Source organism: Acinonyx jubatus, chromosome C2 (genome assembly GCF_027475565.1).
Source record: "Acinonyx jubatus isolate Ajub_Pintada_27869175 chromosome C2, VMU_Ajub_asm_v1.0, whole genome shotgun sequence".
NCBI classification, from domain to species: Eukaryota; Metazoa; Chordata; class Mammalia; order Carnivora; family Felidae; genus Acinonyx; species Acinonyx jubatus.
The window spans coordinates 72,615,766-72,846,666 of record NC_069384.1 but is presented as its reverse complement, the minus strand read 5'-3'; the positions used below and the strand labels follow the sequence as shown (position 1 = coordinate 72,846,666).

Sequence of the window (230,901 nt, the reverse complement as noted above, 5' to 3'; positions counted from 1 at the left end):
TCTTTCAAAAAATATGTGTGCTTAAAAACAAAGATGAGAGTGACTTACAGTACACCATAAAGGATGTCGAGTGGCCTCAACTACGCTAGGTACGGTAGAATAATCTTAGAACCATCCCTTTAAAACGCAAGCCGGGCGACTCGCACACCAGCCGCCGCTCAGGCCGACTCTCCCGACCGCAGCCAGCCCGCGAGGCGGGAACCTGCGCGCCGCGCGGTGGGTGTAGAGCGCGCATGCGCCAGACCGCCCAGTTCCTCTCCTCCCGGAAGTGCCCGGCGGGTGGTTTGAGTGGTCCGCTGGACGCCGAGGGGTTGGCGGCTTCTCCGGGAAAGAGGTCCGCCGATAGGAACCGGGGTTAAGTTCTGGCAGGGCCAGCAGCGGTCCCGCACCTCCCCTCGTAGTCCTACGTTGCTTGAAGAGGGGCCAGCGCACCTGAACCCCATAGGGACTAAGCCCTGCTGCAGTCACAGCTGCAGACCCTGAGGACCCGGAAAGGAAGAGCCGGGAACCTCTGTCGTCAATGCCGGCAGCTGGTGGAAAATTTCCAACGGAATGGGGGTGGAGGGTATGATGAGTTCTCCAAGCAATGGATTAATTTGAAGTGAATCTGAAGGCACTTCAAGTGAACGCGCTGTTGAAGTGTCCAGCCCCAAAGGAGCAGTCCTGGATGCCTGGTGCTTGTTTAGCTTTCAGAGTTTGGTAAGGAAAAAGCAGATCAGATGTTCTCTAAGTCATTTGATTTAGCACCGTTTCTTGAACTTCTTTCTTGTTTAAGGTCGTCCCTCTCACCTGATGGTGACCTTTGGGGTAATATCGCACAGGATGTGTAAACTTGAAAAAGATCTTTGTCAACATTGCATTATAGCTTGGCTTGTTTCAAGGCAGAGCCGTCTCTGCTAAAGCATCACCCTGAACTTGGGGGGAAGGGGAACAATGAACAGTGTAAAGTCGGAGAGAGTAGAGCAATGCCCTCATGATTGAAAAATGCGGAGGATGATCAAGTAGGCACTGAAAAAGAAGTGGACGGAATATTTAGAAGTCAGTCTTGAGACACTCCTAAGACATCTCTAGCCTTTTCCTCAGTGATTGATACAGATCCCTTTTCTTGCACTGTGGAAAATATTTTTCATATATCCTTCAATATGAGAGATGGTTTAGCAAGAGTGAGCCTTGAGCCTGCCAATAATAGAGGCTCTTAGTATTAATAAACTAAATGAAGTCACCAGAATCCCCAAGTTTGGAAACAAGGTGTTAATAGTTTTTGGTTTTCAGTACTGGAAGGAACCTGCAAATAATTTTTTTTTTTTTTAATTTTTAGAGAGTGCATGAGCGGGGGATAGCAGAGGGGGACACACACACACACACACATAGAATATTAAGCAGTCACCATGCTCAGTGTTGAGCTTGATGCGGGGCTCGATCCCTTGACCCTGGGATCATGACTTTAGCCGAAATCAGGGGTCAAGTGCTCAACTGACTGAGCCATCCAGGTACCGTGGAATCTGCAAAATTTTTAAATGTCAAATGCTGTGATGTCTTCGTGTTATAGCATAGACAGATTTTATCTTAATTGGATAGCAAAACTCAAAAGTATATATTATATAATGAAATCTATTTTCACAGTAAATCTGAAATTTGTCTTTATGTTTTAATATCTTTTTGAGAGTTTATAAAAATGCCAATCTTCTGTGGGAAACAAACTCACTGGCATATTCATAAAAGGGAATACAGGAAAGAAATCTGGCCTAACTTCCGTTTTACAAATGAGGAAACTGTGACCCAGAAAGGGAAATGACCAGGATCACACTTAATCAGATTTGGGAGCTAGAGGCCAGCCATGCTCCTTGGCTGAGTGCCTCTCCTTACTCTGTAGGAGGAGTTCATACCCCATTGTGACAAACATGATGTGAGTGTGGCATCAGATGTTGTTCAAAGATCTCTTCCTCATGCTAAAGTACTGGCAGGAGATAAGGAGACAGTGGTTCTTCAGGGTCTAGACAGGACTTTAAGAAGGTCTTAGTGATCAGAACTCTCCCTAAAGGATACAGACTTCTTTGGAATATAAAATGGTGAAATATTTTTTGGACGGGGAGGAGCTTAAGTAAGGGCTAGCTAGTCAATTCTTAGGATTGTCAAAGGGATTCAAACTGCTGAAGTCCCTTCTGTCTGTGGAGCTGCTATTTTGGGTTACTCACTGCCTTTCAGCACATAAGTGGCCAGGAAGTACAGGGAGGAAGGGAACCAGTCCCTCTTCAAGGTCTTCCTCTGAGTCAGGTATTGTGTTATGCATTTCATATATGTTGATTTACTTAGCGTTCACAACAAGCTTTGTAGATAGGTATTATTCTCAGTCTACCTCAGGTCACGAAGGTTAGGTGACCTGCTCCAAGCCACGCAGATAACAGGCAGCACCACTGAGACCATACTACACCATCTCTCATATCCGGATGAGTGGGCAGTTTGTCCCCTGTGTAGGTTGCCCCTTGGTGAGTGTTCAGAGCAAGGAATTCCCATATCCTTCCGGTGTGACTAACAGTGCGGATGAAGCTACAGTGGAGGCCTGGGGCAGGGACACTCCTACTAGGAGAAAGGCATTTTGGCTGGCACCTCTTCACAGAGGCTCCAGGGTTCCAGAGCTTTGCATAACAGGCACGTTCTCATTGAACAATGAGACCAAACTTTGCTTCCAACATTTTCAGTTTAATAGTTCACTCTGGGTGAAGAGACCTGGGATTCAGCTTTGAGGCAGGATTGGACCACAGCCATAGGAACTGGTTTGTGAAGGAAGCCTGGGACGATGGGATCTAGGGAGACAGACGGCATCTGGGACTCAAGTAGTTTGTGCTGCTCAATCAGCAAGACTGTTTTGACGTTCTTGGATAAATGGCCACTTCCATCAGGATCCAGCCAGTTTCTGATGCTCCAGGGAGCACGGGCCAGTCTCCCCTTGAGAGAGGGAGGCTGTGCTACAGGCAGACTCCAGAGAGGATATCCTGCCCCTGTGCCTTATCTTTCTAAAGCTGAGCCCTCCTCCTGCCCTGCTGTTATCACTCAGATTAAATGTTCTCCATGTTCCTACTGTATCCATGACTACATTTCTGCTTCCTGAAAAGTTGTGGCCATAGGTAGAAAAGCCTCACCAACCAGGTGTGGCCTACCTGAGGCATGTCCATCACCTTCCTACTCTGGTATCAGTCATGGCTACCAATTAGCCACAGTTTTAAGTGCCAGCTCCCTAGGCTCCACGGCCTGGTTCCTTGCCAGCCTCTTCACCTTTTAGCCACTGGTGCACCACCCATTCTGGCCACATCAGACTCATCCTTCCTTGACGAGATTCCATCCTTCCTGGTGTCCAGTCCTCTGTAGGATTTCATCTGGAATGCTCTCCCCACCCCATCCCCCACTCAAATCTTCATCTTCTCTCAAAGAACAGCTTCTGTAGTTAAGATCACAAAGCCACAAAACTGGCTTTAGCAAACTCCATTACAAGACACCCAGGGATCAAAGCAGTTGGATAAAGGGGATAGAGTTCACTTCCAGCTTAGAAGGCACTCAGAGGATTAGTATCTCCACAGAGATCTATGGAACCAATCTGCTTCCCTGAGGCACTCTCTTCGTTGTGCTGGGATCTGCACTACTCCTTCGGAGAAACTGGGCAGCTGTGTGGCTGAGTCACACAGGCTGCCAGGGGCCATCCTGGAGCAGAGCTGTCTCCCAGTTCCCCTTGTGGCTGGTTTTTGTGGCTGTGCTGGGATTCAGACATCTCTGTACTACACAGTGAGATGCCTCAACTCACTCAATCAGGATTTATTCACTCCAGTGTTCCTCCCACCTTGGCCCCATTCCCTCCCTCTTTTCCCCCTCCCATGATCACAGTATCAAAATAATCCTAAAACGGGATTGTTGTGCTTGAATTTGACACCTCCCACCATGCCTCCCACCCTCCACATGCTTTCATGTTAGCTCCTGAAGCAGACAGTCCCCCTCACCTGCAAACCCTGCCCAGCACACACCTTGCCAAGTTGGAGCAAGTGCTGGTATCTAAGGCAATTTGTTTTGCTTGCCCTTACATCACCACCGATCTTATAAACTCCTGGTTGACCAAGCAGTCCTACCTCTAGCTTCCAGAAGAAAACCCAAGTGGGTGACTGGAAGGGCAGGAGCCAGGTCCCATTAATACCAGGGATCATGTCATAGATCTCCAGCACATGTTCCCACCCCTCTCGTTTCCTGGGCTTAGCCAGGTCTTGCAGAATGAGGCTGTACTGAGATCCAAACACATTAGCTATTTGTTAGATGTTCCTGTCCCCTAGCAGATATTGAGAGTATAGCTGAATCTGAAGGGAAAGGGAAGAGCAGGTCCAATGCCCTTTAGATGAAGGTTTCTACTTCGAAGCAAGAGTGGTCTATGAACTTCTGATCTTCAAAACAAACCACATGCCCGGGTCTGTCCACAGGACCCAAGGTCTTAGCTCCATTCTGAGCTGTGATGCAGACCAACCAAGCTCAGTGACAGCTCCTGGTTCTTCGCTTTCACAGGCGGCCTCTGCGGAAGCTTAAATTCCCGCCATGGGTGTCACTGCAGGTTGCTCCCTGCTCAGTTCCTGACACAGGCTTGACTAAGGGCTCTGAGCTGATGGGCTTGCTCCAGGTGTTACTCATCAGATGTCAAGACCACTGGCCCCGTGGAGCACCTGTGCACCTGGGATCTGAGCATCTCCACGTTGTCTTTGTTCCCTTCAAGATTTACATCTTCAGGGTCCCACTGTGGAGAAAAGACACAAATGGTACCTTGGTGGAACCAAGACTCTTCCCATCTCTTACAATGCCCCACCCCAAACAATAGCTCCAGTCCTGGTTCTCATGACCCAGGCACAGACAAGGAGAAATAAGGACAGGTTAATCAGGCCCAACGGGACAAGTATAAGTTTAAATCAAGGAATTAATGGACAGCCACCCTGAACAGACCAGCCCCACTTCCCTTCCTACCCCCCTTTTCCATCTTTACTCTAGTGAGACTGAGTTATGTTCCTTTTATCCTGAGACTTCCCACCTCCATGCCTAACTCATTCCTGGAATAGACCAGGCAAATTCAACCTTTTCTTTATGGCCCAGGTAAGTACCTCCTCTTCCAGGAAGCTTACCCTGACTGCTTTCACCCATTGAGCTCACCCCCTTCTGTCTTTGTACTGCCCATACCCTTCATTTGCAGCTGAACATGCACAGCCCTGCCCTTTCTCTGGGTACCACCTTGTCCTTCCAGGGAAATGATGAGCTTCTTAAGAGCAGGGCACCAGTTTGCCCTTGCTACCTGCCCCTCCTCCCACCATGCATTTCCTGTTAACTTGAGGCTCAGCAGACTTGTCCAAAACACTTAAAGCTTGATTCAGAATGGTGGTCACTGGCAGAGAATATTTCATTACTCTGATTCAGACAAGTATGGGAAAGGTTAGGAATAAAAGGTTTAAAACAGAGAAGCAGTCATAGCATTGAGGACACTGTTTGCAAAGTCCTCCTATTGTTCTCATGTGACAAATGACAGAGAGAACTTTTCACATGGCTAAGAGCAGGGAATCCTTGGTGAGTCTAGCCATGGGAGCAAGTGGGGGTTGGACTCAAATCCTCTTTCTGCCACTAACTTGCTTTCTCTTTCTTGGGCCTCAGTTTCTCCAGGGGTAACCTGGAGTGTTGGATCAGTAACTACATATGATCTCTTTAGTTTCTGAGTTTCTATGACTAATGATTCTGAATGACAAGGTTACATTTGACATTATTAAAAGACCCAGGAAATAATATAGGAAAGGATGTGTTAGCCTAGACCTGACTATCTGTTTGGACAAGAAAACATAGCCAGTCGTGGACATGCACTCCACGAAAAACACTTCACCAGCAGCTCAAACTTAAGCTGAATAAAACAGCCCAGTCCTTAGGGGTCCTGGATAAGGTCTGCAAGGCTCCCTGAGCCACTCAGTGTGCATCACTGAGAGAAATGCCCCCACCATGCCAGTTGTAAAATACAAAATGTGGCTTTGTTTTTAATAGAAAGGAAGTGCCCAATTCAATTAGTGATTTACTGATAACTGAGTTCTACTACTTGCTGATTAAAAATAGTATCATGTTGGGGCACCTGGGTGGCTCAGTCAGTTAAGCGTCTAACTTTGGCTCAGGTCATGATCTCATGGTTTGTGAGTTCAAACCCGGCGTTGGGCTCTGTGCTGACAGCTCAGAGCCTGGAGCCTGTGTCTCCCTCTCTCTGCCCCTCCCCCACTCACTCTGACTCTTTCCCTCTCTCAAAAATAAATAAACATTAAAAAAAATAATAATAATTTGAAAAATAGCATCATGTTAAAACAGCCACCTCATCCCCAGTGACCCTGCAGGCCAGGGACTAAGCTGATTGGGTTGGTGCTGCTTGACCCCCAGTACCTGTTTGGGGCTCTGCCAGCCCCTCCAGTGCTAACTTCTTATTTGTGGTTGCAGACTTGGGGGGACAGCAAGAAAATCCCAAGTTAAAGAGCCCCCCTGGCCCTTCAGCCTCCGTGGTACAGGTGCCCAGCAGTGGAAATAGGGGCCTGTTCCATTCTTTGAGGATGGATAGTATGCTTTTCAATATATGCTGTTTTCAAGCTGAGGCCCATGTTCTAGATCACAGTTCTCTGAGTGTGCTATGGATCAACCTCACCAGAAGCAGCCAGGATGCTCATTAGGAAGGGTGATGCCAGGCATCCTAGACCCTGTCTGGTTTGGGAACTAAGGTTTAACATTTTACCAAGCTCCTTGCATGATTTTTAGCTGCCCTGATATTTCAGAACCCTGGCCTCTCCTGAAATGGCGTCTTAAGAGTTGTTCTTGCTACTTACTCCTGACCAATTCAGCTGCGGGAAAACAGAGCCACTTTGATCAAGTGCACTCTTTGAAGTGGGTTAAGCCTTTGAAAGCATTTTAAATCTCTTTCTTCTGAATCCCCAGAATAATGTGTTTCAAAATCTCACTTTAAGCAATAAAAAAACATTGCTGGAATCCAGGCATAAAGAAAATTTGAGCAAAAGATGATCTTACCAGAAATAATCCTGGGAGACGACATGCACAGGTGTTTGTCATAAAACATGTGCTTATCTGTCCCTCGCAGGCAAGGGTGGCAGGGAGATGGCTGCCAGCTGCCCAAGGTGACAGTGTTGGGGAATGGTTATCTCCACCCCTGCAGCCACCCCCAGCACCGCCACCAGTGGTAACCTGCAGCTACTCCACTTGTCCTTTGTTCCAAACCATGCTTCTCCTTGGGTTACACATCTTCGGAGTCCCTACCAGATGGTTTGGGCACAGCAGAAAGAACTCTGAACTGAGAGAGCCTGGAAAATCCCCTGATCCTCTGACTCGCCTCCGTTTTCATTCTTTCTTTAACTAAAGGAATGTGGCATGGGCCCGGCCATCCAAGGTGGGGAGATCACAAAAACAGGAAATGGAATCAAGCCACAGGATGTCCCTTCTGGAATAGAGTATGATTGTCCATACCTGCTCCAAGTTTAAGGCTTCCCAATACTTCTGCTGCAGAATAAAAAAAAGAGATGGAAAAAAAAAGTGTTGGAAGGATTTTGCCAGCATCACAGAGCAGAGCAGAGCTCAGCACCAGCACTGTCTGCTTGGTGAGTGAGGAGGCAGGCCCTTCAGTGATCTGGAGGCAGAGGAAAAGCTGACTTCAGCAAGCAGAAAGGCAGCAGCTATGGTGGCTACAATTTAGCTAAATGATCAACAGGATAATTGTGATAATTATGAAGGGCTGCAGGTCCTTGGAAAAATTATACAGATTTAAAAATTACTATTATTAGGAAGTATTATCAGGCATAATAATAAATCTTCCATTTATTAACCACATGGCTGAGATGAGTCAACTCAAACCCATAAAACTAAAAGAGATGCAAATAAAATCCCCACCTCAAAAATACAGGACATTTGCTACCAGCCAAGATTCACTTTTAATCAGCCTTTACTGCATGGGTGGTTCCACCCCAAGGCTCAAACATGCCTGACTCGGGTTCTTGAAGGGTGGTGTGACGGTCCGCTCTGGTTCGTCTGGCACCTCACGCAGTGCCTGGGAGACGTGTGTTTCTGACATAGAGCGCTTATGAACCTACAGACGTCTGTCGTACCGATCTGTCAATGTCTGTCAAATTGAATAGCTGCCAACCTGCACAGTCCACAGGACTTGCCATTGTTGTCTCACATTAAGACAAATCCTCCGGCACAAAAACAGACACTCAGATCAATGGAACAGAGGAGAGAACCCAGAAATGGACCCACAAACATGGCGAACTAATGTTTGACAAAGCAGGAAAGAATATCCAATGGAATAAAGACAGTCTCTTCAGCAAGTGGTGCTGGGAAAACTGGACAGCGACATGCGAAAGAATGAACCTGGACCACTTGCTTACACAGACACAAAAATAAACTCAAAATGGATGAAAGACCTCAATGTAAGACAGGAAGCCATCAAAATCCTCGAGGAGAAAGCAGGCTAAAACCTCTTTGATCTTGGCGGCAGCAACTTCTTACTCAACACGTCTCCAGAGGCAAGGGAAACAAAAGCAAAAATGAACTACTGGGACCTCATCAAAATAAAAAGCTTCTGCACAGCGAAGGAAACAGCAAGACTAAAAGGCAACTGACAGAATGGGAGAAGATATTTGCAAATGACATATCAGATAAAGGGTTAGTATCCAAAATCTATAAAGAACTTACCAAACTCAACACACAAAACACAAAAAATCCAGTGAATAAATGGGCAAAAGACATGAATAGACACTTCTCCAAAGAAGACATCCAGACGGCAAACCGACACATGAAAAAATGCTCCACATCACTCATCATCCAGGAAGCACAAATCAAAACCACAAAACCTCATACCTGTCAGAATGGCTAACATTAATAACTCAGGCAACAACAGATGTTGGTAAGGATGCGGGGAGAGAGGATCTCTTTTGCACTGCTGGTGGGAATGCAAACCAATGCAGCCACTCTGGAAAACAGTATAGAGGTTCCTCAAAAAAATTAAAAATAGAACTACCCTATGACCCAGCAATTGCACTACTAGGTATTTATCCAAGAGACACAGTTGTGCTATTTTGAAGGGACACATACACCCCCATGTTTATAGCAGCACTATCAACAATAGCCAAAGTATGGAAAGAGCCCAATGTCCATCGATGGATGAATGGATAAAGAAGATGTGGTATTTATATACAATGGAGTATTACCCGGGAATCAAAAAGAATGAAATCTTGCCATTTGCTACTATGCGGATGGAACTAGAGGGTATTATGCGAAGCGAAATTAGTTAGAGAAAGACAAATATCATATGACTTCACTCATATGAGGACTTTAAGACACAGAACAGATGAACACAAGGGAAGGGAAGCAAAAATAATATAAAAACTGGGAGGGGGACAAAACATAAGAGACTCTTAGATATGGAGAACAGAGGATTACCAGAGGGGTTGTGGGAGGGAGGATGGGCAAAATGGATAAGGGGCATTAAGGAATCTACTCCTGAAATCATTGTTGTACTATATGCTAACTAATTTGGATGTAAATTTTAAAAATTTAAAAAAAAGCCTCTACTGTTCAATTATTTTAAATTTCCATTTAAAAGATTTGTTTTAAATGTAAAATATTTTTAATAATTATTTTTTAATTAAAAATTCAACACTTAAAAAAATTTTTTTTAATGTTTATTCATTTTTGAGAGGGAGACAGAGTATGAATGGGGGAAGGGCAGAGAGCAAGAGAGAGAGAGCAACAGAATCTGAAGCAGAGTCCAGGCTCTGAGCTGTCAGCACAGACATGGGGCTCAAACTCACGAACCATGGGATCATGACCTGAGCCGAAGTCGGACACTTAACCGACTGAGCCACCCAGGTACCCCAAATCCAACACTAAAAAAAAGTAATCTGTATGTCCAATGTGGGGCTCAAACTCACAACCCCGAGATCAAGAGTTTGCATGCTTTACCTACTGAGCCAGCCAGGTGCCCCTTAAATTCCCATTTAAACAAGTTTTTAGGGGCACCTGGGTGGCTCAGTTGGTTGAGCATCGGACTCTTGATTTCAGCTCGGGTCATCATTTCATGGTTTGAGGGATTGAGCCCCTCATATAGCTCTGCACTGACAGCATGGAGCCTGCTTGGGATTCTCTCTCCTCTCTCTCTGCCCCCCTTCTGCTCATTCTCTCTCTCTTTCTCTCTCTCTCTCTCTCTCAGAATAAATAAACATTAAAAGGGCACCTGGGTGGCTCAGTCAGTTGAGCAACCTACTTGGGCTCAGGTCATGATCTCACGGTTTGCGGGTTCGAGCCCTGTGTTGGGCCTTGTGCTAACAGCTCAGAGCCTGGAGCCTGCTTCGGATTCTGTGTCTCCCTCTCTCTCTGCCCTTCCCTGCTCATTCTCTGTCTCTCTCTCTCTCTAAAAGATAAACATTAAAAAAGTATACATACAAATTTTTAATTGTACATTTTTCAGTCATACATCAACAAAAGAATATCCAATAAACACCCATGGACATACCTTATCTTATTTGCTCTAGCTCCCCAATTTTTTTATTTGTTTAAATATTTTTAAATAAATAATTTAATCTGTAAATATTTTAGTACGTCTCTCATAGATAAGGACATTTTTAAAAAGTGTTTATTTATTTATTTATTTATTTATTTATTTATTTATTTTGAGGGAGAGAGAGAGTGCAAGTAGGATAGGGGCAGAGAGAGAGGGAGAGAGAGAGAATCCCAAGCAGGCTCCGCACAGCAGAGCTGGATGCAGGGCTCAAACTCATAAACTGTGAGATCATGACCTGAGCTGAAATCAAGAGTTGGCAACTCAACTGACTGAGCCACCTACGTGCCCCATGGACATTTTAAAAAAAATCCTAACAACAGTGCCATTATTAGACTTAACAAAATTAGTGATAATTCCATAGTATTCATCTTTTAATGACATCCTGCTGGGGGAGGGAGACATAAACTGAAAAAAAAAAAAAACTACAGGACTAATTGGAAAAGATATGAAATTACAAAAAAAATGACAGTTCTACACACACTGCAAACAACAGAAATGTTGGTGAGAATGTAGTGGTTGAAAAGTGAAGTAACTTTTACAAATGTAACCGAACTAAAGAGACAAAAGAAAAGATGCTAACTTTCACCTTTCTTTAGAAAATACAGATGTTCATGCAAAAACAGCGACAGTAATCTGATGTTACCACAGTGAGTAGCTGTTTTGTTTGTTAAAAAAATTATTAAATGCAATGTGCTATACTAAAGTCTCTAGTATAGATAGCTATACTAAAGCTATACTAAAGTCTCTAGTTTAGATGATAGTAATGCACTAGTGTTAATTACTCAGTTTTGATATTTAACATTATGAGAAAACAGGTGAAAGCACACAGGAACTTTCTGTACTACCTTTGCAACTTTTCTGTAAATATAAAATTATTTCAAAATAAAAAAACTTTATTTAAAGTCAAGCAAATAAATAAGCAAACAACTAAACAGGCTTACGTGTCCCTCAAATGGATTGATAAGAAACCTTGAAACTTCCTTTCCAAATCTTCAGCATCATAATCTAAAATTTAAGAACGCTGCCCTCTAGTGGAAGTAGGAGAAGTTCCTTTTTTAAGCCAACGATGATAATGTGCCTAAGGAGTGCAATTAACCCAAATCTTGGTAACTGAGATCTCTCTCCATGCCCGTAAAAGTAAAAATACAATAACATTTTTCTAATCCTTTCTTAATTTCAAGAGCAAAATGTGTTAATTTTTGTACAGATTTTTCTTCAAAAACAAAATGATTCTAGCCCATGCATTTTACCCCAAGAAAAAACCTCCATGAACAGTTATTGATTAGCCCTCTGAAATACAAACACATACACACACAAACCAAAATGTGCCAATGGCTTTTCTCCCTTGAGTATTACCACAGCTCTTTAAATTGTCTTTAGGACCATGATTCTATCACCTCCATGAACCACACAGCACGTAATATTTCAACTCAGCTCATTTCTAAAGGCACACTTCTTTCTGCTTCTGAAACCAAGAAGCAACCTGTAGCCCCTGTTTACCAAGCACGCAGTATATTTTCCTTTGCTCCTGAAGGCTTTTAGGAAACCACTGAGGAAACAGGGTCACTTTCCAGGATTACATTTTAGACCGTGTCATCTTACATTTAGGGAGAAGCGACTTTTCCCAAGACTGGGGAGGTGACATGGTGTTGGACTCAGGACAGATCATAAAATTTTTTGCTTCCTCTGACTATACAATGTTAAGACTGGCCAGGCACACACCAGCTACGATTCTCTCCCAGAATTCACTAAGTGGATTTCCTTTTGACCTGGAGCCTTTACAGACTTTAAAACAATTACTGTATGCTTCAAAATTGCACCCTTCCTATTTCTCTAGTTCATTAAGCAGTTCCATAGCACTTACCCCAGATCGAGCAGGGATTCACCTCCCCACGTGTTCTTTCCTCCTCTCTACCTGCCCTCTCTGCCTGCCCTTCCTTCCCAGCTGTTGTGGGGAAGATGGAATGGGGGATGGGAAAATGCTTCACGGGCCATGAAGTCTGTATGCAAGAGCCGGGCTTCTGTAGAAAGTGTCCCCCCCCACACCCCCCTTGTTACTGGTGGCTCTGGGTCGTTTAACCGCTCAACCTCTCCTTGTTTGGGGCTGAACGGGCCCATTATAAACTGGATCAGCGAGAGAATTCTGACCTACAGCGGGCTGGTTTCTTTTACAAAGATGACAGACAGCTTCACGTCAGGGACATTCCGGGGCTGGGACAAAGGGGCCGAGACAGAGAAGTCCTGTGTATTAAAACAGTGGGCTGCAGGGTTAGGCAGGTGCACCTCCAAACTCCAGCCACAAGGAGAGACAAACACTGTATTTAGGTCCATTCCCAGTGGCAAGGCCTTGGCAGCCTTGGCTTCTATTCCTGATTTTTTTTTAACCATTTTTTTCCAGTTTTATTGAGATAGAATTGACACGTGGGACAGTGTGTTCCTCACTGTTTGCAGTAAATGTTGTTCAGATGCTTCCCTGAAAAACCGAAATGGTCTAGGGAAGGGCCAGAGTGGGCATGATCAAGTTTGATTCAGGAACACAGGACACTGAGAGGTGCCTGAGTGGCTCAGTTGGTCAACTGTCTGACTTCGGCTTAGGCCATGATCTCACAGTTCATGAGTTCAAGCCCCAAATCGGGCTCTCTGTTGTCAGCACTGACATGGCGTCAGATCCTCTGTTCCCATCTCTCTCTGCCCCTCCCCCCTTGTTCTCTCTCTATCTCTCTCAAAAATAAATAAACATTAAAAAAAACAACAACAACAACAACAGGGGCGACGGTGTGGCTCAGTCGGTTAAGTGTCCGACTTCAGCTCAGGTCATGATCTCACTGCTCATGAGTTCGAGCCCTGCGTCAGGCTCTGTGCTGACAGCTCAGAGCCTAGAGCCTGCTTCTGATTCTATGTCTCCCCCTCTCTGTCTGCCCCTCTCCTGCTCACACTCTCTTTCTCTCAAAAATAAATAAACGTTAAAAAAATTAAAAATAAAATAATAAAAACAACAACAACCCCAAAACACAGGACACCCAGTAAACGTGAATTTCAGATCACAAATAATGTTTTAGAATAAAGTGTGTCTACCTGAAATTCAAACTTCACTGTACATCTTGTGTTTTTTGTCTGCTAAATCTAGCAACTGTACTCAGGAATACAGGAAAGGCTTCCTGGAGGGAGCGGGATTTAGCCAGGGCCTTGAAAGGCGGGAGGAGAAGCAGAGGAACGCAGAGAAGAACTTGGGAGCTGGCCCAGGCCAGCAGGTGAAGTGTGCTGGACTTACATTATAAGCAGGTAGAAGCCACAAAGGCCTTAGGGCAGGGCGGGCATGGGGCGGGGGTCCGGTGTTGCAAGGATCCGGCAGGACAGCAATGGAAGGAGGAGAATGGAGACAGGAGGCAGTTAGGAGTGCCTGCGCTGGTCCCGATGGAAGTGGAAGGCTCTTTCCTGGACTTCGGGGCCAGAGGAAGTTTTCCGAGGGCAGCAGTGAGGCAGACCCAGCAGCCCGAGCGGCTGTGCTATCATGATACTTTTAACAGGTTTGACTCCTGTTTTCCCGATGGAAGCCTTCCTACTTCTAGGAAGTGACTCAGCATTGCTAGCCTCTACTTGCGTCCCCTCCACAAAGACACTCTTACGCTTAAGGGCATGGTGCTAAGTGGGACCTTCAAGACGGACCGGTCCGAAGCTGGGGTTGCAGGGTGAGCATCTATGGGAACGGTGCTCTTCACATCCCAACCTTGTCGGAGCCTTACCACCCTCCCTGCAGTCATTATCTCCACCTTCAGAGAAGGGCCAGAGGAATGAAGGAGTGCTGCCCAATTCCACGGCCTTAAGAGTGCATATCCGAGCCCATCCCCAGCCTGCTTCCCACGACGCTATGTGGAGCACCTCTGGAAGTCTTGCAAAGCACCAGTTGCACCCATTTGATCTTCCCAATCACCCTGCAACACAGGTAGGGCAAGTCTCAGGATACCTATGCACAGGAGAAGCTAAAACTCAGGAGGTCCGGTGCAGGCTGCAAGTCAAAACCCCCGAGCCTGTGTGGTTCCTGGGTCAGGGCTGGGTCTCCTCCACAGCCTGTCTCCCTTTGGGGACCTTCCGGGGAGCCTCTCTGCTCACCCGGGGGGAAACCAGGTAACTGACCACACATTTCAGGAAGTATTGTTTCTCACTGCCTCACTGCAGGTGGCGCCCCCCTCTGGGAAAGACCCAGATGCATGGAGGGTGTAAAACCACATCCTGGACTTGATTTTTTATTATTATTTTTTTTTTAATGTTTATTTATTTTTGAGAGAGAGAGAGACACACAGAGCATGAGCAGGGGAGGGGCAGAGAGAAAGGGAGACACAGGATCCGAAGCAGGCTCCAGGCTCCGAGCTGTCAGCAGAGAGCCTGATGTGGGGCTTGAACTCACAAATCGTGAGATCATGACCTGGGCGGAAGTCAGAAGCTTAACCGACTGAGCCACCCAGGTGCCCCCTCCTGGACTTGATTTTGACCTTTGATACCTATTTCTGGCGTCTTTCATATTTGTATGTATTTTCTTCTAAAGTTAGCACTTTTATAGCCTATATAAATATGTATTTATAAAAATATATGTAATAAATGTGTACACAAATATAAATGTATATATAATAAATATATATTTAAAATATTTTTATTTAATTATGTTCTATTACATATATAATATATAACTATATGTCATATGTGTGTATATATATATATATATATATATTTTTTTTTTTTTTCCTTAAAAGAATGACTTGGATTTAAAAATGGCAAACATCCAAAGGAATGTGTCCTCGTTCCTGGTGCAAAGGCAGGGTTTCGAGAGGGAACGAGCGATCTTGGTTGTCAAGAGACTTAGGCACAGAATTAGCAGGAACACACAAGGACCTGACCTTCTTCAGAGACAGCAGTCTGTGTTTGGCCCTCTTCTCATCCTCCACACATGTACACACAACACAGACTTTGTTCCATAGACAGAAACAGCCTTCTTGCAAAATTTCTACAAAGCTTCTTCCACCAGGTCTATGGCATTGCTAGGAAGCACAGCAGGGAGAAATGACTAAGCACTCTCGCATCACAAAGCTGGACTCAAATCTTTGCTTGCATCCCAGAGGCAGAAAGAAAAAGAAAAAGCCTTTAAAAAGCACAGGAACGGTTTCAACGCTGGAAGAAAGTCCACCCGGCGCTCAGCACACAGGTGCTGGCTGCCCCGGAAAGCGAGAAGGCCACTCTGGAAAGCCCTGAGTGGGGCTGGAGGGCTGTTCTGCGGGCTGAGCTAGGGCAGGTGACTTTATAAACATACATTCCTTTTAGCATGGGCAAAAGCCTTCATTTCCATTTGCCTAATTTATCTTGTTAATGTGTATTTATTTATTTGGGGTGGGGGGAGCAGGGAGAGAGGGAGAGAGAATCCCAAGCAGGCTCTGTGCTGTTGGCACAGAGCCCAGCATAGGGCTCAATCCCACGAACCATGAGACCATGACCTGAGCCAAGACCAAGAGTAAGATGCTCATCTGACTGAGCCACCCAGGAGTCCCCCATTTGCCTAATTTAAAAGCGTGACCCTGTCCCCTTGGAACTTATTTAGTTTGAAAAACATGGATGTCTAAAAAGAGATACTAGAAGGGAGAAGGACAAGGACCACAAATCACAGAAGGGCATAAACCTGCCGCCAAGACCAACTTCCCAACGGTTCAAGGTCACTGTCTGATCCTTACCTCAGCTTTTGCTGCCCTTGTTTCCACAGAGCAAATACTGCCTCTGGGTCTCCCCAGCCCCTCCCTGACTCACTGACTTAACTGTCCTTTCTTCTCACTGAACACACTTTGCCCTCAGGCTCATTCTTTCCACTAGAACCTTAGATTTCTGCCAAGGCCACTGGATCCAGGCTGCCAAGCCACGTGCGCTGGGTGTCCTACAGATTCTCAGACTGGATCCAAGAAATAAACAACACCGAGTGACATGGGGAAACACGGACCCCAAAGGGTCCTCAGTCTGGTGCAGAATTGCTCCCTCAAAACCCAGCTCTTAATGGCTAGCTGTGTTCTGGAATCGAGGGGCCGAGGAAGGTGAAGGTGGCTCAGGCCCCACTCCTAAAAAGCTCATGCCCAGCCTGGCCGGGGAACAAGCCACTACAGCTCACCAGATGACACGGCGAACAATGGAAGTTGTGTAAGAGAGTCGTGTGTGCTCTGGCACCCAAGGGAAAGAGCCATTAATCTTGTGGGTGTGTGTGTGTGTATGTGTGTGTGTGAGAGTTTGGCGGGATGGAAGTAACTTCACACAGCAGGTGGCATCTGAGTAGGATTCTGACACATGGAAAGAGAAACTGACACACGGGCCAGGGAAAACCCCAGGAAGAAAGCCTGGGTACAGGGAACAGTCCATGGCCAAGGTGGACAGCTAGGGCAGTGGGGAGGGGTGGGTGGGCAAGGCACACAAGGCTGGGGTAGTTGTGAAAGGTCTAGAACCTCACATTAACAAATCGGGACTTTATCCCACAGATCAGTGGCTCTGAGTCTTTTGGACTTGGGGTTTCACAACGAGTTCAACAAGTTTGGGGGCTTATCCAAGATGGCGAAGTGGCTGTTTTGCAAAATAAGGCCATTAAAACCAACACCAACCACCCCCTTACTATTATCATCATTTTATAAAAGGGCATTTGAACTCCAAAATAGTAGAACGCAAACCCAGGGTGAAGGACTGTCCTCCTTTCCCCACCCAACCCCTGCCAAAAGACAGTGGACACTCTCCTGTTGACATCATGTGCCCACTACCCTGTCCTTGCTCTCATTTTCCACAACAGGAAACTTCCTCACAGAACAGGGCTGGGAGCCACAGCTGGGGGACAGGCAGTGACCCAAGAGCTCGGACCAGGGAGTTACACCTGTCGCTGGCATCCAAAATATGACATGTGTCTTGCTCACAGATCCAAAAACTCAAAATGATGACAGTGCCAGGCATGGTGTCCACCACGGGGCTCCTGTGTATGACCCTGAGGACACCGCAGGTGTAGCTGCTGCTCCTCTCTGGAAGGGATGCTCCACGGTCAAGTGGGTTTGGGGAACACCCAGACTCTAATAAACGTTAATTACGCGTGTGTTTATTTCTGTAAGACCTGAACATGCGGGTGACTCTTTAAGATGGGACCGTGACATGCAGTGCTTCCCTGACTCATTTGACCGTGGAAACCTCTTCCCAACACACCCCGCGTGGGCGCTGCCCCATGCACGCCCCTTCACTGCTTGGCAGGCAGGAGGCCAGCGTGGGCGGATTAGGGCACAGCAGCGCGAGCACCGTGGAAGCCCCGGCAAGTGTCAGTGAAGGACAAGCCATGCACCTGGCGGGCAGCAGCGTGTGAGTACCTCAAGGTCGGAGTTGATGGAGGAGACTTCACAGGAGCTGCTAGAAGACACGTGGGCCCGGATGACCTGAACGGGAGGGTAAGAGGGCGGCTCCTGCAGGTTCACGTCTCCAGGGTTCATCTGTCCATCGCCAGGCAGCCGGGTGGTGCTGCAGCCTGCCTGCAGGGTGTGTGGGCAAAGGGCAGGCAGGAAGACTTAGTCTACTTTATTTCTGAATTGTCGAAGCATTCACATGCGCTGGTGTTCAGAAGGTACCAAAGGGTGGCTGAGTCGGATGAGCTCAGACTCTTGATTTGGGCTCAGGTCATGATCTCCTGGTTCATGGGATCGAGCCCTGCATCTGGCTCTGTGCTGGCAGTGCAGAGCCTGCTTGGGATTCTCTCTCTCCCCCCTCTCTCTCTCAAAATAAATAAATGAACATTTATGTTTTTTAAAAGGTACAAAAAGGGTGTAGAATGCGAGGTCCGCTCCCACCTGAATCCCCCAGGCACCCAGTTCTCCCCAGGGGCAACCAGCGCTCAGTTTCTTGTGTATCTGTCCAGATAGTCCATACATAACCTATCGAATGCAGATATATGACTTCCCTAGTTCTACAAAGGCTGCCAGCACATCTACACTCTCCTATGCACCTTTCTTTTTCTCACTTAACAATGTGTCCTAGAGATAGCTCTAGAGCAGAGGCTTTTGTTTTTCTTTTTGTTTCTTTTGTGGCATCATGTAAGTGTTCCCAATCTGCTTAACCTGTCCTCAAACTGATGGACATTGAAGGCATTTCCAGTCTCATGCTTGTTTGCTTGGCTGTTTTTTTTTTTCCGAGAGAGACAGAGTGCAAGTGGGGTAGGGGCAGAGAGAGAGGGAGACACAGAATCCGAAGCAGGCTCCAGGCTCCGAGCTGTCAGCACAGAGCCCGACGCAGGGTTCCAACCCACAGACCGTGAGTTAATGACCTGAGCAGAAGTTGGATGCTTAACCAACTGAGCCACCCAGGAGCCCTCCAATCTCTTGCTTTTACAACACTGACTGCAATAAATTATACCGTACACCCAAGGTTTCAGGGTTTTTAAAGGACCAATTTCTAGAAGTGGAATTGCTGGATCAGAGGATACATGCATTTGTAATTTGGATAGCAACTGCCAAAATGCACTGCATGGGTTCATACCCACCAACAGGTGGGGAGGTTAAAGGGAGGAAGAGACTTACAAGATTTCTATCTATCACCAATCTATCTGTCTATCCATCCATCCATCCATCCATCTGCCCATCCATCCACCATCCATCTGTCCATCCATCCATCCATCCATCCATCTCAAGAGAGCTTCCCCCACAGAGCTCCTGGGGGCTGTCAGAGCTCCTGGAAGCTCTGTTGGCCAGGGTTTCAGAGTGGGCAGGATTTGGGTCGTTCCACTGACAGATCACAGGGCAACAGCCTGCCTTCTGGATCCACATCTTCCACAATGAAGCACATGCCAAGGTATGTATCTAGCGAAGGGGGTGGTAATCCCTGCCTTGCCTCATTTGAAGGGGTGTCACAGGGCTCAGATGTAATGCCCTGGACACATGAGAATGGCTACTCGTACTGGGCCCCAAACCACGTGGGGCTCTCGCCCTGGATGGGTTAAGTACACAGTTTCACACGAGAGTTGGCTAGACAGGCTAGGGGGTGGGGGGCACGGGCCTCCCAGGCAACATCAACGATAGATTCTTTTTTTTTTTTTTTTAATTTTTTTTTTAAGTTTATTTATTTTTGAAACAGAGAGAGACAGAGCATGAATGGGGGAGGGTCAGAGAGAGAGGGAGACACAGAATCGGAAGCAGGCTCCAGGCTCTGAGCTGTTAGCACAGAGCCCGATGCGGGGCTCGAACTCACAGACTGCGAGATCGTGACCTGAGCTGAAGTCGGACGCTTAACCGACTGAGCCACCCAGGCGCCCCCATCAACGATAGATTCTATAAATTCCTCAGGGCCCGACCAAGTCTGAATCAAGAGGGCAAATGGAGTTTTCAGATGCTCCAAGCCATTGATCCCCAGGACCCCAAGGTCCTTAGCCCCTCATCTCAGCTGAACCCAGCTGCATCTTCTAGAAGACCCTTCCTTAGGACAGTGCCCAATGCCCAGGGGGGCCTGCTGAGCAGACAATAAGTGCCCCTGCGGTCCTTGTTGTCCACTTCCAGGTGGCTGTGCAGATGGTACATACATCAATGCACTTGCCAACAGGGGACCTATTTCACCACAACCTTGCCCACTGGGACGTTCTCATGAAAAAAAAAAAGGAAAATTTTGCCAACTGAGCAGGCATGAAATGAGCACAGAGAACATGTTCTCTTTTTTTTATTTTTAAAAAAATTGTTTAATGTTTATTTTATTTTTGAGAGAGAGAGAGAGAGAGAGAGAGAGAGAGAGAGAGAGAGAGACAGAGCTTGAGCAGGGAAGGGGCAGGGAGAGAGGGAGACACAGAAGCCAAAGCAGGCTCCAGGCTCTGAGCTGGCAGCAAAGCCTGATGCAGGGCTCGAACTCACGAACCACAAGATTGTGACCTGAGCTGAAGTCGGATGCTTTACCAGCTGAGCCACCCAGGCGTCCTGAACATGCTCTCTTTATGAATCAGACAGGCTTTATCTGAAACCCATTCCTGTGCTTCTCTAACTATGAGATCTTGGGCAAGTTACTTAACCCTCTCTGTGCCTCAATTTAAAATCCTAATACAATGATTCATTATTAGACAATAAAACAATATAAATAATAATACTTAATGAGAATTTGCATTAATAATAATTTTTAAAAACCCAACCATTTATCAAGTGCTTCCTTGGTGTCAGACATTATGCCAAGTAAGAGGCAGTGTTGCATAGTGGTCAAGGGCATAGACTCTGAATCCTGGTTATGCCACTGACAAGCTGTGTGACCTTGGGCAACTTGCTTAATGTTCTGTGCCTCATTTTCCTTATCTGTAAAATGAGGTTAATACCTCAGGGGTTGGCAGTGAGGTTTACGTGAGTATACAAAGCACATAGACCAGTACTCTAAGCACTATGCCCAGCACAAGAAGCATCACAGAAGTGTTGCCTGTTATTATTTTCTTAGAGACTGGCAAATAACCTTCAATAAACAGGCTACTGTAGAAGGGGTGCCCCTAGCCCTGGACGGCCAGGCTGCAGACTCCCTGCTGGGAGCTGTCTCAGGGACACCACTTGCCCTCTGGTGGACACGGAAGGAAGAGGCCAAGTGCGAGTATTTGCTCAAAAAAAAACATGCCAGAGGCCTCAGTGGAAGAGAATGAGAAAGAGGGACACACTCTTCTTTAATGGAGTCTGTTCTGCAGGAAGAATCCACTCAAGCTTCAGGTATTGTGTTACAGTGAATGCAAGTTTTGCACTATCATGTTTCTGAGGTTTGAGGATTAAACATTTCTAGTGCAAAACACTGGCCAGATGCTGCCGGGGTTCCCTGTGCCTTCCCCGGACTTCCCATCTAAGAGGGGTTTAATGGCCGAAATGGGCTCTCAAACCTGTGGGCCTGTGAAAGCAGGCGCTGAATCTCCCTGAACACACTTATGTCACAGAGCATTACTTGCACCCACTTTCCAAGGAACCACAGCAAAGACCGAAACCTATTTCTCAGGCCCAAACTCTCTGAGCACCCGTATGTCCCACAGGCAGCTGAGTGGCGGCTGCTACCACTGAACTTCATGCCACGCTCCAAACATCCTTTACTGAGGGCCTGTGGCCCGAGGCACCAGGGTCTCGGCAAACAAGACAGACAGGGGCAAAGTTTCTACCCCAGCAGGAGACAGACAACAAACAAAAGTAAAAGACAGCGAGAAGTACTTTGCAGAGCATTTAAAAAGGCACATTTAACATAGAGAAATAGGACAGAGGGGTGCGGGCTACTTTTGAGTGTGCAGTCGGGGGTGGCTTTTGGAGAAGGTGACATTTAGGTTGAAGGAAAGGAAGGAGGCAACCGTATAAAAAAAATGGGGAGGAAGAGCACTGGAGGCACAGGAACAGAGGGAAATCCCAGGCAGCTAGGAGGAGTGAACGAAGAGAGAAGAGACGAGGGCACAGTCAGAGAGAGAGGAAATGCTCCACTCGTGGGGCCTTGCAAGTCTGTGTAACTTTAGAGTTTCTTCTGTATGAAATGGGAAGCCAGAGGGTTTCAAGCCAAGGAGGAACACAAGGAATCGCCCCGCCTGGCTGCAGGGTGCAGGTGGCGGGGTGGGACAAGATTAACAGTGGAGACGGAAATGAGGTAGGAGGCTGTGGGATCTATTTTACACCAAGTAAATAGGAGACTCACACACGGACTGGACGGGCATAGGCATGCACTGAGGAGGAGAGAGGAATTCATTTCCTAGGATGAGAGGATGGGGGAGGAAGAGGGCACGGAAATCCCACGTTCTGTTTGGACACCGCAAGTGTGAGATGCCACGTGGGGACGGATGCCCAGACTGAACACTGAGGGGAGGAAAGCATGGGGAGCTGGGAGCGCGAGCACCCCATAAGCCAGAAGCAGCCAGTGGCCGAGTGTGTTGAATCTCAACAAAGACAGAGCTAACCCAGGATTTAGTGACCCTGAGGCCACTGGAAACCTCCACGAGAAGTCGCAGTGGATGTGGGACGACGGGGCGGACTTCCTGTCAGCTCTTTCCCTCGCTTCTCTAACGTTCTTGCTCCTGGGAAGCCCTGTGTGCAGGCCGGAACCCCGGGAGTCATCAGGGGCTCTCAGCCTCTCTCACCCTACACCCTCACGCCCCCAGCACTCTGCCCGCCAACCCCCCACTTGGTCTCTGCCTCTCCACCTGCCCCAGCCTTGCCCCTGCTTCAGGCCACACCACCTCTCACCTAGACTTATCGGCGCCCCTCACTGACTGCCTTGTTTCTACCTCCTCTCCCCTGGTCTGCCCCCCAACCTTGCCGGAGAGACACCTCTAACAGGCACATCTGACCCTGAGTCTCTAGTCCTGATGCCTCCTGGACTCCTGTCCCTCAGGATGACAGTCAGGTGGCACGGTACGAGGATCTCTCGCTTGCCTCCTCTCCACCCTTTCATCTGTCCCCCACTGAGGCCTTGGAGACCTCCTGCCTCCTTTTACATGCTTTCTTGTCTCATCCTGCCCATCCTGCAGCTAAAGTGTCACCTCCTCCGGGAAGCCTTCCATGACCACTCCCCACCCCTCTGGACTCCGGCCGCTTACCTGCTGCACGGGCTCGATGGTCAGCTCCATGTAGCGACTGATGGCTGCCATTGTCCTCAGTGATTTGCAGGGTGGTAATGTGGTGAGAGGCACCCAGTCTGAATTCTTTCAAGTGGAGACAGGGAGGTAAAAAGAATTCTCAGTCAGGAGACTTTTTCTAAAAACAAGATCCCGTTCCTTCAAAAGCCTCTCTAAAATATTATTTCTGTTTTTTCATGGCCCATCTCCCTTTCTGCTTCCTATAAGCTGTATCTTATCTCCGTCTTTGATGTCACAGTAGTCAGGGGTTCCCAAACTTTGTTGCACAGTGGAGTCACCTGGGCATCTTAGAAAACAAAACAACTGATGTCTAGCTCTCCCAGCAGACGCTCAGATTAATTGGTATGGGCGTGACCTGGAGAGTTTCAAAGCCCCTCACTCCCCTGCAGATGATTCTAAAGTTTGGGCCAAGTTTGGGAATCACTGCAGTAGGTGCTAAATGCTTTTGTAAAGCAATGGTTCTCAAACATTAGTGTGCATCAGAAGCACCCAGTGCACTTATTAAAACACCCTCAGTCTGGGGCGCCTGGATGGCTCAGTCGGTTGAGTGTCCGACTCCTGATTTCGGCTCAGGTCATGATTTCAGTCTTAGGACTGAGCCCCTTGTCAGGATCTGAGCTGAGCCTGCTTGGGATTCTCTCTTTCCCCCTCTCTCTCCCCTCCCTTGCTCTTTCTCTCTCTCTCAAAGTAAATAAAATTAAATTTAAAAAAAATAAATAAAACACCCTCAGTTTAAGATTGGGTAGAGCTGATGGAGCCCTAGAATTGCATTTCCTGCAAGTTCCCAGGCGATGCTGGTGTGGGGACCTCACGTTGAAAACCATCGCTCGTAAAGAACCGTGGAAGCCATTGCAAAGGCTCTGTGTCATCCCTTCAGAATGCCAAGCCACACAGGGCTCTCTCTCTTTAAATACTTTAGCTCCCTTTGGGGATAGAATTTCGTCAAGTTTCTAGAATGGAATGAAAATAACCTCCCATTAGAGCCTCCATGGGAATGTGGAGCTTTGGTCCAAGCTCTTACATAAACCCCTTTACCTTGGCCGCGCCCACCACTATCTTCTGTTTCGTTAACTCAGTCAGATTACATTGTTAAACCTAGAATATTCGAAGGGATGGACCCAGTTCACTCACTCACCTTCTCTGGAAGAAAAACAAGGACAGTGAGGAGCCTAGGTAACAGGTGAGATTTTTTCCTCAAGAAATTATCTTAGAAAAGAGGGAGCTGCCTTATGTTCAAGTCCTTACAAGCACTCTTGTATCATGAAGCAATTTCTCAGCTTTTTGGAACCAAGGACTTTTGACAAAGACAAACTGAGAGAGTAAGTTCTGCCTACTTAGGTCACCTGTTAAAATCGGTAAGGAGACAAACACATTTTCTGGTACGATGTATATGGGGGATGTTACTGTAAACAGCACCTTTAAAGATCAGCTTTTTGGCAAGATCAACTGAAAAAAAAAGGGCTGTGTTAGTGATGGTGACGATGTATACGTCAGAGACACATGTGCAACTAGGAATACGTGTTTTTATGAAATAGGGTAAAATCATATTATTTCTAAATTAACCTATTAATTTATGTAGTATGTGAACTTATATATATGAGGAAGTTACTAACTAGCTTAAGCTGACATTTAACTATCTCATCTACATTGCTCAAAATACATTAAAGTTTATTAAATGATCTCAAAAACCCATTTAAAAATATGTTGTAGTTGGGAAAGTGGAAGATCCTATTTATTCAGGGCATCCTTAGCACTGGGCATAAACAGTAGCGTTTTGGGTTTTTGGTTTTTTTTTTTTTCATAAAAAATAGTAGTAGTTTTTTAAAGCGACCAACTGTCCTAGCTCGAGAAACGCCCAGCATCCTGCGCACAGACCCCGGTGGGCCCAGCGGTTTTCCAACCGGCGAGACCTTGCCTCCTGGCTTTCTTCCTCTTTGTCTGTGCAGGTCAAAAGGGCCTGGGTGTCGGGGCTCTCTCTGGCTTCAGGGGCAAACCCCAAGGCCCGTCTCATCTTGCTCTTCATCACCCAGGAAAGGAAAATGATCTGAGAGGTAGAGTTAAGGTGCAACAAAGCACAGCATTTCAGCCACCCAGGGCTACCTTCGCCTCTGCACCCCGAGGGCTCCCTCTCCCCAGATGATCCTGCCTGGGTGGGCCCCAAAACAGACATGAGCTCATTTAAGAACAGAGCCAGGTCTGACTTTCTCCACATTTCCCCCACGAGGACTCAGCAGCCAGCAACACCTTGCCCCCCAACAAGCACTCAGTAAATACTTGTTAATCAAAAGCATTTTGAAAAACACCTTCCTTGAAGGGCTTGGCTTGTCCCTTGAAGGGACAGTACATGGAGTGGGTTGAATAGTGTTCCTCCCCTGCCCAAATTCATATCCATCTGGAAACTCCAAAAGTGACTTCATTTAAAAATAGCGTCCGGGGGAGGGGCGCCTGGGTGGCTCAGTCAGTTAAGCCTCCGACTCTTGGTTTCAGCTAAGGTCACGGTCTCAGTTTTGTGAGTTCTGGCAGCACAGAGCCTGCTTGGGATCCTCTCTCTCTCCCTCTCTCTGCCCCTCCCCCACTCATTCTGTCTCTGTCTCTCTCAAAATAAATAAATAAACTTAAAAAAAAAATAGGGTCTTGGGGCAACTGGCTGGCTCAGAAAAGCATGCAACTCTCAGGATTGTGAGTTTGAGCCCCACGCTGGGTGTAGAGATTACTTAAAAATAAAATCTTTTAAAGGGCACCCCGGTGGCTCAGTCAGTTGAGCGTCCGACTTCAGCTCAGGTCATGATCTCACAGCTCATGAGTTCAAGCCCCACTTTGGGCCGTCAGCGCAGAGCCTGCTTCAGGTCCTCTGTCCCCATCTCTCTGCCACTTGCTCTCACTTGCCCTCAAAAATAAACATTTAAAAGAAAATAGGCATCTCCCCCTTAAAATAAAATAAAATCTTTAAAAAAAAAGGGGGGGGGTGTTTGCCGATATAATTAAGATGAGGTCACAGTGGATTAGGGTGGACCCACAGAGCTATGTGAAGGGAAGAAGAACATGTGATGACTGAGGTAAAAAATGAAATTACACTGCCCCAAGCCCAGGAGCACCAGGAGCCATCAGACGCTGGAACAAACAAGGGAAGATTCTCTCCCAGGGCCTCCGGGAGAGTGTGGCCCTGCCTGGACTTCGGCCTTGTAGCCTCTGGAACCGTGAGAACACATTTCTGTTGTGACAAGCCACCAACGTTGGGTAACTTAATAGGGCAGCCCCAGAAAACTAGTACAGCACAGGAGAAAATCACAGTTTCTAACGATTTCTAAACTATTTATGATAAATCCACAGGTGCTTCATACACAAATTACCCGCTGTCCACCTCTCTATCTGCCCAATGTCAGAGCTTAGCTTGCCCTTGAGGTTCTCACGTCAAGGTCACTGGGGTGTCATCACATCAGGCGACAACCCCTGGGGAACCAGAAAACAGTCATTGACAAAGGGCAGCCCTTGTCAGCTTTGATCTCTGCTTCCCCAACCCAAGGTTCCAGCGCCAAAGACAACAGAACGGGATGATCACCCCTGCATGGCAGGTCAGCTTGCAAAGCCCCTTCCTAGCCTTGTGAGAAAGACAGGGCAAAGATGAGGAAAACGGGTTCACAGGAGGGTGGGGACTGGCCCATGTGAGGAGCAGCACTGAGACTGGAACCTGGGTCTGCTCCTGGGGCCTGCACACCCCCGCTTGCGGCTTCTCAGAGCTCCAGCCAAGAGATAATTGCTCCATATAGTATATATATAAAGGGAACAAAATACAAAATTGCAAATGATTGCCATTGCATCTGTCTGCCCCAGGCTTCAAACCTCCTCCCTGGCCCCCCTGGGAGAGAGTGCCATCTAGCCATAAGGAAGGAGGGCACCGCAGGGATAGGGGGAGATGAGACACCAGCAGCCAAGCCCCCTAGGCCCAGCGTGGATACAGAGAGGTCCAGTGCAGCACGGCCGAGGGAGGTCAGGAACCAGGGTGTGGCCCGAAGCAGGTACTCAGGCCGCCGGTCATGGGCCACAATGGCTGAGGCATAGAGGAGGCCCGCCAGGGCCGACAGGAGCCGGGTCCACAGGTGGATGGAGGGAAATGCCTTACCCTGGCACTGGACAGAGAGAGGAGGGAGCTGTGCAGGAACACTGCTCCAGCCCCCTCGGAGCAGGATTCTAAGATCTAGGCCTTTGGTCCTGCCCTTGGCAGGTTGGAGCACAAGCCTTCTGCCCATGGCCAGTCCCCAAAGGTGCTGCTTCTATTAGGTTTCCAGCTTTTGCTCAAGCTGCTTCCTTTACCTGGTGAACTCCTATTCATGCCTCAAAACCTGGCGTAAGCTCAACTCTAACAAACCCACCTCCCGCCCCCCCACACTTAGGTGGCATACTCGGCTAAGTGTCCAACTCTTGGTTTCGGCTCAGGTTGTGATCTCAAAGTTGGTGAGTTCGAGCCCCACGTTGGGCTCTGCCCTTCCCCCACTTGTGCTCACTCTCTCTCTCTCGAAATAAATAAATAAACTTAAAAAAAAAAAAAAAGTCTTCTATACACCTCCACCCTAACAGGGGTGAATAACTCCCATTCTAGGCTCCATTACACATGACACATCTCAACAGAGGGCTCCTGAAAGCAGGGCTGGGGTCCTGCCCATCTCGGCACCCCTAACCCCTGGCACTGGGTAGTGGCTCACGAGTGTCACCTGGGAGAACAGGAGGGACTTTTGATGAAATATTAACAGGTAAGGATTGACTTCTCTTCCTGGGACCACCAATCCTCAACCCGGCCAGCCAGAAAAAGTCAGGACAATTAGAGGTGACATTCTGGAAGTTTTGAAGCCAAGGGAATATTTTTGGAGAAAGAGTGATGGCAATATTGGTTAAAAAAAAAAAAAAAGAAACATATTCAATATTTATATGTTAAATACCTTTTACAGGTATGAAGTCACCTTATATATACATTTATATGTATATACACAAATACTGTATATTTTCAATTGTATATAATAACATAGTATATTTAAATCTATAGAAGTATAAATTATATGTAATTTATTTTACTCATTAAATAACTGTATTTAGAGATATACAGGTATTGGCTAGAGATTGAAAAACTTTCAGAGGAAAAAGCAAGGTTTGGCTGATTTTCCCCATTTTTATTTTAACTTTCAAAAAGATTCCTTGGGAGTGTTACACTTTCCTTTGCATTTCTTCAGGTTTGGTTCCCAGGGTTTCCTGTTTTTGGTTATTTTGTTTTTAGCCTTGCCCTGAAGACTGGTTAACAGAGACAGCAGCCAGGCTGGGGAGGGTGGCCCCTGGCTTGTCGGCCCCAGAGGCCCTTCCCACCTGACACAGCCTGGGAAGCAGCCCTGTCCCCTTCCACCTGACTCAGCCCAGGAAGTGGCTCTGTCCCAGACAGCACTGTTGTGGTGAGAAACCCTCAGGGGTCCCCCAGGCTACTGACCCCCATTTACAGAGGACACTGATGGCCAGTGACTTGCAGGGTCAGGGCTGGGAACTGCCTTCTGCCTCTTGACTCGCACTTGCTGCTGCTCTGCGTGGGCTCTCTGCCGTCATTCATGTGCCAACCCGCGCACAGAGCTTAGTGACTTCAAAACTCCATCTCTCCTCCTGGTCAGTCCTGGGGCCTGTTGGGTTCTGTCTGCCTACACGCTGGACACTCTGTAGGTGCTTAGCAGCTGCTGAAGACTGGGACTGGCTTGCCGACTGGAGATACGGCAGGTCTTTGTCCAGCACATGTGGGCTTCGTCTGGCTGGTCACACAGAACTCAGGGTGGCTACCCGGCGAAACGATTGTGGGGTGCTCGAAGCAGGACGTACGTCAGCTCCTGCAGCAGCGACGGGTCCCAGTGCTGCCAGCACAACCCCATACTGGTCAGTGGGTGGGTCATACCCCTTGCTCTGTTCAAGCACTCCTGAAAGAATGGAAACTTCTTCCACCAAAGCCACCCAGCCATTCTGCAACTCAGCACCCCCAGCAGGGGTAAATTAGAAGCAGCTTCTGGGGATCTAGGGTTCAAGGCCATGCTGGCTAGGCTGCCTAGAACACCCCAAACCCTGCTGAGTTTCTCCCTAATAAGGGGACCCTAGCTCTGGGTTCTTCTTTATGGAACCAGAGATACTCAAGGCTGGCAGTGCCTCAGAGATTGCCCAACTTTATCCTTAATACAATCTAACTCTATCTTCCTGCCAAGGGGCCATCAGGCTTGAACGCCTTTAGTGATGGGGAGTCCACTAGCTCCTAAGGCAAGAATAACAATACTAATTGCTCTCAATATGCCAGAAGCCATGCAAAGCATCTAACCCATAAGTGGGATGTGGACCCCCCATAACCTCTCTCTACTCTTGGTTTTGCTTCTATTTCCCAAGACCACAGAGAACAAAGCTGCTCTTTCTGCCCCCAAACGGCTCTTCTGGTTCCTGCATCCATAAGCTTCTTTTTTTCCAGACCAGATTATGTCACTCGCTATCATCATTATTATTATTTAAATGTTCATTTATTTCTTTTGGAAGAGAGGGAACACACATGCATGTGCACACAAGTGGAGGAGGGGCAGAGAGAGAGAGAGAGAGAGAGAGAGAGAGAGAGAGAGAGAGAGAATCCCACGCAGGCTCTATGCCGTCAGCCCAGACTCCGACTCAGGGATCCATCTCACAAACCATGAGCTCATGACCTGAGCCAAAATCAAGAGTCGGTCGTCCAAACGACTGAGCCACCCATCCAGGTACCCCTTAGGTAACTCATTTGAGAGTGTGCTGGCACCTACCATGAGCAGGCTCCCTGCACCTGGAATACAGGGGAAATAAAACAGACAAGACCACTGCTCTCATGGCGCTGATGTCCTACCTGGGACCAACTTGGTAAATAACTGAAGGAGCTAATTTCAGGTTGTGACCAAGGCCGTGAATAAAATGTGGCGGAGTGAAGGTCAGTGGTGGGGCTGGCCTGGGGCTATGTTAGGTGGGTGGTGTCAGGGGTTGAACCGCGTTCCCCTCTCTCAAAAGATGTTGAAGTCCCAACCTCCAGAGCCTGTGAATGTGGCCTTCTTTGGAAATAGGATCCCTGCAGATGATCACGTTAAAGATGAGGTCATTAGACTGCACCCTCATCCAATATGACCGTGTCCTTATGAAAGGGAAGCCTGGGCACAGACACGACCAGAGGGAAGGCCATGTGAGGACACACACAGGGAGAAAGAACGCCATGCGAACACTGGAGTTGCGCAGTTACGCGGCCATCAGCCAAGGAACTTCCAGAAATTTAGAAAGAGGCCTGGAAGAGATCCTTCCCTAGCGCCTTCAGAGGGAGCACGGCCCTGCGGACACCTTGATACTGGACTTCTGGCCTCTAGTACTTTGAGACAATACGTTTCTGCTATTCAAAGTCTGTGATACTTTCTAATGGCAGCCCCAGGAAACTAATACAGCCAGGCACTGTACCAGCCCCTCTGAAGGTGTTCACGTGACGCAGCTTCGAGCCCCACCGTCCCAGGGGCTCCCCACTCTCCCCTCCCTTGATCCGGAGGCAGCGCCTTTGCTGGGAGGCCCCATCACCCGTGAGGTTTGTGGCCATGACAGCACAGGCATCAGCTTCCTACCAATGATCAACTAAGCACCTGCCCCCCCACACCCCAAATCCTGGAACTGCTTTTAAATGATGCTCTGGGGCAAGCGGTTTCTTTAGACCTAGTGATGGCCCATCACGTTTCCGGTGTTAGGCCTGGCCATTATTCCTGTCAGGGAGGCCCTCCCGGCACAGCGGAGCAGTTCTGCACACCCACGATATCTTGCTCTTCCTGCCTCAGTGGCTTTTCCCGCGTGCTCTCCGCCTTCCCTCCCTCACCTCTGCCTCCTCCAATCTCGCCTTCCCTTCAGAGCCAACGGGAAGCGTCTCTGGCCCTGTCCCCCAGGCAGTGTGAAGTTTTCACCCTCACTCATAGGAATAGCATAGGAGCCTTCTCTCCCTCTTGCGAACCCCCTAACACCTGATTCTATCTTTCTTCGAGCATTAAAATAACCTGCTTTTGGGGCGACTGGGTGGCTCAGCCGGTTGAGCATCCAACTCCTGATCTCAGCTCAGGTCATGATCTCATGGTTCTTGAGATCAAGCCCTGAGTAGGGCTCTGTGCTGGCAGTGTGGAACCTGCTGGAATTCTCTCTCTCCCTCTCTCTCTCTCAAAATGAATAAATAAACATTTAAAATATTCTGCTTTGCATTTCCATGTCTTCCATGAGACTGGGAGCTTCCCAAGGGTAAGCACAGCATCTCCCGTCAATCTCCAGTCACATCTCCAGTCACATGTCAAGTCCCCTACAGAACTGGCCAACACAGGGCTTTCCTCACCCTGGATGCCTGGACAGTATCTGCAGCAAAATGCTCCCAGATGGAATCCCAATACCTGCAGGATTCTCTCCTCTAAAACCTTCTCGTTTCCTAGTGGAATGTTTGTTTATCGAACCCCAATGCCTTCTTCCTGACAGCCTGCTTTTCCTTTGCTCTGGAGAGAACTCAGTGCGCTCCCCTGTGAGAGGCTCTCGCAGACCTCAGGACCTCCCCTGGGTGGGCGGCCCACCCCCTGCACGTGCACACATGCACACACACGACACAACCCCTCCACCCCAGGACTCGGGAGCTCGAAAGACGCTCCCAGATGCCCTAAGACCTGCCATGGCGACCCACAGCCCCAGCCCCGACCCAGCCTCACGATTCTGGAGAGCGGGGGGATTCGGGAAGCCCAGGAGCCGAAGGCAGCGATGGCACCCAGCAGGTAGCCGAAGATTTCAGTGTTGTCCTGAGGGAACAGGTGATACACTCAGTGCCCTGAGGAGACAGCCCATCCTTTCCCGCTTTTAGTATTTTCTGGCTAGGGCTGCCCCTGCCCCTGCCCCTGCCCAGGGCATTTGTTGGGGCCGTGAAGAGGGAAGGGAATGCATATCCCCACGCCCTCCTGGGCAGGCTCGGCCTCACCTGCAGCAGGCTCTCCAGTAGTCTCCGCTGGGGCCCTCGGACAGGGCCTGACGCCTTCCGGACGGTGGCCCAGAGAGCCCAGCCTGGCCCCAGGCTCAGCGGCAGGGCCAGAGCAAAGACACTGGCCCTGAGCCGCTGCCTCCTCTTCCTCTCCCGGGAGCCCCGACCTGCAACAAATACCAAAATCCCACAGGCCCCTGGGGTCTAGAACTCAACGGAGAGCTGCATCTCCGGTGTGCGCCCATCTCCGATGCCAGAGCAGGTTCCCACGTTGCTCGACAGGCCAGATCCTCTCCACCCTTCAAGGCCCCGTAGCTCTGGCACCCCATTGGAGGAATCTTTCCTCCCCGCCACCTCATCCCACCCACTCGCACGACTGGTGCTCTTCTTCCTCGGCCCTCAAAGCATTTTCTTTTCACACGTGTCTGTGCACACAGAGTTGCCTCTGCGAGACTGGAACCCCCCGAGGGCCGGCAGTTTCTGTAATCTCCACAGAGCCTGGCACAGAGCTGAACCGGCACAGCTTTGGAGAATGCATCACGGTGTTTGTGCCAGGGCCTGAAGCTGTGAGCCAAAAAGGAGCACGGTCTTGGAAGTCTCCTTAAAATATGAGACAGATAGTCCTCCGAGAACTGTAGTAGGAACACGTCTCCTCTGGGCAGCGCTGAGCAGCTTGGGGATCTTACGTTACCCCACTGATGCAAGCACTCCCCTTTTGCACCACGGCGGGGGCACACGGCTGCCCCTTCTCAGAACGCCCAGTCCGGCATACTCAGGGTGACCCATCCTACCTCAGTAACTTCCAGCCCCCACTCTGCCTGAGGTAGCCTGCGCCCATTCCTGGCATCCATTTCTGGAAGTTACAGGGCTGTGTTTGGCCAACCCGGGTTCACAAACTGAGATATCACTGTTCATCCCCCCAGTCATGCACACCCATCCTCCTGGCCTTCGCTCATGCTGTTCTTTTCACCTGGAATACCCTTCCCTGTGGCCCCTGATCTAACGTCACATCCTTCCTTCTGGCTGCCCACGGTGTGCACGCACCTCCTCGCAAGCAGCGTTAATGACCGTTTAGGGCCCCGTCTCTCGGCCCTGGGTGGGGTCTCCGAGCTCATTCATGTGTCCGTGCCTGGCAGGGGCCCAGCTGAAGCCTGACAGGGAGTAGGCGCTTGGCGCACTGATGAACGAAGACAGGAACAGATGGCCACACACTCACCCAAATTAGACTTCAACTTGGAGCCGCAGACCGGGAAGAGGATGAACACAAAGTTCACCAAGTCAACAGCTGCTAGGTAGGCACCCGTGAAAACCTGGGGGCAAAGGAAATAGAGTCATGGCGTCCAAACATTCTCCAGCAATCACAGCACCTGTCATCCTGGATCTCCTCTGCCCCTGATGAGGTACTTCCTCCGAAGCCGCCTGCCAACCCCAGGAAAGGCTGGTCATCACCTCTCTTTGCCTGACAAGGAGAACGGGGTGCTGAAACGAGCAATCCCTTACGTGGAGGCCCATCCGCAGAACCCGCCCTCCATTTCCCATGCTGTGCTCTTTCCGGTACACGGTTACTCTTTGCTGTGTGACTCTGGCCCAACCGCTGGACTTCTCTGGGCCTCTGTTTCATCGTCTGTAAAACAGGGGTAGTCATGGTGCCTCTCTCAGTGCTAAGCAGATTACATGAAGCACTACAGGGAAAGTGCTTAGACCAGCACTGGCAAGCAGGAAAGCACAAGGCTCCTACCCACAAACGCACCAGCTACTATGCCAGTGTAACAGTGGTGAAGAGCAAACTCTGGAGTCTGGATCTTGCCACTGTTGCTTACTGGATCCTTCCCAAAGTTGTTCAGCCGCTAAGTCTGAGTGTCCACATGTGTAAAACAGGGATAAGGAGAGAGCCTACGTCCTAAGATAATTCGAGGATTAAATGAGTGAATGCGTGACAAGCCCTCATTGCCAAGCACGTAGTGAAAGATTTTTTTTTTCTCTTTACATTTATTTATTTTTGAGAGAGACAGAGACAGAGCACAAGTTAGGGAGGAGACACAGAATCCGAAGCAGGCTCCAGGTTCTGAGCTGTCAGCACAGAGCCCGACGTGGGGCTCGAACTCACGAACTGTGAGATCATGACCTGAGCCGAAGTCAGACGCTCAACCCACTGAGCCACCCAGGCGCCCCCGCAGCGAAGGATTTAATAAATATCAGCTACTATTCTTGGACTCGGGCTGAGCATCATTGGGTTCCAGCAGCCAATGAGAATGGGCACCCAGAATGAAAGGTGGTTTGTTTGTGAGACAATACTGTTTGAAGCAGGGTCTAGAACTCCCAGGTGTGTATCCCGGCCATGAGGCCGCCTTCCTCCATGTCTACCTGGGTGGGTGCCAGCCCCATGAGGTGCCTCTCCAGGGCATATTCCTTTGGGATATGTGTTTTGGGACAGGCCCCATCTACGCAGGTTTGAGGGCCTAGACTTCAGAAGAGCTTGAAACTGTTTCTCACTTGCCCCAAGGCCTGCATTACCACTTGGGAAAGCACTCAGCCACCCGTGTTTGAACTGAGGCTGGGCTCCAGGCTCTAAAAACAATGACCACAACAATCGCTACTTATGGAGCATCTACGATGTGCCAGCTGCTGTTTTAAGGGATGGGGATACGGTAGTGAATACAAAGTTTTGCCCCCGGAGAACTGGCACACTAGTAGTTCAATGAGCAACAGACACACTCAGTAAAACAGATGGTGTATTGGTGGGGGGGGGGGGGGTGGTCCGCTTTGGGAAAAAACGGAGCAGGACGAAGGAGTCCGGAGCACCTGCGGTAGAGGGAGGGCACAAGTCTACACGAGTGCTCTGGTTAGGCCTCATCGAGAAGGTGACTTTTGAGCAAAGACTTGAAGGAGGTGAGCAGTGAGCCCTGTGGCTATCAGGGCAGGGGCACTGGGCAGGGGCAGACAGACCAACAGGGGCGCGGGCATGAGGTGAGACCGTACCTCAATGGTGAGGGAACTAGACAGAAGCTACTGTCACCCTGTGGGCCCTACGCACCTGGATCGTGAGCTGTCTGGCCAGAATCGCTCCGATGGTGTCACACAGGCTGGTCAGGAGGCAGCATGCCACGCACAGCGCTGACTGGTCCCGTCCGGATTTCTTTGTACACCTCAGATAGAGAAGCCTGTGGTGACAGACGGGGGTGTGGATGGGTACGGACGGAACGCGGGAGCCATGAGTGGGTTCCCAATGCAGGTGTCTGCAGAGGGCAACTGTGATTTTGTGTCCTCGTGAGGCACTCTCTCCCCCAGATATTCAGCAGGTATTTCTGAACTTAGTTTACAGATGGGAAAATAAAGGATCAAAGACTCCAGAACCAGCCCGTGGCAGGAGCCAGACCTGCCTCTCTAACGAAGAGGCATTTCTTTCCTCCTACAAATCTGGCCAACTCAAGTTCATGACCCACCACTCAGTGCTAACAAACTAGCTATGGGGTTTTATTTTTTGAAAGGAAGCATGTGGGTTATAAAAGTAACCCAATCACTGTGGTTAACTGCAGAGTACAGTTAATTGCCTAAATTAAAAAGGCAACTTGTTTCTTTTCAATTCAAGTGAAATCCTGCTAAGGAGTTCATGTGTGCGGCTGGGCTTTTGCTGGCCCTTGTCAAGTTGAGCACGTTCTTTTTTTTTATTTTTTATTTTATTTTTTTATTTTTTTAACGTTTATTTATTTTTGAGACAGAGAGAGACAAAGCATGAACGGGGGAGGATCAGAGAGAGGGAGACACAGAATCCGAAACAGGCTCCAGGCTCTGAGCTGTCAGCACAGAGCCTGTCGCGGGGCTTGAACTCATGGACTGCGAGATCATGACCTGAGCCGAAGTCGGCCGCTTAACCGACCGAGCCACCCAGGCTCCCCGAGCATGTTCTTAACATACACAGGGAGCAAAACTCCTCGAAGATGCCATGGCACTTTGGGCTGACCTCTCCCTAGAGTCGCCCACTGCTGGTTTCTCTCCCTTATTCCCCTCTTCCTGCCCCACCCCACTCCCCTAGAACAAGCACAGAAAGGCACAACAGGATGGAAGGAGTCAGAGGTCGCTCAGACACACCTGATCAGATCTCAGAAACACTTTGTTCTAGATGTTTCCATGTTACATATCTGGGCCGGGATAACTGCACTTCTTGTTTTATTTCCATCAACCACAGGGTGGTACTCACTCCTCACGGTTAGACTGTTTGCCTGATTCTGAGGGTCGGCCTTTGGGAGCAGGGGATGGGGATGGAAGGCTGCTGGGTTCCAGAACATTTCCTGATCTGCCAGACGAAGCCCAGAGCTCACAGTGAGAACAGCAACCTTTCATCTAGGCCCTGGGCTCCTGGCACCAATTCAAAGCCTAAGAGTGAAGGCTCTAGAGACTCTCTGAGTTGGATTCAGATTAGAAATAGTTTATTTCAGGGCGCCTGGGTGGCTCTGTCAGTTAAGTGTTCGACTTCAGTTCAGGTCATGCTCTCACGGCTCATGAGTTCGAGCCCCGTGCCGGGCTCTGTGCTGACCGCTCAGAGCCTGGAGCCTGCTTCAGATTCTGTGACTCCCTTTCTCTCTGCCCCTTCTCCTGCTCATGCTCTGTCTCTGTCTCTCAAAAAAACAAAGGCTTAAAAAAAAAAAAAAGAAAAAGAAAAGAAATAGTTTATTTCAACCCTCCCATTAGAGAGTGGAGAAAAGTGAGGCTGATGGTGACCAGCTGAGTTAATGGCCGACCCTCTGGCTTCACATGTGGAGGCTTTCTCTGTACCCTGCTGTTCTTTAGCCATTTCCCCAGCCCTCGGGTCAGGGATCCAGGCTGACCCTACCCCAGGCCACACACAGCTCAGAGGATACACATCCCCCAAGGACAAGAGGAGGCTCAGGGATGGCAAAGTCCTGACAACAGATGGGTGTGTCCAGACTGAGGCAGGCTGAAAAAGCAGATTTGGCTCTCATCAGACTGACTGGCTGGGCATTCTCAATGGAGTTACCTAACCTCTCCCACCTTCAGTTTCCAGCTCAGGAAATGTCTAATACTCCTGACTTCAGGGCGGCTGTGAGGACCAAATGAGATAATGCACAGAGAGTGGTTTGTTGGTGTCCACCTCTGATCTGGACAGTTTAATCCTCACAAGTCTGCCCCTTTCGAAAAGGGTCTGGCGGTCTGGTTCTTTCCATTCGCTAGGGCAAGTTAGTAAAGCTGTCAGAACCTCCAGCTTCCTCGGGGGGTAAATGGGAGTAATAACGGTCCCTCCCTCGTGGGGTTGTGGCAGGGAAGACATGAGCTAATAAATGCAACACTAGGCCCACGTTAAATGTTCCAAGTGTCTTTTCATTTGCGTTCCAATGACTGGGTAGGGGGGTTGCCAGATCTCTGCAACAATATCAAATATCATCTTAAGAGTGCCTAAGATGAGCAGGTGCCAACCTCCCCCGGGGTGCTGATCCTTTCTCCTCTGCCAGGGAATACTTGGGTTGCACCAGCTTGGGACAGGGTGCCCGAAGACCTGGAGGCCATCTTTAGCCAGACTTCATAGAACCCAGGTTATGGTGACCACCTGACCAGATGGCTCCAGGTACTGGCCAGAGTCAGATCACAGCCAGTCCCCCTCCCCAGATCAGAGGGCCTGGGGTAAAGGGAGACCAGAAACGCCAAGAGCCTTGTCCAAGGTCCTTGCCCTCTGCCAAAGGTTGGTGGCAGGACAGGAGCAATAATAAGGATGTTTAATGAGCACATACTAAGAGCTTTACGGAAACTAACTCATTTAATCCTGCCATCCGTCCCATCAGTTATTAACCCCGTTTAGGTGAGGAAAATGAGGCTCTGAGGCTTTACAGCTTGCCCAGCTCACACCTCCGGTCGATGGGGAAAGGGTGACAATAGAACCCAGGACTCGCGGCTGCCTTCGAGGGCTCCACGCACCGCACGACCCGGCCTCTTCCTACTGGCCCACAGCCCAGCCTCCCCCCTCCTTGTGCACGGAATCCGGAAAGAAGTCCTATCCGACTTCAGTCCACAGCGGAAGGGTCGTTTCGATCCTGGCACCGCGCTGCCTCCTGCCTCCCCCCTTTATGCCCCCTTCCCTCCAGGTTTCCAGGAGGGAGTTGGAGCCCCGCGCCCCCCGCCGCAGACTCGGCCCCCACCCCCGCGCCGCCCGGTCCCGGTCCCCATTACAGCGCGTGGGCGGCGATCCAGCAGGAGGAGGCGCAGATCCACAGGCCGAAGGAGATGCAGACGCGGTGGCGGGCGAAGCAGCGGTCCAGGTAGTCCCAGTCCCAGAGCGCGGGCGCGGGGCTGGCCGCCTCCCCCATGGCTCGCTGGCTCCGCCCGGCCCGGGCCCCAGCCTCCCGCGTGGCCCCGCCGGGGCGCAGCCTCCGCGCGCCCCCTTCCCCCGGCCCGGTGCCCCCGCGGCGGCGGCGGCGGCCCCGGCCCAGCGCACGACCGCGGCCGGGAGACGGGCGCTGGCGGCGGCGGCGGAGGCGCGAGGGAAAAGTTTCCGGGACCGCGCGGCTCCCCACCCGGCGCGCTATTGTCGGGGGTCGGCGGGCCGGAGGCCGCCCCCCAGCGGCGGGAGCTGGGAGCGGCCTCGGCACAAAGGCTGCGGCCCCAACCCCCGCTCCCCGACAGCGGTGGCGGCGCCGCTCGCAGACCCCTTGCGGTCTCCCGGCGGCCAGGGCCGAAGACCGTGACCTGCCCGGCCACGGTAAGGCGCTTTGTCCGCCCATTAGTGCGCCCCATTTTCTGAGCCGAACAGTACACATGCTTCGCGCCTGACGCAGCTCTTGGGTGCTGGGGATCCCGGGCGTGAGCGGCTGGTCTGATCCTTCAAAAGGTACAAAAGAAAGGGGGCTGGGGGGGGGGGGGGCGGCGGCAGAAGGATACAGCCCCCCCCCGCCCCCAACGCATCTTCTCCCACTCTCTGGTCTGAAGGCGTCAACGGCACCCTCCACCCCCACTCTAGTCGCCCAAGCCGGACTTCCAGAAGTCACCCTAGAAGATGCCCCCAGGAGGCCAGTGGTCTTGGCCGTCATGCTGTCCCATCCAGCCATGTTGCCACACAGTCCTGGCAGGCAGAGCTGTTCTTGAAAACAAGCTATTATAATTTTAAAATGTCCTTGTTGATTTTAGTAAGTTTGCTTAAAGAAGGTGACCCCGTCATTTCGTTATTTTCGTTGTTAAAAACAGCAGTTTTCTTGAAATCTCATTCATATACCATAAAATTCACCCTGTTAACGTGTACAGTGTTTTAGTGTATCCAGAGTTGTGCTACCACCACCGCTGTCTAATTTTACATTTTCATCACTTGTTAAAAAAGCAAGTACTCATTAGCGGTTAACTTTCTTCTCCACACTCCCAGCCCTAGGCAACCACAAATCTACCTTAGGATTCTACGGACTTGCCTGTTGTGGAAAATTCCTTATTAATGCAATCCCATCCAATAGGTGAACTTTTTGTGATGAGCTTTTTTCACCTAGCATAATGGGTTTTTTTTTTTAATTTTTTAAATGTTTTTATTTATTTTTGAGACAGAGAGAGACAGAGCATGAATGGGGGAGGGGCAGAGAGAGAGGGAGACACAGGACCGGAAGCAGGCTCCGGGCTCTGAGCCATCAGCCCAGAGCCCGACGCGGGGCTCGAACTCACTGACCGCGACATCGTGACCTGAGCCGAAGTCGGCTGCTTAACCGACTGCGCCACCCAGGCGCCCCCAGACTGTTCTTCTAAAGGGGCTACATTATTTTACTGTTTCATTTATTTTTAAAGTTATGACCGCTTTTGGTCATGAAACATAATTTGTCAGACATTGTCAGACGAGGAGCTGGGGACACGTTTTTGAGAAAAACAGACAAGTCCCTGCCTTCATTGAGCTAACAGTCCAGTAGGAGAGAGAGTGACACTGAACAAGCAAAAGAGCGAGTAAAGGTAAAATTAAAATAGGTTATTCGACAAAAGGGGCCAAAATTAAAATGTAAAAATGATGATAAGATAAAGTAATACAAAATGAATACCAGCGAAGACAAGATTGAAAGGTTAAAATAAAAGCGGAAAAATATAGGGGCGCCTGGGTGGCTCAGTCGGTTGAGCGTCCGACTTCGGCTCAGGTCACGATCTCACGGTCCGTGGGTTCGAGCCCCGTGTCGGGCTCTGGGCTGATGGCTCAGAGCCTGGAGCCTGCTTCCGATTCTGTGTCTCCCTCTCTCTCTGCCCCTCCCCCTTTCATACTCTGTCTCTCTCTGTCCCAAAAATAAATAAAAGTTAAAAAAAAAATTTTTTTTTTTAAAAATGGGGAAAAATGCAGTAGCCAAGTGTCTCATAGATGATAACCAAGTACCCTGAAGTCCCTGCCTGCTGATTCTTTGTGGGTTCTTCTAGCCGACCTGTGGATACTGACCTGTGACTGCTCAGCTCCCCGGTTTCTCTAGTGACGTTGCCTACTTACTATTCTGGAAAGATAATCCATCGCACTAACTATCTCGCTGAAATGAGGACACACCTTCCCCGTCTCATGTCACCCTCTCCCCAGGCCCTAGGCAGGGCTACCTTATGCTCTGTTTTGTTGAGACTTAAAGATACCGCCATTTAATTTGATTCACTTATGATGACTTTCCTCTCCCTCAGGCTCAGTATAAGCCCTTGGAGGTTGGACCCAATTTAAAAATGGCTTCATTCTGGGGCGCCTGGGTGGCTCAGTCGGTCAAGCATCCAACTTTGGCTCAGGTCATGATCTCGTGGTTCGTGAGTTCGAGCCCCGCGTCGGGCTCTGTGCTGTCAGTGTGGAGCCCACTTTGAATCCTCAGTCCCTCTCTCTCTGCCTCTCATGCTCTCTCTTTCCTTCAAAAATAAACATCAAAAAGCAAAATAAATGAAAAATTGCTTCATTCCTCCCACCACACCCTGGACCAGGTTTATGCACCTCAACAGCTTTTCCTCAGAGTGGTTAGTTCTCAGCCTTTGCGGTGAACTCAGGGAATTTGAGGAAGACCTCGTCCCTGAAAAATATGAACATGTATGTACCCCCACACAGTGTTCATACAATTTTTAGGAATTTATAGTCTCTGAAATTCAACTATGGATTTCGTGGAGGGCTAGGCCCCAGACTAAACCCCCTAGTTTAAGCATTTAAATCCTGAGCCCCCTCCCAAAGCAGTTGGAAGGGGTGGGGTCCATAGATCATGGACCATGGTTTCAGGATCGCTCTGACTGCCTGTCAAAAACCAGCCCGGCGAAATCCAACTCTCTGGGCGTGTGCCCTTGGAATCTGCATGGATTCATTTCTTGTGGCTGCTCTAACAAATTACCACAAATTTAGCAGCTTAAAATAACCGAAATGTATTCTCTCCCTATTCTGAAATCACGTTCGCTGCACCACGGTCAAGGTGGCTGCAGGGCTGCGTCCCTTCCGGGGACCCTAGAAGGGGAATCTCTTCGTTGTCTCTCTTTATCCAGCGTCTGGTGGCTTCCAGCACTACCTGCCTGGCAGCCGCGTCACTTAATCTCTTCCTCTCGTGGTCACATTTCCCTCTTGTCTTGTGTGTGTGAAATCTCCCTCTGTCTCTTTCCTATAAAGACGGCCCTTGTGACCTGCTCAGGTAATTTATGTTACGCACCCCATCTCAAGATCCTTAATCACGTCTGTGAAGAGTTCGGATGTCACAGAAGGTGACATTTATAGGTTCCAGGGATTAAGACCTTGTATTTTGGGGGGCCATCATTCAGCCTACTAAACTGCCTTCCCGCAAGCTTCCTGTGAGATGCATACGAGGAACACGGGCTTGTGGAGATGGCCCTTGGTGGCTTGGACAAGTGTGGGGAGCCATTGCCAGTCACTGGACACATTGGCTCAGAGAAAAATGCAATGGGAAGAATGGGCGCTTCGGAGCCCGCAAGTCAAACTGCAGCTCTCACTCTGCCTCCTCGCAGCTGTGACTTGGGGCAAAGCATGGGTCCTCTGCAACTGTGTATTCTTACCTGTCAAGTGGGGATGATAGTGCCTCCGTCAGGGCAACTGGGATTAGTAGAAACCCTGGAGGTGAAGCATCTGGAAGTTATTATTGCTGTTGTCTTTCCTGGGAAGAACCTCTGATCCACTAAAAAAATAATAATAATAATAATAATAATGGTTCAAAGAAAATATGAATAGCTAATGGCGTGGAGACACAGAGCTCGGGTCTTGGTTCTCTTCTCTTTACCGGACGCCTGAAGCATCTGAACTTCTAGCTTTAAATACCGCCCCTGTGCCTGTGCCTCCCGAGTATCTATCTCCAGATCAGACCTCCTTCCCAGACTTTAGATTCATATACGCAGCTGCCTATTCGACATCTCCATTCGCATGTCTGATTGAACACGTCTACAACCAGACTCGTGATTTTCCCTCCCGAGGCGCCTCCACCTGCTGTCCTCCCTGCCCAGGCTGCCTCTGTGTCCTGGTCCTATAGGGGACAGGCACAAGCCCCTGGGCCTGTGCTCCTCCTCAACCAGGACACCCCTTACAGTGTGGCAGGTGTTGTCTTTCAACCCCGCTGTGAGAGTCTTCAGCCGGGGCTGCTGAGCTCAGATCTGTACCCCAGCACCTGACTCACTGCCTAGCACGTAATAAGGAACATAGTTACCGAATGAATTGATTTTTAGATAGGCTGTAAAAAGGTACAGTGCCCTTCTGTAGTGAGAGCATGTTTACAAAGCTTTGGTGGCCCCTACCATTGTGTGTGTCTGTAGGGGGGGGTGCTGGGAGGGCTTTCAAGAAACCCACGAGCTGGGCTTTGGAGAACAAGTTTGCTTTTGGCAATTAGTGCGGCAGCAATCTTGGAAAGCTGTCCTGGCGGCAGGAAGACGCTGGCTGGCGGATGCCTGCAAATGGCAGAGGTCCTGCAGCGAGGGAGGATGTGGGGCGAGAGAGGCAGCCTGCCGGCACCCACCAGCTCTTCATCCGGTGGGGAACACTCAGGATTGTATGTGCTAATCTACTCCCCTCCCTCCTGGAGTTAGGACCCCTCCCAAATTCTGCCAGGACCTTCCAAAGGGCTTTTTCCGTGGTCGGCCCTCGGGAAGTGAATCAGTTCCTTTAGCAGGCTCCTCTGAGGCTCGGTGGCTGCCCCACCCCAACGCTAAAGCTAAAGTTTCTTTGGCCATGGTTCAGAATTTGCCAAGAAGAAAAGCTAACAGGAGGGCCACAGCTCGTAGGCATTTCCTGTTGGCAGAGGCACTGAGCCCACAGGCATTGTCCTGAAGAAGGAAGGGCTGATCAGCCTGGCCTGTCCTTGTGGGAGCCTGCTGGCCAACCATGGCCCTAGGTCCCGGCCACTTGGGGGCACAGACCAGCAGCTCAACAGCTTTTGCTTCTGAGGACACGCTACCTCCTGCCAATGTTCTTATCAAATGTGTTATTTAGAGGAAGGGTTTGTGGCTACTACTCAACTGGTAACATTAAAAAAGGCTCTATGCCCGTTTGATTTACCTGCTGTAAGTATAGAGAAATCAATTCTTTGAGAATGCATTTTGAAATAATGGCATTTCCAAATCTGAATCAATCCCATTGTGGACATGTTGGATTATCATGAGAGAAGCAGATGGTAGGACTGGTGGGGTCCTGGGTTCGTTCTATCTATCTTCTATCTACCTATCTATCTATCTACCCACCTAGTTAATCATCTATCCATCCATCCATCCACCCACCCATCCATCATCTAAGTTTATGTAGAGAGAGAGAGAAAGAGAGAATGAGCACACACACGAGAGGCAGAGAGAATCCCAAGCAGGCTCCTTGCTGTCGGCACAGAGGTCCTGGGTTCTATTTAAAACTCTATCATCAGCTTACTGTTTGATCTTGTGAGAGTTTCTTTACCTTTTTCACCCTCGAATGCTTCATTAATAACATCCTATTGCTGAAAGCAACTTACTTCACAATGCTAGAAGTTGGGCGAGGGCTAATGGAATGCACAGATGTTGAAATGTTACATCAAGGAAAGCCCTATTTTTTTTTTTCCCCCACATGATCTTTACCCCCAGCGTGGGGCTGGAACTTGGGACACATAGTTGCATGCTCTCCTGACTGAGCCAGCCAGGCGGACCAGGCTACTCACCTTTTAAAAAGCCAATTCAATAGAATTCAGTACTTGAATACTTGCACTGAAATAATTAGTTAAAAGAAATGTGTGTTCTCACCACAGTTTACAATTCACAAGGAAATCGGCATCCTGCCAAGTTCCATGCGGGCCAGTAAGAGAGCTGGATTAACCTGCTTCCCCAAAGCCAGCCAAGACAGAGTAAAGACAGGAGCTTGTGGTCCCTATTTGATTCTAATCTCCCAGTACAGTTCTGTCTGTTCTCCTGAATGGCTCCTGAGCCCTTCTGGAATTTAACTGTCTACTTCCATGACCCCTCCCCACTCCCCACTGTTTATTTTGAAAATTTTCAAAACTACAAAAAGGTGAAAACCACCTAGGACCTACCTACCTACCCACCTAACACCAGCCGCAGACATTTTGCCACATTTGTTTTGTCCCTTGCTCCGGTGGAACCACTGGAGGTGGCAGCTGTGACACCTTACCCCCAGTGCCTCAGCATGTATCTCCAGCAGTGTTCGCGACCTCGCCACACTTCTGTTACACTGATACAATGCTATCACCTGTGTAATCCATGGTAAAATTTACTCAGCCGCTCCAAGAATGTCAAATATATAGAGTGTGTATGTGTGTTTCTGGTTCAGGGTTCATTCATTTAGTTGTGTCTCTTTAGTCCCGGTCCCTTGTGTTCTGTAATGTTCCAAATCTGGAATTGTCTAATTGGTTTCCTATGATTAGATTGAGCCGAAATGTTTCTGCAAAAGCAGCACAGGGTTATCCTGTGGACTTCCTGTTGCACCACATCAGGAGGTGCAGAACATACTGGCATAGCACTGGTGACAGAGTTTGGTGACTTGTTTAAGGTAGTGTCTGTTGGATCGCTCCATTGTAAAAGGCACTTTCCCTTGGCATTGAATAAAGCGGCGGGTGATACTTTAAAAGGGGGCCACTATCCCACCCCCCAGGGACCTTTCCGTCAGTGGTCTCAGCACTTTGCTGGAATCCTTGATTTTGTTGATGGTTCCAAAATGGTGATTCCGTCATCCCTTCTACGTTGTTTCATTGAGGTGCTTTTGTTTAAAAGTTGCCCTGCCTCTCCTTATTTAGAGTACTACTATGGATTCAAGAATCCTTTAAAAAAAAAAAAAAAACAACTCAGTGCCTTACAATTCACACGAAAGATGGTGTTTTAATACTTTTAGTAACCTGCTTTAGAAGTAGCCAAGATGTTGAAGTTATAAATATGAAATCTACCCTTCTTCCCCCACTCTCCTGAAAAACTCCCACCATTCTGACCTTTGATTGTTGGGTCAGGAAGGAGTTAAAAGTCATGACTGTTAGCAGTGAACTTCTGAAGTTGTCACTAGCCACATTTTAAGTGCTTGGCTGTAGTTAACTACAGGATAGCACAGATTATAGATTTATTTGCATTGTAGTAGTAAGTTCTATTTGACCACACTATTATGGTATCCATGGCAGCGCTACTTTTAAAAATCAAAACCCTTTGGAGAGTAATGTTGTCAGTGTAGGTTCATTGTTTTGTTTTTACATTTTTTTTGAAGTTTATTCATTTTGGGGAGCGGGGGGGAGGGCAGAGAGGGAGAGGGAGACACAGAATCCGAAGCAGGCTCCAGGCTCTGAGCTGTCAGCACTGAGCCCAGCGCGGGGCTCGAACTCACAAACTGTGAGATCGTGACCTGAGCCGAAGTCGGATGCTTGACCCACTGAGCCACCCAGACGCCCCGGTGTAGGTTCATGTTAACAAATGCACCGCTGTGTGGGGGATGCTGTGGGTGAAGGAGGCTGTGCATACGTGGGGACTGGGGAATATGGGAACTCTCTATGCTTTCTGCTCAATTTTGCTGCGAACTTAAAACTGTTCTACAAAATACGGTTTGTTAATGTAAGAAACCACAAACCTGTAAAACGTCTACATGTCCATCAATAATAGAACAGATAAATGGTGACATATTCACACCACAGAATACCCTACAGCGGTGACAATGATTTATTTATCAAATGCAAGACTGTGGACGGACCTCACCACGTTGGATTAAAGAAGCCAGATACATGAGTACACGCTGTAGATTTTTTTAAACAATTTTTTTAAAGATTTTTATTTTTAGTAATCGCGGCACTCAACGTGGGGCTTGAACTCAAACCCCGAGATCAAGAGTTGTACCCTCCACCTACCGAGCCTGCCAGGTACCCCGGTAGATTCTGCTTACGTATCATACAAAACGTGGTGAAAAGGTGAGAACAGCGGTAGCCCTTGGGGTGGTCAGTCTTTGCTGAAAGGAGGTACGAAGTGCTAACCGTGTTCTCAGTCAAGGTGCCGGTTGCATCAGTATGTTGGTGAAAGTCAGCTATCTATACTCTCACGGTTGTGTTCTTTCTGTATACGTATCACACTTCAACAGAACACTTATGTATTCAGTGTTCTGTGCACTGGGCACTCTTCACTTACATAATGCCCTTCACTTTTGGATTGCTCAGAATTGTTTTCCCTTCATATTGGAGCCTTTGATAGCAAGTTCTTTCCTGTGTGGCCCTCTCTTCACCCTCAGTTGGTCTATGGTGTGTTGAACAGAACAGACAACAAACTGTTAGGCGTGGACATTCTGAATGATTTTCCTCACTGCTCCACAAGGACTTTAGAGGGGTGGCATTAGGTCAATTTCTGGCTTGTGGCCACATTTCCCAGTTTGCCCGCCAAGAAAACCTATATTGCTATTGATGTCTTGACAGAAACCTCCACTTCCTCCTAACTTCCTGAAAAGGAAACGGAGGACAGATGTATAGCAGGTTCTACTTTAAAAGGGCAGTATATTTCTTGTAATAAAATGCTGGGGGAAAAATTTCAAAACAATAAAGTGATCATGCTAATGGCTGGAACTTGTAAGTCTACCGTACTCCTCGCTACAAGGGTGAGGATACTTAAAAACAGACACCCTCCGGGGTGTCCTAGTTTGGGTTCTTCAGACTCTAAGCAGAGGACTTAGATTTAGTTAATCTGGGAGGCAACCCCCTGAAGCAGAAGTGAGGGAGTGGACAGTGAGGGAAGGGAGGAGGGCAGCGGGCAAGTTAGTGAGATGATTTCCATGAAGGATCTAGTGTGGAAAATGTACAGTGTATGCACCAAGTGACAGGGAAGCTGGGGCACTTAGCACCCAGCCCCCATTCTTGACCAGTTGGGGGTTGCTCCGGGGGTTGTTAAATCCCCAGCCCGTCTAGATTGCCCTGTGTGCGCAGCGAGCAGGCTCCTGTGGTGCAGGAGAAAGGAACGCAGGAAATACAGGGTTTGCAGAGGAAGGGCTCGCACAGGAACCGTCCCCTGGGGCTGCAGGTGAACTCAAAGTGGCTAAGGGATGGAGGGGTGTGGAGCATCTACACAGAGAGACATCTCTTACCAGGAATATTTGCTAGAAGATGGAGTCGGATGCTCTTCACAACTGTTGCACATTCATGAAGGTTAAATACCAAAGGCATACATCCAGAAATAAGCCCTCACATTTATGTTCAATTCTCGACAAAGGTGCTGAAACAATTCAGTGGGTAAACACTAGTCTTTTCAACAAACTGCTCTGGGGCTACTGGATGCCACATGCAAAAGAATGAAGTTGGTCCATCTTCTACCTCACACCAGATATGAAAACTTAAAATGGACCAGAGACCTAAACGTAAGAGCTAAAACTCTGAAACCCTTGGAAGGAAACACGGGGGTAAATCTTAATAACCTTGGATCTGCCAATAGTTTCTTAAATTTAACACCAAAAGCACAAGCAACCAAAGAAAAAAATGGATCCATATGGACTTCACCAGAATTAAAACTGTGCTTCAAAGGCACTATCAGAAAGTGAAAAGACAACCCACTGAATGGCAGAAAACATTTGCAAATTACACATCTGCTAAGGGACCTGTACCTAGAGTGTACAAACAACTTTTATAACTCAGTAACAAGATAAATAACTCCATTAAAGAATGGACAGAGGGGACGCCTGGGTGGCTCAGTCGGTTAAGCGTCCAACTTTGGCTCAGGTCATGATCTCATGGTCCATGAGTTCGAGCCCCGCGTTGGGCTGTGCACTGACCGCTCAGAGCCTGGACCCTGCTTTGGATTCTGTGTCTCCCTCTCTCTGCCTCTCCCCTGCTTGTGCTCTGTCTCTCTCGCTCTCAAAAATAAATAAACATTAAAAAAATTAAAAAATAAAAGAAATCTTCATTAAAAAAAAAAAAAAAAGAATGGACAAAAGATCTGAATAGACATTTTCCCAAAGAGCTACAAGTGGGCAATAAGCACATGAGAAGATGCTCGTCATTTGGCATCAAGGGAATGTAAATCAAAACCATGACATATCGCTTTATACCCACTAGGATGGCCAAAACACAAAAAGACAGTAAGACAGTAACGTGTGTTGACAGAACTACGGAGAAACTAGAACCTTTATACACCGTTGATGGAAATGTAAAATGGTACACCCATTCTGAAAATCAGTATGGTAGCTACTCAAAGGTTAAATATATTGCAATTCCACTCCTAGATATATACTTAAGAATTAAAAACCACACAAAAACCTGTACACAAACGTTCACAGCAGCACTGTATTCATGATAGACAGTAGGTGGAAACCAAATGCCTTTTAACTGATGAATGAATAAACAAAATGTGGTATATCCATTCAGTGGAATGTATTATTTGGCAACAAAAAGCAATGAAATACTGAGAGATGTTAGAGCATGGATGAACCTTGAAGACATCAGGCTAAGTGAAAGCCAGTCACGAAAGGTCACATAGCTTGATTCCTTTATTATGAACATATAGAATAGGCAAATCCATATATAAAGTAGATTAGGGTTTGCTTATGGCTGGGGGGGGTGGGGATTGGGAGGATTGGGGGCCACTGGCTAAAGGGTCCTGGGTTTTTTGTGGCAGTAATGTACAACTGGTTGTGGTGATGGTTGTATAACTCTGAATATACTAAGAACCGCTGAATTGTATCCTTTAAAACTGGTGAACTTGCATGGTATGTGAATATCTCAATAAAACTGTTACAAAAATAATCAGGAACGTGAAGCGTATGTAATTACTTTTTCTAAGAAGTCTCATGTTTTAGCTATTACACTATCATTAAAGCAAAACTTATTCAAAATCAGTACATGCTCTGTCCATTCAGCATGGAAGTTTCTCCCAGACAACCGTGCCTGTCCTTCAGTGAATGGAACAAAGTAGGCTTTAACATGCTGATGCATGTTCCTCTTCTTCCATGGGCTTTTCAGACTGTCCCTTTCCTCAGATCAAAGGGAAGAACTAGAAGTATATTGTTGCAGATGGATGAACACAACTGCAGAACCTCTCTAGCTCTGCCTCAGGCTTGATCTGGAATAACCTTTCACCCGATATTCAAATGAAGAACTGGAACACTAATTCCTTACCTGTTTATAAACTCTTCCTTGGCTTACCCACCGCTTTTGAGCAAACCTCCAGAATCCCCTCACAGGCTCTAAGGCCGTGTGATGGCTCTTGCTAACTTCCTGCATCAGGGCCCTACTCCTGCTGTCCCCGGTTTCCAGTGCCTTTCCTGCCACACAGAAGGTGCTATCTGTTGAATAAACCAGTATATATTTTTTATTCCCCAGGTGGAACACATTTTCAAATAGATCTTAAATATACTCTGGCCACATCGGGCAAGGCTTAACTGCAAAACTGTGGACGAACCGCGAGTCTGTCATCTTCTGATACATTTCACAAGACTGTTCATGGGCATGTGCATTTTTCTGGAGAAGGCATCCATAATGTCCGTTAGATTTCCAAAAACATCTATCACACAACACAAGGAAAGGATCTGAGTTAAGGGAATAATGAGGCTCATAGAAAAAGGGAGACAAAAGTAAAGTGAGAGGCTAAAACAGGAATGGTACTATAAAAGGTAAACCGTCCTTGTCTCACTCTTGATGGTCCTAAGTACTAAGGAGATCAGGCATCTATACCTAAAACAAAAACTAGCTGATCATCTGCCCATTTCCTCATGCCTGTGGTGAGCTTTAGAAAAACACACACTACCTTCTATAGTAGTGGCTCATGTTGACAGGGATCTTCAATAGAAGGTTGGGCTCTCTGAGGCTTTTAAAAACTACATCTGCTAGCCCCCTCACTCCAAGACCTGATGTGCCTTCTGCAATACCAGGGGACTGCTGGGTATGCATGTGAGGTTGAGAATCAGTAACCTATATAATGTTCTCAAAAGAATCCATCTAAAATCCCAGTCATGCTTTGGCAAATCGCAACTGTTTAAAGAATGCGAAATGTCCAAATGGCAGTGTATCTACATAAACCAATAAAACGTCTGTTAGTGACCATTTAATTTTATTTATTTATTTATTTTTTAAAAAACCCAACTTACAAATTAGTATGCATGTGTATTTGTTTACACAAACATTCAATCATTCATTCCCCCATCTCAAATTCAGCCTTCTACAGGACAAAGTTTCTGGGGCTCCAAGATGACTGTGTTAGACTCGGTGCTCCACGAAGCCCCTGCGTCTTGATACTGGCTGTCTGGTGTGGCTGCGTGCCACAAGAAGCAGGGTCCATTTCACAGCATCACGGCCAAGAGCAGCTTCTGTTTCTTCTCCAGGTGCACAACGCAGATGCCATTTCCACTGCAGCCCAAGTTCACGTATCTAGGTGCTTATAGAGTCTACGAGTTTTCTCTTTTTTATTTCTGTTGCCATGTTTTTTCCAGGCCTTCCCAGCCCTGCTCTCAGAGCTCACAGCAGCTGTAGTCACCAGGCCACTCCCTGGCTTGTAGCCCATCACAGCCTGGACTCCTTTGGTCAAAGCTCTCACGTTTTCCTAGGAAGTGAAGACAGCAGTATGGGAGATGTAAGCACAGTATTATTTATGGAGAACTCCAAGACAGAGGACTTCCACCCCCTTCACTGCTCCTCTCTCTCCCCATTCTTAAGTTTCTCCGCATTGTCTTGAGTGCATTCTCTTTGTCCTTCACTTTGCGTAGTCCCATCGCTTCAAATACCATCTGTAACTAGCCACTGAGCAAGCACTCCCTTTGCCTTCCTCATCTACCACATACAGCCAGCCAATAAGTTCTGTGGGCTCCAGGCTCTAGCATTTGGTGTACCTATCCACTGTTCTCCACCACCCTGTTCTAGTCCCGGTATTCATTAGCTTTCACTGGAACACTGCAACGCTCCCCACTTCTACTAGAGTTTAACAATCACGTATCTCTCTTTCCTCACAAACCTCTGATGGTTCCCTGTAGCCTGGGGAACCAAGTTCATATTCCCTCAGCGGGTACACAAGACCACTTACAACATGGGCTCCTTATTGATAGAATCCACACTCCCATCTTTTTATGCCTTTGTTCACGCTACTCCCTCTCTGCCTGGAGAATCGCCCTCACCACTCCTTCCAACCAGTACATTTATATTTGCCCTTAGAGTCCAGCTTAGATATCACCTCCTCTCTGTGGCGTTCACTCACCTACTCTCCTCCCGGCCCCAAGGGGGAACTGCTCCCCAATCTGGGTTCACAAAGTACCTGACTTATACTTCTGCCCTAGACCTAACGTGTCACGTTACTTGTTACCTTGCCCATCTCCCCTTAGCTAGAATGTGATCTCCCTGAAAACAGTAATTATGTTTTCTTCCTTTTGATATCCTAGGTCCTAGTGTAGTATCCACATGTAATAGTGCTCAAAAAAGTTTCTGTAAACTTGTGATTTTATTTAAGTAAAGCAAAATGAAACAAAAAACTGAACAATTAAGCTTACTTAGTAAAAATAAAATTAATCCCATATGATTCTGCAAGTGCAAAGCAGTATTTCATGATTGTCTTAATAGTAGTAGGTCCAAGGAAGAACCTATGATCTTTCTGCCTATCAGTAAATATTGGCAGACTTGGAAATAATTCAAACCAGGAGCCACAATAATCAAGTTCTAGCCCAGCCTTGCCATTTAAGACAAGTATCCTTGAATAAGTCACTTTGCCTCCTTAAGCCTCAATGGCCCCAGTGGTGGATAGCACTATCTGCTTGGCCTGTGTGAGGCACACAAATAAAGCATCATATAAATACAGAAAGAAATCACTCTGGATACAGATGACACCCCCTCCCCCCACCACCCTGTTATGGCTGTAGTAGTCACAAAAGGATTTAAAAAATATATTAAGTGCAGTTATAGGATTTAACTGCTCTGCATATAAGTTTTCTTTATTTTCTTATGTTAAAAAATCTTTTTTAAATGTTTATTTTTGAGAGGGAGAGATGGAGAGTGCATGTGAGTGGGGGAGAGGCAGACAGTGAGGGAGACAGAGGATCTGAAGCAGGCTGCTCGCGGACAGCAGAGAGCTCGATGTAGGGCTTGAACTCATGAACTGTGAGATCATGACCTGAGCCGAAGGTGGACAATTAAATGACCGAGCCACCCAGGTGCTCCTAAATTTGTTGTTTAAAGTGCAGCATATAAACTGTAGCTGTGATGTAAACAATAAAAGTTACTAAAATGTATTGGGGTGCCTGGGTGGTGCAGTCGGTTAAGTGTCCGACTTCAGCCAGGTCATGATCTCGCGGTCCATGAGTTCGAGCCCCGCGTCAGGCTCTGGGCTGATGGCTCAGAGCCTGGAGCCTGTTTCCGATTCTGTGTCTCCCTCTCTCTCTGCCCCTCCCCCGTTCATGCTCTGTCTCTCTCTGTCCCAAAAATAAATAAACGTTGAAAAAAAAAAATTTAAAATGTACTGGCTCAGAAAGACCACTAAACAGTAGAAAATATTTGCAAATTATAAATATGATAAAGGTTTTTATCAGAATTTATAAAGAACTCTTACAACTCAACAATAGGTAATTCTCCAAAGAAGATCTACATGTGCCAATGAGCACACAAGATTACCAACATCCTTAGGGAAATCAAAATCAAAATCATGAGACACCACTTCATATAGTAGGATGACTAAAGTAAAAAAAGACGGAAAATAAATACCAGTAAGGATATAAGGAAATTAGAGCCCTCATAGCCTGACGGTGGGAATGTAAAATGGCACAGACACTTTGGAAAGTCTGGCAGTACCTCAAATGTTAAACATGTGGTTAACACATGACCCGGCAATCCCACCCCTAATTATATGCCCAAGAGAACTGAAAATCTATGTTCACACAAAAGCTTGTGCATGAATGTTCATAGCATTCTTTATAATAGAAAAGGGGGGATGCTCGGGTGGCTCAGTCGGTCAAGCATCTGACTTCAGGTCACGATCTCATGGTTCATGAGTTTGAGCCCTACGTCGGGCTCTGTGCCGAGAGCTCAGAGCCTGGGACCTGCTTCAGATTCTAGGTCTCCCCCTCTCTCTCTGCCTCTCCCTGGCTCACGCTCTGTCTCTGTCTCTCTCTCAAAAATGAATAGACATAAAAAAAAAAAACTAAAAAAAAAAATAATAGTAATAATTTATCTTATAATAGAAAGGGGAAACAACCCAAATTCCATCTATGAGAAATAAACAAAATGTGACATATCCACTCAATGAAATATTATTTGGCAATAAAAAGGAATAAAGTACTGATAAATGGATGAACCTTGAAGTCATTATGCCAAGTTAAAGAAGCCAGTCAGAAAAGACTACATAGTGGGTGATTTCATCTATATGAAATGTCCAGAATAGGCAAATCTATATAGGAGAAAGCTGGTCAGTAGTTGGAAAAGGCTGGGGAGAGTGGGGAACGGTGAGTGACTGAAAATGGGTACAACGTTTCTTTCTGGAGTGATGAAAATATTCTAAAATTATGGTGATGGCTACACAACTCTGAATATACTATAAACTACTGAACTATACTTGCAAAGGGTGGATTTTACACTATGTGAATGGTTATTTCAATAGAACTGCTATATAATATATGCTGATCAGAAGTTAAAGAAAAACTTTAAAACTTACTTGATGGAAAAAACTTTTGTCAACTATATTTTCAACCTGTTTTGCTTTTTTATTTCCGCCTAGATGTATTTTTAGTTCACCACCATTCGTTTTGTTCTCTAGGAGTCGCTGGTGTTGATGCTGAAAGGTCACAGGGTCTCTTCCAGGAGGAGGATGACAGTACAGAAGTTTACCCTACGAAGACAAGAAGCGTTAACAGCACATCACATGTTGTCTGTGTTCTCCCAGAAGAAAGAAAAATCCTCAAAGAAGACATCTCCGCCAAGCACCCTCTGACCAGCTTCCTTTTTTCAATTAAAAAAAAAAAAAATTTATTTAGAGAGAGTAAGAGTGTGAACAGAGGAGGGACACACAGAGAGACACAGAATCCAAAGCAGGCTCTGAGCTGTCAGCAGAGCCTGACTCAGGCTCAAACCCATGAACCATGAGATCATGACCTGAGCCGAAGTCGGACGCTTAACCAACAGAGCCACCCAGGCGCCCCTTCCTGCTTTTCGATTAACCAAGCTGACTTCCGGTCACCTGCACACGGAGAGTCCTAATGAATACACTGACTTACCTTTAAAGTGTTCTGAAGGCCTAGCCTGCCCACAGCCCGCAGACCAGGAGGAAATCTTTCTCCTCTGTGCTCTTTTTTACCTTGTTTGCATTTCTACTCATGTTCTTTGGTGCACTTATGTGACTATACTTAGGCTAAGCGTTTTCCAAAATGAAAATCAGGACACAACTGCACAGCAGGATTATACTAATGCAGATGTTGGGCGGTGGCTCACTGGATGCAAATTTCCTGCTTCCCACCATAAACACTATAAACTATGGTTTGTAACTCATGTTCTCATCTTCCACAGTTTTATAAGTGGCAAATGAATAAATAATTTATCCATACAAATACTCTACTGATTAACTACTTTCTTCCTGAACTGAAGGCAAGAGAGTATGGATGTTCAATTTTACTCCTATGCTTCCAAGAGCTCTGCTGATGTGGCATTCAGAAGAGGGAATCCTCACAACCAGTTATTACGGGAGACCCAAGATGCTTGTTTGCAGAAAGAATTAAGCTTAATACATAACAAGTACTGGGGGCTAATTATGCGCCAGGCACTGAGCTTAGTGGTGTGTGTGTCTCCACACGCACGTTATTCTCATTTACTTCCCATAATAATCTCGTGAGACAGCTACTATTCGTTCCTATTTTACTGATGAGGAAAACCCAAAACTTAGCAAGTCCTCATCTGTGATGTGGACAGACTCGGTATGTATCTTTAATGAGACGACGCACCGAAAACAGCACTATTCTCGGCAGGGCTGTGAGTACCATTACCGGGCGAGCGCAGGGAGAACGGCATACGGACGCTCCGCTCCCAGGAGGACTGTGACACAGCTGCAAGAGGAGCTGCAGGCGATGGCAAAGCCAGAGGCACGCATTTATCACTTTTGCTGACAACGTGCAGAGAGCTTTCTCTCTCGTAATTGTGCTGTTGGTTCCATCTCTGGCTCACATGACGCCAACTCCCCTGGATCAAGAAAGCCACGCCGAGGCTGCGGATCTCCTCCCGCAGAAGACCCGCGCCAACCTTGCCAACACTGGATCTTGCCAATTACAATACACCCTCAACGAGAAAATCCCTCCTTTGTGATGCAACAGGTTGCTGGCGTCTAGGCGCCGTGAGAGAGGAGGCCTGCTCACTCAAGAGCATCGAGGAGCTGGGCTCACTTACACTGACGTAGTCCTTCAGGATATAGCGAGCAGACCGAGGCTGGTCTGGCTGCCCGTGCGCAGTCATGAATCCTCGCATATCTGTGAGGAGAGATGGGTTGTGCAAAACTGAAGTTAGAAGACGGCAAATCACAACGAAGACAACTGAGGTGAAGGGAGTTTAGTCCATTACCACACCAACTATGCATCCTTACTCTCTAGCTTTAAAAAGCAACTGTCATGGTAGAAGACATTCTGGTAGCGTTATAAAGACATCCGACAATCTGGGTGAACGGACCACACTGTTCTGATAGCCTAGCACCAAGGGCTGACACACACATTCAATCTCTCTCCACTCCAGTTATTTCTTTCATCTCTTGATTTTAAACATTTACATACGGAGGCCACCTGTAGAATGCTAGGCCGTCACTACAATTAGCAAAACCAAAAGCAATATAGTAAGTCTTCTTGTTTAATAATGTATCTATGCTTTTTCCCAATTTCCCACACATACAACAAAGATCCCTCTAATACTAACTCAACTAGAGGGGGTAGCAGAGCCTAGTGGTTAAGAATATGGCCTTTGGCAGACAGGTTGGGTTAAAAATAGCTCCTTCACTTAGTAGCTGTGTATTGGCTCTTTCAGTTCAGAAGAAAATAGTTAGAACCCCAGATCGCACAATACATAAAAAAACACGTAGGCAGATTAAAAATCTAAAGGTACATAAAAAAAGACATTACAGGAAAATAGTTTTATCCTTTTAAGATAGGGAAGGCCCTTCCAAGTAAAACACCAAACACCATCAAGCCAAAAAGGAAAAAGTCTGTTAAAATTGTTAACATATATAGGGCTAAAGACACCACAAAGAAGTCCTACAAATCCTTAAAAGAACAAAAAGTGCATAGAAAAAGGTGATTCCCAGAAGAAACAGAAATGGCCAGCATATGCACAGATGTTCCATTTCATTAGTAAAGATACGCAAATTAAAGTTATTTAGCAATGTCTTATGAACCATCAGAGATGATTCTTTAAAAAAAAATTTTTTTAATGTTTATTTACTTTTGAGAGAGACCGAGACAGAAAGTGAGTGGGTTAGGGGCAGAGGGAGGGGGAGACACAGAATCGGAAGCAGGCTCCAGGCTCCGAGCTGTCAGCACAGAGCCTGACGTGGGGCTCGAACTCACGAGCTGTGAGATCATGACCTGAGCCGAAGTTGGACGCTCAACCGACTAAGCCACCCAGGCGCCCCTGTCAGAGACTATTCTTTACAGACCTGCAAAATGATCTTAGAAACTATACGTATGTGGTCATCCATTTTTACAAATGGCTCACCTTACTGGCTTTTTCCTTACTCTGATTTTATCAGCATTAGATGAAAAATCTTAAAAAACGATTACTTTTAGTTTTATCTGGAAGTCCAATCAAATGGAAAGTCTGGTGGAAGCCCACTACTGGGGAGAGGTCTGGAATATGAAACTCAGGCTATGCGCCACTGATCAGACCACTGTAGGCAAGTCATTTCATGCTCTGATTTCAGATTACTCGTCTTAAAAAAAAAAAAGAGGTGAGAGGCGGAGTGATCTTTAAGGTCTCTTACGTGGTTTTGTGACTACACCAGTCTCATCACAAATGCTTAATATTTATCCTCTTTAAAGTCTCTCAACTAAGCTAAGTACAAGTTAATGTCAAACCAGATTTCCAAGGGACTGATGGAAGGGGAGGGAGGCTGTTTTGTGTCCCTACCCTGACCACATTCAGCAACGTCCCAGTCTGAGGGCTTTCCCTTCCAATGCTGCCCTCACAACTCTCCTACCTGCTCTGACAGCATATTCATTTTCTTCCCAACATCCCTTTTCTTCCCTGTTTGGGAGAAGACTCCAGAAAGAGCCAGCACAGCCTCAATCTGAATCGTGTCTACACCTGGTTATCTTCTGAACAGTTTATGCCCTCAGGGCCTTTTCTTAGAGGCATGTGACAACTGCTGGCTCTTGCTGGTGCTCTCTGTGGGAGCTTTCAACAGTCTGCATCTAGGCATTCAACAGGGAGGGGCCTGACTGCTATAGTGAAAGCAAAGGGCAGACCTGAGGAGAGGCAAGGGATTCAAAGCATCTCCTCCTCTAACTCCAGAAAGCACTTACCACACTGAAGGAAAATGCTACTCACGGAGCAGTCAGCTCCCCTCCCTTACTGCTGCACTCTGAACCCACCACCAAAGCAGCTACCTGGAGACCAGGTAGCTGGAGGCAAGGCCAACAGAGACAACGAAAGCACAAACCTTGGAAGATGACATGACAAATGCTAAGGAAAAATGTAAATTTCTATCTCTGCAGGAGTAGTTGCTCTCGTTAACTATGTTGTTACTTTCTGTTCATTTAATTGTTCATGTTTTAAGATAAATCACAACTCACATCCGTAAGCTGTCAACAGTTCTTCTGATGTCGGAGGTCGATGGGGATCTTCATCCTCTCTAGGCTTTATGATATTAATGCCATAGGTAGCTTCTAAAACATATCTTGGAATATTCTGGCAAACATAAGCTTGTTAAGGAATCCATTACCTTGAACTGACCCCTCCCCACCACGGCTTCTGACACATGCTTCTAATTCTGAGACCATGGTACTTTAGCACTCCTATGACCGAAGCCTTTTTATGTCTCCAAAAAAGTACAGTTATTCATTAATTTTCAAATGCTTTCTCTTTAAATACCATTCTACCTTGTACCGGCTCTTCATGCACATGCCCCATATGCCCCCGAGACTGAATCCAGAAAGGGCAGGATCCATGGCTGATTCACGCTCATAGCTTCCACAGAACCCAACCTTATCTGGCTTGTAATGAATGCTCAATACACATTCGATTATTAATTCAAACAGAAACGGAAAATATACAGAAAAGCATAAATAATGTAACAACTGTGTTCCCAACTATCAAGAAGTGGTAACAATTTTGTCTATTAAAAATTGTATTACAGGGGCCCCTGGGTGGCTCAGTCAGTTAAGCGTCCTACTTTGGCTCAGGTCATGATCTCAGTCTGTGAGTTCGAGCCCCACGTTGGGCTCTGTGCTAACAGCTCAGAACCTGGAGCCTGTTTCAGATTCTGTGTCTCCCTCTCTCTCTGACCCTCCCCCATTCATGCTCTGTCTCTGTCTCAAAAATAAATAAATGTTAAAAAAAAATTTTTTTTAAAAATTGTATTACAAATGCAAACCTCCGCCAGTCTGCTTCTCCCACTCTTACACTCACATGTATCTATTAATGCAAAGTACTGTTCTGTGAGGTGACAATTTTTACAGAAATGGGTGTCACACCGTATATGTGATCTTTTGAGATCTACCTAGGTTACCACAGGCAGACTTAGTGCAGTATTTTTAACAACCATATACTATTCTATTTTAGTGATATACTGTATTTTATCAATCCTGGCAGATGGATTCTTTCTCATTATTTCCTACAGGAAGAGAAATCAAATTGGGGTAAATAAAATGCGGTGGCCTTCAGGGCAGTCATGAAGAATCTTGTCAAGAACTGTACAGGGCCAGAAACTTCACGCTTATAAATTAACAAATTGGCATGTCAGTTTCACGGAGTCTCCTTCCTATCTTCCTCCAGCATCCACTGGACAGTAACAGACTAACCTGTTGGCTTGTAAGTAGGGTAAGATCTTAAGACAATGTGGTTCTTAACAATATTTTTTTCATGTCACACACTATCCTAGGTGCTTCACATAAGTTAACTCATTATGCTGGGAAGCAGAAGAGTTCCTTTTTTTTTTGGTAGGCCTATTTGCATACTTTAAAAGCATGCTGGGATTTTGATTCGGATTGCATTGCATTGCACTGATGTATCAATTTGAGAAGAATTGACATTTTAAGAGTATGAAGTCTTTCAAACCATAAACACGTATATCTCTTCATTCAGGTCTTATCAACCGTGAAGGAGCTGTTATTACTGGCACTTTTCAGAAAAGAGAGTTTCTGGAAGGTTAAGCAAGCTTATCACACAAATAGTCAAATGGCAGTGTCAGGATTCAGGTTTGCAACTCGGGGCTGAGATCCAAGACTGGGCTCTTCCACTGATTCCAGGCGACACTGCTGCACTCAGGACATGAGGTTCTGCAATCCTGATGCTACCTCACATATAAACTTGGGTAAGTTACTGTTAAGTGTTTCAGGTTTTTCAATACATCCAATGCAAAGCCAAGTCCAAAACAAACTTGAAGCCCTAGTGTACACGTAACAACCAGTCTTTGTAAAGCAGAAAGGATATTAGTGACACAGGGGGAACATGGTCTCTCATTTGGTCAATAGGGAGGATTCCATTGCAAGTCATTTCTGCCTTGGTAGAGACGAAGGATGGCATCACCAGGCCCGGGCAGTCACATAAGCAGAGGCCAGGTTCCACATAGAGAGTCTGAAAGACAAGTGAGAGGTTTACGCTGGGCACACAGCAGAGGAAGGGAAAAGACCACCACGCGAGTGGTGAAGAACTCAGAAATACCCAGCCGGAGGAACTGGCTGAGGAGGAAACAGGCTGATGCTGCAGAAATACCTGAAAATGCTTGGTGTGACCAGGTGTGGCAGACACAGACACTTTCTTGTTGCCCATGATGGTGTTGATTGTGGAACTCTTACCAACATTCGGGTAGCCCACCTGCAAGAGACACCTAAGTTACTAGCGTCTGACAGTACGTGTATCAAACCCAAAGATAATAAATAGTGCAACTCCAGCGTGTCTGGTTGCTTCAAAAGATTATTTGAAATAGGTGCTGTTTGTGGACAATTTGTTCCCCTGCAGTGTGGATGTATTTATTCAGACAGGTCTCCAGTGATGCACAGTCAAGCTAAGTACATTTTATTTGTAGAGGTCTTGCTGTAACAGCAGATATTACAGTAAACCTCAGCCCCTTGTTCTCAGCTCTACCCACGATGTCCCATCTTACAGGCATTTCAGTTTCTGTTGTATTTTCCACACTGTGGGTGAAGTCAAGCATCAGATAGGTATTTTAATCATCACAACATACAATCACTTTTAATTTTTAGTAACTTACCAGCAAGCTTCTATCTTATTGGTTAACAATGGTAAATGGCACATGGACTTGCTGTGGGTTAACAAGCTATTAAAACTCTTCAGTGAGTCTTAGCAGGATCATATAAAGATTCTCAAATAAATGCTCAAATCATGCCAGTCTTGCTCCAGGCTTTTTCTTGGGTTTTTTTCCCTGTACCTCTAAATCCAATTCCTTCTTACCTGGTTCAAACAATCCTCCGTCAGCATGACTGGAAGATTACAAATACTGATCCCATGGAACATAAAACCCCAAACCTTCCACCCCCAGTACAGGCCTCGTAACACATCACTTCCATTGCTCAGCTTCGCTCTTGCCCCTCTCCATGCTTAGCCATACTGCCACCTGCTGGTCCATGGACATACTTCCATTCCTGGGGCTTGGTTTAAACCTTTACCTTGTTTGTCTGAAGGCCCTTCCTTCCATTGTCACATTGTACTTTAAGGTGCAACCTCTTACATAAACATGTCAGACAACTGCTCATTAATTTCAATATTCTCATGTTTTGTGTTTATTTATATCTTGATTACATAACATGTTACCATTTGTTTACATGTCCTTTCTTGGGGACAGGGGACTTCTGTTGCTGTCATCTCCCCAACCTCCTGCAGACCAGGCTCCTCATTATACAACTCCTATAGGGCACTGGATGTCCTCTCTACCACTCCCTACACTTGGAATTAGAAGTTCTGGGAGGGTGGAGATACACTGACTGTCATGGCCCAGCAGGACGCCTAGCATGTAGCCGGTGATCAATAAATGTTCACAGAATGAGTAAATTAACCTATTTTCAAGATTTCTAGAGTAAGACATTCAGAAAGTGGCGAGGCTGCTTAGCATGTCCGTAAATGTGAGAAATAAACTAGCTTTTAGGGAAGCTGGGCTTTCTGGTGGTGTATGGAAAATGAATTTTTAGCAATAATATATAGAAGTGGAGTTGTAAAGCTAAGAGAAATTAGCTACATTTCCCAAAGTTCATAGCAAGTAAATCAGTTCCACTGTAGAACTGGGAATTACACTAGGTCTGCCTGGCTCCAGGGGCAATTCCTTTAACTAGTGTTCTAAAATAAAATGTCAATCTGCTATAATCATTTTAAGTACGCTTTGGGAGGGGGACAGTGCTTCAAAACAATTAGGATTGCTCTACTCGGCACGTAACTTAAAAGCTAGAAGATGTTAAGGCTGCCATGATCTACTTTCTTTCACTGTTTTGTTTTCTTGCTTGGATGGAAGATCTATAAGATAACTTCTCTAACATCTTACACTTCCTTAGCTAAAGATGGGGCCGTCTGGAGCTCTGCTGTACACCCCTGAGGTTTGGGTACTTCTCACAGCCACCTCTAGAATTAGTGTATATATAGCTAGGGACGTGATCTCCTTTCCCGTTTTTTGTTTATTTTTGAGAGAGTGCGCACACATGTGCACGAGCGGGAAAGGGGCAGAGAGAGGGGGACAGAGGATCCGAAGCAGGCTCCACACTGTAAGCAATGAACCAGATATGGGGCTGGAACTCACGAACTGTGAGATCATGACCTGAGCCGAAGTCGGAGGATCAACCAACTGAGCCACCCAGTCACCCCTCCTTTCCCCTATTCTTATGCAACCAAAGCACCAATCTTGTTGTACCTGGCCCAAAGATGTTGGGATTCTCCCTAGAATGCATCTGGAACATTTACAGTACAAATTTGCAAGGATCACATGACACCATAAGCCTTCAGAAGGTAAGAATATTGACCTGGAAGAGTGAAAATGGTCTTAAAAGTGTTCTCTTCCAAGTACTTCTTGGGAAGTCACATGACTGGTAGCGCTGAACTGGAAGGAGGTGGGAGAAGATAATTACTATGAAAAGAGGTATAGCCAATGTAAGCCTTGAAAGAGTACACTTTTGACTTTTCCTGTCACACTGCCTACTCCCACAATGCCAGTGGGCAACAAGAGGGCAATAACGTTCCCAATGATGCCAGAAGCCTGGTTAGTAGTCCCTTGGATTCCAGTGTAGCTACCAATGGATTGGATATAAAGATACCCATGTGGTAACAATCTCAGGACCTATTTCACCTTACCAGTCCAACGGTAAGCTGTCCGTCTTTCACTTTCTTCCCAGTGTGTAGCTGCTTAAAGATCTCCAATAACTCCTGCCTTGATACCAGGTGGCTGAAATCGCGTGTGTGCCTCTTCTCCAGGGTGTTCCTGCCCTGAGCCTCAGAATCCACAGTACAGCTTTCCTTCCTGTCCCAGCCACAGGGCTCTTCGTCAGGGTTGCTGTCCTCTTCCGAACACGTCTGCCAAACTTCTTCCTCCTCCTCCTGACAGTCCTCGTACTCACTGTTGTCTTCATCGCTACTGGCAACTTCACCAAGTGGCGGGGATCCCCCGTCCAGGAGCTGTTCGGTCTCACTGTGAGGATTTTCAGCCTCATCACAACTGGAGTTTTCAGACTCGGTTGTGTTGGCTTCTCCAGCACCCTCGTTCACATGTTCCTGATGAAATAACAGAAACCGCAAAAGTTCAGAAGGGTAGAATAATGGCATCTTTCATTCTAATGAAAGTATTCAGAGTTGGTTATTGAAGAACAGAGGACTAGAAAAGCCATGAAGGAGACCAGAAAAAGTGAAAACAGGGAGATAATGTAAGTCTTTCAGTGCAAGGACACAACCAAACTATCAACAGTGGTGCCCTCTGGGGACGGGAGGAACAGTGGACTGTCACTTTATGCGTTCCTGTATTATTTGAACTCTGTACAAACAACATGCGTTACTTCTGTAATAGATACATCTTTAAAGAAAGCAAGAGCTTAGAAAAGCCCATGTCAAGCTGAATTCTTTGTCAATATGCCATTTTACAACGGCCTATAGAACAAAGCATTTCTCGTTAACAATAAAACATTTAACATTCTCTTCTCTGCACAAAGAAGGGCAGAATTTATAATTTGAGTTTTTTACATTTGCATTTTTAAAGACTCTGGTTTGCATATTTAAGGAAACTGCTATTCCTTTATAATTCCCTTTAATAAATCAAAGTGCTGTGCAGCACAGCTCCCTCAGGATGAAATAAACAAAACTCAACTCCACATGCGAAAATTATTCACATATGCAAAAAAGAAAAAAAAGATAAAAATCATTTACTCTTTAGGGATGTGTAAATTCTTCTGAATTCCTACTGATATTAAAGCAAAACTAAGACAATTTATGGTATTACTATATTGATTTGTATCAACAAGAGTGAATTGGTCTGGATTTAGAAGTGATGCAAACCTGGTATCATTTCTAAATTACCTAATGTTAGAATGGGTAATTGTCACAGAAGAGGACACAGGGAGTTAAACAGGTATCCTAAATTTTAGGAAAGTAGTGACATAAACCATCACAGAAAATAGGCATGATTTCACAGTCAAGCCTGGTGAGTCAAAAAGAAACAGCATGAGGGTGCCTATGTGGCTCAGTTGGTTAAGCATTCAACTCTATGATCTCATGATTCGTGGGTTTGAGCCCCACGTTGGGCTCTGTGCTGACAGTGCAGGGCCTGCTTGGGATTCTCTCTCTCTCTCTCTCTCTCTCTCTCTCTCTCGCTCTTTGGCCCTCCCCTGCTCATGTTCTCTCTCTCAAAAAAAAAGAAAAAACTTAAAAAAAAAAAAAAACAACCCACAACAAAACAGTATGGCTTCTAACAGAACTACAGAACTGGGAGCAATTTCTATGAGAAATGAACAATGAGTGTAAAGAAGATGGTGTGTCTTCACCGTGAACTCTTCTGGATCATTTCAAAATATGAAAGAAACAGGTAACAATAATGTGAACCAGGGGCACCTCGATGGCTCAGTTGGTTTGTGGGTTTGTATATGGGGCTCTGCGATGACAGTGCAGAGCCTGCTTGGGAATTTCTCTCTCTGCCCCGCCCAATGCACGTGCACTCTCTCTCTCTCAAAATAAATAAATAAAGACTTTTAAAAAAGACCCCACCTAAAACTAGAAGCAGTTTAGGTTCAGGAAAAATGAGAAGGACAACAGAAGGACTTCGTGGCAGTTACCAGTAAAATAAAAAAAAGGGGAAAGCCAATTTCTTAGGAAAACAGTGCAATTTAACAGTTGGCCAAGAAAAAACTAAGGTACTCGGCTTGAAAACTGTCATGCTCTTTCAAATAAGAAGGGGTTAAACAACTGTAAAGGAAGAACCAAGCTTCAGATAGGCGAATACAGTGATTATCAAACTATTTCTAGTAAGTTCATGTTTGATACTCAAATGACAGATGTGATTATTGATACATCGCAACAGTAGTTAGTTATTGGTCTTGAGAAATCATGAAAAACATCAGAGACTTCAGAAGACTTGGGAGGAGTAAATGATGGCTAACTTAAGAAGGAAGAAAGAATATCTTCCATAACCACACACTGTTAACTCGGAGTTGGATATGGGAGTAAGTCCACAAGGCAGCTGGTGAGCCCTAAAAAGATAGTCATCAACAGGAGGCAACAAGGGTTTCCTGAGAACAGATTATGTAAAAAAGTGGAACGTACTACTTGGTAACAGTTCAGGGAAGACTACAGATGTAGAAACTAATCCTTTTTTCATTTTTGATAATTTAAAAATACAACAACAAAAACCTTCAGTAAGATGCTGGCTTCCAGGAAAGAGGGGAAACAAATAATGGTTAAGAGGACAAACTAGGAAGCCAGACTACCTGAGGATAATAAGCACTTACATTTACTGTTGAGAAGATTAAATGAATAAAATATACAAAGTGCTTAGGACAGTGGTGCCTGGCACAGAATAAACTTTTTATGGGTTAGTTTTTATTAACAATAGTAACAACAGAATGATCCTTACTGTTGTATCCTTGCAAACACATCTGTATTCATCACATCAGAATGCTTATTAGTACCAAGTGCTTAGTAAGTTCACAAAAGGTTACAGAGCTCTCCCCTTGGTTCTGACCTGTTTAACATCAATGACTGGAAAGAATATACAGAAGCACAAACACACAACATCTGCAGATTCAAAGCTAGAAGGAGAGAAAAGCAAATTGCAAAACCAAAATGAATTCTCTACCTTAGCCCCAAACACTAACAATATTTCAGAGAAACAATACTGTCCTAAGTTGAGCCTGAGTGGCTCACTTGGTTGAACATCTGAATTAAGCTCAGGTCATGATCTCATGGTTTGTGAGTTCGAGCCCCGCACTGGGCTTGCTGCTGTCAGTGTAGGGCCCAATTTGGATCCTCTGTCTGCCCCCTCTCTCTGCCCCTCCCTCACTTGCGCTCTCTTGTGCGTGTGCTCGTGCGCGCTCTCTCTCTCAAAAACAAACAAAAACCAACCACAAACACAAAAACTTTTTCCATATGTAAATATGGGGCAAGATTTGCATTAAGTCTTCTCATTTTTAAAAGATATTTGAGGGATTTGGTTGTTCACAGGTTAAATTAGCCAAGACCATAATATAGCTCCTTTGAAATGGGGTGAATTAACAAAAACTCTGAATTACTAGGAGTATCCTGATTACAAGAAGTTAATAGTCTCTCTGTATACATCCTGGGCAAACCATATCTAGAATAACATATTCAATTAGGTGCCACCAATTTTAATGTTATCCTGACACAGGCAAACAGGCACTTGAGATGAAGAGTGCCCCAGATATTGTGTCCATAATGAATAGAAAGGCAGAAAATACATACAGTTTGCAGAAGAGAGAACTAAGGGGACAAAGGAAGAGTCCTTAGATCAAGGGTTAGGGAGGCCAACTTAGCTTCACTAAACTGAAAATCTTTCTTTCTTTAACATTTTTTTTTTTTTTTTTATTGAGAGAGATTGTGTGTGTGCATGCGCGAGCAAGCGGGGTGTGGGGGTGGATGGGGAAGTGGGGGAGGGGAGAGAGGCAGGAGAGACAGAATCTTAAGCAGGCTCCACTCTCAGCATGGAGCTCAACAGGGGGCTAGACCCATGACCCTGGGATCATGACCTGAGCTGAAATCAAGAGCTGGACCAACTGAGCCACGCTGACACCCCTGAAGAACTTTCTAAATGAAGACAGGAACAGTGAGCTACCAGGTCTTTGTCATTTAATGTAGTCACAGAGAGATTATCCGACTGTTTGCCATGGAGGTGAGCTAACCTATAAACTCATCAGGAGAGGGTATTATATTCACTGATACCCAGCTCAACACACAAGTCAATACATGGTTGACAGAGATAAAAGGAGAAGGCTAGGAAAAAAAGTATTACTTTAGATCTCTTCCAGATCTAAGATTCTACTACTAATTTCATTTCATAGTTATTATTAGTTATTAGTTATATTTTTTATTAAAAAACAAACCCCAGGGGCACCTGGCTGGCTCAGTTGGTGGAGCATGTGACTCGATCTGTGAGTTCAAGCCCTACGATGGGTGGAGACTGGGTGTAGAGATTACTTAAAACAAGCACACAGGGCGCCTGAAGCTCAGTGAGTTAAGCATCTGCCTTCAGCTCAGATTATAACCTCGCAGTTTGTGGGTTCGAGTCTCACATTGGGCTCTGTGCTTGGGATCCTCTCTCTCTGCCTCTACCCTGCTTGTGCACGCTCGCTCTCTCTCTCAAAATAAATAAACTTAAAACACACACACATTCACGCCACCACCCCACTCCACCCCCAAATTGTTTCTGTAAAATTTGGGTTAAAAGAGAACATGGTATAGCTTTAGGATTACTTCATTTCGTTTTGAAAACAATGTCAAAAGAGATTCTACTCAAGTCCTGAGAAGTAGAGGTACAGGCTTTGGTTGTCGCTGCCTCCTGTTAAAAACTATTATTAAAGTCATTATGAAACTTCCTATTCAACTTCCTGCCGAAAATCTAAAAGAATTAAAAATTTTAGCTAGTGTCAGTGTGTAACACAGAGCCCCAGAGATGTCAGACTATTTGACAACCAGAGAAAGCAACCTTGTGACTCATTTTTCTATAGTATAGATCATCCTACTATCAGAGCATTTAGGGAACCAACAAAAATCCCTGAATTCCCACAAAACTTCAAACCAACCAACCAACCAACCAACCAACCAACCAACCAACCCAAAGCTCACTAATCAGAAACTGAAATCTTCCTCCCAGAAACCCAACCTGAAAAAGCCCTCAGGTTACCTCAGAGTCCCCAATCAGTTGAATGGCTTCAGCCAAAGCCGACCAGAAGATAATCTTCACATTTTCTTTTTCAAAGTATGTGGCCCAGGCACTCCGCTGCTCAGCAGTCAGCAAGTCTGCCTTATTTATCAGAATGACATTTTCCTTACTGTCATCTATTTCTTTCACGTAACATTCCTGGGCAAGACAAAGGTATTTAGAAAGGCCTCTTCAAACAAGTAAATATTGGGCAAATTATACTGAAGACCCCCAAGTATGACTAAAAATTTTTACTGCCCCTAGTTTTAAGTCAACCCTAATTTAAAGAGTTTTCATCCTGCTACATTCTAATGATCCTTCCAGTAAGCTCTGAGAAAGGTAGGTCACATACACTTAGAAGTACCCTCAACATAAAAAATTGGAAAGGGTAAAATGAAATGCTCTCCTGTCCTGCTGAAGGGTAATAGATCGTTCCACTTTAAATACTGTTGTTCCTCTCTCTGATACTGCCGAAGTATTTCTTTTACACAGTTAAAGAACTGTAGAGCTAGATTTGTCAGCTAGCAGGGACTAAAAGAAAAACAAGACTCGATTAATTGATATTAATTCCCAAACACAGCTCTTCATTAGGGAACACACCAGAGTGTGACTTCACAAGAGTTTCACAAATGAGATTTTTGTCTCTCACCAATGGATTTAAAAATATCCTGTACTATTACTATCATGGTCCTCAAACACAAATAGGAATACTTCACATGTGTACAGTGTTGTACTAATCCAAAGCCTGTATTACATTCTTTCATGTAATCTTCACTCCTTAATTATTACTACCTGTGGTGTTTTACAAACAGTTCACTGTAAAATATCACAGCAGGTAGTAAGTAAGGTGTGACGAGAGAGAACATGACAGGATGGGTAAGACGGGACTAAAAAGTACAATGTTATTTAAACCGATGTCTCTTAAAAAATGAGAAACACTGGCAAATATCTATTAACAAATTGGCTTCTAAACTAGAAGCTAGAGAGTTCATGTGTTTGTCCCTTCCTGCAGATGAAAATGATTGTTTTAGAAGGAAAACACCTGTCTAAACAGCAGCAGTGTGTAAGCGCCCGACCCTGGGAGGAGAGGCGGCCTACTTGAAGCTAGAGGAGGGAACAGAACGCTTGCCTACAGTTACTGCTGTCAGTGAGGCCATCCTCCCACCGCGGCTCTGAGGACTGCACATTTGAATTTTGTCACACTTTACTTACCAAGTCCTCACATCTAAACAGGAGTGGGTTTCGAGCATCTACTATTTGGACCACGATATCACTGAAAAAGAAATACGAGATACTCCAATCATTGTGAAGTGAAACATGACCACATAATAATAATAGCAAACACTGTCCATATATTAGCACTTGGCACATCAATCGTTTTAAGGTATAATTATCCCCAGTTTATGTATGAGGAAACTGAAGCTTAGGACAGTTAAGTAATTTGTCTAAGGTCACCAGCTACTCCTGATGGAGCTCAAAGGGAGCTCTGTCTGGACCAGAGGACATGCCTGTAATCATAACATCCTCTTGCTGTTTTATGTCCGAGAGGACCCTGATGATGTTTCATTGCTAAAACTTCAACTGGATCTTCTAGTAAACTCTCCTGGTGAGGCAAAAGAGTATTCCAAATACTTTAATCCAAGATGAGGTCTACTGCATACTCAGTACCTAATCCACACTGGGGTTAAGACCTCAAAAGAAAACTAATAAATCACTTGCTGACAGCAGCCACTATCAAAGCCTGTATGTTTTTTAAACCCAGGGCTGACAAGAGAAAGCATACATCCAAGCAAATCATCATCCATCAGTTCCAACAATGTGTTTAAATGGCACAAATACAAAACAGGAAAATATCAACTTAAGATGCCACACTGAAGCAGGAATGATGAGTCCAACTTCTGTCACATAGAAGATGCAGGAGTAAGAGAACCTTCTGTAGCTGATACAAGCTCCTTAAAGCCCTCACAAATGTAGTGGGGACTACAGCACCCTAGCACTGCAAGAATAAGTATCTCACTTCCCTGGGAGGATCACCCTTCCCATCCTGCCTCTGTGCCTAGGAAAGATGCTGTAAGGGGCAGCCGCAACTGCCGCTGGAAGGAAGTAAGTCTGGAATTGTGATCCTTCCAGCTTTGGTTTTCTTTTTCAACATTACTTTGGGTATTCGGGATCTCTTCTGGTTCCATACAAATTAAAATTTTTTTTTTTTAAACTTTATTTATTTTTGAGAGAGAGAGAGAGAGAGAGAGACAGAGTGCAGGCAGGGGACGAACAGAGAGAGAGGGAGACACAGAATCTGAAGTAGGCTCCAGGTTCCAAGCTGTCAGCACAGAGCCTGACACAGGGCTTGAACCCACAAACCGTGAGATCATGACCTGATCCGAAGTTAGACGCTCAACTGACTCAGCCACCCAGGCGCCCCATTTATTTTTAATCTTCATTTATTTTTGAGAGAGAGACAGAGTGCAAGCGGGGGAGGAAGAGATAGATGGTTGCATACAAATTTTACAATTGTTTGTTCTAGCTCTGTGAAGAATGCTGGTGGTATTTTGATAGGGATTGCACTGAATGTGTCGATTGCTTTGGTTAGTATAGACATTTTAACAATATTTGTTCCTCTAATCCATGAGCATATGAAATGCTTTTCCATTTCTTTGTGTCCTCTTCAATTTCTTTCATAAGCTTTCTTTGTTTTCAGTATACAGATCTTTTACTCTTTGGTTAGGTTTATTCCTACGTATTTCATTCCTAGGTCTTTTTGGTGCAACTGTAAATGGGACTGATTCCTTGATTTCACTTTCTGCTGCTTCATTATTAGAGCATAGAAGACATGCAACCAATTTGTGTACATTGAGCTTACATCCTGTGACCTTGCTGAACTTATCAATCAGTTCTAGCAGTTTTTTTGTGGAGTCTTTTGGGTTTTCCAAAAGTGGAGTATCATGTTGTTTGCAAAGAGTTAAAGTTTAACTTCTTTTTTGTCAATATGAATGCCTTTTCTTTTTGTTGTCTGATTGCTGAGGCCAGAATTTTCAGTCCTGTGTTGAACAGCAGTGGTGAGACTGGATATCCCGGTCATGTTCCTGACCTTGGGGGGAAAGCTCTCAGTTTTTTCCCATTAAGGATGATATCAGCTGTGGTCTTTCATATACGGCCTTTATGATGTTGACGTATGTTCCTTCTATACCTACTTTCTTGAAATTTTTTATCAAGAAAGGATGCTGTATTTCGTCAAATTCTTTTTCTGCATCTACTGAGAGGATCATGTGGTTCTTATCCTTTCTTTTATTAATGTGATGTATCACACTGATTGATTTGGGAATACTGAACCACCCCTATAGCCCAGAAATAAATCTCACTTGATCATGGTAATTTTTTTTTTTTTTTTTAATGTAGTGTTGGATTTGATTTGCTAGTATCTTGTTGAGAATTTTTGCATCCATGTTCATCAGGGAAATAGGGTCCGTAGTTCTCCTTTTTAGTGGGGTGTTTGTCTGGTTTTGGAATCAAGATAATGCTGGTCTCACAGAATGAATTTGGAAGTTTTCCTTCCACTTCTATTTTTTGGAACAGCTTCAAAAGAATAGGTAGTAACTATCCTTTAAATGTTTGGTAGAATTCCCCTGGAAAGCCATCTGGCCCTGGACTCTTGTTTGTGGGAGATTTTTTATTACTGATTCAATTTCTTTACTGGTTATGGGTCTGTTCCAATTTTCTATTTCTTCCTGTTCCAGTTCTGGTAGTTTATATGTTTCTAGGAATTTATCCATTTCTTCCAGATTGCCCAACTTGTTGGCATATAATTGCTCATAATATTCTCTTATTATTGTTTGTATTTCTGCGGTGTTGGTTGTGATCTCTCCTCTTTCAATCGTGATTTTATTTATTTGGCTCCTTTCCTTTTTCTTTTTGATCAATCTGGCTAGAGGTTTATCAATTTTGTTAATTCTTTCAAAGACCCAGCTCCTAGTTTCGTTGATCTGTTTATTTTTTTTTAATTTCATTATCATTGATTTCTGCTTTAATCTTTATTATTTCCCTTCTTGTGCTGTTTTTGGGCGTTATCTGTTGTTCTTTTTCCACCTCTTTTAGGTATAAGGTTAGGTTGTGTACCAAAACTGCAATCATCAAAGACACTATGGTGCTGTCACAAAACAGACACAAATCAATGGAACAGAATAGAGAACCCAGAAATGGACCCACAAATGTATGGCCAACTAATCTTCTACCAAGCAGGAGAGAATATCCAACAGAATAAAGACAGTCTCTTCAGCAAATGGGGCTGGGAAAACTGGACAGCGACATGCAGAAAAATGAACCTGGACCACTTTCTTACACCATACACAAAAACAAACTCAAAATGGATGAAAGACCAAAACGTATGACAGGAAGCCATCAAAATCGTAGAGGAGAAAGCAGGCAAAAGCCTCTTTAATCTCGACCACAGCAACTTCTTACTAGACAGGTCTCCAGAGGCAAGGGAAACAAAAGCAAAAATGAAAATGAACTATTGGGACCTCCTTAAGATAAAAAGCTTCTGCACAGCAAAGGAAACAATCAACAAAACTAAAAGGCAACTGATAGAAAGGGAGAAGATAGGTGCAAATGACATATCAGATAAAGGGTTAGTATCCAAAATCTATAAAGAACTTATCAAACTCAACACCCAAAGAGCAAATAACCTAGGGAAGAAATGGACCAAAGACACAAACAATTTTCCAAAGAAGACATCTGGATGGCTAACAGACACATGAAACAAATGCTCAACATCACTCGTTATCAGGGAAATACAAATCAAAACCACACTGAGATACCACCTCACACCTGTCAGAATGGCTAAAATGAACAACTCAGGAAACAACAGATGTTGGTGAGGGTGCAGAGAAGGGAAACACTTTTGCACTGATGGTGGGAATGCAAACTGGTGCAACCACTCTGGAGAACCATAGGGAGAGGTTCCTCAAAAAATTAAAAACAGAGCTCCCCTATTGAACTACTAGGTATTTATCCAAAGGATACAAAAATGCATATTCGAAGGGGCACATGCACCCCCCCTCCAATGTTTATAACACTGCTATCAACCATAGCCAAATTATGGAAAGAGCCCAAATGTCCATGACTGATGAATGAAAAAAGATGCGGTATACCTATGTGTGTGACACACACTGGAATACTACTCAGTGATCAAAAAGAATGAAATCTTGCTATTTGCAACAATGTGGACAGAACTAGAATGTATTATGCTAAGCGAACTAAGTCACAGAAAAGATAGCTATCATATGATTTCACTCAGATGTGGAATTTATGAAACAAAACAGATGAACACAGGGGAAGGGAAGGAAAAATAACAGGGAGGCAAACCATATGGGACTCTTAAAATACAGAAAACAAACGGAAGGTTGCTGGAGGGGTGTTGGGCAGGGGGATGGCCTAAATGGGTGATGGGCACTGAGGGGGGCACTGTTTGGGATGAACACTGGGTGTTATAAGTAAGTGATGAATCACTAAATTCTACTCCTGAAACCATTATTACACTATATGTTAACTAACTTGGATTTAAAGGAAGGAAGAAAGGAAGGAAGGAAATAAGCTGCAGACATACGGCAGTCTCCTAAAAATCCATGTCTGGTTGGCCTGTTCTGAGGTAATGCTTATGCAACTAGGCTGGAGATTGAGGAAATGTATTAAGTCAAGCTTATCATATAAGGCAGGGCTTTGACAATCAAAGTGCGTTTTCTTTCTTTCTTCCTTTCTTTCTTTCAAAGTTTATTTGAGAGAGAAAGAGTGTGCACATGCGTGCATGAGGGGGATGAGCAGAGAGAGAGAGAGAGAGAGAGAGAGAATCCCAAACAGGCTCTGCACTCATAGCCCAATGCAGGGCTCGAACTCACGAACAGTGAGAAATCATGGCCTGAGTCGAAATCAGGAATCAGATGCTTAAAGGACTGAGCCACCCAGGTGCCCCTCACAGTTCATTTTCTTTCAGACTAGTTCAATTTCCAGCTTCATAATGTGATTCAAAGGAACTCACAGACTTGCTAATTTAAGACAAATTGTTAAGTTCTGTAATTAAGTGGGTCCCAGTATTTCTTCTTTAAAGTAATAGCTACCACTTTCAAACTGGGAGGATTTAACAGTAAATGCAACAATGACTGCAAAACATGGACAAAACCTAATAAACTAAAATTGCAAGGTCCACAAACATTAGGTCTACCCAGCAAACATGGAGAAACAATAATGAGCTCAGAAACGCTAGGAAGAAAAGACAAACTTGAGACCACTGGCTTTGGGGATCTTGGGTGACTCAGCTGGTTAAGTGTCCAACTTTGGCTCCGGTGGATCTCATGGTTCATGGGCTTAAGCCCCGCGTTGGGCTCTGTGCTGACACCTCAGAGCCTGGAGCCTGTTTCAGATTCTGTGTCTCCCTCTCTCTCTGCCCCTCCCCCACTCACACTTGCTCTCAAAAATAAACTAAACATCAAAAAAAAAAAAAAAGGCAGTTGCTTCATGTGCTGAATTAGCACATGCAAAGTGCTGTATACCAGAAAAGGCTCATGCAGCACAATAATGCCTTATCTTACTGGAATACGGTGTTCTGCCCTCAGTGCCCCAGCAGCTTCCTGCATTTCAATTACAGGGTATACATCGAATCTTTTCCAATAACGACTCTCAAAATTAAAGAGCCAGATGGCTTAGCTAGCTTATTACCAAACAGGAGACATCTGCTATGCAAAACACATCAACAAATATTTCCTGTTAAAAAATGTGGCAGTAGTCCCTTTATTAATAATATTTCTATGTGGGGAGCCTGGGTGGCTCAGTCGGTTAGGCGGCCGACTTCGGCTCAGGTCATGATCTTGCGGTCCGTTGAGTTCTAGCCCCGCGTCGGGCTCTGTGCTGACAGCTCAGAGCCTGGAGCCTGCTTCATATTCTGTGTCTCCCTCTCTCTGGCCCTCCCCTGTTCATGCTGTCTCTCCGTCTCAAAAATAAATAAACGTTAAAAAAAAAAATTAAAAAAAAAAATTTCTATGTAATTCAGATCCACTTCCATGTGATCTAAACTATACTGAGCTAGAAATACGCTCTCTCTTATAAAGAGAAAAATACAGCATAATAAAACTAACAGAACAAGTAATATTGTAAATCTATTGAAGCTACAGGCTCACTCTGGGGAAACCAGTAGCTTATTTAGGGACATAAAAAGTCTGTCAAATGTGGAAGAAGGAACACATATGGTTACCTCTGTTCCCTCTTAAAACCTACAAAAACGAAAGCAAACTCTGATGCTCATTAGGATAAAGAGAAAGAAAGAACAGCAGCAACTGAGACATGGTAGCGCAATCAAGAAGCCTGTTCACGCCTCAGAGCCCTGAGGGAGCTCGGGACTAGAGGCATCAGATGAAGGCCTTGAGGCAAGGGTGAAGAATGGGACTGACATCAATCTGGTGAGGAGCTCTTAGGTCCTCTCTTCTGTTCCGTTCAGTCTGGCAGTTACACCGCCTGATTCTCCTATTCCAATAGCAGATGGCTAGGGTTTCTTATAAAGAAAATGAACCCAAGAGTCTCCAGAATTGGAACCTCAAGCAACAGGAGAAGATGGGAAAGAGATGCTATACTGAAAAAGGGTGGATTAAACAAGCCTACATACCCAATGGTGAACATGCCCACACACCTTGCGTTATACTCCCACCTTTAGCGACGTTCTCAGTAGGACAGAATTTTTATCTTTAAGAAACTGACTGGATCTAGGGAAAACACCCATAGAGCCTAACATCTTGGGGTATTCCAACAAAATAAAACTGATCCCTGTTCAGTCCTATACAGTGAAGTCACCAGTTGGCAAATTCCATCCAAACAGGTGGTCTTGTCAATCCCCTTTGTAATGCTTCATTCTTAGATACAAACAGACAATAAACATTGCTTGACACGTGAGAAAGGCCTCTTACCTAAGTCAGAAACCAGAATAAATGGAAAAAAAAAGGAACAGAGAGGAAAGACAGACAATATAATAAATAGAAAATCTAAAATAAAAAAAAAACAAACAGAAAAAACAATACTGTAAATGTGCAGATGGGAGTATTCCAAGGTGAGGTTTCATTACTTTAAAGCTTATTATTTCTCTTTGGAAATAAGAACACAGGCATTTCAGCAGTCCACATCTTCAACTGTTAATGAGGCACTGAAGGAGAGATCCACTCTGCTCCAAAGAAGTTCCCAGAAGAATCATAGTGGGTCTTCCCAAACCTCACTGAAGCCTAACTGAATCAAAGGGGCCTGCACAGACCCTGGGAACCAGCAGCAAGCTTCTACTTTTTTTCAGACTTAGAGATTTGCCTTGTTACTGTGACTTCCCCATATTCCAGCCCAATAGCCCTGTCTCTGCCCCTGAGGGAGCAGGATGGGGAAGGCATGTAAATGACTTAAAAAAAAAAATTGAGGTATAATCCACCTCTTAATTGAGGTAAAATTAACCCTTTCAAAGTATGCAATTCAGTGGTTTTTAGTATATACACAAAGTTGTGCAACCATCACCACTAATTCCAATTAAAATAAACCACTCCTTGATTCCGCCCAATCCTTATCAGCTGCTCCTTCCTCTGTAAGAACACAGCCCACTGCCTTTCTATCTGTAACACAGCAAGAATCATAAGCACTTTGGATTTACTGGGTATTGAATCATCTGACAAGACTGCATTTCATTCCTTTGTGTGCCCCTGATGCCCACTGCCCAACATATTTTCTCTTTGTGGTCAGACACCTACTCCTGTTCACACCCATATTTTCCATATTTCCAATAGGATTCAACAGACATTTGCTGAAATAACTGTAGGTACTTTAGAACTCATCTTACAGAAAACATTTACCATTCCTACATGCTATCAAAGTGTTCACTAAAAAAAAAAAAAAAAAATCAGTATTTTAAAAGAAATACAGCATCTTATTTTCAGTTTTTATAATAATTATCAATAGCTTTTTGCATACTTTAAGCCCTGAGCACCCCGCCCCGTGAGCCTATGAGCATTCATCAACATCCAGATATGATTAATGTAATACTACTAATGTCTTGGTTACACAAAAAGAAAATGGTAACTTACCTTCTCTCAATCACCCTCCACAGCTGGCGCCAAAAGTCCAAATTTCTTTCAAATGGAGTCAATAGTAACTTTTGTTCCTCTTCTAGCCTGGCTTTAGAATGAAAAGTTTATATCTTTGCCAGATTATAACTGATGGTTTCCAGTAGTATAAACACTCAAATTAATTGCATTAAAAAATAAGCTCACACACACACCCCCACACACGCACACAAATACTATCAAATTGTTTTTATATACTTTCTACTGAGTCAATATGAAAATCAAATTTGAAATTGTATACTTAATCTATTTAAGCCCTGGAAGTTTAGCACGCAAAATGACATTTCTCCCACGCACCTCTTTCTGGAGGAATGCTCAAGAGAGCGGTGATGAACTCCAGGATGACTAATGGCTACAGAAGGGTATGAAAAAGAGAGAAGGCCAGGAATAGAGCAGAGTAATCAATCTACCATCTCTGGGCAAAGATGCATGAGTACCCAGCAATGCTGGTTGCACAAAGAAACCGCACTTATAAGAAGAAATCTACCATTTCCCTTCTCAAAGAATCAAGCCTTCAAAATGCAAATAGTGCAAACACACCACAATGTCAGACTCAGAATTTCAAGACAAATCTTCCTATCTTCTAATACTCACCGGACAAGCTGACGTCTCCATTCTAGAAAGTTATCTTTCTCTGCCTGTTTGAGTTCTTCAGGACTAGTGTTTTTGTCCCACTTTGGTCTGAAACAATTACAGAGGGAAAAAACAATCCACGAGTTACCAAAATAAAATGGGATTTGGATTTAATAATGACAGCTGAGAAAAGGAAACAGGCAAAAAGAGAACACCAAATTAAAAATTTTATACTCAGGGGTCTTGTTATGCCTTATAATGTCCCACATTCTTGTTCAACTCACCTCCGTGGTACACTCAGGAATTGTTTGTTTTTTTCATGGAGTTTCTTAATTCTCTGGCTCTCCTCAAAAGACAGCAGTCCAGTTCTAGCCTCTGGATGCACAAACTTAATATTCAGCTTCTCTGTTTAGAGAAAAGAAAGTACTGTTACTGAAGTGACAACATAGATAGTGAATACTGATCACTACCTGCAAAACTAAAAATACAGTACCTAAAACAGAATTTAAGTTTGATTTAAAAAAAAAAAAATGTTTATTTTTGAGAGAGAGAGAGACAGAGAGAGAGAGAGAGAGAGAGCATACGCAGGGGAGGGGCGGAGACACAGAATCTGAGGCAGGCTCCAGGCTCTGAGCTGCCAGCACTGAGCCTGACTCAGGGCTCGAACCTACAAACTGTGAGATCATGACCTAAGCTGAAGTCGGACACTTAACCGACTGAACCACCCAGGTGCCCCTTTAAGCTTTTTTGATTTAGATATCTCCAGCCTTGGATAAATAATTTCCAAAAAAGGAATGAAAGAAAAAATCTTGGGGCACCTGGGTGGCTCAGTCAGTTAAGCATCCGACTCAGGTCAATCTCACGGTCTTGAGATTGAGCCCCATGTTGGGCATGGTAGTAGGCGTGGAGCCTGCTTCAGATCCTTCCCCTCTCCCTCTGCCCGCCTCCTTTGTGTATGTGCTTGCTTGCTTGATCTCTCTCTCTCTCAAAAAAATAAATAAATAAATAAATAAATAAAACAAAAAACAAAAAAACCTTTACTGAAGCTTTCAAAAGGTCAACCATCTTTTCAAGTACTAATTTTATAAAACTCTATATACTGAATGCGTTTCAAGGAAGCAAACCGTAAGAGTGGGAAGGGACTACAAAGATTCAGCACAACCAATCTCATTTTACACACAGAGAATAATTAAAGACAATAAGAGTGGGTGGGGAAGCAAAGATTCAGCAAAAAGACTCACTCCAGTTAACACCGGTCAACTACTACACAGCTACAATTTATGTAAGATATTTATGATGAATGCCCACAATTAATGCTGCGTAACAACTGAAAGGAATAAAATAAATGTCAAGTTCATGTATAAACTACGGAGAGCCCTGCTCTAGGGCCCTATCCCCCCAAGTTGCTCTCGGCCTCTCTATTTCACCACACATAGCCACCTAGTCTCCATGGGCAGAGGATTCCATTGAGAGAAGCCAGTTAAACTTCTTACCTAATTGCTAAGGGAAGGCCCTATTCAAACACAACAGAACACCTTTAGGAGTGTTCCTCTTGACCTTCAAGCAGAGTGCTACCTGCTACCCGTCAGACTAACAACACCATCTATGACCTTGGTCTGCACACTCCAGTAACATAGAGTACGGTCCACCCAACCATTACTGTCATTCATGCCATCTTCAACCAAGTCAAAACACACACCCCTTTAGCCCCATATTTGGTAATTCTTTCTCCTTCCAATGGTGATCCCCCACCTGATGTTCCCACTTTGCTGTGTCTAACCTCTGTCCATGCCTCTACCCTCTTGATTCTTTCCTCTTTTCCCAGTCCCACATCCAGCTCAAAGCTTCATTTCCTTCCTTATTTGACTAAAACCATATGGTACAACCACCCTCCAACTCAACATTAAAATTCCTTACTCTACTGCACCCGCTACCAAACCTCCTAACCTTAAAAAAGCCAAGTATCCCTTCTGATTTCAGTAGCAATGCTCTCAGGGTTGCTGCAAGTAACACAATACAGCCACTTGTCTCTGAACTGTTTTTACTTACAACACTTCTGACACCAAATGGGTGCATTTTTCCACACCAGCAACCAGCTCTCCAACTCTGACAACAACTCGATGTCCTACAATTCCATCATATTCTGACACTATCAAGAGTTAGTGTCACACTCTACAGGTTTAAAGGCTCAGTCCCACAAGACTGTTCCACTTCAGATGCCAAGTCTCTGAATGGGCTTTTATTGCACAGGTACAATTGATTAAATCACTGGTTACTGGTGTTTAGCCTAATCTCTAGCACCTCTTCTGAGGTCCTGAAAATTGCAACCCATAATCACAGGGTTGGTTCCTACTGCAACCAGCCCTGCGTAGAAGCTACCTAGGGACCCACAAGTTCCTCATTAGCATAAACTCAGAAGTTAATAAATTGTAAGGGGATTATTATGAGTAACAAAAGACACTCCTCTCACCCCTGACTCAGGAAGTTACCAACAAGGGTTTTAGAAGCTCTTGTATCAGGAATCAGGGGGTGAAGACAAAATATATGTTACCACAACATCACATTTTCTCCTTATTTGCTGAAAACAAGGAGTGAGCACTACCTGTGCCATCTTTTAAAAGTAAAGAGTTCCCAAAGAACATTTAGCATTTGTCATTATTCTGCAATCCTCTGTTAGGTCAGGAACTCACATGAAAATGTACTTAAAAATCACTGATCATCAACCAATCCAAAAACATACGCGTGCGTGCACACACATGCACGTAAATTTAGCATGCAATCTGCAGGGTCCACACACAGGTGAAATATGTAGTTTCCTGGTTAAGAATCCCTATCCCTGTGTGTCCAGCAGTGTCTGCAGGCTACAGAGAATTGAAACAAAATTCTATCACCTCCACATTCATTATTAAGGGAAAGGAAGAAAAGGTATAAAATAAATTATTTTTTTTATTGTAGAGAGAGAGAGAGTGTAAGCAGGGGAGAGGGCCAGAGGGAGAGAGAGAAAAATGTACGAAATAAATTTTAATGAGAAATTTTAATGGAATTTGAAAGGTTTATGTAGGCACTATGTAGGCACACTTGATTAAATCACTGCCCTTTATGATTGGCTTCATCTCCAGTCCCTCTCCCCTCCCCCAAAGGTGAGCCCCATGTCGGGCTCTGTGCTGACAGCTCAGAGCCTGCAGCCTGCTTCAGATTCTGTGTCTGTCTCTCCGCCCCTCCCCTGCTTGCTCTCAAAAATAAAACAGTAAAAAAAAAAAAAAATTAAAAATTTTAATTACACAATACATAAACTTTCCTTGTAAAAACATTCAACAATAAAGTAAGGCAAACATTCTCTATAACCAACTCCCAACCTTCTGCCCACCCCTACAAACTTGGTTCCCTCCCTTGAGATTATCCATTAAATGTGTGGGCGTCCAAGTTTTTTCCTAATACACACATACATATATAAATTGGTCATATTATTTTCTTAATGTAAATGGTACCACACTATATGGGCTCGAACTCATGAACTACAAGATCATGACCTGAGTCAAAATCAAGAGTCAGGACACTTAACTGACTGAGCCACCCAGGTGCCTCATCTTGGGTCTTTTAGTGTAACAGGTCATGGAGATCCTTCACTTTAGTATCCAGAAACTTACCTCATTCTTTTTAACTGCCACAGAGTATTTCAGTGTGTTTATACCACAGTTTAGCCATTTTCCCACCTATTGAACATTTAGGTTGTTTCCAAGTGTTCATTGCTAAAATACAGCATTATCTGGGAACTTTTGAGAAATGCAAATTCTCAGGCTCAACTCACACCTACTGAATCTCCAGAGGAGGGGCCCAGGAATCTGTTTCCTAGGTAACTGTGATGTTCACTAAAATTTGAGAACCACTGCTCTAGGACAAGTATTGAAAAGTGGAAACACCAGGTCATGAAATATGTACTTTAAATTTTTATCCTGTCAAACCAAATGTATATTCAACCTCTCTCTGCTCACTCTCACCCTATAACCTATGCATAGGTTTATTAACCTTGATAACTTTTACACACACACACACACACACACACACACACACACACACACACACACCCTCTCTGCCACAGTCAAGTATCTCAAAAGAATACAACACGCTCATTAACTCGATTTCTTTACCTTCCTTTTTTTTTTAGTTTTTAAAATGTTTTTATTGTATTTTTGAGAGTGAGAGAGACAGAGCATGAGTGGGGGAGGGGAAGAGAGAGAGGGAGACAGACACAGAAACCAAAGCAGGCTCCAGGTTGTCAGCACAGAGTCTGATGCAGGACTCGAACTCACAGGCCATGAGATCATGACCTGAGCCAAAACTGGATGCTCAACTGACTGAGCCACCCAGGTGCCCCACCCACCTCTCTCTTTTTCTACTCCTTTTTCTCTCTCCTCCAATGATGGCTCTACCTCTCCCCACTCTTCTTCACTCACTCCACTCCCTTCCACAAAGTCTGGTTTATTACATCTCCCTAGTAATCTTGTTCCAATTTTTTGTGCCATTCTTCTACTACTATTTCTGTCTGGCCTGCTTTTCTTGCTGGACAGTCATTCCTCTTCAAAATCCATCAGTGACCTTTCAAAACAATGAAATCTAAAATCATGTTTCATACCTGCTTAAGCCTCTAGAAAGACTCCTTTAAAAGCCCTACTTTTTAATATTTTTAATATTTAAAGCCTTTGCTGGGGCGCCTGGGTCAGTTAAGTGTCTGACTCCTGATTTCAGCTCAGGTCATGATCTCCCGATTCGTTGAGTTTGAACCCTGCATCCAGCTCTCTGTTGACAGTGCAGAGCCCGCTTGGGATTTTCTCTCCTTTTCCCCCACTTGCTCTCTCTCAAGATAAATACACATTAAAAAATAAAATAAGATAAAACCCTTGCCCACCTCCCTTGTGTTTGCTCATCACATCCTGTGTCTGTGTACTTCAAGCACCTGCAAGGCCAACTTCTAGCCATTTTCTGAACAAAGTAAGCTGCTGCTCACATCTTAGCTGGAGTCCTCTGCCTGCTCACGTATACTGTCCTGTGTCATCTCACCTGTGTCACCCTTTGAGACTCAGCCCAAGCTTAGAGCTTTTCTTGAGTGGCCCCAGTCCTCTTTCAGACAGAATGAATACTAACTACATCTTTTGTGATCCCATTGTTTGCTACAGACTTCTTTCATAGCACCTAAAACAAAAGTTGGCAGAAATAAAATCATCGTATTCAACATTGTACACAATCTCAGTAGCCAAGACAATCCCTGATAATAGCTGAAGCCCAATAAAAGCATCTAAACAAATCAATGAATTTGCTAAACAACACAATAACACTTATCATAATGAAAGAGCAATAGAAATAGTTTATAATGCTACCTCTGTGCTTAGAAGACACATACAAAAAAAAAAAAAGGACAGCAGTGACTAAAACAGATTACGTGCATGGATAATTCACAACCCTGTGTCAACAAGTACTTTAAAACACAATTCAGGGGCGCCTGGGTGGCTCAGTCGGTTGAGCGGCCGACTTCGGCTCAGGTCACGATCTCGCAGTCCGTGAGTTCGAGCCCCGCATCGGGCTCTGTGCTGACAGCTCGGAGCCTGGAGCCTGTTTCGGATTCTGTGACTCCCTCTCTCTGACCCTCCCCCGTTCATGCTCTGTCTCTGTCTCAAAAATAAATAAGCATTAAAAAAACAAAAAACAAAAAACAAAAAACAAAAAAAAACACCACAATTCAAACTGCCTAAGTAACAGCACCAGGCCCAGGATTTTGCTTCTAACTATGGTATCAAAAAACATTTTCTGGGGGCGCCCAGGTAGCTATCGGTTAAGCATATGACTTGGGCTCAGGTCATTATCTCGTGGTTTGTGGGTTCGAGTCAGGCTTTGTACTGACAGCTCAGAGCCTGGAGCCTGCCTGGGATCTGCCCCTCCCCAATCACACTCGGTCTCTCAAAAACGAATAAACATTAAAAAAAACCCTCGTTCTTTGACTCTCCCCCGCTTGCACTCTGCATCTCTCTCTCTCTCTCTCTCAAAAATAACCAAACTTTAAAAAAAAAAAACATTTTCTGGAAAGTGCTGGTATTGTCCACCATAATGTTGACTGGTCTTTATCCCACAAGAGATTGAGTTTTTTGATATAATGAGGTACATAATCTGAAGGTGTTTTTAGAGTTAATTTTATTTTATTTTTTATTATTTATTTATTTTTTAACGTTTATTTTTGAGACAGAGAGAGACAAGAGCATGAACGGGGGAGGGTCAGAGAGAGGGAGACACAAATCTGAAACAGGCTCCAGGCTCTAAGCTGTCAGCACAGAGCCCGACGCGGGGCTTGAACTCATGGACCGCGAGATCATGACCTGAGCCGAAGTCGGTCGTTCAACCGACTGAGCCACCCAGGTGCCCCTAGACTTAATTTTAAAACTGTGGCACATTCTGAACCTCACAGCTTGATTCTACTTGAGCAGACATTCCCACGTTCTTCTGGGATATGTGCCTCTGCTTAAAGACAGCTCATTTATGAGTTTATTTTATTTTTAAAGGTTTATTTATTCGAGAGGTGGGGGGCAGGGAGGGAGAACCAGTAGGGGAGGGGCAGAGAGATGGAGACAGAAGAGCTATTAGCACAGAGCCCGATGCAGGGCTTGAACTCCACAAACCATGAGATCATGGCCTGAGCCAAAGTCGGACACTTAACCGACTGAGCCACCCAGGCGTCCCTGTTTATGAGTTTACTAGGGTCCACAGAACACTTCCAAGCAGACGTATTTGTACCTAGTCAGCAAAGATGGAAACGTGACCAGTGTCCCATGTACTCAGAAATAAACCACTTACCAGCTACAAACTCTGTCCCTGCAAGTTCTGCAGTTGCAAGGAAGTCATCGAGGGAACTCTGTTCAGTTACTGACTGAAGATTAAGACGACCCCAATCGTAGCCATCATTGAGCTCACTTGTGTGCAACTATGAATAAAACACAGGGTAAATAAGACAGCTGCTCTCTTCTGCCTCTGACATTTGAAGAAACTTTACACTCCCAAGGAACTATTCTGTGGTCTTGAGAGTGGTGTCAGGCCCTTTAGAGTCAATATTAATACCAGTTAACACTTAAAAGAGCACTTGTTTACCTCTTAACAGGCACTTTCCATTCACTATTTCATTTAATTTTCAAAACTTTTGAACTAAATTTTATTAACTCTATTTTACTGATGAGGAAACAGTCTTGAATAAATAAAAATAACTTGCCCAGAGTTGCTGCTAATAAGTGGTAGAGGTAGGATTGGAATCCAGACTGTCTGATCCTGGCAGATGTCGTAGAAAATTTTTGATGGAGACCCACAGTGAAAAATACATGTTTAGGGGCGCCTGGGTGGCTCAGCTGGTTAAGCGTCCGACTTTGGCTCAGGTCATGATCCAGCAGTTTGTGAGTTCGAGCTCTATGTCGGGCTCTGTCTGTGATGACAGCTCAGAGCCTGGAGCCTGCTTCTGATTCTGTGTCTCCCTCTCTCTCTGCCCCTCCCCTGCTCATGCTCTGTCTCTCTTTCTCTCTCTCAAAAATACACAAACATTAAAAAAAAAATTTTTTTTAACATGTTACAAAGTCCTCCAAATGCTGTGATCCGCAGAGTGATACAATTCTATGCCATTCAGTAGAGCAAAATAGAAACAACAGAATCCTGAAGCAGAGTTACCTCATCACATGTAATACACTGATATTTTGAATTCTATCCTATTGGGTTAAAAAACCAGTAGATGGGACTTACATAACTAATTTCCAGGAGCAATACAGAGTTTGCTAAACACTATTCTAGCCACATGCTCAGCACAGGTACAAATAAATTGCAAAGTTGAAGGTTAAAAGATTAGGTGGTCTAAGGCCACAGGCCAGCAAAAAAAAAAAATCAGAGTAAGGATTAGAATCCAGTTTAGAACTCATATTCAATCTTCTTACCACTTCCTAAAGGATATACAACAAATTCCTTCAAAATCAATGAAAAGTTATCAGTAATCTACGGAGTAACTTGGACCTGCTGACTGTTGCAGAGCCCTGTATGCGTTTACTCTGCCCAGGGAACGGATGGGAGTCAGACGGTGTGAGAGTGGCTCGCAGGGAGTTAGCACTAGGGATATTTTTTATTTTAGCGTAGGTTCTTACGGAAAACCAAGTGAATCTCAAATACCTGGGAGTATGAGTAGACCAAACAAGTCAAGTTACCTCATCCATTTTTCAAGGATCTTAAAATTATGTTCATCCCCAGGCCCTGGGAAATGTTAGGCCAGCTCGCCACATTTTGGAGATTCATCTTCCAAAGCGAAACCCTTAGGGAATAATAAGGATGCAGCAAGCCATCTGCGTTATTTTGTTATTTCTGGTGGCAAGCAGCCGCTCCTGGGGTTGTTGCATTCTTTGAACAACACCAAAATTAGTAGCTTTTCTGTCTTTCCTACTCAGAAACTCTCAACGTCCCTGGCATTCGAGATCCTTCAAGTTCTCACAATAGCTTCACCATCACACTAGCCCTCCCTTCAAGCCTCTACCTCTGCGCCTTGCTAGAAGGACTGCTTATCGGTCTGACAGTAACTTCCACCAACTCATCTTTCACACTTGATCTTAGTCAAAAGGCCGAGAAGCGATGCACCAACTCATCTTTCAAAACCCTACTTCGGCGTCACTTTCCCTAGAAAATGTTCCTGTGACCTTTGACCCCAGGCGGATCTCCTGACTAGAAAGAAAGGCTTAGAGAGAGGAAAAGCTCTGTGTTACCCAGGAATCGGCGTGACGGTGGTTACGGCTCCGCTGAGTCTTCTGGCGGATAAGGGCCCGGCCGAGAGTCCCGGCATCGGGCGCTCTTCTGCGGCCCATGGCGGCACAACACTCGCGCCAGGCCTCTCCGCCCGGCACGCGCGTTTTCCGGTATTCAAGAGCTCGACCCCCGGAAGTGACGTATAAGCGAGCCCAAGTGGTGGAGGCCCGAGTTGAAGAGAAAACGGAATAACTTGCTCCAAACTGCCCTTTGTACACCTCGCGTTGCCACTCTTATAAAATGTAAATGTGAAAATGGCCTCATAATTGAATTTCTGTGGCTATATCTGCGAAAATCTCAAATTTGGATAAAATGTTTGAATTAAAAGAATGGTACTTTCCAGATTCGTGCGTTGATCTTTAGCGTCCGGCGAGGAACTAGGAGAACTGAAAAAATAGCCGCTCGTATTCTGGGTCCTAACTCCGCCTCCCAGCTGTTTTTTGTCATTGAAGAGGCGGAGACTTAACAGCCGTGCGAAGAGGCGCTGTTTCCTGGCGCTGGTTTTCGGCCTGCGTCTGGAGGTATGGTCTGACACCTTCAAGTCCGGAATCTAAGAAGTTTTTGTTTACTTAGTCTTCCCTAGCTGCGAACTGGGGAGAAAAGTCCTTGCCTCGATGGGAGTTCGGAATGGAAGGATGACTATTTCCAGAATTTGGCCAGGTTGCATGGAGAACTCACAGGATCTGACTTTAATGAGTTAAAAAAAAAAAAAAAAGCTTCCACTTAGAATTGCATTAAAATTTCCTATAATTAAAGTGAAAACAGTGCCGGCTCCACTCTTTGCGGCCTGGGCTTTTGATCCTCACTTCAGCGTTAATTTCCCAAAGCTGGGAATGTAGAATGCTGGGTTAGAGTTGTGTGGGCGCTGGGCGTTTTACCTGCATTTAATTAATTGTGAGAACCACCTCAGTGTTACCATGCTCAGAGAGGAAGCAGCTTGCTCAAGTCATAGGTGGAATTTATATGGTGTCAGGAGTCAAACCCACATGTCATCAACTACCTTATATGTTCTTGGGGAGAGGGAAGAATGAGGGTTGTGAGAGGGCATTTCAGAACCCTGTGCTTCTCAAACTTGAACATACCTGTGGATCCTCCCAGGAATCTTGTTAGCAAGCAGTTCTAATTAATAAGGTCTGGGACTGGGCCCAGTACTCTGTACTTCTAACAAGCTTAGGGGTGGCACTGATGCTAACGTTCTGGTCCATTGGCCACACTTTGAGTACCAAAAGTCCACTCCCTTCCTGTTCACATGAAGGCGCTGAACCGTCTAAAAAGTCAATCACAGCAAGTTAGGGGCATGCAAAGCTGGGACCATACTGCCCACCCATCTTTCGATTCCCAGCCTATGTGTGCTACACCTCACTGCTGACCCATACTGAATTGAAGTGAACTTTGGGAAACAACCAAAGGATTGCTGAAAAGCCATGTAGTAGTTGACTTCAGGAAGTCAGTGCCCACAGATCAGTGAATGAATGCATCAGAACATGGTTTCTCCCATTTCCTAGCGTAGAGACGGTATATCTTTAAAGAACTTGAACATAATCTCTAGAAGTAAGTTATGAGAAAGATCCATGGAGGAGAATTAGCAGACAGTTCCTGGAATTCTCTTGAAGCTGAGTGGTGAAAGATAAAACTAACTCATAAAGCAGGATTACATGGATTTTACATTCTTTTTTTTTAAATTTTTTTAATGTTTATTTATTTTTAAGAGAGAGACAGAGGGTGAGTGGAGGAGGGGCAGAGAGACAGGGAGACACAGAATCTGAAGCAGGCTCCAGGGTCCAAGCTGTCAGCATGGAGCCCGACGCGGGGCTCAAATCCATGGACCACGAGATCATGACCTGAGCTGAAGTCAGACACTTAACCAACTGAGCCACCCAGGTGCCCTGGATTTTACATTCTAATAACAACAGTAGATGATATGAAGAAGCCTGCCATCTCATTACTAGAACTCAATCAGGAACTTGGGATTTCTCCCTCGTCTCCTTTTCCAGATTTTGTCATCTCCAGAGATTCAGTGAAAGCAAACACTTTGGGTTCCTGTTGTCGTTCTTCTCACGTTCTTCTCCAAAATACCTTAACCAAGTAAAGTGATCGTTTAATCAAGACTAGTAGAGAGACACTGGCATTGTAAGATTATCATAGCAGCAGCTATTCTTGGCTGACAAATAAGTAAGGCATAAATAATTCTAATATTTCCCTCAAGACATTTCTCAAATCTACCACTGAAAAAGAATGACCCGGGCCTCAGTTTTCTTATGTGTTTAATGGGGATAATAATAATTCCAGTCCTGCAGAGGCAGCAAATGAGATACTGCTGAAAGATCATTGCCTGGTAGTTTTGGGGGTACCACTTTTCACAGCTGAGCAGGTAATAGGTAATAAAGCTGAGCAGGTAATAACCACCCCCCCCCCAACAACTGGATGATGCAGGTAATAGTTCACATGTATAATTGACCCATGTTGTGGGATGATGAGGCCAGTTCATTGAGAAGAAGGAGGAGGAAGGGGATTGAGGGTGCTGATGAGACAAGAGTATGGGGTCCAGACTTGGAGGAACAAAGCGAGATCAAGTGGGGAGTGATGATAGTGGTGGTGGAGGGTGGGGCAAGGCGCTGGCTGCAAACCAAGGGAGGGGTGTTGCAAAGATGAATCAGCCCAGGTCTCTGCCGGCCAACTGTAGAAGCCATTCCTCCCACACACACCAGGGAACCACACGACCCAGCCAAACTCCTCTCATCACTCTGTCACGACAGTGGAAATGCTCATCCACCAGGCCTGTGCCTGAAAACTGGTCAGATTCTCCTGATTCCCCGCATAGCTGAGCTCTTCCGTTGAAGCCAAGATTCTCTGAACAGCTGACCTCTGGAGGAGGTTGCATTGATTTTGATTCATAGCCAGCTTCCAAATAGCAACAGAGAGCATTCCTCGTTGACGGTGTTGCATAACACTTGATTTACTGTGGCTAAACAATGTAGTCGCGAGCCCTGAAACCCACACCCAAGGAACAAATTTTGGAGTGGCTCTCCACTCTCCATCTCTGCACTGCTGTGCCTCTGGGTGTCACATCTGTCCGGGGAGGGAGAAGGGAGAGTGGGTGGGTTTCTGGTTTTAATTTTCACCCCTTGGCCAAAAATGTGTCAGTGGCAGAAACCCTGTTCCAAGGCAGGCTTGCTGCCCTGCTTCTCCCTCTCACCCATTCTCTACAGCACCTCATTCCAGAAGGGCATGAAGGCGGTTTGCACGAGGCTGAGAGTTGTGAAAATAGAAGTCTGGCGGTCTCCACAGTCACTGACTCAATAAGGAAAACTCCCTCCGGTTGTCTGCCATTCTCGATTTATCTCCATTGAAAATGGGCGGATTCTTACACATGAGTGAGTTTCAATAATCTAGCAGCCTTTTATTTGTGGTCATTATCAGTGATTAACTTAAATCACTTCAGTCAAACATTGATTGCCTGCTTGTGCAAGTCATTCCACGCGGAATGAAAAGTATAAAAGACCTTTTGCTTTGGTGATAAATACTGCAAGATTCTACATATACTATATTTGAACCTGTGAATTTTCTACCAAACTGTTTTATGCAGGATATCCAGGGTCTTTTACTCACAGATGACTTTGTAATTATTTTGTCTCCTCACAACAGTCAAGTGAGAAAGGGAACTTTTATTTTTCTGAACTTTTAGTTGTAGAAATCGAGACCCAATAAAGTGAAGCAAAGAGCAAAGTGATTCACTCCTTAACATAGGAGAGTAGAAATAGAATTAATAATAGCCAACTCTAGGGGCGCCTGGGTGGCACAGTCGGTTAAGCGTCCGACTTCAGCCAGGTCACGATCTCGCAGTCCGTGAGTTCGAGCCCCGCGTCAGGCTCTGGGCTGATGGCTCAGAGCCTGGAGCCTGCTTCCAATTCTGTGTCTCCCTCTCTCTCTGCCCCTCCCCCGTTCATGCTCTGTCTCTCTCTGTCCCAAAAATAAATAAACGTTGAAAAAAAATTAAAAAAATAATAGCCAACTCTAAAATCTGCAGATAGAAAGTGCCACGTTTTCCCCATTCATTCATTCATTCATCATGAGGCTCTGGGGAGTCAGCACTGGACAAACACCCTGCCCCCATGAGCTTACATTTTGGTGGTTATCAGACTGCAGAGGGATTCATCCAAAGTTAAGTTGCTCAGGTCAATGGTGGAGCCATGAACCATGCCACCAGTTAGACCCTACTCTACCAGGATGGCCTTCTGACCACTGGGATTTTACTTTTGTTTCTAAATGTGACCGCTCCCCTTAAATCACTTGATAAGTACACTGAGAAGTGCTGGCATGTCGACTCGGATGGTGAGGGAATGAGAAAAAGGTGAAGGAAGTGTTACTAGCCTCAGGAAAGGGGCCCCCAAGACTGTGTGGGGGCCATTTCTGTTTATGGGAAGGACTGTCGTCGGGAAGGGAGAGAAGATGGCTCTGAGTAGACACAAGGCAAGTGGAACTAGAACAAATGGGTAGAAAATACAAAGTTGCAATTTTAGTTTCAATTTGTTTGAACTTTCTGACAATCGGGGTGATTCAAAGATGGAGTGGACCGTTTTATAAGGCAGTGAGCTCTCTGCTACCAGGGGTATTCGAGCACAGGATGGATAACCAAGTGTCAGGATGTTCTAAAGCAGGTTCATGCTTCAAAACGGGGGTTGGAATAGATGACCACGAAGGTGCTTAACAGAGTTCTTACCCTGAGAGTTTCCCTTCCCCTTCACACTACTCTATGTCACCCCGGTATTTGAAATAACAGAGCAATAGCGATGGTCTCAGAAATTGACTGGGTGGCTCAGTCATTTAAGCATCTGATTCTTGATTTCGGCTCAGGTCATGGTTTGTGAGTTTGAACCCTGTGTCGGGCTCTGTGCTAAAGGCATGGAACCTGCTTGGGATTCTCTCTCTCCCTCTCTCTCTCTGCTCCATCCCCATTCTCTCTCTCTCTCTCACACACACACAAATGAATACATAAACTTAAAAAAAAAAAAAAAAAGAAAGGGTGCCTAGACTGGCAGTAGCAGGGCAGTGACTTCACCACGTAGCTCTGAGAAAAGACTCTGTCCTGCCCTCCTTGTCACGTGAGTGTGAGGGTACTGTGAACCATCAACTAGCAAATTCAGCCATTGTCAGTTACAAATGCTATTATCCAATGGAAAGTGTTAGGGTCCTAGGTTTCTGTTTTTAAGCTAACCATGCAGGGGTTACTGATTTCTCCTCCCTCCACCTTCAGAGGGGACAAACCCATCTGGTTCCTGTCTCTGGTGGTACCGGTGAGAAAGGCTCAAGGTTTCCCTTCTTTTGACTTCTTTCTCTAGCCTTTGCTTTTCTGCCTGGGTTTTGTCTGGGTGGCGAACATCGTAAGCACGCAGTCCATGAAAGGAGGGGCTTCATGGCAAGCGTGTGCCACAGGGACCTCCAGAGTTCAGAGAAATCTACTTGTCTGCTGTTTCTCTCTCACTCCTGAAATGCCCTGTCATGGCCTCTGTTTTTGTTGAATGGTGTGTCTCAAAAAGATAGATTACAGTGGCGTCTGGGTGGCTCGGTTGGTTAAGCATCCGACTTCGGCTCAGGTCACGATCTCATGGTCCGTGAGTTCGAGCCCCGCGTCGGGCTCTGTGCTGAGTGCTCAGAGCCTGGAGCCTGCTTCGGATTCTGAGTCTCCCTCTCTCTCTGCCCCTCCCCTGTTCACGCTCTGTCTCTCTCTGTCTCAAAAATAAACGTTAAAAAAAATTAAAAAAAAAAAAAAAGATAGGTTATAGTCCTAACCCTAGATACCTGTGGATGTGGCCTTATTTGGAAATAGGGTCTTTACGGATGTAATTAAGTGGAGATGAGGTCATACTGAATTAGGGTGCATCCTAATGCAGTAACATGTGTTTTTATAAGAAGATACAAATTCGGGCACATAGAAAACACAGAGGGAGAGATTCTGTAAGTGAAGGAACGCACGGATCGCGGCTGCCTGAGGCTAAGAAGAGGCAAGGAACGATGCTCCTTTCTTCTGGCCTCCAAAACTGTGAGAGGAAAAGCTTCTGTTGTTTTCACCCCCCTGTATACGGCGATTTGTTATGGCGGCTCTAGGAAACCAATATAGCCTCCTGCAATCTCAGGACTGGAAGGGAATTTGCTTAGGTTACCTACTGGGAGGCCAGGGCCCAGACAGGGGCAGCACCTGGGACCCTCCGTGACTCAGGGCTGGGATGTGGGTGTCTAAGCTCTGGTTCTCATCACAGCAAGTCCCTGCTCAGTTGCCCAGTGACTCACCACAGCTTGGGAGACAGTGCCATTCAAGGCCCTCCAGAGTCCGGCCCTGAGCCAACTTGGACACCAAGAGCACAGGCTTCGGTGATCTTGGGCCACTTTCTTAACTCCTCCCAGCCTCAGTCCTTTTTCTCTGTATAGTGAAGAGCGTATCATGGACCTCATAACACTCTTATGAGGATGAAACATCTGGATGGATCCAAAGCATTTAGCACAGTGTCTGACACATAGTAGGTGCTCAGTATGCTTGAGTTCCCTGCTTTGGGCCCAGTCGTTCAGAGCTCAGCAGTAACCACCCTCTGCATGGGCCATTTTCTCCCTCTGGACTGTCTCCTGTCTTTGCCCAAAGCAACCTGCCTGTCTGTCTTTCAGTGGAGCATGGAGCCCATTCCGCCCCTCCCCCTTCACTAGAAGTTACCTTTTCCTCTGAGCCCCCAGTACTTTGTGTTAACAAAGCTCAGATCACACTTATTTGCACCTATGTTTCACCTCCTACAGCATACCAAAAGTACCTTTCTGAATCAGTGGACTCAGAAGCTCCTTAAAGGTGAGACCGTGTGCATTTCCACAGCACCTAGTGGGGAGAGGCCGGTGCATTAACATTTGTGACTGAATAGCTGTCACTTTGCCCGCTGATTTGCATAGCCTAGCTAAAGATGTGCCAGGCCCACATGCCCAGAGAGAAGTTCAAAAACAAGAGACAAAGGAAAACACAGGTTGCATAATAACCTTTCTCAATGTGAAAACCTCCAAGCATTTACATACACGTTTAATTTCATCGGTACTTCTTTATGCTGTTCTCTGTAAAATAAGAACTGCCACAATTCTCATTGTTTTCCAAGTGAAAATCCCAGAGAGATTAAGGGCCACTGGGCAGAGCGGAGGAGCCCAATGGGCCACCAGACTCTCCTGGGCCTGGGCGTGATCTTGACCGCTAGAGAGACCAAAGTCTCACTGTGTAGATCCCATGACAGTCTTGCTTGACTTTAACCTCTTTGGTGGCAGTGACAGCCAGTAACAAGGGGACTTTCCATTAAGGGGTCCAGTGAGCAGCAGCTTAGTCAAGTCACAGGGAGAAGTGTTTGGTTGGTGAGAGCTGTACCTGCTCAGTCTGCCAAATGAAGGCATGAGCCCCCAAAACGTAGCCCTTCAGAGAAGGGGAGAGTAGCAGGATATGTGTTCTGTACACTTGTGTATTTAAAGTCTCCAGCTTTATGTTTAGCCGAAGGAAAGTGCCCTGAATTGAGATTCAGGCCACATGGGTCCTAATCTTGGCTTCACCGCTAAATAACAGCATAGCCATGCATATGCACTCTCAGGACCTCAGTTTCCTCATCTGTAAACCCAGGGAGGGGGTTGACTAGATCGTCCTGAAGGGCCCTTCCAGCTCTGACAGCCTGTGCATATGATAGTCTGATTGCTGTGAAAATAAACACGCGGTTAATGTTTGTTCATTCTACATACTGACTTGGAGGCAGGCATTGTGCTAGGAACTGAGGACAGGAGGATGAATCAAATATAGTTGCTGCCTTCCCAGAGCTCACGGTCCAGTACAGGAGGCAGAGTTAAAGACAATAAATTACCATAAGGCAAGTGCAAAGGTACAGATACACATAAGGAGCGTGAAGAAGGAGTTAGGGAGGCCGGGCCCTTCTACTGGATGAGATGGTAGCTGAGCTGGCTCTTTAGAAATGAGTAGGCATCAGCCAGGGGAGGGGACAGGAGGAGGTCGTTCCTGTTAGAATCACTTAAGCAATGACACAAAGACAAGAAACAGTTTTGTCTTCATGAGCATGGTGAGAAGCACAGGCCCTCCTCCATGGCTGGAGCAGAAATAAGGAGGCCAGGAGAAGTGGCAAATGAGGTGGGCAGGTGCCAGACCTGAAAATACCCATCTTATGCTGCGAAGCTGAGGCCACAACGTGTGGTTGGTGGGAAGCCACTGAATGGTTATAATGAGAAGGGTCACCAGGTCAGATGTGTGGTTCGGTGTCGGTGGTGAAGGGTGGGTTTGAGGGGGACAGGTCTCAAGAGAGACTTTCGAGCCTGGGGGAGAGGGGTGGGAGAAGGTATGGATGCGCTCAGTGAGCGGGTTAGTAGGGACTGGCGCGTGGTTAGCATCGCCCTGACTGCCGTGGTTTTCTTGAGGAAGCTGTGCGTGCTGTGCTTGGCTCTGGTGGGGAGTGGGCAGCTTTGGAAGAGTGGTGAGGCCAGAGGGTGCCCACTGAGGAGACCAGGGGAGGAAACGGAATCAGGATAAGAGAGGAGATGGCTGGCTGGGAGGTGTATCGCTGCTGTAACAGATTAACCATAAACTTGGTGTAAATCAACATGGACTTCTAATTCTACAGGCTAGAACTCCAGTGCAGGTCTCACCAGGCTGGAACCGAGGTGTCATAGGCTCTCCTTTGTGGAAGCTCTAGGGCAGGATTTGTCCTGGCCTTTTCCAGTTTCTAGAGGCTGCCTGCACTCTTTGGCTTGTGGCCCCTCCCTCCATCTTCAAAGCCAGCAAGGGAGGGGTGGGTCCTTCTCACATCACAACACATCACTCTGATCCTCTCTCTGCTGTAAAAAAAAAAAAAAAAAGAAAAGTGGAGATGAGATGCATATATCATAAAATTAACCATTTTAAGGTCAACAATTAAGTGATACTTAGGGCGTTCACAATGTTGTGCAACCACAACCTCTATGTAGTTCCAAAACATTTTCATCACCCCAGAAGGAAGCCCCATATCCATTAAACAGTTGCTCCCTATTCTTCTCTCTCCCCAGCCTCTGGCAAACACCAATCTGTGTTCTGTCACTATGGATTCACCTAATTCCCTATAGTTCATATGAATGAACTCCTTCAATATATCACCTCTTCTGTCTGGCTTCTTTCACTTAGCATAAAGGTTTTGAGGCCCCTGCTTTCACTTTGAAGGACCCTTAGAAGGGGACGAAGGGAGAATAAGAAGCCACGAAGGAGCTCATAGTGGGAGAAATGAAGTGGGCCAGGGCAGGGTTCTCCAAACTTTAGTATGCATTCGGTCACAGAGGAGTTTAAGCAGAGATTCTGATTTAAGGGAGCCAGAAATTGGCCCAGGGGATTCTGGTGCAGCTAATGGGTGAGTCCACTATGTGAGGAATGCTCTTGTAGATCCTGGAGGTCTTGAGGAGGTTAAAGAATTGATATCACAAGAGTCAGAAATGAGGAGGGCTTAAAGAGTCAGAGGCTGTAATCACACAGTAGGATTTTTGAAACTGGAGGATCCTTCAACCTGCTGAGCTCATCCCGCCTCCGGGCCTGCACATCAGCTTAGCACAATGCCATCCAGATACATAGTTGTAAGTGTTCTAGTGCCCACATTAACGAGGTAAAAGGAAACAGGCAAAATTAATTTAATTTTATTAAACATTTTTTTGATGTTTTATTTATTTTTGAGAGAGAGAGAGACCAAGTACAAGCGGGGGAGGGGCAGAGAGAGAGAGAGAGAGAGAGGGAGACACAAATCTGAAGCAGGCTCCAGGCTCTGAGCTGTCAGCACAGAGCCCGGCGCAGGGCCCAAACTCACAAACTGCGAGATTGTGACCTGAGCTGAAGTCAGACGCTTAACCGACTGAGCCACGCAGGTGCCCCCAAAATTAATTTTAATTATATATTGTTTTTAACTCAACCAAGCCAAAATATTAACATTCAATATATAATTACTATACAATTATTGAGATATTTTATATTATTTTTTTCCTAAGTCTTCAAAACCCAGTGTGTATTTCATACCTGCATCACATTTCAATTTGGACCAACTACATTTCAAGTGCTCAGTAGCCACATGTGGCTTGGGACTGCCTTATTGGTCAACACAGGCTAGGATGTTCCTGTATAGCTGACTCCATCTCGTTGAGATCTCTGCCCAGAGACACCTTCCCTGGCCATGCTGTCTGAAACCAATCACTGTCTGCTCCTAACACTGCTGGTTTTTTGTTTTTGTTTTTGTTTTTGTTTTTGTTTTCTTTTGTTTTTTTGCACTGAGACTTATCACTGTTTGATATTTTATTATTTGTTTACTTATTATCTGCCTCCCTGTGGGATATAAATCCCATAAGGGCAAAGACTTGTTTGTCTTCTTTAATGCAATATCCCTAGCAAATACATCACATCTACCATAGACTGTCAACAAATGTTTGTTGAATGACCTGGAGGCTCCCAGATGAGTCATTTCTGTCTCTGAAGCCAGCATTCATTTAGGGGGATGTTAGGGGAGGAGAACCGAGAGGGCGGATCATTACGTAAGAATTAAGGTGGGAGAAAACCAGCCTGAAAGCTGTCTATGAGCTCAAAGTCTGACTGTCAGATGTCAAATTAGAGGCCAGGTTTCTTTCCAGCTCTGACTTGGCCGTGTGTTGATTCAACCACTGCCTTATCCGGTTCTATGAGAAACCATCCCACCGAATGGCACTTCTGCCTGGCACCAGTAGATGGGGCAGCATCACACAAAAACAGTACAGTCTGTGGTCTGATGTAGTTTCTGACCTGTTTCCCAACCGACTCTGCTAATGTTTGCTTCTGGAACTGCCCTGTGTCTCAGAACTGTGGTGTGGGCTCATAAATGGTGCCACCAGCTTTCCCCGCTGAAGAAACCCAGCCCCCAGCCTCCGTTGTGACCTGTGCTTTCTGAGGGGGTAGCCAGCTTCTTCACAAGGTGAGGCGGGCCCCAGAGGCTGGCCCACGCCCAGACCGGCAAGAGACAGCCTGGTCCTTCTCCTCCTGGGTCTGTGAGCACCAGCACCGAGTGTGACTCACACCTCAGAGTGTTCACGTTTGCCTAGAACCTTTCTGTCCTCTCGAGGCTGAAAACAAACTTATTAAGAAGGAGGCCCAGGTGTGGCAGAGACCAGTCTGCAGGAGCAGCTCTGCCCAGAACCGATGCTCTAGCTGCCTCTGAAAAGCCTGGCCTGCCAGTGGGATCCTTCCCCTCATTGGGCCCCACTGGTCTCCCTGCTAACATGTGACTCCCAGTGGGCCCCTTGCAGGAGCTGAGACAAGCCTTAGACCCCACCGCTGGTCCTTCCTTGTCCTCCCTAAACCCATCTGACCCTTGGACCTCCGAGCAACCTGGAAGCATTATCTGCTTGAACATGACATCTACTATTTCAGAGTTTAGGCTTCGAGATTATGGACCAGCTAAAGGTCACTTAACCCAGGTTAATTTGGTGTGTTTTTACCGGAATTTTTGGTTTGGAGCACATACAGTGTACTTCATTGCCACTGCAAGATATTCCAGAACTTTGAGCAGAAGAGGAATTAACCTTGGCTTAAATGGCTTATTATAGTCCTAACTAGTTCATTCCGGCACCAGGCCTGGTATCCCTCCCTTAGCCCATTAGTGTAGCTGAGGAGTAAGGCATCATAGCTCTGGTCTAATGACACCCTGGGGCGAGTCAGCCATGAAAAAGCCATTCTGTCCCTCAGAGACTAGGAGGGCCCCAAAAGCAGGATCAGGAAACTTTCTTTACTCACTGTTAATAATCATTAAACTCCATCCCAATCTGCACATGTGCATGCATTTTCATGTTCTGTAATTTCACTGTCCTCTATATCCAGAAAGCCCTTCAACTTTTCCCTGCTTGGAGCAATCCTGTTCATTCTTCAAACACCACCTTCTGTGGAGCCTTTTCTGATTTTTCTACTCATAACAAATCTTCTCTTCTTCCGGCTTCTCTTAGTACTTTGAGTCTTTCTCAGGGCATTTAGCCTGCTCTGCCTTCTGGCTCACATGTATGTCTCATTCATTAGGTCAACGATCAAGTAGTGCCTATTTGTACTAGGCACTGGGGGATACAGGGTGCTCTCACAGATTCAGTGGAAGCCCAGAGCTGGGTGGAATTTTTACATCCTTTATTGGACTGGGAGCTTCTTGGAGACAGGACCTGGGTCTGCTCCCAGCTAAGGGCTTGGCAGCAAAAAGTACTCAGAAAAGTTACATTGAAACTCAGCACCAATGACTCTGAGAAAATTGGGTTAGAATTCAAAGAAAAGTTAAAAGTTAACAAAGGTAGCTCCACACTATTTCCAGGAGGGGCTACAGTGGCTCTGAAATCAGCAGTGTTGACATGGAAGCCAGAGACATCCGAGATCCCCAGTGGATTGGGCCTGTGGGGTAAGAGGGTCCACTGTCCTCTTCCAGGACCAACTTGGGAGTTAGATGCAGGACCAGTCTGGACATTTATCACACATTCCAGCCTAAAGGTTTTTTTTGGCTTTGACTGAGCAGACCATGGAGGCAAGCAGGTTTTCTTGAGGGCCCAGAAATGAGTTACAAGCCAAGGGTCAAGCTGGTCAGATGATTAACACTACACTGTTTGGGTGGCACAAGAGAAAAGCATAATAATGTGAATGTCATTCTTTGTGGAGGGTGCCTGGTTATCAGATGCTGAAATAGAAAATGTCATTTGAATTTTTACTAGGAATTCTCATCCAAATTGTGTCAATGATGTAATAAAACTGAATGACCGGCCTACCAAAGTAAAGTGAGTTCTAACCACACACATAAGCATATTTAGAAATTGTATACAGCTCAGAAAGCTGCTCTCCTCTGAGGCCTGAGAGCAAGAGCGGCCACTGCAAGGGATTGGGGTCAGGAAGCACTTTATTTATGCACTATATACCATATTGTTCACTCCAGCCACCCCATTATGTTCAATCTTATTTTTCACTATCTGCTTGCCTGTGCAGAAAGAGCTCCAAATAGTAAAAGTCTCAGTGTTTTCTTTGCCTCTATTTCCTTTAGCGAAATAAAATTGTGAAAAAAATATAATATTAAACAGCACCCAGTCATTCTCAGAGAGCTACCACACAAGGAAAGAACCACTATTTCCCCAACTTTTTTGCATAGTAAATTACTCTAAATTCCACCTTCCACCACTTCCCCCAGAAGTTTCGATGTAGACATAGGTTTATTTAGTGAGTTGCAATTCAGCCTGGGGGTGGAGTGCCAGAATACAAGTTGCTTTTCCCGAGGGGTAACCCCAGGTCTTGGCGATATCTGCAGATAAATGAGATGTTGGAAAATTTGAGATGTAATTGCGGGATTGGACCGGTTTCCCCTTTCCCTCGGCAAATGGCTGCAGCCAGGTCCCTTTAAGAGACCAGGAACCCGCCGGGCGTCCGAGCCCGAAACGCATCCTCTTCTCTGCTCCTCCCCTGTCCCCGCGCGCCGAATGGTTCGCGCCGGCCTATATTTACCCGAGATCTTTCTCCCGGACCGCAAGGATGTGAGGCTGGCCAGCCGGACACCGCTCGCAGCACGGGACGGGCACGCCGCACGGGCGGACAGCAGTCCGAGGGGGCCTCGGGAGCGGAGTCGGACACCCCCGGAGGGAAGAAATGAGGTAGCGACCGTCCCCAGAGCCGACCATGCGCGCGCGCCGCCCTCGGCGCCCTGTGCTGCCCCGGTCGAGCCAGCCGGGACAGTGAGCCGGCCGAGCCCGAGTACCCCGCATCCGGCCGGAGCGAAGATGCAGTGAGCCACAGCCGGAGTGCTGCGCCGGGCCCACCGCGGCCAGCGGGAGCAGCGTCTGACTGCACTTGGAGCAAGCAGCTGATTCTGGGACCAGCCCAGTCGAGGGACTCTCGGTCTTCCGCACCCCTTGGGGTGGGGGAGCACTGGCCCCTGGGCACACTCGCCATCCAGTTTCCGCAGCTTCTAGTCTCAGCCCAGGGGATTGTGTGTGTGTGTGTGTGTGTGTGTGTATGTGTGAGAGAGAGAGAGCGAGAGAGAGCGGGGGAGTTCCACGTTCGCCCAGGAGTTCCTGCATATTCTCGCCCCGTCCCGGCTGCTTTGGCCGGGGTCCCCTCTCTTTGCACGCGCGCATCTTTTTCCCGTTCTACTCTCATTCCGTCTTTCCTTTTGCTTGCCTAAGACTCTTAGTCCTGGTCCTTGCCCGGGCTGGGGTAAATCTGTGCGCGCTCCCCCCCCCCCCCCCGCCCCTCGCAGCTGAATATTTTCTTTCCATTAAAAATTTTTACCCATACCTTCTTCGGTGGGGTCCCCGAGCATTCTACTCTCTACCCACTTCTCTACCACTGGGCCACTCTCAGCAGAGTTTTATTTTTCTGTCTTGCCCGGGCCGAGCCCGGCCGGGGCGGGTGGCTCAGCTGGGCTCGCACCCGGCGCTCCGCCGCCGCCGCCCAGCTGCGCGGGGGCGCCCTCCGGAGATGCTGCCGTGGAAGAAGCACAAGTTCGAGCTGCTGGCCGAGGCGCCGCCACGGCAGGCGTCCAAGCCCAAGGGCTACGCGGTGAGCCTGCACTACTCCGCGCTCAGCTCGCTGGCGCGGGCGTGCCCCGAAGGCGCGCTCAGCCGGGTGGGCAGCATGTTCCGCTCCAAGCGCAAGAAGCTGCACATCACCAGCGAGGACCCCACTTACACCGTGCTCTACCTGGGCAATGCCACCACCATCCAGGCGCGCGGCGACGGCTGCACTGACCTAGCGGTGGGCAAGATCTGGAGCAAGAGCGAGGCGGGCCGTCAGGGCACCAAGATGAAGCTGACTGTGAGTGCGCAGGGCATCCGCATGGTGCACGCCGAGGAGCGCGCACTGCGCCGCCCGGGCCACCTCTACCTGCTGCACCGCGTTACCTATTGCGTGGCGGACGCTCGGCTGCCCAAGGTCTTCGCCTGGGTATACCGGCACGAGCTCAAGCACAAGGCGGTAATGCTGCGCTGCCACGCGGTGCTGGTGTCCAAGCCCGAGAAAGCGCAGGCCATGGCCCTGCTGCTCTACCAGACGTCGGCCAACGCACTCGCGGAATTTAAAAGGCTCAAGCGGCGGGACGATGCGCGTCACCAGCAGCAGGAGCTGGTGGGCGCGCACACCATCCCGCTAGTGCCGCTGCGCAAGCTGCTCCTGCACGGACCCTGTTGCTACAAGCCGCCGGTGGAACGCAGCCGCAGCGCGCCCAAGCTGGGCTCCATCACCGAGGACTTGCTCGGCGAACAGCAGGAGCAGGAGCTGCAGGAAGAAGAGGAAGAGGAGCACACCGAGGGCTGCCTGGAGGAGGAGGAGGAGGAGGAGGAGGAGGAGGAGGAGGACGACCGTGTTGGGGAGGAGGACCACCGTGTTGGGGAGGAGGACCCGCCAGCGGAAGAGGCCGAGGCGCAGCGGGCGCTGGTGGTGGCCATGCACTTGGAATGCGGGGACTTGCTGGACACGCTGGAGAGTGGCCGCGAGGAGGCGCTAGGGGGTGGCGGGGACTCGGTGGGCCCCGGGGCTGGGCCGCCGCCTCTGCTGCTGGGCAGCGCCTCTGACGTGAAGGCCGAGCTGTCGCAGCTTATTAACGACCTTGGCGAGCTCAGCTTCGGCAACGACGTGCGCAGCCTGCAGGCCGACTTGCGGGTGACGCGCCTGCTGTCCGGCGAGAGCACCGGCAGCGAGAGCTCCATCGAAGGTGGGGGCCTGGACGCCTCCTCGGCCACCGCCGGGGACCGGTCGGGCCCTGACGACAGCGCGGGCCCAGAGGAGCCCCACTAGGGCTGAGATCCCAGCAGCCTCCTGCGCGTGCCCCTAGCGCCCCACCGTGACTCCCCACGGGTCTTTTCGACAACCTCCTTACCCGCAGTTCTCCTCCCCCCTCCCCCATCCCACCGCCCCCCTCCCCAGAAGCGGGGAAATGGGACACTTGAGGCCCAGAGTTACCCTGCCCCTCTCCTTCGGCACATTTGGTTCTGTTTGAAGAGGTGAAGAGGGCTGAGGTTGCGGGTGGAGACATGCGAGGGGGCAAACCCTGCACGGAAGGAGAGAGAGGCAGGGGTGAGGGAAGGGCCCGCCGGTTAGCGGTCCCACAGGCAAGAGGTGCCTGCCGGCCAGTTTCCTGTTTGTGGGGCAGCTGGGGCCTGAGGAGGAGGGGTTAATTTCCTCTCCACCCCCACCGACCCGCCGGAATAACAGTAACTGGGAGCCGCCTAGCGCTGTCCTTGACATGTCATTAAAAAAAAAAAAAAAAAATCTGCTCTCAACAATGTTTGAGGCTCTAATGCCACCTCCTTGCCCCAGTCTTTTTGGTGCGAGAGCTTGGGTTGTTTACCTCAGACTCAGACCCTTGAAATTCTGCCAAATTCCTCAAATAACTGTTTAGGGGTGGTGGGGGGGGGGGAATGAAAGAAAGTTGCATTTTGTTTACAGTTAAAGACATCTAATATCTGAAAAAGGAGTTTTCCTTTCAAAACACACACTTTACTCCTGCTCAAAAGATCTCCCTCCATGATACTGTGTAAAATATTTTGCACTGTTGTGAAGTATTTTTGACATTTTTTTTTGTACATAACTGTGTTCTCAGAGCTAAATGTTTATATCTTTTGCTGTGCAAAAGGGACATGTAAAATGTTGTTCAGTTGTACATACAGAAATGTGTATAAAACATTTTGTTATTTTTTAAGAGTAGCCCTGCTCTGGTTCTGTTTGCACGTCCAGCGGGGAGAGAATAAAGAGGACAATGTTAACAGAACAGGTGAGCGTCTGCTGAAAATGCCTGGGCCCTTGGGCTGATAGAGGGTCTGTCCATCGCTGGGATGGTGTGGTAGGACAGGGTTTGGCCTTTGCAGTGCTTGGAGGTGACTGGAGAAGGGGAACCCACTGTTTGATAGTCTGGGGTCTTTGTGGCCCTCCACTATGGGGGGTGCCATGGCTGGTGACAGCCCTGGCCTTCTCCTTGAGTGTATCCGCCCGTATTCTTCACTCAGTGAGTTGTGGGGGCGTGGGCCTTTCCTGGTCTCTCTGAGTTAATTCTTGGAGATGCAGGGTGAGTTCTGGACCTCGCTCCCAGACTTGTGAAGTTATTTAGGGACAGAGTGACTTTCAGGGTCTTCTGAGGTTTTACCGCCTTCTTCTGTGGGTCACCTATTCCTTTACAAACAGCTCAAGGGACTTTAAAGGTCGACTGGAGACCTGAAGAAAGTGTCCATGGGGCTCTGTGAGGAGTGGGACCGTCACTGTTTTTCCTGGGAGGAACATCAAGGACAGAGGGAGGGAGGTTGGTAAGTTCCGATCATGGCGTGAATGAGTCATGGCACAGGTGGGGCTGGTGGGGAGGCCGGCGGAAGAACCTATTTCCTTCCCTTCTACAACCCATCGTGACCCAGAGGGGGAATGGTGTGGAGGTCAAGGCAGACAAGAACTGTCAGAGCTGTGTGTGTGTTTGTCTCCGTCTTTTCAGGCTTTCTGTGTGCTTGTTTCTGTTGTAAACTCCAAACAGATGTCTCTGGCTTGGCTACACCCGATCAGCTGGAAGTTGTAATAAGAAGCTGCCTAAACTGTGCCTTCCTCAAATTATGTTTTCCCTTCGCCCCTTTGGGCTCTGTTTCCTGTGTTGCAGAAATGGATCCCACTCTTGGCCTTCCCTGCTGTCCTGAGGCCGCTGCTTTGTTTTCATCATAATTATGTCTCTCTTTTTTTTAATGTTTTATTCATTTTTGAGACAGAGTACGAGCGGGGGAGGGGCAGAGAGAGAGGGAGACACAGAATCCGAAGCAGGCTCCAGGCTCCATGCTGTCAGCGCAGAGCCCGACATGGGGCTTGAACTCATGAACCACGAGATCATGACCTGAACCGAAGTCGGACGCTTAACCGACTGAGCCACCCAGGTGCCCCAAATCATAATTCTGTCTTGAGCAGCTAGACCCAGAGATCCTGAGGACGGTGGAATTTGTTGAAACCATAGAGGAAGGGAGGGTGAAAGACTTTCTTATTAACAGGAGTGGTTCAGGCATAAGATTAGCTTTAGGAATGAAAAGAAAGGGGTGGGTGGGTGGGAAATAACTAAAAGACACTCAGAATCACTTCGTAAGGGCATCAGGATAAGGTCCAGGCCTTTGAATCTGTTACATTTTGGTTCGCTTGAGTCCCTACCCCTCTCCCCACAAACCTCAGATGCACATCACTGCATGGCATTTAAAACCCCCAGGTGGAGAGAGGTCAGGAAAGTCAGATCCCACCCTCCCCAGATGCTCACAGTGTGCCTTCCATACAGCTCTCACCTGACTGGCAGGCAGCTTGTGTGGCCCATCACTATCCTGCATGACTAGATTTCACATGTCAAATTATTTTCACACATTGCCAAGTCCCTCTGCTCTTTGAACCAGATGCAACATTAAACAGGGTGAAGACCATATGGCTGATACTTGGTGGTGGGGCAGGGTCTGTGTGTCTTCATTCTTAACCAATTTATGTGTCTAGTGACAATGCCAGGGCTGGTTTTTGCCTGCGATTGATGGGGCTATGGCGACTGGTAGGAAAGTTCAGAGAAATGACCTTTAAACCAACACCATCAATACATATAAGGCAACTGTCTCCTTAAAGTCTAATTTTTCCACTTGTCTGATTTATAAATAGGGAAGGGGGGTTAGGGGCTGAGGAAGAAGGAAGGAGAAAATAAGAAAACTGCAAAAGGACTGGCTCCCTCCCTCCCTCCCTCTGGGTGCCCTCCCCTTCCCTCCTTCCTCCCCTCTACTTTTTGGCTTTTATCCCCACTGCACCCCACAGCACTCTGGCTGATGTAATTCTAGAAGAGATGCGAAGGTGATACATGATTCACCTCTTCTTACATCTCGGTCTTCCAGGGATGATATCACTAGTGTAAGAAGAGAAGTTTGAATGCAGAAAACAAAAACTGAACACTAATTTGCTCCTGACACTCGGAGCGAAAAGAGGGTTGTGACCAAAGCAAAACCAAGTACTTAGATGAAACGCATGTCCCAGAGAGCACCCGAGGTGTGGTTGACTCGCCACATTTAGCCTCTTTCCTCCTGGCAAGGCGAGGCTCGCCTTTCTCCTTTGCGTCACCTGACGGCACTTTAAATGCAGTGAGACACTTGGCACATTCTTCCCCAGCCTAAGTAATCCTCGGTGTCCAACAATGCACCATTGACCTGGAGAAAAACAAAGTGACTTCCAGGTGGCAAGAGCCTCCGTTGCAGGATGGCATCGTCCGCAGAGGAGACATTCAACTGCAAATACATCATCCCCTGTTCATCTGTACGGTTTCTTTTGTGTGTTGATGGGGAGCGAGGGAGAGGTAGGACCCAGCAAAATAAACAATAGTATTACTTACCCTCTCAACGATTAGAGTTTCAGAGAACACCCACTCTGCACACATGCATCCTCCCCCCCCGCCGAAAAGCAGACCTCCCCCCCACTGCCCCCACAGTCAGCAGGACAGATTTTAAACAAATTAGAAGGGCCTGTTATACTAAGAAAGCACGGTTCCCTCCCAGGGACAGAGTTGCTTTCAAGGGCCCTGCTCCTGAAAGGAGAGAGGACTGGCTGGTAGAATCCACCCCTGGCACCACTCCGGAGATGGAAAAACCTCACGGGAGTCACCAAGGATCGCGAGAAACGTAAAAAATTCTATTAGGAGCAAGTTGCCCTCGTTTCTAGGAGGATTTAGTAATCTAATAAGCAGAACTCTTTCCTCCCTGTGGTATGCATCAGTGGTGCTCGCATCTGCTGGCGAGCGATGCATGACAGAGCTGGGAGTGTGTGTGGACCGGGCACCTGGGAGCCACATCTGACACGCGGGAGAGACTACTCAGGGCTCCAGGAGGGCCAGGAGGCCACGCGGGCCAGGGCACTCTGTACTCTGGACACCAGGTTTTTCCACGCGTGGCCACATCTGGATCTGGCTTTATTGTCCGCTGGGGCCTTTGCTGCTCCTGCTGGCTCATCAGTGTTCACAGGCCACAGTGTGCCTGAGGCCAGCCAGGCCACCCTCCCCACCCCCTCCCCACCCCCCCATCTGCTCTGAGGTGACCCAATTTGAGCAGCCCTGACTAACCACTGTTTTGGTGGCTTGAATGACTGGGTGGCCCTGGAGCTTGGCACCCATTCCTTCCCTTCTCTAGGTCTGTGCAGTGGCACCAGCAATGGTCTGTGTTTTTGACCTGCATGGAGGGTGGCCCTTCTGATGCGTCCTCTGATGCTTCCCCTCTTCATCTCTCCTGTAATGCGTCATTTCCTCCTGTAATGTGTCACTTCTCTCTGGCTTCTTCTACTGCCCAGCTCCCCACCCGATCCTGTCTTCATTTCTCCCCCTGCCCGCAAGCCAAGCTCAGACCTTAAATCAAAGCTAAAAGGGAAGAAAGCCCAAACTTTAAGGGACAGACAAATCAAACACACAGTCATCGGTCAGCACCAATCCTGCAGTCCCTGGGTGTGCTCCGGCCCTGTCCCCCACTTACAGATGAACAGACTGAGCCATAGAGGGGTGAGGTCATGCCCAAGGTTACACAGGAGGGATGAAGAACCAGGGGTCCAGACTCTGAAACCCGTGCTCTTTTCATGCTCCTCCGGTGTTTATGGCTTATAACCAGAGTTTTGGCTTTGGGATGGCAGAAACTGGCTGTTGAATTTTTCTTTGATTCCCCCTTTCTTTTGTACCTCTACATTCCATCCATGGTAGAGGCTTGAGGATAAGTATTTGCCATGCCACCCATCAACATGCCTCCTTCTGCCACCAAGTGTGAATGAATATCTACTAGCTGCATGACGCTGGAGGTAGAGAGGGCGGGTGATGTCTTCCTGGCAACAATGCTCCTGGTGGGTGGGGTGGTGGCCCCCAGAGGAACCTGGTCTCCTCTTGCTTCTACTCTGAGATCGGGTCTGGCAAGATCTCACCCTAGAAGAGCAGGTCTAGTTTGGTGGGGGCGGGGGGGGGGAGCTCTTCCCATTGCATCACGATTATGAATCATCTGTATCCTTCCTGGTTGGCTGAATACTCCAAGGACAGGCATGTGTTTTTAGGCATCTCTGATTCATCAAACTCAGCACAGAGCCTTGTGCCTAGTTAGTACTCAGGAAATGCTAAGGAGGAAAGGAGTGATTCTACTTCAGGCTAGGGGAATAGGTCTGATAAAGCTCAAAGCTATTACCTGGATAGAGGAGTCAAGCTTTTAAGGACATATGTTTATAAAAAGGGAAGTTTGGGGTTCAACTGACCCAAGATTTTCCTTAGAACTTCCCTGATCTTCCTAGGGAGGGGTGGTTCTGGTTTGGAGAAGGATGGTTTATTTGGAATTGGCTCTGGATGGAATTGGAGTCCCATTCCTGCTCATGTCAGCCCCAAGGTTATGGCCCCAATCTCTCTAATCTGAGTCAAATGAAGGCCCAAATAATGTGGTACAGCAGAAAGCCTGCAGGAAGAGCCTCATATCCAGGCCTCGAAGTGACTTGGAATCCCTTCTCATTGACCTACTCAAGTCACTTCCCCCCACTAGCCTCAGGATCCTCATGAGTGAAGTGGATAGGTTCGATTATATGATAGCAAGACTTTCAGCATTAATGTCCTGAATTGAAGAAGGAGCAAAGGTTAAGGTCAAGTGTGTTTCTGCCTTCCTCCATTCCCTAGTGAGACAGAATAGAAGAAACCCCTGATCTGGAGCTCTGGGAAACAGGGCTCATCTTTAGGACACATTGTGGCTTGGACCCTCCACCGGAGTTTAACTTGGAGGTCTTCTTGGCTAAAGCAGAGCAGGGATTGCTTGTGAGGCAGCCCTTTCACTACCCCAAAACTTAGAGGCAACAGTGGGTCCTAAAATGGGGACTGACATTGAATCTAAAGGCCAGTAGGGCCAGGTGACGGATCATAAAAGGACTTGCCTGAAATCGATCACTCGGCAAGATGGGGCCAGAATTCAGGTCTCCTGAATCCAAGTCCTCTACTCTTTTCCTTGTGTCTTTCGGGTTGAGATAAGTTCATTTGGAAGCAACCCGGCCACTGTCAAGAGAAACCTGGCAGAGCCCAGGCATCTGATCAAAAGCCATAAGGGCACCTGGCATCAGTGTTTGCTCTCCTAACAATGGAGAATAGGACCCACTTGCAGCAAGTCTGGGAATAAGAGGGAGTTGATAACCTGGGGCGTGCTTCCCCACCTCCCCCTTGTGGTAGGCTACTTCCTGCTCCAGGACCCACCCCAATTCCTGATCCTTCTCCTAGGACAATTTCTTCTTAGCTGCCTTTCGGGGATTCTCCCTCCCCTCTGTTCCAGGACTGGCCAACAATCAACTCGGGGTCACCGGCCCACTCCAAGATCTCCTCCCCTCCTTAGCCCTGAGAATCTGAGAGCCAGACAGAACACTACTCCTCCTCCAGCTCAGTCCCTTCCTTTTGCAGATGAGGAGACTGGGGCCCAGGAAAGGGAAGGGACTTGTCCACGTGTCACAGGGAGCTGATAGTAGAGCCAGGATTAGAACTCAGGCTCCTACTTTCCCCCAGTCTCCTTCCAAGACACCACACTGCCCTCTTTCAGAAACTCTCAACAGTCATAGGGGGAGCCCCCTTCCTTGGTACCATGGGCCAGTTGTGTGTCTGTGAAGTGCAGCGTTCCCTTCCCTTCTGCAAGTGGTAAGGTTTGCAATTTCATCCTCAAGCTATTGTTCCTCAGCCTACAGTGGATGTCTCTTACCTAAATGGTCTTCTGAGGGAATTGACATTTTGATATGGGACTCTTGAACACTTAAAGACTTTGAGCAGTAAAACGTCAAAAAATAAGGGTATTTGGGGCACCATGATGGGAGGAGGCAGGAAGAAATATTGTGGTGCTGGGAGTACCTCTCTTCATGTTACAGATGTCCTCCTGACATAAGCCATATTCCTGAAGTTTCCACTCTTGCAGCTGAACTCTTACACAGAGAAAGAGAAAGTGGTATTTCCAAGGTCATGTGAGTTCAAGGAGGGAGGGTGCGTAGGGCCACAGGGTCCCGCATCAGCACACTCTCAGTTCTGTGTTCCAGTTCAAGGCTTGCAAATGATTCCCAGGTACCATTTACAGATCTACAAGACCATCATTGGTTCCTTGTTTATGACTGTTGTCTGTCCTCCCCTCGGCCTCCTCTGTAGAGAAACTTGTCTTTTAAAAAAAATGTTTATTTATTTTTGAGAGAGAGAGAGAGAGTACAAGCGGGGGGGGGGGGGGGGGGGGGAGGGGGGAGGAGCGGAGAGAGAGGGACAGAGAGAGAACCCTAAGCAGACTCTGCATTGTCAGCGCGGAACTTGTTGCAGGGCTCCAACTCATGAACTGTAAGATTGTGACCTGAGCCGAGATCAAGAGTCAGCCACTTAACACCCTGAGCCACCCAGGCACCCCTGCAGAGAAACTTATCTTAGCCTTTGCCTGCCCACCTGCCCCCAGTGGCCCTGAATCCCAGGGAAAACTGTTCACCACCTGGTTTCCAGTAGAGGAGCACATCTCTTTAAAAGAGCACCACAACATTAGGTGCTCCTGTTTGTGCTTAGACCAAACGACATTGCTTGTCCAAAAGAGATGCGTAGACACGCCAAGGTGTAGAGGCCCTTCCCCTCATATCTACAGCAGTTGTTGCCAATGAGGAAAGCTCCCAGAGTCCGTGGCTGGTCAGACGTGTTTGGACATGTTCACACTGCCGAAGTCAAAAGAGGTTTTAGTCTTACACTGTTATTTTCACCATTCCATTCCTTTGACCCAGGTCTTAGCAAATGTCCAGTATTAACTGATGGATGTGGGATTGGGTGCCTAGAGTGGATGGCAGGCAGTATTCCTGTGGGTGAGGCTGTAAGGTATGGCTCAGAGAGAACTGGGCTTGAGATCCAGTTCCAGCGCTGGTTTTCCTGCACGGTAGCTCTATGACCTTGTGCAAATCTCCTTTGGGGCCAGTTCTTTCTGTGAAATGGAGATAGTAATATTTAAACTTTCTCTCCGACTCTTTTGAGGCTGAAAATCTAAAAATTGGATGAGCGAGTGCTTTGTCAAGGGTAGTGCAGGAAAGGAGTGGTTGCTGTTGGAATATTCAGATTGAAATAACACAGTTGGGATGAATGAGGCTCAGTGGGGCTCCCCCATAGTGTGAATGTGTCATGGGCAGGAACATTTTCCATGAGGCATATTCCAGGACCCAAGGAGGGAAAACAGGCAAAAACGAGAAGTAATCTATTAAGAATAGGAAACAGTAGGTGGGTATCTAAATGGCATGCTTTATGTGGAAAGATTATGGGCTAACTTTCCGTCTGACGCTCTAGATATCCCCATGTACTATGTGGCTCTGTCTCCAACCCAATCTCTTCCATCAGGTGTGGCAGGAGAGCATGGCAGCCCCTTGTGTTCTCTGGCGGGATTTGTATTTGTTCTTTGTAATGGGGTTCATTTTGTCAGCACGTGATTATCAGCCCAGATCACTATTTCTACTGTGATTAGTGTTTCATATTCAGGCGCATGCATGTACTCACACACACACACCCTTTCCCAAAACCTTCCCACAAATATTTGCAATCGTAATTTAATTCACCTCTCAGACAGATGTTTCTGAAATGGACACAGTCCTCTTAAAGTAGTTCTTTAGACTGTTTTGTAGAAATGTAGGGATTCTAGGTTTTTACTGAACGCACTCTATATAGCTAGAGTACACACGGGAATACTTAGGATCCTCTTGTCCTAATAGAACTGTGGTGTGTGTGTGTGTGTGTGTGCGTGCGTGTGTGTGTGTGTGTGTGTTCGTTCCTGTGGGTATGCCTGGGACTGTGCTCAAGGGTGAATATGAGCTGTACTGTAAACTCGAGTTGTTGTGGTTGGCATTAGTGTGAAATGATCAGTGAAAACTCATAGCGCAATGAGAGAGCTATGCTGATCCTCCCAGATTTCTGCCAAGAAAAACTTCAAATCACATCACCCTTTCCTTTCCATTGTACTCTGAGTTTTGCTTTTTGTTTGTTTTTAATCTTAAAAGGTCCTTAACCTGACAGAAATCACCAATTTCCTTTGAGAATACTCTATATTGCTGGAGACCGTGATCCAAAGAAGCCTACTGCCGGGATGGCCGTCGATTCTGGTTTGCTCAGGATGGTCCCAGTTATGGCTGAGGTCATCACATAATTATAGCAGAGCCACCTTTCGCTTTCAAGGTGTCCTAGTTTGGATGATAAATGATATAGTTTCCCAACCTAATACCTAGGTAATTTTGACCTTAACCTTCACATGTCTTCATTAATTCATTCCTGTTCTCACTCTCACTGAAGAAACATTTATAATGTATCTACCGTGTGCATTTATAATGCACCTACTGTGTGCCAAGCACTGTGCTGGTTGTGGGGGTGTGGTGGGGGAGTATGAGGTGGGGGGTGGGGGAGGGAAACAAGAAGGAAGTAAGGACTGAAACTAGAGCAGTCCTTGCCCTCATGGAGCTTGGAATCCAGTGGAAAAGACCAAAACATGTGGTATCTATCCATCATAAAAATGTACACAGTTTATGTGTATAATAAACACAGAGAAGGGGTAGCCAACCCATCTCAATCCATTCAAGGGAGGGATGTAGTCATAGAGGGCCTCACAAAAGAGATGATCGTCCTCTTCAACCATCAAAGTGGTCTCCTCAAAAGCTCTGACTGAATCATAAAACCTTGCCTGATCTAGGTTCTAGAAGAAGCATTGTTTATTAGAATATTTTTTTGGAGGGGGGAGGTGGTTGGAGGACATGTTTGAAAATCTCCTACTTGCAACCTCTCTCCAACCCTGTACTTCTGGTTTTTTTTAATTTTTATTTTAGAGAGAGAAAGGGAGAGCGAGACAGAGAGACAGAGAGAGAGCATGCACGGGAAGAGGGGAAAGGGTCAGAGGGAGAGAGAGAATTTTAAGCAGGCATCGTGCTCAGCATGGAGCCTGACATGGGGCTCGATCCCATGACCCTGGGATCATAACTTGATTGAGCTGAAATCAAGAGACGGACACTCAACTGACTGAGCCACCCAGGCACCCCTAGCCCTGTACTTCAAAGGCCAATTCAGAAGAATATTTGGGTTTTCTTTCTCATTTGTCCATTTCCTGATCCATGAACTTGGCAACCAGAAGTAATAGAATATGGTGGGTATAATTGAATAAGGTAAAGAATGCTAGCTGCTTTAACAAATCCCATACTCTCGCTGGCTTCACATCGTAAGAGTTTATCACATGCAATGTTCTGAATGTATAGCCTTGGTTGTTAAACAGTCTTTCACGGGCCTAGACTCTGTCTGCATTGTGGCTCCACCATTTTCTAGAGCAGGAATTGTGGCCCAAATTGGGCCTGCTGACTGTTTTTGTGTATGAAGTTTCATTGGAACACAATCTCGCTCATTCATTTACCTATTGTTTATGGCGTGTTTGTATTACAACACAGTTGAATAGTTGCAACAAAGACCACATAGCCCACAAGCCTAAAATATTTGCTCTCTGGCCCATTACAGAAAACGTTTGCTGACCCTACCCCAGTACCTCAGAATTCTCTCTGGGTCTTCTGCTTCTACTGGACAATATCCTCCATTGGATAGAGAAAGAGCGTGCATGATCTTTTGGAGATTTTAACGGGCGGGCCCAGAAGTGACACACACAACTTCTGACCACGTTCCATTGGCCACAGCTCAGCTCACGGCTCCATGTAACTGCAAAAGCAGCTGGACAATGCAGTCTAGCGGTGTGCTCAGAGGGAAATGAGCTTGGGCAAGATGTGTATACGGTCTCCGCGACAGATTCTTCGTCTTATGACCACAGGCCCAGGTTTATTTGAGCTAAGACCTTGGGGGGGATTAAGGGGGTATCGTTATTTATTAGGGTTAGTGAAGGCATGCATCATTCAGTTGGCACCTGGTCCTAAGGGCCACTTTGTGTAGCTCAGGACCCAGAATTCAAGTAACTTTTTAGAAACAGATGCTGCAAACATTCGCACAAGACTAAATGAAACGTCTGAGGTGGGCTGCCTCCTCCCTCGGGAGTCTGTAAATTCCTGCTGTCTTTGGGAGCAGACCTTTCGCTCTGGTTCTTGAAAGGTTCTATGATTTCTCTCCCGGCAACACCGCCCTGTGAGGCTGCACAGAGCTCAGTCTTCCCCAGTGTGAGGGGGGCAGATCAGAAGCCCTGCCAGAAGGGTCCTGCTCCGCTTGCTTTTGGCCACTTGCGGGGAGATGTCTGTGTTCTTCTCTCCCACCAAGGGCTCAGCTCCTCCCACAAGTGAGCCCAGACACCAGGAAGAGGGACAGCTCTGCTTGTGATCACCGTGTGTCCTGGGAAGGGCCGAAGTGAATTCTGAGCCCCAGCCAGAGGTCTGATAGAGGTCCCACTGTCTCCTGTCAGAAACGTCTTTACCAGCCAGCCACGTCTGCATACTGGCCCAGAGGGTGGGCAGGATAGGGGAACTTTTACTTTATAGTTTATACTACACTGTACTGGTGGGATTGTTGATTTGGTTTATTAGCATGTTACATTTACAATACCCTAATTTAATTTTAAAATAAAGAACTGTAGGGGCGCCTGGGTGGCTCAGTCGGTTGGGCGTCTGACTTCGGCTCAGGTCATGATCTCACGGTCTGTGAGTTTGAGCCCCGCGTCAGGCTCTGTGCTGATGACTCAGAGCCTGGAGCCTGTTTCAGATTCTGTGTCTCCCTCTCTCTCTGACCTTCCCCCATTCATGCTCTGTCTCTCTCTGTCTCAAAAAAAATGAATAAACATTAAAAAAAATTTTTTTTAAATAAAATAAAGAACTGTATAATGCAGTTTAGAAATATTTTAATTCAAAATGGTATTTAAAACTGTTTTTTTTAATGCTTATTTATTTTTGAGAGAGAGAGGGAGAGAGAGTGGGAGCAGGGGATGGGCAGAGAGAGAGGGAGACACAGAATCTGAAACAGGCTCCAGGTTCTGTGCTGACAGCTCATAGGGCTCGAAGTCATGAACCATGAGATCATGACTTGAGCCGAAGTCAGAGGCTTAACTGACCAAGCCACCCAGCTGTCCCTCAAAACAGTACTTTAAAAAAGGCTCCTGGTACCTAACAGGATTTTTACTGGTTTTTTTACTGGAAATTTACTGTTACAGGTGTTAACGGAATGTGGCATAACTTTCTTTGTTTTTATTCTTTGACAAGTTTAGGGATAAACCTGCAAAGAGTTAAAATAAATGTGCTATTAGCAAGGGAAAAAAGGGAAGAAAGAAAAGAAGGAAGGAAGAAAAGAAAAGAGGAAAGCAAAGGCAGTAAGTTGTGTCTTTTCTGGAGGTAACCACCACGAGGAAGAAGTGCAGGATTCCAACTCGGGGGCCTGGGTTCGCACCCCATTTTGGGGTTTGCACCCTGTTCCCGGGTTTGTGCCCCATTCTGTAAGGCTCCCTGTGTGACATACCACAAAGAAGTTCAATTCTCTGAGGTCCAGTGCCCTTGTTTGTAAACAGGGATCATTCTGCTACCTTATGGTATTGTACAGTTCAAAGAACACCGTGACGATAAGCCACTTTTTATGGCAAAGTGTGATACAAGCGTGAGGAATTTTCATTGCCGTCCTCTTGGAGGGACCTGAAGGGGCAGGCTTGGGTTGGGTCTCAGGCGAGTTGGGAGTGTGGCTGAGGCAGCTTCGGGCCACATGGCGGCTGAGTCTTCTCAGCCCTTCTCTAGTTCCTTCCAGGGAGGCTGTTTCCCCCTAACTTCTTGAGGATGGAGACCCAGTATTTCCCCAGGATCTGCACTACAGCAGGCCAGACCCTGGCCTGGGGTGGCCCCACCACCAACTGTCCCCGTGGGAGGCGTGTCTGGCCACGATCCAACCCTGTCCCCTGCCCTTGTGTGTCGGTGGTGCTTACATAACTTATAGAGGACGTTCTCAGCCACTTTCTTTCCTGATGCCCATAACGACTCAGGTAGGCAGGCAGGGAAGCATCGGTAACTCAATTTTTAGATGAGAGATCTGGGGATGAAAGAGTAGAAAGGAAGACTGCTGGCAAGTGTTTAGTACCTACTGTATGCAAGGCAAAGTGCTGGGCGCTCCAAGTGCAGGCATCTCCTGGGGGCGGAGTAAGTAATGGGCAGATCTGGGACTGCAGTCCAGATTCTGAGTGTGCTGTAACACAGAATGTCACAGGACAGAGGGATTAGGGGCAAGGGATGCTAGGGGGCTAGTGGGTAGACAGGCAACAGAAGGGCCGCTGGGGGTGGGGAGGGGAGGTGGGCAGCTGGCAAGTAAGAGGTTGTGGGTGGGGTTGGGGCCATAGTTCCCGGTATGTGGCAGTCATCAAAGTGCCCAAATAAATAAAGGTTTGCAATTACAGAGAGACGTGGGTTTGGGAATCACCCAGCAGCAGGGCCCAGATGTTAATTAAGCCTAAGATAGGTTATTATCTCCTTCCATTGGACTGAACAGAGGGAAACTGATGCAGATGGCAGGTTGGGGACTTGCCCATGTGGCTGTTATGTGTTATTATTTCTGGTTTTTAAGAGGCACTCAACCCGGGGCTTTGGGGCACAGCTGTGGGGGAAGGCCACTTTTAAGTGCTAGTCACTGAGGACATTTCCCACTCCTCCCTCACAGTTAAAGAAGGGCCTGGCCAGGCACTCAGCATTTGCCCCATGGCTTTCTGGAGCCACCTGACTTGTGTTCCCACACTGAGGCCGCCCCAGATCCAGAGAACAGAGTGTGAGGTGCAGAGCGTAGAAACCCTGAAGGCTGTTCCATCCTGAACGTCTCAGTGCAGTTAGGCAGGGGAGGTATTAAAATATTTAACAACAGGCGTGGCAAATTCACCCACACATCTGAATGGACATTAGCCATAGCACTGACCTAGCACAAATCCCGGGGGGGGGGGGCCCTGTTGGGCCAGGTGTTCACTCTTTGATCGCTAGGTCTTGGACAGGTGTGTGTTTCAGGGGGGTGTCCAGAGGAAGAGCCTAGGTGGCCAGGGTGACACGAGAAGGAATGCCGCAGGGAAGCTGGGTTCAGTGACTGCTTACTAACAGATGAGGAAGCAATTCAACATTTCACCAATCTGTATGGCTGGATTAGCAGAATGTCAACCATGAGAAGAGCACTTTTTGAAAAATTTGTAAATTGATTTACAAATATCAAAGCTTTTACAATAACAACAATATTTCATTATTAATAATGATATTTAGTACCTTCACAGAGGCACCATTGGGCTTTGTTGTTATGCCTCTTTTTTTTTAAGTTTACTTATTTATTTTGAGAGAGTAAGCAAGGAACCCTGATGTGGGGCTCGATCTCATGAACCGCGAGATCATGACCTGAGCTGAAATCAAGAGTTGTATACTCTACTGACTGAGCCACCCACGTGCCCCTATACTGCCTATTTTCTAACGGGCTGACTTCCTAACACCAAGAGGATGTTTCTGATTTGCTGGTCCATGGACTGGGGGCCTCATCTAACTCTTGCTTTTGGGGTGGTGGGAGAAGGGTCACTCTTTTGTACCCAGTGTCTTCTACCAGTAGGGGTTTTTACACTGTTGCAAGATAAGACAGTCACCTGTACGTGGGTCATCTGGCCATCTGTTCCTGTCTATCTTTGATGATCAAGCAACTGTACATTGATAAAAAAGTGAGCTGCTTAGAATTCAACTTTTTATTCTGAATGTCAGTTGGAATGACTATAACAGAAACTATACACCCAATATCATGTGTGGAGTGGTGGGGGATTCCAGCGGGAGGGCCTGGGTGGCCAGGTCACTCAAGAAGGGATACCCCAGGGTTGCCTGGGTAGCTCAGTTGGTTAAGTGGCCTGGTCTTGATTTCGGCTCAGGTCATGATCTCATGGTTGGTGAGTTTGAGCCCTGTGCTGACAGTGTAGAGTCTGCTTGGGATTCTCTCCCTCTCTATCCCCGCCTACCCTGCTCATGTTCTCTCTATCTCTTTCTCAAAGACAAACAACAAATAAGCAAGCAAACAAACAAATAAATAGATACTTTCAAAAAAGGAAGGAATATCCCAGGGAGGCTTGGGTCAGTGGCTAGTTACTAACAAGAGCTTCTCTGCCAATCTACAAAGCAAAATTAAAGGGAGTGTCATTCTTTGGTTGGCAGCTTGGGATAGTGGTCAGCAAGAATTTTCAGGCAAAGGCTGGGGAGTGACATGGTGTCATTCATGTTGTCCCTGGCTTCAACCACTCCAGGATTACTAATTCTCAAGGACACTATAAAGATTTCCCAATTAGACTCTTATTGTGCTTGGAGACCTGGGGATGAAGGGCACGTTGCTGGGCGGAGTGTGGCCATGATCTTGAAGATCAAAGTGGGACCTGGCTTACTTCTGAACCTTGACCTTGCTTCCAAAGGGCTGAATCATAACAGCATCACTCATAATAATGATCATGATGGAAAGAGGGTGTTCTGGAATACTAGAGTGACCTCATTATGCTCTACCTGGGAAAGGCAAACAGGCATGAGTTACTTTAATTCTGTTCAGCAGCTCTGTTCAAAGCCTGGCTGAACATTCAGGACAAGCCTTAGAATAAACAGGCATGCCTGGATTCTAATGGCCAGTCCTTTGTGTAGATCTTGGGGAATAAAAATGCAGTGACGAACCAGGCTTGGTCTGCAGCGTCTGTCATAGCTCACCCAGCAGATGTCTCACCTCTGTGTTTGCCCAGCGATGTGAAGAGTCCCCACTTAGGGTACTTTAATGTATTCTTGTGTTTCTTCTACATTAACACCTCCATGATGACTACAATCATGTTAAAATTTAGTTAAATCACCCAGGAATGTTTATAGAGGACTTTTAGCACAGGAGTGCCTGGGTGGCTCAGTTGGTTGAGCGTCTGACTCTTCATTTCAGGTCATGATCTCAAGTTCGAGAGTTTGAGCCCCACATTGGGCTCTGTGCTGACATCTCGGGGCCTGCCTGGGATTCTCTCTCGTCTCTCTCTGCCCCTCCTCTGCTCGCACATGCTTTTCCTTTCTCAAGGTAGATAAATAAATTTAAAAAAATAATTAAATCTCATAAATAACAACTAATAGTTATAGTTACAATGGTATTTTTATATCTATTATCTCATCTGTTCTTCAACAGCCTTCTGAGATGGGTAGGTATTATTACTCCCATTTTGAAGATAAGAAAATTAAGGCACAGAGAGGGGGAACTGGCTTAGAATCACAGTGTCAGAGGTAATAAGGATCATCTGGTCACTAACTTCCCTTTTTCAATGGAAAACCAGCTGTTGTAAAGAGACTGGTCTCTTAGTAATTGGAGCAGAGCTGGCATATCAAGGGTGGGTTTTTTTTTGTTTTTTGTTTTTGCAATTATTTAAAGGAAACTACCTGAAATCCAAGACATTGTCCATGTGATCCATGACCTAAGTTTGAATGCTTTGGGGGAAAGGGTGATGGCTGCCCTCCACTCTTGGGGTCAGGCATGGACAAGAGCCTTTACTATGTGGTCAAGTGGTTGCTGCAAGCCCATAATTACTCAGTTTAATGCAACAGAAAAGACACAGAGCCTAAGAGATGGGGTTTTAACTAGGAAGAATGGAGCATTCAGTCCACCCAGGAAGACAGAGAGAAAACAGTGGTGGCATCTGGGGAGCCTCAGCCACTACAGAGAGTTCTTAGTCTCCTCCCTCTATAATCCCTGGCCTCAGAAACCTGTACCTCTGTCTGCTGGGAGCCTTCCTAGGCTTTGGTAGGAGAGGTCCTTGGCTCTGCCCATTCCCACTGCTTCACCTCATTGACCTCCTAGTGCCACCCCTTTGCAGACCCAGAGAGGCTTTCCCATCAGGCCAGGACACCATGCCAGGCACCAAAGAATAGGAGATTTGCTCTAGGGTCCTGCCCTCCAGGAACCTGTAGCTTTGAGAGGGGAGTGAAAGTCAGAGGTATACAGAATTGGGCCATGATTTCCCATGGTAGGCTCCCCCCATGATTTCTTGATAAAATGCCTGTGGTGACACAGGGTCTGGGGAAAGAGGATGAGTCCAGAGCGGGGAGTGGGATTTGTGACTGGGGAGAAGGCATTTTAGGCTGTAAGAATATCGGGGGCATGAAGAGCACCATGGTTCATCAGAGAAGTGTGTGTGTGTGTGTGTGTGTGTGTGTGTGTGTGAGAGAGAGAGAGAGAGAGAGAGAGAGAGAGAGAGAGAGAGAGAGAGAGAGAGGTGATGGAGAGGTGGACAGAGGTCAGGTCATAGAGAGCTTGTATATTCAACAACTTTGACCTTTCCATTGAAAACCATGGGTTTGAAGGACTTGGAGGATAGGAAGCATGGGGCCATGAGGTGACATATAGAAATGCTCACTCAGTAGTGGCAGGTGGGAGGGATGGGAGTGAGAAGGGTCTGCAGGTAGAGAGAACAGGGAGGAGCCTGTCCCAGTAGTCTGGGCAGGAAATGATGAAGGTCTCGGCTCAGGGGTAGATGCGGGGGATGGGGAAGGGGGACAGGTCCCGGGACATTTCAAAATGATCAAGAGGGCAGTCAGGGAAGGTGAGGTGTCCAAAACGCAGGGGTGCCCTGGGGCCAGCCGGTACTGGCTGAGTAGACTAACTGTGTCCATCTCTTCCCAACTCTGTGCTCAGGGGTGCCATGTTGGGAGCTTTTAGTCAGCTACGGGAGAAGCATCAATACCACAGAAATCAAGAAAGACTGCAAATCAGGACCTTTACTTGGACCTTTTCTCCCCAGAGACTGGTTGTTAAACATCTACCAACCCACCACTGCTGAGACACCTGCAGCTTCTCCTGCTGTGGGTGGTCCAGGGCGCAGTGTCTGAGGCATTTGAGATGCGCCTTGGGCAAGGGATCGGCTTGGGTAGGTGGAGAGTAAGGAAAGGCATTTTCAGTGAACCTCACAGTGTGAGCAAAGGCCCACCTATTTCTGGAATAACACAGCATGGAGCAGGGAACTGAAGAGATTTGTGGACTATTGCTAGCCGAGTCTTGAATCAGATCTTGAATTAGAGTTGATAGATCCGATGCACAAATGAAATGTTCCTTAAAGACAGTATATGATGCAGGTTTATCATGAATTGGCCTACTTGTGCCAGAAGTTCATCTTTACAGTATTCCCTGAACCCAGTTGTAATGGTTGGTTAGTTACCTTAAGAATGACGCAGAAATTTTCCTAGACTGTTATTTAGCAGGGGAGGAAACCAAGTCCAAGAGAGTGCTTCAAAGACTTTCTCAAGATCACAGCTGGTTAGTGATCCTTATCAGATAAGAACTTTGGAGTTGGAACTTGTATTAGTTATCTATAACTGCAAAACAAATTTCTCCCAAACTTAAAAAAAAAAAAAAAAGCAGTTAAAAAATGGCTTAAGTATGGCTTGAAACAGTGAAGAACATTTCTTATCTCATAGTTTTTGTGAGTCAGGACTTCAGGAGTGACTTAGCCAGGTGGATTTGGCTTGAGGTCTGTGCTAGTCAGGGTTTTTCAGAGAAACAGGACCATGGCAAACATACACTGAATGAATATAGCACAGAATGAATAGCATAGTATATGAGTAAGTGGTATATTATGAGGAATTGTCTCACACAATCATGGAAGCTAAAAAGTCCCACTATCTGCTGTCTACAGGCTGGATTCCCAGGAAGTCTGCTGGTGTAGTTCAGTCTGAGTCCAAAGGCTCGAGAACCAGGGCAGCCAATGGTATAAATCCCGGTCTGAGGACGGGAGATGAGATGAGATGTCCCCATTGAAGCAGTGAGGCAGAGGGAAAAAAGGGATAAACTCCTCCTTCCTCTACCTTTTGGTCTGTTCAGGCCCTTAATGGATTGGATGATGCCCACCCACACTGCGGAGAGCAGTCTATTTTACTGAACTCACCAATCCAAATGCTAATCCCATCCAGAAACACTCTCATAGACATGCCTAGAAATAATGCTTAATCTGGGCATCCCAAGGCTAGTCAAATTGACACTAAAATTCACCATCACGGGTCTCTCATGAAACGTCGGTGAAGGTGTCATCTGGGGCTGCACTTAGCTGGCTGAAGTTGGGGGATCCACTTCTCGGGGGGCTCACTCACATGGCTGGCCCATTCATCCTGGTGCAGGCAGGAGGCTCACTTCCTTGCTGGGGCACCTCTCCGCAGCTGCTGGAGCATCCTCATGACACAGCAGCCCACTTCCTCCTGAGTGAGTGGTCCAGAGAGATCGAAGCAGAAGCTCCAACATCTTTTATGACTTAGCTTCAGAAGTCATCATCATTTTCACAGTATCCTAGTGGTTATACAAGTGAGTCTCATTCAGTGTGGGAGAGGGCAACGCAAGAGGCAGGGATCGTGGCGACCATCTTGGATGTTGGCTACCATAGGACCCAATGCAAGAAATGAGTTAAACCCATGAGACTCTTGAAGTCCAAGGACACGGTTCTGCCATTTGGTAGGTAGGGATCCCAGTAAAGGCTCAGCTTCTTCATCTATTAGGGGAACTATCATTTCTGCCTGGGTTGCCATAATGGCTTGTGATGAGGACCAAAGCAAAGAACAATAGAGTTATTAGTTGCAGTGATTGGTGATTGTTCCTGCTAATTGATGGCTATTCAGCAAAGCATAGGGGGTGGGGGGGGCAGCTGCAGTGTGGTTGGTATCAGTTTGCAGTCTAGAGTGAGGCTTTCTGGGCTTGAAACTCAGCTCCACTGCCCACCAATGGGACAGATACTGACTCCCCGTGGGCTTTGTTGCCTCACCTACTCCCAGGGGAATGACTGAGCGTACCCATTTCACAGGGTTGTTGAGAATTAAATTAGCTAATTCAGGTGAAGCATTTAGAACAGTGCCTTCGGACATTTGGTCACTGCATGATATAAATACTGGCTTTGGCAACTTGGCCACAAAGTCTGAAAACATAGATTCTATTTTATCATGCATTATACTATAGTATCAATCAATAGCATTGTAATATATCATCAACCATTGATGATACATTTGTCTGTGTTTCCAGACTTGGGGGCCAACCTATAGTCTGTCCTCTGATGCTGATTGCCCAGGCGGCTTACTCTGTCCTTTAGTTGTGCCTGTAATCCAGCTGGATGATCTGGGATAAGATTCTAATCTCTCTTTAAACAGGAGAAGGCCTTCATTATACTTACGAATATGGGCCCCACCTCCAAGCTTCCCCAGACGTGGCGTATTGTTAACGCGGCTCTCGAGTGTGTTGCTCACCCCAGTGGGGCCTTTTATCACAAAGCACGCAGGGAGGAACAGGTGCCCTGTGCTATTAAGTTGGTTTTGCAAACCACAATGGCCAGCCACCTAATGGCGTAAAGATACGCCTTACTTCGAAGGAGGCGGGGTACCAGACATCACATGCAAAGGGTTCTGAGCAACCTGGAAGAGGGCCTTGGGAAAGGAATGTCCCAGAGAGGGAAGGTTTGGAGTTGCAGAGATGTACCCCATGTTCATAAGGCTGAACATATAAAACTCTGAGCCTAGAAGCTGGTCTCTTTGATGGTGGTTAACTTGGGTTATAAAATGCCTCTTTGCAAATAATTTGCCAGTTTCTGTAAATACCCGGCTCTCTGGTTTGTTTAAAACTTTTTTGTTTTGTTTTGTTTTTTTAATGGTTATTTCTTTATTTTGAGAGACAGAGAAAGAGCGGGAGAAGGGAGAGAGGGAGGGAGGGAGAGAATCCCAAACAAGCTCCATGCTGCCAGTGCAGGGCCTGACTTGGGGCTTGAACTCACAAACCGTGAGATCATGACCTGAACTGAAATCAAGAGTCAGAGGCTCAACCAACTGAGCCACCCAGATGCCCCTATTTTCTTTTTATAAGGATTTGAGTCACATCTTTCTGGGGAACATCTCATCACCTAGAAGGGCTTTCTCAGAACGTGTTCTTGAAACACTAATCTATGGGATGTTCCTGGATGTTACATTAAAAATGGTTTGAGTCATCAAATGAGCTCAGGCAACACTGGATTAAGCGCAGTTAAACAGGTTTCCTTCTTGCAGGACTTCTCAGAACCTTTAATATGCTAATATGTCTGTCTTCTGAATTTCTGGGAGGGTGCTGAAATCTGTAGTTTTCCCCACATTTATTTGTTCATAAGCCCTTTTTATGGGAAGGGCAATATATTTCAGAGGAAGACTGCACTAGAATATAGATAAAGGAAAACGTATACCTAATAATTGAAATGTGTACTGTTCTATCTACCTGGCACATTCACTTATTTCAGGTAACACCGTACCCCTATTCTGAGAACTGCTCCCAGCAACATTCACATGGTTCCCATGGTTCCCATGGTTTCTTACATGTCCTCCCCCCATCCCCCCTCCCCCTCCTCCCCCCCCCCCCCCCGGGCCACAAGTGACACACCTTCTAGCTATAGGAGTGAGCCCCAGACCCCAGCTAGGCCATGAAGCCCCCTCTCTGGAATTTTTGGATTTGGGACCAATAATTCTTTCTCCGGCGGCTGAGGCTGTAAGACATAAGATGAGAGAGCTGTTAGTTGGTGCACATTCTGCCATCTGCCGAAAGCCATTCTGCAGCGAGTTTTCATCGTACTGGCAGGAGGAGAGAAAACTGTAATGGGAGATGGACAGGAGATTGACTTCTTGGGTCTACTTGTTCTAGATTCCTCATTCCATTCCCACTTTTCTGCATTTGGCTAATCTACATCAGGACTCCTCAAATGTAATCATGCTATGGTTTGTGGACCAGTTCTGTTTCCCAAACTACGTGTTACATGTCTACAGTGAGGTAAGTTCGGAAACTGAGCACTTAGGAACTTTTGTAGTAATTGGCACTGTAGAGACATCAAGTGGCACTTCATTTTTCTAGTAATTCATATTAATTTAATTTACCCAAGTATTGATCTACAATGGCTTTTCGTAATAACAACAACAATAATAAACCCAGTCCTTAAGCACAGATACTTTGAACAATCCTGTTTTATGAGCTATTCCAGCAGGGCTGCTGCATACGGTTGTGTAGGCAGTGCACTGTACAATTCTAGCAAGTGCCATTCACATAGGTGACAAAATGAATGATTCCCCATGACCTGAGTTGTACAGTGTACAACCTGCCCAACAGTACACACAGCCCCTTGGCTTCAGTCTCCTCCAATAAATTCTTTTTTGTTTTGCTTAAGTTAACCAGAGTCTTTTTATTGTTGTTGTTGCTTTCAAACTAAGGAAATTTAAATAGTACCTCTTCTACTGTCCCAGTGGGCTCTTTCAACTGTCTACTATATAGAAGAGACCTGGTTCTGGAGTATAACTTTCCCACAGTATGATTCATCCATTTTGCTGTCTTGTTGGTTCTCATGGAAGGAAACAGCTTAATACACACCGCTTGGGAGGATGCCCAACGTTCTTTTCCACCAAACCTGCCAGCATTTAAAGGTTCCCTTTCCTTCCACATCTGAGCCCCAGTGTAAGGAGAGCTCACAATGAATTGACTGGGTAAAGGCAGGGCAGCTGGGCATTCTGAACACTGTCAGTGGGGCTGTAATATAGTTGTCTTTCTAGAACAGTTTTGTAATATCTATCAAAAGCTTTAAAAATGCCCTTTGGCCTTCTAAGAATTAGATTTCTAAGATTCTTAGAATCTTAAGGATCTAAAAGTCCATCAAATATTTATCTCTGAAGATGCCCATTGTGTTTTAATTGTGAAAACGGAAATTAGGAATAACCTGAGTATCCAATATAAAGGAGTGACTAGGTAGATAATAAAACACTATGTAAAATATCAAATTACCTGAATAAATTAAAATTATGTTTATAATGTATTAACAATAGAGAAATTTATATTAGGTGAAAAATCAGAGTACATTAGAATATACAGGCAAGGGGACAATACTTAGAAAAAAACAAGACACATAGGCTGAAATGTTAATAGTGAATGTGTCTGATGAGTGAAATTTTACGATTAGTGTAAAAATATTTTTCTAAAAATTTTAAAGTTTATGCCAAGAGTACATATTACTTTGACAGTCGGGGAAAATGAAGTTAAATATTTAAAAGGGAAAAAGTGGGGTGGCTGGGTGGCTCAGTCGGTTGGGCGTCCGACTTCGGCTCAGGTCACGATCTCACAGTCTGTGAGTTCGAGCCCTGCGTCGGACTCTGTGCTGACAGCTCAGAGCCTGGAGCCTGCTTCGGATTCTGTGTCTCCCTCTCTCTCTACACCTCCCCCATTCGTGCTCTGTCTCTCTGTCTCTGTCTCTCTCTTTCTCAAATATAAATAAACATTAAAAAAAATAGGGGAGCTGTTTTAGGTTGGGCCCCAAAACACAGATGGGGGTGCTGCAGGCTTCAATCTGAATTGAGCAGCTTGACTTCCTCAGCTCCTCAAGATCATCTGGGCTGGAGGCCCTGGCCCAGATGACCTGTACACACAGCCCACCTAGCTCCGAGTGGACACTCCAATGTACTGAGTGCTTATGTCCAGCAGTTTCTGCTGGAGTAGGTAGTATTTCTGGATCCCAGCCTCGATTCCAGGAGTTCCGGAGGGCCCTTGGTTCCTGATCTTATCCTGTCTGGGAAAATACCGGTGACAGCAAGGAACAGGCAAAAGAGGCTGAAAAGAAGTGAAGGATGTACATTCCCCGGCCGCATCCACTCCTAGGACAAACCCACACAGATGCGCGAATACTCATTCTGCCATTGTTTGCAACAGTAACAAATTGGAACAAATTGGGGGAAAAGGTGGAAAAATTGCCTGTCCATCAAAGGGATACATAAATTATAGTATTTTCATACAATGAGATACTGTATAGCATCAAAATAAATGAATTAACATGAACATAGAGGAATCCCTAGTGTTAGCAAAAAATAAAGCAAGTAGCAGTTTGATTTAATCTCTATTAATATTTATTTTAAAACCATATTTCATATAGTATTTATCTATTTAGCTTTTATTTTCTTTAAAATTTATTATCACAATCTATTAATATTATATAGGTTTTATTAAGTTTATAGCATGATTCCAGTAAGATTAAGTTAAAAGTATGTGAAAACACTGCTGATTATTTATGGATGTCTACATGTGGTAAAAGGAAAAGTCACGCATGTGAATAATTAACATCAAATTCCCAAGAGTGGTTTCCCTTGGGATCAACAGAAGGGAAAAGAAATCAGGGAGTGGTACATGGAGGCTTCAAAGGTATTTTCGACGTTTTGTTTAAAAAAATAAAAAAAAAAAATACATCCAGGGGCGCCTGGGTGGCTCAGTCAGCTCAGCTCAGCTCAGGTCATGACCTCACAAGTTTGTGAGTTCCAGCCCCAGGTCTGGCTCTGCACAGACAGTGAGGAGCCTGCTTGGAATTCTCTCTCCCTCTCTCTCTGCCCCTACCCCACTCGTGCTCTAAATAAAAAATACATCTGAAATAAGTATGGAAAAGAATGTTAGGATTTGACAAAGCCTGGTGGTGGGCACAAGTTATATTCTTCACTATACTCTTGTGCCTTTTGGGAAGAGTTCATTTAAAAAATAATAAAGTAACAAATAGAAAGTAGGTCACTGACGCAGGATGCTCCGAGTGAGGCAGGGGGAGGTGACCATGGAGAGACGGGCTGGGGTGCCCTGGGTTGCGATGTGGTCACACCCGCTGCGTGCCCGCGGGGGGGGGGGGGGCCTGGACGCCGCCCTGCGTGGTGCACACTCCCTGCCCCGCCCACCAACCCATGTGGCGCCTATTTCTCCTTGTTTCCAAGTCCTATCTGGCAGCTTCGCCGCCGCGCTGCTTGCTGGGAATTGCAGGTCTCGGCAGCGAGATTCAGCTCCTGACGACCTTCGCACAGGTGTATTTCTGGCCGTGTGCACCTCCTTGGGTGGCTCCGGCCTTTGTAGTTCTGGGTCTTGTGCAAGAACAGCACAAGTTCACGCCCACCTCCTGCCAAGGGGCAAGGGAATCTCGGAGGCCTGGAGATCCTGATTATTTTATCTAACTTAGGCATTCCCAGGTATTTGGGTCTTCAGTGTTTTGGTTTCCTGTACTCATTGATCTGTCTGTCTCATCTTCTTTATTCCTCGGGACATGAGTCCAGTCCGGGTCGGTGCCAACATTCCAAGAAAATCCAAACTGGGTCTTCTCACCAGTGCTTCTGTCAGGTCTTGGAATCGGGACACCTGCTCTGGGATCCCAGCTCAGCCAGCCAGCCGCCAGATGCCTTTAGGCAAACCTTGTCACCTCTCTGGGCCTCCCTTTCTTCCTCTGGTAAATGGGGCAGGGATGCCTGCCTCACAGGGTTGGCATGATGTCACGATTGCATAATGTCTCGCTTGTCAAGGTTCCAAGCACAGCGTCTGCACAAGACACAACACATTAATTTAACTTTTCCTAAGGTCAAATTTAGCAATTAACGTTGGCGGGCCTTTCAGATTCAGATCCTTTCTTCCTTCCCACCAAGCTACTTCCCTTCTTCCTTCCTCTGTTCGCTTCTTCCCCAAACTCCCTTCCCCCAGGTTAGCTCTGGACACTCAGGCTCGGACAAAACAGCCTAAGCCCCAGCATCCAGCTCTGCATAAGACTTTCCAACAGCAGCTCTTGACCTTGTAGAACCTTTGAACCCCCTAGGGAGCTAAAAAAAAAAGACCCAAGTCCCCCAAACACTCCCCCACCCCTCTTTGCCCCAGGCCACAGCCTGCCCCCACAGAATGTGATTCAGTTGGTCTGGGGTGGGGGCCGGTGCACCAGGCACTGTATTTTCTTTACCTCACCACACCCACCCCAGGCAGTGGATCCTAAGGTCCATTTTAAGACTAATCCCTGTAAGCACCACAACCTTCTCTTGAGCTCCTTCCCTCCTTGGGATGTTTCCCTGTCGTCCTAACAGTGGGAAGCAATAACCATACGTTCATTTTTTCCATTTACCAGGTTCTTTCTTGGAAAACATCTAATAATTTATAGGTCCTTCACAGAGTCCTTCCTTAACTTCGACTCGTGTGGTAGGCAGAACAGAAAACACCCCCAAGGTGCCCGGGGGGAGGGGGGCAAACTGAAGTTTCCTCTGAGACCTGATACATGCTTCTGTTCTGTCTTTTCTGGGGCCCAGCTACCGTTCTGCCCATAGGGCTCACTTTTCCTTTGCCACAGATCTGAAATAAACAGCTGACGGCAGAGCCAGCTGAGTAAAGCTGACAGTGAAGAATCTGTGTTTAGGGAATGTTTCTACTTACTTTTGGCTCACGTACTCTTAAGACACTGGTGGCATTTGCTCAGTGCTCGCTATGTGCTGGGAACTTTGCTATGTTCACTATCACATTATTTCCGCACAACTCTATGAAGCAGGCACTGTCATCCTCCTTTTACAGATGAACAAATAGGCTTCGAGGAGTTACGTGTCTCCCTGCTTCCCCAAAATGGATCTAAGATTTGAACTCAGGCAGTCCAACTCCAGAGCCCGCATCCTTGTTTTTGATTCTTCACTGCTGTCCATCTTCCATCCCTGGTCTGCCGGCTGCCTTTCTGAGCATGGAGCTGGTGCGACTTGGGGGTGAGAATAAGTTAACGTCTCCGGGCTGCTCTTCCCGCTCCCCTGATGTTCCAGAGCCAATGATCATGGGCCTCATTTCACAGAAGGAAGCACATATGGGCTGTGACATCTCCAAGGCGACAGCTCAAATGACAGGAAGAAATGGGGGTGGGAGTAGTGAATTCCCAAACCCAGACCTCTAGGTCAGCACAGGGACCTCGGGGACTGTTGGCATTTTATAAATGCCTTTCATTCCTCAAAGCCTAACACCGTTTAATTTTGCAAATACACCTGGGGCCGGTGGCTGAAGAGCAATATAGACAATAGACCTGGCCTGCCTCAGATTTTGCAGAAGAAGGTTGCTGGTGAAGTAGAAGGAAATAGTGTTAAATGATTATCTCACAGGAATTCCTACCAAGTCTGACCATCCGCCTGTGCTCCTTTCCAGCTTCCTGGGGCCACCTAAATGAATAGTTACAATGTTATATTTGAACAATAAAAGGACTTTGCAGTTCAGTTCCTCTGTGCGTGTGCGTGTGCAAGAGAGATATACTCCGTCAAGCTTCATTAGGACAAAAAAAATGAGTTGGTTACACTGTAAATATTACATGTTTGCTCTTTCTACACAGGCCCGTAACTAGCAAAATGGCTAAAAATTGGAACAAAACCTGAAAAAAACACAAGCATAATCCTTGCCTTTTTTGTCTGTCTTAAAAACATTTAAAAGGCCAACCTAATTAACCAAATTGTTTTCTTTTGCTATGCACAGATGGTTTCCTTTCCAATATTCTAGAGAAGGATTAATTACCTAACTAGATTTGCAGGTAGACTGGGATAAAACGTTTCTCCTGCCTGCCTCCTAGGGATGAAAATACCCACAAGTAGTTTATGAGGTGTACTAGGTTCAGTAGTGGGTCCCCCAAATCCATGTCTTCCTGGAACCTGGGAATGTGACCTCATTTGCAAATAGGGTCGGGGTGCCTGGGTGGCTCAGTCAGTTAGGCTTCTGACTTCAGCGTAGGTCATGATCTCACAGTTTGTGGGTTCGAGCCTCTTGTTGGGCTCTGTGCTGACAGCTCAGAGCCTGGAGCCGCTTCAGATTCTGTGTCTCCCTCTCTCTCTGCCCCTCCCTTGCTCACACTCAGTTTGTCTCAAAAATAAATAAACACTGAAAAAAAAAAAAGAAAATAGCGTCTTTGCAGATGTAGTTAGTTAAGATGAGGTCACATTGGATGAGGGTGGGCCCCAAATCCAAGGACTGCTGTCCTTACAAGAAGGTCATGTGAAGACAGCCCCACAGAGAGAAAAGGGCCCCTGATGGGGGGTGGGGGGGGGTGCACGGCTGTGAGCCAGAGAGCCTGGACTCAGCAACCTCAGAAGCTGGGGGAGACAAGCATTCTCCCCTAGAGACTTTGGGTCAGTGTGGCCCTGCTGACACCTTGTTCCTAGACTTCTAGCATATGAGAGAAAAACTATGAGAGAATCAATTTGTTGGCTTATGCCGCCCAGTTTATGGTACTTTGTTACAGCAGCCCTGCCAAAGTAAAATAAGGGAATTTGCGGTGGAATCTGGACCGACACTCCTTCTACCTTCTTCAGAGCCCCTTGCACTGAGGACTTGATGTGGGTGGAGTGAGCTCCACACAGTCTCCCCTGTCATCACGTGGTGAGAAAAAGGAACCCAAACAGAATGTGACCGTTCTTGGAAGTCAGAATAGGCAACATCCACGAAGGCTTTTCTCTTGTTGCCTGATTACCGTATTCACTGCTAACTCTAGGCCAAAAAAATACCACTTTCATTGGGGAAAAATGAGGCTCTTCCTAGAGAACAGAGCTGACTGAATCCAGCAGCAGTAGGAGGTCTGCTTCAGGCATGGTCAGGTATTTATGGAGTGGTAAGAAAGGACACCTGCCTGCTTCCGTGTAGGGACCCGGGCACATGAGAAGCACCCGGGGGCTTTTAAAATCCTGATGCCTTGCTCCCACCCCAGAGATTCTGATTTAGGTAGTATGGGGTGCTGCCAGGCATTAGGATTTTTTAAAGCTTCCCTGGGTGATTCTGATGTGCAGTTTGGGTTGAGAAGCACTAGTAAAAGTTACCTGGAGATTCCAGATGATTCTTTTACTGTGTGATTACTTTAAATTAAGGAAAATTAGTAAAAACATTATATATTAAAGAGAGAAAGGGGCTCCTGGGTGGCTTAGTTGGTTAAAGCATCCGACTTCGGCTCAGGTCATGACCTCACGGTTCGTGAGTTCGAGCCCTGCGTCGGGCTCTGTGCGGACAGCTCAGAGCCTGGAGCCTGCTTCGGATTCTGTGTCTCCCTCTCTCTCTCTGCTCCTCCCCCGCTCGTGCTCTCTCTCTGTCTCTTAATAATAAATAAAATGTTAAAAAAAATTATATTCTTGGGGCGTCTTGGTGGCTCAGTCAGTTAAGCGTCCGACTTCGGCTCAGGTCATGACCTCACGGTTTGTGAGTTCAAGCCCTGCATTGGGCTCTGTGCGGACAGCTCAGAGCCTGGAGCCTGCTTCGGATTCTGTGTCTCCCTCTCTCTCAGCCCCTCCCCACTTGCCCTCTCTCTCCCTCTCTCAAAAATAAATTCAAAAAAATTTTCTTAATTTAAAAAAAGAGAGAAAATAAGTTAAACAAAAAGGTGACACTTAGGATGCCATCAAACTCTGTAGTAAAGTCTTCAAATACGTAGAGAATACAACAGCTATTTTGGAAAGAATGGTCCTACAGGTGCAGCTCTGAGGTCAGTGGAGTGAGTTTGAGGCATTTTGTTTGCGGGAGCCCTCAGCATAATGTCTGGCTCAAAGACGCCTTCAAGAAACATTGGCCAATGAGGTCTGTTTAAGAAAATGAGAAAACCGTGGTTCAGATTTCCCTTGGCAGCTTCTTTTCTTCTCCAAAGAAATCTGGATCACCCAACTTATCCCCTAAAGCCTTCTTAATTCCTAAGAAGGCAAACCCAATTCTTTAAATTAAAAAGTTAATTACCATTTATTGAAATTCCTGTCTTCATTTTAGGTGGGTTAACTGGTGATTCGGGAGAGTTGGATGCTCTCACGTGGTATGTGAGCACATCATAAACACTGACTGATCCATATATATGGTATATGGAGGCCCATTTTAAGGGACTTTAAAGTTTCAGACCTTAATTAATTATAGGAGGCTATTGTTGGATCATCTTTGTGATTTAGTTGCTGCCGACTTCTTAATCAGACACACAACCTCCAGTTATTCTATTGTTATTATAAGAAAATATAACCCACTTACAATATGATTATCAGAGGGGCGCCTGGGTGGCTCAGTCGGTTAAGCGGCCGACTTCGGCTCAGGTCATGATCTCGCGGTCCGTGAGTTCAAGCCCCGCGTCGGGCTCTGGGCTGACGGCTCAGAGCCTGGAGCCCGTTTCGGATTCTGTGTCTCCCTCTCTCTGACCCTCCCCTGTTCGTGCTCTGTCTCTCCCTGTCTCAAAAATAAATAAACGTTAAAAAAATTAAAAAAAAAAACAATATGATTATCAGAAATATACCTTGGTAGAGGGCAGGGATTGTTCATCATCACATGAGCTATTAGATGCTATGTGGATAGTTTTGAGGAAGGGATGAGTGGAGGGTGGAAATACCCCCTATCCCGGAGGTGGCTGGGTTTTGAGCCTAACTTTCATGGCATAACATTACTGCTCTCATTTCTTTTTTTGTTTTTGAGTATGTGTATGTGATTACACAAATACTTGTCAAGGACCAGACAAGAGAGGATCATTAGGTTTCAACTTGTCTGCCAAAGGTGATAGATCAATTGGTAGTGGCTCCTTGGGCTACTGGGTTGAAAGTAATTCTGAAATCAAATCCACGTTGAAAGGGAAAGGGTAGCAAGATGGATTAGTAATTTCTTAGAGCACGTGAGACGAGGGAATGGACGCACGATGCCAGGCATTTGCTAAGATCCCCTTAGACCCGTTAAAAGTTTTTCCAAAAATTTGTTTGAGTATAGTTGACACACAGTGTTACATTAGTTTTAGGTGTAAAATGTAGTCATTCAACTTCTCTGTACGTTATGCTATGCTCACCACAAGCGTGGCTACCGTCTGTCACCATGGACCCTTATTACAATGTCATTGACGACATTCCCTATGCTGGACCTTTCATCCCTGTGACTTATGCATTCCATAACTGGAAGCCTGTATCTCCTACTCCCCTTCACCCATTTGCTCATCCCTCCACTCCCCTCTCCTTTGACAATGATCAGTTTGCTTTCCACAGCTTTGGGTCTATTTCTGCTTTTTGTGTGTTTCTTTGTTTTGTTTTTTAGATTCCATTATGAGCCTATGAGTAAAATCATCTGGTTTTTGTTAGACTCTTTTTTTGACAGACAAGCACTCTGGGTTAGCCAGTAGGCTTTATACTAGTCATAGGAAGTGCTGTTTCTTTTCTAAACAGCTGTGTGCCCATGTTGGAAATTCAGTGTGTGGTACAGAGCCTGGGGACCTTGGGCTAGGAGTCCCAATGGGGAGATTCCCTAATAAAATGAAGCATTTAATTTCACTAAGGTCTGCACAATCTTTTCCATCTAAGGCTGAATGATTGGTATCCATTACCAATTATTCTATTTTTTTCATTCATATTAAAGAGGTGTGTGTGTGTGTGTGTGTGTGTGTGTGTGTGTGTGTGTGAGGTATTTGAGTACGTAGTGCAAGAGGCCACACTCTGTTTCCGAGAACAATGGTCGAGGTCCAACCTTCATGTTTAGGCTTGTGCTCAGCCGTCCTTTAGAAAGCTGCACAGGACATGACCATTCTCCGTCCTGTTATTTCCCACCATTCAGCAGTGTGACGCTAATAGATTGGATGTATTCTGTGAGAAAAGAGTCAGGATGACCATCTGACTGGGGGACCTGGGAGGATGGAGATGCCATTTTGAGATGAGGGTGACTGTACGAGGAGGGACAGATCATGAGCTCAGTTTCAGATGCCTACTAACTGTCCAAGTGGAGATGTCAGCAGCAATTGGATTTATGTGTCTGGAAATCAGAGGGGAAACATAGATCACATGTATAAATCTGGGAGTCATCAGCTTGTGGACAGAATTTAAAAGCATGGAAATGAATGAGATCACCAGGGTAATAAGTGTAGATAGAGAAGGGATCCAAAGACTGAACTTTGGGGCAACTTCAAGATAAAGAACTCCAGAAAAGAGGAGGAAGCAGCAAGGGTTGGGAAAGAGCAGGGTGTAAAGTAAGAGGAAAGCCAGCAGAGTGCCCTGGTAGCCAAGTAAAGAGCGTTGCTTTGAGGAGGAGTCATTGACTAGGTCACTGCTGCGTAAAGGTCAAGCAAGGTGGAGACTGGAGAACTGGCTACCGGGTGGGGCTGTGTGGAGGTCATTTCTTTGATGGAATTCTGGGGAGGGGTGAAAGCTCAGCTGAAACGTGTTTAATAGAGAATGGGAGGGTGGGAAGTAGAAGTGTCCAGCATTACAATGTTGTTAGGAATTTTGCCATACAGAGGAAGTGATGGGGGAAAATGAGGTTGAGCACACCTGTATTTTTCAGACGGGAGAAATAATTGCACATTTGTGTGCTAGTGTCAAAGGCCCAATCAGGAGAAGGTGTTGATGATGCAGGAGAGAGAAGGAGCATGGCTGGGGTCATGTTCTTGGGTAGGCGAGAGGGAACGGGGTTGCGTGGAGGTGTGCAGGCGCTGGTCTGTGCCTGGAGAGCACGGTTCATCCGTAAGACTGGAAGATAAAAGAAAGCATGTTGATGTGATGGGAAGTGCTTTTGGAAGATCTCAGCAGCTTACAGACCCTTCAGTGGCTCCCTGTTGTGCCTTATGTCAAAGAGTCCATAAAGCTCAGCCTAGGATACAAGGACTTAAAATATAAACACTCTGGCCCCAGGTTATATCTCCTTCCTCATCTACTCTTGATCCTTGTGTTTTAAGTTTATTTATTCATTTTTGAGAAAGAGAGAGAGAGAAGGGGGAGAGACAGAGAGAGAAGGGAAGAGAGACAATCCCAAGCAGGCTCTGTGCCGATAGCCTATCAGCTGATAGCTATTGGCACAGAGCCCCATGCGGGGCTCGATCTCACAAACCATGAGATCATGACCCGAGCCGAAATCAAGAGTCAGACACTTAGCCATCTGAACCACTCAGACGCCCCCAAATGTGGTTCTGTGCATACTCTACATACACTTCTTATTGAACTATAACATGTATACATATGCATGTATACATATCACAAATCACAACGTGTATGTGTAGCTCTTTGTGTTTTCAAAGTGAACACACCTGTGTCAATAAATGGTGCCTCACTGGCCCCCTGAAACTCCGCTCCACTCGCTGCAATTGTCATGCAGAGGTCACCGCGATCCGGGCTTCTAACATCATGGATTACTTTTGCCTGTTTCTGAACTTCATGTAAATGGAATCAAACAGTGTGAACTCTTTCACGTCCCACTTCTTTCACCCGCTTCGGATTTCTGTGCCGCGTTCCCTTTGTTAGCATGTAGCAATACTTCGCTCGTTCCCCGTTGCTGTGTTGTATTCCACTGTGTGAAGAATAGCCCACAGTTACTTCCCCATCGTGTTGTGGCTCGACGTTTGGTTTGTTGTTGGCTCCTGGCTCTGACAAACAGCCCCGTAGTGAAGGTTCCTGCACACACTGTTGAACCGTATACGCTTTTCTGCTGGACGTGTACCCGAGAGTGAGATGCTGGGTCATAGATTGAAGTGCTACGTGTATTTTGATCCTGTTACTGTTATGAAGCACGCCCAGGAGTATAATCCTAGACACTGGAACCCCACGGTCCAAGTCTCTGAGCTCCAAGGCGTCTGAGATGATTTGTCCGGCCCCTTCATTTTCATACGAGAAGACTGAGCCTCAGGCTGGGGAAGCGACGTTTGCAAAGTCACACCGCGAGGAAGTGGGTCCGTGCTCTAGGTCTCCTCATTTGGGGGCTAACGCTGGCCAAATACCTGTTAGTGTTCACACGAGGAAACTGTCCTCTCTGACCCAGGAATGGTCACACGCCGCTCCAATTTGTATAATGAGCGCTACTGTTTACGAAGTACGTGCTCACTGCCATATACCTTGTGTCATATGTTTGCACATGTCATGTGCTTACCTTGTATTATTCCCTCTAGTCTCTTTTGCACATTTAGGTATTTATTTGTTTTTTCCTCTCCCTATTTTTCAGATGGAAAATGAGCTCAGAGCGGATGAGTGGCTTGCTCAGGTCTCCACAGAAGGTGGCAGAGCTAGGATTTGAACCCTGCTTGTGACTACTTGAGAGGAAAAGGGGCAAACTCCTTAGAAAGTTATCGCTGCTCCGGCACAGGTAGACCTTTCTTTACCTCACTCCCCGGGGCTCCTCCTAAGTATGGAGAGTCCAGTTTTCTATCACAGATGATGTGACTAAAAGAAGGCAATCGCATTGCAATTCTTTGTCTACGGTGTGGCGTCTGGGTGGCTCAGTCGGTTAAGCATCAGACTCTTGATTTCGGCTCAGGTCATGATCTCCCAGTTTGTGGAATTGAGCCCCGTGTCAGACTCTGCACTGACGGCGTGGAGCCTGCTTTGGCTTCTCTCTCTGCCCCTCCCCCGTGCACTCTCTCTTTCTCTAGCTCAAAAATAAATAAATAAACATAAAAAAAACAGAAAGCAAGAAAGCAATTCAACAAGGCAAGCACGGAAAACACCTGCAGCTTTCCCTGTAGGGGCTGATACAGAATGCATCTGCTCAGAGCCATCATGATGATACTCATTTCTATTCAAAAGTTGTGGATGCGGTGAACACTTGCTCCTCAAGCTCTTCGCAAAAGTCCCTGGGACAGTGATGCTTGATGTTCAGAAATTAATTGAGCCCTGAAATTTCAGGGGAGCCAGGATGAGCTTCATTATTCCGTGAATCTTAGAGATATCCATCATCCATGGGCCCCCATCCCATATCCTGTATGCTATCTCAAAGAAGATAATAAAAGATAAGTGATCAGCATTAACATGCATTAGGCACTCACCCTGGGCCACGTGTGACTAGCTGCGCTCACGTGAATGACCTCATTCAGTCCTCCCAACAACGTTTCGAAGGAGGTGCTGTTACTATCCCCATTTTACTGATGAGGAATTGGATGCTTCCAAAGATGAGAAAACCTGCCCCAGGGTGCACAGTAAGTGAATGAGCGGGGGCTTCACCTAGGGCCCCCATGGCAGCCAAGCTCTAATCTTGTTCGTGGCCCTGACGCTCAGGTGCACAAAAAGTGCTTGTTTACTGACACCTCCCCTTGATTAGGGTTTTGGTTTTTTTTTTTTAAGTCATTCCTTTGGGGGTGTTCACAGTTTATCACAACCGCCACAAGCTAACCGAGTGAAGCCTGTGTTCTCGAGGACAATTGTCCCCTACCTTCCACCTTGGAAAGAAGAGGGATTTTTCTTCTCATTGAGATCTCTTTAAATAACCTGCTTAAAAAAGAGATGGGTGGGGGAGGGAGAGAATTGGAGAGAGTCTGGGTGTCAGAGGATCCTGGACGTGGCAGAGTGGGCAGTACAACGCGGCTGTGGGGTTGCCTTGGCTTTTAACTGGCACATCTTCTTCGACAGACCCTCCTTCAGCTTCCTCTCCACCATCGGTGCGGTTTCGTGAAAGCAGGTGGGAGGGGTTGGTGTGTCCGTGGACTATTACTTTTAGGGATTTTGAAAAACATTGAAATGGTTTGCACTATTTTGGCATCACTTGGGCTGTTAGGGCTTAGCTCTTTGTTTTTCTGTTTCAATGTTATTTTATAAAAAGAACACTTAAAGTTTTAAGTGTTCCTCTCCTCATTGCCACAGATGGAAACTCAGTGTATCACCAAGTGATCCATCTCTGCGGGAATACAAATTACCTGTGCATTTCAGCCTCTTTGCACTTTGCCTTAGCTAAAGAGCCCCTGCTAGATACATAGTATTAGCAGGTGACTCTCTGGGCCATATGCCGAAAAAGAGAGATGTTTTACTTAAGTTCATTGAAAGGGAAATGTGAAAGGCACTAAAAGCCTGCTGGCCTGTCTTCTCCCCAAACTCCCTCTGGCTGAGTGATCTTGTGTATGTATGGGGAAGAGAGAGAGAGAAGGAAAGAGGGAGAAATGGAGAGAGGGAGATGGGGAGAGAGAGGGGGCGGGAGTGGGAGGAGAGAGAGAGAGGTAGAACAGAGAGAAGGAGGAGGGAGGGAGAGAGAGGGAAAGAGAGAGAGAGAAGGAGAGTGAGAGGGAGGGAGAAAGAGGAAGAGAGAGAGAGGGAGAGGAAGAAAAAAGGAGAGGGAGAGGTGGGGAGAGAAAGAGAGAGAGGGAGAGAGAAAAAGAGAGGGAGAGAAGGAGAGAGAGGGAGAGGAGATGGGGGTAACTTGGACTGTACTGGGACTTTCTGTTCCAAGGTGGGCTATAACACCAGCCAAGAACTTCCAGTCTTTTAAAATTCCCTCTGACTCCTCACCTGAAATGTTAGAGGTGGGAGAAGTAGGAAAGATGCTGACTAAACCATTTTCCAAAGCCATGTTCAAAGAGCATAAGCTTGGGAACAAACACCGGACTCTTTGTTGTTGTTGTTCGTCTTAATTGTCTTGTGCTTCTTTTCCCTCTAAAAGCCTCACTTTACCACAGGGACATGAATATCAATCAACCTGTTAATGGAGTACCCTCAGATGGCAACTAAGAACCAGCTCACCAATTAGCTGTGTCACCTGTCTGTGTGTTGGTGTCCACCCACGTCAAAGCTATCTGTACAGTGCCAAGAACGATTCGGATTTGAGAGATGAATATTGTCAGTGTTTGCTGTGTGTTGGGAGGAGACTAGCTGTTGCAACATCACGGATGATTGTCATCCCCACCGTGATCCTGTAGAAATTTTGCGACAGAGATGTTCAACCAAGAAACTGTTCTCCGTTTTCCTGAGTGCACAGTGGAGATGTTAAGTACTTCAGTTAGTGCTCTGATTAAAATCTAAATGGCTATCACTTTCAGAGAAATGTCCAAATTTCTTTACCCTGTTCAACAAGGGATGGAGAACACCACCACTTTGGGACGTATTTTAATTTTCTTTTGTGTTCAGGCTTTCTATACAAGTTACCTGGAGCAAATTAATTAAGCCGGAAGGGCTTTTATGAGCCCGATTTGATGGAACTCATCTTAAAATGCCTGAGGATCCTTCAGAGAGGGGACTGTTCCTTTGAAGATGAATTACCATGAATCGGGAAAGCATTCTGTTGTTGTTGACCTCACTGTGTGCTGGCAATCTAGGGCTGGGCCAGGGGGCTATGATCTTGCCCTCAAGCTTCTTTGATGTGCACAAACGCAAAGAAGGTGCCCTTGGAGTGACGGGGGGGGGGGGGGGGGGGGGTGACTTCACGGGAAGTGAAGAGCTCATTGTCCTCTGTACGTTGTGATGACTTCTCGGGTAGCTTACGGCAAAGAGAACCTTTAAGCAAGAACACTGTGTGAATGTCCAGCTCTCAGATTCCGAGTCACTAAGAAGTCCCGAACTTGGGTGTCAGTTCCAGGGGCCGGGGTCCCTGGAAGTCTGCCAGGCTTCTCAGAGGGTAGTTTCAACAGGAGTGAAGGCACATACAATTAATTCTCAACAAAGAGACTGTGCCACTGACACACAAAACACGTTGTATGGTTAAGTGCACATTTCAAGGGCCTCTGGATTGTTGAGAGAAAATGTCTTGTCCAGAGAGTGACTGGAATCAGGTTCCTATCTGCTGCTCCTGAATTACTCTATTTTCTCGCTGTTGCATTTAAATGATGTTTAGAAATCAAGTGTACAAATAGGAGACACGGGCTGCTTCTGTGGAAACAAAGTGGGAATAATTATTACTTTGTGTTTTGAGCAAAAGAAGGCTAGACATTCTAATTCTGGAGATCTAACAATGGAAGTCAGAAGGAATAAAAGTTCACTGGGGGGAAGGAATATATCCTAGGGCAGAAAGGAGATACGAAAGCTGATTTGCGGGACGTGTCCTTATTTATTCTTGAACATGACATCGACAATGGTAAACGCTTTATTTTAAAGACTGCCTACGTTGAGTCGTGCACCTATAGGTTGTGCATTTTGCCTTCGGAACATGCTGTGGTGAGCTATGGCTACTTTCTGGCTGTTTCAAGAGGAAATGGAAAGTTTCAGTCACTATTTAAGTAATGGAACCGACAATTAAACTGCAGGTGACCCAGTATTCCCTTGGCTCTGGTTGTGAAAGTCGCTGTCAAGCACAAGAGGGAACAGGAGGGTTTGTTTCATTAAGGGTATTCATGTCCCCTCCACTCCTACCATGTCACTGCTGGGACCAATGTGACCCAGGGGAGGAGGAGTCCAAAATCCATGCACTCAGCACCAGGAAACTGTGAGCTGAGCTGGGAGGGCCCTGAGAGACCCCTTGGTCTCCTTGGTATGATGCAAAGTCCCCAAATGGGAAGAGCCTTGCCTAACGTCATAGTGCTGACCGGAACGGAGTGGGGCTGAAATGCAGATCTCTGGACACCCATTCCTGTGCTCTTTTCATTTTGCAATGGGGCTTTTTGCCCCCCTGGAAACCTAGAAAATGAAATTCATTCACTTAATAGACATTTATTGCTAGGCTCCTGCTAGATATTGGGAGATGTGATATGAAGGGAAACAGGGTGTCATGAGCACTTAGGGCCTGGAGACTTGATCCAGTCTAGGGGGTTAGGGGAGACTTCTCCCAAGAAGTGTTTGAATTGTGATTGGAAGAGAAGAATGGGGGGGGGGCTGAATGAAAAGCAGGGGCAGGTGAGGGTGAAGGGGGGAATGGTGCGGGGTGGTGGGGGGAATGTTCCTAACAGAGGGAGTAACTGTGCAAAGGCCCTGAGACCACGAGGAGTTTGGTGTACTTAAGAACTGAAGGAGAGCCGCTATGGCTGGAATGCAGGGGCTTGGGCAAGAGGGGGTGGGCAACGCCAGACCACATGGACCTGCCTGGGTGAGCACAGGAAGACATTTGGCTTTTATTTTAAGGCCAGTGGGAATCTCAAGCAGGGATCTGCCATGATCAGACTTTCATTTTAACGTCATGAGGCTTTCAAGGTCATTGGGCTCGAGAAGAGCCAAAGAAGCAGCTTAGGCCAGGGTGGTGGGGGTGGAGATGGGGAAGAACGGGCAGATTCGAGAGAATCCGGGGATATGCCTTCTCTGTCCAGCATGGCCAGCTGGTATTTCAGTGTCCACAGAAAATGCTGGATTGGCTACCTAGCCTGGAAAGGCGAGTCGAGGGACCTCATGAATCATGGCAACCAGGTGGCCGGGCCGCCTTCCTTTCTTGCTCACAGAAGCCTTGGAGCCTTGATCCTCCTACACCACAACCATTTCTTTCATCTGTAGCTCTCCAAGTATTTTCCCGAGATGCTCCAGCATGGGAGGGGCAGGGCAGACAGCTTGGCCTGCCATGAAGTGACTTGAAAAGTCCCCGAATTTTACCGTAATTGCAAACTTTGAGACAGCCGAGGTGGATCGGTGGTGGTCGTTTACCGCAAAGTGAATGGAACTCAGAGACAAGACTGGTTTGGGAAACTGGTCACGGCTCCTCTTATTCCCGGCACGTTGAAGGAGAACAGCCCCTCCTCCCTGAGTACCTTCACCTTTGACCCCCTCAGAATATAAATTTTTACTGCCCATTCAGGCTTTAACACACTTTTTCTAATCAGTCAATTTGTAGGTGTTTATACATGCTTCCTATAGCAATTTAATAACTAGGAGTTATGGAGCACCTCCCGTCTGCCAGGACTGCTCTAAGCCATTCATGAGTAACTTTACAGATGATGAGCCTGAAGTTCAGAGAGGCGCTCTGTTTGCTGAGCCAGTGCTCCAAGCCACCACAGTGTGCTGCCCTGCTCATACCTTCTCGTGGGTACACGGAGGTGCAGGTGCTGTGGAGAGAAATGCGTCACCAGCCATTTTCCAAAGAGTATTCACCAGACTTAGGAAGCTTTTCACATTAGCGGGGCCGAGAGTTTTCCTTCTGTCCTTTCCTTTCGCCTCTGATTTCCCCATTTGACTCCAACGTTCGCCATCTCTTGAAATTTCCCCTGTGACCGATCCAGTCGCTTCTTGGAACTCCCCAACTTTCCCCAACGCATCTTTCTCCCCCTCCCGCACTCACACACGTGTGCACGCCCACACGCACATGCACGTGAGAGACCCTTCCTCTGATCTCACCACAGTGGTGGGGTTTGTGGTGGCCTGGAGGGAAGGGATTGGGATGCCCTAAGTCCATGCAGGTTTTGCCTCATCAGAGGATGGTCCCCTTGTGTTGGCCTCACTGTAACGTAGGCGTGGCTTCTCAGGAGGGGGCAGTGCTTATGAAACAAGTGCTGGGGTCTTTGGGGGACATGCGGGAGGACTGAGGGCCCCTTGCTCTCTCTTATATTCTCACAGGGCCTGAGATTCTCTGCTCGGAGCTGGACTCTCGCTTTCTCTGGGCCGCTCCATGGTGGAAGGCCGAGGCAGCTCTGTAGAATGTTTCTTTTTTTCTTTTCTTTCCTTTTTTAAAATTTCCTTTTTAAAAAATTTATTTTTAAATGTTTATTTTTTGAGAGAGAGAGAGAGAGTGCACAAGCAGGGGAGGGGCAGAGAGAGAGAGAGAGAGGAAACACAGAATCTGAAGCAGGCTCCAGGCTCTGAGCTGTCAGAGCAGAGCCCAATGTGGGGCTCAAACCCATGAACTGTGAGATCATGACTTGAGACGATATCAAGAGTCAGATGCTTACCTGACTGAGCACTCCTGCAGAATCTGTTCCTTGAGCGGAATCGGGGAAGTGTCTGTTCTGGGGACAGGCTGGATATCCTTGTTAGATTCGGGGGCCACCCTCAAGGCTGCTGGCTTCCCAGAAGGAGCAACCCCTCAGAGGACTGGGGACACTAGAGGGTTATTGGCCAGCCCAGCTCTCTCTCCTCCCTGGAAGCTTGTACTCCATTTTCTGGAGGTGTCTGTTCTTCAGCACCCTGGGTGCCCTCTGGTCACCTCACAGGCACGTCTAGTTGGCGAAGTGGGATGCAGCCCAGTGGCCATCTCTCCCCAGCAGGACAGGCCTGACCTCCATGTCGTCGACCTCTTGCCTGGGAGAGGAGCTGTTTCATGGGCAGGGGCTTGTCAGAATCTCTGAGTCTGATGCTTTTTATCCTCAGCCCTGGGCATAAGAGGCTGGTGTCCCACGCAGGCCCCCAGCCTGGCTAAAGCGGACAGTCTCGATCGTCCTTCTTTCCGAGGAGGAGAGCCCTTCTTGCCCACCCCAACTCCATCGATTAAATTCCACTTCTACCCATTGACTCTGAACTCAAACCTCTCCTCTTTCTAAAGCCTCTCTGATGGTTCCTCGTTTCGCTGATTCTGGGCCTTGCCATCTGTACCCCTGTTCTGACCCTTAGCGTGGCCCGGCCTCAGACGATGGGCTCAGGAAAAGCAGGGCCTGAGTCTCCTCTTCCTGTGCGCGGCCCCTCGAGGGTGCTTGATCAAAGTTCATTCCTTCATTCTCCCTTTCATCTGGGGAACATTTCCTGCCTACCCCCAGCCTCATCCTCATGATCCAAGCCACTAGAATCGCGGCAACATCTCACTGGGTCACCAGCCTCTTTGTTTCAATGGGGAAACGGGGGTTCGGACAGCAGACAGCTCACAGCGGCCAGCTCTGTGTCCTCTCTTCATAGCCCTCCGCGGACACGCCTTCTGCTCCCGTTTCTGCTTCTGCTGTGTGGGCTTTGGTTTCTCCTTCAGGCCTGTCGGCTTCTGCTCTCCCTGCTGCTGCTTTCTTCCCAGTTACTTATTCTGCTTCTGTTTATCTTTCCACTTCTACTACTTGCAATCCTCTCCCCCCTCTGCTTCCCCCTCCTTCCTCCTCTCTCTCCCCCTCTGCTTCCCTCTCCTTCCTCTTCTCCCCTTCCTTCCTTCTCTCTCCCCCCTCTGCTTCCCCCTCCTTCCTCTCCTCTACCCCCTTTGCCTCTCCCTCCTTCCTCCTCTGCCTCCCCCTCCTTCCTCTCCCCTCTCCCCGCTGCTTCTTTTACTTTGCCTTTTGCTTTCCCTGCTCGTGCTTCTTCCACATGTGCGTCTACTTCGGCTTCCGCTTTTTCTTCATTCTCCTCCTCCTTGTTTCCCTGCTTTTGGTTTAGCTTCAGTTTCTACTTTCTTGGCTGTGGTTTTGGCTTTTTTCCTGCTTCTGCTTCTACCGCTGCTGCTTCTTTTCCTTCCACTTTTGCTACTTCCACCCCTCCTCTCCGTCTCTGCCTCCTGCTCCCCTTTCTTCTTTATTTTCCTCTGCTTTTTTCACTTCTTTCTTTCCGCGTTTCCTTCCTCTGTATTCTTCAGCTGTTTCTTCTGCTTCCTTTCCTCCTAGTTTGCTCTTTCCTCCTCCTCCTCCTTCTTCCCCTTCTGCTTCTCCTAATTTTATTCTGATTCCCTTCCTCTCCTCTTCCTCCTCTGTCTCCTCCTCTTCCTCCTGCTCAGTTTTAACATGCTGAGTTTTCAGTGCTTAGAAGACACCTGTTCATACCTTCCCTAGGGCTTTCCAATATTCTTTTTTTTTTTCCAATATTCTTTCAGAGTTGCAAAATTTCTGCCAGCTTGGGACTGACTGGTCAACCTTCAGTGCAGTCTCTTTGGTAAACAACAAATATTAACGAGAAGACTTCACAGAGGGGCAGTGCTCTATAATTAACTCAATATTTTAAGCCCATTAGTTCGATTCTCATAGCCATTACAGTGTCTGGCAGAGGTGAAGTGAGGCTCAGAGAGGTTTCCACACTTCCCACAGCCACACAGAAAGAAGCAGAGCTTTTATTAGAATTTAGGATTCTACTCCCTGCCCAGGGTTCACCATAAGTCCTGACATTTTTGTTTGTTTTTTAAGTTTATTTTGAGAGAGATAGAGTGCACATGGGGAGGGGCAGAGAAAGAGAGAAAGAGAGAGAGAGAGAGAGGGAGGGAGAGAGAGAGACAATCCTAGGCAGGTTCTGCCGTGTCAACATAGAGCCTGACATGGGGCTTGGTGGCACAAACCATGAGATCATGACCTGAGCCGAGATTCAGAGTCAGACCCTTAATTGACGGAGCCACTCAGGTGCCCCCGTTTATTTGTTTTTCAATAGGCTATTTTTAAAAGATACGTTTGAGTTTCATAGCAAAATTGAGTGGGAGGCACAGAGTGTTCCCATGGGAACTTGCGTTTTTTCACACTAAAAAGCCCTTTTGCGTCTGTGATTTCATCTGTTCAAGAAACAGATAAGATAGCAGCCCAGAGAGGGAAGGGGTTCGGCTGTGGACACACAGCAATGTAGTGATATGTAACTGGGATGAGGGCCCCCAGCCTCTTGTCCAAGGACCATTTCGGAAAGCCGATGGGCAGTGAGTGGGTGGGCCCTGGGCCAGCGTGTCCTCAGCACCCCCTTCGCAGGTTCTGGCATGTAAGAGACCTCCAGATCCGATTATTTGAGCTCTTCCATCCTTGAGGAAAATTTTAGTGACCCAAATCCAGGGCAGGAAACCGATAAACACAGGCGTAGCTTTTTCAGAAAGACTCAATTGATAGGCTGTCAGTGCCACAAGGCCACAGGACAATTAGAGTATGCTGGGCTCCAAACTCTGAGCAGATGCCATCCTGGTTGGGAGCCAGGCCTTTCTCCAACAGGCCTGGCAGGGCCTCGCTGAGCAGCTGGTCTCCAGCCAGTCACCCCCCTCTGCTGCCAGCGCTGCACAGGCCCCAGGAGAATGGAAGTAGAATTTGATAAAATTCCCATCTCGTCTTTGGAGAGTGGGCCGGAGCGGCACCCTCGGGTACGGAGTAGTAGATTATCCATCAGGCCCTGAGGGCAGGCCTAGCCGGCTCTTATTTAACCATCACATCCTATTAAAGAAAAAAAAAGTATTCAATGGCCTCTGTTAAAGAATGACAGGGCAGACCTTATTCAGAGGGAACATTTCGGCGAGTGTAGGGACCATTGCAATGGGATTTTGCAGTGGGGGAGAGAGAGTGGGCCCAACTCCAAATACAGCCTGGGCAAGAAGGAATTTATAGCCAAGGAGCAGGGAAGGGATCAATGGATGGAGAAGTTACTCAGAGGAAACATCAGGGATAATGGGGGTTCTGGCTAAACTGACCTAAGAGTGTGCTGGCTGAAGGCAGACCAGGGCGATCAGATATCACCTGAGGGCTGGTGAGGGATGAGTAGAATTCTGATCACCAATTCCAGATTGTGGGGATCCCCCAACACCACCACGTAATTCTCCGGAACCAGCTGGGTGTCCTACAATTGAACTCAGTTCTAACCGTCTCTACCCAGAGAGAGCATCAGATTCCACAGGGTAGGGGCTCAGTCCCCCAGGACTGCCCTCCGCTCCACTCCAGATGCCAATTATAAGCCTGAGTTGTCACCCGTGCTTGTGACCAACCGGCTACAAATCATAGAAGGACCCTCTCTTTTGTTAGAGCAGCTCACAGAACTCAAGGAGACATTTTACTTACTACAATGGCAGTTTATTATAAAAAGATATAACTCAGGAACAGCCAGATGGAAGAGGTACATAGGGCAAGATATGGGGACAGGGAGGTGGGGAGGTTCCATGCCCTCTCCAGGTGGGACACTCTCCCAGGACCTCCACTTGTTCACCAACTTAGAAGGTCTCTGAACGCTGTCCTTTCGGGGTTTTATGGAGGAGGTTTCATTACATAGTCGTGATTTATTAAACATTGGTCATTAGTGATTGATTCAACCTCCAACCCTTCTCCCCTCCCTGGAGATGGGGAGGGAGGGAGTAGTAGGGACTGAAAGATCCAGCCCTCCAAACACACGGGTGGTTTCCCTGGCAACCAGTCCCCATCCTTAGGTGCTTTCTGAAAGGTACCGCACTGACTGACGTAAACTCAGGTGTGGCTGGAAACGGTTTGTTAATGAATACTAAGGCACCTTTACAACTCTTACCACTTAGGAAATTCCAAGAGTTTTAGGTGCACTATGCCAGCAACAGGAATGAAGACCATGTACACATTTCTTATTATAAATCACAGTATCACAACGAGGACTCTGATTAGATATCAAGAGTGACCAGATAGGGAGGAGGGGGAGTGTAGCTAAGCTGACTTGGCAGGATTCTTGCTAAAATTGGACGATGCAGAGAAAAAAAAGGAGGTCAGAGGGGGAATCTTTGTCAGTCCTCAAAGCTGGACCCAGCACTGAGCACCTAACAGATACTTAGAAACATTTGTTTACTGACTGCGTACACACTGAAGCCAAAGAAGGGAGCCTTCACTCCTTCCTAAAATTACCAACTCCAGCATCTTTATGTTGTAGGACTGTCAGTGGGTTCTGATTAAATGCCTGGCATCTGGGGTGGGGCGGGATGTCAGGAATAACAAGGAAATGGCTTCCGCAGTCAGGCTGGACTTTAGAGGCAGCCCAAGGGATAAAGAGATGGAGATAGTTTTGTTTTAATTTAACTTATTTAATTTGATTTAATTTTTGGCACAAGAACAGACACGCAGATCAATGGAACAGAACAGAGAACCCCGAAATGGACCCACAAATGTGTGGCCAACTAATCTTTGACAGAGCAGGAAAGAATATCCAATGGAATTTGATTTGATTTAATTTAATTTAATTTAAGTTTATTTATTTATTTATCTGTTTTGAGAGAGAGAGAATCCCAAGTAGGTTCCACACCGTCAAGTGCAGAGCCTGACATGGGGCTTGATCCCACGAACCATGAGATCATGACCAGAGGCAGAATCAAGAGTCAGACGCTTAAGTGACTGAGCCACCCAGGTGCCCCAGGAAGGAAGGTAGTTTTAAAGGGGAGAGGCAAGGGGCGCCTGAGTGGCGCAGTCGGTTAAGCGTCCGACTTCAGCCAGGTCATGATCTCGCGGTCCGTGGGTTCGAGCCCCGCGTCAGACTCTGGGCTGATGGCTCAGAGCCTGGAGCCTGCTTCCGATTCTGTGTCTCCCTCTCTCTCTGCCCCTCCCCCGTTCATGCTCTGTCTCTCTCTGTCCCACAAATAAATAAAAACGTTGAAAAAAAAATTAAAAAAAAAAAAGGGGGAGAGGCAAGCTGGCCATGCCTTGGCTTGCAGTAAGGAAAGGGGACCCCCGAGAGCTGTCTTGGGCATGGGAAGAAGGCTTAGGGCCTAACTGCAGAAGGACTTGTGGAAATAGTTTTGTCACTTAGCCAGTCACCTAACATCTGTGTGCCTCTCCTTTGTGATGAGTTTCCTGGAAAAGTATTGCGTCTCTGTGGAGAGAAAGGTTTCCTCCTGGCTAGGTCCTCTCAAGAGAGTCCTTAGAAGGCATGAGTTACAATCCAGGAGTATAGATGGCCAAAGGCACAGAGTGTCATGGCAGCACTGCCCTCCTAAAAAGAGCCACCCTACCCTTGGGGCTCCACTGGGAGCGCTTCTGCATACTGATGAGTACACGCTTCCAGGCACATGATCACACCTGCAGGGTGACGCAGAGAACGTGCGGGGCCACCAGAGAGGCGGGACACCCTGGGGAGGGGGCATGAGAGTTGGACTTTGGGGGGGGGGTGGCAGCACAATCAGAGGCTAGGGGTCAGCAGTGTCGTGTGCACAGCAAAGCATCCTGTTTGACTTGAATGGGAAGTGGCAGCTGAGGCTGGAAATCTCAACCAGGAGAAGCTCAGAGGTTTCTGTGACTTTCCTTTTGATTAAAAAAAATTTTTTTAAACATTTATTCATTTTTGAGAGAGAGACAGAGCAACTTCCAGTGGAGGATAGAGTTTATCACATTCTCTATCTAGTTCATGACTCATTGTCATCAGTGGTCCCTACAAACTCCTCCCTGTTTTACTTATTTACTCCCATTTCCCTACCCATAGAAAATTCATCCTAATATGCTTGACGTCTAGCTCTTGATTTGTACATATTCTTGGATAAGGTGCATTGTTGTTAGCTGCTTCGGATGGATGTGGTTTTAACGTATGCAAGTGATTTCGTTTTTTTTTCCATCTCGTTCTGCTTTTGACTTTTTAATTGGCACTATGGTTTTAAGATTCACCCACGCTTCTGTGTGTGCATCTGGACAATGACTTCTAACTGGTTAGAATCGTACAGCATCTGCTACATGAGCCCTTCCCTCCCCCAGGGGTGGATGTCCACGTTGCTCACAAGTGGCTTCTCAGCAGAGGAGTGCCATGTTGAGCAGTGCTGCGGCCTCACAGGGCTGACACATGCTCATCAGTCGACAAGAAACATGTGAGCTCAGCTTGGAGGTGTCCAGCCAGAGCAGAAGTGGCTTCAGATCCCTGAGGGACCTGCGAGGCTGCCGACAGGCCATCCACCTTTGTGGTAGTCCTACAATGTAGCCACGCGTGGCACAAATATTAGGTCTCAGTCCCGGCTTTGAAAGGGCAATGTGTTCGTTATGCATAATAGGAAGTCTAGGAAGCAAATTCAGGATATCTGTTCTCCCAAAGGTCGGCCTGTGAATAAACATGGTCCTTGGTGTGATGTAGGTACAGGGTTTGGGGAGGGGCAGCACATGCCCATAGCAATCTAGAGGGAATGGAATGAAAGTGTGCATGGGCATGCACACGTGTGTGTGTGTGTGTGTGTGTGTGTAAGGGAGAGAGAGACACACACAGAGAGAGAGGGCATTCGTGACTAGGCCACCATGGAGGTTAGAAGACAGAAAGGGCAGTTAGGAAAGACTCTTATTTCCTTCTTACCTATCCATCCTTGCCGTGACTTGGGGAAACTGTTGCTGGGTCCCAGTTAAAGCTTCTAACTGAAGAGCACACAGAGTGAGCTGTTATTCTCAGTTTATCAGGGTTGCCTCCTGTGCGTGCTTCTTGTATTTCAGGAGAATTTGTTTTTCATGCAACAAGTCTGCTCCTCATCAGTGTGTCTGTCCATCCGATGTCACAAAAAAACTTAGGCAGCCAGGGATGCTGTTTTGCTTCTCGGTACCCTCCCTTCAGGCTGGCCCTGCATTGGAAGTGGGAGGTTGGGGTGGGCGAACCATGTGAGGGTGCTGTGGAGTTACAACCATTTCCTCCTCCAATTCCAGGACCCACAGGCGAAAGGTAGAAGGGATGGGCAGGTGGCAGATCGAATCCAATAGAGATTCTGGGAATCCCAAATTTCACTCTCTGTACTCTTTTCATGTATGTCACATCCCTCAGACAATCCTGCCAGCAAAAGAATTAGAGTGGTTCCACGGTTGCCTTGATGCAGAGGGCGGGGGCAATATTGACACCAAGCACGAGAGGTTCATGGAAGCTTGGGGCTGGCCATTCTCGGAAGGGTGGCACCCGTACCCATCTTGTTCACCACTGTGCCTCAGTGGCTAGTCCAGAAGCTGCTTAGACTGTATGATGGCCTGCAAAGCCCTACACCTTCTGGTCCCTTCCATTCTCTCCATACACAAGATGCTCCACTCTAACTGGCCTTTCTGTCACTCTAACATGACTATTTCTAATTCTGCCTCAGGGCCTTTGCACTCTCTGCAGTCTCTTCCTGGGACTCATTTCCCCAGATCTTTAAATGGCTGGTGCCCTGTCAGCATTAAGGTCATAGCTCTAGCATCACCTTCTCAGGGAAGCCTTTCCTGACAATCCTAGCTAACGGGCCCCCTCTTTACCTCCCTGCCCGAACAATCCTGGCCATTCTCTATCCCGTTACTCTGTTCCATTTTCTTTACAGCACTTGCCATTATGTCAAGTTCTTTTAATTGTGTAATTGTTCAGATATTTATTGCCATCTCTCCCTCTGGACTACATGGCCGATGGAAGTAGGGACTTTGCCTTGCTCACCATTGTTTCCCCAGTGCCTACGTCATGCTGTGCATAAAGTAGGTGCTTACTAAGCATTTGGCAAATCCATCAATGAGTGAATAATGAAATGAGAGAATAAGCCAGTGGAACTGGAGGCAGTGCAATAGAAAAGAATCTAGACCGGGGAATGAAAACACTTAGCTTAGAGTCCTTGCACCCTACATGGGAGCCATTGATTCTGCAAAAGCCCCTTAACCTCTTTGAGCCTCAGCTTCCTCATCATTAAAATGGGGACAACACTACCTTTACTCTGTGCCTCACCAGAGCAAGGAATGGATGCAAAAACTCCTTGTAGGGTAGGAAGCTCTGCCGAATGTTAGCTGCTTCTGTTGCGTTCAGTGGGGACCCACTGCAGAGTTTGGCTGCCTCCTTTCTGCTTTTCTATCAAGCAGCCACTGAGTGTTTCCTGAGCACTACTAGATGCCCAGAGCTCCTAGGGACTGGGGTCTGCACAGGAGGCAGGGGCCTGGCCTCTGATTTAATTGGAGAGCAATTAGCGAGGAATGCTGGCCAGCCCTTTATTACTGGAAAGTCTAATGAGCTGAAATGGAGCAAAGCTAAAAAAAAAAATCCCTTAACCATAATCATATTTACACTTTTACTGTCAGCCACACTCTTTGTTGGTTGAAAACAAGCTGACTTTAATTTATTGCACTCACCATATCTGTCTGGGACAGATAAAGAACCTGAGTTTCATGAGAAGGCATGCAATGGTAACTGTTGAAGGGGACCCATGCCCACGTTTGGTAGATGCTTTTCAGAACAAGTGACTCTCAGCATGGTAGAAGTTTTACTAATTCTCAGAAAGAAGCAGCCCTTACTCTAGAGCAGTAAAGAAGACCCTGGGAACTATGTTTCCTAAGAGACTTCCTTTTTTATCTTAACTGTTACTCAAACACACCAGGAACCTGAATCCTTTGGGAGATGGGACTTGAACAGTCAAGAAGTGAGTAGAAGAGGGCTCAAGGTCTCAGGCCGGGATGAGTATGGTATATTCTGGGCACAGCGGGGAGGCGGGCCTTCCTGGAGCAGGGGAGGTTTGTGCTGAGAGGGAGCAGGAGATGCTGCTGGGAGCGTATGGCAGAGGCTTTGAGTGCCAAGGTAAGGAATGTTGTGGTAGAGTGCATTTTTCAAAGATTACTGCATGCTCTTCTTAAAACGTGACCTTGGCACCTATCCCAGTGGTGGAGTCTATATCCCCTCCCTTTGAAACTGGACAGAGCTTTGTGACTGCTTTGACCACTAAAGCATGCAGGAAGGGGTGTCATGTGCATTCTGAGGCTAGATCATACAAATTCTATGCATTTCCGTTTTTTTCTCTTGGGATACTTTCTCTTAGAACCCAGACACTATGCTCCGAAGAGATCCGAACTATCCCAGGTTAAGAGATCACACAAAGAGGCCACGTATCGGTGTTCCAGCAATTGCCCAGCCAAAGACCCCACTGCTGGCCAGAACTTCACATCCAAGTGAAGACAACCCCAGATTTTCTGGCGGCCAGCTGCTGAGTTACCTCCCCATCCTCGTGTGTTGTCAGGTAAGGCCCCAGATTCAGCAATCCTCTTTGTTCCTCTAGTCGTGGTGTTTCTCAAAGAGTTTTCATCAATAACCATGAAATTGCCATCCTTCTCTACAGATGAGAAGATGCTCACTGAGACGAGCTAGGCCAAGGCCCTATGGCAAGTTAAGTGGCAGCAGACCCAGCCAGCGCCTCCCAAGCCCCTGCAGAGCACCATCTAGCCCCTCCTGGTGCACTTTCCTCCGTGCCCTCCCCACCTTCCACCCTTCCCTCAGAGATGAGGAAGCTGGCCAGTCTCCATGCCTTCTCCCAAGTCCTTGGAGCAAGTAAACAACGTCCAGTGACTGAGAGCTCCTCCTCCGCCACCACCTGCTGGGCACCCTGGGGCTTCCAGGAGCATGGACCTCTCTCTGGTTGACAACAGTTGGCCTGGTGTGCTAGGTCCAACATGACAATGCTCACGTCATAGCTTGTCTAGACTAATTCTGCCTTACACCCATGGGCAAGGTCAGAGCCTAGCCATTCTTTAAGGCCTATCCCACTTGCCACCTCTTTGATAAAGCCTTCCCTGATATCCCCACCACTACTAACTGCTCTCTCCTGCAGCTCTAATAATACCTTGGTCATAACTCTAGCATGGTATATTATACGGAGGTATCTCCACTTACGTGGCTAGTGATTAATGCTGGCTGACGGAGGGGTCTTTAGCTGGGCTGTGGCTAGAGCACCTGCACATGGCCTCTTCATGTCGTTTCTCTGCATTAACAATATCAAATAAAGAAATGTTTCTGAGCCAGAAACATACCCGCAGGCCCAGCCAATCAGTGGGAGAAAGTGTGTGCGCCTGAGGGGAGAGAAGCAGGTTGTGTGTGTGTGTGTGTGTGTGTGTGTGTGTGTCCGTGTCTGCGTTTGGGAAGGGAGGGAGGAGAACGAGCAGTAAAACTGGATGACCTTTAATTTCCCTCTCAGCCCTGCGATTCTGGAGTTTCTTCTGGAATGCTTCATGAGACCCACCCCAGTTGCAGGCTCTCTGCCAATACATCTGGATGGAAAGCTGACAATCAGGGCCAGAGTAACCACGAACACAGCTGTAAGGATGGTCCAGTGAACGTTGGCTGAGCACCAGCTGTGTGTGCCCAGCATGATGCTAGGTCAAGGCTGTGTGGAGACCTGGCCAGGGCCAGGTGTACCCTGTATGGCCTTCAGAGGCTGAGCATGCCTGTGCTTGTGGTCCCAGTGTCGGGCTGGAAGTCAGAAGGCTGGGGGCAGATCTCAGCTCGGCCACTCCCTTTGGTGAGCATTTCATGAGCATCTCCTCTATGCTGTTGCTGGTCTGGGCCCCAGTGGGGCACAAATGAGTAAGACCCAGTCCCCTTATAGGAGTTTGCACATAACTTGGAAGTTTATGTAACCTCCCTTGGGCCTACTTTTCTTGCCTGTAAACATTGAGCAAATGTGAAAACCTTTCACACATGGACACCTGACACTCCATGTATTCTGGTGGAAGGAAACCAAACGTTCTCAGTCATCCCCTTTGAGACCCTCACTCCACGGACTTCTCTTCCTCAGTAGGGTGGCCAAACACATCTTCACAGCTTCAGGAAATCAAGAGTGGTTAGGAGAATCTACCGAGCCTGGCTGGCAACATTAACAGAACTAAAAACAAATGAGCTTCCAGAATTAAAGGCTTAGGGAGGAAAAAAACCCAAATCCAGCGGGTGATAGGCAGTTTTCAGTGAAGGCAAACATTTCCCTGAGAAAGGGAAAGGAATGAACAAGAACTCATCAGATTCCTGTCTAAACTTTTCTTTATTTTTTCTCAAGAAGCTCAAATCACTTGCCAGCTCCTTCTGGGGTGGCCTCCCCCCTGCTTCTGTGATGGCATTGGTGAGACAGCAGGAGGATGAGGGGGCCTCAGCAGTAGCTGGGGCTCCACGGGACAGTGGGAAGAGAGCTGGGAAGACCAAGGGAGTTGGGGCACTTTTGTGTTGGAGACCCATCTCTGGGTAGGTCACTTTCTCTCAGTGTCAGGGTTCTCCTTCATCTGTAACACGTGGGGGTCAGCTGCAGGGGCCACGCTGGTGCTGTCCCCTACCACTGTGCCTCAGGCCCTGTGTTTACCTCAACACCCCCTTCTGAAACAGCACCTCATTTCAAGTCACTTCAACCGACACTTCCTGTCCAAAACACGTCTTCCTCTTCTCCGGGCAAGCCCTCCCTTCCTGAGTACCCCCATGCCAGAGCCCAAAGGCACAGGTGGGATACTCCAGGGCTGTCTTCTCATCCCAGCTGTTCGTCAGATCCACCAGGCTCTTTTTCAGCATGGAAGCCTGGGCTCACCCCAAGCAACTAAGGCACGTATCCAGTATCTTCTAAAAGCTCTCCTGGTGGTTCAAAGGTGCATCCAGGGCCCAAACTCCTCTGTCTCATGTAGACGCCAGTGATCTCCTCCCTTTATAAAAATAAACTCATGGCTCTTCCAAAGCCGTTCTGACCGACATCTCCTGGGTCTGGTTTGTTTTCTCTTCCCTTTCATTTTAAAATTTTGGACCTTAGGTCCAGAGGACTGAGTTGATGATATTTCTCAGTTCATGGCCATTCTCAAAAGTGGCCGCGGGAAGGCCTCTCTTTTTCACGGATGAAAGGTGATTGTTTCCATGCTGCAATCCATTCCCTTTCTTTGCCCGTAGACCGCTCTATTAATGCCTTTCTGTTTATCTTTTTATTTGAACATGTTCTTGCAAAAAGTGTGTTCTTTTGTGTACATGAGCTTTTAATTATGTAAATGACATGTTATATGGCTCGTTCTGAGTCAGCAGAACGGTTTCCTGACACTTCACATGCGTGTTTTCACACGGATTATCCAGTCTCCTGCTGGGTTTCTTCCCTGAACACACCATTCCCCTTTCTGAGAGAGATGGGACAGATCTTCCGCCAGTGGGGCAAACATTTTTTCGTGCTCAAAAGTGTTGTGGAATCTACATCCTCCGGTCTGTTCCCCTGGCGCTGCTGGAAATGAGACAGGGATGTAGACTTAGGAATGCCCAGTTTCCCACAGATTTCGGGACTCGACCCTCCACGCATAACAGAGGCACTCACGCCTGAGTCCTGGGAAGTGGCGGTCTGCACATCAGCAACTGACAAACAGCAGCCCCACCCACCGCGTCCCACAGGCCCTGGTTTCACAGTTGCTGATGTGGCATCCGAGTTCCTGGTCACTTGGGAAAAGAACCTAGCACACCATTCCCCATGCTCTGAGGACCCTGGACGGCTGCCCTTCAGCACATTTGTGCAGGGACAGATAGTAGTCTGGCCTACTGGTGCTGATGCCCTCCGTCCCAGGGACCAGAAGTGAGGGGAACGTCTTTACAGTGCCGATGGCGGAGCCTGGTGCCGAGATACAGCGCTGAGCTGTGTTTCAGGCCATCTGACTTGATCTTGAAAGGACTGCATTCTCCTGCCACTCGCTGGCAGATTCCGGCTTGGGGCATGTTTTCTGGAGTTCACTGTCTCATTAACCCCAACCTGCTGGCCTTGGGATGCAGCCGGATCCGTTTTGTGGCCAACAGAGCAGTTACATGGAGTGGGAGCAAATGTATTACTTTTGGTCTTTTTATGTAAAATCAAAACCAAAATGTTTCTGTTTTTGTTTTGGTAATGAGGTATCTGGACAGAAGGGCAGCGTGTTAGATCCAGACGGGAGGCTGACGTTGAGGCCCAAGGGACTTGCTTTGCTCAGGGTGATGGAGTTAGCGGGGGAGCCCCCAGGGTAGAACCCAGGTGTCCTGCGCCCAGGTGCGTCAGCCTTTGCTCCATGTTTGATCCCCCACGGGGCTGTTTGTCCTCTTTAGTGCAAATTATCAGATGCTCGGTCGGCAGTAGCAGCCTTCTCTCCTGGGCCGTGTTGAGCACAGACCACAGAACGTGGAGTCTCTTGCCCTGCGTTTTGTCCTGGGTTTGTTGAGGATTAGCTGTGTGAACTAGGACAAATTATTTCAACTTCTGCGTTTCAGTTCCCAACTCCAGGAAAAAGGGGATATAACAATAGCTTACAACACATGCAACAAGAGTCTTGACATAGTCATACCTTTTAATCCAGTGATCTGACTTCCGGGCACTCATCCTGTAAAAGCAATCCAAAATGCATAAAAAACTTTCTGCTCAAAAATTGCCTCATCCAGTAGTTATTACATATTGTGTTTAAGAAGACTTTTTAATAACATGGGAAAGTGCTCATACTATGTTGAATAAGAAAAAGCAATACCTTAAAACAGCATTCAAAATCACAAATAGAGATCGTACTCTATTGGTTTTGTTAAACCAATCTTTAACAAAAGATTGGTTAAAAAAAAGAAGAAAAGAAATCAAAATGACCAGAATTGCTTAGGTGGTGGGCCTATAGACAATTTTTTTTCTTATTCTGTTCTGTACTTTCCAAAATTTTATATATATATATATATGTATATATATATGTATTACCCAGAACATATATATATATATATATATATATATATATATATATATGTATGTATGACTTTTATAAATAGGAAAAGAAATCCTTAAATCTTTAAGCATCAAAAATGAAAGAAACAGGGGCACCTGGGTGGCTCAGTTGGTTAAGTGTCCGACTTCAGCTCAGGTCATGATCTCACGGTTCGTGAGTTCAAGCCCTGCGTTGGGCTCTGTGCTGACAGCTCAGAGCCTGGAGCCTGCTTTGGATTCTGTGTCTCCCTCTCTCTCTGCCCCTCCCCTGCTCACACTCTGTCTCTCTCTGTCAAAAATAAACTCTAAAAATTTTTTTGATGAAAAAAAAAAGAAACATTTAAAAACCTAGTCTGCTTTATAGCCTTCTAAACATTTTCTTCAACACCTATTGCCAGATTTTGTAACAGCCCCAAGAATTAGGTATGGATTGGATTCTACTTACAGATTAGGATGCTGGGGCAAAGGAGGGGAATGTGGCTGTTCCACCTTGTGAGGGGAAGGGTCAGCAAGGGGACTGAGCTTCTGGCTAAGGTGACAGAGCTTCTGCCATCCGCATGCCCCGCCCCTCGGAGCCACAATGGCAAGACTAACCAAGGACGGGGTAGGATGAATTGGTACACAACCTGACACGTTCCTTGGTGGGACTGACGGCTCCCACTGTGGCAGAGGGGGGACCTGAGGTTCTTGAGCCCCTTTTCCTCCAGCTGAGGTAGACACAGGGAGCACCCACAGAGAGACTGCCTGGTGCCTGGGTGACATGGCCTGGGACTTCTTAAAGTAGGGCTGGGTCCCTACGCTCATGTGGGAACTGAGCAGTATGAACGGGGGGGGGGGGGCAGGGTGGGTGGGGAAGAGGGTCATGGGTGCCAAGACAGGTAGCACACTTCACATTCCACCTTGGCACCACTGAGCAACCCTAGATGGGAACATAACAGCGGTGCTTTCGTCTGGGCGGCCTTTTTCCCCGGGGGGTGAGGGGGGAGAAAGCCCACCAATGGTCACTGGTGTTTCCAGGTGCCTTAACAGCTGCTTCCTGCTGATTCTACCCTTTCTTGGAGCCTCATTTGCTCCCGAAGAGAGGAATGCAGTCTGGTGACTCTGAGTTAGGGGAGCTCAGCCAGAAGGTCAATGCTCTCCCCGAGGCTCCCACAGAGGCTGGCAGGACGCGAGAGGGCAGGTGAGCTGGGCCCACAGGGTCATCTGTAGCAAGACCTGAGGCCCGGATGTTGGGGAAGTGTCTATCTCTTCCTCCAGAGCCAGGGAAGAGGAGACAGCTGGAGTTTTGAACACAGCTGGAGCAGTGTCCCAGCACCTCGCCCTAAGAGGCGGTGTTTTGCAAGAGCCCTTCCTGTGTTACTCACAGTGGATAAGGTTCATAATCTCATGAGCCCTTTGTCAGAGCCCCTCTGATATGTGGGCGGTGGTGGCCGTCTATACTTGTCGGTACCTCAAAGGATAAAATGTCACTATGTGATGAGGGTGGGAAGGGACTCCTTGGCAAGAGAGGGGAAGATATAGAGCAAAATGTCTTCACATGGTCCTTTTGGCACAAGCTGTGGGGAAGAAGGCCTAACAGAGCGGATGGTCAAGGTGTGGAAGGTCTGAGGCCTTCCCTGGCTCCGCCACTCTCTGCCACCTCCCTGAGCTTGTGAGAGCAGAGTGGGAAATGTGGGAAACACTGAGGCAGGATGCGACACAGAAAGTGACTGTGGTGGTGAAGCAGCTATTTACTGACGGACCGTCTTCATTCACAAACCGGCCCCACCCTCAATGCTTGACAGTGTGGAGTACTTGGCACTGGCTCTCGAGAGGGACATTCGTTCGAATTACTTGGGAACTTGTTTAAAATGCAGATTGCAGGGGTGCCTGGGTGGGTCAGTGGGCTCAGATCATGATCTCACGGGTTTGTGAGTTCGAGCCCCGCGTCGGGCTCTGTGCTGACAGCTCAGAGCCTGGAGCCTGTTTCAGATTCTGTGTCTCCCTCTCTCTCTGCCCCTCCCCCACTCATGCTGTCTCTGTCTCTCTCAACATAAACAAATAAACTTTATTTTTTTTAGTTATTAAAAAATTTTTAACTGTTTATTATTTTTGAGAGAGAGACAGAGAGAGAGGGTAGGGAAGGGCAAAAAGAGAGGGAGACACAGAATTCAAAGCAGGCTTCAGGCTCTGAGCTGTCAGCACAGAGCCCGATGTGGGGCTCGAACTCATGAACTGGGAGATCATGACCTTAGCTGGTCGGACGCTTAACTGACTGAGCCACCCAGGTGCCCCTAAATAAATAAACCTTAAAAGATAAATAAATAAAATGCAGATGGCAGAGCCTTCTCTGTGATTCTGGTTCAAGTCTGGGGTAGTACCTAGGAATCAGTATTTTAATAAGTTCCCAGGTGATTCTTTTTTTTTTTTTAATTTTTTTAACGTTTATTTATTATTGAGAGAGAGAGAGAGAGCATGAGCAGGGAAGGGGCAGAGAGAGGGGGAGACACAGAATCCGAAGCAGGCTCCAGGCTCCGAGCTGTCAGCACAGAGCCCGAAGCGGGGCTCGAACTCACAAACCGCAAGATCATGACCTAAGCTGAAGTCGGACACGTAACTGACTGAGCCACCCAGGTGTCTCCATTCCCCAGGTGATTCTAATCCACTCTTGGGGATCAGCTAACAGGTTAGTTCAACTTGCCTGCAGCCAAATATAACTATGTGTGCCCCCAAATATGTCCTTGGGCCAATGCCATCTTGTTTCTGGTCCAGAAACCCAAACGAGGCATCCCATTATCTGTACTAAGCAGGCATTCCCCTCTCTGCTGGTACAACTGACATGTCTTGCTGGGCCTGCCTGTAAGTCCCCGTAGGAAGAAGTTTATACCCTGTCAAGGCTCAGTTTGGGGGTCAAAGTCTATATAAGAACTTCTTACTGTGGGTTTCCTGGAACCCTAGTGTTCCACGATACTACAAATAAATCCTTGAGCTATTTCCAAAACCCCTTCACTGGAACAAAGCTATAAAAGTAGCCAAAATATCCATTTTCTTTGCCTTTGGTGGAAAGTAGATCTACCTAGTAGTATGGTGACATTGAGTTGAATTCATTGCAGCAAACATTTATTGAGTACCCGCGGTATTAAGCAAGGCTGACCTGAAGTTTCTATGTTTACATGTCATTGATTCATTAGTACACAGACAAATAAGTTACTACTTAACGAATGCACTCAAGCAAGCAATATTGTTTAAGACCACATACTCCATAAAGGGAATGAAATAATGACGTTTAAAAGAGTTTTGAAACCCTGGTCTGTATATGGAGTTCCTTATACGATGGCAAGAGAAGTTTGTTTAAAAGATGAAAAACATTTTACTCACGTTTTTCCCTTCTTTGCTAGAAGAGACAGCTCGTAGCCTCCCAGAGAACAGTCTGTCTCCTGGACGTGTTTCAGAAATGTTCACTTCATCCGGTCTTGGGGTGCAAGGGAAGGGATTGTTTCTAGGAGACAGCATCCATTGTCCACAGCGACATCTAGGAAGGGCTGGGGTTTGTCACCTATTGCCTTCCAGCTCTTTCTCTGACTGTTTTATCGCCAGGCTATGTGAGGCTTCTGGGATCCCTAACTATGCCTGATAGATGGGAAGCTCAAGTGGCTACGTTTAGGGCTCCAAACATTAGTGGAGGACTCTTGCACTGCATAAGGACAAGTGATTCATGTATTCCGTGGGCCGGAGTGCGGCCAGTAGTGGAAAGCTCATTAGAGTTCAATTAAGCGCATTCTTTACTACAGGAAGTACAGACTTTTGGTGCTCAATAGTAAGATGCTTTGGGGTTTGGGACTGTGTTTTGCACTCACTCTTTCTCTCTTTCCTGGGAGATCTCAATGTCTCCTTGGCCTTCATGAACCCTCTGTGGTGTGCATCAGAATCACCCCTGGAGATTCTGATTCAGTTGGTCTGCGATGGGCATCTTCCTTCTTGTCGTCCTCCACGGTGATTCCGGATTGCTGCAAGGCCTGAGAACCACTGATCTATGTGGACCTGTGGTTCTCAAGGTGGTGTGCTCACTCCAGAGTTCCGGAACCTCAGCCTCTGTAAGCTTCTGCCTTCTGTTCTGGGCCTCTCTGTCTGGGATGTCTCACAGGCATCTCAGACGCCAAGTAGAAGTTTGGGAGCCACTTTAGCAGCTGTATTCAGCCACTCCCATTCCTTCTTTACTCCAAAATATACCTCAGGTCAGTCAATTCCTGTAGGGAAAATTCTGCCTTTTGTAAACAAAGTCTAGCTGTCACTGGACAGAGAAGCCATGTCTCTGATTCGTGAGTTCCCCCTTTTTCTTGAGAATTTCTCTCTAACCATTACCCCAGCCCACAGTAACCTGGATGAGGGCCTGCTATTTTCCCTGCATCAATCAACTCATGCCTCTTCCTTCGCTTTCCTCCAGCAGAGACAAAGCCGCGCTCTTTGACAAGATTTGTTTCACTGGAGACTCAATGATAACAAAAAAGAAGTAAACGCGGGTCATGCTGTGACACAAGATACCGGGTGGGCTTTTCTCTTTGAGGCCTGCGGACCCCGCCTCGTCCCGGCCTCCACTTCTGTATCCCCCTCATAGGCATTATCTCAGCACTTGCCAAGCAGAGTATGTGCCCAGTCTCCTTGCTTCCTCAAGTCTCCACCCAGAGAGCTGGAGTAAGTTTGTCCTATTTATATGCTCTGTTTCTGCTTCTTGTTAGGATACCCATCCCTCCCTCAAATAACCGGCATTGGAAATGACCCTCGGAGGAGACCAAGTCCACTTCAGAGCCATGGTCTTGTCGCATTGGAATGAAACCAAAGTGTGACATAGCAATCTTGGTTTGCACAGTGAATGGGCACCACACCTCTGGCCGGCCTCATTGCCACCTTAAGAACTGTTGTGGGGACGCCTGGGTGGCTCCGTCAGTTGAGCATCTGACTTTGGCTCAGGTCATGATCTCGCAGTTCGTGAGTTAGAGCCCCGCATCGGGCTCTGTGCTGACAGCTCAGAGCCTGGAGACTGCTTCCGATTCTGTGTCTCCCTCTCTCTCTGCCCCTCCCCTGCTCATGCTCTGTCTCTCTGTCTCAAAAATAAAAAACATTAAAAAAAAAATTTTTTTTAAAGAAATATAGAAAAGTGCCCACCATACTTGAATGTGCACACCAATCACCTAGGGATCTTATTAAAATACAAATTCTAGGGGCGCCTGGGTGGCTCAGTCGGTTAAGTATCCTACTTCAGTTCAGGTCATGATCTCACAGTTTGTGAGTTCGAGTCCCGCATTGGGTCTTGTGCTGACAGCTCAGAGCCTGGAGCCTGCTTCGGATTCTGTGTCTCCCTCTCTCTCTGCCCCTCCCCTGCTCATGCTCTGTCTCTCTCTCTCTCTCTCTCTCTCTCTCTCTCTCAAAAATAAGCAAACATGAAAAAAAGAAAAAAAGAACTGTTCTGGCCCTTATCAGCCCTTGCCAGCATGTAGCAGAAGGCTCCCATACAATTCTTGACCACAAGCCTCCCCACTGTTGTGAATCTGCAATCCTAATACTATAGAATATTGAAACTTAGGCATTCTCAAACGATTTGGTCTCAAGACTCTTTTCCACTGTTAAGAATTACTGAGGACCTAAAGAGATTTTGTTTGAGTTATAGCTGTCAAAATTTACGGTGTTAAAAATGAACACAGAGGGATTTAAAAAAATATTTATTTACTAATTCACTTTAAAATTACAATAATAAACATGTCAATACAAGGAACTTTTTATTTTATAAAAAGTAATTTTTTTATTTTTTATTTTTATATTATTTTATTAAGTTTTTATTTAATTTTATTTTTATTTTATAAAAAGTAATTCTACTTCCCAAAACAAAAGTCTTACAGAGAAATGTGGCATTGTTTTATATCTTTGCAAGTTGCTTTAATGTTTAGCTTCAGAGTTGACCCTGGAGTCTCATAGCTTCTCCCGCATTTAGTCTGTTGTGCTATGTTGTTTGATGTGTATGTGGAAAATCTGGCCTTATGCATATATGTAGTTGAAAAAGGGAGGAATATTTTAATAGTTTTCTTAGATAATTCTGGGTGTTCTTTTTTCATACTACATCTCAACTCAAGAGGTGGTAGTTTTTTTTAAAGTTTCCTTACAATGTAGAATATGAAACCACATCAATGAACTTTTTGCCTTCTTACATTAAAATCTCTTCCTTTATCTTGCACTTTGACTTTATTTTTTCTAACATCATACATTGGCCATTTAAAACAAATTGATTCACTGAGTTATACACATTTTCTCGTTTAATTAGTTAGTTAATTAATTTTTATTTTATTTGAGAGAGAGAGTGTGTGTGAGAGGGGAAGAGGGGCAGACGGAGAGAGAGAATCTTGTAGTCTCTACACTCAGTGCAGAGACCAATCTGTGGCTCGATCCCATGACCCTGGGTCATGACCTGAGCCGAAATCAAGAGTTGGATGCTCAACTGAGTGAGCCACCCAGGTGGCCCAAGTTACAAACATTTTCTAAATATCAACACACTTCATTATCTAGTATTTAAAAATCACACTTGTTAAAAAAAATGAAAAATAAAAAAATAAAAATCACACTTGTTAATATCACCATTGGCATATCATTGGACAAGCCATTAAACTCTGGAAAGCTGTCAAGCTCGCAGTGGCAGATGCAATTTTTCCAAGATCCTGATTCTCACTTGAAAGCTCGGATTTTGTCATGGTCAACAAATACTGTCTGTTGTTTTCCTTGAAGTGACAGCCTCATGAGATTCATTTTTGAAAAAATACCTGCCAAAACCCAAGTCTGAATAACCACCGTTTATCTGTCAGTTGCTTCTTTCACGTAAAAACATGTTTTCTGAAAGGGTGATTAGTACAGCTCGCTATACGTAGCCACACAACTGATTCTGCGGGAGACAGTGTGGTACTTCTGAAGGAGGCAGAAGTTATGTGCGCTCACCGGTTCGACACACACAGCATGAAAACAATGTGCTACGCAACGGTTGAGGTTTCATAAAGTTGGTAACTTTATTGTTTTATCCCAGACCGTCTTAAAAAAATTTTTTTTATGGCAAGTACACGATAGTGACGAATATACCGATTACCATACAGTCTAGGGTCACTGTCTTGATTTGTGTTAAGGGACCAGAAGTTTTACTCACTGCTGCTTTTATACTGTCACTGCGAATGTCAAAGGAGGGAGGAAAGGCAATGAACATCTTTGTACCGTTATGAAAATAGTTCTGACCTCATGGCATCCCTGAAACTATCTTGGTGACCCCAGGGATCCATAGTACACAGTTTGAGAACAGCTGAACTAACTCACAGACTCTCAGTGGTTTCCACTTTGTACAGGCTAAAGACTGGCTGACCAGAAGGAGCATTTTATGAACTTCAACCTTCCACCTATTCTTCTGCAGGAAGATAAATAAAGAGGACTTCTAAGGAGGAGCAGCAGAGAGCCCGGGTGCTGTCTATGGGGAGAACTTTGTGAGTTGCCAGCAAGCCTCATTGTGATGGATACATCTTGGGGGAGACTGCTGGTGGGAAGGTTGACATCAGCTGGGCAGCAGTCACCCCAGGGTACCGGAGGCTTATGCAGCTCTTGGGGGAAAGTCTGCTGTGCTTTGCTTGAATTCCAAAGCCGCGCGAGCTGCCAGTTCCAACGATGACCTCATTGCAACTGACTGATTGAGCGAGGCAGACATCCTCCAAGGAGATCAAGTTCAGAGTGACTTTCTAATCAAACTGCACAGCGGCACGTTGCAGCTGTGGGCAGGAAGTGTGATTTGGGTTTTGCAGACGGGGCAATGGCATTTAGAGAGGGCAAGTGAATGGACAACAGTTGTGGAGTCGTGAACTAGCTTCATAGATTCAGAGACTTCTAGGGCTAGAGGAGAAGTCAGAGATCGACCAGACAAACTGAGTTAGAAGGAGTGGAAAGGTGGCTCAGGATTCATGGGCTACTAATGCTCATGAGTTCCCTAGGCAGCCAAGCCGCTCCTTTGCCCACCCCATCAAGGTGGCTCCGTGCCCCTGCGTCACGTGGCTCAGCGGGACCGCCTCCCCCAAAAGAAGCCAGCTATTCAGTGTATCTTTGGTCTATTGACAATATTTTCAGAGAGGTCAGCAGGAAGGCTCCAAGTCACGGAATGTTAGGTGACCCGGCGGGTGGTCTCAGCTCAGCAGCTGGAGGAGGTCCAAGATTAGGTTCCTGCAAATGGTCGGTCACTTTCCAGGGTCAGCCAAAGACCCTGGAGTGGGAAAGATTCCGAATGGCTGGGAATTGACCCCTGGCCCATATCTCCCTTCCTCAGGGGACAAATATGCTTCTCTGATGTCCATTATCTCATCTGCTTCCTGCAACATCCCTGTCAGACGGATAGGACGCAGGGTTTTATCCCCATTTTACAGGTGAAGAAGGTAAGTCCCACAGAAGGGACATGACTTGTTGCAGTCACATTAGTAAGTACCAGAGCAGGCGCTTGAACTCGGGCCTTAAGTCTCACGGTCCAAGGCTCTGTCCAGGAGTCTGTGCTATTTCCCCTCAGCGCTGCCCGTCTGACTGTAGTACACACAGAAGTGCCGGCAGTCATGGTCATCCCAAAAGGCACGGCTTATATTTTAGCGGTGTGCTTAACACACCTCTCTTAGCCTCCTTGGCCAATCTGGAATGATTCCTTCCTAAACACAAGGCACACTGACCCACTGAGGGTTGCTCTAGGACTGGCGCCCAATGGCAGTGATAGAACTTTTTTGTCTGGCTGTTCATCACTTGTGATTAAAAACCAGAGTTGCTACTGACTTTTTGTTTCGCACCGGGATGCTCTGGTGTAAAGGGAAGAATGCCAGATTTGAGGACAGAAGGGTGGGGTTTTAGTTCCCCTGATATTTGGCAGCGGGTTACCTTTCACTCCAGCCATTTAATCTCTCTCAGCCTTAGTGTCCTCATTGACAAAAATGAGCATTAAGTATCATGTAGCCTAAGCTAGCTCGCAGGGTTTTTTTCTGAGCGTCAAACAATACCACTTTTATAAAGATGCCTCGCATACTGTGAATCCCTATATAAAGGTGGGGGCCACAATCCCAGATAATTAACCATGTTTCAGCACCAAGCGGGATCTATTTTTACCTGGAAGGATGGTAGAGGCCCTCCGGATGGGCATTGCCTTCTTTAACTAGGGCCCTAGGAATTCCAACATTTGGGACATGTGAAACACGAGACGCCAGCAGCTGAAAGCAGGGCTTTGGTGGGTGGGGAGTGAACATGATTCATGCCAGATCAGCTCACCTTCCGGCAGCTCCAGTGGGATGGGTGCGGGTCCGGGGGTGGCATTTCCTGTGTGACCAGCGCGAGACCCCACAGTCCCTGTCTACAGGCTCCCACCACTCATGCGGCAACCCTCTGACCATTGTTCAAGCAGCACTGTGTACGATCTTTCACCTGTCGGAGTGGTCCAGGCCCTGGGAGGAAGGACACGCACCGCTGGCCTTTAAGCTAGGCTCTCAGGCACTTGCAAAGAGGCATATTCTCATGGCTTCCCCAGGGTGGCGCTGTGTTGCCGTGTTGTATGCAATGGCCACACGTATGGCTAGAAGTAGGACTCCAAAGCCACCCTGCTTGGGTTACCTCTTCTTCTTACGTCTATGTTCCCCCCTTTTCTTGTCTTCAGTTAGCCTGGGCTGCTGTAACAAAATGTCATAACCTGAGTGGCACCTAACCAACGGGAACTTACTTCTCGCGGTTCTGGAGACTGGCAAGTCCAAAATCATGGTGTCGGCAGATTCAGTGTCCGGGGAAAACCCATTCCTTATTCACAGAGGGCCGTCTTCTCTCTGCTTCCTCACATGGCGCAAGGGGTGTGCTAGCACTCTGGAGTTTCTTTCAGAAGGGCGCTAATCCCATTCGTGAGGGCTCCACCCTTAAGGCCTACTCACCTCCCAAAGGCCCGCCTCCTAATACCATCATATCTTGGGTTAGGATTTCAACCTGAGGCTTTTAGGGGAACACAAACATTCAGCCAATACCAAGTACCTACCTCGAAGCATTGTTGTGAGATATAAACGAGTTTCCACGTGTACAAAAGCAGTCAGGACAGCGTCTGGATCATAAACAGACACAGGCCTCTGCAGAAGCCATGCTATTTGCAGAATCATCATGTGTAAGGGTTAGAACGGGCCTTGGATGGTCCCATTTTACAAGCGGAGACATTAAGGTCCCGAGAGGAAAAGCAGTTTACCTACGGTCACCCAGCTGCTAGGCTGGACTACAAGCTCAGTCTTCTGATTTCAGTTCCAGGTACTTCTGTGTGATTCCCCTTTCCTGGCCTATCCACTACTTGAGTCAATCCCATAAGCCATTAAACCAGGTCTGCTGCTGATGCTATTGGCCCCCAAGACATTGGTAAATGGAAGCAGATGTCTTACCACAAAGCGGACTGAGGACTTCTTATTTCTCTATCATCGTGGCATTGTTTTCTGCCAGCCTGGACTCACAATTTCAAAAAGATGCCTGCGCACCTTTCAATTCTGTCCTGCAATACCTCCCACTGCCCTGCTGCCTCATCGGTTCAGGCCCTCAATATCTGTCCCTGGTTATTTGCCCTAGCTCCATATAATTGCCTGAGCAGTCTGCCAAAAACGCAGCTCAAGCATATCCCCATCTCAAATCTTCAGTGGCTTCCGTTCCCCACGGATCCCCTTCTGCTGGCACCATAGTTCTCTGCGCTGGTTGCCAACAGCTTTCTGGCTATGAGTTAGTTCACAGCGTCGTCCTTTAGGCGCCTTTTATCCCCACCCAGCCAGCCTCTCGCTGTTTTCTGCACAAATCTTGAACTTCCTTAAGGCACTGTGTTTGCTTAGACTGTTCCCTTGGCTTAGAATGTCCTCTTGTCTCTTCCAGGACTGCAGATATGCTACCCATTCCCCTACCTCAAATGTCACCTTCTCCACGAAGCCTTCTTCGTCAACCCACACGAGGCCTCAAAGTTCTTTGTGGTGTCTCTCTTGTCTCACTTACTGTGTTCTGTGTTGTTTTATAACTCCTGGGTCCCATGTCCCATGTCTCAAAGACCTATGGACGGGGGTAGGGGTGGGGGGTAGGGACCTCATCTTTCCCAACTTGGTAATTGCTGCTGCCCATGCAACAGTCTATATAATAAGCCTTTGTCAAATGAATACACTCTTCACAGTCTGTTATTGTAAGGGCGTCTCTGAATGATTAAGGTTAATATGAATAATTAAGGCTAATTATTAACCTCTGCATGATGAAGGTCAGTTCAGTCTCTAACTGCCTGTCCACAAACCAGTGACCTAGCCCTAGCAGCTCTATATCCACTGGAAGAATTTCCTTCTGGAACTTAAGACTGGTTGTTAGAGAAAGCACCCTGGGTGGGGGGGGGGGGGGCAGAACCTAGATGGGTCTTTCACATTTGCAGTTGGCTTGAAGAAGGCTCTGAGGGGGAGTTGTATGGAGGCAGGTAAGGGTTGCCCCCAAACTGGCCTACGTTGTTTCAGACACTAAAGAAGCTGATTCATTCTCTAAACACAGCACGTGTTTTGTAAGTGGGCAGGCATTCATTCCCAACCAGCCTTTCACTTTTCCTGTGCTCTGTGAGTCTGGAATAACCAGCCAATTGGCCATGGGTTCCTAGGATGCTGTCTGGAAGTGAATGCTGTTGATCCTCACAGTTTGGACTTGAAAAAAACTGTAATCAACTAGTCCTTTCACCATCCTGGGTAGACTTTGCCCTTCCCACCACAAGTGGCACATAGGGCTGGATCATCCTGCATCTTTCCATCTGAGTCAATAAGGGCTCTTTGAGCTCACCCTGGGCTGGGCCTTGTAGGGATGCCAAGACATGATTCTCATCCTCTCAGAGAAAACAGTGTCAGAAGGGCAGGCTGTAGGAGGAGAAAGCACCTGGCCTGACTCCTTTCATAGACCTGGCATCTGGCTGGAGCAAGACACACAATATACAGAGAACGTTGCATAACTGTGCGTGAGCAGGGGACAGATGGACAGTCACTGTTAGTCTTAGAAGTAGGATTGTAGGGGGCAGGCTCCCGATTCCAGAGCCTTTGCCCATTTGGCCTGGGATGGCCCTGACCTGTAAGCTCCACAGGGCATGTCCTGCACAAAGGCACCAACTGAATGGGGCGAGCAGGGGCTGAAGTCTAGCCCACACTCCATTTACCAAGGCCTGCTCCCTGCCATGGAACTACATCTGCCCTCCATAGGAAGGGCCATCTTTTCTATTTTACATAAGGATGCCTTTTGCCTGACCAATCTAGTGCCAAGAGGGCTGCAGGTGCCCAAGGCATGCCTTTTTCTGATTGGTCCTGTCACAGAAGCCTGGTTTTCTGATTCACACAAAGGTGTGCTAGAGGACAGTGATGCCCAACCGACCTTTCCCTAACTCTTCGACCACCTCTCACCTTCCCCTTGTATAGATCCTCCATTAGACCTAAACTTCTTGTCCAGAACAGTAGTGGTCACTCCTTTTTCAGGGTCTGAAGGCCCTTGGTGCATTCTCTTCCTCTGTGCAAGGCACATACTTGTAAGTACTGTGTTTCCCTATAAGTTGATGGACCTATTGGCCTTGGTTTCCACAGCTCCTAGGAGTAGCCTGAAATACATGAATGGATGAAGGAAACAGTTGGTTAGTTGCCATATAAATCCGACCTCTGTACTGCCCCTGGTAGTATCTCATCCACACTCCCATTCTCCCACCTTCACGCCATCTTCTTGCTGATTATTGAAGTCCTCCTCTTCTTTCCTTTTTTAAATGTTTAGTTTTGAGAGAGGGAGAGAGAGCGAGCAGGGGAGGAGCAGAGAGCTTCATGCTTGGGGGGGCACTTGGGTGGCTCAGTGGGTTGAGTGTCAGACTCTTGATTTCAGTTCGTGACCCCAGGTCATGGGATCAAGCCCCGGGTTGGGCTGTGTGCTGAGCAGAGCCTACATGGGATTCTCTCTCTCTCCCTCGGCTCCTCTTCCCTGCTTAGATGTGCGTACTCTCACTCTCTCTCAAATGATTAAAAAAAAGGCATCAGCCAGGCTGTGTGCTAGTCTGGAGGCTTGACTGGGGAAGAATCCATCTCTGCTCCAAGCTCACTCTGGTTGGTGGAATTCATTTCCCTGCAGTTTGTAGGACCGAGGGTCCTGACTTCCTGCTGTCTGTCAGCTGGAAGCCTCCCTCAACTCCCCGAGACTGGCGCGGCTTCTGTCCTTAGTCTAAGCTGCCTCTTAAGGTTCGATGCTTCTGTCAGCCAGCTCTGTTTTTCTTTCCCTGAAGCAAGCCTGTCTTGATGAATCGATGCCCATTAAAGGCTGGGTGAGCCCTTTGGCAAAGTAACTCTGAAGGGCTGTGAGTTGCTGTTGTCATGCTGCCACTCATTCACCTGTGCATCTTCTGCTTCTCACAGAACCCATGCCAGTCAATGTTGTTGACCATGACTGTGACAATGGCAGACGAGGGAAGCCCTTCAGCCGAGGAATGGGGGGGAAGCCCAGCCGGCAGGGGGAGGGCTCTGGCTGGGTGCTGGCTCTTTGGGGCAGGAGGGGAGTAAAGGGTGACCATGGGATAGGGGCGCAGGAAGCATGGAAGTTCTTCAGTTCCTTTTGGGACCCCAGTGACAAAAGCTCTTCCTCCCTCCCTGAGGCAGAGTGAGGCAGCAGGGTCAGCTGTGGACCCCTGGCCGTCCTGGATGCTGTCTGCCGGTGTTGCCCACTGTCCCCTCATTCCCTCCCTGTCCCCTAAGACAATGATGTGCCATCTGATTTCCCTTTTCCTTCAGTATTGGGCTGGTGAGACTTTTCTTTTTTTCCAAATGTTTATTTATTTTGAGAGAGAGAGGGAAAGAGGGAGCATGAATGGGGGAGGAGCAGAGAAAGAGAGAGGGAGAGAGAGAATCCCAAGCAGACTCTGTGCTGTCAGCACAGAGCCCAGCACGGGGCTCGAACTCACGAACTGTAAGATCGTGACCTGAGCTGAAATCAAGAGTCGGACGCTTAACTGACCGAGCCAGCTGGGCTCCCCCACAGCGAGGCTTTCTTACCCAGGTTCTGCTGATGACGGGTCTTCTCTCGAGCATTCAATTCCTGTGAAGGCTTTTGTCTCTGAGATCACCTTTCCATTTTTCCTCTCCTGTTATGATTCTTTCTTTCTGGCTTGAGGCTCCCATTGTGTAAGTTTAGTTCTTTACCTGACCAATTCATCTTCTCCCATTACTTGGGCTCCCAAATTTCATTATGCGATGATCTTTCCCCCGAGATACCTGGTAGGCAGAAAACCGTAGTTTAAAATAACAATCAATCTCATTTAATCATTATCCACTCAGTACATGATCCGTTTTCCTGAGCTATTGTTCCATTTTATTTACTTTATCAGTCCCGTGACCAGAAAGGCAGGACCGTAATCCCAGCCACCTGGAAAGGATGGGAAACACTCAGGCCTTGTGAAACCTTTTCTTACCTGCTGCAGGGCTGGGCACAGAATTAGCATTTACTCAATTAATACTTGTTGCAGTGGTTCTATATTCTCCATTTTCCCCAAGTTTGACATCGTGTCCCTCTTCTTCCTGATTTGAACAAATAAAGAAACATTTGCCCAGGTGAAGTGCAGAAATCACCTTTGATCTTGTCCTCTCCCCAACCTGTATGTCCAAGCAATCCCAGTCATGCCCATTTTTTTTTTTTATTTTTTTTTCAACGTTTTTTATTTTTATTTTTGGGACAGAGAGAGACAGAGCATGAACGGGGGAGGGGCAGAGAGAGAGGGAGACACAGAATCAGAAACAGGCTCCAGGCTCTGAGCCATCAGCCCAGAGCCCGACGCGGGGCTCGAACTCACGGACCGCGAGATCATGACCTGGCTGAAGTCGGACGCTTAACCGTCTGCGCCACCCAGGCGCCCCAGTCATGCCCATTTTAGCTTCAAAATATCTCCCTGGTCTACGTGCATGCAGGCCCCTCCCTGTCCTCTCCCCTCTGAACCACTGTACCGATCTCCCTGTTCTCGTTCCCTCCATTCTTGCCTCTTCCAATCCATTCCTCACAGAGCGGCCAGATACTAAACCTAAACCTCATGATGACTCTACCTTGCGTAAAACCCACTGTGACTTCCCAGTGCCCTCAGAATTAATCCAAGCTGTTTTCTGCGGTCCACAGGCCCTGTGCCCTCTGGCCCCTCTTCCTTCTCTCTTTCGTCTCCTGTTTGTCCTTCCTCCATGCCCTTGGCACACTGTCCTCTCCCTTCAATTCCTCCCAATGCCAAGTTCTTCTCTGCTTTAGGTCACTGCAGACGCTATTCCTTCTGCCTGCATGCCCTTCCCCAAGCTTTTTGCATGATTGGACGCTTTTTGCATGACTGGACCCTCCTCAAGAGGAAGCCCAATCCAAAGTAAGCCTTTCCTGTTATTCTCTCTTATGCCTGTCGATCTTTTTCCTGTTATTCTCTCTTATGCCTGTTGATCTTTTTTTTTTTTTTTTTTTTTTTTATGGCACTTGCTGTTTTATTCACCTGAAGTCTCTCCTTTCCTCTCCAGACTATAAGCTCCATGAGAGCAAGGACCTTACAGGTTTTGTCCACGACTATACAACTAGCTCTCAGCTTAGTACCTGACACATGGCAGACATTACAGTCTATTAAATAGAGTTTTGACAAAGGATGAATGAATGCATGAATGAATGAGGCTTCCTTGAATTTTTTCCACCTGTTCCCTTTCAGCCAAAATGCTATGCGTTTTAAATACTGTATGGACTCCCTCCTCCCTCCTTCCCTAACTTCATTCCCTCCATTTGTGCTTGTTTGTTGGGAACTTTCCATGTACATCTAATGATGTAGATGTTCACTTCCCCGCCACGGTAACATCTTCTTTATCTGAAAGTTAGCAACTCACACCCTCTTTTCTATTCAGCACTCAACTGACAAGCCAGAAAGAAGCAAAAAGTCCTCTGCAATAAACCCCAAAATGTGATATTCCAGCCTTTGAGGTTCCCATTCAGGTTAGTTTTTAATATTTTCTCACACTTCTAATAGGCAGGAGGACCTGTTCTCCAAATCTGCTGCTAATTAGATGTTATTTCTTTTGTTGGTGGGAAATAGTGCTGAACTCCATTAAGTGCTGGGGCTTTTCTAACACATCTCAAGAAAGGAATTTAAATCACACCTCAAGTAGACATAGAATTCTTATTTTTAATACATTCATTAATTGCAGAGTGTCAATCCTGTGAGACTTGTGTGTGTGTGCGCGTGTGTGCACGTGTGCACACACACGCACACACACACACACAGACATCCTGCTTCCTGTGGGCTCACTCACCCACAGCCACCATCAGATATAATGTGTCTCCTTCCAGGGGAGGCATGAAGTACACTTTCCTTGGTGTCTTGCTAAGGATGCCCAAAGGGGTCCATTTCAGCAGATCTTCTTTACAAGATCCAGAAACTCTGGGAGCCTCGGATTCCTTCAGCTCTTCTTGGATTGGTTGTCCAGAATCCTAGCCCCCAGAAACTCAGATGAGACGCCAGCAGCTCATAGATGACTCCCTTCAGCATCAAGGGACTCTGTTCAACATACTTGGTCCTGACAGATCATATACCTGCATGCGCCCCTCTAAGGACCCTTCCACAAATTCCAGAAGGCCAAAGCCAGCATTGACCTTAGCTAACTTGTAAGTATGGAGTATTTGCTCTATTAAGTAATTATTCATTATTTACTGATTCATGTTCAGTGTCACCTGTGGGCCAGGCAGGCAACGTGCTGGGAGTGCAGACATCGGCAAGACGGTTGGTCGCAGTACTGGTCACGTGCTGTTTCTAAGACCTGCCCTTTCTCTCTTACACAGCTTGTGAACTGAGTGCCCTTAAGGATCCTTAACCTCAGCTCTGCCATGTCCTTATCATTTGTTTACAATATATTCACCTATCTCAAAAACATGCTGCCCTGATTTACAGATATCGTGCTACCTTATTTGTTGTTGTTGTTGGTTTCTGGCTCAACTGGAGCTGCCTTCCAGGCTCTTCCTTTTTAGTCTCGGGCACTCCACATCTGATGGAGGGTTGAAGTGCAGATTTAGCCTTAGGCTTATCCTTGAGGCTGACACGGGAGTTTTTTTGGGATGAGATGCAGAGAATTGTTAGTGACTCATTCTCATTTTCCTAGGAGTTGTCCTATGAAAGGCTCATAGTTGTATACATATGATATATGATATATAATATATATACAAGATACATATGTAAAATTTGTATATACGTATGGCTCTTGCGCTATATCTGGGAGCTCTCTCCCATTTGTTGCAATCTCATTACTAGTTATTTCCATGAAAGACTCCCTGATGAGTGCTCTGGGAGCTGAACTAATGATGCAGATGTTCAGGCACGCAAAATCCCAAGGGTTCAAGACCCGAAGGGAGTGGGATCAGGCCATCGGGGTGGCCAGAGCCATGTCTGCGAGGTGGCTTATGCATTTTTCTGTGTTAGGTTTCTAGGTAAACCAATAAACCTATCTTACTAATTGAAGGATTTTAAATTTCATGGGCAAGGAATTATGGGGCTTCTCTCATGAATATGGACTTCCAGTCATTCACAAAGGCATTTTGGCTCTTCCTCTTAAAAATCTGTTTGTTATATCTACTCTCCACCCTTTGCCACCATCACCGTTGCCTGGAGACCACATGGCTCCCCAGCCAGCTTGCCTGGCTTTCTTTCCTCTGATTGCCTCTAATTCATTCTCCACACATGCAAAGCCATCTTTTTTCTTTTTTTAAATGTTTATTTATTTTTGACAGAGTGCAAGCAGGGGAGGGGCAGAGAGAGGAGGACAGAGGATCCAAAGCCGGCTCTGCACTGACAGCAGTGAGCCTTATGTTGGGCTTGAACTCATGAACCATGAGATCTCATGGCCTGAGGTGAAGCTGGACCCTCAACAGACTGAGGCACCCGAGTGTGTCCCCCTACTTTTTAAATGTTTATTTAAAAAAATTTTTTTTTACATTTATTTATTTATTTTTGAGAGACAGAGACAGAGCACAAGTGGGGGATGGGCAGAGAGAGAAGGAAACACAGCATCCGAAGCAGGCTCCAGGCTCCGAGCTGTCAGCACAGAGCCCGACGCGGGCCTCGAACTCACGGACCACGAGATCATGACCTGAGCCGAAGTCAGACGCTCAACCGACTGAGCCACCCAGGTGCCCCAAATCTTTATTTTTGAGAGAGAGAGAGAGAGAGAGAAAGAAAGAGAGAGAGAGAGAGAGAGAAAATGCATATGAGGGAGGGGCAGAGAGAGAGGGAGACAGAGGATCCGAAGCAGGGTCCATGCTGTGCGTGCAGAGCCCCATGTGGGGCTCAAACTCATGAACTGCATCTGAGCTGAAGTCAGACACTTAGCGGACTGAGCCACCCAGGTGCTGCAAAGCCATCTTTTAAACTACAGATTTAATGGGTCACCATTGCCCCTCCATGGCTTCCCTAGACCTCAGGATAAAAAATTCCAAGCCTCTTTTTATTTATTTAAAAAAAGTTTTTTAACGTTTATTTATGATTGAGAAATAGAGAGAGACAGAGCATGAGCATGGAAGGGGCAGACACAGAATCTGAGGCAGGCATCAAGCTCTGAGCTGTCAGCACAGAGCCCAACTCAGGGTTCGAACTCACTAACCGTGAGATCGTGACCTGAGCCAAAGTTGGACGCTTAACTGACTGAGCCACCCAGGCACCCCAAAATTCCAAGCTTCTTTAGCCTAGTCCACAGAATCCCTCCAACTTGACACCTGTTGACCTGTAGCTACATCCATGTTCCTTCTCGTTCTCTTATACTAATACTCCAACTACTCATATCCCATGCTTGCTTTTGCTTCAGGATTTTTAACATGCTGCATTTGTGCCTGGAGCTTCCTGACCTCCCTAATTCCTAGTCAATCCTGAAGACCCTGTTCAGACACTACCTAAGGGTGCTGGGACAGAGCCCTCAACGCCCTTCCCCACTATCACCTCCTTTCCCAGCAATCCTTCCCAGAGCCTCTGGGTATCCCTCTGTTGGGCCATTGCCAGAGTCTAGGCTAATTGCCTGCTTAATCTTCTGTTCCCTTTACTAGAATGTAAGACCCTTGAGACTCCGATTCCCTCCTATTCATTATTGTGTCTCCAGTTGCTAGCACAGTTCCCAGCTTAGAGTAGGGAAGGACTCCATAAGTACTGAATTAATTCATTCATGAATAAATTTGTTGGGATAGATAGATACATCCTAGGTCTTGATGTCAGGGATGGTCTTGATGAAGCAGGTGACACGGTAAGAAAAACCTAGGCAGGAAGTCACGAGTACTGAGTTCCTTATAAACTCAGGCAAGCCACTTCTCCTCTCTGTACCTGAACTCCAGTTTTCCCATATACAAAATACTGGAATCAAAATCCCAGAGGTCCTTTTCAACCCTTTGTGGTCCATGGTGCTACATCGAACATGTTCTCTTTGAGAATTACTCTTATTCCTCTTTGTTGCCTATAAGAGCCATCCAAAGACTATCGTGCCCAGAAGGATCCTCTTAAAATCCATAAATAGCATTAAGGACAAAATTAGCAACAAAGGCTGCTTTGGTCACAACCCCAAAGTCCCATTGCCACTGCCTCTCGCGGACTTCTCCCAGGGACTGAGGAGCTCCTGCCTTTAGCTCCTCCTAATTGGTATCCTGAGGCTTTTCTATGGAGACTCCCCCATCTTTTCCCTACAGAGCTGATAAATTTGCTGAATTCCAAAGATTGGGGTGAAGTTATGGCTTGAATCTGGGCCTAAAAAGAGTTCAAACAGGTGTCAAATTCCATGCGTGAGCAGGAAGTGTCTAGAACCTTAGTATAACCCTCCAGAGCCCAAGGCCTGGGGCCACAGAATTCTGGGCTGCGGTGGAGGGCTGGGGGGTAAAAGGCTCCACATTATTGCAAGGGGTCTGCAAATCCATTTATGAATCAAGCATTGTCTCTGACTAAATGAGTGCTATGTTTTGCAAACATACATAGTTTTTCAAGTGTACCACAGAGCTGACTGTAACTAACAAAGTAAACATTCATTTAAAAATAGCTCTAAATTCACACCAGGCTCATGCACTTTCCTTGCCCCGGGGGATACTACAAGGGACACCACTATGCAATGACTCTCAGCTCCAGGAAAGACGAATTGGTGGCTGTCGCTGTACTCCTAGCACCTCGTTCAAGGCCGGCACTGACTAGGTGCCTAATAGATGTTTGTCAGGACTCCGTGAAATCTTTTTAGTTTGAAAAGGCAGGCTTATATTTGAACAAGGTTAGCAACCACTGGCTACCCCCTGTAGTTAATAAAACAATCTTTCTGTGGTTTAGATAGCCTTTAAAAAAGAATTGCTTTCACATACATCACTGCATTTGGCCCTAAAGAATAACCTCACAAGGGAAGTGAACTCAGAAGCTAGGAGGCTACTAGTGGGGGGCTGCAAGCAACAGGTGGCAGAACCGGGCTTCAGCAGCACATCGAGGGATTACAGCATCTCTCTCCTGTCCCTCTGGTAGCTGGAATGGCTCAGATGAGTGACATCTAGGTAAGATAAGGCCCTAAAATTAGACTGGCGTTTCATCAAGTCAACTTAGTTACGGCAAGAATTACAAAGATAGTGCAGAGTTCCTTGCATTTAAAAAGAGAAGCTGGGAAGTTGCCTGAGACATTGCAGGCTAGAGACTCTCGTATCACTATCATTTTTCCCTCTTCTGCCATTAAATAGTAATATGATGGTGGGGCAAAATGAAGGTTAATCTCTGTTAAGTAATTTAAAGTGTGTACTTTGGGTTATTTTGACCCAAAGGTTTAAGGATGGTGAAAGACGATCAAGATATGAAACCCAATGCAAACTGCAATCAGAAGAATACTGATTAAGGGCGCCTGGGTGGCTCAGTCGGTTAAGCGTCTGACTTCAGCTTAGGTCATGAATTTGTAGTTCATGAGTTCAAGCCCCGCATCAGGCTCTGTGCTGACAGCTCAGAGCCTGGAGCTCACTTTGGATTCTGCGTCTCCCTCTCTCTCTGCTCCTCCCCAGCATATGCTCTGTCTCTCTCTCTCAAAAATAAATAAACCTTAAAAAAAAGAAGAATACTGATTAAAATAAGGTACAGTAGTCCAATGGAATTGGGCGCAGTAGTTACAATTATACAGATTTGTATTTGTGGGTATGATTGACTACTTAAAGCAAATGAAAAGTTTTCATATCCTGTACAGTGTTTTCCCATTTATGTAAAATTGTATACATTCTTACACATGCAAGGACACGCCTGGGCTAAGTGACGGTCACCCAACATCAAACAGCTCTGCACTGCGGGATTTCACGTGGCTTTGACTCTCCTACTTCTGCATGTTATGAGTGTGCATGATGAGGTGCAACCGATGGCACGTTCTCTGAGTCCACCTGCATTGCTGATCCTACAGAGGATGATGTAGCCCCACGGGGCACTAGTTTTATTAGCTATTCCTCGCACAACATCCAAAGTTGATTGGACATCCCATTTCCCTGGATAACCAGGGACTGAGCCTTGATGCACCATGTGGGGAGCTGAGGTGGGAGCAGAAGTGACTGGGCCACTGCATGGCTCAGGTTACAGTGCTCGCTGCTTCCCGGGTGCTGCCCAGCAGGCTCTCCCAGGAGCAGCAGGACACCAGCCAGTGGGGGAGCCCATGGTCTGCCCTGCCCGCGTTTTCCACGGAGGCCCCGCTTTGCTCTCTCTGCATTTGCTTCCCAGTCCCCGGGAGGTACCCGCGAGGGTGGGCGGATGGACACATTTGTCCCCTCCCAGCCTGCCAGGTGTCACGGGGTTTGTGTCCATGGCCTTCCTCCTCACAAGGAGAGCCTCCCATGAAGGCTCACCCTGAGCAGGTGAGGGATTTGGAGTTTGAGGGCCCTGCTGTGTCCTGAGGGCTTACCAGGCATGAGAAGGTGGGCAGTCACTCTGCTTTCTGAGCCTCAGTTTCTTCACCTGTAAAATTAGAATCATAATGCTGCCTTGGATGAGGAGCAAGTGAGAGGCTGTCTATGGAAGCACTTTGCAAGTTTCACAATGGCCATGTAGTCAGGAGATCGGCAAAACCACAGGGCCTTTAGAATTAGACGTGGATCCAAAGGCGCCCGGCCACGTACAGTTTGGGGACTCGGGGTGACTTGGGGAGCTCGCGCAGCCTCCCCTTCTGACCTGAAAAATGGGTTACTCTGCTCTTTGCCCTGCCCTCCGGCCGGAGGCCGAGGCCCTCCAGGTAGAGCTGTGATTTTTGCACTCTCTAGAGAATCAAGGCTCAAATTAAACTTTCTCATGAGCAATTATTCAGATGTTGTGGGGGTGGGGGATGCCCTGTGGCTGGAACCCAGCCTCCCCCACTTTGTTTTTATTTTTACACCCCTGAAGTCCCAAACCAGCTGTCTGAATCACTTGCAAACAGCGCCAAAACAATTTTCATGCGTCACAGGAGGCCACGGGCTCCAGCCACGCCTCAGGATGGTGCGCTAAAAATATCTTCCCAGAGCTATTTTTAAGGCCCTGCGGGCTGTCAGCCACAGGTCGAGAGAGCAGAACTCCTCCGGGCGGCACCAAAGGGCGTCACGCTTATTACTCGGTGGGCCTTCCGGTCAGTTAAGGAGCTGGACTTCAAACCCTGCATCCTCCTCTCCGACCACAGGGATTTGTCACAGTGCGAAGGCGCACGCTCCAAGTGCAGATTTGACCTCCCTGGGGACCGGCAGACAGGGCCACCATGACATCATTTGTGTGCAACCTTTCCACACTGGGCATTCTGTGAGCCACTGGCATGGAGACTTCTGCCAAGCGACGACACTGGATACCCATCACTCGTGTTCGAACAGTCATTTATAATTTTCAAAGCACATTCACCTCCGTTACCTTCTCCGATCCTCATGGCACTCCTGCTAAATGGATATTGTTGTCCCCATTTTATATATCAGGACAGTAATGCACTATTTGTGCTTTTATAACACTCCCGTTAGGCTACAGAACACAAAGCAAATTGTCTAGTAGGTTTGAAGGTGGGATGATCGTGGACATCTCAACGTGGGCTTAGCATCTTCCTTCTTAGTCTCCTACATGGTGGCCACACCCACTCCACTGTTGTCTGAGTGCTCTCCATTCATTCGTGCATTCATTCATTTATTCCTTTGACAAACATTTCCTGAGCTCCCACTCGAGTCAAGGCCCCACTTTACTAGGCTCAGAGATAAATGATGTCTTCTCTGCCCTGGGGAGGTGGCAGTGATAGGACACAACTCCACAGGGTGGTGGGAGAAGTCATGAAAGGCTTTAGGAAGGGGTCATGCCTATGTGGGTCTGAAGGCTGAGTAAGAAATAGAAGAGGAGCAATCCAGACAGAGGGAGCAGCCTGGGACAGGCAGGAGACGCAGGAGAGCAGGGAACACGGGGGATCGCAAAGCAGGTCAGAGCAGGTGCAGGCAAGAGGCAGGAACCAGGAGGCTGGACCATGAGCAGGGTTAGAGCAGGAGTTCAGGGGCTGCCTGCAGGGCATGGATGGCACTGGAAGTTTTCAGCAGAGAATAGCACGATCCCATGTGTGGGTAGAAGCATCCCTATGTTAGCTGTGCAGGGGACTGAAGGGGAAAGAGGCTGGGGAGAAGGAGGCCAGGTTGGAGGTTGTTTAATAGCTCAGGTGAGACAGGCTAGGGGCCTGGACTGAGGTAGGTAGGGTCAGAGAGGATGAAAAAGAAAGATCCACGGGGTGCCTGGGTGGCTCAGTCGGTTAGGTGTCCAACTCTTGATTTCGGCTCAGGTCATGATCTCACGGTTTGTGAGTTCGAGCCCCTCATCTGGCTCTGTGCTGGCCGTGTGGAGCCTGCTTGGGATTCTGTCTCCCTCTCTCTCTGTCCCTCCCCTGCTTGCTCTGTATCTCTCTCTCAAAAATAAATAAAAATAAACTCAGAAAAAAAAAAGAAAAAGAAGGATCCAATTCGAGAAGTACTTAAAAGTAATTAAAAGGCAGGCTAAAAATGAGTCACAGGGCTGAGTGGCCAGTTGGATGTGTGGGGGCAGGAGGAGAGTCTGAGGCAAGCCCAGGGTTCAGCCCTGGGTGACTGAGAACAGGTTGATGCCATTCAGCAAGCAGGGGAACACGGAGGAGGGGCAGGCAGAGGGAAAGGAAAGGCTTGTTTTGAGTCTTTTGTGATGAGGAGCCAGTTGGAGATCCCAGTGGCCGTAATAAGCAGGAAGGAAGTCAGATACACAATTGGGAGATCAGAGGAGAAATCAGGCTTGGAGTTAAGAGTTTGGAAGGGAGCGGGGAGCTGAGGAAGCCTGTAGGGCAGTGGGTCTCAGCCTTTCACTCCCATCCAAATCAGCTGGGCAGCTTTAAAAAAAAAGGGATCTGAACCCCATCCCCAGAAATTCTGTATCAATTGCTGTGCAGTGGGTCCTCATTTCAGGATATTTTACAAGTTCCCAGCGTTGGGAAACACAGCCATAGAGAGGTGGGGATAGACTGGAGGTGGCCTAGATGGATGGCAGATGGACAGACACCAACGCGAGAGGCCCAGGGAGGGTGGAGAGCCCCAAATCCGACTGGTCTCCAGAGAGGAGGCCACCAGGAGACAGCATTATCTCCAGAGCCAAAGGAGGGGCAGAGGGAGGGTTGCTGAGCAGAAGGCCCTGTGAACTCTGTCAGATGCTCAGGAGGGGCCGGGCAGCTCGAGGGTGGAGGGTGTCTAGGGGCTGACCTAGGCCAGAGCAGACGTGGGGCGGTGGTGGGGATTGCAGAGGCTGGTTGGCTCAGACTCAGTGAAGGTATGCAAGGGGGGAAATAAAGACCACAGAAGGTAAGCAAGTGTGTTAGAAAAACGCGGCTGCGAATGGAAGCAGAGGGAATACATAGAGGGAAACAGCGTGGGGAGGCAGGATCAGACAGCCTTGAGCAGTCTGTCCCAGGGGGAAGGAGGCAAGGAGGACAACCATTCTGGATGATGGGAACGTTAATAGAGGGTGGTCCCAGGTCCCTGAGAGACTGGGCTTCAGAGCCCAGTGGAGAGATCAGCCCTAGGAGAAGGGATGCTCCCCCGTCTGGGGCAGCAAGGACCGGAGACACTGTCACCTGCCTCTCTAGAGCCCAGCACCTGTCCCCGCCCCAGAAAGGTGTATGGATGGCCGGCAGACACTTCCCTCCTCCCCACGGTCCCTCCTCTAGCCCTTCTTTCTCGTGCTTCCCTCCCATGTTTTCCTCCCTCTGCTCGAGCAGGAGATGCCAGGCGGGGCCTTGGTGCAGCCGGCTCCCACACGCTCCTGCCCACTCCTCTTGCCCAGAATGTTCTTACCAACTGTGAAGTAGACTATGAATTCCTTGAAAGCAGTGACTCAAAGTTTGCTAAAACAGTTGGTTCTGAACATATGGTAGGTCCCTAATAGACATATGGTGTGCAAATTCATGTCTATACACATACGTAAACATAAAGCCTTGACACAGATGTATTTATAAATATATATGTGTGCCTAATTGTGCGTGCTCACCACAGGGTAGACACATATGCCCACGCGGGGCACCCATGCATTCGCCAAGCTATCCCTGCAGGACCCTGCCTGCCATTCTCTGTGACATGCACCCACATCCCAGGAAGAAGCCCCGTGGACACAGGCCTGGCCCAGGCACACTTCCTGGATACAGTTGCTCTAGTTTAGGAAACACCGCGGGTCACTTGAATTTTGGAAGGCAAACACTTCTGACATGTGGCTAAAGGGAAGGAAATTTACCTCACATCATGGGATTTATGCCTCATGAGGCTCATTTTTTTAAGAGGAAACGGCTTCTAGGAAGGTAACAGGAAAGGGCATCTTTTTATCACTTGTCTTCATTTTCTATTTGCTCAAGAAACATATGGCAGAATCAGTGACTCACATGTAACTTTTAGTCTTTATTTCCTAGTTTATAAGAGACATTAAAAAAGGGCCAGTGTGGGGCGCCTGGGTGGCTCAGTCGGTTAAGCGTCCGACTTCACCTCAGGTCACGATCTGTCGGTCCATGAGTTTGAGCCCTGCGTCGGGCTCTGGGCTGACGGCTCAGAGCCTGGAGCCTGTTTCAGATTCTGTGTCTCCCTCTCTCTGCCCCTCTCCCGTTCATGCTCTCTCTCTGTCTCAAAAATAAATAAACTTAAAAAAAAAAAAAAAGGCCCAGTGAAGCAAACACTCTAATATTTTCAAGCTTCTAACACCAATTCTTGTTTCTACCCACAAATGTTAGGGTATATTCACAAAAAAATTTTTGTTTTCAATGCAAATTCAGTCTCTTTTATTTAAATATATTTAAAATTTTCTAACACAAAAATTGTTCTCTTTAAGCCAAAAAGTTTCCTAATTCCAGATAAAAAATAAGCACATGGATGATACCATATTGTGGGCTGATATATATATATATATATATATATATATAATATATGTAATAATATACAAATAATAATATATATACATACATATTGCTACTATTATTTTTACCTTGTGTGTGGCCTTTGGTTAAGCAAAGAGACACGGTCCCTTCTGTTTGTGAAGGACAGTGAGCAGGAGTCATGTCTATGCCTTTGACGACCAAGTGCCAGCAGTCCCCACACGCCTATTGTACAATGTGTGTAAAATATGTCAGCCTGGGCCAGGTCGGCATGAGGCGGAATTTCTTAGAAAGTTAGAGCCACTGGCTCATGATGCATTGGTTCTACTGAGGTCCTTTGAGTAGCCCACTCCATTCCCCCCCTGCTTTGCTTGGCCATAGATATGGCCCCTGACGCTGGCTAGCCACTCTGCCATATAGAACGCTCCCAGGCTCCCTGGTTGACATTTTCCTGCCCTTATGATTTTCTATCCCTGATTGCTTGGGTGATCAGGTAGGATTGTCCCTCTTGGAATAAGAGGATGGAAGCCAATGGAGTTATCATTTTCTGTCTCAGAAGGGCATCTGGAAACAGGTGTTTCTAGAACTGTGAGATCTTCCTGCCTCCCAGCCCTCTGCCACTCTCCCATGCTGATGGCTTCCTGAAGCGTGCGTAGTCATGTCTTTAGGCCTCAGAAGCCCATGCGTTTGCCTGGAGACAAGCGGACAAAAACTGGTGGGGACAGGGGCCAGGCTGGAGGAGGAACTGAATCCCAGGGATAAAGGGGGCAGTGGCAGCCATCAAGAGAAGAGGAAAACAGGTTGAAACCCCAGGGCTTACATGAGGAAGTGACGACAGGGAGCCTGACTGGACCTCAGAAGGGAGCTGGTGGAGTTCAGAGCAACCAGTGTGAGAAGGAGGAAGAACCGAAGCAAGGAAGGGGTAGAAACACAAGATCTTTCTAGTTCCTACTTCACTTCCAATCTGGACCCTGCTGGGAATAATCTATCAGAACACAGGTCTTCCTGACACCTGCTAAATACAGCTGCAGACCTGACTGGGGCCATGGGTCCTCCAGGAGGGAGCATCACAGACATCGTCATCACTCACTCAAGGGGAGCAGTTATTAATACTGGCAGTTTCATCAGATACATACCAGATGCCAGCTGGGGGAACACCCAGCTCCTATTTCATTCAAGCTTCATGAGGAGCAGCTCAAGGAAGAAGGATCCTGGAACAGAGAATGCTAAGGGGAGACAGGACAACTGTCTTCAAGTATCTGAGGTGCCGGCCTATGTGTGTAAGAGGGGCAAGCTTGCTCCCTGAGAGCCCAGAGGGAGAGAAGGTAGCAGATTACAAGTCACTGAAAGGCTACCTTGGGAGGTGGTGAGTTCCCCATGCTGGGGAGATTCAAGCAGAAGCCATGGGACCATTTGTCAGGCATATCCCACAGGGTTTGCCTTTGTAATTAGGTCTTTGTAATCATTCCCGCAGGTCGGAGCTGAAGCTTGGTCCAGCCTCCCATTTCCTCTGTGGGTCTCTTTTGGGTTGCTCCGATAGGGCTCAGCCAAGACTGTTGCACCTCTGAAGCCTAAGCTGTCCTCTGGTGAGCAGAGCTTGTCCCTGTCTGGCCTATGACCTTTGCTTGCTAAAAGGGAGCAGGGACCTCACTGGTACTGACCCAGAGTCCTGGCTTTGACCATATGAGAAAGGTATTAATAGCTTAATGAGGAACGCAGGGCTCACAGAGTTTGTAAAACTAGCTGGTGAGAGGAAGCCTGGCCCAGAGGCTCCAAGCCACTAGGCCATGCTGACTTTGGAAGACATTCTTAAGTAAGAAGAGGAATGGAGATAATTATTCCCCCTAAGTTAATCTGTTGTAAACCAAGTTTTTTTTAATGCACTCCTTACAGTGGGTGTTTAGCAACACATGGTTTCATCCTCAGTCCCCACCCACGGAATTTTTTGTTTTCTACGTTCTTCTCTCTCATCAAGGGCCACGTAGGTTAGATTAGGGATTACCAAACTCTGGGGAGTTGTCCTACCTGATCATTGCGTCTTTGATTTTGTAATCCATTCTCCCACCTCTTCCTACAAATGCTTTCTGGGGGAGATGGGGGCATGCAGGTGCACGTGAAAATCAGGCAAATTCAAACACATTTTGGGAGATGTGGGGGCGGGACAACAAGATATTCTGGGTGGTCTTGGACCTTACGTCTTGGGTCAGGAGTCCAGAAGTTACATGAACGAGACCAGCAGGAGATGGCAGGGGAGAGGCTGTGCTGCCGAGTCACTGCCGGACCCCGTGGTCGCTTTGCCTCTCAGATGTCAGTACGTCCAGGGATAAAGCCAGCTGCGATAGCTGGGCATACGGGCCATACCTGAACCTTTGGTCTTAGAGAGCAGTGCTCTGTTTCGGCTCAGGTCATGATCTCGCGGTTCATGGGTCTGAGCCCTGCCTCGGGCTCTGTGCTGACAGCTCAGAGCCCGGAGGCTGCTTTGGATTCTGTTTCCCTCTCGCTCTCTGCCCCTCCCCTGCTCGTGCTCCGTCTCTCTCTCTCAAAAATAAGTAAACATTAAAAAAAAAAATTTTTTTTTTTTTTTTTAAAGCAGCTCTCTGTGTGTGATTGGGAGGTGGCAGTATCTAGTTCCCACACACCTGGGGTGTGTACTTGGGAGCCTCACACCTTCAGGTGGGAAATCCGCCCTTATCTTCTACGGCCCACCTCCCCAGGGAAGGCCTTGCCTTCTCATAGCTCTCAGGAAAGGCTTCAAAAGAGTCACAAAGTCCCTGTCCCTTCTTTACTTTCACTAGGACACCTTATACGCCAACCCTAGGGAAAAAGCCATGACACGTTGATGAAGACGGAGGTAGGGATTATTGCCTGAAGAGAAATCAAATAAAATGGGGGGGGGGGGGTAGGGGTCAGGGGGAAATGAAGCCCTTTTCAAGCAACATGTGCGTCTCCCCCACCAATGTGCTTTGATCCCCGGGTGGAAGAGGACACACAGCCTAGGGCGATCTAAAACACAGAAGCTGGGGGGTAAAGAATGTTTCATTTCCAAACTGATTAAGTTATGGGAAATAGACCCTTAAGAAAAATCAGGGCATTTCCATCTCCTGAGGTCCTTAAAATGTAGGCAAGGTGTGCACTTTAATGGAAACCAAAGGGGAAAATCCCACCCCCCAAATGGGACAGGAAAGACGGACACGAGAGGCCTGTGGGTCATAATCGGCACTCTTTTGTCATTTCAAAATAAATTAATTAATGGATTATTTGGCTTGTTGTCCATTTGTTTTGGGGTTATTCTGTGTTAACAAATAAAAGAAGGGAGGAAGGGAAGGGTAGGAAAAAGGCAAATGATTAAGGAAACGATCTGCCTAAATTACAACCATCCCCTCAAGCTTCCAGAAGGGCAGAAGGTTTGCCAGAGAAAAGTAGTATCCATGGAGGTAGAGCTTTCTTCACTCCCCTAAGCATCAGGAAGAGGAAAGAAGAAACAGCAAAAGAAGGGAAGAGGAGAAAAGAAGGAAAAAGAAACGATGGGAAGGAAGGGAGGGAGGGAAGGCAGGAGGAAGATAGAGTCATCAGAAATTAATTATTTCTTTTTTCAATTGTATAAATAGCTTAATTTTTGGCATATATTTAGTGTGGTATATTCAATTATATTCTTTCCACTCTTGCGCCAATATTCCCCAGAAAACTTTATCAGTGCAGCTCCCAAGATTTCAGCACAGAGTCCCAGGCTCTAAATGTTATTCCTCTTACTGTCAAATTTTAAAGGCACAGCCATCCTTCTGTGACTCTGTTTACTGGTATGTGACAGAAGAACCAGGAGAACAAAGAGATCTCTTTTGCTCATGGGACTGGAGACACTGTACTCAGGGTCGTGGGTGCACAGTGAGAAGGCTGAGTGTCTGCCTGGTGGGGAAAGAGACGTGGAGAAATGGGAAAATCATACCACGCATGTGTCCGTGATGTGCGGAAACCTGAGATGAAGAAATTCATATCAAAACCAGTGTGGAACAAGTGAGACCCAACAGCACCAGCAGAGGTTCGTGTGGAGCCGTCCTGGAGAGACATCAGCATGACCCAAGTCTGGTGGGCACCCCCCAGACAACCGCCCTGCTGGAACAAACTGGAACAGAGCAGTTGAATAACCAAATGCACCTCAGTTTTGGAGTATCGGGGACCACAGATGAGAAATCATCTGAAAGGTTTTAACCAGTACATTTAAAAGAGTGAGTGGGAAGTGAGAAAAGGGGCTGGTGAGTGTGGCCACGGTCGTCAGTGTCTTGCTGTGAGGAGGGACAGAACCCAAGCAACTGGTCAGGGATGGGAGGGAGGGAATGGCATTTAAAGACAGGAGACTGGGGGCGCCTGGGTGGCTCAGTTGGTTTAGCCTCGGACTTCGGCTCAGGTCACGATCTCATAGTTCGTGAGTTCAAGCCCCGCGTCAGGCTCTGTGCTGACAGCTCAGAGCCTAAAGCCTGTTTCAGATCCTGTGTCTCCCTCTCTCTCTGCCTCTCCCCTGCTCATACTCTGTCTCTCTGCTGCTCTCAAAAATAAATAAACATTTTAAATACATACATACATACATACATACATAAAGAAGGAAGACTGCCTGCTGGTGGGATGCCCGACCAGACTGGGCGAGGCTGGCAGAGGCTGGCGATGTGCTGATGCAGGGGATGCTGCAGGAACACAGTCCTGAGTGGGGGCAAGGGGGGGAGGGCCCCGGGCAAGAGGAGGGGAGCTGCATCCACCAGAGCAGAGGGAAGAAGCCGATGCCCAGGCAGCTGTGGCTCTATGGGGGTGGGGTGGAAATGAGGGTGTTTCTCTCCGGTGGTTTCTATTAAAGGCAAAGGAGGGGAGGCCGTCAGGTGGAAGAGAAGGGGTTAGAGAAAGGACAAAGCATGCAATTGGCAAGCTTTCCGGAAGAGTTCTGGAGGATGGCAGGACAGCACAGAGGTGTGTGATTGTAAGCGCAGCAGAAGTGGGGAGGAGAAAGAATGGAGTAAGCCACCCGCTTCATGCCTGGGGAATGTCATTGTAGCACGGATGAGCAGAGGACCAGCCGGCCACTGGAGGATCCCCACGTGCCAGTCTCTCAAGGTCTGTTCTTGACATCTATTCAGTTTCTCCAGCAAGGATGAGTCTGGCTCCTTTCTGGAGGGCAATTGCCTGGCTGAAGTGTCCTGCGGCAGTTGGGGAAAGGTGGGGGGGACCTCGCTGGTCCTCCTACAGATTTCGCCGAACCCCGCTTTCGTCCCATGTGCCACCCCACCCCCCTCCACTGAGCCCGGGGACCTGAAGGTCAGAATCCATTCTGGTAATTTGCTTAGAGACTAAATCCCCATTCTCCTGCTGGCGCTGGTGGGAAAGGGCTGGGTGCAAGACAGGTGCAAGCCCCTGACCGTGTGAGGCAGGGTAAGGAACAGGGGTATTCGGTCCGCAGGTGTACCTTAACACAGTGCTCCCCTTTTCATGCCTCAGCCACACCCTGACCTTCACAGTTTGGGTGAGAGGACAGTTCAGGCCCTGGAGCAGGGAATTCTGTTGTCCCGTGTCCCCAGAGCTGGACCAGAAGCGGAAGGGTGGGGGTGGGGGTGGGGGTGGGGGGAGGTGAGTGTATGTGTGCGTGGGCTCCTTTAAGGCACAGCTGCTAGGCCCCTGGGCTCCTCACCCTGTGACTGTGGGAAAGCCTGCATTGGGGCCACCTGAAGAGCCAGGTGAAGGGCAGATATTTATACCACCTGGCTCCCAGCAAGATCCTGTGTCTAACATTCAGTTAACTGGAAGATTACAAACTATTCACTCCCCACTGCAGTCTTTACTTATCAGTGGGCACTGTCCATCCAGACAGAGAACGTGGATGCAGTTTTCACTCCTAATCTGGGTCACAACAGATTCTATAGAGTAGCATTGGAGAACTCCACCTCCCTCAGAATTTGCTAGAGTCTTAATCCATTAAGAATACTATGAGCGGGGCGCCTGGGTGGCGCAGTCGGTTAAGCGTCCGACTTCAGCCAAGTCACAATCTCGCGGTCCGTGAGTTCGAGCCCCGCGTCAGGCTCTGGGCTGATGGCTCAGAGCCTGGAGCCTGTTTCCGATTCTGTGTCTCCCTCTCTCTCTGCCCCTCCCCCGTTCATGCTCTGTCTCTCTCTGTCCCCAAAATAAATAAACGTTGAAAAAAAAAAAAAAGAATACTATGAGCAAGGGGGAGCCTGGCTGGCTCAATTGGTTAAGCATCTGACTTCGGCTCAGGTCATGATCTCATGGTTGTGAATTCGAGCCCTGTATCAGGCTCTGTGCTGATAGCTCGGAGTCTGGAGCCTGCTTTGGATTCTCTCTCTCTCTCTCTCTCTCTCTCTCTGCCCCTCCCCTGTTCATGCTCTGTCTCTCTCTTTCTCTCTCTCAATAATAAATAAACATTAAAAAAATTAAAAGAGAAAAGTATGAGCAGTAGCACTATTAGGAATTTATCCAAAGGATACAGGAGTGGTGATGCATAGGGGCACACGTACCCTAATGTTTATAGCAGCGCTTTCAACAATAGCCAAAGTATGGAAAGAGCCTAAGTGTCCATCAACTGATGAATGGATAAAGAAGATGTGGTTTATATATATGATGAAATACTACCTGGCAATGAGAAAGAATGAAATGCTGCCATTTGCAACAACATGGATGGAACTGGAGGGTATTATGCTAAGTGAAATAAGTCAGTCAGAGAAAGACAGATATCATGTTTTCATTCATATGTGGAATCTGAGAAACTTAACAGAAGATCATGGAGGATGGGGAGGGGGAAAAACAGTTACAAACAGAGAGGGAGGGAGGCAAATCATAAGAGACTCTAAATACAATGAACTGAGGGTTGATGGGGGGGAGGGATGGGAAAGTGGGTGATGGGCATTGAGGAGGGCCCCTGTTGGGATGAGCATTGGGTGTTGTATGGAAACCAATTTGGCAATAAATTTCATATTAAAAAAATAAAGCTATAAAATGATAAAAAAAAAAAAGAGACTCTAAATACAAAGAACAAACTGAGGTTGTTGAGGGGGGGTGCAGGGGAAAGGGGAAAATGGGTGATGGGCGTTGAGGAGGACACTTGTTGGGATGACTACTGGGTGTTGTACGTTAAGTGAGGATTCACAGAAATCTACTGCCCAAACCAAAAGCACACTGTATACACTGTATGTTAGCCAACTTGACAATAAATTATATTTAAAAAAATAGATAAGAGCTTTTTTGCCTTGTCTGATTGAATGTTTCATAGGCAGAAGATGCACGGACCCTTGGTTCATTGTTGGTCATGAAAATCTGGCAGGTAACAGCAGGGCAGTTACTCTGGATTCTTCACTCAGCTTCTGACTCCCAGTCCTGGGTTCCCACCATCAAAGGCATTGGAGCCAAGTGATGGTGGGTCTGGACAAGTGGGAGCAGCAGGGAGAGGCAGAGGTCCCTGTTTTCTGCAGGGGGTTCCTCAAATCTTTCATGTTGGGGAAGAACAGTGGGCCAGGAGTCTGAAGGTTTAGGATTGGAACCAGTTTTCCCTCTTTCTAGCTGATGACTTTGGGAAGATGTGATCTGCAAAATGCAGCAGCTTAGGAGTTGTCTGAATTTGGCTTTGAACCCTGGCGCTGTCACTTACCAAATGCGTGACATCGGACAACTTTAAAAAAAATTTTTTTTTAAATGTTTTTATTTATTTTTGAGACAGAAAGAGACAGAGAATGAGCAGGGGAGGGGCAGAGAGAGAGGGAGACACAGAATCGGAAGCAGGCTCCAGGCTCTGAGCTGTCAGCACAGAGCCTGATGCGGGGCTCGAACCCACGGACTAGGAGATCGTGACCTGAACCAAAGTCGGACACTCAACCGACAGAACCACCCAGGCGCCCCTTCATTGGACAACTTTCTAACCTACATTTTATGTGTTATAGAAATGGAGATTATAGTACCCTCAGTCACAGGCCTTCTGTAGGGATAATTTGAGGCGATGCTTAAAGGTACTTAGCACAGTGTCTGACACTTAGCAAGCACCCCATTGTGGGTTCCGTTGATGATGAAAATGATGATCATAATAGAACAGAAACTTTCAGCTCTAAGGAGCATCACAAGTTAGTTCCTTTCTCCTTGGCTCCGTTTGCTCACCTGTAAAATGGGAATAATGCTACAATTCTTTGTCTGTCTTCCTCATTTCATTGTTTTGAGGACCAAAGGACCTGAGGCAGTGCTTGCCCAGTGCAGGTCTGCAGACACGTGTCAGTTTATGACAAAATTTCCACCAATCTGTGGAGAAATGAGAAAAATAACATAGTGAGTGTTTTACAAATTGAGCTGTACCCAATTTTGAAAGACTGTCCTTTATTCTGATATTCTGGCATTTCTAGTCTCTGTGTGTGTTAAAATACCCCTTCTTTTATGAAAGTATGTTGCTAATGGATGACAGTTTGTCTTTAATGACCTCACTCAGCAACACGAAAGTTGTCAGCCCTGTGTTGGTCCCTTATTTTTTGAAATCTGACTGGTCTGTGAAATCAAGACTACAGAGAAACCACCCAAGTAGGATTTTGAAGGGGTTTGCCAATCTTCAGTTTCTGTATGCCGACGACAAAATAATAGCACCACGTACTGCGTCCCCAGGGCATGACAGGCATTGCTGAGAACGGATTCTCAGTTCTCATTGCTATATGCATTGCTATATGCCTCTCGATGCTCTCACAGGCTAGGTGGCATTTAACCCATTTGACAGGTGGAGAAACCAAGACTTAGCCTAGGCCGGTGGGCTTTCTGTTCTGAGCGGGAACGGAATAGCAAGTCTCTCTATCTGCAAACCTCACAGTTTTCCCTGGCCCTTGCTGAAGGATTACTATGGAGGAGGCTCTGACGTAGCCACCAAGACTCCACCCCTATAAAAAGTAACCACATCAAGAGCTTATGGGCAAATCACTTAACCTCTCTCTGCCTCTAGCATCCAACGGAGAAATTAGGAGGTAGAAATCAGGGTCACTCTGAAAACAGATGGAAACAGTCAAGCCAAGCCGTCCTAGGAAATAAAATTAGCACAAAGAAGCCGTTCTCTATAATTCTCTATGATTCAATGCCCTTTGATTATTTACGAAGTTGTAAGGCATCCAGCCAGGTAGCTGACAGAATGCTGTCTGGGTACAGAGACGCTGTCAGGTGACCTCTTTCTTGGGTCAACCAGATTCAGTACCCCTGTCTTCTCCCAGCCAGTCAGGGCCTCCCTTCCTCATAGACTTGGTGGCATCCGGGTCCCACAGGCTTGGAAATCAGCCCACGGGCCCTCCTGAGGCCGGGTGATGGCAGACTCCACCCTCCTCACCCTCCCTGGCCTCCTCCCACGCAGTGGGCAGGATGCTGTGTATTGTGTGTTTATTCTCACTGACCCCTAGGCTACTCTGGGAGGAGGTTTTATTAACCTTATTTCACAGATGGGGAAACTGAGGCTCGCCGAAGCTAAGTAACTGGCTGGGGGGGAGGGAGGGGTTGGTGTCACACAACCTGCAAGGGTCAGAAGGAAGGAGGATCCCTGCCCAACCAGGGCCTCCTGACTTGAGTCTGTGCCTGGTGTTTCATCACTGACCCGCTCCCCGAAGACTGAGGCAAGACCATGCGAAAACTTGAACAGCTCCTGTCTCTTTTTGCAGAAATCGTGCCTTCTCTGGATGGCAAGGTATTCACCTCGAACCCATCATGTGCTAGGCCTTCCTCTCCAGGGCCGATTCCAGCCCCGCCAATGCTTCCTGGTCTTCACGCCCCAAGAGCAGACTTGGGAGAGTGCCTATCTGACACACAGTGATTCTGGTGGCAAGGATACTACAGTTCTAAACTGCCCTTTCTTTGTGAATTTGAAACCAAGTACTTCGTAGTTCTCTCCCCAGCCCTTTTTAGTTAATTCACTCTCACAGAAGACGATTTAACAAATAACAAATTCCACGTGATCATTCAATTTTTGGTTACAGGAGAACCGAGCATTCATGGCTTGACAATACAGGGGTTTCTGTTTCACCTCTTTTTCTACTAGTATTTTAAAATGCTCCAAAAGGATACATGCACTTGATTAAAAATCAGGGTATATAAGAGCTTATGAAAGAAAGCCGCAGGCCAAGTCTCTACCCCATCTCTTTCCACCCCAGTACAACCCAAAGACAACACTTATACCCCTTTGGTTGGGGGAGCAGAGGTACTGTTTTCAGTTTGTTTCCTAGCGGTTACCTCCAATGCCTCTAACTCAACAGCTTATATGATTGATTCTTCAATCATTAACTTTAGACATTGTTTGTTGCCTTGACAGATGGAGATGTAGGTCACTTACCCCTCCTACTATCCCACTTCCCCCTCCCAATATATCTATAGCACTAGATTCAGTACTCTAGTAGTAAATTTAACTAATATATTTGAACTTCTGTTTCTTGTTCTATCACTGTGGGGACTATCTCTTCTCTTCTCACTGTGGCAGATCAGGATATTAAAAGTTCCCTCCTCTTCCCATCCCTTCCATCTGTCATCCCGTGTTCGCTGCCCTTTTATTTTTATATTTTCAAGGTGGATCACCTTAGCAATCTGACCTGTAATCGTAAATTTTCCACACTCTGTCCGATGTGGCTCCGAGCTAGGATTGTAGCTTTTTAATTGGGGCAGCTGCCCTCAGCCTCCTGCTCGTTTACCTTTGATTCATGGTTGTTGTTGTGGAGATTGGTTAATACCCTTCTATGCCACCCCATCCTGCCGCTAAGACAGCCGTATTCCATTAGCTGTAGCTCCACAGCTATGTAGTTAAGCCTCTGGACTGCCGACCCATCGTTGCTGTTCCCAGGTCTCACCCATCAGCTGCTCTTTGTTCTGCCAGGACTCTATTGTTCCCATTGCTACCAGGGAGCCCCATTCTGTACCAGGGTCTCCTACCCTCAGCCCCGGCCTGAGGAGAGCACTGAGCTCCTCGATGATGCTGGTACCCCATCACCATTCCTATCACCTAAGCAGATGAAGGCTCTTCCAGACCCTCTCATGGAACATGGCTGGTGGGCTTTCTGGCTTAAACAACCTGTGCCTCTCTAGCGTGCCCAAGCCCTTTGATCCCTTCCTCTCCTGGGTGCCTTGCAGTTTTGGAATTTCCACTTTACTTTTTTCCAGGCTCCTGACATATAGAATACCACACATTAGCCATACTGCAGACCCAGAAGGTTCAGGAAACTTCTCATGATTCTCAAGCGTGTTGGCCCAAATAACCCTATGCCAAGTTTCAGGTCCTCACTCTTTTCCAAGCATTGACAATGATGGCCTTGCAGACTTGCTGAGGTGGAGAATTCCATCTTCTCTGGAGCTCAGTGACCCTTGAGACTAAGCCCTGAGCCTGATCCTGAGCTTTGCCTGCCCTCCAGATGCAGGAGATGGAAATTCTTTACATGCTAGCTCTCATACTTTGCCTAATCACCACTAAAATGGCAATTGGTCACCCTCAGACTTTGCCTGTCTTTCTCCAGCACACTCACGGCCCTTTGGGACAGCCATCTGATTCCCTAGTCCTCGTGATGATAACTTCTCTGGCCTCTTAACCACCTGAGGTATTTCCCTTGCTAGTGCAGCCCTTCCCCCAGACCTCCATTCCGTTTTACCACCAGTGAAAGTCTTAAAGCAGAACCCTGAAAGCATGCCACCCTCTACCCACTGGCCCCACATTCTCATTTTAGAATCAGCTTCCTTGTACACATTGTGGCACGGCTGTCTTTGGCGGGTTTCCCCGAGAAACGTTCAGAGATGGAGAGTTGTGGGCAGGTTTTCCGGGGAGTTCTCTCAGTGGGAACACTGCGAGGGATGAGGGAAGCAGATCAGGCAGAGGCGGAAGGTGAAGGGCAACACAGTCACAGCAAAGGCCTCCACCAATCCCGTGGGGAGCTCTGGGGCTGGAGCGGCCTTTCAGATTTGTCCCAAATTGAGCCACAGGGGTCAGGTCTTTGTGCCCCTACCAGAGCCGGTCTTTGGTGAGTGTTATCCCTGAGGAGGTGATCTAAAGTTTTCTCAGCGGAGGGCAACCTGGAGCCATCAGCAGTGGAGAGAGGAGTGTCCCAGCTCAGATGGGAGGAAATTGGGTGGCAGACCACAGCACCCATGACAGCCCCAAACAGCCTCAGCTGATGTCTGTCGTCCTGGAACAATTATTACCAGTTTGGGTGATAGACTTTGCTGCCGTTCCATTCATGCCCCTGCCGTGCCTCCCGCTGCTCAGGTAGGCCCTCGCTCCTACCCTGTCCCTTGGCTGTAATCAGCTACTCTGTCTTCTCACGGGAGCCATATTTAGAGTCGCCACTGGCCCAGGCCGGCTGTGTCTCAGGACCCGTTATTGCCTTGGGTAGATGGAGAAGCTTGGAAAGAAGGAGATGGAAGTTTCTGAAGCCATTGTTCCTGCAGCTCTGACTGTAAGCTAAGTAAGTGTTCATGTCTGATAAGGACCCTGCCCCAGCTTACCCCGGGCCCTCTCCTTAGTTACCAACAATGCACTGCTCCCAGTCTGCTTGTTGTTCAGGGGCCTACAGCACCTTGTCTGTGAGGCCGAAGAGACAGAGCTGTGTTCAGATATCAGCAAACACAGCCTCCTCCTGCCTTCTGGCAGCTCCAAGCCCTCCCTCCCACCTGGGCTGTCCATTGTTTGAGGACAGATAGATGCTTCCCCGTTCAGTGGCTGTGCCTTGGTGGCCCTCAGCCTCTTGAACTGACCCGTGGTGCTCAGGCAGGAGGGGTCAACCAGGGCAATCTCCAGGAACTCAGCTCATAAAAGGGTAACAGGGATTTATATGAGAAGCGGCCATTTCTTGGGCTTTGCCCTTTCATCTGATGCCAACCAAGCCGTGGCCTCTGAATGCAGGGAGTTCAGTTCCCCTCTCTTGTCAGTGGATCCTGCTGAGATTTTCACTGACACCAAGTAGGCAACTGGCACTGGCCGAGACGCCATTTCTGTGAGCAGTTTTCAACCCGATCCCAGTGCCTTGACCCTGGGCTCCGAGGACTCAATGTCTGTCCTTCCACACTGACGAGTCACGGGGGAAACGCACAGAGCTGCTGCCCACCCACTGCGCTCGCTGAGTGGCCTCTTCGGTCCCCTCCCTTCCTTTCCGGATCATGAAACGAAGTTGGCAGGAGGTAGTGATTTTTTTCAGAGGTCTTTCTGTGACCTACATTTTTCCCCTCTAGCATAATTCAAGACTACACTTCTTCGCTTTTTCTATAGACTATACTTTCCCTTCACTATATATTTTTAATGGCATGAGAGCAGAGTAATCTGACAGGCAGGCCTCTTCTGCACGTGCCCTCATTGCCCGCTTCCTCAGACTTACTTACAGGTTGAATTTTATCTATTTGGTTCTTAAATTTCAAATCCTTGGATAAGCAGAAAGGGTTATAATGAGTGTCTTGTTTTTAAATAAAATTGGAAAGCTAACAGTCACATCTTGATGACACTTTGGTTAATGAGACACTCTGTACTTGAAGACAGAAGAGCGAAGTCACTGTCAATGTCATTGTCAGATGCACTGAGTGCCTTCTGTGTACCAGGCGCTGTGCTCCGGGCTTTCGCGCTTGATTCTAACCCCAAAATGACAGAGGAAGTGGGGGCATATCCCGTGTTTTTCAATTTTTAGATAAAGAAGATGAGACACAGGAAGGGGCTGTAAGCACCCTGGAGCAGAGGCTTTCTGCACATCTTGGCATCTTTTGTGGCATCTGGTAGGATCCCCTGCACATAACGAGGGCCCTAAATGTTTGTTGAAAGAGTGAAATTGCCCAAGATCACAGAGCTAGTTTGGTCTCTGAGCTCCTAATCAAACGTTCTCTCCAATAATCCAGCTTCCTTTTGTCTGCACGAGCCAAAGATTTTGAAAATAATAAATAAACAGATTTTAATGACCTCAAAACTCCAACGCAAAACAAGCCGGAAGCAGGAAGGCAAACAATTGTCAAACAAAAACGAGCAGGTTCCAGAAGTCTGTGATGCTACTTATTCCTGACTGCCTCACCTGTCACATCGGAGCAAATGGATCCGACCAGGCTAAGGGATGGTCTATTTTTTGTGGAAAAGCCCACTTTCCCTGTGGTCCTCTGGTGCCAGGTAAGCTGTGTGAGTGGGCGTGGCCGCAGCCCAAGCCCCGCCCCTGCCCCGCCCCCACGCCCTTCCAGGATTCCCCTCCCTGGCCTCCTGTCTGAGCGTGAAGGGAATTGAATCAATGCATCATGCTTCAGGGTGTGGGAGCTAATGTGATAAAGGCCCAGCCCTGAGCAACTGAAGCATATTACACCCATCCATCACCCTCTCCCACTGAACGGCCTCTGTCCGCGTTGCCTGAGTGAGCACTGGAGGTGCTTCTGGGACTAACAAATGTGAGCTGAGGCCTAACTACTTTTGTGTCCCTCCTGATGGAAGATTTGGGTTATTTAAATAGGCGAATATTTAAAAGGCAAATAGCCTCTTGCCTTTTTACTCCTGCAAAGTAAGGAAACTGCTTGGAGTCCTCCACTGAAGCAAGGCTTTGGAGACTTTCACCTCCTGAGGGGCTGGCCTGTCTTTTCTCATCTCCTCTGTCCTTGGAGGTGCTGAGCTCAGGCCAGCCTTTCTACTTCCATGCTGTCCAGCATTTCCTACCTTGCGCAGGGCACTGGGGAGTGGGCTGGGGGAGGAACAACACATCTACTCCCTCATTAAGCCAGAGACCTGGGGCAATCACTTCCTTGCTCCCGGGCTGGGATCCGTCTCTGTAAAATCACTCATAATAATCCCATGTTCGCAGCCACTGTGTTACATCAACATGACCCTTTGGTCTTCGTATCACTCAATATTTACACCAGCCCTTTGAGGGGGTATCTTCATGCTCGTTTACTCAACGAATCCATAAACTCATTTATGGAATGCTCAGTGTGTTCCATGTCTTGTTGTAGGCCCTACCCTTCAACGGGTCATTTCAGCAGCGTATCCTTCTGGAAAAGGGATTTTTATTAGCCTCATTTAAGGGAACTAAAGCTCAGAGACACTATGTCACTTGTTCAAGGTAAGCAGCTTTGAGGGGTGCCTGGGTGGCTCAGTCGGTTGAGTGTCTGACTCTTGATTTTGGTTCAGGTCATGATCCCAGGGTTGTGGGATCCAGGCCTGTGCTGGGCTCTGAGCTAAGCGTGGAGCCTGTTTAAGTTTCCGTCTCTCTCTTCCTCTGCCCCTCTCTTCTGCTCATGCTCTTTCTCTTTTCTCTCTCTCTGTCAAATAATAATAATTTAAAAAAGGTAAACAGTTTTGAGCTCACAGTCTATGTGACTTTACATCTCAGAGCAATTGTATAGGCTTTAAAAGGAATGTAGGGCTCAAACTATAGGGAACACTGTACATTGTCCTGATTTGCCTTAAAAAAAATTTTTTTAAGTTTATTTATTTTGAGAGAGAGAGAGCGAGCAAGTGGGGGAGTGGCAGAGAGAGAGGGAGGGCAAGAATCCCAAGTAGGCTTCGCACTGTCAGTCCCGATACGGGACTGGGACACACAAACTATGAGGTCATGACCTGAACTGAAATCAAGAGTCAAACGCCTAACTGACTGAGCCACCCAGGTGCTCCCTGGTTTGCCTTTTAATGACCCAAATTTGGGGGCTGGGGTGGGGGAGAGGGAAATCTTTTCACGATATCAAATGATCAGAAGGATTTTTCAGATACGAGCAACCCAGCCCTCCATAAACTCTCCAGCAAGATCTCTGGATGCACTTAATGTAAGCTGTGCCTCTCTTGGGCTTAGTAGCCCTGACCACTGCCACATGCCCCCCCACAAAAGTCATCCTGGCTTCTTAGAGGGGGAAGGTCTGGAGTGGGAGGTGAGCAGGTGAGCAGCCTTCAAAGGCTGATGGATCAGCCTTGAGCTAAAATCACAGACCCTTTTTGGACCTCAGTGTTTTTTATCTTAAAATGGAGGCAATAGTCCTTATTTTGCTGGGCTCTTGTAATGGCTTACAGATTGTGGCAACGAATAGGTGGTCCTTAAATGGCGCTGATGGGGGTGGTATGGTGGGGACAGCAAGTATTATGAATCCTGCCCCAGGTGGCCTGAGCTCATATTCCCCCTACATTGTTCTGTCTAAAGATAAACAATAAGGTCCAGATTATCTGAAGAACTAAACAGAAATAATTGTAGCAGATTGTCCTTTGCAATAAAATATTTTAATTATTCTGCTGGATTGGAGGCCAAATCCCATTATTACAAGTGCAATCATTAAAACTCTGTATAACAAAATATTTCAAGTCTAAATGATGACTCCCTCACTCGCTTTAAGCCAAGCAGGAAACCCACATGTATGGGGTACATTGTGATTACAGACACAGCCACCTTCTCTCATCCTCATGATGGTACCCATCACTCAGATCCCTCAGAGGCTAGATGAGGACAACAGGTGGAATCTGTCTCAAATGTTCAAAACCAACAAACGCAAATCACACAATCTGATTTGTTTCCTGTACTTGGTGTCGCTAAATCTGGAACGGCCCCCTCCGAAGCGTAATAAAATTGGACTTACTCCCTATCTTTCCCCACTCAAAACAAATAATTCAGAAGCCTTGCAGAACTGTTATTCTATTTCTTGGCTCGCTTGTCATTTTGTCTTTTTCTCAGTTCCATGCATATCCAACGAAAACCCGAAGGCCTCCTTTGTCCCAAGGCCCTGTGCGGAGAAACAGGGCATTAACCTTTCTTTACCCCTGCCATGTTCTACCTCTGCTAACACTTCATGTGGCTTAATCTCTCATAACCTCATTCCTTGCCCTCAAGGGACTTACAAGCACACAGGAAAGGCAGAACTGTGCACAACCATAGCACCCGGTATACAGTTTGGATGCCACGAGAGGGGCAAGTGCAGGAGAAGAATTTAATTCCAACCAGGAAAAACAAGGAAGGTTCTACAGAGAAGACAGTATTTTACTTGGGGCTTGAAGAAGGAGCAGAATTTCAAGACAGAAAGTTGGGAAGGAGAATCCAACCATTGCAGACAGAGCCTATTAGCAAAGCGTAAAGATTCTCTGCAGACCAAGTAAACCCATGTCGCTGGGTCTTATTTATTGAAAGGAAGAAGAGTAAGGTTGGGGTGGATGGGTTCCTATCTTTGCAATCCCTGCAGTGACCTCAGGTCAGGGAAATGACTGTCAATAGAGTTCTGTCTTCTGGAGTGGCTAATTTTCTTCCTCTTGTTAACAAATTCAGATTCACTGGGATACAGAAGTCCTGAGGGCCCAGGCGGCACAGCACAGGCCTGAAGGTGGGTCGATGCTTGGTACGAACATCCTGGACTGTTTTGGGTCAGTTCAGATTGTATTGGTTTTGGCCTCAACTGTTCAGTCAGACCAAGGCTAGGAGGGGAGCAGAGAGCTGGCTGTAATGCTCGTAACGTGATGCATTAGAGGGCGCCTGCTCCATTATGTGTCCATTAGCTAAGTGGCCCTGGGGCTTTATGACTTACTCTTTTTGTAAATCAAAAATAATAACAGTAACAGCTTGCCATCTTCTCATCCTGCTGGAGAGAGCGAGTATTTCATCTGTCATTATCCAATTCCCGCTGCTCCTCCAGGCGACTTATTCAAGCCCCAGGATACAGAAGCGAATGGAAAGTCTTTGCTCCCACCTTGACCCACCTACCCAGGTCCCAACCACAAGAAGCAACTTAGTCCCTTCTTATCAAAGAGGCTGGGCAACCAAGCCTGTTCAGGAGGGAAGGGAACTGTTTTAGTGCAGGAACCCTTCAGGAGGGATCAGATGACCCTGTGATAAAGCCAAGCTGGACCCAATTGGAAGAGTCCCTGATAATTCATCCTGATGGCAGACTTCCCCATTCCAATCTGCTATGCCCTTCCATCCCTGCCCTTCCTGGGCCTGCAGGTGTTTCCAGATGGCTGGGACAGCAGAGAAATGACATAGAGGTGAGTATATCTTTTATGTAGCCAGAGAGCAGGGCTGCCCTCTAGGACAGCTCACCTGCTCTGGGCAGTCTCATGCTGAATCCCAAATGAAAGTGTGTGGCTTTCGTTTCGGATTTAGCATGAGGCTGCTGGGTTCTGATTCACCTCAACCAAAGGCTATATCACTCCAAAACAAGATAAAAATTTCCAGACAGGATTTTCCCTCAGAGGATGAAACACAGGAGATAAGAAGAAACCAATCATGCCCAGACCTTCAGGATGACAGATCTGAATGGCATCAATACACGAAGAGAACGGCCATGACCGCCATCCATGGCGTTTGTTGTTACAAAGCAACTTAGGTTTCTTGCAGGGACTTTATTGAATGTGTCGGTGTTCTTCACAAGGGCCCTGATCCAAGCCCAGGAGGCTGAGAATTCTGACGTCGTCACAGAAACCTGGCCCCCCAGCGATGAAGTCTCATTTCTCATTCCTTGGTACTTGTTTCATTTTTCTCTGTCTTCTTTTTCTTGTTCTACCTTCCCGACACATTCTCACAAATGGCCCTCTTCTAATTAGTTGGTGAGCTAATTAATTAATTATCATCTATTTATGATATAATCAACACTGACGAACCACTTCAAAGACCAGAGCCATCAACAGTGTATCTGCCTATGTGTTCCTTTTCCATCTGACCCTCCCCCCTCTCTCCACCTAAGGCATCCGCTTGTCCATCATTGCCTTTTTTTGAAGTTTTGTTATATGTACAACTTTGTTTATTTGTATTATATGTACAGTTGTTTCTGAAAGTGGTAAATGATATTCTCCTGGGTCTTATTTTCACTCAATATTTTATGCATGTATATGGAGTATATAATATGCACATACTATGTTATAGTACATAGTAATATAATATATAATGACTATAGTTCATCCATTTTTGCTGCCATTGTGTGGCAATACCCCAATTTATATATCCAATATTCTGTCAAAGGGCATTTATTGTTTTGGGATAATGTACCATTTTTGCTGATATGAATGATGCTGCTGGAACATTTTTGAATGAGTTTCCTGGTATAGATGGGAAAGCATCTTTCTTATATATACATATAAAAGGTGAATCATAAGGTATATGAATGTGCAACTTGATAATGCTAAACTACTTGCCCAAGTGGTTGTAATAATTTGTATTTCTACCAGCAAAGTACAAGAGATCCAATTAACGGACATACTCTCCCACAGTTGGCATCAGACTTCTTAATTTTTGCCGTCAAATGAGTGCACACGATTGTGGGAATTAATGGCTGCAAGATTTTTGGAATGTAATCTGAAAACACTTATTAAAATTTTAAACGGACTTGCTCTTTTCTTACACATTTTGTTTATTTCTCTTGCTTAACATCGTTGCCTACAATTTCACTAGAAGTTTTATTTATTTATTTATTTATTTATTTATTTTAATAAAAAATATATTTTTTCAGGAATAGAATTCAGTGATTCATCACTTACATACAACACCTGGTGCTCATTCCAACCAGTGTTGTTCTTAATGCCTTCACCCCTTTAGCCCTTCCTCCCACCCAACACCTTGCCAGCAGCCCTCCATTTGTTCTCTATATTTAAGAGTCTCTTATGGTTTGTCTCCCTCTCTGTTTTTATATTATTTTTGCTTCCTTTCCCTTATGTTCATCTATTTTGTATCTTAAATTCCATATATGAGTGAAATCATATGGTATTTGTCTTTCTCTGACTTATTTTGCTCAGCGCAATGCACTCTAGTTCCATCCACGTTGTTGCAAATGGCAAGATTTCATTCTTTTTGATCACTGAATAATATTCCATTGGGTATAGATACCACATCTTCTTTATCCATTCGTCAGTTGACGGATATTTGGGCTCTTCCCATACTTCAGCTATTGTCTATAGTGCTGCTGTAAACATTGGGGGGCATGCGTCCTTTCAAATCAGCATTTTTGTATCCTTTGGATAAATACCTGGTAGTATGATTGCTGGGTCATAGGGTGGTTCTATTTTTAAAATGGACTTGCTCTTTAATGAAGGAGTGCTACTTTTCAGCATGTATTCTAAACAAAACTTGTTGAAGTAAGTATATATAAGAGTAAGTTGTAAGGATGTTTATCACGCTAACTTTTGTGTTAGTGGAAGCTTGAAACAACAGGAATATCCATCAATAGGTAATTGGTTGAATAAATTATAGGAAATCTATGAATAGATTAAAATGCAACAATTTAGAAACAAAACTGAGTTAGATATGTGTGCAGTGACTTGGAAAATGTTTGCCGAAGTTAAGTGTAACAAGTAAGCAAGTAACAGAGTAATGTGTATGGTGACGTGGCAGCTTGTCTAAAAAGGGTGGGGCTAGGCGGCACCTGGGTGGCTCAGTCAGTTAAGCGACGGACTTCAGCTCAGGTCGTGATCTCATAGTTCATGGGTTCGAGCCAGTGTTGAGCTCTATGCTGACAGCTCAGAGCTTGGAGCCTGCTGGGGATTCTGTGTCTCCCTCTCTCTCTGCCCCTCCCCTGCTCGTGCTCTGTCTCTGTCTCTCAAAAATGAATAAACGTTAAAAAACTTTTTTAAAGAGTGGGACTAGGTGCTATGATTGTTTTGTATTTGTATTTGTGTGAAAGGTGTGCAAAAATACACCCTGGCTGCTAATCTTTTTATTTATTTATTTAAATTCAAGTTAGTTAACATACAATGTAGTTTTGGTTTCAGGAGTAGAACCCAGTGATTCATCACTTACATACAACACCCAGTGCTCATCCCAACAAGTGCCCTCCTCAATGACCATCACCCATTTAGCCCATCCCTCTACCCCATGCTCCTCCAGCAACCCTCAGTGTGTTCTCTGGATTTAAGAATCTCTTATGGTTTGCCTCCCTCTCTGTTTTTATCTTATTTTTCTCCCTTCCCCTATGTTCATCTGTTTTATTTCTTAAATTCTACATATGAGTAAAATCATACGGTATTTGTGTTTCTCTGACTTATTTTGCTTAGCATAATATACTCTAGTTCCATCCATGTTGCTGCAAATCACAAGATTTCATTCTTTTTGATTGCCAAGTAATATTCCATTGTGTGTGTGTGTGTGTGTGTGTGTGTGTGTGTGTGTGTGTGTATACATATACATATCACATCTTCTTTATCCATTCATCAGTGGATGGATATTTGGGCTCTTTCCATACTTTGGCTATTGTCAATAGTGCTGCTATAAACATTGGGGGGCATGTGCCCCCTTTGAATCAACATTTTTGTATCTTTTGGATAAATACCTAATAGTGCAATTGCTGGGTCATAGGGTAGCTCTATTTTTAATTTTTTGAGGAACCTCCATACTGTTTTCCAGAGTGGCTGCACCAGTTTGCATTCCCACTATCAGTGGAAAAGTGTTCCCCTTTCACCGTATCCTTGCCAACATCTGTTTCCTGAGTTGTTAATTTTAGACATTTTGACAGGTGTGAGGCATTGTGGTTTTGATTTGTGTTTCCCTGATGGTGATCATGTGTCTGTTAGCCACCTCGATATCTCCTTTGGAAAAGTTTCTGTTCATGTGTTGCCCATTTCTTCACTGGGTTATTTGTTTTTTGGGTGTTGAGTTTGATAAGTTCTTTATAGATTTTGAATACTAACCCTTTATCCAATATGTCACTTGTAAATATCTTCTCCCATTATGTTGGTTGCTTTTTAGTGTTATTGTTTGTTTGCTTTGCTGTACAGAAGATTGATGAGGTCCCAATAGTTTGGTTTTTCTTTTGTTTCCCTTGCCCGGCTGTTAATTTTGATTAAGTTAGAACAGTGGGATGTTAGGGGGTGTGACAGGCTTGGCAAGCTGGCAGAGCTGGCCTGTAACTCAGTTCCCTTTTTGGTAGTGCCTCAGCTGGCCTCAGGCTACCCAGCAGGTGCCAGCCCTTTGTTTCACATTGTTCAGGGTCTTTATGTTCCCATATTATGAAATCAAAATTCCTTATTCGTCATTCAAGATCCATCAAAAGCTGGCCCTGGTCCACCATGTCTCCTACTCACCTATGTATCCAATATGTGTCAGCCAGTTACACTTAGCTCTTCTCTTAACATTCCTTGGGCTTTTTCTACTCCTGGTCTGTGCTCATCCTGCTTTTTCTCCATCACTGCCCCCGAATCTTGTCTATTCAAGATCCAACCAAATGTTTTTCTCTCCAGGCACAGCCTATGGATGATCCTGCTCCAACAAAATTTGGTCCCTGTGTTCCTCAAGACTCAAAATCCCGAAGAAGAGAGAATCGTGTTGGCCTAGCTCATGCCAAGCATCCTCACCTGTTTAAAAAATAGCACTCACCTCCATCTGGGTTTTGGACCAACAAAATAGAGAATAAGACAAAAAGAGAATAAGACAAAGGAATAAGGCCAGCTGAGAACAAAATATCATCTGTGTTATGGCTAAGTCTTTTTTAGACAATGTGATCTGAGTAAGTATGCTTTACATAGATGACGCCAGAAATAGAAACACCCACAAGGACTGGACCAGAGATAGCTGTCTTCTGGCAGCGCTCATCCTAGGAGGAAGTGGGAAGAAGTGGGCAATGCCTGACCAGTGTCTACTTTCTAGCAACCATAATAAGCCCCTCGTACTTCCCTGGGGAGAAAAAACCAGGGTAAGGACACATCATGCTGCTCCTTTAAGACTTTGGCCAGAGGGCAGGGCACTGCCGCCAGCAGCCTCACCAGACCACACAGGGTAGGCAAGCCAAGTCCCCAAAGACGGGGGATGGAAACTGGGCAGAAAAAGCAGATGTCTACTGGGTCTACCGGCATCCCCAAGATGCTCTTCTAGAAAAGACAGGCTTTACCAAACCCTCCAGATCCCCTTTCAAAATACAGATACCCTTGGCAGGAGCTACCTTCACATAGGTCTGGGCTTTACCTCTGTGAAGTGTGACTGTCACAGCTTTGTGGTGTAATTAAGACAAGGATAAGAAGTAAAAGGGATCAGCCAAGTTGGTGAAGTTGCCAAAATTGCTGTTTTCAGGGTCCTGTGTCTGTGCTCTGCCCTCTCAGCTCCTTCTTCCTCCCTGTCTACCCCTCAGAAGGCACTGGCAGCAGGGAAATTGGGTCCTGCTGACACAGGGGTGGGGCCCAAGGTTCAGCCGCACTCTGAAAGGCAAGAGAATAGGGTCCAGGTGCCATGTGCTGGGACACAGGATCCTCCAGGCAGCCAGCCCCGCGTCCCCAGGCTGGGTGTTCAGTGTTACATAGCCCTCAGCCAGTGCACAGTGACTGCTCAGTGACACGCTCTCAGGTCGGCACCTCAGCTAGGGCGTGGTGAGAGGCACAGCTCAGCCTGTTTTATGGTGACCTACCTCACAGGAAAAGTAAAAGATAGAAGCTCTTTCCATAGGGGGCCCTGAAAATGCTCCTCTGGGCCTCAGTCTGCAGAGGCTTCTGTTGGGGAATAAGCCAAAGTCTTGAAATATTCAGACCAGCTTGTCTGGGGTGGTGTTTGCAGTCCAAGAGCTTTGAGCAAAGCGTAATTGCTGCTGACAGGATAAAAATCATTCAAAGATGAAATGGAAACACAAATTAAACACTAAGAGGATGGGGAGGAATTGGACAAGAGGGACTTTAAGGAGAGCTCCAATCTGGAAGGTTCCAGGATTTCCTGACGTGAGGTCTCACCTGGTGGATGGTAAACATGGGCAATCTCTAAAGCGTTTCTGAGTCTCAGATTCCTCATCTGTAAGTCACACACACACACACACACACACACACACGCACACACGCACACACGCACACACATAGCATGCTTGCATGTGCGTGAGCACACACACCCACATAATGAGGTAAGCTAAGATAAAGGATCTCATTCAGGGCACGTACCAGTCCCTCCTTTCCTGGCTCCTGTTCCTGGTTTTTTGTTCAAAATTCTCATTGTCAAAGGATGATAGCTTCTGAGTCTTTTCAATCAAAGATGAACTCTTGTGGCTCAGGAACAAAGAGGTGAAGATTTGCTTCACGTGTGGAGGGCAGGGAGTGTTCCTTAGGCTCCCAGGTTCCCTACCTAGGCCCTGCAATGAAAAGTGAGGGGCAATAAAGGGGCAAGAGGGGGTGTCCAATCACTAATCTAATGACCCAGTAACCTAGTCACCTGGAGGAAGGACTCGCTGGAGCTCTGAGAGGTCAGTTGAGGGCAGAGCCCCCCTGAGAGGAGCCATTTTGCCCCAGCCCTGGCCCTGAGTGGCTGCAGGAGACCCTCCCTTTTCTGGGAGGGTCTTTCCTAGTTTTCCTTTTCTAGTTTCCCAGTCTTGAGAATGCCAGGGTGGGAAAAGACATACTGAATTCTCACACGCATTGTCTCTCTCTACCTTGGCCTGTCTTAAGATTCCTCCAGCAAAAATAAAGAGGCGCTACCTCTCTCAAGGCCTGGCTGGCCGTGGCGTCACAGTGCTGGCTCTTGTCATGATTCCAACAGCCCTGATGAAATTATTCTCTCTTCAGAAATGTTCCTGTGATAAGTAATTTCCATGCCCATGTGAAGCACATTTGTTTTGCTGTAGCAGGAAGGGGCCATTTAGTGAATTACTTCTTTTCCTAACCACTTGGTGCCCCGGGAGAGTTAATTCATTTCATAGAGGCAAGCAATTTACTCCCATAGGTTCACCATGAGCCACGCCAGGCCTCCAAAGCTTTGGAAAATTACCCAAGCCTCCCCCCACCCTGTCCCAAATGGCTGCAATTGCTCAGCACACTGAACAGAATCCTTCAAGGTTCTTTGGCTGGTTATTTGTTCCCTGCTGAGCATTTACATAACACCTTCTGGGTACAGAACGCCGCACAAGGCACCTGGGAGATAGGGAAGACAAATGTACCAATCCCCCGAAGACTCCAGATTCAGTCAGGAGAGCTTCCACAAGGCCCTGGGCCAACCCCTTTATCTTCCATTTCTCCAGCTGAAAGATGAGGGTACTCGGTCATTTATCTCTCAAGATGCTTCTCTTCAGCCCTTCTAAAAAGCTGCAAGTGATTCCAGTGCATGATGGGAGGGTGAGGGGCCTGACTGCCTCCCCCAGAGCCAGTTCCTCCCTGGACCTCGGTACATGCCATGAGCGTTTCCCTTCTATCCCTCACTTCCTGTACCCACAATGCTTCCCTCTCCCTCTCAGCTGCTGTCAATCCTTCTTCCCTGATGCTCTGCCTGGCTTCTGTGGTTATTGGTTTGACAAGATTTTGAGGTCTTCAAGACTTTGAGTACTCGTCAGAGCTTTGTGTCTTTGGGAATCTCTTTATTTGCACCCTGCAAGCAGTAGGGTGAGGTCAATTCATAGATTACAGAACATCAGAGTAGGACCATCTTTAATGATGGGTCCCACTTGCTTCGTTTTACAGCCGATGATGCTGAAGAGGGGACAGCAACCCAGCCAAGGTAGTCAGGGAGCAAGGCAGGTTGGGGCTCAGACTGGACTCAGGTCTGCTATTGGCCAGGCCATGATTCTTTCTAGTTCTCTTGTGTAATCACTTTATTCATGTATCATTTGACAAATCGGTTTTTTAAAATTTTATTCAACTTACTCAAACCAAGAAAACAACTCAACAAATCCCCCACCCCTGCCCACTGCCTCTTGCAACCGCCATCTGTTCTTGTATCTGTGAACTTGATTTTTTTTTTTTTTTAAGATTCTACATATAAGAGAGATCATGCAGGATTCGTCTTTCCCTGACTTACGTCACTTAGCATAACTCCTTCAAGGCCCATCCTTGTTGTTGCAAATGGCAAGATTTCATTCTTTTTTATGGCTGAATAATATCCCATTGTGTATATACACCACATCTTCTTTATCCATTCATCTATCAACGGATACTTAGGTTGTTTCCATAACTCACCTGTTGTAAGTCATGGTGCAGTGAACATAGGGACTCAGGTAAACACCCAAAATGGAATTTCTGGATCATATGGTAGTTCTATTTTTAATTTTTTGAGAAATCTTCATACTGCTTTCCTTGGTAGTTGCATCAATTTACATTCCCACCAACAGTGCGCCAGGGTTCCTTTTTCTCCATATCTTCACCAATGCTTGTTATTTCTTCTTTTTGATAATAGCCATTCCAACAGGCATGAGGCTGTTGTGGTTTTGTTGTTTTGATTTACAGTTTTGATTTGAATTTCCCTAATGATTAATAATGTTGAGTATCTTTTCATGTACCTTTTGGTCACCTGTATGTCTTCTTTAGAAAAATGTCTATCCAGACCTTCCACTCATTTTTTTAAAGTTTATTTATTATTTGAGAGAGAGAGAGAAAGAGAGAGAGAACAGGGGAGGGGCAGAGAGAAAATTTCAAGTAGATTCTGCACACTATCAGCATGGAGCCTGATGCAGGGCTTGATCCCATGAACCATGAAACCATGACCTGAGCCAAAATCAAAAGTCGGACGCTTAATGGACTGAGCCACCCAGGCACTCTTTCTACCCATTTTTAAATTAGATTGTTTGTTTTTATACCATTGAGATGTATAAGTTCTTTAATTACTTTGGGTATCAAGCTTTTATCAGATGTATAATTTGCAAACTATTTTCTCCGATTCACTAGGTGGCCTTTTCATTCTTTTGAAGTTTCCTTTGCTGTGCAGAAACTTTTTAGTTTGATATACTACCTCTTTATTTTTGCTTTTTTTGCTTTTGATTTTGGTGTCAGATTAAAAAAAAAAAACAACAAAACATTGCCAGGACTTATGTCAAGGAATTTACTGTGTAGGTTTTCTTCTAGAAGTGTTACAGTTTCAGGTCTTACATTCAAGTCTTTACTCCTTTTGACTTAATGTATGATAGTGGTCCAGTTTCATTCTTTTGGATGTGGCTGTCCAGTTTTCCTAGCATCATTTATTTTTGGTTTCTTTAGTTTTTATTTATTTTTTTTTAATTTTTTTTTAACGTTTATTTATTTTTGAGACAGAGAGAGACAGAGCATGAACAGGGGAGGGGCAGAGAGAGAGGGAGACACAGAATCTGAAACAGGCTCCAGGCTCTGAGCTGTCAGCACAGAGCCCGACGCGGGGCTCGAACTCACGGACCGTGAGATCATGACCTGAGCCGAAGTCAGACGCTTAACCGACCAAGCCACCCAGGCGCCCCTAGTTTTTACTTTTTTAATGTTTATTTATTTTTGAGAGTGAGAGACAGAGCGTGAGTGGGGGAGGGGCAGAGAAAGAGGGAGACACAGAATCCGAAACAGGCTCCAGGCTCTGAGCTGTCGGCACAGAGCCTGACATGGGGCTCAAATTTATCAACTGTGAGATCATGACCTGAGCTGAAGTTGGACACTCAACCAACTAAGCCACCCAGGTGCCCCCTTAGCATCATTCATTAAAGAGACCATCCTTTCTCCATTGTATATTCTTGGCTCTTTTGCATAAATTAATTGACCATATATGCATGGGTTTATTTCTGGGCTCTTTGTTCCATTTCATTGGTCGCTGTATCTGTTTTTATGCCAACATCATACTGTTTTGATTACCATAGTTTTGTAACAGAGTTTGAAATCAGGGAGTGTGATGTCTCTAGATTTGTTCTTTTTACAGATTGTTTTGGCTAATTTGTTTTTTGGGGTGGTTTCATACAAATTTCAGTATTGTTCGTTCAATTTCTGTGAAAAATAATGTTGGAATTTTGATAGATATTGCATTGAATTTGTACATTGCTTTGGGTAGTATGGACATTTTAATAATATTAATTCTTCTAATCTATGAACACAGAATATCTTTCCATTTACTTGTGTCTTCGATTTCTTTCATTAATGTCTTTTAGTTTTCAATATACAAATCTTTCATCCCCTTGGTTAAATTTATTCCCCTTCGTTAAATTATTCTTTTCAATGTAATTGTAATTGGGATTGTTTTCTTATTTTCCCTTTTTGATAGTTTATTATTAGTGTATAGAAATGCAACAGATTTGGGGGGCCTGGGTGGCTCAGTCGGTTAAGTGTCCAAATTAGGCTTAGGTCATGATCTCACGGTCTGTGAGTTCAAGCCCCGCGTCGGGCTCTATGCTGACAGGTCAGAGCCTGGAGCCTGCTTCAGATTTTGTGTCTCCCACTCTCTCTGCCCCTCCCCTGCTCATGGCCTGTCTGTTTCTCTCTCTCAAAAAATAAATAGACATTTAAAAAATATAAAAAAAAGAAATGCAACAGATTTTTGTGTGCTGATTTTTGTATCCTTCAGCTTTACTAAATTTGTTTATTAGTTCTAAGGGTTTTTTTTTTTGATGGAGTTTTTAGGCTTCTATATATAACATCACATCATATGCAAATAGTGACAGTTTTCCTTCTTCCTTTCCAATTTGAATGGCTTTTATTTATTTTTTAACATTTACTTATTTTTGAGACACAGAGAGAGAGAGAGCATGAACAGGGGAGGGTCAGAGAAAGAGGGAGACACAGAATCTGAAACAGGCTCCAGGCTCTGAGCTGTCAGCATAGAGCCTGATGTGGGGCTCGAACCCACAGACCGCGAGATCATGACCTGAGCCGAAGTCGGCCGCTCAACCGACTGAGCCACCCAGGCACCCCTACTTTTATTTCTTTTTCTTGCCTTGGTCTGGCTAGGACTTCCAGTACTATGTGGAATTAAAGTGGCAAGTGGACATCTTAATAACAAAGTTACCAATTTCCTATGTGCCAGGTGCTGGATTAGGTATCAGATACAGAAAGACGAAAAGGGCTTTCAAAGAATTTACAGTCTCACAGATGAGACAGACCTGCAAACATATCATTCCAGGTGATGTTCTAGGTGGTGCCAGATTTGAGGTTGCCCAGAGGGTCATGGAAGCCCAGGGAATGGGGACTGATCCTGGCTGAGGGAAGACTTCGGAGAAGTGGTGACCCTGAAACCAGCTAAAGGATGTGTTCTACCTAGCTCATTGGGAAGGACATGTGGGGGAACCCTATCCCAGGAAGAAAAGGCTGCATGATCAGGAGTGCACCATAGGTTGACTCGACGGCTCTTGGTACTAGCAGGGGAAGATGTGGGTAAATCATGAGTTAAGTGTTGGTGGGAGCCAAGTGCTGGGCCATAGCCCATGTGCTTCAGCCTAACTAGGTGCTACTTTCCTCAAGGTTCTCCCAGCATGCACACATTTCCCTTGACAACTGCTCCTCTATTGCATATGCTTTCATGGCTTTCTTGGGTGGGTGTAGTTCTGCCACATAGTCAGCTCTGAGAAGTTGGAAGCCCCATTAGACTGTGAGCCCTTGGCCTCTCCCAGCTAGAGGGCTCTAGCTCCTAAGAGGCAGGATGGGATGGATTGTGAAGACTGGGGCCCGCAGACATGGCCAGCCCACTGGACAGTGTGGGTCATCTGTGGGAGTCGGGGTGGGCAGGAAGTCCTAGTAGAAGATGGCATAAGGAAGTGTGAATGGGAGTCCAGTCTCAGGAGATCAGGGACAGCTCCTATGCAGACACTCAGGCCATCACCAGGGGGTCTGGTGTAGGGGTGGTTCAGAGAGGCCAGCTCTGACGAAGGACTCCACAATCCAAATCTCTCCCCCTAGAACTTGCCCTTGATCCTCAGACTCACAGTCTGTCCAGCTGCCTTGAATGTCCCACAGATACCTCAAACCACCATATCCAAACAGAGATCATCATCTCCCTTCCACATCCTGTGGTTCTTCCTGTGGACTTGCCTTAGAGAAAAGCATTTAGTGGTCACCCTATATTTCTCCCACATTCTATCATTCTGCCTCTAAAATGTCTCTCAGCTTTTCTCCCACCCTCCCCCCACATCCCTACCACACTATCCTGTGCAAATGTGTGTCACTTCTCATGTGGATTCCTGCCCAGCAGATCCTAGCCACAGATCCCTTCACATCTGTTGGCATTTGCAGTCAGCTTTCCAAAGTGCAATTTATGTGACTTAACCTACTGACTCCTCAGTGCCTCCAGAGTAAATCCAAATGCCTGAACTTGGCCAGCAGTACCCTCCAGGATCTGACTTCTGCTCATCTCTGAACAGCAGAAGCCCAGGTGTCAGGCAACCTCCATGTCGCCTCTGTGGTCTGCTAGCCTCCAGGGCCACACTGATGTAGTGATGATGCCCTATGTCACATAAGCCCTGAGGTAGGGTTTCCTTTTTGTAATGCAAATACCTGACTTGAGCTTTGATTGCTGAGGCATCTATTTCAGAGATGGCCATCTCCAATAAGCACCTTGCCAGCCACGCAATTAAATAAAGAGCCACCTCCCTACCCCCCACACAGTTTTTTTGTTTAAAGATCTTTAGTTGATTTGTTTGTTTATTTTTTAGCATTTATTCATTTTTTGAAAGGCAGAGGTAGACAGAGCGCAAATGGCGGAGGAGCAGAGAGAGAGGGAGACACAGAATCTGAAGCAGGCTCCAGGCTCTGAGCTGTCAGCACAGAGCCTGATGCGGGGCTCGAACTCACGACCACGAGATCATGACCTGAGCTGAAGTTGGCCGCTTAACCGACTGAGCCACCCAGGTGCCCCAGATCTTTAGTTGATTCAGATAGATCGATATGGCTACATTTTTTCTTTTCCTTTTCTTCCTGTGCTTTAATTCCTGCTTTTATGTTTTACATTCATTAATAAAGAGTGAAGCTGCAAAACCCTAGGCCCCCTTCCTCAACCCTAATGAAAGCAGAACCCCAGGCTCACTCTCCCTCTATCTACCCTCGGCCTTGCTATGTGGCCCCAGGCATGCTGTGTATCCTCCAGAATTTGTGAGTAATAAACCTTGTCTCTTGCAAAGTTTCCTGTTAGTTATTGCTGAAGGTGTCTTGCAATAATAATAATAATAATAAGGGCATAACATAACAAGAACCGGTCCAGCCACAACATTAGTCTCCAAGCCCACAAACCCCCCTAAATCTGGCCTCTGGCCCCTGGGCATCCAGTTTAGGCCACCTGCTTCCAGGGAGACTGAATGGTCTGTTCTCCAGGTGGCTTTTAGATGCAGAGTGTAGCCCTCAGGTCAGACCAGTCATGCCCAGGAGGAGAGTGTTTCACTCAGACCAGGCTGAAGGGTAAATGCTGGGCTGGCCTCTGCTTGACCAGCACAGCAACATGCTAGGAGGAAGTCATATATTCTGAGTCCCTGGAATTAGCTCAGCATCCCCAGAAGGGAAAATCTCACCTTGATTGATGAAAGGGATAGACTAAATAAAAACTCACAAACTCTACTTCTTTCTCAGGCTACCCAATGTCTGGGAAATATCAGCCATTTTCATGGCTTCAACTAAGCAATAGATATTTATTATACTACTTACCACTGCTTGGAATAGCCATTCTGCTTCATCCGTCATCTCTATACTTTGGCTTTCTCTTATCACGTCTGAGAATATATAAAAAACAACAGGACAAGTGTGCTCATAAACTATATTTTGAAATTTAATCCATGGGGAGAAAACCCTCTGTAAAGTATAAATTGCATATTACGAGAGTACAATTCTTTATCCATCAGAGTCAGCGTTCTGGGCTGTAAACAACAGAAATGGACTCCAGAAACAGAAAATGAGTTCATTCAAAGTGTATCAGAATTGCCTTGAAGTGTGGAGAAACAAGAAGAAAAAAAAAAAAACAAGTGAAGAGGAAGAAGAAGAAGAAGGAGAGGGAACTAGAAGAGAAGGAGGAGGAGGTGGAAGAGAAGAGGAGGAGGGGGAGGAGGGAGAAGAGGAGGAGAAAGGGGAAGGGAAAGGGGCGGAGGAGGAAGAAGAGCAGCCAGAATCACACGAAAACCACGCCACAGAAAGAGCCCGAGGAAGGTATTGTTACCACCAGACGTAACAGGTGGCACCTCCAGTGTCACAGCCCAGGGAATTGTATGAGGTACATTTCATGTGGCCACCTTCAAAGCCACCGGAAGAACTCTCTCCCCGCCCCCTGCCCCACTCCTTTAAGACACCGTAGAAGGATGCATCCAACCTGTTGCTTGAGATGTCTGGGGGCCATGACCTGAAGCCATTCTTGAAGCCTTCCTTTTCCTTTCCCTCTCTCATACTCCACATCTAATCCAAGACTAACTCCAGCTAACTCTACTTTCCCAAACTGCTCAGACTTCTCAAATCTGTCCCTTTTCTCTCTCAATCCTTAGTTCAAGGTGTCATTGCTTCTTGTTTAGAGTATCCTGCCAGACTTTCTTTGCACTGCCTCCAGACCCTGTGCCTAAAACAGAGATGTGACTTCTGCTTCCAGCGATGGCAGATTAGTTTGTGTCAGACCAACCTTTCTGCCAGAAATAACTGGAAATTAGATTAAATATGTTGTTTTTTAAAAATCCGTTTGAGGGGTGCCTGGGTGGCTCAGTCGGTTAAGCGTCTGACTTCAGCTCAGGTCGTGATCTCACTGTCCGTGAGTTTGAGCCCTGCATAGGGCTCTGTGCTGACAGCTCAGAGCCTGGAGCCTGCTTCGGATTCTGTGTCTCCCTCTCTCTCTGCCCCTCCTCTGCTCACGGTCTCTCTCTGTGTCTCCATAATAAATAAACGTTAAAAAAAAAATCCATTTGAAGTTGTTGGAGAGCTACCAAGACCAGCACTGTGAAGGGACAAGATCCTGGAAAGAAGGGAAGTACAAAGGGGTGAACTTGGCACAGAGCCTTTCTTGAGGCATTTGCCCATTTGTAAGCAGCAGTTTGGAGTTTGAGAAGCTGAGCAGAGCATTCAACCATCTCATGGGGACGGAAAGACCAAAATTGGAGTAGGGGATCTATCAAACCAAAGGAGCCCCCTCCTAATTGCTGATTAGAAATGAAAGTTCCCTCTCTAGAGGAAAATAATATCCTCCAGAGCATCGAATAATCTCTATGCCCACAATGTCTACTTTCTGCAGTGATGGAAATATTCTATAATGTGCAGTGGCCAATACAGTAGCTGCTAGCCACATTTGGCTATTGAGCAAGTAAAATGTGACCAGTGCAACTGAGGAACTGAATTTTGTATTTAATTTAATTTTAATTTAAATAGCTGCATGTAGTTACTAGCTATTGTTTTAGACAGTGTAGCTTTGTACAATGTCTGGCTTTCAATAGAAAATTGCCAGGGATACAAGGAGGCAGGATCAAATGACTGAAAACCAAGAGAAAAAAAAACAGACATAAGCAGATCCAAAGCATATCCAGATAGTGGAGTTATCGAGCATGGTCTTTTTTTTTTTTTTTTAATTTGAGAAAGAGAGAAAGTGCACAAGCAAGGGAGAGGAGCAGAGGAAGAGAGAAAGAAAACCTTAAGCAGGCTCCATGCTCAGCAAGGAACCTGATGCAGGGCTTGATGCCATGACCCTGGGATCATGGTCTGAGTTGAAACTGAGGATGATGGGGTGCCTGGGTGGCTCAGTTGGTTGAGCGTCCGACTTCAGCTCAGGTCATGATCTCATGGTTTGTGGGCTCAAGCCCTGCACCGGGCCCTGTGCTGACAGCTCAAAGCCTGGAGTCTCTCTCCCTCTCTCTCTGCCCTTCCCCTGCTCATGTTCTCTCTCTCTTTGTCTCAAAAATAAATAAACATTAAAAAAAACAATAAGTAACTTTTCTTCCTATAAGTTCTGCACAACGTTCTGCTTATATCTCTTTGTCAAAACTTGTTCATATGGCCGCCTCTGAGTGCATGGGAAGCTGAGGAATACAGTCTTTGGTTTGGGGTATTAATAGCCCCAGCTAAACAGCAGGATTCTGTAAAAAGGAGGGAAGGAAATAATAAATATTGCAGCAGCCAAGTAGCCATCTCTGTTATATACTCCTGTTTGAAGACCTCAGCAACTCCCCACTGCCAGGCACATAAAGCCCTTCCCCATTTGGCCTCTTCCTCTCATTCCAGCTCTATCTTCTGTCTGTCTTTCCAGATATTCTGTACTATACCCATCTCTAGTCGCTGACCACTTCTAAAACACCCAGAGGCAAGCCTCCATGCCTTGGCTCCTACTCATACCCTAACCTGGGCTGCTCTTTTCTCTGGCAAGTCTGGCTATTTTCGAAGCTTAATTCGAAGGTTATCTCTTTTGTGTAACTTCTCCCAACGTTCCTAGTCAGAGTCAAAGTCTTTGTCCTGGCTCCCAGAGTGCTCTATGCGTACCTGCATTATTACATTTCCACTGAGCTGTAATGATGGGTTTTCATGTCATCTGTCTTTCTAAATTATGAGCTGCTCCAAACCAGAAACAACTTATTCTTCGTCTTCATTCCTCTAGCACTTACTAGTGTTTGTTGTGTGGTAAGTGGTCTGTCAAATTGTGTTGAATGAATAAGTAAGAGCGTGAGGGAGACATTTATTCAGTTATAAATCTCGTTTTCCCCCTCGAACGTATATAACTGTAACTCTGGACAATACAGCCTTTGTACAAAATGGCAGTGATCTTGCCAATTCTTTTTGTTATGCCAGAATTGTGTTGTATTGCACACTGCATGAAATAAACATGCTGAATTGTGACATTCTTTTGTTCTTTTTATACATCTTATATGATATGATATGATGGTATAAAATCAACTTAGGAGCAACACAATTATAAGTAGCAGTAATAAGTAGTTTATCAGAGTAAATCAAGCATCACCTCTCTGCTTCGCAGCATGAAAGATACTGTGCGAAATCCCCACTACTCTCCGTTCACAATTACACACCAAAAAAAGAGTTTACAGTTACTGCCTTCTAGGAGTGTAAGACCCTGGAAAAATAGGACATAGAGCCCCAGAAGAAAAGGTAAAAAATAAATGTCATAATAAATGGTACCTGCTCACTATAAAATGGTACCTGTTACTATAAATACTTAAAGAAAGAAGGGAAAAATAGAGGCAGGAGTGGTAAGGGAAGACTTTGGGAGGCAGAGAAGCTTTGAGCTGGTCTTTAAAGACATATCAGAATTGGTTGGCACAGTGACTATCACAGCATGAAATATGAGCCATGGGTGGGAGGAGAAATTATTTTGAGTGGCTACAAACACAACATGGAACAACGTCAAATTATATAGCAAGAAGATTTTGCCCTTTTTCATTCTCCTTGATTTTTTTTTTTTTTTTTTTAGTTTCCATTAAAAAGAGAGCTTCCATTGGTGCATTTTTAAAAATGTTTATTTATTTCTGAGAGAGAGAGAGAGAAAGAGTGGGGAGGGGCAGAGAGCAAGGGAGACACAGAATCCGAAGCAGACTCCAGGCTCCGAGCTGTCAGCACAGACCCCGATGTGGGGCTCAAACCCATGAACCATGAGATAGTGACCTGAGCTGAAGTCAGACGCTTAACCAACTGAGCCACCCAGGCGCCCTCCATTGGTGCATTTCTAGCAGGCAGCAACATTCCTTTTAATAAATATAGGACAAACCTCAAGCCTAGAGCTTGGCAGATAACAATATTTAACTAAAATTTAATGACATTTTTATATTGCATTCATTTATTTGATAGCTCCTGTTTATGGTGATCCTGCTTTTTATTCTATGTTTTCACTTTTAAAGTAAATCAATTTATGTATAAAAGGAAAGTCAACTTAAAGAAAGCTGGTAAATAACTAACAGTACATATGGTATGTGGATATGGGAAAGATGGTAAGAGTGTGCTCGTGATGTTTGGGGCAGGTAATGACAGCGGGTATGGAGAAGAAACCTCCCCAACCATGATGAAAGCTGTGCAGGTAGAGGATTTCAGGTGAGCAGGGCACGACCCGGTGGGGATGGAGAGACAGGGGAGCAACAGAGAATGTCTTGGGAGCTGCAAGGTGGAGGACATTCCCACCAGGCTAACATTTGTTCCTGGGAACAGAGGAGATCTTGTGCCTCTCAGCGGGTGCTAGTGCCATCCCTGTGCCTCACCGGGTGCCTGCGTCAGGATGACTCTGCGGGGAGCGCGGTGAATATGGAGGACAGGCACCACCGACAGGCCTGGCTGGAGAAGGAGAGAAGAGAAACCGAGACACTCACTGGAGACGCACTTTTCAACACTTAAGCCCAGAACAAGAGCTGCCACAGCAATCCGAGCCACAGCCCCTCTTCCCAGCTCCCATGGAAGGACATGTCACAGGGGTGCATGGGCACATATGGCTTTGACCTGCTGCCCACACTTGGCCTCGCCTGGAGGATCCGGTAGTGTTGGCTCGTATGTCTTCACCTAGAGACCCGGTCCTCTACCCCCACCCTTTATTTCCTGTCTTCATTTTGCCCTCTAATTTTATGTGAATGGATTCCCCATTTTTCTGTCTCTTTTCTTCTGAGGACATCTAAAGCAGCCCCTAATGTCCCACAGATGAGCAAAGCAAGAAGGGGAGGAGGAAAGGGAGGGAGACTGTGTTCTGCATAGGCAATCGATGTGACATTTCCAAGCCTTGCCATGTCGCTGGTCGATCTGACCCACGATACCAAGTGACGCGACACAGGGTGGAGGCTCTACTTCTCAGCATCCAATGCCATCAATCTAGACCCTGCAGGCAGCACCGACTTTCCTTGAAAAACATTTTAAAAAGAAAAGGTCAGAACCATTTGTTTCTCCGTGCGAATGAATTCACAAAGCCCTGGCTGCTTGTCCCCAGGAGACTCAGCGCAAACCCAGATGGCTGCTCTAAAACTTCTAGAACAAGCTCTCGAGGCTAAGTCATCCCCCAGATCTGAGCCCATCCATCAGGGGTCAGTTCCCTGACTTACTTGCCTCTAGTAACAGAGCAAAGCATGAGGTCTAGAGTTGGATTGTTGGGGTTTGAATCTGTTTTTCCGCTTACTAGCTGTGTGAACTTGGGTTTATGACTTAACATCTCTGAACCTTTCTCATCTATAAAGCAGAGTGAATAATAATAAATGCTGTCTCATAGGGTTCTTATGAAAATCAAATGGAATAATAAACACAGAATACTCAGTACAGCGGTTACAGTGGTATACCAACCATGTAGTAAGTGGTTAATAAAAATGGTCATAATGACTGTTGTAGGAAAAATAGATCTAAAACCCAATTGCTTCAGTTATCACTGTGCAACAAACAGCTCCAAAACTTGCTCACTTAAAACAAAAATTTATTATTCTTCCTCATGATTCTGAGGGTTGACTGAACTCAGCTGAGCAGCTCTTACCCGGGGTTCCTCATGTGGTTGTAGTCAGATGGCAGCCGAGGGGCTGGAGTCATCTGAAGATTTGGCTGACTGGGAACATTCAAAATGGCTTTATTAACTCACATATTTTGTGTCTCAGGGGTATGGTTTGAAGACCTGGGAGCCGGCTGAGGTCTCTCTCCACATAGCCTCTTTATTTGGTTAGCTTGGGCCTCCTCCCAGCGTGGTGGTCTCAGAGAAGTCAGACTTCTTACATGGCATCTGGCTACTGTTGGGGAGGAAAAATTTTTCTATACCCTTCAGATATTCTTCCTCCTGGTCAAAGAATTAAATAGACATGAGACAGATTAGATGAGAAAATAAAATTTAATTTCACATATATAGGAACCCCACATACCTGAGAGCTTCAAAGACATAAAAGTAAAATGAGGCATATATGCCATCCTGAGATAAGGAATAAGACAGGGGCCCGGGGTTTCAAAGGGGAGGAGGGCAATTCACAGGGCAATAAAAAGGGCAGGTGTTTGGTAATTAGATGCTTGCCCTGCCATACAGGGGGTGCATCATTCAGATAAAATATATCTCTGGTAGTAATTCTTCTTCTGGGAAAGACCTCCCAGGTTAGATTCTTCCAGGTAGCTAAGGGAGGGGCAAAATCTCTCAAGCTTGCAGGGTGTCAGTTGCTTTCAGCTCAAAATAGTCCACATGCCAAAGTGGCACATTTGGGGGGGCGCTTGCTCTGAACCCCTTCACTACTTCCAGAACAAACATTCTAACAGAACAAGAAGCTAAAAGACTTCTTATGACCTAGCCTCAGAAATCACACAGCATCACTTGTGCCACATTCAGTTGGTCACACAGGGCCAGCCTTCATTCAGCATGAAGGCACCTACATAAACGTGTCAACACTGAGAGTAGTTAATTGGGGCCATCTTGGAGGCTAGCTACCACAACATCTGCCAGCTTCTTCTATCGCATAGTTAAAAGAGCTCTGGATTTTGAATTGGAGACTCGGGTTTGAGGCTTTAGGTGCGTTACTGTCACCCTGAAAGCCCGCATTTGCTTGCATGTAAAATGGAGATAATGATACACATCTCACAGGTTGTGGTGGAGAACAAACATCATCACATATGGACAGCTCCCAGCACATTACTGGGCACCCAGGGGTGCACCCAAGTTCCCCTTCCCCTTTTAGAGCAACCACCACCAACATTCTTGGTCCTCCTGCTCAGAGGGGTCACCTCAAAACTAGGCTGCTGTCAGTCCATTGTTTCTGAACCCTGCATGTGTGTGCCAAGAAGTTTAATTTAACCTGTCACCTGTTGGGTTTATAGTTGGCACTGAATAAATAATGCATAATTTAGAAGAAGAGTTGTCAACTCATGCTGCTATGCCAGAGTCTGCTGAATGGAATTTCTGCTAACTCTACAGTGAGTTATTTAAAAATAATTTTTTAAAAAAAGGTTAAGCCACCTGATCTAGAAATCCCAGAAATGCTTTCATTTTCTCTTGACCTCTGTTTTTTTTGAAACCTGCCAGGAAACAGCGCACATATTCATTTAGGGTTTAACATGAATTACCAAGCAACTGGAGAGAACTCAAGGCGACAAATTACTGACATTGGTTCTTAACACTGCACTTAGGGTACCAAAGAAAGCCACTTAACCTCTCAATGGCTAGCTCTGTCCCTTCTGTGAGGCTTTGGGGCTGCCTGAGTTGGAAGGGGTCAGAGAACTCAGCAGATGCTCTACCCACCCTGGAGTAGCTTGGGTGGTGGAGAGACTGAGATGATAGTCACATATGTACCCTCCTCTCCCAAGCTTTCCCAACTCCAAGGAAACTCTTTATCAAGGCAGAAAGCAGCAAACAGTTTGGCTTCTCCTGAAAATTTGGGTGCTGCCTTCTTTGGGGCAGGAGGGACAATATCAAATCAACAGACATATGAGATATTGGTCAAAGGAAGTGTAGACTGTGAAAATGTCTACATTTTTAGGGGAGGTTCCTGTAATCCTTCATCATCCTCCTGTGAGAATATGACTTTGTGGAACAAACATAGACCTAGGAGATGTTCTGGGTCTACTTTTGCCTGGCCAGGAGCTCTCTCTGACAGATCCTCCTTCCCATGGGTTTACCTTCCAGAACATGCTTGTGGAATCCCATATCTCATGTTCGGTCCTGTGCTTTGAGCTTCAGGTCCACACATCCCACTGCCTACCAGAATAGTCTTCTCTGGGCATCCCACAAATACCTCCTCTGATGTGTACAAAGCTCATTGCCTATCCCTCTAAGTCACGCTCCTCCTACCCATTCCTGGTCCTGGTTATTCACCCAGGGTGAATGTCTATTTACCCAGCAACCAAGTCAGGAACTCTGAAGTCTGTCCTTCCCCTGACTCCCATCTAACCAGTCACTATGTCACATCAGTTCTCTCTTGGAATTGTCTTTACGTACAATGTTTAGCCTTCATCTTCCCCATCCACCTTGCAACCATCCCCAGGCCCCATCACGTCTCACCTGTACTATGGGAGTGGTTCCCTTGGAGCCTTCCTCTCCATGTCTCCTCCACCTGAACCAGCCACAGTCTCTTCCACCCTAGGACCAAGGTCCAGATAAAGGAAGAGAACACTGCTAGAGCAGCTGGTTAGCTATGTGTCCTACTCTCTGGGGCACATGACTTCCCTACCCTGGATCTTTTGTTTCTTCATCTGCAAATTGAAGGAACTGGATAAAAATCTTCTGGAAGTTCCTTCCTGCTCCAAGATTCTGTGATTCTTCTGAGGAAACGTCGGCAGAAGATATAAAATAGTGTATCTGATCACAAGCTTCAGGAAGCCTTGTCATATCTGAAGGGGAAAATTCACTAACTTCTCAGTGCAAATTAATGTCATTTATCTTCTCAATTCAGTTCAGCTCAGCTGAAGACAACAAATTTGGGGGAAAAAAAGAGTGCTGTAAATAAAAGGCTGGAAGTTTCCCTTTAGAAATAACCAATCATTCAGACCTGTCTGTGAGCAGACAGAGGCCTCTGTATACATCAAAGAGTTTCTCCTCAGCCTTTGGGGGGTAGCAGAGTGGAGTTAACACCCACTCTGAGAACATGGAGCTGGCTGGGAGCCCAAGGCTGTAGGGTTGGCTTTGCTGTGTGACCTGGGTAAATTATTCCCCTTCTCTGGGTCTGCTTTTCCATCTCCAGTTGGAGTTGGAATCATTGATTTCTAGGCTGATACTAAGTCATCTCAAGGGAGATAAGTGAGCCTTATGGGGTCCTAGGGTCTGTTTCAGGGCTACAGGAAGTTAAGGATGTTTCTGTTTCTTTCAAAGTTTGAATCCAGAAGATTTAATGAAGAAAAAAAGTAGAAGAAAGTAGCTATGATAGTTAATATTATGTGTCTTTTGACTTGACTGGGCCATGGTGCCCAGATATTTAGTCAAATATTATTCTGGGTGTTTTCTGTGAAGGTATTTATTGAATGAGGTTAACATCTAAATCAGTGAACTTTGAGTAAAGCAGGTTGTCCTACACCATGTGGGTGGGCCTCATCCCATCAGTTGAAGGAAGGCCTGACTAAAAGAAAGACTGGCTTCCCCTGAGTAAGAAGGAATTCTGCCAGCAGACGGCCTTTGGATTTGAACCCTGGGCAACTTTTCCCTGGGTCTTCAGCCTGATGGCCTACCCTGCAGACTTTGGATTTACAAAGGCTTCAAAATCACATGAGCGAATTCTTGAAAATCTCTCTCATCTACCTATTATCTATCTATCAATCATCTATCTATCTATCTCTATGTATCTAAAACTATCATTTATCTATCATCTAATCTACTATCTATCTATCTATCTATCTCCTATTGGATCTCTTTCTCTGGAGAACCCTAATATGGGAGCTATCCCTATCACCTACAGGAGAATGATAAGCCTTAGAATTGTAAAAGAATTGCAACTCTGTCAAGGTTACCAAAAGATTCTGAGTCCAGCCATACCTCCCAAACAATGTCCAGATTGCTCCCTACAGGGATGTGAGACAGCACAAAACTCTGGAAACCAGGACCTTCCTGTGCTAAATGAGTCTCCCTCCCACAGGCAAGTGCTACAGGTAACAGTCAGAGGAAGCCTGGAGTAAGGGGACAGCATCTATTTTGGTAATCATTAACACTGACGGGGTTAGGTATTGTTTTATGGACTTTCCTCACACTGCATGAATTTATCATGGAACCCAAGGATGTAGAACTATTAACACTCACATTTCACTGATGAGGACCTGGGGCACTGCAGAGTCAGGTTACTCCTCTACCTGCAGCTGACACCGTGGTCTTCTGGCTGGTGTGTGCCAGGAGCTCGACATGTTAGCTTGCTTGCCAGTGACAGTCCTCTGAGCTAGACAGCATTATCCATATTGTTCACATGAAGGGATAAGACTCAGAGAGGTGACTTGATTTCATAAGGTCATACAGCTAATAGTGGCAGAGTGAAGATTCAATTCCAAATCTCTCTGACCGCATCCCAAGCTCTCTCTAGCCAGCTCTGCTGCTATTTGTTGCATATGGAAGATAGTAGCTACAGGCCTCTTGGCTATCTCTGCTGTTTACTAGCCTACTGACCCCCCAGGTCACATTTCATTATAACTGTTATCATGAATCATCGTCATCTCTTAGGTAATTCTATCTCTGTTTGTGTAATACTGTGAGGGTTGTCCAGGGCTTCAACATGCTTTACTCAATCCCCATGGTAAGCCATAATATCCCCCATTCTACAGAGGCTGGTGGAGGCCAAGGGTAAAAGATGGAAGCTAATGTTTATCAAGTACCTACTGTACTTCAGGGCAGTGCCTTATGACATGCCTTGTCTAATTTTTTTTTCTCTCCACTATCCTGTGAGATGGCTGACAGATGAAGAAACTAAGCATGTAGAATATCCATTGCCAGGTAAGATCATGGAAAGCATGGATTTTCCCATATGACTGCTAAAATTCCTTGCACTGTCCCACTCCTTATAACTCCTGGGACCCTGCCTCCCATCAACTTCACCCACCTTCCTTTTAAGGAAGTGCTTCTAAGTCTTCCTTCCCAAATTACAATTCCTAATGTTGGTTATCTCAACTCATTGTTGAGAAGGAAACATTGAGAATCCATTAATCCTTGAGGAGAGCAGAGAGACTACGTGGCTTTGTAGGGAGGAAACACTTTCATCCTGAATCAGAGGTTACATGACTGTGTGGTCTGGAGCTGCTGAGACCATGTGAGGCCTCTATCTGCCACTGTTCCCCACTTCTACCCCAACTTTACCCAACCCCAAGGTCACTCATGACTCCTCCCTCTCCATCCCTGACATGTCCAATCCAACACCAACTCTGCTAGATGTACCTGCTAGACTCTTCTAGAAGCTACAGCGCTCACCCTAGGGCCATCATCTCTTTCCAGGATTATGCCAGTGAACTTCCTCAACCCTATCCCACATGGTTTACTTCTTTGTCAGCACCTGTTCCCTCTGCCCTCTAGTTTGCAGTGCTGGTCATTCTCTGACCCTGTCCACACCCAGGGTGTGGACCCCCAGTCCTCTATTCCTACCCCTGTGCCTGGAAATTCACCTTGAAATTAAGTTAATGTCTGTCTCCCTCACTAAACTGAAGCCTTCATAAGAACAAGAGCCATGCCTCTCTTATTTATTATTATATCCCTGGGCCTAGCATGTACAAAGGCTCAATAAACATTTATTGAGTGAATGGATGAATGAACGAGCTAGCAGTATTATGGCAAGTATCTCAACATCTTGGGTTTTATTTTGCTTTCTGCTTCTTTAACCCCCAGTGAGATTCTCCAGGCCCCTTGGGGACTCTAGGACTGTTGGCGTGGTGTGGTTTGTTTGCTATCATGGGCCAGTTTCAGCCAACTGTTCCTCATTGAATTTCCCTGTTTAACCCCCCAAAGTATCTTGTGGCCAGCCCTCCTCCTGCTCCCCCTCTGCCTTCTGAACAGCCTGATTTGTCCCCCTCTCTCACATGCCTCTCCTGGCACCTGTCCTTCTTGAACACTGAACCACACCTCTCACCCACACCCACATAGCAGTGTTGAGATCATCCTCCTGAGGTCATGCTGAGTTCTATTCACTCCTCCTCCTTCCTCAGATCTGATCCTCCTTGAAGCAAACCTGAAGTGCATGTGAAGGAAGCAAGCACATGGCTGAGAACTTTAGCAGTTAGTGCCCTCAATCCTTTTCTCCCTAATGGGCTACTTCCCCAGGATGGCAGATAATAAAAATGCACCTCTATGTTATTCTCCAACAATTTGTATTATCTCAGTTCTCTGCTACAGAGTCCAACTCCAATTGATTAAATCTTTAGACACTCAGAAGAAGGTGATGTTCATGTTTGTGAGAAAACTAAAGTGTTGAGGTCAATATTGTTGGCCTAGGCTCTAGTCTCTGGACTTGCATATCCAGCCATGGCTGCTGTGAGACAATCAGTGCCCTGGTCACTGGCTCTCCCAAAGTTTTGGTTCCTGCAAATCTGAGTTTTGGGTTAAGGCCAGGATTCTGTGTTCTATTTTCTGACAAAGACATAGGTGAGGTCACAGGCAGCTGAGCTGTGCAACTCTTAAACAACATGAAAAATTCTGCAATTTTCCTCCGGGGAAAAGAGAAACTGTAAGAACACACACAGTTCCTTCTCAGAATAGCTCTTAGTTGTCCCAGTGAATTGGAGATCACTGGGGTCAATATCATCAAAAAGCATACACTGACTGACCCCAAAATGCGTTCTCCAGGAGGATTGATGGGAAAAGGAAGAAACACTCACACTTTAGGTTGTGTGCACTTTTGTTTTACAAATATGTTTTGTATTTATAATTTAAAACAACAGCAAAAATTTTTTCCTCCAAATGTCTTCTCCTTTAGGCACAGAATCAGAGAACTGCAAGACCTCAAGGGATTATGGGTCCTTGGAGACCATCTGTCCCAGGCCCTCCTTGACACAGGAAGAACTGGGCTGGCAAAAGGGAGGGACTTGCACAAAGTCATCCAGCTCAAGATCACACACCGGACAGGAGGACTTTGGAAGGCATTTCCTAGACACATTCATTTATAAAACTAATTGTCCCATTGCGAATCCAACAGAACATGGAGTGCTACAGAAAGTGTGGCCTGAAATTTCCCCAAGAAAAAAGGAAAGGCAATTAAAGGTGTGTTAAAAAACCGAGTGTGACCATTTTGAAAGCAGTCAGGCTTGAATGAGAAAATGCTGAGAGAAAATGAACAGGGTAAGGGAAGCCATTGGGAGCAAGGAGCATTGTCGCCCTGTGTATCTATTGATATTTCTAGATTAATTTACCTGTATATTGGGAGGGGGAGAGAAAGCAATTGAGTGCAATAAGATGGATGCCCTGTCAAGCAATTTAAAGCTTCCTCCTTCTCAAACTCCACAGGGAAAAAACTCAAGTTGCAAGAAAATGGGAGAACATGGAAAGAAATGGCCACTGGGGCCCTCTGGAAATCCTGAGAGGAATAGCCTCCTCATAGTTCATGGTGAGGGCACCTAGGAGGTTAGAGGGGTTGGAAAGTGATGCCCTGAACAAGTGAGTAAGGGAGATGAGGGTATTCCTCTTCTGTTTGCTGGTGTCCAATGTTGGCTTCCCAAGGTATCACCAAAGCAATCCACTGATAAGAAAAAACTGAATTTATTCTTACTGTAGTAGGGAGAGTTCTACTTCAACAGAGTCTTAGGAGTGTCCAGGAGGGGGGTCCAACAAAGTTTGACTGGAATTTTGACGTCTGGTTTAGGATGAGTCTTTAACTGGAGGAAAAGGCAGTGCTTGGTTAAGGTTGGGTAAGGCTCATGACATAATAGGTTAGGACTGGTGGACACAGCAAAGCAAGTACTTGAGGCAAGGGGTTCAGAGAGTATTGGGGTGCAAACTGTCACTTGATGCTTTCACTTGAAGAGTTGACAGGTCTCTCAGGAAATTCTTGAAATAATAACGTTATTTGCAATTTTTATCTTGTTGGGAAAGGGTTTTCTAGCATGGTTCATAAGTTATGTTGATGAGGATAGTGGAATAAATAATGTAGACTGTAAGCTGTGTGGGTGTAGATGGTTTCCATTCACACTGGGAAGACCACCCTGGAGTATTATGCTCAGTTCTGGGCAACCAACTTTAAGGGATGTTAACAAATTGGGACAGGTCCCAAGGTTAATGACCAGGGCAAGGAAGCAAACTCCTGTGGGAGATGACCAGAAGAACTGGTGTATTCAGATTGAGAGAAATGGGAAATCTGGTACCTGCCCCATGGCAAAGTTCTGCTGTGGGGATGAAGCAGTGGCCCTGTTCTCGAGGGGCTTAGAAGGCAGACTTAGGGCCAGTGGATGAGAGACACAGAAGTGGCCTTCTGTTTAGCTTAAAAAAGAACTTCCTAAGAGTTAGAAGGGATGGGATATCTCACAAGGTGCTCAGCTCTCTGCCAGAAAACTACCCAGGTATCTTGACATTGCTGCAGAGGCCATTCTTCTATTTACTTATGGGTCCTCCTTCTCTCTCACTCTTAAGTACTATTCATACTTTAAGATCAAGCTCAAATGCCACCTCCCTTCATGAAGCTGACTGATTCCTCCCCAACTAAAAATGATCAATAGCTCTTATTGCCTATATTCTTTCTATGCCATTATCATCATCTGCCTTCTGCTATTGAGGGGCTCTGCCTCTGGCAAGCTGCATGACTTTGAGCAGGGTCTGTTCCCTCTTTCAGCTGTGGTTTTCTCATCCACAAGGGTGATAGGTTTAGGTAGGAGTTTGAACCAGCCTTGATATGGTGGCTCTCAGTAACCCCCCCAAATTACAAAAGTCAAGATACAGATGGACACAAAAGCTGTCCTCCAAGGCCTACAGAGAAGTCTCGGGGAAAGAGAATGATGACTTCTGTTTTCTGATCCCAGAGGGGAGAAATCAGTCTCCATCATGGCATTAGTTTCAAGGATCTGATTTCAGTTTGGTATCAGAGAGGACATCCCCTGCTGTCCAAAGGCCTTGGCTGCCTTGAGGCAGGAAGGTAGTGAGCGCTCCATTCCTGGAGGTGTTCTGGCAGAGGTCAATGAAGGGAGTGTGGGCAAGTCATGTCAGTTGGAAGGCTTGAGGCCACAAGTAAAAGAATCACAAACTAAAAGTTGCTTAAACAGTAAGGAATTTGTTATCTATCGTAATAAGAAGTAATGATATCTAACATAATAGAAAGTCCTGACACAGGGTGAGTCCACTGGTAGATGACGTAGCACATCAGCTAAATGATGTCAGGGCTCTGAGAAAGCTTCTCTGGGATTCTCTTGGGTAACCCCTCATGATCCAAGAGGCCGCTACAGTTGCAAGTAACACTTCCTCACACAAATACACCCAAATGCAGAAGGAGCGAGCATCGAGTCTCTTTTACAAATAAAGAAAATGTTCCCAGAAGCCTTCCCAGGTTTCCTTTTACATGTCATTGGCTAGGGTGGAGTCACATTGGTATGCTTCAGCCAGTCATTGGCAACAAGAAAGACATTAGTTTAATCAGCTTAAATCAGTCAGTGTGCCTGGGCAATGTCCATGAAATACATGGGCACCCAGTACCTGAACAAAGCCGGGTACTGATAGGAAGGAAGAAGGGGGAGCTAGTGGGTGACCAGACTACACAGCCTGCCGTAGCATGAATTTCTGACTAGACAAGTCCTGAGGCTGATTCCAACTCCTGGATTCTATGTCTAGGGTTCCTTCCAGTTTGAGAATCCCAATTTTTATAGGTAGCCACTTCTTCTTCTTCTTCTTTTTTTTTAAAAAAAAAAACCCTGCTTTTCTGACTTTCTTATGGCCTGATTTTCCTCTCCCACTCCCTGTCTTTGAGGCTGCAATTAGCCCCTGGTGACACATTTGGCATGGGAATGCTGTGAACACTATCCTGATGAGCTGGGTGCAGGCCCAGACAGCAAACACAGGCAGCTAGTTGCAGTTTCTCTCTCTCTCTCTCTCAACTTCCCTGCAAAAGAAGAAGAAAGAAAGAAAGAGAGAAAGAGAAAGAAAGAAAGAGAGAGAGAAAGAAAGAAAGAAAGAAAGAAAGAGGGAAGAGAAAGAGGAAGGGAGGGAAGGAAGGAAGGAAGGAAGGAAGGAAGGAAGGAAGAAAGGAAGGAAGGAAGGAAGGAACTAGGAAGCAGAGCATGAGCTGAGAAATTGCTGTCTGCAAAGGGCACACCCTCTTTGATTCAGCTGTGAACCACATCCTTCCTGGCCCCAAGACAGACAGACGTAGAGGCTAAAATGGGGTAGAAAGATGCTTGACACATTGGTCTGTCTCCTCTAAGATTCCCGAGATAACCTAAAATAGCCAAGGTTATCCTGAACTAACAAAAGCCAGCAGCCCAAAGCCAAACTGCTGCATAGCCCAGGCCCTGAATGCCAGTACATGGAAAGGGGATGGCTGAGCCTTTGACTTTCTCTGTGTGAGACAGAGCCCTACCTCCCATTAAGACCCACACAGCAAGGATTCTTGCAAACTAAGAAGGGAGAGGTTAGATTCTGGGCAAGCAAACAATAAAAGGCCAGTGGCCACCATGTGGCTTCAGAGGCTCTGGCTCTGTTCCCCACTCAGCCACTGCCCTTCACCCTCTGCCCACCCACTCCCAACCCTGGCTCCCTGAGTTCTCACACGGGGAAATTCATCCACAGAACATGCTGGTAACCTGCCTTTGCCAAACGGCAAGCAGGGGGGAGGAAGGCAGAACACCCA

At 46.7% G+C, this 230,901-nt stretch overlaps 3 protein-coding genes and 3 long non-coding RNA genes across 17 annotated transcripts; 3 read left to right on the top strand and 3 right to left on the bottom strand.

Moving 5' to 3' along the window:
- Positions 1-3,714: 3,714 nt before the first annotated feature.
- On the bottom strand, positions 3,715-38,957 carry TMEM44 (transmembrane protein 44). 10 transcript variants are annotated; one of them, XM_027061164.2, is made up of 11 exons: positions 38,374-38,944; positions 35,228-35,354; positions 33,410-33,503; positions 32,194-32,360; positions 31,931-32,017; positions 27,155-27,325; positions 25,114-25,242; positions 23,160-23,264; positions 17,968-18,126; positions 7,513-7,545; positions 3,715-4,765 (listed from the first exon to the last, which is right to left on the bottom strand). In XM_027061164.2, exons 1-11 carry the CDS (start codon positions 38,922-38,924, stop codon positions 4,655-4,657), a joined length of 1,734 nt encoding a protein of 577 aa, XP_026916965.2. In that variant the 5' UTR covers positions 38,925-38,944; the 3' UTR covers positions 3,715-4,654. The 10 variants fall into 10 exon arrangements, 9 of the variants coding, with proteins under 9 accessions (XP_026916965.2, XP_026916967.2, XP_026916966.1 ...); XR_003420742.2 differs by having other exon boundaries at positions 4,660-4,765; positions 25,074-25,242; positions 38,374-38,947; XM_027061166.2 differs by lacking the exon at positions 7,513-7,545 and having other exon boundaries at positions 25,074-25,242; positions 38,374-38,947.
- Positions 38,958-50,649: 11,692 nt separating this feature from the next.
- Positions 50,650-86,723, bottom strand: LSG1 (large 60S subunit nuclear export GTPase 1). The gene is made up of 14 exons (XM_015073793.3): positions 86,564-86,723; positions 84,636-84,762; positions 78,080-78,200; positions 77,817-77,903; positions 77,184-77,270; positions 69,301-69,361; positions 68,071-68,247; positions 63,027-63,443; positions 60,447-60,548; positions 60,165-60,308; positions 58,307-58,430; positions 55,920-55,999; positions 54,202-54,375; positions 50,650-51,114 (listed from the first exon to the last, which is right to left on the bottom strand). The coding sequence occupies exons 1-14, from the start codon at positions 86,660-86,662 to the stop codon at positions 50,935-50,937; spliced, it is 1,980 nt and encodes a 659-aa protein (XP_014929279.1). The 5' UTR covers positions 86,663-86,723; the 3' UTR covers positions 50,650-50,934.
- A 58-nt stretch (positions 86,724-86,781) lies between these two features.
- Positions 86,782-139,390, top strand: LOC113599832 (uncharacterized). Its single transcript, XR_003420740.2, has 3 exons — positions 86,782-87,124; positions 136,238-136,378; positions 138,659-139,390. It is a non-coding gene; the product is annotated as an uncharacterized LOC113599832 (long non-coding RNA).
- On the top strand, positions 99,846-103,372 carry FAM43A (family with sequence similarity 43 member A). Its single transcript, XM_027061163.2, has one exon. The coding sequence runs from the start codon at positions 100,621-100,623 to the stop codon at positions 102,397-102,399; it is 1,779 nt and encodes a 592-aa protein (XP_026916964.2). The 5' UTR covers positions 99,846-100,620; the 3' UTR covers positions 102,400-103,372.
- On the bottom strand, positions 139,030-160,908 carry LOC113599831 (uncharacterized). 2 transcript variants are annotated; one of them, XR_008297727.1, is made up of 3 exons: positions 160,217-160,908; positions 156,465-156,500; positions 139,030-139,860 (listed from the first exon to the last, which is right to left on the bottom strand). It is a non-coding gene; the product is annotated as an uncharacterized LOC113599831 (long non-coding RNA). The 2 variants fall into 2 exon arrangements; XR_008297728.1 differs by lacking the exon at positions 139,030-139,860 and adding an exon at positions 153,045-153,133.
- Positions 160,909-160,963: 55 nt separating this feature from the next.
- On the top strand, positions 160,964-161,782 carry LOC113599751 (uncharacterized). 2 transcript variants are annotated; one of them, XR_008297424.1, is made up of 3 exons: positions 160,964-161,157; positions 161,283-161,383; positions 161,575-161,782. It is a non-coding gene; the product is annotated as an uncharacterized LOC113599751 (long non-coding RNA). The 2 variants fall into 2 exon arrangements; XR_003420645.2 differs by having other exon boundaries at positions 161,283-161,480.
- The last annotated feature ends 69,119 nt before the right edge of the window (positions 161,783-230,901 follow it).

Coding starts and splice junctions, on each gene's coding strand:
- TMEM44 (XM_053221038.1), bottom strand. CDS start 38,924: ATGGGCGGACAAAGCGCCTTACCGTGGCCGGGCAGGTCACGGTCTTCG. Junction 32,018..32,193: donor TACTGGAGAGCCTGCTGCAG/GTGAGGCCGAGC, acceptor CTGTTCCCTCAG/GACAACACTGAAATCTTCGG. Junction 15,637..17,967: donor CCATCAACTCCGACCTTGAG/GTACTCACACGC, acceptor TGTGCTTCCTAG/CAATGCCATAGACCTGGTGG.
- LSG1 (XM_015073793.3), bottom strand. CDS start 86,662: ATGGGCCGCAGAAGAGCGCCCGATGCCGGGACTCTCGGCCGGGCCCTT. Junction 58,431..60,164: donor ATGTTCCCCCTGTGTCACTA/ATATCCTTTCTG, acceptor TAACAAGCTTAT/GTTTGCCAGAATATTCCAAG. Junction 54,376..55,919: donor TCCTGAAGGACTACGTCAGT/GTAAGTGAGCCC, acceptor TTGTCTTCGTAG/GGTAAACTTCTGTACTGTCA.
- FAM43A (XM_027061163.2), top strand. CDS start 100,621: ATGTGTGAGAGAGAGAGAGCGAGAGAGAGCGGGGGAGTTCCACGTTCG.